Source organism: Strigops habroptila, chromosome 9 (assembly GCF_004027225.2).
Source record: "Strigops habroptila isolate Jane chromosome 9, bStrHab1.2.pri, whole genome shotgun sequence".
NCBI lineage: Eukaryota > Metazoa > Chordata > Aves > Psittaciformes > Psittacidae > Strigops > Strigops habroptila.
The window spans coordinates 19,993,187-20,263,389 of record NC_044285.2 but is presented as its reverse complement, the minus strand read 5'-3'; the positions used below and the strand labels follow the sequence as shown (position 1 = coordinate 20,263,389).

Here is a 270,203-nt window from a genome sequence, read left to right as displayed (position 1 = left end):
AGAAGGTGAAAAGCTCCATGGACTTTACTCTCACTCCGAGGAATGTGATGGATTTTCCCAGCTTAGCGGAGAGCCGGGTTGGGCTCCAAAGCATTAAAGCAATTCAAATGGGCTGGAAACCTGAGGCAGGAGTTTTGGGGAGATAAGGGAGGGAACATTCCTCATGCAGAACAGCTGAGATTAGGGTGATGACAACTTCCTTCCATTTACAAGAGCTAAGAGAAAGCTCTGTTGCTTCCGCATGTGTGCTGGGAGCGGGCAGCCACACAGATTGAAAGGCTGCTTCTCGTGGTCACCTTTAATGTCCTCCCTGATGCCTGGTCCTACCCTGAAGGCTAATTTGAGCTGCCAAAACAGGTCTAAGAAGATGTATTTGTCCTCCACTGCCTTTGGCTACAACCCTGCCACTCCGGATGGGATGCTCAGCATGGATTGGGACCAAGAGGCTGGAATCTAGGCGAAGCTTCATCTGCCTGTGGATGTCCCTGTGGGTTGGATGCTGAGGGACAGCATCCACTGGGGACATCCTTGGAGAAAAGAGACCCCGTGGACTGGCATCCCAATCTGTGCTTGACTATAAAAACCACAGAGGTGAGGTTACTGAAGAACTTTGCTGACATTTCTGGTGAGGGAGACACAAATGGGGATGCCAATCGGAAGCAAGTTAACTATAAGCTCCATGAAGGACATGGAGGGAGAAGAAAATCACCTTTGACTGCTAAATGTGGTAGAGGAATGTCAGTGTGGAAAGCAAGGAGCGCTGCGAGGGCTCAGAAATAAACCGGGAAGCCATAAAGCAAGTTGGGGGAGCACCATTTTTGAAGGACCACCATGCCTCGCAGACCCTTCCCAGCCATCTATGGGTCAAATGTGGGGTAGGAAACTCCTTGCTGCATCCCACAGGTTTCTCCATTGAATTGCTCTGGAATTTTGCATTATTTGTGATGTTGCCCAGGTTGGGGAATAAGGAGGAGAGGAACCACCTCACTCCAAGCTTGAGTTTTAGTTTTATTACCCCAGATAACATTTCTTTCACCCCTTCCCAGAGGATACCAGACAAATTCATGGAGGAAAAAGACTTTTAGGGATGATATGATCCAAAAAATCCCTTTGCTACACACTGCTGTATATATAATATCACTTTATGCTCTCCCTTCTCTTATTGGGATACTGGGAATACAAAGCTTGGGGGGATTTTGTGGCAGGTTTACTGGCTGGGATGACAAATGCACCTTTCCTTGGCTTGGGAATCACCCCACACTTAACATCAAGCTTATTTCCTCCCAGCTGCTGTGTATTTGATGGAGTTGCAGAGAGGGAAGTAATAAAGTGCCTTCGATGTAGGTTGGTGGATAAATGAAGTTTCAAACACGTTCTCCTGCTGAAAGGTCTTACCAGCTCCAGGTGCAGAGTTGGGATGAGTGATGTGGAGGAGGATGATGCTCACCAGGCTTCCATGCCTGCCTCCTCCTCCTCCTCCTCCAGAAGCCAAATTGCTGGATGAGATTTGCTCAGGTCCCAGCATGAGCATCCCCGTGACTCAGTTTCCCTTCCTGCAACCACCCACCCAGGCACAGGGGTGAAGGGTTGGAGCAGGAGACATCCCAGCTCCACTGCAGTCCATCCCAAAGGACCTGGCATGCTCAGAGCATGGCAGCTCTCCCTGCTGCCTCCCTGGGCAGCTTTCTCAGAGGGAAATTTTGATGATTTCCTTTTAATCTCGATTATTCTTCATATTTTCCCCCTTTTTCCTTTGTTTCGGGGCCTGGGGAGAGCAGATCCACTGGATCCTGGGGAAAGGAGGTGATTCCTCTGCAGCAGAGGCGCAAGAAGGTTTCCAGGAAAGGATGGGACCTCCTTGCTCCATCCCAGAGGTTTCCTCATGGAATTGCTCCGGTGAGGCTGTTGCATCTCTAAGTTTGGCTGATTCTGCGGGAAAATGAATAGCAGGAGGCTGGCTCTGGCAGGGAGATGTGGCTCTCCTTGCCCTCTGCCACTAGCTTGGTCCCATCCATTTGTCTCCATAGCACAAGGGTCAAAGAGATGGGGGATTCTGGTTTGCTCCTGGGACTTGGCTGTCTTCAATATGGTGAGAACTGGAGAAAATAGTGGGGTTTCTGCCCTAAACTGTTGAAAATTGCTTGTGGAAATCCTGACATTCCCCAAATCAACCCATTTTAGGGCAAGAAAGCAGAGGTCTAAGTCCAGTTAAATTCCCCTTTTTCTCCCCATCTGGGTGTCTTGGAAAATCAAGTCATTCCTGGCAAATCCATGTTAAAAAAGAGGCAGAAAAATGCTGGCAATGAGCTTTTGGGTGAGTTGGACATGGATGAAGGCAGAGGAGCCTTCGTGCCACCGTGCCCCACAGTAACCATGTGTCCCCATTAATTCAGTAAGGTGACACCCAATTACTCACATGACTGGTTATCCCAAATAATAGTAATAGAAAATTACTCTGTAGGTGATTAAGTTACTCAGTCACTTAGGAATGAAATAAATTCACCATGTTGGTTAAGTATTTCTGCAAAGGGAAAGCAGGGCAGGTTGAGGGGTTAGTTTGAAATGTGAGAAGCGATGGAGGCACTGGAGCTGCACTGGGGGCTGCCTGCCTCAGTTTCCCCAGCACTGGGGCTTCTTTTTGGGAGCCATCCCACAACGGACTCAGCTCTGGTGCTGGATATGGGCACCCGCGTCCACCACCATGTAAGCAGAAGAGGGGGTGGAAATGGTTCAGGGGGTTCAGCCCCTGTGCCCCCTTCTCCCACCCCACCACTGAAGAGGTTTCTGTGGGGCTGGGGTGGAGAAGCTGCTGCTGTCCCCGCCGCTGTCACCTCAGGAGCGGTGGCACCGCAGCGTGGGCTGCTGGCACCATCTAGTGGGAGTGGGACCCCCCCCAGTACAGCGGGACACGGCCACTCGTGTCACGCTTTGGTGGCCCAGGGTTCCGCTTTGGGGCAGACGCCCTCTGGCCGCCCCCTTCCTGCATCCCCTTTGGGGATGCTGAACCCCCGTGGGACCCTGCGTGTCCTCAAACCTCCCCATTAAGGGTTATGGGGCTGGCAGCCTGTCCCCTTAGCCACTGCATCCCGGTGGCATCTTATGGCCTCATGGGGAGCAGGGTGGGGTGCGGAGTCACACGGGTCCTTCACCCTCGACCCAAACCTATAGGAACCCCCCCATAACCCCCCCTTCTCCCCCATCAGTGTGGGGTAACCCCATCCCTGCAGCATGTATCCCCTTTTACATCACACCAAATCCTATCCATTCCCAAATCCTGTCTGCGTGCAGGGCTGGGGTGATGCAGAGGGGAGCGACCCGCTGCCAGCCCCTCCGTGTCCCTGTCCCCACTGAGGATGGGCGGCCGTGGGGCGGTGGGGATGTGGGAGGAGGAGGTTAGGCCAGGCTTTCCTTCCTGGCCAGCGCGCTGCGCTGCCTATTACATCAACTCTGGTATTTCCAGTCCCTGCGGGGAGAAGGGAGGAGCGCGGGCGGGAGCAAGGAAAAGCAAAGAAGTACTGGGGGATGCAGGGAATTGGGGGGTACCCCGGGGGGGAATCAGGCCCTCTGGTAAGGACTGGTGCTGGGATCCCCCGCGGCCAAGCTGGCATTGGCCCCTGGCTCCATCCCCAGCTTCGGGGCTGGGAATGAACGCGGCAGAAGGAGGGGAAAAGGGGAAAAGGAAAAATCTACACGTGGAAAACACACGTCCCTACGGCCGGGATTTAAAGCAACAGGGAAGTGCTGGGCAGAACAAGGATAGCTCCAGGGGCAGGGGAGTGGCTGGGCTGGGGTTTCTGCTCCAGCTCTTGATGGCTGCCTCAGTTTCCCCAGGGTGGAATATGTAGGGAAGGATGGAGGGATGCTTTTTCCCAGCTTCATTTCTGCCCTGAAATACCCCTCTGTGAATGTGTCCCTCTGGCGTGTGGGGCTGTAAAAAGGTGTGGTGGGACCCAGGGGGTCCCTGGGGAGGGTGAGGTGGCATAGCCACACTGTTGTGTTTGCACAGGCCCTTCATTCCGTGATGCTGAGGAGTGATGGCCTCAGTGTGCTGATGGATTCGGGGTTTGCATGGGCTGGATCCAGCTGGCAGCAGGGTTGGGGACCCCCCGGATTCATTCCTCAGGTCCCCGCTTTCTGTTTAGTATTCCCAGCCCTGAGTTACCAACCGGTCTCTGGTTTTATTCCCTGTTAAAACCCTTTTGCGCAGGATCCAGCCTCGTTTAGGAGATAATATCAAGGGAAAACAAACCAAAACAACAAATTGTCATAAAGAGACAAGTTCTGGGGGAAAACTCCTTTTTTTTTTTTTTTTTTGGCAGTTTCCCCTTTGAAACCCATTGAAAGCTTTTGTGAGTGAGTGAAGGTGCTCACCCAGGCCCTCACCTTGGTATCAGGCCTCTGCGTGGGACAGTCATCAGTGCAAACTGGGTCCCTTTAGGGGGAAAATGGGGTCCTTGCAAGCAGTCAGGATTGCGTCACGTTGCCCCATCAGGGCTTTCCATAAGCCCGACCCCTATTGCGAGGCCGTCGTATAAGACCGAAACCAGCCGAATTCGACCCAAATCCTGAAGGTGTGCGCCGTGCCAGGGCTAAACAAAGTGAAAAAGCCAAGTAAGTCAGGGTTTTGTCCCGAATGGATGCATTTTGCGTGCAGCCAGCACCTCGCCGCCCTTCCTCCCGGCCCCTGGAGGGCAGGATCCGTGCCGGAGGCGGTTCCTAGGACCAAAACCCGCCGTTTTCCCCCCAAATTTTTGAAGGCGTGTATCATTCCAGGGTTTAAAAAAAACGTGTAAAACAACCCGAAATTCCGGGGTTTGATCCGGAGCGGAAGCCTCGTACCTCGAGGCCGGCACCCTGCAGCGCTTCTTCCCGGCTCCCGAGGGCAGGATCGGTGCCGGAGGCGGTTCCTAGGACCCGGCAGCGCCGCTTCCCCCCACCTTCCCCGTCCCCGGTCCCGGCCGCTCCCCCGCCGGTAGCGCGGCCGCTGCGCCGGGCCCGGAGCCGCTGGGCCGGGGCTGGCGGCGGCGCTGCGGGGGGAAGGCGCTCCCGGGATGGCCCGGCGGGGAGCGTGGGGGCTGTGGGCAGCGCTGGGCTGCGGGCTGTGCCTGCTGGCGGCCGGGCAGCAGCAGGCGGGCGGTGGGCAGCCGTGGAGGCAACTGATCCAGTGGGAGAACAACGGCCGCGTTTACAGCCTGCTGAACACCGGCGCCGAGTACGTACCGGCGGGGCAAGAGAGACCCGGAGGGAACCGATTGTTGCTGGCGGGAGCGGTGACCGGCGGAGCGGGCAGCGTTCGGAGGCAGGCACCGGCCGTACCGCCGCGCCCGGGCTCCGAGACGGTTCGGGGGCAGACGCGGCACCCCTTTGGCTTCGGGCAGGTGCCCGACAATTGGCGTGAGGGACCGGTGGGCGACAGCACCGCTTCGCAGCGGGTCCGGCCTGCTAGTCGCTCCCGCCAACCTTCCTCCTCATCCTCATCCTCCTCCTTCGCCTTTGCCTCCGCCTCCGCCGGGCAGCCGGCGTACCCACAGTTCCCCTTCGCCCCCCAGTACGAGCCCTACGAGGCCCCCCGGGTGTACGACGAGGCGTACACCTATTACCGCAGCACCGGCACCGGCGGGGCGGCCGTGGCTTCGGCGGCGGCGGGCGCCAGCGTGGTGTACCCCTTCCAACCCCGGCAACGCTACGAGGACTACGGGGAGGAGCAGAGCCCCTATAGAGCCCAGGGGTACTACCCTGCGGCAGAACGCCCCTACGTGCCCATCTCCCCCCAGCCGGTCGATGGGCTGGACCGCCGGTATTCCCATAGCCTGTACCACGATGCGGGCGGCTCGCCGGAGCAGGGCAGCCCGGACTCGTACGGCAACCAGCAACCCGCCGGGCACGGCATCGCATCGACGGATAACCTCCAGGTTCCCGCCGGGACGGGGTACGGGGGCCAGTACCCACCCTACGAGCCGCAGCCGCCGTTCCGAGCGCTGGATCCTTACGGGGTTCCTCGCCCCGAGCCCTACCTGCCTGCCAGGAACCCCGAAATACCACAAGCCGTCCCGGATAGCCAAGCCCGGGTCAGCGTGGGAAGCGTCTACAGGCCCAGCCACGGCGGACGGGGTGAGTTTAGGGGGGCCTTGGGGTGGGTGGCAGCTCCCCGGGGTGGGATGATGCTCTGGGGCACCTAAGGGAGAAGGTATCCCTGAGCAGAGCCTTCTGCATCTACGGCTGGTGCCAGCTGCTCTCCAAGGATGCTGCCTATGGGGACAAATGTGGCCCAGGGGCCACCGTGGGACTATTGGGGCTTCTACATATTTCGGGAATGATATTTGAGGTGGTGAAAAAACAGGCAGGAAAGAGAAGGGGTTTGAAGGAGCAAATCCTGGTGGGGCTTGGGGTGGGTCTGTGCCATGTCCCAGGTCATCCCATCTTCGTGGGGTGGGTCTGTGGTCTGGGATGAGGGAGACACTGGTTGTGGGGTGGATCTGTGCTGTGTCCCAGGCCATCCTGCCTGTGTGAGGTGGCTGTGTGCTGTGTCCCAGGCCATCTCGTGTCCCAGGCCACCCTGTGTCCCAGGCCATCCTGCCTCCTGGGGTGGCCGTATGTCACGTCCCAGGTCATCCTGTATCTGTGGAGTAGCTGGATGACGTGTCTTGGGGGAACACCATGCTCCTGGAGTAGGATAGTGTCTCCTGGGTCACGCCGTGCACGCTGCCTTCCCGGATGTGTCCGTGCTGCCTTGCCTGGAGCCGATTGTCCCTATGGATGCATCGGGGCCGCAGCAGGGGACCAAAGTCACAGCAGGGACACTGTCATTTCTTGTCCTACTGACCCTGATGAAATCCTGTGGCTTTTGGCTGAGCCTTGCCCAGAGTGTTTTTTGCTCTGTGGTGGAATTGGAAGCAAAGCCGGAGGGCGTGAGGAGCAGCAGCCTGGGGAATCTGTTCCCTGTCTGTCCCTTGGGAAACCCATCTCAGCTGGAGCCTCTGGCCTGTCTGACCCCATGACCCATCCAGCCCCATCCCTACTTTCTGAGAAAACCCAATTCCCGAGGGTTGGGGCTGGGGGAAGCGTTTGTCCCAGCCCTGCCCCGTTGCGTGCGAGTGAGCAAACACAGCGAGAGCAGCCGGGTCAGCGCGAGGTCCGGCTGGCCCCGCCGCAGCCGTGTGGGAAAAGGGCTTGGGTTCCGGGTCTGCGCGGAGAGGATCTTCCTCTGGATCTCTGCCTGCATCACTGGGAGCAGCTGCTCCTGCAGGGTGAGGGATGTGGGGATGAGGGATGTGGGGATGAGGGATGTGAGGATGAGGGATGCAGGGGCAAGGGATGCAGGGATGAGGGATGCAGGGGCAAAGCATGGAGGGATGAGGGATGCTGGCAGTCCTGTGTCTCTGGGGATGACTGCCCTGCAGATGACCGGAGGTGACAGAGGGAAATGGGAAGATGTGGGCCAAGCTTAGCATGTTCCTGTTGGCAAAGGCTGCATCCTTCAAGGATCCCTGGAAGCTGGGCCAGGAGGTGATGGTGCTGTGGCTCTGCCCAGGGTTTCAAGGTGGACAACCCTCATTGTTGACCATCAATGGGACACTAACCTCTCAGTGCAGGAGCCTCCAGCCTCCTTCTTCATAAGGGAATAAAGAAGGGAATAAAGAGCATCTGAGCAGCCCACGGAGGTGAGACCCTGGGACCACCGCACTGCCTGGCCTCTCCTCCGGGTCACCTGCTGCTCTGTGCAGCCAAACATTGTCACCTTCTTGGGGGCCACCAGAATCCCTCCACCGCAGGGCCACCCTTCAGCAGATTCCTTAATTGGAGAAAACACTTTATAAACCCGAATCAGATGGCAATTATGCGCCTTAAGGTCTTTAAGAGCCTCCTAATCCCAGCTGGCTCCGCCAGGAATGTGCGGCATTCCTGGCCTCTTGCTGGGGCACCTGGGGGGTTAATTAAGCAATTAGATCCCACCGGCTTTTATGAGGGGGGTTATTTGGGCTGGTGGGAGCATGGCGGGCTCCTCCATCCAAACGAGCCTATGAAGACATCTTAGAAGAGGAGAGGGAAGGAAAGGGAAGGAAGGATAGGGAAAAGGGAAAGAGAAAGGGAAGAAGGAGGGAGAAAGATGAAGGAAATTGTTTCCAGTCTTAAATCTATAGTGGCCAGATCATGGTGGAGGTGGGAGAGGAGCATCTCACATGGCTTGGTTAAGAGAGGGGGATAAATGCACCAGACCAGGCTTTTGCAAGGAGATGGGGACACCAAAAGTCTTCACATCTCCTGGTCACGACTGCTGCAGAGGACCCCAGTGTCACCCAGGTCTTGCTCAGGGGCAGAATCATCTCATGCAAAGGAGGCCTTGGCTTGCGAAGGCGAATTCCACGTGGCATCTAAGCCATTGGGGCAGGTAGCCCACCCCTCCTTGTGGGGTTCACCCAAGGTGCTGGGGTTCCCACTGGTGCTCCCCATTCCCAGTCGACCCCCAGGCAGCATTTCCAGGGGCTTCCTCACTTCCCCCACCCGGGACCCCTGTCCTCTGCTTTCCTCTATCTCCAGCAGGTTTCTCACCTTGCCCTCATGCAAATAGGTCACCGGGGGTTGGTTTTTGAATGGGAAGGGTTTGGGAAATCCCATGGGGTGATGGAGATTTTGGTACCCCCTAAGCTTGAGTCATGGTGGCACCTGAAGATGCTGCCACCCGTGGATGAGGCACCTGGGCCAGGAGGTGGCAATCTGGCTGGGAAAGTCTCCCTTTTGTGAGCTTGGGAATAGGTTTGGGTTGGAGTTTCTTCAGGCATTTAACAACCACTGGGGATCCTGAGAAGATTCAGTGGGGACAGGATGGGATGAAGAGCAGTGTCAGGAGGTGCTGAAGGAGGGATGCTACAGGGATGGGATGGGACGGGACGGGATGGGAAGGGATAGGATGGGACAAAGGAGTGCACTAGAAGGTGCTGGAAGAAGGATGCTGCAGGGGTGGGATGGGATAGAATGAGATGAAATGGGATGAAGAGGGGTGTCAGAAAGTGCTGGAGTAGAGATGCTACAGGGATGGGATGAAGTGAAGAGGGGTGTCAGGAAGTGCTGGAGGAGGGATGCTGTGTGAATGGGATGAAGTGAAGAGGGGTGTCAGGAAGTGCTGGAGAAGGGATGCTGTGTGGATGGGATGAAGGGGTGCATCTCGGTCACTCAGTGTGTCCCCACATCCCCATCCTCACTGCTCATAGCTACCCCTTCGGTGTTCCCTCCATCTCCAGGGCAGGGGGCCAGCCCTGCCAGGCACAAGGAGGGAAGCAGCCCCCACCTTGGAAAACTGCTGGAGCTGGGATTTCTGGGCTGAGCCCGGCACACCTGCACAAACAGCACTGGGGAGTGGGCCTGCCTCGCTTTATTATTGCACTTTCCATGGGGAATGGGAAGGAAATCTCCTCTGGCAGCTCCCAGGGGCAGCTGAGGACCGTAGGAGGAAAACCAAACACCTTCTTGCTGTGGTTGTCCCATTGCGGAGGCAATCACGGGGGCTGCCAGGGCAGGAGGTGCCAAAGTGCTGGCTCAGCAAAAAGCCTCAGGATAGGGACACTTTGGTGCCCTTGCTGTGACAAGGGGACATTTGCAGGGTGCTGAGGCTGGGTCCTGCCATCCAAACCAAGCGGTTTGACCCTTCGCTGAGGCAAAAACCAGGCATGAGACCCTACAATAACAACGGGGCCATGCAGGGCGAGCTCCGCGGTGGGGGAAACTCCAGCTTCCCATTGGGAAAGGAGTCGGGTTTCTCTCTGGAGCGTCCAAGAATTTATTCTAAACACCAGCAGGGAGGAAAAGCTGGTTTATAAACGATGGCAAATGTTCCTCCCGCGAGCGGGACAGGGCCAGGGCTCTTTTCCATCACTTTTGTTAGGATTCATGGTTTTAAGGATAGGGGGGAAGCTTTTCCAAGCTCTCCTGGTTTCCCCCTAGTGTGTGCAGCCCCCCCCGGGTATTACATCAGCAGCGATGACCAAGCAAGCGGGGCAGGAAATGAGCTCCAATGGAGTGACGTGATCCCTCGAGGGAAGGCAGGCCAAGAAACAAGGAGGCATTGTTCTTTTAGCCCGTAGAGAAAGAGGGAGAAAAGGGGAGGAAAAGGGGGAAAAAAGGGGAAAAGGGAAGCTGGCTGGGTGTAAACGGAGGAGCTGGTGTAGCTGGAGTCCCCTGGTCCCTTGAAAGGGGATGGGGACATGGATAAGGATGGTGATGTGGAAGGTGATGAGGGGTGAGGATGTGGATGGGGATGCAGAAGGGGATGGGGATGGAGATGAGGAACGGGGTGAGGATGAGAATGGGGATGGGGATGGAATGAAGAGTGAGGATGATGTTGGGGATGGGGATGAAGATAGGGATGGGTATGGTGAAGGAATGAGGATGGGAATGCAGAAGAGGAGGAGGGCTAGGATGGGGATGAGGATGATGATGGGGATGAGGATGGGGAGAGGGATGAGGGTGGAGATGGAGAAGGGGATGAGGGTTGAGGATGAGGATGGGGGTGGGGATGAGGAGTGAGGATGGGGATTAGGATGAACATGTGAATGCAGAAGGGGATGAGAATGAGGACAAGGATGGGGATGAAGATTGGGTTGTAGATGAGTATGGGGGTGAGGATGAAGACTGGGATGGGAATGCAGATAGGGATGCAGATGAGGACAAGGATGGGAATGGAGACGAGAGTGGGGGTGAGGATGAAGACTGGGATGGGAATGCAGATAGGGATGCAGATGAGGACAAGGATGGGAATGGAGACGAGAGTGGGGATGAGGATGGGACAGGCTGGCAAGCTTGCAGGAAGGACGGATGCTAATGCTAAGCAGAAGTTGCTATGGAACAGGGCTTGGCTTTGCAGAGGGCTGTGAGGAGGGAAACTGAGGCATGGAGCACCTGGAGCATCCCCACCCTCTTCCTCCATCCCGGTCCCTCTTGAGGGGCTGATTCCAGCTGCTTTCCAGGTCGGAGGCTGTGGAGGAGCCTTTGGGGGTGTGAAAGGGAGTTGTTGGTCTCTGTAATGCTTTTGGAAAGCGAGGCAGCCCCCGCCTGTCCCTGTGGCTGTGTCTGTGTGTCCGCAGCTCACTTTGGGAGGTTCCTTTGGGAACTACAGGAAAGGAGGGATAATGGCACAGGAAGGGGGGGAAGGGGGGCTGGGGTTAGCAGAGCCCCCACTTTCACCTCTATTTTGGGGTGAAACCCAGGAAACATGGCAGGAAATAGGGACCCCACATTTTGGGGGGGGTCATGTCACTCCCGTCCCTGCTGCCACAGGGGTGGAAGCTGGGGGGCTCGGGGGCACCCCAATAGCCTTTGCAGGGCAGACAGGGCCAGGTGGAATCGCTTCCAGGAGGTTGTGGGTTGAGCAATCCCGCTGCAGGAAAATGGAGGATTGGGATTTGCCAGCGGGAGCCGGAGGGGTGGGGAGAGGAGGGGAAGGGAGGATTTTCCATCTGCAGCTTGAAATTAAAACAAGGTGGTGGTGGCCCAAGCAAAACGTCCCCACGAGGCCGGGGACGGCTGCTTCGAGAGGGGGCTGCTGCATCCCCAAGGGCTGTCCCCAAGGGCTGTCCCCAAGGGCTGTCCCCATCCTCCTGGCAGGTCTCCCCGACTTGGTGCCAGATCCCAACTACGTGCAAGCATCTACCTACGTGCAGCGAGCTCACCTCTACTCACTGCGCTGTGCTGCCGAGGAGAAGTGTCTGGCCAGGTAGGAGCAGCTGTGGGGCCAGGGGGACATGGGGGGACAGAGAGGAGAGTTGGGGTGGGGGGGGAGCTGGAGAGGAAGGATGTGAGGGTGCTTGGGGGATGTGTCGATGGGGAGGAGGATGAAGCAGAAGGATGGAGGAGAGGGGAAGGGAAGGGAAGAATAGGGAAAAAGGAAGAGGGAAGGGAAAGATAGGGAAAAAGGAAGGGGAAAGGGAAAAAGGAAGGGGAAAGGGAAAAAGGAAGGGGAAAGGGAAGAAGGATGGAGAAGGATGAAGGAAAAGGATGGAGGAGAGAAGGGATGGGGGAAGGGAAGGAGGGGGAACAGGAAAGGGGGAAGGGAAGGGGAAGAGAGGGGAAGGGGAAGAATGGAGGAGAGAAGGAAAAAAAGGGAAGTGGAAAGGGGAAAGGAAGAGGAAAGGGAAGGATAGAGAGGAGGGAAGGGAAAGGTGTAAGGAAAGAGAAGAGAAAAGCAAAGGGAAAGAGAAGGGAAAGCGAAAAAGGGAAATGAAAGGGAAGGGAAGGATAGAGAAGAAGGAATGGGAAAGGAGAGAGGAATAGGGAAAAGGAAATGGAAGAGGAATGGGGAGGAAGATGGAAAAGGAAAGGGGAAAGAAGTGGAAAGAAGAAAGGGGAAAGGAAGGGGAAGAAGGATGAAGGAGAGGAGGGTAAACGAGAGGAGAAGGAAAGAGAGAAGGGGAAAGTGAAGAGCTAAGGGAAGTTTGATGCAGAGCACAGAGCACAGAGCAAATCTAAGCCAAAGGGAGGTGTCTGGCGGGTGCTGCAGAGCAAGGACCTTCTCTCCTCTCCTTCTTCTTCCCTAATTTCGCTTTTCATAGAGGAAACGCCGGGGGTTTTCCTCCTCAGGGGCACTGGGGGTCTCCTGCTCCCCGGGGCAGGAGCCGCGGGCAGGGGGCACAGTGGCACTGACCCTGTCCGTGTCCCCAGCACTGCCTACACTGCTGAAACCACCGACTACGACGTGCGGGTGCTCCTGAGGTTTCCACAGCGTGTGAAGAACCAGGGCACGGCCGACTTCCTGCCCAGCCGGCCCCGGCACAGCTGGGAATGGCACAGCTGCCACCAGTGAGTGTCCCCAGGCCCCTCCTGCCCATCAGCCCTCCTTCCCATCACAGTTTGGTGCTTCTGCAAGGGCATTTCCCCCCTTCTGTGGCTCTGCTTTGAGATCTTTGGGGTGGGGGTGTCACCTAATTTCACTTCTTTATCCCTAAAGCCACCAAGCTCCTGCAATTAATAGAATCACAAAATGGTTCTGGTTGAAGGGACCTTAAAGCTCATCCAGTTCCAGCCCCCTGCCATGGGCAGGGACACCTTCCGCCAGAGCAGGTTGCTCCAAGCCCCTGTGTCCAACCTGGCCTTGAACACTGCCAGGGATGGAGTATTCAGGACTTCTTTGGGCAACCTGTTCCCAGACGTCCCCAAGGAGGAAGCTGGCAAGCTGGTGTGGAGCCAGGGTTGATGATGACCCCTCAAAATCACATCTGGGGAGCAGATGATGCCATTTTGGGGGTGAGGGGGAGGGTGGGGGGGGTGTGTGTCGCCCTGACTGTCTGTCCCTTCTTTTCCCTCACCAGGCACTACCACAGCATGGATGAGTTCAGCCACTACGACCTGCTGGATGCCACCACAGGGAGGAAAGTGGCTGAGGGCCACAAGGCCAGCTTCTGCCTGGAGGACACTACCTGTGATTTCGGCAACCTGAAGCGTTACGCCTGCACAGCCCACACCCAGGTTCATTGAGGGGATGCTCAAAGACCTCCTTGGGGTGTCATCCCTCTGCCCCCAGCACAACCTGAACCCCCTTTTGTCCCTGCAGGGCTTGAGCCCGGGGTGCTACGACACCTACAACGCTGACATCGACTGCCAGTGGATCGATATAACCGACGTGCAGCCAGGGAATTATGTCCTAAAGGTGAATGGGGTTGTTGGGGGGAGATTTTTAGGGGCAAAGAATACCAATTTGGGGTCACCTTGGGATCTTCTCAACCATGGGGTGCTCAGGCATTGGAACAGGCTGCCCAGGGCAGTGCTGGAGTCACCGTCCCTGCAAGTGTTCACACACCGTGTAGCCGAGGCCCTCAGTGCCATGGGTTAGTGGTGGCCTTGGCAGGGCTGGGGAATGGTTGGACTTGATGATCTTAAAGGTCTTTTCCAAAGTGGTTGATTCTATGATTCTGTGATTGGGTTTGGGACCACACACCTATTTTGGTGCCATCCATTTCACATGGGTTTAGGTGCTTCTCATCCCCTCTCTTACTAATTTTTACAGTGTTTTTCTTTCCCTTTCCCCCGTTTTTAGGTTCAAGTGAACCCCAAATACATCGTCCTGGAGTCAGACTTCACCAACAACGTGGTGAGGTGCAACATCCATTACACTGGGCGCTACGTCTCCACGACAAACTGCAAGATTTCCCAGTAAGGAGATGTCCATTTGTCCTCTACCCATCTGTCCTTTTCTGTTCTCTTGGCCATCAAAACCCCCCAGGTATAGGGCTCAGACCCCTTTTTCCTGCCTTTTATCCAGTTTTTCTCCTTCAGCACCATAAAGAAAACTGGATTTGGCGAGTGGGGGAGCTGGGGGTTGGTGTCTCCGCTCCCTTTTGGGATGTTTATATTGAGTTTCCTGGTTCTTCCAGGGAAGAAGAAAGATTAATTTTATGAGAACTCCCCTTTCTGCCTTTAAAATAACACTTTAAAATCTTTTCCTAAGTGCATTCCCCAAATCCCGGGATTATTTTTCTTATCTTTCCCGTATGTCTCCTTTCAGATCTTGATGGGAGCAGGGCCAGAGGGACCTCACCTGCCCTCACCTCTATCCCCCTCTCAACACAGTGCCTGAGCTGGCTCCTCTGTCCGACCGGAGACCATCAGCAGCTCCTAAGACCCCCCCAGAAAAAGAGAACCCCCCTATTTCTTCACGTTAAAAGGAGGGGAAGCGAGAATGAGTCTTTGAAATAGTTTTTTATACTTAACTTTTCTTTAATCTTTTGGTTTTTATCCCATTTCCTAAGGGAAACCGATGCTGGAATAAAGGCAGGGGCCCATAAATGCTGTATAAAGGATGTAAATCGCATATTAGCCATAGAAAGCTCTGTAGTCTTTAACCCCTTTGGCATCTTCTTATCTGGGGGGGGTGTCTCCAGTGATGCCACCTCCTTGGGAGGGGAGGAGACAGCCTGGATTTGGAGGTGCTGCCCGGGCAGGGATGCTCTGATTACTTCTGGGACCAAAGGTGCAGGGAATCCCGTCACCTTAACGCAAGGCTCGCTCTGTCTGTTTGGAAACAAGGATGGAGTCCTTGAGATGACTGGAAATCATGGGGTGGTTTTTTAGGATTAATATTTTTATTATTTTCACGAGCTTTAAAACCAGAACTCATTAAAACACGTTGCTTTTGAGAGCTTGGTGTTTAACTGAGGGCACGATAGCCCAGCAAAGGATGTCTCCAACATAAAGGCATTGGGGATCCCTCCCAGGAGGCGTCCCAAGGGAAAGCTGCCGCCTTTTTCACAGTGGCCTTTATTTAACCCTGGGTGCTGGGGAGCAAAGGGCACATTGGATGAGGGGGTTGGGAAGGATGTGCTCCTAAAGACACCCCAAGTGCTCCTCACTGCCCTGGCTGGGGTGGGGTACATGGTCATCTTCTCGGGTGACATCCATTATGCTTTGGGAGCCACAGCCTTGACGCAAGCTCCTGCCCCCGCCCCCTTATCACCCCCCTTCCTTCTGTCCCCCCAACCCCTGCCTCCCCATCTTCTGTCCCCCCATCACTCGCCGCCATCCCCAGCAGCGAGGGACCGGCGACAGTCGTGCCTCGGAACCCGGCCTGGAGGACCTCGTTGGCGGCCCTCGGCTCTGGGGACTGCAGCCTCTCGGGCACGGAGGCGCAGCGAGGAGCCGGCAGCTGCAGCCCCGAGCCCGGGTGAGGGGCGCCGGGGAGCTCGGCGGGGCTGAACTTAAAGCCCGGAGACCCTCCGCCGGCCCCAGCGCCACGGCGGAGACTCGGCCCCAGCCCCCGAGGGTTGCTGTGTACACATCGTACGCGTGATAATGTAACACCGCCGCCGCAGCGGCTTCATTACCGCCCGCAGCCCCGCCGTGAGCCGGGCTCGGCACCGCAACCCCATCGCCCTGCGCCCGCCACCAGCTGCCCTGCAGACCCGGGCAGCGGCCGGGCCCCGCTCGGCGCCGCTCCAGTCCTGCCCCGGCCCTGCCCCGCATCCGCGCCCCGGGACACCGCGGGGCGGCAGCACCGGCTCCGGCAGCATCGCCCGGGCCCGCGGCCGCCGCTCCGCCAATCACGACCCGCCCCTGTACGGCTCCGCCCAATCCGGGCCCGTCCTTTCGATCCAGCCCTCGCCCCGCTGCCGCGCAGGACCCGACTGTACCGGCGCCGCTCCGGAGGGCGGGGGGTGCCCCTTGCCCCGCCGCGCTCCCAGAGAGCTCCGGACCGGAGCGGCGGGGTCGCCGCCAACTGAGGTCCTTCCCGGCCCTGGGGGCTTGAACGGGAATCGGGAGCGGCCTCGCTGCGAAGCGCCCGCTCGCCCTTCCCGGGGACTCAACACCCGCTCCCCGCCCGCGAGGCGGCAGCACCGGCACCGCTCCGGTCTGGGACCGCCCTCACCCCGCCCAGCCAATCCCAGACCCGCCAGTACGCGCCCGTCTACACTCGCCCCGATCGCGCCTCGCCTCTTCAATCCGGTCCCGCCTCTCCCGTCTCCACTCAGCCCAGTTCCCGGCCCGGTAGAGCCCGCCCATGTCCGCTCCGTCCAATCCCGGCCCGCCCCTTCAATCCAGCCACGCCGCTCCCCGTCCCCGCGGAGCCGCAGGCGTTGCGGTCCCGCTGCCTCAGGCCCCTGAAGCGCATGTTGGGCCCCGGGGCTGCGGTACGATCGCGTCCAGCCGCTCCGGGCGGTATCAGGCAACGGCCCCGCGGAGCCCGCTCCTTCCCCTGGCCCAGCCCCTTCACACTCCCCAGGACATCCCGCGGGAAGCCGGGAGGGAGACGGTGGCCCCGAGGGCAGCCGGGGTCTGTCCCCAGTGTCACTCATGAGCGGGGCGGCTCCAAAACCAGTCCCAAGCGGGCTGATACCCCGGTGGAGATAGGGGGGGTCCTGGCACGGCATCCAGCCCCGGCACGTCCCCAGGGTGCCATCGCAGAGGGAGCTGCATGGACGAGGTTTGTCTTTCCGTGGCTTTATTTGCCTCTCGCTCTACGTTTACGCCGAGGCACAGGAGCATCTCCTGCGCCCCACAGCGACGGCCAGCCCCACAGCGGCCAGCCCCACAGCGACGGCCAGCCCCACGCCGGCCACCACGCATATCAGCCACATCTCCATGCCGGGCTCCACTGTCACTTCACCTGCAAAACCAACGGGGGCTGTTAGGTCTTGTCACCGGGGCCATGCGATGGGGCTGGGGCCAGAGGGACTCACCGTGATCTCCCTCCTGCTGCTCCCTCACGGCGCCCGGGACCCTCGAGAGGAGAACGGGGCCGAGGACCACGTCGGCTTCAGCCTCTTTCCCTGGGGAGGAAGGAGCGATGAGGCGGGTTTGTCCCACATCCCCGGGGTGTCCCCTCTGTCCCCGCAGGGACCTCACCCTCGGCATCCTGGCGGCGGAAGCGGCGGCCTGGCCATCGCTCCAGGGGATTGAGCCTGCGGGACAGTGCCGGGGACTCGCAGTTCCCCGTCTCGCAGCAGCTGCAGATGTCCCGGGTGCCTTCCACGGGGGCCCACCTGGAGCAGGGGGGGAGCATCGTCAGCAGAGCCCCCACCAGCACCCACGGAGCATTCCTGCCTCCCAAGTCTGGGTCCGGGATGCCACACTAGGGCTGCGGGGTTCTGGAAGGGACCTGCCCAGATGTGCCCTCATCCCGGTGTGGTGACTACTCACGTGTTTCTGGCTTTGTTGAAGGAGCAGGCTTTGTTGAGGGGGTCTGGGGGTTGGTCCGCTGGGGTCACCTTCAGGTGGCAGGTGATGTAGATCTGCAGGGAGGGCAAAGGAGAGAGGTGGGGACCTGCTGGTGGGGGACATCAGCTTGGGGCAGCCAGGGGACACACGCAGCCTTACCAGGTTCCTGGTGTCCCCTGCGAACCTGAACACGTCGATCCTGAAGCGCAGCATGTCCTCACGGGGCCGGGGGGTGATGAAGGCAGAGCTGGTGTCATCCAACCTCCCATCAACCAGGCACCTAGGGTGGGACGGGAGGCGGGGGTCAGCAACCTGCTGGGTTCCCCCGCAGCGTTGCTGCAGGCTGGGTCCCTGGGGCTCACCCATTGAAGTCGATGATGGAGTAGTGGGGCGAGGAGTCGGTGCTGGGGCTCAGGGCAGCCACACAACTGTCCACGAACAGCCGCAGCGGCACGTGGCTCTCAGTGCCCACCTCTGCTTGGATGTTGAGGATATCACCCAGTTGGAAACCAGTGAAGGGTCTCTCAGCACTCCAGTCCTCTGCAAGGCAAAGGGTGACAGGGGGTGGCTTCGAGCTCCCATGGGACCAGAACCAAGGCTCATCCCCAAAGCAGGAGCACTGGTGTTCACCATGGGGTTGGTTTCCCAGTGGGGTGCTGCATCCCTGAGCTTCCCCACACCGGGAAAAGGGTGAAAACTCCCCCTACAGCTTCCCACCTACCGTTCATGAGGCGCAGGGAGAACACCAGCCTCTCCTCTGCTGACAGCGTGGAGCTGAAGGGAGCCCAGGTTGGCCGGATGGCGTTGCTGCTCACATTCTCCCTCCTGGGCAAGGATAACTGTGCATCAGTATACAGCCCCATGCTGGTCCCCAGGGATCCCCATGGGTACCAGGGGCAGGGAGGCCTCACCTGGGATAGTGGCACTCAATGGGGATGACGGCAGGATTGCTGCGGATGATGACGGGGTTGCTGGCGGGGCTGGGGTCATAGTTGAGGAGCGTGCGGTAGATGAGGGAATCTGGCGTGATCTGGGCAGAAAAGCATTGGGAAGCTGTCAGAGAGACCACCCCCAGCTGGGAAATGCTGGGGAAAGCCAAAGAAAATGAAATAAAAGGGATGGAGAAGGAACCCTGCTCCTTTCTCAGTGAGTTGAACTTCCTAATGGGCAAAACCACGAGCCAAATGGGTCTGATGTGGAGGCTTTGCACCATCAGCATGTCTCCAGCTGTGGGAAAATGCTTTGGTTTGGGGGAAATACCCACTTATCCTTCCCCTGGGGATGGTCCTTGATGGTGCTCTGCATCCCGCACCCAGAGCATCCCCCAGCATCACTGTACCTGGTCCATAGCCTGGAGCTGCTCCCGGAGGAGAATCCTGGAGGGGCTGCCAGGCAGGATCCTGGAGCTGGGGGGTGAAGGTCTTACCTGCACAACGCTGCCACACTCGTGGAGGCCGGCGGTGAAGATGACGGAGTTCTGGTTCAGTGAGGAATGCTTGCACGCTGCTGGCCCCAGCGTCAGGTCAGCCGCATTGACCAGACGGCCAGTGCCAAAGAGGTCCCTGTTCACCGTCACCACCAGCTGAGCCTCCTGGCACTGCACCACCACCGGCTGGTTGCTGGAGATGGATCGGGAATGGGGGTCTTGCAGCCAGGACCAGGCACTGGGGTCTGCCTGCACTCTCCGGCTCGCCAGGTCAGCCCAGGAGAAGTCCCAGGGTGTGTAGGCAGCCGCCTCACTCACTGCCCAGCACAGAAGAGTGAGGATCAAGCTGCTTCTGGGTCCCATCCTTCCTTCTTCCAGCAAACCCTGGCACAGAGAGCCCGGGCTGCTCCTCCAGCCTTATATCCCCCCAGCAGCATGAGCTGTCCGCCCCTGGGCTCCCGCTTGGGGACCAATGGCACCCAAAGGCCAGCCCTCGTGGGTGCAGGGAAAGGAGAGGCATGACCCCGTCATTTCCGGGGTGCTGGGACCCCCCATCCCCGGGCTGCCCAAGGCAAGAGAAAATGTCTTTGTCAGCCTCTTTGGGCAGTTGTTTATAAAACTCAGCAGAGGCTGGAGACACGGAGACTGGTACAAAGGGACTTGTTTAGGTTAGAAGGTGATAAGGGGGGTTTCAAGGCTGCTGGGGAACTGGCAGAGGAGGAGAGCAGGGTCCGTGATCCCAATCCGGGTGTTTCCCATCCCTTACACAGGGACTGTTCCTGCCTGGCACCATCAGCCCCCCCTGGGACTTCGGTTTTCCACTTGGATGCTGATGTGCTCACAGCTCCAGCACAAAGTGGGGCTTTACACACCCCCCTGCATCCTGTGTGGGACTGGGATGCTCAGTCAGCAGCAGCTGATGGAGAGCCCCCACCACTGACATGAGCATGGGTGTTCTCAGCCAGGGCTGAACAAGCCCCATTTCAGCCTCATTTCAGCACTGAGGTCATTGGCTGCAGAGCCAAAACCTCTCATTTTTGCTCTCTGCTGCCCTTCCCCAGCTCTTTTGCTTGTGTTTGTTTTGTTGCCCTCAAGGAAATGAACTTGGAGCAGCAGAAGCTGGAGGAAAGGCCCTCCTCTCATCGCTCCCTTCCCCATGCCACAGCATCCCAGTCTGTATCCCACCCCCAGTCTGTATCCCACCCTCCTCACAGCTGGAGAATAGGGAAAGCTGCTTAAAAAGACACTATGTTTTCAAGCCTCATTATTGGAGTTACTGGCCCTTATTTTGAGTGTCTTTGACTTTTTCCCTGCCAGGGAATGCAAGCATTCCATTGGCTCCTCATGAGGGATGCTCCGTTTCATACCCCAAATCCCTCTCTGTCCTTCGAGATGTCCCTGGCAGGCCTCGGGGACAGTGGAAAGTCTCTGATTTGGATGTCTGAGTCTAGGGATTTCTGGCAAAATGAAAAGAAATGGAAAGCTTTTAGGGCAGACATGGGCCAGCTTGCTCCTAGCAGGAATCCCACCAGCTTTGGAGTTTGTACCTGGCTCAACATCCCCAAAACCATACATGTGAAAGCATAAAACCTTCTGCTTTTCCCTTAGGAGCTGATGCTCCTAGCCCTGCTGTTGTCAGCAGTCCAGGCCTTCTCCTTCGTGTTTAAAGTACCTTGAGCTTGGCACTGGCGTAGGAATGCCAGGGATTCCTGAGCCTGTGCGTCACAGAGATAACAGCAGCGGGTGATGCTGTGTCAGTAAATAAGATGCTGCCCCCTCCCAGCAGGAGAACATTGCTCCTTGGCTGGGTTCTTGACTGCAAGGACCATGGGAGACAGCTGGTGTCACTCCATTGCATCCCAGAGAGCCACAGCTCAGGGGCCAGCTTAGGCTATGGGCCTCTGGGTACCAGGGTTTGATCCCAGCAGGAGAATAAATCCCTCTGATGGGTCACCTTGTGGCTATAGGTCTCACATTAGCAAAGGTGATTCCCAGGTGGAGAAACACACCCAGACTCAGGGCAGAGGAGGCGTTCCTCTATGAAGAAGGGGATTTCTGCTCCCAGATTAGCAAGGAGCAGCTGTCCCGTCTTCATTCCAAGCACAAGATGACATTGGCCATAGTCCAGCACAGTTGGGAAACAGCATGAGCTCAGTTTTTTGGTGGAGACAGAGACCAGAAAGTCCCAGGGCACTGGACAAGCACAACCCCCAGTGTTTTTCCCCCAGTTGTGTAAAGGAGACTTCAAAATACATCGTGATTTTGCTTAAAACTGTTATAAGTCAAAACTTCAGGTCAGTGCTGCTGTTGAGCATCACCAGAGCCAGTGATGCTGCCGGGGTGGGATGGCTACTCCAGGAAGCCAGAAAGCATTTCCCCATCCCAAATTTCCTTGTAGACCAGATTGGGCTGATATTTGTCTTTTCCCTTCCTCAGCTGGCTTGGGTGAATGGGATGGTCATTAAGATGCTGAGCAAGAAGGAATCAGGTACATGAAGATTTAACACATCAGCAGCCACAACTCATGGTCTGCAAGGTTCAGGTAGGGTGAGGAAGTGGTGCTTCTCCAGGAGGGTTGTGCAGCCCTGGGCTCGGCACACAGAGGTGGGGGAATCCTCACCTCTGGACAGTGCCATCCTCAGCCAGGCTGATAGAGCTGGTGTTGGACTGGAGGCCTTCCAAGATCACTTCCACCCATGTTTCCATACTCTGCTCTCCTCCTCGCCCTTCTGCTCTAATAGCTCACAGCTTTCAGAGGATGGTGAAGACTTCCCCCTAAAAGCTCCTATCTCACTGCAAGACAAGGACTAAGCTCTCCCAACAAGGGATGAGAGAAGAAGCCATGCCCAATCCCAGCTCCAAATCACTGCAGCACCCTGATCCAGCCCAGAACTAATTTTGCCATGTTGAGGGAGGGCTAATTTGCTTTTAGAACTGTGAGCAGCCAAACCAACACCAAGGGAAGGGATGGGACAGTGGTTTAGGTGACCCAAAGGCTCAAATCTATTTTGGCACCTTGTACTAAAGAGATCCCAATGCAAAGTGACATCCAGCAAAGGACATCTGGCTGAGGGGCTCCAGGGTGCTGGATGACACCCAAAGACACACCAGCTTGTACAAGATACCACTTTCCTCTGGGCTCCGTTACCAAAAGAGCTGCTCAAGCTCTCTTGGAGCAGGCTAAGAGGTGGCAGAAGTCCTGATTCTATGATTCCTGCCCTTTGCAAACCAGCTCACGAAGCAGCCATGCTGCCAGCCAGCCCCAGCTGCTCACGGGTCTCAGTTTTCCCTGAATCCAGCCCACCAGCAAACACTGCAGCTCCAGCTGCTCAGCTGGGCCAGTTCCCACTGATGCCTAAAGTGGGAGCCTCTCCCAGATAGTGGAGGTCTTGGGGTTGAGGCATGAACATCTTGGCCATTACAACTACTGTGGCTAAGCAGAAGAGCCCAAATTCCACTGCAGGAGGAAGAAGCAAAGCAAACATGACTAAGGCATGTCAGAAATCTCCTTTCTGGATGTGGGGGAAGCGGGGGCAGGAATTCCAGTCCCTGGCCCAAGGACTGTTTATCCATGTCAGCCAAGGCTTGTGACATAGAACTATGTGTAAACAGTCCTTGGAGCAGGGACTGGAATTCCTGCCTGTGGCCTAGGAAAAGCCCTCAAGTCATGCTCCCTTCCTCAGCCAGCAAAGCTCCATTTCTCTCCCCATACCAGCTTCAAGCAAGTTTTATTAAGCCTTCGCTGTATGGAGCTGACCCAAGGGGCCCCATAGAGAGGTAGAACTCCATGCTTGTACAGACAAGAAAAGAAAGCACCTGGGTAGTGCTTTGTTTTGGCATCAGTTCCCAACTCTGCTCATGGGGGTGTAAAGGCTGTACAGAGCTCTGCTGAGAACATGGTGGGGCAGGAGGAAGATACTTCAGTTGGGTTTGGGGAGGCAAAGCAGCACACTTACAGTTAGCATGTAGGTTTGGCTGCCTCTCTAAGACTTCTCCACTCAGCCTCTCAGTCATTCAACTTGTACTTTATTATTGGATAGACTCTGAAAGGTGGCATCTGAGTTAAACAGGGTTGCTGGGCCTCCGGCAGGCAGCCAGAGCTCCTACAACACTGAGGATCAGGATGACCAAACCAGCAACCGTGGCCAGCCCCAAAACCATCCACAACTGGGCTGCATCTAGGAAGGAGAAGCAAGGAGGTGGTTACGGCCAAAGCCAGGACCTGCCACACAAGCCTTCCCCTCCCCTGGGTTTGCCCTACCTTGTGAAGGCATCCTCCTAACTGGGTGATGCTGCCAGCTGTGGATGAAGAGGGGTCCCACCACGACATCTGCTTCTTTCACCAAGGGATCTGGAAGGGAGGACCTTTGAGCACTTAAATGCATTTGAACATCCTGGATTAGCCAAGGGTTAGTGAGGCAGCTCCAGCCCCCCAGCTCTGAGCCAGATTACCATGACAGGGACAAAGACCAAGAGGCACACTGAGACATACCAAGCTGGGAGGGCAGCTCTCTCCGGGCACGTCCCCCTTGCCATCGGGATGGAGCGTGGGGCTTCCTGGAGTGCCTGGCCAGGCCACAGCTCCTCATCTCGCAGCAGGAGCACACATCCCGGGTGCCTTCCACAGGGGCCCAGCTAGGAGAGAGCCTGGTGGTCAGCCCACGCCATGGTGGGAACCCCTCACACGCTTCAGAGTCTCCAAGGAGAGACCCAAACCCTCCCACCCAGATCCCACCCCACCTTCCCAAGAGGTGACACACCACATGAGAAGCCCCAGCTCTTCACCCTTGGGCAAGCTGCTCAAACTACTCACAGGTTGCTGGCTTTGTCGAAGGAGCAAGCCTTGTTCAGAGGGTCTGGAGATTGGTCAGCCGGGGAGACCTTCAGCTGGCAGGTGATGTAGATCTGGGGAGAAGAGATTCAGCTCTCATTTGCCTTTATGGCTTCCCTATGCACCATGAAGTTGGCTTCCAATGGGCCCACCACCATCCCAGGGCAGCTCAAGGCCCTCTTTCCTTCAAGCCACTTGAGGCTTCAGCTATTGAAGCCCGTCAGAAGGGCTCATCTTTGCCAGTATCAGAACTGGTCTCCAAGGGAGATACTTGGCTCAGAGGGCCATGCTCCTTAGGTAATGATACACCATGACCTCATTCATACATTACCATGAGGCAGCTGCCTTGGGAATGCAATTCTAGAGGCCATGACCCTATCTAGATGAGGGAGTTCACTTGCTTTAGGAAGGATTTACCAGATTGCTGGAGTCTCCTGCAAACTTGAATGCATCTACTGCAAACTGCAGCACATCTTGCCTGGGCCTCGGGGACATAAAGGTTGAGGTGGCATCATCCAGTTGCCCATCCACCAGGCACCTAGACACAGGAGGATCCCACTGTCAGAGCTGCCATAACCTGCAGAAGGATGCTCTTCAAGTAAGGACACAGCCAGCTCTTACCCACTGAAGTCAATGAAAGCATACTGGGGGGAAGAGCTCCTGTCTGGGGTTGGGGTGGCCACACAGTTGTCCACAAAGATCCTCAGAGGTGCGTGGTTCCCCATGTTGACACCAGCTTGGAAGTGCAGGACCTCTCCCAGTTGAAATATGGTGGAGGCTCTCTCAGCACTCCAGTCATCTGGAAGGAGAGAGGCCACCAGGCACTTCTGAATGGGAAGCCAGCCTGGGGCTTCCTTGAGTGGAAGCAGTGAAGCACAACGGGCCCTGGGTACCCACCCAAACTGTACCAAACCCCGTGCTCCAGGAGCAGTAGGGTGACACCAGCACCATCTGATGGAAGCGCGAGCACCTCAGAGGCTAGCCCAGGGCACCATGAGACCCCCACCCAAAACCTACCATTCATGAGGTGCAGGGAGAAGGGCAGCTTCTCCTCTGAGGACAGGGTGGAGAGGAAGGGCACCCACGTGGGCTTGACACCATTGCTGCTCACATTGTCCCTCCTAGGGAGAGATGCCCATGGTTAGATCCTCATGGCAGCAGAAGGACTTGCTTGGTCCTCACCTGCCTCAGCTCACCTTGGGTAGTGGCACTCTATGGGAACCACGGCAGGGCTGGTGCGGATGATGACAGGGTTCCCAGGAGGAACTGGGTTGTAGTTTAAGCTTGTACTGTAGACTAGAGCATCAGGGGTCACCTGGGGAAAGACAGTATGCAGGCATCAAGAGCCCTGTTCTTTGGACCACATGCACAGAGCAGCACATTGCAGCCTGGAGACAGCACCGAGATCGACATCAGCCAGTAGAACATGTGCTGGATGCAGGTGAGTGGCCCTCATCCTGCTGCAGGGATGCAAAGCTGCTCCAGTCTGTCCCAGCACTGCCTCTGCTCAGCAGCAGAGCAGCTCAAGTCAATGTCCAGGTTTTTCCTTCTAGTTTCCATGCCCCAGAACAACAGGCAGGAAAGTGTCACCCCCAGGATATCAGAGTGACTTCTGCTGGGGGAATCTGCTCACCCTCATGGCACCAAGCCTCTCCCAGGGGAGCAAGGCCACTTTCAGTTTAAGCTCTTCATGCTACACTCCAGCAGCAGTGAGATAGATGCCTCCGGAGGCAGGCATCCAGCGCTGGCTTGCAGCAGTGGCTCCCAGCACCAGGCCATCTGGGCTCTCCCCTCGAGGTGGCAGCACCAGCATAGAGAGTCCTGCAAGATTTCGGTAACTCTCTGTTGAACAGGATAAAAACTTCCCCGGTCTCTTGTGTGCCCTTCCCCAGAGAAGATAGTAGAGCTTCTGCTGCCCTTCAGAAGCACACTGAGACGGTCAGCCTCTAGGAAAGGCTCTGGAGCATCTCCCCGAGTCCAACTACACCACAACCCCTGCCAGACATAGAATGGTTTGGGTTGGAAAGGATCTGAAGCTCATTCACTTCCAACCCCCTGCCACGGGCAGGGGCACCTTCCACTAGAGCAGGTTGCTCCAAGCCCCTGTGTCCAACCTGGCCTTGAACACTGCCAGGGATGGGGCAGCCACAGCTTCTCTGGGCACCCTGTGCCAGCGCCTCAGCACCCTCACAGGGAAGAGCTTCTGCCTCAGAGCTCATCTCAATCTCCCCTCTGGCAGGTTAAAGCCTTTCCCCCTTGTCCTGTCCCTACAGGCCCTGATAAGGGTCCCACTCCAGCATCTGAAGTCTCAGCATCCAAAGGCACTGAGGTGCAAGCCAAGAGATGACCCCCACCCAAAGGCTCCAGCCCCCCCCAGCCTTACCCTGAGGGTGCTGCCACACTCGTGCAGCCCAGCCACGAAGGTCACAGTGCTCTCAGCATTGCTCTGGGCCACCGGCCGGCACCCAGCCGAGCCCAGGCTCAGCTCCGCAGCCCTGACCAGGCGTCCTGTGCCAAAGAGGTCCTTGTGCACCGTGACCATCACCTGTGCCTCCTGGCACTGCACGGCCACAGGGTGCAGCGGGGCTGCAGCCTGGAGCTGGGACACATCCACCCATGCCCAAGGCTGGGAGAAGGTATGGGGATACCCCAAGGAAGGATCCTCTCTGTACCTCCATAGCTCAGCCTCCCCTCTAAAAAAGTCCCAGGGGTTGTAAGCAACAACCACCCCAAGCAAACAGCAGAAAAGACCAAACCCCAGGCTGCTTCCAGGCCTCATCCTGCCTACCAGGGTCCAGCACAAGGTGCAGCTGCTGCCCAGGGACCCTTTATAGCCCACATCTCCCACTCCCAATGCAGGTGATGCTTGCCACACCTCCCATAAGGGCAACTGCCAACAGGTGAGAATACCCAGTTCCTTAAGGAACCATTGGTGGGTTCTAATGAGCTAATGAGGTGCTGGGTTGGGTTCCTCACCCATAGGAGAGATGCTGAGTTTATTGTGCAGCCAACTGCATGTTTTCACTTGTTTTTTGGCAACAACCAGCTCTGTAAGATCTAAAGAGATGTGACCCAACTTCAGACTGCATATCCTACCTCCAGATCATGGGGGTAACACTTTCCTAATGCAAACCCACTCTTCAGCTGCCTGAACTGGTCCCTGTCCCCAGCTCCTTCAAGGTGGTGATGACCCTCATGGAGCTGCTGCTCATATCAACTGGGGCGCTCCAGGACGTGAAGGACTCATGGTTGACATTTCTCTACCAAGCAATAAGTTGCTTTTTTTTTTGAGGAAAAAGGGCAATTTGAATTCGAGTCACATGGAAGAATAAGAGCAAAAGGGGGAATTGGGAGGAGATCCCTATCAGTTGCCCTGAGCCACATCCTTGCTCCTGCAGGACCAGACTCCACACAGTGGTGTCCACACTGGTGCGGCCACCCATGTGTCCCTGTGTTTCCTTACGTTTCCGTGTGCTTCCCAGGATTTTAGCAAAAGGGAGGAACGTGCTTGTGCACACATGGCTGGTCAACTGCTTCTTGATCAGATTTGTCCCCTGGAGCCATCAGCTTCCTGGGCAGGACTGATGTGGCAATGAGTGGTAGTAAAATAATGACCAGAATAATCCGTATCAGGAGTAATGTTAGAGCTATTAGGTATTAGAAATAATAACTATGATTAATTATAGTTATTAAAAATTAGAATTACATTATGTAAATATAATTATTATTAATGATAATTAGAAATAATGATTATTTCTAATCATTATTAGGATTATTATACCTGGGGCGTAATGCTCGACACAGCCCATCCCTTCCTGGGGTGGTTCAGCAGCGGGTTGTCCCCTCCGTGGTGCCCAGAGGGAGGGGACCAGGGCAGGGTGATGCAGCTGAACCCCTCCGTGAGCTTCCCTGTGCCTGCTGTACATCAGGAGGAGAAGCAGTTTGTGTGTGGAACTGACACCAGGGAGGAGCATGGCTTTGGATGGAGTCCTTGTCTGGCGTTTTAGGGACAGCCTCTGCCTCTGGGTGAACAGTGGTGTGCTCATTGCTTTGCTTGTAGATGCAGGTGAGGACCAGGTGAGATGCCCATGAACTTCAGGTGATAGCCATGGATGAATCAGGCTGGTTTGGCATGATCCAAACTGCATAGCTACCAGCAGGACAGCTCACATCTCATGTACATGGGTCATCCTGCGCTCATTGTGCATTGTGGGTTCAAGGGGTCACATCATGCTGCAAAGCAACCATCACCACAGCACCCATCACCCTGCACATCTGCCTTTTTGAGCAGGTGGGTGCTGTGGGAATGGAGAGCAAAAGGAAATAACTTGCAATGCACAACATACCAGGGAAATGGTTTATTTCTTCTCCATCTGGAGGCAGGAGCCAAAGAGCAATGAGGTGCATCAAGCAATTCCTGGGCTGTCTTTGAGCTTGGAAAGCAGAGAGGAAAGAGGTAGGAAAACCATACCCCTGTGTGCCCGTTTAGGAGGTTCATATCCCAGCTAGAGGGGTTGGATGCTGCTGACCAAAGGAGCACTGACAGCTCTTTAGCTGCGCTCACCATCTACTCCTCATCGTGTCCTCCTCAAAGCTGTCCAAGCAGAGAATCTCTCTATCTGCCAAGGTAGATGTGTCACTTTTCGGATGTGGGGCTGTAATTCACCCCTGCAGTGAGTATCAGGGCTCACAGTCTCCTGATAGGCATCACCAACCGTGCCCTGTGCAGGCCCTGGGCAGCCAGCAAGGAGGATGAGGAGCAACCAAGGAGCAACCAAGCCCTCAGGGTCCACAACCAGCAGCAGCATCTCTCCCCTACCAGCCCCAGAGCCAAGAGGGGGCTGGTCTCTTCTCCCAAAAAACAAGTGACAGCAGAAGAGGAAACGGCCTCAAGCTGCATCAGGGAAGGTTTAGACTAGAGATCAGGAACAATTTCTTCCCCAGAGGGTGCTCAGGCATTGGAACAGGCTGCCCAGGGCAGTGCTGGAGTCACCGTCCCTGCAAGTGTTCACACACCGTGTAGCCAAGGCCCTCAGTGCCATGGGTTAGTGGTGGCCTTGGCAGTGCTGGGGAATGGTTGGACTTGATGAGCTTAAAGGTCTTTTCCACCCTGGTTGGTTCTATGATTCTATGATTCCTTGAAGGGTCACCTCTTGGAGATGCTACTGAGGCTGAAATCCAGCAGTGAGCTTGCAAGCTGGGCTGCCCAGCCACCCGCCAGCTCATTCACCCATCCTTGTCCCAAAGCCTTTCCTCCAGTTCTCCCATATGGGTTTGCTGCCTTCCCACCCATCCCAGACCCATAAGCCAGGAGGTCAACACATGCTGGGAAGGAAAGCAAAAGGAAAATGAGTAAGATCATGCTGTTCCCAAGCATGTTATTGCCATGCAGTAGCGAGGCCTTGTTTGGGGTGGAGACGCTGCCTTCTCAAAGCCAGCAAAAGATCAATGCACCATCCATTCCATGAGGATTTATTGGCACAGCAAGATGAAATGGAGACACTGGTCTCCATAGGGGTATCCCAAGCAGCTGCAGGCCACGGCAAGTGTTCTGGTTTGTAGCCTCTCACTTCTTCCTTCGCTTCTGAAGCCTGGTGCTGGGCTTCCCACCACGCTTGCTGCTGGTGGGATGCCTTGATTTGGGATGTTCCTCCTCGAAGGCTGGGCTGGGGGGCTCCAAGCACACTGGGCTTGCAGGGGAGGTGGCAGGAGGGGAGCTCACAGGGGAAGGGGCCGTGGCAGCCACTGGGACCGGTGACTCCTGCCTTTGCAGGGTGCTGGGAAGGAGTAACTCCAGCATGCTGGAGGGCAGCGACGGCCAGCCCGTGTCTGGGTGGGGGGGGTCCCGTCGGCTGGCTGTGGCCTGCAGCAAGGGGCCCACAGCAGAGGCGATGGTGGCCAGGGAGTGGGACATGGCCCGGATCTCCTGGGTCATGGACACCAAGTGCCTGTTTGCCCGGTGCTGAGCTTGCAGGAGGCGATTGCCCATCTTCAGGAGCTTATCTGCCTGCTGCCTGTTGGACCTGGCCCAGCCACCGAAATCTTCCTGCAGCAAGGCCAGAGAGTCCTGGATGCTCCTGGGAAGAGGCACAGTGTCCCCGTGAGCTGACCTGGAGTCTTCCTCTGCTTCTTCATCCCTCTGCATCGGAAGGGCTGGAGGTGTGGTTTGGGTGGGGGACATATCCCCTCCTTGGTTTGGACACACGTGTCCTCTGCTGCATGAGGGGTCTGATATGGGGGCACAGGGCTGGTGAGGGGCAGGCAGCCCCATGGGCAGACCTCCATGCGGTTGGCAATGCTCCCTGGGAGGCTCCAGGTCGAGGATCAGGGTGGTCCCATCTTCAGGCAGTGAGTTGTGGTGGGGAGCAGAGGTACCTGTTTTGGGAACGGGGACTGAAGGAAGCAAGAGGGAGAAGGAGGGCTCAGAGGGTCCTCCCAGCCTGCTTGGTGGGGTGGAGAGGGGAGGTGGAGGGACAATGCCTACCAGGACATCACCCCTGGGCTCATGGACCATCCATAGCTATGTCATGAGCTACAGATGGTCCAGAGCTCATGAGTTTGCCCTGGGGAGCTCAGTGGTGGATGCCCACAGAAGGCCAAGGAGGACACTGGTCATAGCCCGGGTCTGAAGACAGCAGGAGGGGGATGGAGCAGAAGACTCCCCAAAGTCTCTTCATTCATTGCTTCCTACTGCCTGTTTCCTGGAAGGATTCTACCACCTTCTGACCCAACCTGGATTTTCCAGAACACCATCCCTGCACATGCCACAGACACAAAGGCCTTCACCCTTCCCAAACCATCAGCATCTCTACCACCGTGCTGCTGCCAAAGAGCTGGGGGAAGACCTGGGCAAACCCAGCAGTGCTCGTGGACCTCTTGCCATCCCTGTTAGGGAGTGCTCCCAGGGAACATTTCACCTCCTGGTTGGATACACTATCCTGAGGTGGTAACCAACAATCCAAAAGGGAAAACGCCCCAGATGGTTATGAACAAATGTTGAGCAAAGACAAACTGGCTGGAGACATGAGGAGCAGAAGAGGTCAGTGGCCAGCAGGATGGTTATGACCGCTGAAGGACCTGCAGATGTCACCAGCACAAACATATCTCAGAAAGGATGCAGAGTTGATCCAACCCTTCCACCTGCTTCCTCCTCGCCACAGCAGCCTCTGTAAGCCCCTGTTCCAAGTGTTCCAGGTGCCACTCACCTCCCTTATCCCTCAACTCGTGGCATGGCTCCATACCAAGCAAGTCACCATGCTCCCTCCCCGTAAACCTGTGTTTGAGGGACTGCCATGCTCCGCAAGACCAAGAGACAAAGGTTGATTTGGAACTGATGGATGCAACAACTGCATCCCACCCTTGGGAGAGGTTGGATTGCGCCCATCACATGAGCAAAGGCTGGAGGCACAGGGCCATCAAGTCTCCATGTGGAAGGAGACCCATGGAGGATACGGTCTAACCAGGGATTATAACCTTCAACTCTGCTTTCGGTCCCCCCCACGAGCCCGCCTGGCCAAGCGCCTCCTCACCTGGGTGTCCCTCGACGCGCTCCACCAGCGCCTGCAGCTTGGCTCTGCACTCAGCAAAGTCCACGGGCTGCGCTTGGCTCCTGACCACAGCCCGCTGCAGGTCCTGCAGCGCGCCCTTGATGAAGGGCTGCATGTCCATCACCTCCTGCTCCGTGGCGTAGAGGCTCATCTTCTCCACCAGCCGCTCACCCGCCTCCATGCGCCGCAGCACCCCCTCCACGCGCTGCAGCTCCCGCGCCAGCTCCTGCCGGCCCTGCTCCTGCCGCGCCTCCAGCATTCCCAGCAGCTCCTCTTCCTCGCGCCGCAGCAGCCGCACCAGCTGCTCCACGCGCTGCCGGATCAGCTCCCGCAGCTCCCGCTGCGCCCGCTCCAGCCGCGCGGCCTCCCCCTGCAGCGCCGCACACGTGGCCTCGAAGCCGCCGCGCTGCTGCCGCAGGGCGCGGGTGATGGTGCCCAGCTCCTGCTGCCGGCGCTGGGTCTCGCTGCGGATGTCGCAGAAGGACGTGTGCCGGCTGTCCAGCAGCGCGCACGAGCAGCACAGCGCCTTCTCGCACTGCTGGCAGTAGATGCTGCGGGGACAAGCACAGCCACAGCGCCAGCTCACAGCCTGCCCTGCGCACCGCGCTCGCTCCTCAACCCGCACGCTCACTCGCTCCTTGCACTGAAGCGACACCAGCCGGGGCCACGTGGGGGTTTATGCTCGCCCAGTGGGGAAACAAGACGTTGGGCCACTCTCTGCACAGGGTTTCTGCTCCTCTGCTGCGCTGGCCACAGCCACTGCGCTGACTGTGCAAGAGCTGTGGTAGACATCCATCCACACGCTGCAAGGGCACTGAAGGAATGAGCTCTCTGCCCCTCCAGGAGCACTTATTGGGGTTATGCATAAGAACAGAAGAGCAAAGAGTATCTGATCTCCTTAAGATGCCTGAGGCAAGACTATAACAAGTGGTGAGTGGAGATCATCACCCATCCCTCACATACTTCCTGGTAGCCTTGGGAAGCAGTGGCCTAGGGACACAGTGAGGCAGGGATTGCATCATGGCTGGCACCAGTGCTGGCCTCCACAGATGCTCCAGCCCCTTCCCCTCTTGCTTGGACTTGCCCTTGAGGGCATTTAAACCTTGTCCTGCGCTGCACCCACGCTGCTCCCCAAGTCCTCTCCAAGCTCACCTGGCACCAGCAGCAAAACCCACCCTTCTCTGCTGTCCAGCACAGCAGCTGAAGCAATAGGCCTTCTTCTTGCTGAGCTCCACCAACCTCATCCTCCTTACCCTAGCAAGGAGCACCCCACACACTCTCCTCCCTTGGTCTACCCTGTCCTCACTCTCCCATCACCACCTTGAACCTGGTCTCATCCAAACCATCCATGCCCTAAAGCCCACCAGTCACTACTTCCCCCCCATCTTCTCCATGACATGGTGAAATCAGGGCAGCAGAGGGACAGGGACACCCTGCTCAGTCCCATCATGGACTAGCCCAAAAGCTAAACAACCCAGCTGGGGAGAGACCTCTTCAACCTACCTTACAGTTTGGGTCTTATGAGCCAGGTTGGAGCAGGAGAAGTTACTGGTCCTCTGGGTGCCTTCAAGGAAGTCCTTAGCGGACCCTGCCCTGATGTCCATCACCCTTTTGGCTTCGTGGCTTGCCAGATAGCGTTGATGGGCCTCAGAGCACTTGCTGCAGAGGAACTCCTCACACTCACAGCACCAGAGCTCACTGGGCTTCTTGCAGTTATCGCAGAACAAGTCAACTCCACCAATGATCTTCTTGTAGACCTTGAGCCTGGCCTGCAGGTTGGTGAAGAGCAGGTTGTCCATGCCAGGAATGCCACTGGTCTGTGGGATGGGCATCTGGCACATGGGGCACTGCCCGATGGGCTTGTTCTTGCTCAGGCAACCAAGGCACAAGGTGTGAAGACAGGTGAGGAGCTTGAGGCTGGTCGATTCCTGCTGGCAGCCCTCGCAAAGGATGAACTGGAAGTCATCTTCTAGGAGCTTGGGAAGGGAGGGGGGAAGAGGAATGAGTGCAGGGGTGAGATTTAAGAGCTTATGAGCTCTTGGGGGAGGAAAGTAACCCACAAACCCTACTCAGAGCAACCACTGAGCCACCACCGATGCCCAGGCCCTATGAACAGGCCAGAGGTGGCCCATGCACTGTAGTGATGGATGATGAATGGGGCCTTGACCACTTCCTCCCCCTCCAGAAAAGAGGCAACAGAACAGTCTCCCTGGCTATGGGGCTGGGGAGGGCTGAAGTCCAGGGGATGGGGCACAGAGGAAACGTACAATGATTCTGGAGAGAGACTCTTCAGCAGGGCCTGTAGGGACAGGACAAGGGGTGATGGGTTTAACCTGCCAGAGGGGAGACTGAGATGAGCTCTTAGGCAGAAGTTCTTCCCTGTGAGGGTGGTGGGACACTGGCACAGGGTGCCCAGAGAAGCTGTGGCTGCCCCATCCCTGGCAGTGTTCAAGGCCAGGTTGTCCCTGCCCGTGGCAGGGGGTTGGAACTGGATGAGCTTTAAGGTCCCTTCCAGTATAAACCATTCCATGATTCTGTGATTCTACAATCTAAAGATCTCTGGATGTCACTCTGCCAGGGTGGGACCATCCTCCCAGTGCCCCCCTCCCCACCCCTCCTTCCCTCCATCCCACACCTATGCTTTGGCAGGGTGGGGGGGCCGGACCCCTCCCTACCACCCACCAAAGCAAGAAAAGACGCGGAACACCCCAGAATCCTTATCCCCACCCCCCCGAGCACTTCCTGCTGCCCTGGACACCCCCCATATCCCCGCCCCCCCGACCTCTCCGCACCCCCGGAGCCCACCTCCCGCTCCACCCCGGGGCCAACCGGCGCTCACCGGGGTGCCGGAGCCGGGCATGGCGGGGCGCGCAGGGCCGGGACCCCCCCGGCACCCCCCCGCTGCCGCCGCTGCCCGCGCTTTCGGTTCCTTCCGCGCTTCACATAACTCCTCCTCCGTGTCGGGGGGGGGGGGGAACTGCGCAGAGCCCGCTCCCAACCCCGGTCACCCCCCTAAAAGAGCTTCCCAGCTGGGTCAGCCCTTCCTGGCCGTCCCGGAGGGAAGAAACCCGGGGAGGACCCCAAGACCCCCCCGAAAAGAGGCGTTTTCCCAAGGAACAGCATCGCGCTGCGAATGTTTGCAGGGTCCTAGTGCCCTGCCGCGCTCTGGCGGGGAGAGGGAGCCGTGCTAAAGTGCTTAACCACCCTATTCCTCTGCACCTCAAGGTTGCGAGGGGGTCAGGGGCTGTCCCCCCACCCTTGGAGAGTATTTCCACATCCCTCTTTGTCCTGGGGGGCTGTATTCTCGCTCTTCTTTGCCCCTTTCTGCAAGGCATCGGTACCCCCCCAGCCATCTGCACCATGGGGACCACCACGGAGGGGGGACCACCAGGAACACTTGGGACTCACCTAGCCTGGCATCCCCAAAGGGACAAGGCATAGCAGGGCACTACTGTCACCTCCCCTGCATGGAGCGTCTCCAAAGCTTGGCTCAGGATGGTGCCCAGCCCCAAGGTTTGAAGGACACGTTTAGGAGGTGGTTTGGCTTCATTGCACCCATGAAACGTTTCAATTCTGGAAACGTTTCCATCGTCCTTGCCCCTTGTCCCTGGCATGTACAGGACAGGACACAAGACCTGTCAGGCTTGTCCCACTGGTCCAGCAAAGCACCCTGGAGCCTGGTAAAGCTGCCAGGACATGTTAACCCCTGGGAACTGGGTGCTGCTGGGGCTGAGCATCCCAAGAGACACCTCTTCCTAGCCGTGGCAGGACTTCATCATGATCATATGGTGAGATGGAGCCACCACACAGCCTCCTCGATGCCAGCACCTCTTTACCTGTGGTCCTTTGGGGAAACTGAGGCACCAAGGGGTGCTGAATTCATCAGCCTATCGCTGCCCAAGCACAAGGCTGCAGACCAGGTTTATTGTCCATCAAGAGCTGATAGAAAGGAAGCTTACAAAATAAATAAGTATCCATATACGCCTATGTACAGTCCATGTGCCCCATGGACAGACCTCACAGCACACATGCAAAAGCACTTTGAAGCACAAATTAGAGCAATCACTTGTTCCAAACTGCTGTGTCAGGAAGGTTCGGGTACCTCCAAGGCAGGTCATTCCCAGAATCACCACCTCTGCTCCTTCCCCACGGATGCCAGTATCCCATTAGCCTGGTCCAGCCAGCTCTGGTGTCCTGCTTCGGCTGCCCATCCCATGGCTACTGTGCTTGGTCACAGGGTCCCCAGGCTCTTCTCAATCCAATCATCTGCTCAGTTCATGCCCCTTCCAGTCTGGCCACGCAGCCTATCATGGGAGCACCAGGACATCAGGCTGTGCCCTGGTGGCACATGGTGGCCAAGGGGCATGGAAGCAAACAGGCATATGCTGGGGTGCCAACTGGTTCTCATGTCATTGTAAGCAAAGGATGGGCAGGGGAGGTAAAGCCAAGGACACGGGCTGGCAATGGAGCTCAGCCTCAGTTTCCCTGCTCAGGTCTTCACCCGACTCCTGCAGCCTCCACAGGGAGAAGCTCGAGCAGGACAAGGCCGTCACTGTGCAGCACCCCTGTATGTCCCCCCGCCTTCGCACACCTACAAAGACACATGCACACAGACACGCACCCACACGCATGCTCTGCTCTATCTACGCTGCTTCATCGCCTTGATGAGCTCCTCCAGCTTCAGGGCAAGGTGCAGGTCGCCTTTCACCTGCAGCCTCCCGCTCATGTAGGCACTCAAGGGGCGCAGGTCGCCCGAGAAGAGGTCCTGCAGGTCCTTCTCTGCCACTTCCAGGATGACATCAGGGATGCCCTCAGGCACACCATGGCCAGCCCGGCCGCTGCCTGTAGGACACAATGGGTGGGAGAAGGAGGAACAGAGGGCTTCAGGATCCAGCCTTGCCTGCTGGCATTCACCCCCACTGTTCCATAAGGATTGACTTGAGCCGGATGACAGACAAGGGCCTGGCAGTGTTCAAGGCCAGGTTGGATGAGGCTTGGAGCAACCTGGTCTAGTGGAAGGTGCCTTCCACTAGAGGGTTTGGAACTAGACAATCTTTAAAGTCCATTCCAACCCAAACCAGCCTGTGATTCTATGATTCTATGATTTTGAAAACAGGAGTCCTTCTTCCTTGTGAAGATAAATGTCTCGTGTTGCTCCACCAATGTCCTGTTACAGTGGTCTACCTCCAAGCCTTGTTCTACTTTTGCCATGCCCACTAGGAAAACCATCAGCAACCATGAGGGGATGGATTAGGGTGCTGGGAGGACATCTTCCAGCATGGCAGTGGCCCAAGGTGCTGCCCACTCATGTCCCTCCACCGCTCCCCCCTTAGGCTGGTGGCATCAACAGCTAAGAAACCCTGCGCCATGCATCCCACTTTGCCAGCCACCAGGAAACCCAGCTGCCAATCTTCTCTCAATACTCTCTTTCTGAAGGAAAAATCATGGTTTTAACCCAAACCAAATTATACTTTGGGCTTTCAGGGAGCAGGGACTCAAGGCCATGGTGGCCAAGCTGCAGTGCGCGGCTGATGGACCCTGGGGTGCCTCTCATGGAGCCACCAAATGGGCTTGGTTTGGGACCCCTTACCACCAAGCTTGGGAGTTCACAGCATGAAAACAGGGAACAGGCTCAACACACCCTCCCACCTCCAACACAGCAACCCCAGAGTAGTGACCTGAGGAGAGGTCTATGAAGTAGGTGCTCCAGGCGCCGCTGGGCAGGGCGATGTTGACCTGGTAGGATGCTCCCACCTGGCTGACCAGGGCCTCAGAGAGGATGGGTTCCACTGCTGAGAGCAGCTCATCTGTGCTGGGCTTCCTCTGGGCACTGCTGGCAAGGAGGGGAGCGGTGGGAGGCTCCATCTCATTCACTGTCTCCACGCTGTCTGCTGGGGACAATGGGACAGCAGAGGGTACACTGTGAGGTGGTGAGCTTTGCTTGTCTACGTGGACCCACCACAAAAGGTCTCCAGAGTAAAGAAACCCCACGTTTCCAGCTAAGCAAGAAGACAACCGCTGGTTTTGCCATTTCCTATTGTCTGCCACGGGTTACTCTTACCGTGCTACCAGGGGGTGGAAAATTATCCCTGAAAGAAAGAGCAGGACACAAACTGGTGCAGGGTTTCTGGAAAAAAACCCAATAAACCCACGTTGCCCCCAATGTGACTCTTGGCAAGCTGAGGCTTGGGGTTGCCTGATGGAAACACTGAGAACTGAGGTGGTCTTGAGTCCAGGCTCCTGCAGATCTGCTCCTTCCCAGTGTCTTGTAAGAAGGGTATGGAGCTGTGCCTGAAGCCACCCTCTCTCCTCCCCCCTGTTTGTGCTCATAGGAGCATGATATCTCCCCAACTTTAACTTCTGTGCCAAACAGCCAATGGACACGGGGTCACCTGGCAGGAGGGACATCCCAAGCAGAGAAGGAGGTTGATTACCTGCCTCTGGAGCGCCGGTCTCGCTGCCTGCCAGAGCCAGGGTGCTGCTGAAGAAGTGGGCAGCCAGCTGCTGAATGGTGCCATCCAGCCCAGGCATGGGTGGCACAGTGGCCAGAGGGCTCTCCCGGGGTGGCTGCAGCACAGCCTCCATGCTCAGCTCCACACGGTCCACCTCCAGGCCCCAGGACTTGGTCATGTCATTGATCTCCAGCTGCAGAGCCGGGGAGAAAGGGAGAGGTGTTCGGAAGAGCCCACATAGCAGAGGCCATGGAGAGCACCCAACCATAGCACGCCAACCACGGGCATCCAATAGCTTATACTTCTGCTACCCACCAGCTTTAGATGTGAGGTGTTGGACCAGGCTCAATAGTCCAGCTCCTCCAAGCTGTCCATGCTTACGTTCAACCCTGCTCCCCCACTTGCTGCCCTAGCATGGAAGAGGTCAGGTCAGGGAGGACAGCTCTGTCTTGTTCCCCTTTCCATAGCTCCCTCCCAGCTGGCCCTTTCCTTGCTTGCCCTTGGGTAACACATCCTGGTACGGTGCTCCATATATTATAATATATATAATCCCTTGTAGATATTCAACACACAAGATCTTGGCCTGGCCCAGGTTGGCTGCAGGCACTGCTCATTGCCCCTCTGCCAACCCTCTGTCCTGCTGCCATCCCAGTTTGCAGCCCTCCAGGCATTTTCCTGGTGGAGATATGGAGGTCAGATTTAAGCCTGCCAACACCATGTGGGCTTTTCTCTGTGGCCAAAAAGCCCTTAGAGACAAGCCACAGAGCTCCACAGGCTGAAGATATCTGCTTCCCACCAACTACCACGTTTTCCCAGCTCCCTTCCCTGGCCAGGTCCATGGCCAGATGGACTTGGAGCAGCTCCATCTTTTCCCTTGCTGTTACTTTCACACCAAAAGCCCAAGGCTTTGGGGCAGTCCTCACCAGTAGCTGCTCCCCGATCCTCAGCTTCTCCATCTGGATCTCACGGAGACTCTTCTTCATCAAGGTTTTGGTCATGGCGTTCTGCGCCGTCATCCGGGTGGCCGCGATGAGGTCCTTCACCATCATGACAGACAACACGGGGTCCCACACGCGGAACTGGATGTCGGCACCCATGGAGATGATGGCCCCATCCTTGGAGGTCAGCTGGGGCAGAGGGGTCAGGATCTCTTCCCCTCTCTGCCCCATTGCCCAACCCTTGTGCACAGAGCCTGGGAGCAAAGGCATTCACTTCTTCCCCAGCTGGCAAGCAGCTCTAGGTCTCTTTAAGAAGGTTGTTAGAAATGAAACCAACTCAAATGATGAAGTTTGGGCTAGTCTGAAGGGTGAGGACAGTTTCCAGCATGGGACTGTTACTGAAAGATGTCTGGAAAGGATAGGGATGGATGTTTTTGAGATGCTTGCAGCCAGGAACACCCATTGAACAAGGTATGCAAAGCCAAGAGGAGCTTTTCAACTGCAGAGAGGTGAGGACTCTGCCTTCGCAGCACCAGCTACAATCCGAGGAGGAACTGAAAGCTGGGTCCATGCACGGCACCATGCAGACCACCTTAAAATCCATGTGCTCTGGGTATTTTAGAGGTGTCTCTCCATCCTGCCCTGAAGCCTGAAGCAGCTTACCTTGCAGGGGGGCACGTTGAAGGCCCTTGTCCTCAGATCCACCCGCTGCCAGTGGTCGATGAAGGGCAGCAGCAGGACCATGCCAGGTCCCTGCAGCGCCCGGATGCGGCCCAGGCGGAAGATGATCATTCGCTCATAGGTAGGCACGATCTACAATGGGAGAGCTTAGAGCAGGGCTGAAACAAAACCCTGTGGTGCCAAAGGGACCAGGGGCAGCTGGGAGCAGGCCTCCCTATGGAGGATGGGTTGTCATCCCATTCCTCCCCTGCCTTCCTCCCTTACCTTCAAGGCAAACCAGCCTGAGATGGGGAAGGTGACAACCATCAGCAAGAAGACCAAGCAGGTGATAATCCCATGGCAGATCCAGGACAGCCAACCCTGGGAGGACTCTGCAGTGGGGTGAAAGGGAGATGTACCTGCTCCAAATCCCCCTGCCCTGCCCGTGAACCCCCAATCCAAGCCTCTCCGCCATGCACCCCAGGGAAGCGCAGGGGACACCCAGCCCGTGGGACACCCTAACAGCAAAAGTGGCAATAGGGAGAGAAGCAGCGACACCCCTCCTGAGGTTGGGACTCACCTATGGTATTCCCGGCTGGCCCCAGAGAGTCTTGCTTGGATCCAAAGGAGAAGAAGCCCTTCTGGGCACTGTAGAGCCCAATGCTGGACTGCTGGAAGCGGTCGAAGTCTCCCAGGGGAAGGGCCTGGTATCCTGACCGGCTGAACATGGTGCAGGCGCTTTGCATGGGGTTGGTGCTCAGAGGCCCCTAAGCCCGGCTCTGTGCTGCCAGTGCTGCCAGCAGCGTGACCAGCATGGCTTCTGCCTGTCCCCAGCCCAATCCAGTGTCCCTGCCTGGCTGCCTGGAGACCTGACGTGCTCCGGAGAGGAGCTGACAAGCCCTGCTCTTGTCACGGAGGATGCTGGCTAGAAGAAACCAAATCCTTCAGGAGCTTTCCTTGCCGAGGTCTCACCCAGGCTGGAGCTTCCCATCTTCCTGGTGGGTAGGAGCTGAGCCGGGAGACAAAAGCCACCCTTGTGCTTCTCACCCCTTTGGAGCTGGGAGATATCTCAGGGGCATCCGTGGGGACCGGAGGCCGTGGCGAGGGTGTTGTGTAGGGAAGGAGGGAGCTGCTGGCGCTTCCTGGTCTGCTTGTCATGTGGCTGCTGACGACACAGGGACGAAACGGCTCATGGCTCACGGCTCGGTGAGTTTTCGCAGAGAGGCCCTGCCCAGGAACTTCCATTGGGAAGAAAGGGTTCTCCACTGCATGTTCACCTGGGGGTGGGGGGGAGCGGGCTCCGGAGGGTACCCCAGCCCCATAAGGAAGCAGCAGGGGTATTTTTCCCAGCAATTCCCTCTCCGGCATGGCCTTCTCACCGTGCCAAAGCCCCCCCTACTCCATCTTGCCGCCTTGCAAAGGGCACTGAAGGCCAAAGAGCAGCGCTGAGAAGGGAAAGGGGTGACAATAGGGGCGGTTTAAAGCACCCCTTGGCTGAAGCAGCGGCCTGAGACCCAGACCCACACGCAGCAGCTGCCCTTGGAACCAAGCTGGCACCTAGATATGCACCCCAGGACAGCTTGGGGGGCCTAGCTGGTAGATGAAACAGAGCTTTGCCATCTGAACCCCCTCTCCCTGGTGCCAGCATACCCCTGGTGCCAGCACCCCCTGTACCAGCACCCCCCCGGTGCCAGCATCCCCCTGGTGTCAGCACCCCCGGTACCAGCACCCCGACAGAGGGAAGGCAGGAGCACGCAGGACAGCGGGCGCTGCCCAGGTGGGAGCAGGGAATCCCGGCTCCCCCTTTCCCCCCCCTCCCGAGCACCCCTTTCCCTCCCGCCCGGCCCGCCCTTTGCCTTCCACGCCTTTTTGCCTTTAGCTCCTCCTCCTCCTCTTCCAGCCCGGCCGGGAAAACGAAAGTCCTGGGCGCTCACTGGACTGCCCCGGCGCTCGCATGGCCGACAGCCCCGCCGCCCCCCGGCCGCCCGGCCCCGGCCTCCCGGCAGGTAAAAGGGGGGGGTCCCCGCTTTCCTGGAGGGGGGCAAAGCCTGGCGCAGACCCCCCCAAACCTTGCCGCGGGGTTGCCTGCTGGGGGGGGCGGTATTTTTTAGGGTGCAAAGCTATTGCATGGGGGGTGGTAAGTGGGGGTTCCTGCCTGCGCTGCCGCGCTGGGGGAGGCCCGGGGTGGGGGGTGACGAGGGGGACATCTTGGGGTGCCAGCATCCCGGTGCTGCCCGGGAGGTTTTGCAGGAGCCGGGCGGGACCGCCGCCAGAGACCTCCCTTCCCTTCCCGTCCCTCCCCTGCCCCTCCCGTTCTCACGGCAGGAAGAGGCGGTGACAGCAAAGCGAAAGGAAAGTCGCTTTGCAGCCTCCCCCCTCAACTGTGAGATCAGTAATTGCCCAAAGGGAAGGAGGCTGGGGAGGGGGGAGGACACCCTCCAAGGGTCCCACAGTGAGGATAGAAGGAGCACAACCCTTTGCAGCCAGCAGAGAATCTCCCCAGCAGAGCACCCTTTGCCTTGCTGGGATGCTGCCATCCACTTGCCCTCGGGACGAAGGAAAACCACTCACCTCAGCATAAGGAAGAACTTCTTTACGTTGTGGGTGGCAGAGCACTGGCGCAGGCTGCCCAGGGTGGGTTTGGAGTCTCCCTCCCTGGATTCATCCCAAACCCACCTGGACATGTTCCTGCATGACGTGCTCTGGATGGCCCTGCCTTGGCAGGGTGTTAGACCGGGTCACTTCCATGATGCTGTGATTCCCTGCAACTGAGTGGGTAAAGTGGGCTGCGCAGGGGTGGCTCATGGACCCCATGGGTGGGACTGAGCCTCCTGCCCTCTCCGTCTCCTCTGTTCTAATGGGGTCTTTCCCCCAAATCCCACCCAGATGGAGACGGTGCCGCTGCCCCCGGGGAGACAGGAGCCCAGCCGGGTACACCCCCGTGCTTGCCCCCATCCCACCCTCCCGCGGAGGAAGATGACTTCCAGTTCATCCTTTGCGAGGGCTGCCAGCAGGAATCAACCAACCTCAAGCTCCTCACCTGCCTCCACACCTTGTGCCTTGGCTGCCTGAGTGAGAACAAGCCCATTGGGCAGTGCCCCGTGTGCTCCACGGCCATTCCACAGGCCAGCGGCATTCCCGACATGGACAACCTGCTCTTCACCAACCTGCAGGCCAGGCTCAAGGTCTACAAGAAGCTCAGTGACAGCGGTGGCCCGAGTTGCAGCCGGTGCCGGGTGGAAGCGGCAGCTGTGTGGTGCTCTGAGTGCGAGGAGTTCCTCTGCACCAAGTGCTTTGAGGACCACCAGTGGTTCTTCAAGAAGAGGAACCACAAGGCCAAGAGGGTGGAGGAACTTCGTGCTGAGTCTGCCCATCAGTTCCTGGAAGACAACAGAAAGTCCTGCAGCCTCTTCTGCTCCACTCCCGGTCATGCTGAGCAGGGTCACGTCTCCAGGTGAGTGGTACCTTGTCCCCAGATCCCATCCTGCACCAAGGGTTTTGTGGCCACTGCTCCAGGACCAAGTCTGAGCAACCTGCTCTTAGTGGAAGGTGTCCCTGCCCGTGGCAGGGTTTGGAACTGGATGAGCTTTAAGGTCCCTTCCAACCCAAACCAGTCTGTGATTCTATGAACTCTGCCAGGGGGGCAGAGCCGAGATGGTTTCATCGCCTGCCTTTGGCAAGGAACCTCTGCAACCTGGCAAGACCCTGGGCAGGAGCAGGGTGTGATGTGGGGCTGGCAGGTCTCCAGGAGGAGGGAGGGCAGCAAAGGTGGGTTGAACACCCAGCTTCATGCCCACACCTGCAGCTGATGGTGCGAGGCAAAGCCCTTCCCTGCCCCGTGCCTCAGTTTCCACTCCTGTTCAACTCCTCAGCAGTCCCTTGGGGAGGGGAATCACAGCCGGCACAGTGGAAATGCTTTTCTCCCACCACTCACTAATTGTCTTTGAAAGATGCTCACGTTTCCTTCCAGCATGTACTGCAAGAACTGGGCTTTAGAGCATGGAAGGAGGGTTTGGATGAAGCCAGGTTCAAGGTGGTGATGGGAGAGTGGGGACAGGGTAGACAAGGGAGGAGAGTGTGTGGGGTGCTCCTTGCTAGGGTAAGGAGGATGAGGTTGGTGGAGCTCAGCAAGAAGAAGGCCTATTGCTTCAGCTGCTGTGCTGGACAGCAGAGAAGGGTGGGTTTTGCTGCTGATGCCAGGCAAGCTTGGAGAGGACTTGGGGAGCAGCGTGGGTGCAGCGCAGGACAAGGTTTAAATGCCCTCAAGGGCAAGTCCAAGCAAGAGGTGAAGGGGCTGGAGCATCTGTGGAGGCCAGCACTGGTGCCAGCCATGATGCAATCCCTGTCTCACTGTGTCCCTAGGCCACTGCTTCCCAAGGCTACCAGGAAGTATGTAAGGGATGGGTGATGATCTCCACTCACCACTTGTTATAGTCTTGCCTCAGGCATCTTAAGGAGATCAGATACTCTTTGCTCTTCTGTTCTTATACATAATGCCAGTAAGTGCTCCTGGAGGGGCAGAGAGCTCATTCCTTCAGTGCCCTTGCAGCGTGTGGATGGATGTCTACCACAGCTCTTGCACAGTCAGCGCAGTGGCTGTGGCCAGCGCAGCAGAGGAGCAGAAACCCTGTGCAGAGAGTGGCCCAACGTCTTGTTTCCCCACTGGGCGAGCACAAACCCCCACGTGGCCCCGGCTGGTGTCGCTTCAGTGCAAGGAGCGAGTGAGCGTGCGGGTTGAGGAGCGAGCGCGGTGCGCAGGGCAGGCTGTGAGCTGGCGCTGTGGCTGTGCTTGTCCCCGCAGCATCTACTGCCAGCAGTGCGAGAAGGCGCTGTGCTGCTCGTGCGCGCTGCTGGACAGCCGGCACACGTCCTTCTGCGACATCCGCAGCGAGACCCAGCGCCGGCAGCAGGAGCTGGGCACCATCACCCGCGCCCTGCGGCAGCAGCGCGGCGGCTTCGAGGCCACGTGTGCGGCGCTGCAGGGGGAGGCCGCGCGGCTGGAGCGGGCGCAGCGGGAGCTGCGGGAGCTGATCCGGCAGCGCGTGGAGCAGCTGGTGCGGCTGCTGCGGCGCGAGGAAGAGGAGCTGCTGGGAATGCTGGAGGCGCGGCAGGAGCAGGGCCGGCAGGAGCTGGCGCGGGAGCTGCAGCGCGTGGAGGGGGTGCTGCGGCGCATGGAGGCGGGCGAGCGGCTGGTGGAGAAGATGAGCCTCTACGCCACGGAGCAGGAGGTGATGGACATGCAGCCCTTCATCAAGGGCGCGCTGCAGGACCTGCAGCGCCTGCAGCCACCAGAGGCCAGGGACAGGACACAGGCTGGGGACTTGACCGAGTGCAGAGCCAGGCTGCAGGCGCTGGTGGAGCGCGTCACAGGGCACCCAGGTGAGGAGTTGCCATGGGGATGCATCCACAGGCAGTGGGGACTTGGGCCAGCTTAAGGCCATCACCCAGCTCTGGGTCCCACAGGGTTCAGCACCTCCTCTCTTCCCCAGATTCACTCTTGTTGGGTGCTTAGTTCCACTGGAATCAACACTTGCTCCTTTGCTGATATGGCCAAAGCCCCTTTTTGGTCTCCCATAAATATCACAGGCTCTGGTGATGCTGATTTCTGGACCCTGAGAGGCTCCTTAAACTCTTGGGCCATCCCAAACCAAAGGGCTGGGGAAGCGGAAGGAGACCAGAGCTGCCCCTTCCTTGTGGCAGCTACCGGGCAGGTTGTTCCTGGCTCAGCTGGTACCGGGGCCGGGTGGGAGATCCAGAGGCTCTGATTTGGGATTGCAGCCCTGCTCTCTCCATTGCAGGCACTAATTCCCAAGCTGTCCCCGTGGTCCAGTTGTCCCTGGAGAACAACTTGGTGAGACATCCGTGTTCCATCCTGGTGTGCTGAAATATGGATATGGATCCTTCTTCCTCTGACCTTTGCAAGCCATTCCCAAGGGTCCACCTTCCCCTCTCCAGCCCATCACTCCCATTTCTGCAGCACAACCGCTCCCCAGGGATGTTTCTGCTTGGGCAGCGCAGAACCTGCTTTGTATGCAGCATTTTCCACTCCCCAGGCGTGCTCCTACCCCATCCCACTTCTTCAAGCCTCCTGCTTCATCCCTTGTTTTCATCAGGGAAAACCATAGCCTCCCCAGGCTGTAGCATTGCCAAACACCCACAGCTCAGGCACAAGCCTTGAGCCAAGCTGTGCCTCGGTTTCCCCCCCTGCTGAGGATGTTCTGCCCCTCTCCTGGCCTCTGCCCACTGCTCTGCAGTGTGGTCTCAATGTTCACCCTAACGCCACTCCATGCTCTCTGTGCAGCAAGAGGAGCCCGTCCAGCCTGAGAGCCAGAGCATCGTGCCCACCTTCACCATCAGCCTTGAGGAGATGCGGAGGAGCCCGGTAACAACTGCTCCAGCCAGGCAGGAGCCTTTGGGGACCAGGTGCTGCCACCCTGACACTTCACATTCCTCCTGCTCTCCTCTCTCCAGGCTGACCCTGTCACCACAGGGCCCAAGCGGACGACACAGTGCGTGGAGTGCCAGACCTTTCCCAAGCTAATGAAGCTAGAGGGCGATGACACGCCGGTCCCTAGCAATCCCAGTTCAGACCAGTGGAAAGACAGAAAGGGGCCCAAAACCTCCACGCCGAACCAGAACTGCAGCAGCATCCCCACCACCAGCAGCCATGGTGATGATGCAGGTAGGGATTGGAGAAGTGGTCCTCATTGTTACCCCATTTCTTCCCACCCTTAGGGGGGTCCCTCATCTTTCCCAGCCTCTGTGCACCCCCATTCACTCAGAGCCTTGGCCAGCCTCCCCAGAGTCAGAGAAGCGGAGGGTGGGAGCTGGTTCCCAGGAGGTAAAAAAGGAAGGAATGCTCAGGGGTGGACACGGATGTTCCATCCAGCTCCATGTCCCGCCTCTGAGGTAGCCAAACCCGAGCCTAGGGAAGAGCGTAGCAGAGCGTAACATTCTACAGCGAGGGGTCCTGGGCTCTGCTCTGCAAACAGGAGAGAAGATGGAATACATCTTCTGGAGAGGCTGGTATAGGGCCTGTTGGGTGAAGCAGCAGTGGACAGGGTGCCCCCACCTTGGGGTGCATCCAAGAGTACCCAAGGGCTTGTGTTTCATGGTCCTGGTAGAAGTGTTTGCCTTCTGCTGCAAAAATCAGGAGATAAGATCAGTTCTCCCATGGGAAAACCAGTGTGATCCGAAATCACAGTCTTGAAGCTTCAGCATCCTCCTCTTCCTTCTGCAGAAGACACCAGCATCATCATCTCCAGCTCGGAGGACAGTGAGGAAGACACGGTGGTGAGTGTAACGCCAGAGCCCCCTCCTTGCTGAGCCACGCTGCAGGCAGAAGAGGCAGCAGCCCACCAGCATCTCCGGGGTGCCTTTCCCTTTCCTCCAGCCACGCTCAGATCTGAGCCTTCTCCTTTCCCAGCAGCAGCCAGAAACTTGCTTGCAGCTTTCTCTTCCCCTTGGGTTGCTCCCAAGAATGGATGGATAAATGCAGGGCATCTAGGCTGTCACAAATCTAGTCCTCCTGAGCCAAGACCTTTGCTGGTGTCTCCTGGTACTCTGGAGCAGCCAGGTTCTCTCGCAGGCAACAAGCCCCAGGTTGATTCACTCTGAGGTGGGATCCCACACCAGCTGATCCCCCAAGACGACCCTTTCGAGTTGGTCTTTATGGCTTCTTTGTCATGTCGTTGGGAAGGTTGTTCTCAGGTTAAAACAAAGTCACAAACCCCAATTTTCATATAAAGAAAATCAAGTTTGCGAGGTGACTGTAGCATCTGTGCTCACAGAGTGCATCAGTCCTGTGCCTACACAGGCTGAGAAGCTCACAGGAGCCACCAGAGCAGGTAGGGACCACCTGAGCATTCCCAAAGGGACATCTCCAAGCTCCCTGCGGTGACATTTCATAGCACCCGTGCTGCAAACTGGGGTGTTGCAACCAAAACAGCTCCGGCTGAGGTGGTTAGATGAACCAAAGGCGTGGGATCTCTGCTGAGACACCCCATCACCAGTCAAGCAGGGGATCCCATTGGGAATGGAGGCGAGTGTGACCGATTCAGGATGGGGAAGGGGGTGGTTTTCCTACACTGGCTTAATGAGGGGTTAACAACCTCTTTTTTGTATAAACTAAAGCAGAAGCTCTTCTTACTCTTCAATAAAGCTGTTCCCTGATTAAATCCCACCCTGCTGCTGGCTTCCTTATTCATTTTTGCCTTTGCTGTTTTTCCTTGCTCCCCTGATTCAGCTCTAATGGGGAGGGGGGAAAGAGTTGTGGGGCTAAAACTGTGTCCCCACTCCCTGCTAGTGCTAAAAAGATCCCAAAGCTGGGGATTTCGGGAATGCTAGCAGCTTGCTATGAGAAATCCCTGTGTGAATTGGGTGTCCTTTGGTGCGGTGTGGATTTAAAGGTGTAACAAAGGTGTAGGCTGAAAATAAAAGAGAGGCCCCAGTAGTATAAATATCTCACCGTGGTCTGGTGCTGAGCACTAGAGAAGTACAACCTTGAGAGCTGGGAAAAGATGGTTTAAAGGCTGGGAAAGGGGAAATAGCAGGTGAGAGATAGGATGAGGCAGTGGGATGCAGCCCAGGGAAGCTGGTGGAGAGTAAGGGCTGAGGACATGCCTAGAGGCTCAGACATCTCAAAGGGGATGTTGGGGCTGTGGAAGAGCCTTTGTGGGGTCACTTGGGGACTGCCATGCTCTGCCCACCCAGCTGAAGCCACAGGAGCATCACCAGCACCTGGCTCTGCCTGGATCCATCACCCACTGTGGTTCTATAGTGTGTGTCTCTGCACGGGTGATTCTACTCCCCCAAAACCTGCCCATCTTCCCCTCTCTGCTTAACTCTTGGATAAAACCTTTTTGCATAGAAACGCAATTTGCTTGTTGCTGGTTTGGGTAACAAGAGCATCTGCAATCATGTTTGGTCAAAGAGCTTGGTTCATCTAACTCCCTTCAGGCCAGCCAGGTCATTCTGGCCACTGCCACCACCAGTACCAGCCTTCTCCTGTCCCTTCCCACACAGAGGAACCCTATATGCCCTTCAGACACCTCATTTTAACCTGGTGTTTAAGAAATCCCACATGCCCTGACCTGGGGAGCACTTGGTTTTGCTCATGTGGCTGCAGACATTGGTCCAGCCACGTGTCCACCACCCCTGTGCTGCAGGTGAAGATGCAGAGATGGAGGGAGATGGATGCCCCATTGCTGCAGGGTTGTCACTTGAGGAAAGAGGGAGGAAAACCAAGGTTGGAGCTTCTTGAATGTATTGCTGTCCTAGACTTCCCATAGGGAGATACCTGCTGTGGATGGGCATCCCTGCTGAGGCTGCTGGTTGTGGCTGCTTTTACTCCCCCTTGGGAAGCACTGCTGCAGGGACCTGATCTGCTGAGCCTGGAGAGGCATCAAACCTCCCCCTGGCCCAATTCATTCCCCTTTTCCTCTGGACACCAACCAGATCTTCAAGTCTCATGTGTGAGGTTGCTCAGCCTTGTCCCCGTATGAGCTGCATCCACAGGGGACGTGCAGCAAGAGATAGCAAGTCCTTGGACCTGCGTGTTGTGTCCCTTGGCCACTGCCTGGATCCCACCCCCTGTTAGGACAGGTCACATTCAGAGCTCTGCTCTTGCTCACTTGGCCCAGACCCTCAGACACAACACACACCCAACCACCCCTGGCAGCACCTTCACATCAGACCCTATGGGCTTCATAGCATTGCACACAACCGGCTCCATGCCCATGGCCAATGGCACACCCAAGGGTGCTCCTCATGCCTTCCCAGCAAGGTCTAAGCAGGCAGATGAGACTTGGGCCCCTTCTCCAATCTCTTGCAGGCTTCCAGCAAGCCCAAGAAGAGTGAGCAGCCACCCAGCCCCACATGGTCCAGGAGTGGCACCTCACCCCACCACAGCACTGGCCCCACCAGTCCCTGGGATGACGGGTCGGAGCTGAGCACCTTAGTGTTCCTCAGCTTGAAAGCTGAACGGAGAAGTGAGCATTGCCCTTCCTGGGTACAGAGGGACTGGGGGGGCAGAGAGGGGCACCCCAAATACTTACTCCAGCCCCATTCTTTTTCCTCTGCAGCCCAGCACATCACAGAGGTGGCAGCCACAAACGGAGAGCGCACCTTCAAGACACTCATTCAGACACCCGAGTCAGTGCTGGCGCTGCTCTCCCAGGGTGTCTCCATGGAGGTGGGGATACAGAACCTCCTCTGGTACCTCTCCCTGTTCCCCAGGCCAATCCTCATCGTCTATAACTTCTGGGCACCAGAGCTGCCTGCTCTCTTTAAAGCCCTGGATGCCACGGGCAGGAAGGTGGATTTCTGCCGTGCTGTGCATGGTTATGTGGATATGTTGTCCTTGATCAAAGACAAGATACCCAAGGCCTCTTCCTACAAGCTGAAGAACCTTCTGAGGAAGCACCTGCAGCAGCAACTCAAAAAGGGCAGTGCACTGGCCACGGCCAAGGCTTTGCAGGAGCTTTGGGGAGTGCTGGAGCTCCCTGCCCGTGCTGAGGCAGGGATGCTGCTCACCCACTGCAACCTGCAGAGCTACACCATTCTGCAGGCCCTGGTGCAGGAGAAGCTGCTCACCAGGAGGGCAGCCAAGGTCCTGGCCCAGCGCAACTTCATCCCCTGGCAGGTAGAAGAGGTGTGAGGACAAGCGGGGGGTGAGCTGAGCTGGTTGGGTCTCAGGCTAAGTGTGCCAGGGATGCTCATATCAGACAGGACCCACAGACCCTCTCTGCTCCTTATCAAATACATACCTTTATAAAACACATTACAGAGCACAGCCAGTGTCATTTATTGGGGTGTCTCCATCCCTTCTTTTCCCAGCCAGGCAGGAGGGGGGATACTGGAGGTATCAAGCCCACGAGGATGGTCAGGGGCTGGAGCACCTCCCATACAAGGGCAGGTAAAGAAAATTGTGGCTTTTTGACCTGGAGAAGAGAAGCTGCGTGGAGACCTCAGAGCAGCTTCCAGTGTGTGAAGGGGGCTACAAGGATGCTGGAGAGGGACTCTTCATCAGGGACTGTAGTGATAGGACAAGGAGTGATGGGTTCAAACTGGAAGAGGTGAAGTTCAGGTTAGATATAAGGCAGAAGCTCTTCCCTGTGAGGGTGCTGAGGCGCTGGCACAGGGTGCCCAGAGAAGCTGTGGCTGCCCCATCCCCGGCAGTGTTCAAGGCCAGGTTGGACACAGGGGCTTGGAGCAACCTGCTCTAGTGGAAGGTGTCCCTGCCCGTGGCAGGGGGTTGGGACTGGATGAGCCTTAGGTCCTTTCCAGCCCAAACCAGCCGGTGACAGCGGTGTCCCCGCTCTTGTGCGACAGGGCAATGAGGGGGACACACCGCCAGGTGTCCTCTTTGTACAGCCGCACGCCCGGGCGTGCTTGTGCAAGCAAGCGCGGACCCACTTGTGCACACTCACAGCCACTTGTGCACACTCACAGCCACTTGTGCACACTCACAGCCCCGCGTCTCGCACGCACACGCGTCCCTCCACCCCAGCGGTGCTCCCTCCTGGGACCTGGGAAGTACCGCGACCATCACCGCGGCGTCTGCTCTGCGGGGATCAGGCACAGAGGGAGAGCGGTGCGGGCGGGGGGTGGGGGGGAGGGGCGCGGAACGGGCCCTCTGGGTGGCTCGAGATGGGTGAAAATGAGCGGGAAAGGGATGAGGTGAAGGTTTTCTCTCCAGGAGGGTGCGGTGGGAGCTGCCAGGCTTGGGAAATTAGGGACAAACAGGGAGAAAATGTGACACACACTCCCAATTCTGGGAACAAGCAGTGTCCCAAACACGGCTGCGAAGTGTTGAAGCTGGGTCTTGGCCAGTGAGACAGGGGTGGCCAAGAGGCTGCTTTCTCCGGGCCAGGGAAGCACCAGGACAGATCCAGCACCACACAGCAGTTTAGAGGGAGCAACCCCAAAGGAGAACAGTGACACACAGGGCTTGTCACCAAATCCAGACAATGCCACCTTGCCCTGGGGATCCTCTGGTGTCTGATCCAGTGCTGTGCGCAGGGAGCAGCCTCTACAAGGGGCACAGCCGGAGGAGAGCAGACCCCATCTGTCTGCTGTCACCAGCCTCATCAAAGCCGTGTAAAACAATAGCGAAGTCAATGGGCTGCAGGAGCCAGATGAGCTGTTTCTTTGCCCTAAGCTGCTGTAAAGCTCATTCATGCGGCTAGAAAAGAGGTTGCCACTGCGGGGTGAGTAGAGCAGCACCCAACAAGCCCCAACCCTGGGGGAAAGGTGGGGTAACCCTGTGGGCTGAGGCCTCCCCAGAGGTCCCACCAGCTCCCACCTCTGACTGGCAGCTTGTACATGCTCACAGGCTGGTACAGCCCTGCTTGGGCCTCCCTTCCACCCATCACCACTCCCTGGAATTCCCAATCCAAGCCAGAGGTGGAGGAAAAATCAGTCTCCGGGTTTTTTTAAGAGCAATAAATAACTTTAGAGAATTAAGTGACTCTCCTGAAATGATATACAATCTGCTGCCTGCTTGATTGGCTGGTATTAATAATGCATTGCTCAATCTAAACCATTCATAAAAGGGCTCCCTGCTAGCCCTGAGCAAAGTGCTTTGGGACCCAGGAGGAGGGGGGAAGGCAAGCAGGAGCAGCATAAATCCTTTCTGCTTATGAAAATGGATTTCTTCCCCCAACAATCAAGCAAAACTAATTAGAGCCAAAGGGCCGGTTCCTCTGCATCTGATTATGCCTCTGTAAGATCACTCAGGTTGGTGGAAGTCCCAGGTAGAGGAGGATTAGAATCCCAGCCTGGTTTGGGTTGGAAGGCACCTTAAAGCTCATCCAGTTCCAAGTCCCTGCCATGGGCAGGGGCACATTCCACTAGAGCAGGTTGCTCCAAGCCCCTGTGTCCAACCTGGCCTTGAACACTGCCAGGGATGGGGCAGCCACAGCTTCTCTGGGCACCCTGTGCCAGCGCTTCAGCACCCTCACAGGGAAGAGCTTCTGCCTAAGATCCAACCTGAACTTCCCCTGTTTCAGTTTGAACCCATCACCTCTTGTCCTATCCCTACAGTCCCTGATGAAGGTCCCTCTCCAGCATCCTTGTAGCCCCCTTCAGACACTGGAAGCTGCTCTGAGGTCTCCATGCAGCTTCTCTTCTCCAGGCTGAACAGCCCCAATGTTCTCAGCCTGTCAATTCACTCCATTGAGCCTGAGAAAAGTTACTTAGGTTATATTCCTAATACGCCCATCAGCCTGCTAACATCTCACAGACCATCAGGAGCAAGGATGAGGGGTCAGTCCTCTTACATACTTTGAGAAGTAGTGAGGCAAAGCTGAGGGAAGACTTACCTAGGTGGAAGGAGATGCTATATTGTCTCTGGCTAGCCAGGTCCTGCAGCCAGGATGCTCCCAGGGTGGGGATTCATGCACTCACCTGATCGTGGAGGAGGTGGTTTAGGGCTAGAAGCTAGAGAAACCAGGAGAGCCCAAACTGGAGGTTCAGCCTTCTCCTTGTTAAATAGGCAATGCCCCCACCACCATGGGGAAGAGGGCTTCTCCTTCAGATACCACCTGGAGATTAATGGTGTAAATCAGCAAACCCTCATTGACCACAGTGGTGATTCAGGGATTCCTCCAGCTGGGTAGAGGAATTTATACCAGTGGGAGATGTCACCCCAGAGCTGCAATGGTCAACACCAGCTGTGGACCTGGTCCCAGCCCAGCTTCTACTTGTCACATGCACAGGAGTGTGCTGAAACTTGGGGATGGGGCAGGTGTGGTGTGAGAAGGAGAGGTTGACAGGCCCAGAGCCTACTCTTCCTTCCTTCCTTCCTTCCTTCCTTCCATCCATCCATCCATCCATCCATCCATCCATCCATCCCTCTACACCTCCATCCTCCACCACTCCACCTTGGAGCTCTCACCTGAGAGGACCAAAGAGCCACCACAGAACACTGTGCTCAGTCCATGGGAAACTGAGGCACAAGTGGTGCCATGAACCCCACACATCATGAATGGAAAGGTGGATGGATGGTGCAACCCGTGCCATGCTGCTTCATGCTACAATGCCCTCCCATGTGTCTAGGTCCTAACCTAGACACCTCATCTGGCCCTCAGGAGCAGAAGGAAGGATGCATTATCCATTCCATCACACACGCCTCATCCCTTGACCCATTTCTAGCACAAAATGCTGCCTCCAATGCTCCTGAAATGCTGCAACTCTATCTAGGACACTTGGGTTTCTTCCTTTTACATGATGAATGAGGTCAACTGGGTAAAAGCTCAACCAGAAAACAAGTGTCCTCTCCACGGCGGCCACATCTTTGTGGCATTTTAGCCTATTTTCATGCTTCTTAAACAAAGTCTATGGTCCCTGTGCCTCTCACCTGAGCTCTGCAGCCCAAGTCCCAGACATGGGCCAACACCAGCAAGGGCTGCCCCATGGTCCTGCAGCCCCACGGTGTTCAGAGAGTGAGCAGAACGAGGGGAAAAATGCCTATGAACCACAGCTCCAAATGTCTGATGCTGTAATTCCATGAGCTGCCAGTGCTTGGAGAGCATCATGGTAAGGGTGAGGACATGCTTGGGTGGCCAGCCAGCCATGGGGATGGGGAGGGAGTGAGTTAGCCCGAAGTTCAGTCCTGAAGATGCTGAAAGCACAATGATGGTTCAAATGCTGCTCCAACAGGAAGGGAGACCAGGAGGCGCTGCCTTATAGATGTCTGTGCTGGAGTTGAAGTGATGCCTCTCCTACTGTGGCTCCCTAGGGGGAGGTGGCCTTGTCCATCTCCTCGGGCTTGTCCCCTGGACCATGCCCAGGGCTTTTCTGGGGGTTGCCAATTGGGTTGGGACAAACCCGTGCCAGGGAGCGTGGAGATGAACATGGTGTAGGTGGCCACGATGCCACACTTGGGCAGTGTTGGTTCACTTGCATGGAAACAAGGTGGGTTTCGTGATCACCCAAGCTCCTTGCCCACCCTGTGGGTGTCACCCACTGCCAGCCCTCAGATTGCAGGGCTGAAGGGAAACTGAGGTACGTCTGGGGCTGACCACTCTGTCCTACGTGTTCCCCAGGGACCAGGCGTCAGGGTGGGGGCTTCGGACATGGTTCCTGAGGGGCAGAGGTGCCTGGAGGCTCAGACCTGACATTCTGCTGTCAGGCAGCTTCCCCTCTCTGCCCCTTCAGCCACCAACCCCCACTACAATCCCCCCGCTTCCTGCTCCTCGTCCTTGGGAAGAACACGCCCATCCCCTTGGCCTCGGGGCGGGGATGCGGAGCCGGGCTCCCTCCGAGGCAGAAATGACCGACCGGGCTTTTACTCCGCGTACGAGCAAGCAGGGAGGAGGCGAGCCCCCCTCAAAGCCCTTCGGGGCTCCCCAAACCCGGGGTCCCCCGGAACGTGCCCAGCCGCCGCGGGGGGAGGAGGAGCCGCAGCTCAAGGCGGGGCCGCTGCTGTCGCGACAAGCCGGGTCGGGGACAGCGGGAGGACCGAGCTGACCCACCCAAGCCCATGCGGAGCCCGCCCCGGCCCCCCTCCACCGGCAGAGCTTCGGAGCGCAGCCGCCGGTGGGGCGGAGGATGGAGGGATGCGGGGGGCGAGGGGGGATGATGGGAGGGAGGAAGGAATCGATCCCGCTCCCAAAATCAATGATTTCTGGGGATTTCATAGCGGGGGAGAGGCCAGGGCAGGGCCGGGGAGAGGTGGGGGAAGACAGACCCCCATGTCGAGGAGAAACTGCAGAGGGGAGAGTGGGCACCCTCTTACCGCGCCTTTCCGGAAGGTTCAAACCTTCAGGAGGAAGATGAGGGGAACGGTCCCATTCCGGGACCCCCCGTCCCCCTCTTTGAGCCCTTAAATGCCTAAAAGCCCTTCGCAGTCGCTGGCCGCCCTGCAGAAGGGAACCACCCGCGACGGGACGGGCTCGGGCGGCGGCACAGCCGCGCATCGCCCCGAGAAACACCGCAGCGACCGGGCGGGGGGGGCAGCAGCACCGGGGGAGGCTGCTGGGAGGGCTGGGCTGCGTCCCGAGCCCCGGTTCCCCGTCCACAAGCGCTTCCCAAAGGACGATATCCCGGACGAGGGTAGCCATGTCCCGCATCTGCCCCGACGGCATCCCGGTCCCTCCAGGGAGTGGGAAACGGGGACCGAGGGGTGAGAAATGGAGGGAAAACGGCGAGCAGTGTGTCTGGATGAAGGCTGCTGCCGAGTGCGAGCGAGTTGTACTCGTTGCTGTGCGGGGAGGGCGTTCGTTCTGGTTATTGTATATTTTGGGGAGGGATGAAGGGAGGGAGCGGGGCGCCGCGCCCGCCCTGGGAAGCAGCCGGGTCCGTCCCCGCCGGAGGCTGGCGGTGGGTGGGTGGTGGGATGGGAAAGGGGTGGCGAGGAGGGAGGGGGCAGCCGTGCGGAGGGGGAGGCTGGCAGAAATGCTAATTCCTCCTTTCGCTCTCTTCTCGGCAGCCCCAGTGCCCGTACGGCCCCGCTCCGGCTCGCAGCTCAGCCCGGAGAGGTGCGGAGGGGGGTACGGGTGGGGTCCCCCCAACCTCCTCGCCGCGCCCCTCACCGTCGTGTCCGGCCTGGCGGAGGCTCCTCCGAGAGTCGGGAGGAGGATGCGGAAGACCGGTAACGGCGAGGAGAAGGGCTGCGTGTTGCTTAACGCCACTTAGGAGCGGGTAAGGTGCGGGGTCAGCCCCGGTGCGGCGAGGCGGGGGGTGGTGGGGGGGCGTGTGGTACAGGGGCGAAGGGGTGGGTCAGAGGAAAGGGGAAAATAGGGAAGGCTAGACCTAGAGAGAGATGGAGAAGGGAGGGAGAAAAGTAGGGACAGGGCGAGAGAAAAGGCTGGAAGGAGAAAGAAAAAAAAGGAAAAGCGGAAGAAATAATAGGAAAAGGAGAAATTAAAGCAGAGAAGAAAGAAAACGAGATTTAATATTTTCGGGGGGGGGGGGGGAAGGTGGAGGGGAAGCCCAATCGAGACAAGGAGAAGAGAGTGAGAAGGGTGGGAAGAGCCACGGAGGAACGGGAGGAAAGCGGTGGAGAGGAGGGGAAAGGGGAAGCGGGAGGAGAAGGGGCGAGGGGTGAGGTGGAGGGGCAGCGGGGGGGGGGGCGGTAGGGCCCAGACAATGAAGCGGGTGGGGAGCGGGTGGGGAGAGGGGGCAGGAGCCCTGCGAGCCCCCCGTGTGTCCCTTGTCAGGGGGAGATGGCCCCGCTGCTGTCACTGTGGCTGATGGCCCTGCTCGGCCTGGCCCGGGCGTGCCCCGAGCCCTGTGCTTGCGTGGACAAGTATGCCCACCAGTTCGCCGACTGCGCCTACAAGGACCTTCAAGTGGTGCCCACGGGGCTGCCCTCCAACGTGACCACCCTCAGCCTCTCGGCCAACAAGATCACCTCGCTGCAGCGGCGTTCCTTTGTGGAGGTGACCCAGGTCACCTCCCTCTGGTTGGCACACAACGAGATCCGCTCCATCGAGCTCGGGACCTTCTCCATCCTTGTGCAGCTGAAAAACCTCGACATCAGCCACAACCAGATTGTGGATTTCCCCTGGCAGGACCTCTACAACCTCAGTGCTCTCCAGCTGCTCAAGATGAACAATAACCACATGGCTGTGGTGCCTCAGGGAGCTTTCCACACCCTGAAGGATCTCCGGTCCCTGCGCATCAACAACAACAAGTTCACCACCCTTGCAGAGGGTATCTTTGACTCGCTTAGCTCCCTCTCCCACCTGCAGATCTACAACAACCCCTTTGAGTGCTCCTGCAAGCTCCAGTGGTTGAAGAAGTGGATGGACAGCACTCTCATCTCCATCCCCGAGAAAGACTCCATCACCTGTGCCCTCCCGGACCAGCACCGAGGAGTGCCAGTGGGGAAGATCCCAGATGTGCAGTGCACCTCACCTACCGTGCAGCTCACCTATTACCCCAACCTGGACACCACGGAGCTCTTTGATGGCTTCACTCTGACGCTGCACTGTGCTGTGACGGGTACCCCACCACCTGAAGTGAGCTGGAAGATCCGCACCTCCAGCCAAACCCTGGAACTCAATGGGAACCCAAAGGAGAGCACTGGGAAGGACCTCCCAAAACAGGACCCTGAGCGCTTCTTGGTCTTCAAGAACGGCACGTTGGTGATTCCCCACCTGAGCAAGCGGGAGGAAGGCACCTACACCTGCCTGGCCACCAACGAAATGGGGAGCAACCAGACCTCGGTCAACGTGGCTGTGGCGGGCACCCAGAAATACCCACTGCAGCCTGGGAGGGACCCGCTGGGAGGCAAAGCACAGCCAGGTGACAAGAAGCCTGGGGCTAAGGGAGCAAAGAACAGTGTGCTCATGCCAGATGAGAGAAGCAAACCCCTCGGTCCCACCCGGCAGAGCCAACCATCCATGGCAGCTGAGGTGGAGTCCACAGGAGACGGGCAAGTCCCTTTCCAGCTTCCACCCTTTGAGAAGAAGTGTGGCTCTGTACAAACCAGCAAGTACATTTCCAACCACGCCTTCAACGAGAGCGGCGACTTCAAGCAGCACACGTTCGACCTGGGGGTGATTGCTTTGGATGTGTCAGAGCGTGATGCCCGGGTGCAGCTCACACCCACCTACGTGCAGCCCGAGAAGGTCCACCTCAGGATGCTCTACCTGTGCCAGGAGAGCAGGCAGGGTCACGCCTTGGTCCAGTGGTCCAAGATCGAGGAAGGGGTGAACTCGTACTGGTTCCAGGGCTTGAACCCCGGCACCAACTACTCCGTGTGTCTCACCTACCTGGGGGAGGACTGCCAGGTCCGAGTGGTCTTCACTACCAAAAAAGAGATCCCCTCACTCATCATCATCGTGGTTGTGAGCATCTTCTTGCTGGTGCTGGCCACCTTACCCCTGATGGGGGCCACATGGTGCCACCTCCTCTCCAAGTACCAGGGGAAGACCTACAAGCTCATCATGAAGGCCCAGAACCCAGACCAGATGGAGAAGCACATGGCCGCCGACTTCGATCCCCGTGCCTCCTACCTGGAGTCCGAGAAGAACTTCAATCCCAGTGAAGTGGGTGAGGCAGAGGTGGAGGAAGAAGATGAGGAGGAGGATGACGAAGGAGGCAGATGGAGGGGGAGGAGAGAAGCCGAAGGGGCTCCAGAGCTGGAGCGAGAGGAGAGCGTAGCGGCCAGCTCCATGGTGGAGTCGCAATCCAAAGCCAACGGCGAGGAGTTTGAGGTCCGCTCCGAGTACAGTGACAAGCTGCCGCTGGGCGCCGAGGCCGTCACCATCTCCCAAGAGATCAACGGCAACTACCGCCAGCGCCCCCGCTGAGCCTCCCCGCCCTCCCTCCCGGTCCCCTCCCGGTCCCCACCTCCCCTTCTCACCCCCCCCGCCGCCTCCCGGGGCACCGCCGCTGCTTTTCCTCTGAGGAACGACCGGAGCACCCTCAGCAACGCCCGCCTGACCTTCCTCCTCCTCCTCTTCCTCCTCCTCAGGCGGCAGGTCCCCGGGGAAGGGACTTGGCCCCGGGGATGTTCGGTGCGGGCGGGACGTTTCTCCCAGGATTTCGTTTCCGTTTTGGGTACCGGCGGTCTCCTCGCTCCCGGCTCGGCGACATCACCACAACGATTCCCGGTCCCCCGCCCGCCTCTGCCCTCCGTCCGCCCCGTATTTTGTTTCCCCTTTAAGGAAAAAAACGAAAACGATGAGAAAAAATGGGTAAAAGAAAAAATCCCGGTATCCCAAAACCTCTTTTTCTTGCTGGATACAGTTCAGTCCCCGGCGGGTCCCTGCCGCTCCGCGGTCCGGTCCCGCCGCTCCCTCGGTCCCCGGTGAGTCCCCTCTGCTCCCCGGTCCGCTCCTGCCGCTCCCCGGTCCGGGTCCGCCGAGCCCCGATTCGGCCCCGCCGCATGCCGGTGCGGTCCCCGCCGCTTTTCGGCGTTACCCTCCCCACTCCCCGCTCCACGCCGCTTCCCGATGGGTCCCCGCCGCGCCTCGGTCCGGTCCCCGCCGCTCCCCGGTGGGTGTCCATCGAGCTCCGGTGCATCCCTATTTTCCGCGGTGGGTGCCGTGGCTCCCCGGTGCCGACCCCTCCCCGCTGCCCGGTGGGTGCCGGGGCTCCCCGGTGCCGTCCTCTCCCCGCTGCCCGATGGGTGCCGGGGCTCCCCGGTGCGCATCCGTTCAGCACCGGCGGGACTGGACAGCTCCGCGCCCCCAGATCGCTCCTCCGGGGTGGCGGCTGCGGCCCGACCCCCCCCTCTTCTTCGGTCCCATCCCGACTCCCCAGCCCGGCGGGACCCCTCGATGTGTGTTGGGTAGAGTAGCCTTGTAGCCAAGTGTCTGTGCCGTAGACGGGCCCGTGCTGCCGGCGGGGACCCGGCCCCGGGAGGCGAGGGGGTCACCGCCACCGCCCCCCCTTAACCCATCCCTCCGGTCCCCGGGAGCCCCGGGACCGGCGAGAGCCGCGGGCGCCTTTCTGCGAGCTTCTGTCTGTGAAAGAGTCAATAAAAGGGATTGAAAGTGGAGCCGGGTCTGTGTTCGATGCGGGCGAGCAGGAGGTTGCACCCGGTGTCCCCCCGGCTCTGCCCCATGCAGAGCCCGGTACAGCCCAGTACAGCCGAGGGGACCCCGAGGAGGAGGGAGACGGCGTGGAGGCGCATTGCCGCAGCTACAGGCAAAGCACACACACTGTAAATGTGTATATATATATTTATACCCATAGACCATGCTGCACACAGTATCTATCTTTTATTTCTGTATATACATATTATATATAATTCACACACATATTATATATGCAGCTACACCCTCTATATACACATCTCTGCTCTACATGCTCATTTTATGCACACACACACGGTATATACACACAAATAATTCTACACTCTCTGTGCACACATTTCATAGACTCACAGAATTTCGTGTGTACTCAGCCTATACACACAATAAATATATGTAAATACAGCATAGGCATGAAAATATCATAAACCAAATATAGTCTGTGGATGCTCTATAAAATCATTATATAAGAAATACAAATATTTTCCCTCAGCACATACACACACTCTACAAACACCCCAATACTCATACCATATGCGTAGGCAGCAAGAATACATAAAATTGTACATACAATGCATATAAGCTGTGTGTATCTATGCACACACAATATATATGCTCGATATACGTACAAATACGTGCTAAATACCCACACTATCCATGTATGCAGGTTTTTTCTCCGTGCATGCAAACACCCAGCGCTTGTCTCCTATACACACCCTGTAGGCATGTATATACACGACCATATCCCCAGCACTGTGCCGGGGACAGGATGGGGTTAGTGTCACCCCAGTCCCCAAACAATCCCAGAGCAGGGGTGATAAGAAGGTGTCCAGTGGATTTATGCCCCCTCCCCAGCCCTGCATCCCCATCTCGTCCGGACAATGATTTAAGCCCACAATTACACGGCGAAGATTTAAGGCTGCCTTTGATTGCGTTTCTTATCTGGAGCTACGAAGCCACATGCCCTCCTGGTGTCCCTGCTTGAGAGACAGTGTCCTGCTGTCATGTGGGGATGGTCACCCACTCACCAGCACCCATGGGTGGCCCCTGAGGCCCCACCGGTGCCCCTCACCCTCCCCGAATGCACCCTCTGCACCCCAGCAGATCCCCTCTGAACAAACACTCATTTCTCCATCCTCCAGAGGATGATTTGCTATTTTAAACCCAGCCTCTGCATCCTTCTCCTGCGGCACGGAGCATGGGGGAGACAGACAAAGCAGGTCTGCAAGCAAAGAGGCAGTGAGCAGTGGGGTGCCCACCCAAATCCCCCAAATCCTGGGAATTTGAGGCTGCTCCACAGCAGCCCAGGTGTTTACTCCAGCTTTTAAACCCCCTGTGCCAAGCAGAGAGTCCCCTTTCTAGACAAATCCCCTTCTGCAGATCCACTTATAATTGACTTTCATGCTTAGAAACATACAAGGAATAGAAAAAGAACAATCGTTTTGGCTTTCATTTAATTAGAGAGTAATAGATTTCCCCACCTAACAGATCTACAGGGAATTTCGCTGTGATGAGCTACCTCCCCGTGCTGGTTAATGTTGAAATTTGCTCCTTTTCAGGGCGGGGACTAATTAGCACCCGGTGCCCAAAGGCACATGAAGGGGTCAGAGATAGAGTCCTGCATCCTCCCACCCATTCCATGCTCAGTGGGGACTGGAAAGGGTTAAAGCATTCAGGATGGCTCAGCCCCTCCTAAGGCATTAACCCTTCTCCAGAGCCTGCCGCCAGCCTGGGGATTGAGCTTGCACCCACTGTCACACACTTACAGTGTCACCTAAACTGGGAAGGCGTCTGGCACCCTTTGTCAGAGACAGCCCAGGGATAAAGAAGCTTTTATCCCCCTCCCATCCCAAAATTGTCTCTTATCCTGGATCAAAAAATCAAGGGATAAGAGCATTGCCATGTCGGTATGGCCACCGCAGTGCTGCAGCACTCACCCGCTGAAGGGGTTGGGACTGTGGTCCCCATAGGAGGGCTCAGAGCAGCATCTTTCATCTGCTCCATGGATGTGAGTGGGCAGAATGAGGCCTGGTCCTCTGCAGTCACCCCTGCCCTGCATCCCCCAGCGGTTCAGCTCCCCCAACCCTTGCACAAAGGCTCTGAAGATGTTCACAATGTGCTTCACAGCATGGGAGCTGATGGACCACCCTCCTCCAGCCAGATATCAGCCTGCCCTGCTCCGGGGTGATGGGCACCACTGATATCAACCCATGGGAGGGTCAGGAAGCAACCTCCACACCAGCACACCCAAGAGGGGCAGTGCCAGCCCCCACAAATGCCTCACAAAGCAGGTCCTGACCCCCCTGGACAAAACGCCTCGCTGACCCGTGGTGGCACATCAGCACGTCCTGCACCAGCCAGGCTGCGAGCCTGCCTGATGAACTGCTCTAGATTCAAACTAATCCCCTTCTCCCTTGCACGGCGCTATTTTTAACGCCAAGTCTGTTCACAGCCTGGCCTCAGCGACGGCTGCATCAGCACAAGTGTGAAGACAAGGGAGCTGTGGTTGGGCTACGCGGAGCTGAAGCTCTCCAGGGGGGCTCCAGCTTCCCTCCCTGCTCCATCTTCATCTTGCTCAGGGTCTGTTCCAAAGAGGGGCTGGCTTGCTCCAGAATGGGGGTCCTTGCACGTCTGCAGACCCTCTGCTTCCACGCTGAGGGTGTCTGATACCAGGTTGCTCCAACCCCAGCCCCACAGCAGGCAGGTTTCTTACCAGAGATACCCCAGTTCGGCCAGTGGGAGGGCAGGGAGCAAGGACCTGCTCAGCATCCCAGGCCTGGATGCTCTGCCCAAGTGGTCCTGGAGGCTGGAGGAGGAATGCTTCATGATCTGCTTTGAAAAGCTTTTATCAGCAGTTAATCGCAGGGCAGAGGAGATGGCTCTGGGTGACCTCCCTGTACATCAATGCCTGTCCACCTTCCCCTAGCACCCTGACAAAGCCTCTGGGCACCCACCTACCCTGTCACACATCCTGCCACCCCGGAGGCCCCAAAGGCTTTTCCCCCTTCTTAGAGGAGACTCCCCAGCCAGAAGCACCCTCCATGCTCTCCTGAAGCCACTCATCCTCTGCCCTGTCCCATAGACGTCCCCTGCAAGTGGTGGGGGACGAGATGGAACCCAGGATGCAGGGCGGTGGGGGGGGCAGGTGCTCCCCCCGCTCCGGGGACAAGGGGGGGCCGGGCTCCGGGGGAGGCGGGCCGAGGACGGGCCCCCGCAGCCGTTTTCCGCCTGCGGGAGTGGGTCGGTGCCATGGAAAACAAAAGGGCCCGTGGGACGGGGAGGGGAGGAGAAGCCCGGCGAGGGCCGAGGGAACCGGCGGTCCCGTTTTCCCCCATTCCAGAGGAGCGAGGGAGAGCGGGCTCCATCCCCGCGAAGCTGCCGGTGAAGGGGCCGGGGAAGGGACCTGGGGGGCCGGGGGTAGCTCCAGGGCCGGGCCGGGGAGGGAAGGAGGGAGGGCTGGAGGGTTATTCACGGCTCTGGTATGCGGCGTGCGGGCCCTGCTCACACCGCCCCGGGGCCGCCTCGGCCCGCCCGGCCGCGGGGCAGCGGGAGAGGTAACGGCACCCCCGGGGGGATGCTGGCGGCGGGGACGGGTGAAGGGGGGCTCCGGGAGACCAAGCTCCGCGGGACAAACCCCCCGGTGCTGTCTTGGTGGGGGGGTGTACCCCAAGTCCTGCCCCTCCCGCCGCATCCCGGTCGGCGTGATGGGGATCTGCCCATGCCGGGCAGGCTGGGCTGGGAGAGATACGAGGCACCCCAAAATGACACCCTCCAGGGGCTTTAAAGGCATCAGCAAAGCTTGTTCTCCCCCCCATCACTGCCGGGCTCTCACCCATCCATCACCCCCAGAACTCTGCGGGGTCCTTCACCGTCCCTTGAACCCCATCACTGGGGTGGTCTATCCCTGCAGGACAGGACCCTTTGTGTCCCCTTTTGTCCCCCTCCCCAAGTTGTTGTGCGGGTCTTATTCATCCTCTCCTTTGCCAATAAAATGCCCCCGTCCCCCCCTTCTTCCTGCTCTAAATGACAGGGTTGGGGACTGGAAGGAGCAGCAAAACTTGCCTACAAGGCAGAGACAAAGGGGTCTCGCTGCCAGCTCCTTGCTGAGGCGCAGTTAACCTCTTCCCTGGTGGGATGCAGCTTCCAGAGGCCAGGAATAGAGCACGCACAGTCCCCTGCCCAAGGCAAGAAGAAGGGGAGTAAGGAGTTAGCTCAGAAGTATTTCTCTCTAAAGACTTCCAGCAGCCTGGGACCCCACACTCTCTTGCTGCGAAAAAGCATTTGAGACGCTGGTTTTTTTCCATGACATGGAAAAACATGGAGATGGGGGCTTGGTTTGAGGTCTGAGAGTGTGCTGAAAAGCCGGACAACTTATGGGCTCCAGAGGAGGCGGGCTTAATGGTTTAAGGGAAGGCTGGTTGTGAAAGAGCTGTGGTTGCTCCGTTTCGCCTCCTTCCAGCCTCAGCAGGGTGAACTTGGAACCCCGAGCTCCTGCTTTTCATCCCCAAACCTTGAGAAACAGCATCCCAGGGGCTGGATTTCAGCCAGGATTGAAAAGAGGCATTTTCTAGAGGGGGAAGGAAAGGGTTTAGGGGGAATTTCTCTGCTCACATAGGTAGAAGGCTCTGCTCTTGGTGAGGAAATGCCTTCCTCAGCTTAGGGAAGAGTATTTTGAACAGCCTGGGGTTAATCACATGGATGCTTCGCTCTCCTGCTGCTTTCTCTTAGTATTTGGCAAGAAAACACAGATCCCCATCTCGGCTCGACCCGTCCTGTTCATTCCCCCCCTCTCTGTTCCCAGGAGGAAGCATGAGGCCCCTGGTCTGCTGGCTGGGGCTGGCTGTGCTCCTGGGGCCCTGTCTGGCCTGTCCCGGCCCCTGCTCCTGCTCCACCAAGAAGAATGGGCGGCTCTTGGCCGAGTGCGCCTACAAGGACCTCCAGGAGGTACCCAAGGGGCTGTCCTCCAATGTGACCATCCTCACCTTGTCAGCCAACAGGATCGGCTGGTTGGGGCAGGCTTCCTTCGCCGAGGTTCCCGAAGTGCAGTCGCTGTGGTTGGGCTACAACCAGGTCGGGGTGGTGGAGCCGGGGGCTTTCTCCTTGTTACTGCACCTGAAGAACCTGGACTTGAGCCACAACAAGATCATGGATTTCCCCTGGCAGGACCTCCGCAACCTCAGCGGCCTGCAGATCCTGAAGATGAACAACAACCGCCTGGCCGGGCTGCCCAGGGATGCCTTCCACTCCCTGAAGGACCTGCGTTCCCTCTGGCTCAATGACAATGAGTTGACCACCTTGGCCGAGGGCACCTTCGATAACCTGCCCTCCCTGTCCCAGCTTCAGATCTTCAACAACCCCTTTAACTGCTCCTGCAAGGTCTTCTGGCTGAAGAAGTGGACTGAGAACACCTCTGTGTCCATCACCAAGGGGGGTTCTACCCTGTGCGTGGCTCCCGGCAGGATGAAGGGCAGGGCAGTGACAGACATCCCCGACCACTACTGCGTTGCCCCCTCCGTGCAGCTCACCTACCTGTCCAACCTGGACAACACGGTCATGTACGACGGCCTCACGCTGACCCTGCACTGCAGCGTGGCGGGCAGCCCTCCACCAGAGATCAGGTGGAAGATCCAGACCTCCAGCCGCCGCATCGAGATCAACGGGCCCAACGTGGCGCGGGATGGAAACGTCAAGCAGAGCCAAGAGCACTTCTTGGTCTTCAAGAACGGCACCATGGCCATTCCCAACTTCAGCAAGCAGGATGAAGGCATCTACACCTGCCTCGCTGTCAACGACGTGGGAACACGGGATGTCTCGGTCAACGTGGCCTTGGCTGGGTCAGAGAATCCAGCTGAAGATCTGCTCCGAGATGACCCCCACGCTGGCCACCTTGGGGACCGGAGCTGCTATAAGGGGGACGAGATAGATCCTTCTGGTACTGGAGAAAAGCTGGTGATCGTTTACCACATACCAAGGGAGTCCAAGAGCAGGGCTGGAGGAGCAGTGCCCCAGGTCCAGCTGGGGACGCTCCTGCTGGCTTTGGGCATCGCACTCTGTTGTTAAAGGGGGGAGAAGGAAACGGTGCCACGGGGGTCCCCCTCTTTCTGTAGCATTTATCTTCATGTAGTGCCATGCCTTTGCTGAGCTTCTGGGAACTGTGGGCGGTCAGGAGTGAAAGGGGGCCAAGACTCAGGCCCAGGGTTGGTAGTTCAACCCCTCCTTAGATGGGGGGTCAGGGCTGGGCTTTGTTAGTTGAGAGCTTCAAACAAGCTCGGGTGATGTAGAGCAGATCTGCATTGTGCTGCTGCTTTCAGGGGTCCAAACCTGCCACCTCCTGACTTATCTCCCTCCTGAGACCAAAGCAGGATTAAAGTCCATTGTCAACAGGGTGACCATCACCCATCCCCAGAGCCTACCTCCACCTGCAGCAGCAAGCTCTGACCAGGGAGGGCATCTCTGGTCCAGCAGCACCAAAGATGACACTCCTGCTGTGACCGGTGCCCGGGCCCTTGGCCGGCCAGGCGCATCCTTCCTACCACCAACCTCACATGAAGCACCAGGAAGAGCAGGACCAGTCTTAGAGTAGGGGAATAGCATGGACATGGGATCCTGGGGGCCCAGGGGACATGGATCTGAGGGACAGAGGTATGGTGGTGCTTTGTAGGCAGGAGGGGTATGGCAGGACACGCTGGATGGGCCTGTGGGCTTGGATCAGGCCATTGTATGGAGCAGAAGAAGCTGTCCCACAGGCTTCAATCCTTCAGGAGCACAAAGGGCACCCACTGGCTGGGTGCTGGGAGCACCCAGGGTGCCTGCACCCTTCCTGCATGTCGCAGGATCAGGCCCTGCCGCCCTCAGTACCTTTCCCAGATGCAGCTCATTTCCTCCCTCCCCTTTGCCTTTCACTGCTGAAGCCTGTGGTCCAAACTGCTGGTCTGGGCTGGACCCACCGAGCTGACCTGCTCCAGCTCTGACCCCAGCAGGGAGGGATGGAGCTCAAAGAGATGAAAACAATGTCCCAGCGCTCCTCTTTGATGGCAAACCAAGCAGGGGCTGCATGATGGAATGGGAGGAAGAAAGATTGGGAAAACCCAGATGAGAGAGACAGAAACTGAGCTGACCTATAAGGCATAAACAAACTCCTTAAGTGCTTTAGCATTCCCACACGGGACATATATACCATACCCGGCTGCCTAGGGTGCTGGGGAACCCCTTGTCTCCTGGTGGGGGGGCTAAGCATATCCATCTCCCCTACCCTGAGGTATAGGTGACCCAGCTCTTGTGTCTTCTGCCAGTGCTCGCCTGCGGGAGCTGGATGGACCCCTGCAGCCCCCTTGCCTTGTAACCAAAGCTGTATGGACAGCAATAAATACTGATTGTTGTTTTCTAAACCGGCTGGTCATGCTGCCTCTGTGCACCCCAAACCCAACACATCTGGGGTACCACAGTGCATAGAATCCCAGCCTGGTTTGGGTTGGAAGGAACCTTAAAGGTCATCCAGTTCCAGCCCCCTGCCACAGGCAGGGGCACCTTCCGCTAGAGCAGGTTGCTCCAAGCGCCTGTGTCCAACCTGGCCTTGAACACTGCCAGGGATGGGGCAGCCACAGCTTCTCTGGGCACCCTGTGCCAGCGCCTCAGCACCCTCACAGGGAAGAGCTTCTGCCTCAGAGCTCATCTCTATCTCCCCTCTGGCAGGTTAAAGCCATTCCCCTTGTCCTGTCCCTACAGGCCCTTGTCCAAAGCCCCTCTCCAGGTTTCCTGGAGCCCCTTTAGGCACTGGAGCTGCTCTAAGGTCTCTCCTTCAGGAGCCTTCTCTTCTCCAGGCTGCCCCAGCCCAGCTCTCTCAGCCTGTCTCCAGAGCAGAGCTGCTCCAGCCCTCACAGCATCTCTCCACTCTACAGCACGCTGAAGCCAGGCCATGCTGAGCTTCTCATCAACCAGCACCCCCAAGTCCTTCTCTCAATCATCCCCAACCCTCTTTGCTCAGAGGGCACCCAGTTTCCCCCTCCAGCTCCCCCAAAGCCCTCCCACAATGACCCTGGAGGAAGGATACACTTATAGGACACCCCCAACTCCTCCCATTGCTGCCTGCAGCAGGCAGGGGAAGGCATGAAAGCCAAAAGCAGCTGAAAACCAGTCTCAAGCCTCCACACAAGCTCTGCAGCCCCGCAACTGGGTGTCCAGCCAGTCTGCAAGGTTAAGGAAAGGAGCAGCCAAGGAGCTGCTGTACGTCAGCACAGCCCGGGTACAGCGCCGAGGGCTCCGTGGGGGTCCCGAGGCAGAACCAACCTCTGATGCTAACAACCAGGCACATGTTTTTCCCATTACAGGCAGAAAGGATGAAAAACATCACAGCCCCAACAAGAGTTTTGGTTTCATTTCAGAGAATACAACTTCAAACAGGAGTTTTATCGCAGCCGGGATACTCCCTTCCCTGCCTGCCTGGGAATAGGGGGTACAGGAGCTTATTCCTGCAGCCTCAATTGGCAACAGGGGTTGGAGCCTGGGATATGGATGAAAACAGTAAGATCGAGGCTCTCAGCAGCCATGCCTGAAGGTCTCTGCCTGCCTTGCCAATCTGCTGCTCCCCCAGCTTTGCTGGTGCGTGGCTGTTTTGGCACCAGAATTGTGAATTCCTCTGTTCCCACCAAGTTCACTCATGGATTTATGGCAAATTATGAGTGGTATTAAGCATCACTCATTTATAACAAACAGAGCACCCTGCTGTGTGGCTCTGGATTAGATGCTGCAGGTGATATTGCACTTTGCATCATCATCCTGACCCACCCTGGCCACCAGCTCATTCAAGCCTGTGATGCCACCACAACCCTCATCATCTCCTCTGTCCCCCTCACATCTGCAAAGCCACAGCACAACCCAGGCCTGAGTTTCCATTCCCCACAGGGGCAGTTTTGCATGAAGGGCTGTTTTTGCAGTGGGATCATCTCCCTGAACCACCTCACCATCAGCTCAGGGACTGGGTGGAGAGGACTGCAGATGCACAGGGGCAGAGCTATTGACGTTGGGGGTTAGAGAAGAGATGTGAGGCCACCACGAAGAAGAGGAGCTCAGTTCACCCCCAGGGCACGCTGCTTATGTCAAAGAAGGGAAAGAAAACAAGCAAATCAGTGAAGTCCCCTCCTGCCAAGACATCTCCAGGAAGCCTTGGGCAGGGCTGTGTAAACAGATGCTGAAATCCAGCTCCACCCATGGCCCGGAGCTGCCAAAGATTTTAGGGATTACCAAGGCTGCCTCCAAAGCCCCCGAGCCTGGAGATGGGATGGGCTGCAAGGGAAAAGTGCAGCCTCTGCCTTGGGGCATCACTTCAGCCAGATGCACACAGGACAGCGGGCACACACCAGCATTGCATCTTTCCTGCATTCACAGTGTAAAGCCCAGCGAAAAGAGCAGGAACTGCCTCTTGGGCTCCTGCTGTCTCAAGAAGAAAACAACCCTGGGGTGCCACTGCTGTCACCCAGTTTGGTGACGCTGTGCTATGTGCCAGACAGGGCTCAAATCCGATTAGAAGAATGTGGGTTTAATCCTGTTTGATTAGCGGGCAGTGGATGTGACAGGGGCTTGAGCATCCAAGCGCACCGGGTGGCCCTTGGGGCAGCTCCAGATGAAGGCAGGGACATACACATCCCCCCTCCCCTTTGCTAGGATAGAAAGGGAGCAGGGTTAGGCTCCTGGGGAAAGGGATGGTGCTCACCCAGCTTCAATGCCGTAGGGAGATGCCAGGACACTTACCCAGGACCCTGCTTGGGCTGACACCAGGCATCCTTCCAGCCAATGAAGGCAGGGTTAAGGGACACATCATGGGAGAAGGTGATCCAGCAACACCTTGGACACCTACCTTTGGTGCTTCAGCTACTATATATCCTGTTTCAGCTCACATCCTTCTTGGGAATCGTGGTTTAGGGCCAAAAGTTTTGATGGGAAAGCAAACTGAGCAGTTTTGCATTAGTTTCCCTAAGGCGAGGATCAGTTTTGGTCCCATCACCCCCAGGTCAAGCAGATCTACCACAAAGCCCCTGCTGAGCAAGGTGAGTCCCAAACATCACCCAGAGACAATCCTCGTGTCCTTCCTGCCTGGTCTGGTTTATTTGGGCATGGACACCAAGCACACCCGAGCATAGGAATGAGGTATGTGATTTATTAACCTTCCGGGACTGGGCAGGTCCAAGCGAGGTGTAAAACTGCTTTCTATGAATTCAAGCTCAGCTCACTTGGAAGGTCACCAGCCCTGGGGAACTGCTGGCTTTGAAAAAAACAAGGGGTGGCAGCAAGAAGCACCAGGTCATGAGTTATGCAGAGTGAAAACCAAATGGTTCCGCAACCTCACAGCCCGGAGCAGGAGCAGATGGGTATCAGCCTTCATAAAACTGGGAGGAAAGGAGTGCCAGGGTCAAGTAAGGTGTCCAAGGGGAGCCAGGATCAGAAATGAAAGGCAGAAGCTGGGGATGGGAGTGGCAGTAGGGACCTTCTCTGTGGGGACACCACACTGAGATGCAGGTAGTTCCTCATGCTCAGCCTGGCTGAGGATCCCTCCACACACACAAGCACATCCCTTCTCCCTCTCTCCTTTCTCCCCTGGTGCTGGGGGCTTGTCCCAGCCATGCCATGTGTCGGAAAGGCAACTGTTGAGAACCTGTGGGCTCATTGCAGGAGTGACTCCTAAGATGTTTGAGATGCCTGAAGGGTTCACCTTGGCTCTCCAACCTTTGTCCATCCAGGTCATGCTTGGAGGTGACCCATTTGTCCTTACCTCTGGACCGTGGTAGTGGCTCAGCATGGACCTAGAGCTAAAAAACAGCCCCCACCACTGCTGGTGAGGGGCAGGAGGTGCCCAAAGCTCCCACCAGCGCAGGAGGAGAGTCAATGGGAGACAGGGATGGGATGGAGTGTGCATGGGAGGCAGAGAGAGGTGGAGGGTCTCTGGAGGTCAGGGCTCGGGGGTGCTGAGCTGGGTGCCATTGGCTGTGGGGTCGCAGAGGGCGGTTTTCCTGCAGGCAGTCAGCGAGGGGTTGTTGAGGAGGGTATAAGCCAACCACCAGCGGGCTCGGCTCTGCTTGAACCGGGCTCTGCTCGGAGGCGCCTTCTTGTGCTGCATCAGCTGGATGCCTGCGAGGAGATGGGAGGAGGAACGACTTCAGCCCCAGCTCCCCCTCGCTGGGGCTGCCCAATGCCATCTACACACACAGGAGCCCTATCGTGCCCTTGCACATCAGAGGGACAGGAGCAGCTCCTAGAATGGAGATCATCACATCCGACAGCCACAACCCCAATGGTCCCTTTACCCCCAGGCACCACCAGCAACTCTAGAGCAGCAAACTCATAGAGGAGCCCTGATGATGCTGCCCCACAGTGCTGGCCATGCATCACCCCGGATGGGGATGGGAAGGTCTCACCTTCTTCCACGTTGCTGGCTGGGAGCCCCGATGGCCCCTCTGGCCTGGCCAGCTGGAGAAGCAGCAAGCAGAAGGCTTTCATCACCGGGTGGGACTGGCTGACTTCAATCTTCAGATAGTGGCAGTAAGTTTGGTAGCCTGGGGGGACAGAGCCCACAGTGAATGAGAGTAATGGGGCCAAACTTCATGGTTCTCCCCTTCTCCTGCCCTGAAGCGGAGGGGAGGGTTATTTGCTGGGCTCTATCTCTGCCCAGCCAGAGCTGCTTTGCCTTCAGAGCTGCTCCCAAAATCCCAGCAGAAAAAGCAGAGGAAAGGAGAACATTGGGGCTGTTCATCCTGGAGAAAAGAAGCTGCATGAAAACCTCAGAGCAGCTTCCAGTGTCTGAAGGGGGCTACAAGAAACCTGGAGAGGGGCTTTGGACAAGGGCCTGTAGGGATGGGACAAGGGGAATGGATCTAACTTGCCAGAGGGGAGATTGAGATGAGCCTTGGTCAGAGCCTTGGGTGATAAAAAGGCATCCCTGCCCATGGCAGGGGGTTGGAACTGGATGATCTTAAGGTCTTTTCCAACCCAAACCGTTCTATGATTCTATGTTCCTTCCCTGCTGCCTTTAGCGCAGGAGATATGAGGGTCCACTGCCTTTGAGTCTCGCCACTGCTGAAGCCCCGGGGACCCCATAAGTGCATCACCCCTGATTCTTGGGGATGGATAGAAAAGCAGGACCAAGTGGGCATCAGAAGCTCCAGTTTTCCCCCCTGCCCATGTCTGACCACAGGCAGTTTGAAGCCCCCCTCAGTCCTGGCAGCTCCAGGTGATGGAGGAGCCCTCAGGCCATTGGCAGGAGCATGGTGGTGGGAGCAGGGCCCCCATGTTCAGAGGTGCTGCAGAGGGACGCCCTCCATGCCCTACCTGGGTCGAAGGTCTCCACACCACGGTTCAGCAGGCTGATGTCCAGCTGGCAGAAATGGATGGAGTTATAAAGGCCGGATATGACCATCCTCCACACCCCAGCCAGGACGCCCACCAGCACGTTGATGGGGAAGAGCAGGTAGGTGACTATGTACAGAGCTCGCCTGTGGGCGGAGGAGGAGGAGTAAGGAACACAAACACCACGGGACGGGAAGCACGGCCCTTCCCTGCCAAGAGGAACCACCGGCCAAAACAAGCCTCCCTCCCTCTTCAGCAGACACAGGCCCCATTTGAGGTGTCTCCATCCCATGGAGAGAAACAAACACCCTTCCAGGCTCTTGGAGAAGAGACAACCTGATGCACCATCGGGAAGCTTGGCTTCCAGCACGCATAGGGTCTCCATTTCTCCTTGAAGACTTAGAAATCAGCCAAAGCATGTGTCTGGTGGTTTGGGATGAGGGACACTCACTCCTGTGGAGGTTGGAATAGCCTACAGCAGCCTCCCCACAATACTGGGCGAGTGGTGGAGGTGGTGGACATCCCTTGGCTGGGCAGAGCAGGACACCTAGATCCATGTGTCACCCTGGTCTTCAGCTTAAGGAGACAGCTTAGGCAGTGACAACATGTGTGAGTGAGGGACCACATCTGCAGCATCTGAACCAGTCCAGCTGATCCTGAGGGATCTGGGCTTCCCCCGAGGCTTGCAAATGGGGCTGGTGGAGCAGGGCATAGAGTTCACCCACTTCACCGCACTGAAATCAAGGCTGTCAATGGACCATGGCCTTAAAGCATCTAAAGATACCTCTCTGGGAACATGGAGCCACTTAGACCCCTCCAACCTACAGGTTTCCCCCTTGAGCTTGTGGCAGAGAGGACAACACAACACCAGGGACACATGTAAACCCAACACGGTCCCATGTCCTGGACCTCAGGAGGGTTCATCTCTGCCCCAGGGGACCTCCACATGCCCATACCTGTTGGTGAGCTCCTTCCGGAGAGGATGCTGCTCCAGGAACTGGTAGTGAGCTGCCAAGTTCTGCACAATGACGGCAACCACCAGGGTCAACCAGAAGGGCCTGGGTGGGAAGGAAGAGGCAGGTTGGACAAGAGGAGGGCCTCAAGCATGAGGCACCATTCCAAGCAGCAGAAACCTCCAGCAAAGCTGAAAGAACCCAAGATAGAGCCTCCCCTCGACAGAGCATCTCACAGCACACCATGGCCATGGCAGCCATTTGGGTCTTCCACCCCTCCCTGAGGGCTGTGAGCACCCACCACATGTTCTGAATGATCCTGAAGAGGTGAGTGTTTGTGCCCGACTGGAGCGGGATGACGAAGAGGAAGGTGAACCCCACTGAGCAGATGAAGAAGATCACTTGCTGGATGAGGAGACCTGGGAGGGAGACATGGGGAGAGGATGGAGAAGCAGCAGATGGAAGAAGTTCTTGCTCTTATTCCCCAACCAATGCTTGATGCTGAGCGTGTGCCATTTTAATCCTATAGAAAGCCTGTGGAATCCTTACCTGCCTGCCCTGCTCCCAACACGTGGGATTTAATTACGCATTCGGCCTCTCTTATCACTCCCCACATTATCCCTGCTGAGCAGAGGCATCACTCCAGGCTGCAACTCTGCTGCCTCATCATAGAAATCAGCCTGAGCTCTGATTTCTAATCAATCATAAATCACACCCAGATCAGCAGCCACTTCTCCTCCTTCGGCTTGAGCTTGTGCGTCACCTCCACTGCTTTGCATTAATGACTTGAAAGCCAAGACCTTTAAGCAGGAGGCAGATGCACGGTGGCACGGTGAGTTGCTGCCAGCACTGCACTGAGTACTGGGAAAGCTGCTCCTCGCTGGCAAAGGGGTGCAAGGAGCTCCTGGGGTGCTCCCCAGCTCCTACCTCCATACTGATCTCTGCAATCTGCCCCCAAAATAGGTCTGGTTTTGCAAGGAGTGCTCACCAACAGGCCTGGTGGTCCTTCCTGTTCTTCCATCACCCCCTTGGACCCTCAGATTGCTCCTCAGAGTGGCCTTGGGGTACTGAGATGGTTGGATGTTGCCCATGCATCCCTGCCTAGCATCACCTCCCATGGGGCAGAGAGGCCTTAAAATGGCTCCAAACCATGGTGGGGTGAAGATTTCTACCCCTTTGGATGTCCTTCACTCATCTCTGGGGTGTCCATCCCCCCCCCCCCCTTCTGCCCAGGGACACCCTGGCTGTGCTGAGGAAGATGCACAGTGAGGAGCATCTGGGATGTGAAGACTGGGACCGGAGGAGACAGACAGTCCTTTGCATGAGATGCTGTGACAGTTTCTCATATCAAAATATCTGGGCTTCAGCCAAAACAAGTCACCATTCCCCCCCCTTTCCCTTTTTAACTCCCAACCATTTGGTGTTCAGCATGGTCCTTGCTGCAGGACAGATTGTGTTTGGGGAAAGAGGAACAAAAGCCTCTCTGCAGCTGGCCCTTTGTGAAACGGGACAAGAAAGGGGGGAGAGATGCTTAAACGCTGGGTATGGTGTGCAAGGTGGGGGTCCACCACCCCATCCACCCGCCCCATCCTGCCCCAGCACCCTTTACCCAGGCAGGCGAAAGCTGTCTGGAAGCTGGCAAAGCTCATCCAGCAGACAATGGCTTGTCGGGATGGGCGGAGGATATGGGCTTTGTAGAAGACATCCAGCACTGCTCCTTGGTAGAGAGCCTTCAGGTTCTTCCTGGGGAGACAGACAAGCTGCATCCTGGCTTGGCGGGAAGGAGAAGAGGAGCAAGGACACCATACCTGTGCATCACCAGCGTCCTCAGGAGCATGGCACAGGTCAGCAGGCAGCACAGCACCAGCGAGCAGATGTAGCACACTGCAGAGGAGCAGGGGGACGTGATGGGCTATGGCTGTGGCCATCCAAGCAATGGGATTTTACTGTAAAACCTATCTCAGGAGCATTGCAGGGAGCCGAGTAATGGATGTGCCCGTGCCTCGGTTTCCCTCCCTACCTTCTTTGTGATACAGAGATCTCCATATCCCAGGTGGGTATGAGTAGATGAGGCAGTGAAAGGGAAGGGGAAAGACAAACAGGCAGGGAAAATACAAGCGGTTGGGTTAGCTCAGTGCTGGAAAAGCTGTAATAAGCAGGCAGTGAGATGGAGAGAGCTGAGGAGATGCTGCGTGGTAAAAGCAAGAGGGAGAAAGGAGGTTTGGTAGGAGAGGTGGAGATGACGGTGGAAAAAAAGAGGATGAGAGGGGCTTGGTGACTTGGGAAACGACATAAAAGCCCCCCTCTGGATTGGTGGTACGCCATGGAGGGAGGGGGCACTCCTGCCATCCCCACATCCCTGCATCCAGAGCCATCTGCTCAATTCCAGCACATCTCAAAGCCTGCAGCCGAAGGGCAGCATCTGCAGTGCCTCGCTGCCTTGGCACCAGGCATCCGCAGCTGCCTTTCATGTCTGCACGGCTGCGGCTTCAGCAGCTGGGCTTTAACTCCCGCTGGAAGCTCTTCCATCACCATCCAGCTTCCTGGACCACCCTCTGGGCTGGAAACCTCCCTGGTAAGTTCTGAAACCCTCCAGAAACCATCTCTGGGTGCAGGGCCTGGCTGGGAACCCACCTTCCAGTGACCACAGGTAGTACTTGACAGTCTTGAGCTCCTTCTCCATGTCACCTGGGGCAGCCGGGCTCTCTGAGGGCACCAAGCCAAACTGGACCAACAACACCACAATGTCCTTCGTCATTCCTGCCCGGATGATCTGGATGGTGGGGACGACGGCTACCAGGAGCAACAGGGCAACCTGTGAGGGAGCGGTGCCACGTGAGCCCCGGGTCACGGCATCCCATTGCTGAGCCATTGCCTTGGCTTGAGGACTTAAGGCTGACTGAGCCCTGGAAGCACATGGCCGGTTGCCATGAGGGATGGTAATACCTCAAGGCATGCTAATACCATTCCGATAGCCAAAAGTGTGGTGTGGCAATGCCCCCTGGGCTCCTCTGCCTCAAGAGGACACAGCCAAGAAGGCAGGGAGGGGGCTCTGCTTAGCATTTAACCATTGGCATCACCTGGTAGACAGCGATCATGGCCGTGGTTATGGACAGGACGAGCTTCAGTGGGATCTGGAAACCTGTAAGGAAGAGTTGGAGGGGTGTATTGGAGAGGAGCTGGGATGTGGAGTCACGGGGAAAGAGTGGAACAGGCTGCAGGTCCACCCAAACCAGCAGCCAAAGCAAACACCCCATTGAGAGCACCGGGACAGGGCGGTCAAGTAGTAATCGGGATTTCTCCAGAGCAATCCCATAAGGATACATAGCTGGGAGCAGTGTCTCTGTACTCTGCAATCCCTTGAAACCTGGTCCCAGAATGCAGGTTCATGCTGGATGGGGAGCCATGTCCCTCAGGGTGCCACCTTCTGGGACAGCCCCCGCTCCTTCCATGGACAAAGGAATACTTCCCCATTCCTCTTAGGGATTTTATCCACTTTCAGGAGATTTTATCCCCTTATCACATCCTTATCAAGCGCCAGGCTGCAGTATCAGCACAACCCCCAGCTGAACCTCACTGCTTGAGCCCACCCATACCCCCGTGGCTGGGTGTCCCCGCTCCCCACCCCAGAGCACAGCAGTGTGTGCACAGCCTCGGCACCGCACGGCAGCTGCCGGGACGCGGCTGCTTTGGGGAAGGAGCCAGGAAAGGCATTTGCTGTCCCCAGGGAAGGGGTGCAGCCAGTGTGCCGAGCCCGCGCTGCAGCCAACCTTCCTCAGGAGCGTAGATGTAGGAGCATAAGTACGTCTGCGCCCTTGACAGGAGGCTCTCCTCGAGCTTTGCGGGGCTGGAGGAGGAAGAGGAGGGTGAGAAGCGTGTCCCTTCGGAGCAGGGAGCCTCTCTGCCCCTGATGGGGCAATACTACGGGAAGGGGTCTTCCTTACCTCCCCTTCTGAGGGCGTTTGGACAGGACAGCCTTTAGGTATTTCTTGTAGTAACCTCTCCCTGGCACCTTAAGGAAAGCAGCAATAAGTTGCCTGCTTTGAGCACAGGGAGTGTGCTCGAAGTGAGTAGGAGAGGTGACTCTGCCTTCTGGGGGGCCAGAGCACCTGCATCCCGTCTAGCAGCTATCTCCTGCCCCAGCCGTACACATCTCTAGCATGATGCCCCACAACACCCTCTGTTGCAGGAGTCCATCACCCCCAGGGATGATGGATTCCCAGCTATAACGAGCATGTTGGAATGATGCTGGCAGCAAATCTTCCATCATCACAGAAGGCAGAAACAAACATGCCTTGTTCCTATCAGCAAAGCAGCCCAAATGCAGGCACACCAGTAGGACAGCTGAAACCCCCCATTCCCATCAGCCAGCTCCCACCAAGGGCCTGGGGTCACTTCAGTCCACACTTGGGCTGGCTGCTTATTTTGAAGTAGGTTTTTCCTCCTCTCTTCCCAACAAAGCCCCAGCATTTCCCAAAGGGCTGGGGATTATCCAGCCTGCTGGGAAAACAAGGCAACCCCAGTCTCAGCCTGAACGGGATGTATTGATGCTTTAAGCCTCTTGTACTAAGGAGTTTACTCCAAAGATGGATTTTCCACTCCCTCTTCAAATCCAAGGAGATAAAAAGAGCCACCACCTCTGCCATCAACAGAGGGATGGAGGGGAGGCAGCTCCCAGTGCTGGAGCAAAGCAGGGACCACACGGCCTGGCACCACCCCAGTTCTCCCAGTTCTGAGGCAGGCAGAGAGGTTGTGGGGCAGGGGAACTCCTAAATCCACGCAGGTCCATCAAAGCGTCCTCCCATTCATTCCCACCAAGTCACCCCATAGATCTGCATTACCTCCTTATCCAAGGTCTCCTCCTGCCCGGTGAAGCTCTTGATGAGCAGGGCTGGATACCAAAGGCTTAAGAGCACAAGGCAGAGGATGATAGGGATGTAAGAGAGTGTGGAGTAGTACCTGTATATCTGGGGAGAAGCAGAGATGTCACACACCACACCATCCCAGCCTGGGGACCTAGTCCTGGGCAGGTGACACCTTAGTGTCACTTGAAGGAGGTGATGAGAAAGCCTTGGCCACAGCAGCCTCCCTGCTCCTTCCCCAGGCAGTGGGACCCATACCTTTGGTGACTGGGGACAATCCACCTTCTGCCAGATGTGGACCACACAGTGGCACCAGGAGAGCAGGCAGCCCATGAGGTAGCTGGCCCTATGCCGGATGGTGGCACAGGCCATCAGGGGGTAGTAGAAGGCAGGGTAGTAGAGCAAAGCCAGGATCTTCCAGTACTCTAGATGGTACGATGGGAAGAGAGGAGGGAGAGCAAAACAGGCGAGAAGAGAAGCAGCGCTCTCAGTAGGGACCAGGGTGAACAGGCTGCTCAGGGTGGCACCCAAAGCTTCACATCTCCTGGGTGGGGAAGAGTGTGATGCTCACAGGGAAGGAGGGTGCTGGCCTTACCCCGGCTGCTCTGGGAGGAGCGGGCAATGAGTGGCAGAGGGTCCGTGTCCAAGACCAGCACGCACAGGGATGAGAACAGGATGCCGAACACTGCAGCCACCAGCCCGCGGTTGCCTTCCTCCTCCAGGAAGTTAGCTGGGCTGCAAGGCAAGGAAGGAATGAGCCTTCCACCAGGTCATGGGCACCCTGTCCCCACCATCCACTGCCCCAGAGCTGATTTATGTCCCGTGCTGCACCTCAGCATCCCTCCACCCACTTGGCTGCAGGGTGATGGGGACCCCAGGGACCGGGTACCTGAGCAGTCCTGGGACACCATTCCAGCAGCTCTGGTGGAGACGCCTGCGCTTCACCAGCAAGGACAAGCCCAGGAGCACAGCCAGCTGCCAGAAACCCAACCAAGGGAGCAATAAATACATGGGGTGATATCTGGGGGGTGTTTGGACATGCTGCCATGTGATGAGAGCCTTCAGGGAGACACCACCTCCACCCAACAACATCAATCCAGCCATGGTTGAAGCAAGGCAGGTGCTTCTCAACCTGCTCTGATGAGTTACAGGCTCTAAACACCTCAGAGGGACCATGCTATAGAAATAAATCAAAGCTTTCTATTGACTACAGTCTGGGGATGTTTAAATCCTGTGTTAGAGCATCCCAGCTCAAACCTCCCTCCAGCTCAAGCTGAAGAGCCCAGAACTGCTATGTGGGAGTAGATAGGCATGACCGAAGCTGGGGGGCAGCAAATACAACATCAGGGCAGATAACCCCCCCATGGGACGTGGCAGGTACTTACGGAGATGGGCGCCATGCAGATGTGATACAGTCTGGGAGAAATGGTGGGGTCGCAGTCTGGGATTACACTGGGAAACACGCTACAAAGGGGAAAAAAAGAGTCACATGTTGATGTATTTAGTCCCAAAAGGGCAAAGCAAAGATGCAGCAGGGATTTCTGTCTGACAGCAAGAAGGGGTAAACCTCCAAAGAGCTGGGTTACACAACCAGGGGTGAAGTCACTCTCGCAAGATGACTTATGATCAAGCAAGCAATAGAGGTAACACTCAGGAGCAGCCCCAAGCTGATTCCCACAAGGTCTGGGTGACCTCCTTCCACACACAGGGATACCGAGGCCCAACAGGAGATCAGCAAGAAAGGATGAAGCCCAATTTACCTCTTTTATGCTCATACCCATCCTAGCTCTGCCTTTTCAAGGGATGCAGCCTGCACAGAGCAGTTCTCCCTGCTAACTAAGGCACTGCTCTAACTAAATGCAGCTGGGAGGCTGAAGACCCCTTGTAGGGTGTCTCAACGCCTTTCCCATGGGATAGGAACCAGCCTCAGAGCTGTGGGATGGCAGAGGCGATGGATGCCTGGGGTTGGTGGTGCAGGATGGGGTCACAGCGCCGCATCCCCAGCCAGCCAAGGCCAAGCAGATGTGCCAGGCCTTGCTTTATTTATTCCCTCTCTGGCCTCCACGACATCCCTTAATCTCTGCTGTGCCACAGCCCTGCTGCTCTCCCAAGGCCAGGAGGGCCTGTGCGTCACCCAGTGCTAGCTGCAAATCCCTGTACCAGGGAGTTGGACATCCTGAGCCCCACAACACACAGTGGGGGAGCCCACATGAGCCCTCATGCCCATGGGGTGGGCAGAGACAGGAGCAAGGCTGCAGGGAAGGGTCTGATAGTGGAATGAGGATTTCTCAGGCATCCCATATCCAAGGCTGTCCCCAGCCTGCCAGAAAAGGCTGTATAGGACCAGCTGACATTAGCTGTTCCACAATGTAGAAGATTAAGGGTGAGGAGGAACCCTTTGAGCTGGTCACCACTGGGATCTCCTCCTGCTGGCCCTACGGGTTGGGTATCAGTCAACTGAGTGGTATAAAACTCACTCACAGAGGATTAAGTCAACAGAGAGACAATAAGTTCTGATAGATGCACCTTGGGATGCCCAGCTTCACACTGGATAGATCACCCTGCTGCTCCATGCCTCAGTTTCCCCTCTCTATAGCACTTCCTTTATCCTTGGTAAGGGCTCTCAGCTATGAGGGCATGAAGTGCCAGGTCCTTGTTGTGAGGTTGGACCCTGGGGTCCCATCCCTGGGGCAAGCACCAGCCAGAAGCACCCATAAAGGAATGAAGCAGTTTTAGGTGGCCAAAACAAGCCTTTTCAATCACCTCCCGCTCACCCAGGCATAAATGCTGGGACTGCTGCTCAGGGGACGTTACTCCACAGAAAGGGGATGTGGCAGCTGGGCAGGAGGCTGGCTGCTGTGCAGGGTGACCCAGCAGGGACAGGGGACATGTGGCACCCACCAGCAGGGCTGGACACTTACTCATCCTGTGTCACGGCTGGCTCCATGGGTTCATAGATGTACCAGTCAGAAACAAGGTCGTCGGTGCTGGCAAAGCTGCTGTCCAGAGGAGCATCCTGAATCCCACCGGAGCTGTTGGCTGCCATGGCTGTCTCCTTCCTCCCTCTTCAGGCTGGAGAGAGATGGGGAGAGGCAACTGGAGGCAAGGTGAGTCCTCCTGGGTTCTTGGAAATGAAGGGATGGAGGCGCTGAGCCAAGAGGCTTTATCTCCTCAGGTCACTCCCGCAGCCAGGGAGAGAACAGGGATTGGGAGCCTTCCAAATCCAGCCGTGCCTCCAAGGATCCAGCTTTTATCTGGACTCAGAGGGAGGGAGAAGGGATGAACCCCCCTTCCTCGAGTGCTCAGGGCACACCTCATGGTCCCGGCCGCTCCCTGCCCGCCGCGGGATGCTGATAGACTTGGAGCCTTTGTTTGGGTTGTGGAACAGCTTTTACACCAGCGGCTCGGAAACCAGCGCAAGGGTCAAGCGTTGGGCTCGGCAGCACAGGCTGGCAAAGGGAGGACGAGATCTCACAGCCATGACCCGTGTCCCCAATGTCCCTCTGTGCCACAACACCCCCCAGCCCCAGGAGGAAACCTCAGCCCCATCCCTTTGCAGCAGTGAGAAGGAAGGAGGCTTTGTTGCTGTGCCAGAGCCAACAAGCTCTCGTGTCTCCTTCTCCCCACTATTCTTTGATGACTTTGGCTCAGACAGCCCCACACCTTCTGCTCTGTCCCAGAGCTACACTGCACAAGCTGCAGCGTGCCCATCTACCATCGCTATGGGAAAGGCAGTGCCCAAAGATGCCCCCAGGTGCCAGGCAGCAATGCTCAGAGCAGCCTCCAAGCCCCAGGAGCCAGCCCAAGACTTGGGGACCCCTCATCCCGCAGGGACATCACCAACACCCCCAGGGCTGCTCAGGGGCTCTGAGGGGATGGGTAGGAGATGGATGGCTGAGCCAGCAGCTCTGCTCCGGGCTGCTGTTTGTACAGCTGGTGTTCACCAGGGACCATGATGGATACAGCACATCAACTTCAAAGAGATTCCCTGAACCAGGATTGTGGCCCTGCAGGCAGCCCTGTCTCTGGACAGACAAATGGCACTCACCACCATGGCCCTACTGCCCCGTGATCTGATGTTCCACTGGGTATCATGTCCCCAGCCAGGTTCTGGGTCCGCTCCAGGGACTCTCTCTAGGTCAGGACATGAGACCTTGGACCTTCACCTCCCTTCCCACGGGGGCAAAACTCAGCTCGACAGCAGGTCCCAGCATTTGGTCCACATCAGGGTGCCACGACCACCACCCTGCTCCCCAGTGGAGGAAGGATGGGGCCACCAGTGCCAGCAGAGCATCCAAATCAGATGGACCCCAGGCCCCATCCTCAACCCACCCAGCACATCCCAGCCTCAAGCTATCGACTCTCCAGCCATCCCCTTCTTCTGCCTGCGCAGGGAAGCAGTTCTGACCTCATCTCCCAGGAATGCAGCACTCAGTAAAAAGGTAGAAGGAGCTTGTAAAGTTCATGGCAGTGCACACAAGTCTGCAAGCCCCTTCGTCCTCCCACTGGTCACCAAACTCTGGCAGGGCTTGGAAGCTGAGGCCCGGGTTTAGGAAAGTAAACAGCATCCTTCTGGGGATGCTGTTTTCCCCCACCAAGAAGCATCTGAATGAAGGACCAGCTCCAAAAGCCGCCAAGGGATTGCCGGTGCCCCTCTTGTGGGGTCACCTGAGGAAGGGCAACCAACAGAAAGTAAGATCTACCTATTCACTAGCTCAGCCATTACCCGAGATGATCCACCTCTGACTGAGCCAGCAGATGCCACATTGCCAGAGCCCAGATATGCAGCCACTTAGGGACATGGGAGGCACAGAAAAGCAGGAAGGAAAGAAGGGAAAGGCCCAGCCAGAGGGATGGTGCATGCTGCCATTGGGAGCCCTGCCAGGCAAGCCACAGCTTGAATCTGCACCGGGCAGCAGCACCATGAGACCAAGCTGAGAAGCTCCCTGGGTGGTGTGTGAGGTCCCTTCCAGCACATCCCTGCTCAGAGCTACACACACACACACAGACTGCAGGGCTTTGCTGCCCATCTCTCGCTGTGGATGGGACCACAATGGGTCAACACCTTCCCAGCACCATCTTCAAGTCCTTCATCCCATCCCACTCATCTTCATGGGATGGATACTGTCCCGCTCTAGGTCATCAAGCCACCATTGTGGCCCACCAAGCAGCTTGGTGACATCTTGGTCACCATTGCAAATGGTCTGCAGAAATCAGGAGGTGCTCCGGAGCCTCCAACCCACCTCCTACGACCCATCATCATCAGGTGAGCCACTGCAGTGCAAGGCTGAACAAGTGATGCTGTGACATGGGGACATCTAAGCCCGGCCCCCAATGGGTCTCTTATTGCCCTGGCCAACAGGGCTGATGCTGTGCTGGAGGAGACACCCCGCTATTCCTGCAAATCCTGGTGTCAGGGAAGGGAAGGAGAAGGAAAAGCAGGTGGGATCAGCGGGATCAGCAACCCCTCTGTGCCCTGGGCTTCCCCGAAACCGGATCCCTTTGCTCCTCCACATAACCTCTGCTGGAACAGGCCGGGCCTTTGATCACAGCAGCCGAGCCCAAGATTGATGGCTTCAATAAAGCTCCTTCATATTCTTCATTTCCCACTATCCATCACTCTCCTGGGAGCTTTTGCATCCCACCACTATGAATTAAATTGGGGAAGGAGGGGGAAGAGAATAGGGAAGTCCTAAGGGAATGACCCCCCCCTTCCCTCCTCCCATCCAACCTAATGGTGATGCCTTATGTACAGCTTTTAATAAAAGTGATAAAGATCTCATTGCACAACTGCTCAGGGAGCCCTTGGGCCAGGGGTGGTGGTAGGGGAAAGTTGTTTAAGTGAGAACTCCTCTAATTCAATTGCCATTCAGGAGCCGTGCTGGTCCCAGCAAAGCCAGGTAGCACAGGGAAGTTTTAGAGGACATTGAAGGGAAGACAGCATTCTCAAAGGTGGGTTTAGCAGGTCCAGATGATGCTCGGAGATACAAAGCCTGGTGTCACACCAGCACAAGCTGAGCCAGCCAACTTTAGCCCCCAAATTCACCAAACTCAGAGCCCCAGCCCCAAAAGGAGATGAGAACAGTGGGTTTGCAGCCGCGCAGCCAGGAAGGGCAAGGGGACAGTCAGTCCCATCCCTTCCCTCCACCGGTGACTTTGGAGCCCTCCGAGCACCAAAGATGCCAGGTCCAGCCCTTGCCTGGAGCTGCTTGCAGCCTTTGATCATCCTGCAGGGAAAGCAGCGCTTTTCCCAGCAGGACAGTCCCATGCTGCTCCCAACTTCCCCAAACACAAGTGCCAAAGAGCCCACACACATACACACGCTCTGGACCATCCAGCCGGAGCCTGGGACCTCCGGGAAGCGGCTGCCCACCCTTCAGCCCCGGGGGACTGAGAACGCTCAGCTTGCTGCACTGGTGAGTGATGCGGGAAGCCGGTGGCCACATCCCAGCCCGCGGCTCCCTCCGTTCCCTTGGGAAAGCCCCTGCCCGGGGCAGGGAAAGGGCTGGAGGAAGTTTTTCATCCCACTCCGACAGCGTTTTCCTCCCTCCTCCCAGCTCAGACTGAAGCCGGTTCTCATTCGATCCAAACCCCTTCTCCCCTAAATCCCTCCTGCACCCCAACCTCAGTCATGGAGCTGCTCCAGCTCTTCCCAAACCCTTTCCCCTGCAAGCTGGAGCCTGCAGATAATAAATCCCCCACAGAGATCATAAACACTCTCCTCAGAAAGCTGAAGAAGCCCCTTTTGCACTTTCAAAGCAAAGGCAGCTTCAACATTTAAGCCGAGGAGGCTGTTTAAGGTTATTTTTAGGCTCCTGACATGCCCCCCCCCCTTCATTTTAAAGCAAAGGCAGTGGCACCTGCTGCACACAAAGTCCCTCTGCAACCACAGGGAAGGGAAAAGTGAGGAGTTAGCAGAACTGCACCAAAACCTGCTGACAAAGCCATCCATGGCATGGAGAGCAGCACTGGGGGGAGGATTAGGGGCAGAGCACCCCATAACCTCCCCTCCTGCCATCCTGGGGGGAGTGATCATCCCCCAGGAAAAGCTCCCTCTCCCCCCTGCCCCGGGGATTGCTTCCCAATAGGGAAGCAAAATCCCTGCTTAAGGGCAGAGCTGGGATTTGGGGGGGGGGGGGTCCTACAGCCCCAGAGCAGGATTTGCACACACACCCCCCCCCCCATTAGCAAACAGGCTGTAGATTGAAGCTCATATTTACAAGCTGGTGCAAGCAACTCCGTGGGTTCATGATGCCAAGCTCGCAACGATGGAAAAGGAGGGGGAGAAAAGGAAAGACAACAAAAAGAAGTTACCTTCTTCCAACCAGCAACCTCCTCGCGAGGCACCAGAGGCTTGGCTCGATGGAGGTCCCGGGAGAAGCGTGGCCTTGCTAAGCGGGGTCTAAAGCATCGGGCGCGGATGCAGCCAAGCAAGCTTAGAGGCAAAGTTCAGCGCACCGGGAGCGAGCGGAGGCTCGCCGAGGCTCAGGGAACTTTATCCCCTCCATCGCCAGGAGGCCTTGGCTGGGGGCCACCCTGGGGTTTAGGAAACTAAAAGCAACCAACCCCGTGCTCCACTCTCCCTTTGATTAGGAAGAGCTTTTCGGCACAGGAGGCAGCTTGGGCCAGCCCCCTTCTTCCCCAGCTCTCCGCAGGCTCAGCTGGGTTGTGGCTGCTCCCTCCAAGCCTGGGCTGAGGTTTAGGGGGGAGCCCAAGGGACTGAGATGTTGCTGTGTGTCCCCTTCCACGGGATGCAAACATCGCTGCTTCCTCCAGGGATAAAGCAAAGGGCCAGCTCCTTACTGGTGTAAGATCTGGAGCTTGATCCTTTGTCCAAATCTTGTGGCTTTGTTTGGTGTGATTTGGGAGGGTTTGGAACAGGGAAGGAAAGTTTGGGGTTGGGTCAAGCTTGGGGAGCACCATCACCAAAGCATCTCCCTTGGAAATGGCCAGATACTGTCCAGGGCTCAGAGAGTGGTGGTCACACAGCAGTGGGAAACAGCCTGGAAGAGGCGAGAAAGGGATGCTCTGGGGGATGCTTCGCCCCAGGAGTGGGTGCAGGCAGCTGGGAGGAACAGATAACTTTGCCACACTGCCCTTATCCATCTGCTCCTTGGCCAACACATCCTTCCCACCAGCTACACACAGTCCAGGAGACAGCAGTTTACAGGCAAAGACTATAATCTGGACAAATACACACACAGCATGTGACATGCAAGTGACATACATGTGACAGCAAGTGCAGCGAAGGAAAATTAATCAAGGTTGAAGATTTAGCTTAATTTTTAGCCAAAACCTTGTGGCAATGCTGAACAAAATGACCTGCAGGGTTGGTTGATTGGGATGGTTTTTCCTCCCTCTCCTGGAATTGCTTTTTAAATGAGAAATGCTGCCTTTGGTTCCCAAAGGTGCTCCCTGGGAAAGCTGAGGGGTGGGGGAAAGGTTTAGAAGAGTGGGAAAGAGCTGAAATTCAGAGTGACAGGGTTCCCCCTCCCACAAAACTATTCCAGCAATGTCCATCCTGGTCTTAGTAAAGTGATCATTATATACATGCACACCAGCCATGGAAAGGCTTTGTTGCTACCAAAACATCCCAAGGCACTCTAATGCCCTGCAGAAAGTCAGTATTCCAGCAGCTTGGAATTTTGACTCAAGGTGCCAGGCTGGGAAGAGCCTTGCAAGGTGTGGGAGAACCAGGAGCTCGGTGGCATCCCCCAGTGCTGCTGCTTGTGCTGGATAACTGTGGACACAGGATGGGTTTCCTGCTTCTGACAACTCTCCCAGCCCTAAGCAGCATCTGCAGGGTGCAGAGCTCCTCACCACACTCATCATTGGCCTTCTTCCTACACCATGAGCTGTCTCCCAAATCCTGAGCCTGTTTTGCCCTGTCACAGTGGGTAAGGTGCTCGAGCGTCGAGATGCAGGAGCAAATCACAGCCTCTCACTGTGCCAGTGGGGACCCTACCCTAAAGGAAAGGGCTTTTACATTGAGGAACCCATTTTTGGCCAAGCCACCCAGGTCTTATCACCATTACACAGCTTTCCAAACCTAAACACAGAGCTGATCAGACAGAGCTCCAGCCAAAGGCCACCTTCCACTTTACATCCAGTTTGCCAAAAACAGACTGTCCCATGAAGCAACCTGATTCCCAACGGAGCCATGGGAATTGGGATTTAGTTTTGGGAAGGTCTCGGCCCCAGGTTTGCCGTGTTAAGATGATGCAGGTGGCACCTCCAGACCTGCTGCACATCCACCTTTGGTACAGCTGGGGAAACGCTGCATGAATGAACTGTGCCTGAGATTAGATGATGGGCAAATGAGTCTTTGATGATGCTGTCATTAGCGGTGGCTCCGTAATGTGTTTGCACAAGGGAGAGAAGGAAATTAAGCCTGCTAGTTAAGGCTGAAATAGCTCCCATTTGCCCACATTAGAGCCTGCAGGGTTTTAATTGAGGCAGAGGAAACCTTCAGAAGCATTTGGGAGCTGAAGATCCTTCACACAGGCACCAATATGATCACAGCAATTCCTGCCACTGTGCCCCATGGAAGCGGCACAGGGTTCCCACCACGGTTTGGGGTGCAAAGAGAGGGATAGAGCAAGTCCCATCAAATGGCATTCTGCACAGCAGTGACATCTCCAAATGAAACTAGCAGCCCAGATGGCCAGGATTTTGTAGGTGAAATGGCTCAGAGCAGCATCACACACTCAATTCAATCTAACCCTGGGCTCTCAGTGGGGAGAAATCACCTTGATCCAACACAGCTCTGCTTTGGGAGCACTGAGCGGTCTCCAGCCATCAGGGGAAGGAACCACCAAGTCCTCTGACAGTGCTAAAAGCATTTATGCTCGCAGCTCTTGCAAGGAAGCAATCCAGCCATCAGCACATCCAAGCACCCTGGAGACATGAGCACGCTTCCCGACAGGCTTGACTGACAGGGGAATGACCCCCCTTCTCCATTGCACCAGCTCATGCTCAGCACCACACAGAGCACCATTTCCTCCTGCTTTAAACCCAACTCAGTGCCCCAACCCCCCCGAATTGTGACCCATTTCCCTCCTGTCCTCATCCTGACCTCCGCAGCATCTTCACCACAGCAAATGCATCAGCCAAGGTTGTGTTTGCTACCACAGCCTGTATTTTTCCTTCCCAAAGAGAAACTGAGGAAGCTCCAGAAGGTACAACCAGCCTCCCTGGAAGCATCAGGGAGGTGCGGGAGACCAGGATTTATTTTTACTGGGTCCATCTAGCCTCATGCACCCTACCAAAGGGATTCTTGGAGGCGGTGATTTTGGGACAGGTCTTGGCTGGATGCCTCAAGGGTCCCTGGGCTGCTCCCATAGCCAAAGCCTTATGCCCCATGGTCTCAGATGCTCGTTTATGCCCCAGCCCTCTCCCCAAGGATAACGTTGTTGTTTCAAGCTTGCACCAGCGTGAAGAAACTGGAATGTGGGTTTTATACAGAGCTGTCTTAGAGAAAGGCCATCTGCTATCCCGGCTGCAGCTCGTGTTTCACTGGGAGCATCCCAAAAGCTGTGGGAATGCGCTATTCCCAGCGACGATGGAGGAATGAGATCTGACAGGGCCAGGGGCTCCTGGTGAGGATCAGACTGTGCTGTTCCAGCTCCTGCCCACCCCAGACCATCGGCCCCTTGGTGTCAATCCCTAGATATCCATGGTGGGACTAAGGTCCACATGCTCAGCTGGTTTATCAGGTGAAGGAGCTCAGCTCCAGTTGTACCAGCCAGAAACATGCACCCATGTGTGGGAAAGAGCAGCCCATGTCCTGCTGAGCTGGAGGAAAGCAAAACCTCTTTGCAGCCAGCTTTGATGCAGGGCATCACCCCTGGAAGGCTTCAGACACACATGCAGGCACCCCACCAGCCTCAGTTTCCCTCCAGCCCTCCCCAGCCCTCACTGCAGCAGTAAGATCCCAGCACTGGGTCAATCCCTTGGTGCCCAAAGCCCAGCAGGGCACGGCACATCTCAGCTGTGCATGTAAAGAGCTGTTTCATCTGCTTGTTGTGTAGACACTTCAAGCCAGTGGGCAGTTTCTGCTTTGAGCTTGTCTGCAAAGGGAGCGGGTATTAGGATTAGGTGGGTGAATGCCCCTAATCCCTTTGGGGAGCTGATCTAACAGCCAAGCACTGCTCCGTAGGCTTACCCCATTCCTGTCCCTTGGCTTACCTGACCCTCTGCCACCAGCAAACTCAAACTTGCCCCAAAGACAAACCCCAAATCATCAGTGCAGGCTTGGCTGCCCGGTCACATCAGCAAGAGGTCAGCAAACAGCCCATGGGTGCAGGAGGAGCAGGATTGTCCCACCGGAGTCAACACCACATGAAACCAACCTGCACCATCCTCAACACCATCATATCGCAGAGGCTCTGCAACATCCAGCAAACACCTTTTGTGGTGAACTTCCAAAGGAAAAGGGCTCAAGGAGCCTTTGATTCCCCTCTGCAAGGATTCATACACCTACCAGCACACCCTGTATGCACACCCATGCGTGTTGCATTGCTCAGCATCACCCTGGATATCCCGGGTTGTTTGCTGGAAGGCAGCCACCGCTTTGCATCTTGTTACCTGGTTTCCCAACAAACAAACTGGAGTTCCAAGCCCTTGTCCCTGCCATTGCCCAGGGGCAGGAAAGCTCTCGACATCTCCCTGTGGCACCAAAGGATGCTTTTACAAGGACAGGGATCTCTTCCTCTCTCTTGCTGCCTTTGAAAGCTGCCTGCGGAAATGTGAAGCCAACATATACCCAGGAGCACCCACAGGCATTTTCTGTGCTGGAAAGAAGGGAAGAGTGGCAGCAGAGCCAGCTTGGCTCAGAAACCCACCTCAGGCTGCCACAGGGGCTTGCTCTGGGGCAGAGACCTGCAAGATTGCTGTTAACAAGGAGGGTTCATCTCCAGATCCCACCTCCAGCCCCATGCTGGGCAAGGCAAGGGAACCTCACATCCCCCTGGCCCTGCAGCGCTCCCGGCTGAGGGCTGAGGAGAAGACTCTGGACTTCGAGTTTAAGGTGCTCAGTGCCCAGTTTAACCAGCGGGGCTGCTATGCCCTGAGGCTCACGGTGGAGAACCCGCTGCTGCAAGGCTCCAGCGCTGGCATCCAGCTCTGTGTCAACAGCGGGGAGGTCACCCAAGGCAGCACCAGCACCACTGACACCATTGAGCAGAGGGACCTCAACCAGCTCTACTGCTTCCAGAGGAGGAAATTCACCTTCACCCTGCCCAGAGGTAAGAGGCTGGATGCCATGGGGTTAGCTGACTGGGGAGGTGACACAGGAGCATGGCTCTGCAGCATCAAATCATAAAATCAACCAGGAAAAGACCTTTAAGCTCATCACGTCCAACCGTTCCCCAGCACTGCCAAGGCCACCACTAACCCGTGGCACTGAGGGCCTCGGCTACACAGTGTGTGAACACTTGCAGGGACGGTGACTCCAGCCCTGCCCTGGGCAGCCTGTTCCAATGCCTGAGCACCCTCTGGGGAAGGAATTGTTCCTCATCTCCATCTAAACCTCCCCTGGCGCAGCTTGAGGCCGTTTCCTCTTGTCCCATCCCTTGTTCCTTGGGAGCAGAGACCAGCCCCCTCCTGCCTCCATCCTCCTGTCAGGCAGTTGTAGAGAGTGAAAATGTCCCCCCTGAGCCTTACAATTACTATAGCAAGCACAGCTTGTCTCAGGCTTACAAACCCCCTGTACCACCCCTGCAGCAAAACCCTGAGCTGGTGTCCAGTCAAAACTGCCTGAGCTTAGTGGGGTGGATGGGGCAGATCCAGCTTGCAGAGTGGGACCAACACCCCAACAACGCAAACTTTCCCCACCCAAGATGTAGATGTATCCAGGCTGGATACCCCACTGGTTGTGCTCACAGGGCAGGGATATCTAGTGCTGCTGATGGACAAGCCCAGGAGATGCTCCTGGGGCCACCAGCTGACTGAGGAAGACTCACCCCATGCTGCTCCTGGCAGGTTTCTGCAAGAATGACCAGAACCACGACGTGCGGCTCCACATCGAAGCCCTGCGCGTCCCCAGGAGGGCAGAGGGACCGGGGAGGAGCAGGCAGGTGGGTGAAGCCTTCTTTGCCATCTACCCCCGGCCCAACCAGCCCCACATGAAGCTCTCTGCCGGGCGGGACGAGGACTGGTACCGCTACAGCGCGGTGATGGCTTTGCTGCGGGTGGGCAGCGAGCAGCCGGCGATGCACTGCGGCCGCCTGGCCTTCACCGCATCCCTGCACGAGCACCGCACACCCACTGCACTGGTGGTACCCACACCACTGTCCCCCAGCACCCAGGAGGACCGGCAAGCAGCAGGCTCAGCACCAGTATCCCCAGCACTGGACATCCCTGCATCCAGCCGCTTGCTCCATACACCAGAGTCTGCTTATCACTCGCTGCCCACTGAAGGCCGTGCCTGCTCCCCACAGGTAGGGAAGCATGGATCTGGGGGCTGGAGATTCCATGCTCCAGCTAAACAAGAGCAGACCAAGGCTGGTTTGGACAGGATTTAGCCCTAGGGTAGCTAGATGGCTCTACATAGGCATCAGCTGTAGTAGGAAGCACAAAAAGAAGTCTCTATAGCTTCCAGGAGTGTCTTTGGTAAAGAGCACTCCCCTGCCTCAGTTTCCCCTCTCTCATTCCTCTTGGTAGAAACCTGGTGCCTACCCCCTGCCTGCAACTGGAGTTAGGGAGCATCTTCATCCAGGACAGGAGCAAGCTGGGATAAGCTCAAGGTACAGGCAAGGTCTTGGTGGGACAACAACCACACAAGTAAAGCCAGGGAAGTGGATCCTGCAGTCAAACCATGCTCAGAGTTGTAGGAAAAGAGCCTTTATGAGATATTCACCTGGCTCTGTTCACCTCAGCTTGTTCCAACACAACATTAACATCCCCTATGAACACTATCAGGCCTACAGTTTGACCCAGACCTCACCTACAGTAAGACCAGATCCTCCAAACCTCCTGAATCACCCTCACCTTCCCTGCTGCTGGAGGGCAGCCCCTCCAACAGAGACCCCCTTCCCCAAGGAAGATGCAGCTCCCCAGTATCACTTCACCCTCCTCTGCCCCCCTCTTTTAAGGGATGGGAGCAGCTAGCCCCCATCAGAGGCAGCTGGGATCTGGGTGGATGCTCTCTATAATGGTGGAGGGAGGGCTGGGCTGCTAAAAGAATCATTAATAAAATCATTTTTTAATAAGAATAGGTTTTCGGATTTTTCTCCCTTTTCCTGAGGCAGCGGGGGCTGTGGAGGAGCAATCGCTAGGGATCTAAGGGTCTCTAAGTCTCAAGTAAATGGTTTTAGGGTGGTAACGGCTGTTTTGGTGGTAGGGAAAAGATTTCCCCTTGAAGGGTGGATTCCTAAGCCCCATGTTAGATGATGGAGCTGGGTTGCAGAAGGGTGTCTCTAGGGTATGGGGGAGGATGCTGTGGGCAGGACTGGGAAAAGGGATGCTGAAGCGCAAAGCTGGGTCTTCAAGTCCTTCCTCTTCCTCGCAGAGGCTGCAGGCTGGCCCTGCGCTTGGCTCCTCCCCGGAGCACCCGAGTGGCTCAGCAGATGAGCATCCTTCCTCTTCCTCCTCCTCTTCCTCGGTGGCTGTGCCCACTGCACTGAGCTGCAGCAGCTTCCACCTCTCCTCACCAGGCTCCAGCCCGGATCTGGCCTCTTTGCCAGCGCAGGTGAGTGCAGCCGGTGGAGAAGACATCATCTTGAATATGATATAGTGCTATTACTCAGAGTAGCTTCCCATTAGAGCTTGGGGTGCAAGGGGCCAAGGCCACCTCCATTCTGCCTCCAGCTCAGCTTGGGTACCGGTGCTGCTCCTGCTCCCAGGCCATTGCATCCCCAGCCTGGCTGTGGGGATGGGGGAATGAGACACCAAACCTTGCGCTTCTAGTACCAAAAGGCATTCCTGCTGTCCCCAGGCAGGGGATGGTGTCACCTAGAAGCTTTTCTGCTGGTATCTGGGCTTGACGTATCTTAAGTATTTCATCTTGCAGCTTCTAAAACCTGCAGAAACCATAGAGCAGGGCTGACATAATCTGTATTTCTTGCTCCTTAGTTATGTTAAAAGCTGACTAAATAAAGGAAAATAAGACAACCCTTACCCCAGGGGCTCCATTTCCTGCATCTCGCTGTAAGAACAACAGGTCCACTGATGAAAGCATTGTCCATGCTGCTCTCAGAAGTGTCTCATACACCTGTGAAAACATTGCTTGAGGAAGCTGGATTATAGCACCGGAGATAGGCTTGATCGTATGAACTCTCCCCAGGCATCCTCTGGACTCTCTTCTCCTTCCAGGGAGTGCCTCATGTTTTCCAGTGGGCATGGTGGGCTTGATGGCAAGGTCTTCTGCAGCCCCTGGGCCACCAGCACATGCTGCTGGCTCAGGGATGGGGCTGGTGGCCCTTACTCAGCCCTGAGCTAAGGGGTCCTGTGGTGAAGTGACAAGGGTCTCCACAGGTGGTGGCTTCTGTCACAAGGATGTCCTCAATGCTGGACATAGGCTTCTTGGTCCTGGTGACTACGTTGGTGTGGCTGTAGGGTAAAACTTAGGTTGACATCCCTCTCCCCTGTGGTGTGCCCTGCACAGGGGCTACCTGCTGCTGCAGTGCAGGATGCCTTCATGCCTCAGCTCCTTCCCTTGTACAAGATAAATGTGTTGCTGATGCCTCTGGGGCACTTGGTTCATGTGTTTCACATGGGGTGCTCGAGCCCTGCTGAGTTGCTCTCCAGTGCAGCTGCCTGCTCCTTGCGCCGCAGGCAGGATGCTGAGCATCTCCAGCCCCTGGAGCACCTCCTCACCCTTCCCAGCACTTGGATGTGCTATCCCTGCCCTGAATAGCTGCAGATTTACTGTCCAGAAAGGCTGATTAGCGAGACCTGATTGAGTTTGCTCAGCAAACGTCTAGACGGCAACTCTTTGGAGCTGCTGAAATCGATGGCAATCGACTGGGATGCGGAGTGGGACGCGGAGCTGCGCCAGGGGCATCAAGGCGAGGAGGAGGCATTAGCAAATGCAATTGTGCTGCTGGGCCCCCGGAGGGAATGTGATAAATCACCTGCTGCTGATGTCACCCAGCAAGTATGTGCCAGGATGGGGTTTATTTAGAAATTAAAAGCTGAGCAGCGGGGCTGTTGGCTCCCGGCCCTCCTGGGGGTGCTGGAGTGATGGAAAATGGGTTGGAGGGTGAGGACTGTGCTGGGTTATGGGGAAAGGGGTGGACCAGGTGGAGCTGGGAGGGAGTTTTAATCTCCAAAAACACTCCTGGGATGCTGCAGCCCAGAGCGAGCTGAAGGTATGGGAGCTGCTTGTCAGCCTGGAGCTGATTTGGTTCTTGGTGTTCCAAACCTGCATCTCAAAACATCACGTGTTGAGCCTGCAGTGCACGCTGAAGATGAGCCCTAAGCTGAAGTTTGAGAGCTTAAATAGCTTCCTGAATTCAGGCAGGACTTAGGTAACCAATAGTTTGGGGAGTCAGTGATGCTGAAGGGCGCCTTCAGAGGCAACTTCAGGGCAGCTGCTTGGATGAGTATCCGTGCGTTGCATCCATCTGTTTTGCTTTCCCAAATGGCAAAGACATGAGGGCACATCCCAGTGGGAGAACAGCTCCTTGATGCTGCCTCTGTGCTGAGCATCTCATCTGCAGGATGGTGGGGGTGATGGATGTGTGCTGAGCTCCTCACTAAAGGCCAAGTCATGGGGATAACAATTTTTCTCATATCCTCGCAACCTGTGGATAATGTATTCTGAGGCATGAAGCAGGAGGCTCTGCTGGCTCTTCAAATGCCTTGTGCATGTTGCGGAGCCAGACGACTCCCTGATTGTCCCAGAACCTGGTCACGGCACCAGCAGATTGATAGCGTGCCGTGGATGATCTCTCAGTCACTGTGTTGAGCCTTGGAGCTGTCAGCCCCAGGGATACTGGTCTGTAGGAACAGGACAAGGGGGAATGGCTTTAGCCTCCCAGAGGGGAGACTGAGGTGAGCTCTTAGGCAGAAGCTCTTCCCTGTGAGGGTGCTGAGGCGCTGGCACAGGGTGCCCAGAGAAGCTGTGGCTGCCCCATCCCTGGCAGTGTTCAAGGCCAGGTTGGACACAGGGGCTTGGAGCAACCTGCTCTAGTGGAAGGTGTCCCTGCCCGTGGCAGGGGTTGGAACTGGGCAGGCTTTAAGGTCCTTTCCAACCCAAAATACTTCCTCTCCCAGCCTGGCAGGGATGGAGGTTGGGACTGGGCTCACCAGGACCCTTGGGGACCTGGCAGCAGAATACAGGGCTCAGTTAAGGGGAATCAGCCCCCAGGTCAACAGAAGTCTGTCCCTTCCTCTGGGAACTGCTCCCATTTCACATCCAGCAGGTCTACGTGGTGCTGGAGATAAGGAGCCAGCTCTGGGAGATCTTGGCAGTTGGACTTGGTCGCAAGCTGCTTTGTTTCAAGTCTCCCTGGACCAGCTGGCAGCAAGGCACCCATCCCAACACAGCAATCTGTTGCTGTTGGGGTACAAGGAATCGCAGCAAACAAATGGGTTTGCACACAGCTTGTTTCCCAGGCTGGGAGAACACCGGGATATTAGGAAGCTGATGTTTCCCATGGTCAGCCCACCCCATCCATGCCATGCAAGGCTGACTGTGACTTGTGGAGCTCCAATAGGTCTGAAAAATGGGACCAGACCCACTCCTGGCCCTGCTTTGTTTCATCCCTTTGGATTCCCCATGGAATCCAAAGAGCTAAAGAGCTTCCCTAGGAAAGCGTGTGCGGGTACAAAGTGACTTGGTGTAATATAAAGCACAGGGATGAGCAAAAACCTTCCCCAGGAATAAAGATCAGCTTTGTTTCTTTAAGCAGGATACAGAAAGTAAAGCAGTGACTCTGCATTTCTGGCACAGGGATCTGGAGGGGTCTGAGCCGCAGCTGGACTGTTTGGCCTCTTTTAGGGGTGGGTTCAAGCTGGGGCTTCCTTAATGCCTGCAAGGGGGATCTCAGGAGGTCCTTCCTCATCCAGGTGTGGATGACGGGCTGTGAACTGAATTCACTTGCTGGCTCCACTGCCTTTTGGTGGTGAGCAGAGCGCAGCCCTGGTGTCTGCTGACTGCTTCAAACCCAACCCAGACCCCATTGCAAGCCTGGCTCAACCATCTGGCTCTGCCAAGGGGCTGGTTTGGGTATGAGACATTGAGTTTGTGCCCATGGCAGTGTTCAAGACCAGGTTGGACAGGACTTGGAGCAACCTGCTCTAGTGAAAGGTGTCCCTGCCTGTGGCAGGGGGCTGGAACTGGGTGATTTTAAGGTCCTTTCCAACCCAAACCATTCCATGATACTCTCTGCAGTGGTGGGGAGAGCAGGGCTGCAAGGCAGGGCAAAGATACTTGTGCTGGATGCAGCTGCCCTCACGATGTGCCCCATCTCACTGAGTGATGATGGTGGATAAAAGCTTCTGTCCTCCCATAACCAGGGAGCAGAGCTGGGGCAGAGATCTCTGTTAGCGGGTGATGGATGGCACATGTCTCCTGGCCACCTCATCCATCACTCATCCTGGTGACAGCGTCCATCACAGGGAGGGTGGCAGAGGTCCAGCCCTGACAACAGGGTGAGGGGCTGGACCTGCCTCCACTCACTGAAAGCCCAATGAGGCTGAAAAACAAACTTTGCTGACGGGGCTCGCCCCAGCATGCGGCAGAGATGAATAACGCTGCTCTGGTGAGCAATTTGTAGGGCTTTGAAAAGCTGTCAGCCTGGGGAGGAGCGTGCCTTGACGGGTTCATCGGGGACTTTGCCTTCCTCCGCATCCCTGCATCATTCCTGTGCTGGAGGAACCAGGGTAAAAGCAATCTGAAGCAAATGGCCTTGAGGTGCTGCTTGCAGAGCTTTGATTTGCTGAAAGATGATTTTTGGGGGGGTGAAAATGAATGTTTTTACTGATGTATTGAAAGGAAATTACATTCCCTAAATAACACTGAGTAGCTGAGGCTGCTTGGTCCAAAAGTCCTGTTCTCTGCGTGCTTCTCCCTGCCCCGGTGGAGATCTGGCATGGAAATGGACCAGTGCAGGGTGGCAATTCACGTTTTCTTAGCTAAAATGGAGAAGCTAGATCCTCAAGAGGTTTTTCAAGCTGCTGCTCCATTTGCTTATCCCTAACTCTTTGGGTGCTCAAAGGAAACGCAGGCAGGCGGAGCAGTTGCTAGCACTAATTCCTGCAATTTCAGTCATCATGTCCCTTTAAGTGTCAAATAACTGCCTTGACGAGAAAAGCAAATGGGGTTAAAAAGAGAAAATTGCTCCGTTTTAAGAGGTAGGGGGGAGGAAATTGCACTGATGCTGCTGATAAATATAGAAAGAGTAGAACTCTCCTAATGGAGCAGACGAGGTGGTGCTGGGCTGCTGGCCCATTTAATTATTTGACAGGTGAATTGGGAGTTTTCTGCATAAATGGAAGGAAAATGAATTTGGCAATTTTTATCCCAAGGGGATTCCCGGCCAGCGGCAATGATGCTCCCCAGGGAAATGGGCTTGAAGTCGGCATCCCTGTGTGCCCACGGGGGAAAGCATCCTTCCTCCCAGTGCTCTAAAACCACCCTGTGATCTCTAATGAGCTCCCGCAGGGTCCCCTCGAGGAAACAACTTGCTTAAAAATAAGAATAATAAGAATATATCAAGCTCAGCCTGAATCCAAGGGAAAAATCCCTCCATCCCTGCAGCTGGCTGGGAAATGGGAGCAGAGCAGCGGTGTCTGCCTGCAGCAATGGGGTTACTGGAGCGGGCTGAGGCTGGCAGGATGAAACGATGAATAAAACAGTGTTTGCTTTCCTGCATTGCTTTTCTTCCTCTCGCTTTTGTTTTGCTGGGGATCTACAAAAGGAGTTTAAGCACTCAGGTTTTTCTTTGGAGGATAATTTGAACCTGCTGCAGGAAGGTGTTGGGAAATACCCCTTGTAATACAATTGGGTTTGCTTGAAAACACAAGCTCGGGCTGCCTCGGGCCGTTGAGGGGCTGAAGTTCTTCAACCATATGGCTGTTTATCTTAGGGCTGTGTTTTGTGTTGGAGTCTAGAGCCTTTGCAGGGGGGAGAATACGCTTGCTAGCTCCTAGAAACCATGTGCGCGCCAGCTCCTTTCATTTGGGAGGCTGACGGCTGTTCCTTTTGTACTCACCTCTGTGTCATCCTAGAGGCTATTTTTCAAGGGCAAGGGCTTCTAGGGGACTGTGTTCTCCTCTCATCCCACACCCTGCAGCTGCAAGGCATTGGGGAGCAAAACCTCAGAGGGAGCAAAGCATCCATGGCTGGATCTACCAGGATAAAAACCCACGGATGAGCCCATGACCCTTGCACTGCTGCATTGTGCAAAAGCCCCTTGCTTTGAAGGGCTGGCATCCTACTGCAACCACATCCCTGCTTTGAGGGACCACGGTGCTGGGGATGCCCATCAGCGCAGCTCAGTTCTCCTGTCCCCGGGGTGGGAGCAGGGGTCGGAGGAAGAAGAGTGCTGATACTGTTTTAATCTTCCTTTTAACTGTAATTGTGTTGGGCTGGCTCCCCCGAGCTTGTTCCGGTAGATGTGTTTTTCCCAGCTAGATTGCTTTCCTTGTTTTCCTCATTGGAGACAGGCCGGGGCCTGTGTCATGCCAGCTCTGCATTAATAGAGCCTCAAATGAGATTTCACAGCCTCAAATCTGATTAGCGCCGAGGCTCCGGTTGCTTTGGAGAGCGGGGCAGACAGCTGAGGAGCCATGATGTTTGAGGGGGGTGCAAACCCATACGGATGTGGGATGTCACGTTGTACCCTGACACCCTGGGCTTGTGGGGACTGACACAGAACATGGGGACAGCAGGGCATGGAGCAATGCATCTCCCACCCCTAGAAGTCATGAATTCCGGGTACTCGACTGTCCCTCACACAGCATGTTGGGAGAAGGTGAGTCTGGGCAAAGCATCTGCATCTGCTCACCCATCAGCCACTGAGTCCTTGCTGTAAACCCACATTTCACCCCATTTTGCTGCCTGATGATGTGTAAAATCCCTCTCTCTGTCCCAGTTCTCTGCTCCTGGAGGTGCGTGCTTGCTTGCTATTGTGATGAAGCTATGATGGGCCGCTCGTCTCTGTTATCAGGAGATGCTTTGTGGCATCCTTGGTGCGCTCTTATATCTCAGAGCCCTGAGGTTCAGCCCTGAGAGGTGGGTGGATCTACTAGGATATACCAAGCGACACCTGAGGATGCAGCATCCTCAGGCTGGCCTGGCTCGGGGACGTCCTGGCCACACTCCAGCCCTACCTTGTGTTCAGATGTCCCATGGTGCTGGAGGTGTAACCTATGGCCTCATCCTGCTGCTTGTTTAAAGCCAAGTGGCACTTTATTTCCCATCCTCTTGGCTGCCAGGGAAGGGGAAGCAGCTTGCCGGTGTTTAGCTGCCGTAAGGAGGCTTAAAAGGAGCCTGGGGAGACATCACATAGGAAAACTCACACCAGCCTCAGTCCATCTTTGCTTATGGAGCCTACTATTATTTTATGGAGTCTCAGGAGGAGGATAAAGCTGACACATTCCCAACAGCAGCTCATAAATTGCCAGGGGCAGGGAGGAGCTCGGGGCTGTGAATGCTCCCACCATAGAGGAGCAGATCCCTCCTCCTGCAGCAGCAGCATCACTCCCGACTTTAGCAGAGGCTGGGAGGCTTGTGGGGCTCCCTGTGAAGTACCAGGAGGGTGCTAACCCTTCTATGGCAGGGCAGGGACCGGTGTCTTCTCCCGCATAGCAGTGGCGCATCATCCCAGGGAGCCCTGTAGTACAGCCCCATGTGTTCACCTCTAGTCTTGTGCTGCTCAATGCACCTGAGAAATCAAATCTCCAGAAGAATCCTGCCGGCACCGACCTCCTGCTGTGGGCAGGGGTGAAGCTGGGATGGAGGACTCCTGCAGGACCATGCCTGGAGGTCCCTGCTGGCTCCCAGCCCAGGCTGTCATCCCCGAACTAAACACTGGGCTCTTGAGGCTATTTATGTCTTGTCAACTCGCAGCCAGAAGCAATTTAATCTTGGCTGAGCGCTGCTGTAGAGAAGCTGTCTGGGCCCCGATGCTTCTTTCCTGATGATAAAGAGTTGATAGGAAAACAAATTAGGATGATGGCAGCTCCGGCAGCCCCGTTAATCAACCTCCCCACAACATTGCAGGCTGAATAATGAGTAATCAGCATCGAGGATGCTTTAAGGGTGGCTTGGGGTTAAGGTGCTGTGTATGATCAGTGTGAAATGCTCTGTAGGAGTCAGGGGATGCTCCAAGGGACTTTAAACCTGTGGTTAGAGCCCAGCTGAGACCCTCAGGAATAAGGGAACTGTGTTTTTCCTCCACCTCCCCAAGCTACAGGTTGCAAACTCCTGGCTAAGAGCACTTGGCTTCACAGCAATGGGGAAGTTGTTCTTCCAGCTGAGTAAAAGAGCTGCAAAACAAGAGTAGGCTCTACCTGGACCCTCCTTTCTGGAAGGAATACTGAGCTTCCTTCTGGCTTTGAGTAGTGACTGGGGTTTATTTTAGTGGTTAATCACAGCCTTGCTGAAGGTTTCGGGTACCAGTTGCCTACAAAGCCTGGCATTGTTCGTGCCTGCTATATTTAAATCGTTTTGTTCTCCTGCTGAGCTTTACTTAGCTTTACCCTCATGCATTTTCCATCAAAACCTCTCACTAATTGTCATGCTGTAACCATTGTAGTGGTAAAACCTTGTTTTTTCAGGGAGATGTGAATATAAATGGAGGGTATGAAGGTGTGAGCTAAGAAACCTGTGTCTGTTATCTGGAATGTGAAAAAAAAAATAGGGAAAATTGACCCGAAATAGTGAGCTGGAGCTGTAAATAAGGGTGTGGGACACTGATCCAGCATCACAGCTTAGGTCCTGAGTTCCACCAGCGAGCTCAGGTGTGTCCATGCAACTCAAAGCAGGGTTGTTTCCTGGCTCAGCCAGCTGGAATTCCTCTGGATTGGGTTTTTAGGAAGTAATTAGGGTGCAAATACTCCCTAAAACTCCAGAGCTGGAGCCTGAACAGATGCTTTTGTGGAAGGAGAGATGGGTCTCCAGGGAGAGCATCCGTGCCTGCACTCCTGTGCATGCTTCCTGCCTGTATATCCAGCATCCTGCCTCTTGGAAGGGGCTTACACCCAAGTCTGTGCTTTCATCCTCCTTCCCCCAGCTCCATCCTGCAGTTTTCCCTCTTTGCCAATGCCAGGACGGGGCAAAATCACGCCCCCCCTTTTCCCTCCCTCTCTGGCAAAGCCTTGGGAAGGCACAGGGACAGGCTGCACTGTGCTTTTGGGGGTGCAGTGGGAGCTGGGGTGCTGGGGCAGAGTGTGGAGCTGCTCTGGCTGCCGCAGGGCGAGCCTGTGCTCGTGGGGGTTGACCTGACAGCCATCATTCCACGTCAGGTTAAGAAAGCCTGTAATTTCCCCCCTCCATCAGTGTTGCTGGGTGGGGGGATAATTGCCATGGAGCTGGAGCCAGGGTGGGAGTGAGATCCATCCACTGAGCAGGTCGGGGGATCCTCCCTCACTTTGTGTGTCTGCTCTTTTGGTCCCTCTTTCTGGCTGTCACGGATGCAGAGCCCGTCCCCAGCACCCACCCTGAGCTCCAGCTGGCTTCTGAGCTGACAGCAAAGAAATAAGGGCAGGGGGGGAAGGGAAAAGCTGTTTTCAATGTGTTTTCCAAGCTGTTGGTGGTCAGAGCACTCAGGTTTCCATCCTGCACGCAATCCTCACATTTGGGCTTACATCCCCCATGGTGGCAGGTCACCTCCACACTGCCAAGCCCATCACCATCAGCCTCAGGAGAGACAAGGGAGAGGGCTTAGGACAAACCAGCCCCTCATTATGGAGTTCGGAGGCAAAGCCACGTGTCGGAGGGGATTTGCAGGCAGCGGCTTTGAGAAGCCCGCGGGGATGTTGATGGGCTGGAGCTCCTTGCTCAACCCCAGGAGGCCAGCGGGATGCACACAGGATTTGCTCTGCAGGCTCTGAAGTGGTGCAGGGTGGCTTTTAACCCCTTGTAGCCACAGCACTGTGCAGTGTTAGATGCATTCATGCTGCATGCTGGCCAAGGCGAGGATGCAGCCGGTGGGGACGATGCTGTCTCTCACTTGGAAGGGGTGTGATGGGTGCAGGGACAGTCCCCCCATGTGTGAGGAGCGGCAGCTTGCGGCTCTGCTGCTCCTTATCACATCAGCTGGTGGGAATTAATGAGCTGGGGAGGGGGAGCTGCCACACTCGCCCCTTTTTCCCTCCCTGGACTGGGCTGAGATCCCAGTTCCTGCAGGATCCCTATGAATTGCAGAGATGTCTGGGCTGGAGAAGGGGGAGCGGGGCGAGTTGTTCACAAGTCAGAGGGCTGGGAGGGGAAATGAAGGTGGCTTAGGTCATAGAATCATAGAACCCCAGAATGGTTTGTGTTGAAGGGACCTTAAATCTCATCCAGTTCCAACCCCCTGCCACGGGCAGGGACACCTTCCACTAGAGCAGGTTGCTCCAAGCCCCTGTGTCCAACCTGGCCTCGAACACTGCCAGGGATGGGGCAGCACGCTGCTGGTGTCCTGCCGGGGAGCCTGGCACATTGTGGCCCTGCAATGGCATGGTGACATCCACAGTGCAGAGCCACAGCTAGGCACTGGGGACAGGGAAGAGGCAGCTGTGACGGGGATGTACTGGGGACACCACCTCTTCAGCTTGTTCTCCTCCATCCAGGCTTTCAGCATTGAACAGGAGACACGTTTGGGTCATGGAGATGTGCTGGGGATGTCATGTCCCCCATCTGGGCTCCCAGCATTGAGCTGGGATCATGGGGATGAGGTTGGATGTCAGGGACATGCCTGCACTCCCCACCTCGATGTCTCTCCCACTTGCTCCAGCAGGTATCCACATCCCCTGCTGGGACAGAGGACCACAGCCATGTACCGGTGGCCAGGGGGGGCCATGTGGCCCGTGTGGGGAAGGAATCCATCACCATCATCTTCCATGGTGCCAGCAACCTGCCGGCCACACGGGAGGGCCAGGTGCCATGGCCATATGTCGTTGTGTGAGTACCCAGCACCCGCGAAGGGGGACAGTGGGGACACAGAGAAAGGGTTAAGGAGCTGTTATTAACCTGTACAAGCCTAAAGGAGGGGGGAACCTCTTTACTGGCACATGCACAAGCACCACCTCCATAGGATGCTCAGTGTGAGGAGAGGAGCCGGGATGGGAAAAGGCAGGGAATGGGCCACCTTGGCTTGCATGGGCATCAAGAAGAAAGCATTCCTAATATTGAAAGTACAAAATGATGTCAAAGAATCCACAGGGCAATGCTGCCTGGATTTCAGGATGATATCACAATAAATAAAAGAGTGTTTTAATAAATAAAACAGAATGCTTGGGTAAGGAGAACTTGGCTCCTCGTGCATTATGCATGTGCCAGGGGACTCAATTAGCCGGTCAGGCTTTGGTCTGTGTTAAGAGGGAGGCCGCTCTGCTCAGCACTGCTGCAGGGTGAGCCCACGTTCCCAAAGAGCCTTTCTAGGAGGCAGAAAATCTTTGGCATTGCTTCCCTGGAAAAGGGGGGAGAAAGTGGCTGTCAGTGGCTTCGGAGCATCACCTCACTGTGGAGCTGCGATTTTCTGGGCAGTGCTGGGCAAGCTGGTACCCAAGTACCAGCGAACAGGCCTGGGGCTCATCCACTGGGGACAATCAGCCTGGAAACATCTTTTCTGCAAGTGTGTGGAGCAAACTGTTGCTTTCTGGGCACTTTCCAATGCAGAGACCCTCAGCTCTGCAGTGAAGGGGGTCCTGAGGCCTCTCGGTGTGGCACAGTGTGCAGCCCCATGATGCCTGGTGCCAGCTGCATCCCGGAGTCTCCTGGGCAGGAGGGATGCATCTCTCCATTGCAATTTTGGCAGCCAGGGCTGGCTGGCACCCGCAGCCCGATGGGAGCTGGATGGTGTGGGGCTGGCAGCCCCCACTGCTGCCCCTCCATCACCCCTTCCCCTCTTTCCCACCCTCCCATAACAAGGACCTGCTCTCAGCCTAAGTAACTCCACCGCAGGAGTTGTCTCTATTTCCATAAACCAATTATACCCAGATGATCTCAGGAGATTTAAACATCAATATCCTAAATGATAGCACGAGGGTGGCGTGTGATTGTTGCATCTCTCTTTACATTCTGGTGCTGCTCCATCACTGCATTGCCATGGTAACGGGGGAGTGATGGAGGGGAGGGTGGTATTAGGGATGCAGGACACATGAGGGGCCTTTTAGTAACCATAGTGAGGGAGCCAAGGCAGAAGGGAATCAGTTATTATTTTTCAGGGCACTTGCTTCTGAAAGAGAGTAGCATTGCAGTTAAAAGGTGGGGTTTATAGACGGAAAGGGGAAGCAGTTGGTGGATGGGGACCTGATGGCAGCTGATCCCCCCCAAAGTGGCTGGATACCACCAGTGGAGCCAGCCTGAGCTCAAACCAAGCATCACGAGAGCATCAATCCCCAAAATCAGGAGTGGGATGGGAGGAACTGAGCAATCCCATTCCCACCAGCCCTTTGTGGCTGTGCCCAGTCACTCATGTCTGGACTTGGCATCCCACATCCATAGTTGTGTCCATCCACTATCCCTGCTCCATAGTCATGCACATCACTTCCAGCTCTCATTGCAGAGGATCGGGGAGGGAAAGGCTCAGCAGAGTGAATTTGAAAGACCTCGAGGAGCAGGAGAGCCTGTGTAGGCATCCAGATAGGCTTTGGCTCATCCCTGCCCCGGAGAGGATGGGGTTCCTCCTCCAGGGATGCTCTGGGGATGAGGCAGCGGCCTGACTCTGCTCCTCATCCTCTGAGCGCTGAGCAAATCCCCCCTCCCTGCTTTCAGGGGCACCTGTCGGCTTGCTCCGCATCTTCCTTTCACTCACAAATTGCTCCTGGACCGGTGTGATGCAGGGATGACCTTGGCTTGCTTTGCAATTAACGTGTTTGCAAATAACAGCACAAAGAGACTGGCTCTGCCCAGCTTCTCCTCCACATTGAGTACCACAAAAGCACCTCCTCGCTTCTTCCATTCTGCTCTTCAGCACCAAGAAACTCAAGGTCGCTGCTGAATGCGCCATCTGCTCCCAGCCAGGAGAATGGGGGCTCCAATGTCAATGGGTTTGCTGTGCAGGCAGTGGTCCTGGTTGTGGCGTGGATGGGATGCTCCACCTTTGATGGGGTTCGGGCGTTCCTGCAAGCAAAGTCTTCTTGCTCTGCCATGTACCTGGAAATAAACTGGGGCTCAGCTGATAACCCTGGAGCAAGGCGGGTGGGAAGCGGGACTAAGCGGGGTGTTCGGTGGTCCCCTCCTTGCCCCAGTGCCTGGCTTAGGTCACGGTGGGATGAAGATGGACCCAGGGTTAGAGGGTCAGCAGCAATGTGAAAATGGGGTTTCTCATAGGAGAGAGGAAATGACAATTCTCCCTTCCTCATTCTGAGTCTGCTTGGCAATTGCTCTTACACCTCTGCCCCAAGCACAGTGGTGGGGGCAGCGCTGCCTTCTCCAGGGCCACATCCTGCACCATCACATAAGCAACGCTCTGGATATTGGTCTTGCAAGCCATGGCCATGCTATACAGGGGTTTTCGTGCCTGCACCACCATGTTGCCACTGCAGGGATGTCAGCCCCAAGAAATAACTCACCCTGTAGAGATGATACCTTCTGATGCCAGATAGATAAATATTTAGGCTGGGTCTGGCCCTTTGCTGTGCCCCGGCTGTCGCACGCAGCGCTGTGCTGCGTGGCACTGTCCCCACTGCTGCAGCTGAGACATTGATGTATAATAACTCCCCGGGGGCGGCCGTCTATATCTTTATCTCTCATCGCGGCAGTGGGTGGCTGGTGCATCCCCACATGCATGGCAGTGTGAAACGCCTGCCCCAGCACAGGCACAGAGGGATGATGAGCATCAGAGGAGCATCTCGTGGCCCATCCCTGCCACATCCTGCCCCAAGGCGTGTGATCTGCGGTGCCTGCTTGCTGGAGACCCCATCTCCTGCCCCTCCAGGTGTGGGGTGAGGAGGAGACATCAAACCATCTCCCCTCTCTGCCATTCCTGCTGCCCCCAGCCTATTCATTTGATTCTGAAGCACATCCCCATGTGTCGTGGAGGTTTTTCCCACCCCCCCTCCCCACTTCACAGCTCTTTTTGAATGCTCTCTCATCCTTAGGCAAGTCTATAATGAAGGGGGCCCAGAGCAGCCTGTTCTCACCCTCCTCCTCCTCCCACCCCCCAGCCCAGGTCTGGCTTCATTCGGACTCCAAGCACGTTGCTGGTAGAGCAAATCCCCCACAGAGCTCATTACTAGAGAGCCCGTTTCCTTTCAGCCCCTCCACAACTGGTGCCAGCCCAATGCTAATTCCCACCTGCCAGAGCAGGCCAGCTCGGCTCCATCCCTCCGGGATGCAGGTGGGCTTCTCCATGGGGAAGGGAACACGTGGGAGATGGGAGAGGATGTCAATGCAGCACGGCTGAGGGTCCATTCAGCAATGAGAGGGGATGGAGGTCTTGCAAGCATAGAGCATCCTCCCATCCATCTGGGATGAACTTGCTTGGTCCCACGACTACCTGGAGCTCACGCTACAGCTGGAAGAGCCTTTATCATCTCCTTTCCCCAGAGCTGGTGTCTCCAGCTCCCAGCAGTGGCAAAGTGCCACCATCTGCTCTCAGCCACCAGTGCTCTGGCAACTTATCCCTAAGAGCCATGTTGGCTCTGCTCCAGCAAGAGCTTTCCTGGAGGAGCCAGCACTGGACACTTTATCATCTTCATATCCAGAGCAACCCAATGACAGGGCTGGGGCATCTGTGTCATGCTGACCTGACACCACATCACCCTCTCCCTTCTCCCCATGGTCAGGGATGGAGAGGACTTGAGGTCACCATGGACCACTCTGCCGTGGTCTTGGGATTCCCAGGATAACACCAAGAGGCTCACCGGGCAGAGGAGACCCCCTAAAAGATCTGCCAATGAGAGAGGGCATTATTATCATTAGCCAAAGTCATGAGGAATTGTTGATCAGTTGATACAAGTGGGAGGAACAACCCCAAACCAGGCCTCCACCAGCACAGATGAATTACCCAGGGCCCATGGCTGCTGTAATTAATGCTCAGCCTCGTTATGTGCTGACTTTAATGATGGCAGTTGTTAGCATTCAATCTTCTCCTTTCCCAGCATCCTCCTCCCTGTCCCTTCATCAATATAGCACATAATTAGCCTCTGGGGTCTGAAATAGCCTTTTGGATAAAAGGGGCTGAAAACCTCTTTTATCCAAGGGTTAGCTGTGCTGAGCTGGGACAGTGCTCATCCCTCTCCCAGCTCCCTGCTCACACATTCCCCTTCCACACCCAGCAACCGGCCTGTTTCACCTCCCTTTTCCTCCCAGTGAGACCAGCAGAGGGGATGAGCAGAAGCCAGAGGCCACCCGTGCATCCTCAGTGCCCACCCATGCACCCGCCTGGGAGGAGGAGGTGACGGTGGAAATGGATGCTGAAGATGTAGGCTGGACAGGTGAGAGCATCGGGGACCGTGGGAGCAGGGGTGAGATGGGGCTCATCTCCTCAAAGGGTTAATTTGGGGATATTGGGGAGCCCATGCACGCAGGCAGAGCATGGCTGTGTTGGGGACCAGCCATGCCCTGAGCCGTGCATGGCTGTGGTGGCTTCAGGGTAGGACCAGGAGGGACGTGCCTCCAGCTGCAGGATGGGGCAAGTGACAGTGTCAAGCTCCAAAGCATCCCATGGGAATAAGCATGAGGTGAGAGCACCCTACATCTTACCCCACTGCCACCCTCACCCCTTGTACGGGTTGGACCCATGTCATGGTGCTGTTACTCCCTGCGCTGGGCTGCTAAGTCTGTAGTTGTAATAAAACTCATGGCATTAGGGGCTGGGATTTGATTCTAATCACACCCTTACAAAACCAGCTGTGGGAGCCAATCTTCACATCATGCCTAATCCCATTAGGCCCTGACCTATATGAAATTGAGGAGGTTTTGATGTACTTCGGACCTGCCCCGTGCAGTACTGGGACAGATGCTGGGACCTCCACATCCCCTCTCATCTGCCTCCCGGCATCCTCTAGGTGTTCAGAGATGTTCATCCCCCAGATGTTGAGACTGGAGGTGTCATTTCCAGGTGCAGCTCACAGCTTTTCTTGCTCAGAAATACAGTTTCCATCCTTTTTTTGCCCATAAATAGTTTCCATTGGTGGAGCTGCCAAGCATGATCCATCATAGGTGATGAGTAGCAGAAAAGCCACTTGTCTCTCGCTCGACCCCTGAACATGCTCCCTGGTGCTCTTTCCACAAGGAACTCGGAGAAAAGGGAAATCTCCATGTAAAGCAAGCACTTGCTGGAAAGCAGGAGCTCGGGAAAGTGTGGTCCATGCTTTTATCTGGTCCATCATCTTCATTTCGGGGACACACACAACCTGTGGCATCGCCAGGTTGGCCAAGCAGGAGTTAAGGCGGGTGCCTCAGCACTGTCATTAAGCTGGGGGAAGGGAAGCCCAAGTCTTGATGGCAGCATAAAGAGAGGGCGGTTTTCCCTTCCATCAGCTCCTTTTTTTGTCATAAAAGGCTCCTGGTGCTTGTCAACTAAATTGCAGCTTTGCTTTAAACTCAGGGAAGAGCTGGGGGTGCCAGCACCCATGGGCTGATGCTGCTGTGCTGAGGAACAGATGGGTACCAGGCACCCCGGAGAGGACAGGGGTCCACCATGGGCTGACCCGGGGCAGGGATTGTACCCTCGGGGTGGGCTGGAGATGGGGAGGTGGATTAGATGGATCAGTGCGAAATCCTGGCTTCCTAGATGGGAATCTGAGCTGCACTGGTGCCAGTTGCTCAAAGGCTTTGCTTTCCTGGGAATGCATAGGGAATGCCCTCAATGGCTCCTGGGCATCCATGTGTGTGTGTATAGAAACTCAGGATGGGTGTAAATCCTGTCCCTGTTCACCCCACCATGACCTGTGAGGGGAAGGGGCTGCTGAGAAAGAGTCAATCCCCCCATCATCTGTCTCTTCATCACCCAGACCTTTCCCAAACCTCTCCCCATTAGTTCACCCACTCTCCCCTTCCCCAAATCCCATGGCCAGCCCCACTCCTCCTGACAGCCGACCCTCTCCCTTCCAGCCCTGACTCTCACTGTGGCAGACAAAGCCACCAAGGAGGCACTGGGGACATTCCAGCTGCCGGTGCGGCACCTCCAGCCCTTCCAGCCCCACCGCTGCAGGCTGGTGCTGGTAGGTACAGCGCCTGCCCCTCCATCCTCCTGCTTATTCCTGCTTATTCCTTGGAGGCTCACCAGCTGTAGCTGGGGGTGGCAGGCAAAGAGAGCCTTGTGTAACGGTGTAATCCCGGTGGGAAAACCGAATTTGGCTAGCTGGGGAAGGTGCACAAAGAGGCTTGTGAGCTTCCTGCAAGGTGAGAACAAGGCAGGCCTTGTGCGGGGCTTTTTTCATCTCTCTCCAGTGGGAAAACGCGGAGGAAAAGTGACGGGATTGCAGGCTGGGAAGTGCTTTCACCCTCAGCATCCTGGGGAAGGAGATGTGGGACTGGGCTTTACATCAGAGCATTCGTTACTCAGGGACTGCTGTGCCTTAATCAGTGCAGGCAGGTCCTCAGCTGCAGAGAGAAGCTGCTTCCTAAGCCCCTCAGTGGGCCTGTCTCCATCCCAATGTGTTAACAGTTTGGACTGGGTTTTGATGACTCCCTGTATGGCTGAGACCTGGCAAACTCACTCAATAGTTCCCCCAAATCGGGCTCCCCTGCGCTGTGTTTGGCAGAAACAAGTTTCCTCTTCCCCGCGCAGAGATTGGGAGCGATTAAATATTTAAATGCAGTAGGATTTATTATATTGATCTTTTCCGGGAAGGCTCAGGGGGACTGTGAGCTTTCATCATCAGTTGGTGCTTCATTGTCAGCGCTGGGCTGTCTGAGCACTCGCCTTTGGTGGCCTTGACCCTTCCTCCTCCTATGGTTCACTCTCCTTCTCAAACAGCCGAGGACACAGGACCCTGTGGGGACGGTCCTACACGTCACCATCACCCGCAAAGGGAGCTTCATCCCTCACTGTCACGGATTGAGCTACGTGGCCCTGGAGGTGAGAGGCAGTCCAGGATGAATGGACCAGAGCATCGCGACTTGGGGAGGATGCTGCTGCATGTGGCCTCCTGCTCCAGTAGCTGTTGATGCTGATTTAGGGCAGCTTCTTCCCCCTCCCATATCTTCTGGTCCCTCACCATGGACCCACAGGTGCTGCTGCAGGGACTGTCAGCCCCTTTGGCCACCCCTCCTGGGCCCCTGGTGGCTGTGGCCAGGGTTGTGACCAATGTTCAGGAGTACAAGTGAGTGATGGCCATGGGGGGCTGTTGGTGACATGGGCGGGGGACACTGGGCTTGGGACAACCCTGGTGCCATCGCCCCTATCCCATGGTGCTTGGCTTGCCAGGAGTGGATGTGGTCCCACACATGCTGATTCTCCTCTTTTCCATCACTTATCAGGCACCGCAGGGAGAAGTATCCCACCTGCTGTCCCAGCATCACCCCCACCACCATCACATTCCCAGACCCTCCAGCAGCAGCCTTCTGCATCGCCCGAGCTGCCAACCATGGCTACCCACAGGTACAGGCCTGAGCACATAGAATCATAGGATTAACTCGGTTGGAAAAGACCTTTAAGATCATCAAGCCCAACCTTTACATCTGTTGAGATGCACACCCATCCGCTTGGGTACCGATGAGCCCACCTCCTTCAGCAGGGAAGCTGAGAACCCCATGATTTAGGGACAAAGTGATGCTTTGAGCATCAAACACACAGTCCTTATACCCACCTAGCCCTGCCTGCAGAAACTCACAGGCAGCTCCTTGATTGTGCCTTTGTCCTTCATTTTTCCCCCTGCTCTGCTCTCGCCTCCAGCTCGAGTGCTGCCTCTTGAAGGCAGAGACCTTCTCTTCCCCGGGCCTCAAGTACCACTGGGAGAGGTAGCAATGTACATCATCAAAATAGCTGTTGCTAGGGCAACGTATGCTTTAGGCATCATCGGGAGCAGGAGGGCCCCGCTTTTGTTCCTGTGCCCTGCCAAAAACTGGTGAGGAGGGAGAGGCAAGGGCCTGGCGGGATGCTGGGGCGGGGAGGAGGTGTGATGGGGCACCGTGAAGCTGCTGCCCTCCAAACCCAGAGCTGCTCCATCCCTTCGCCTCTGAATAGCACCAGCCACAAGCGCGGCGAGGGCAGATGTCCAGGTGCCCTGGAGGGATGGCTGCAGCTGGTCCTGCAACCAGTGCACACACGTTTCCCCACCTCGCTCCTCCTCCCCCGTGCGCTGAATTTAGATCATCTCGGAGCAAAACGCCCCAGTATCAACACGTTCAGGGAGCCCATACATAAAATATTACCTAGAGGAGGGCGGGCAACTGCCACGTGGCCCAGGAGGGGGGGAATTACCATAAAAATCATTAGTGCGTTTCATTCAGTGCAGTAATTGTTGGTTTATTGCTTCCCCCCCACACCCCTCCACCTCCCTGGGTTGTTCTTTGCAGGCGAGAGGTGGGGGGAGATTCAGGGACCCTCTGCTTTGGATCTGCACCCACTTGGGGTCCCCCTGCAACCAGCACCCCCAGCCCCAGGAATGGGTTTGGAGGATGAGCAGATATGAGGAAAGGAATTCCCACGTGCTTATCCCTGTGTTATATCCCCATATCTCTTTGCTGTAGGATGCAGCATCCCAAGGCTGCGGCTTCCCAAACAGAGCAGGGATATTTCTCTCCTCTAACCACAGCCGAAATGCATTTCCTGTGGGTTTCTGTGGATAAATACACACACAAACCCCTGTGAAGTTGTGGGATGAGCCCAAGCCAAGCCCCACAGCCCTGGCAGAGGCAGCAGTGCCAGCACGGAGCTGTGGGAGCCCAACGCGGGAGGACGAGTGATTAAACCTGGCCATCTGGCCTGCGTGCATGCTGCTGCCTCCTCCTCCTTCTCTTCCTCCTCCTCTCCGTGCCCACATGGCTCTGCCTGCCTTCGCACATCCCTGAGGATGCTCTCCCTGGGGATGCTGCGTAATGTCCTGTCTCCTGCCTCAGTTTCCCCACCTGTAGGATGCGGTTCCTTCCTGGGGAGGATGAACTCCTAAGGAAAGGTTAAGGGGAGGCTGGGAGGAGGGAGCATTGCTGCTCCAGTTCCAGAGGTTAATGGCTTTCCCTGAGCTAACTCCTGGGCAGGCTAATGGGATTCGATACTCCTGCCAGCCCAGCGTGTCCTCTCGCCTGTCGGTTTCCATCAGTGTCTGCAGACAACGGCGCTTGGGTTCACCTTCAGCAGGGCACCCCTCTTACGTAGCGGGGTTTCAGTGGTGGTTAACCCTTCCCTGCCTGGTTAACCCTTCCTGGCCAAGAGTTAGCTGAGACCCGCACAGACCCACCTGCAAGAACTTCCTGGGGTGCTCTCCTTGGGCCAACTGCCCCTTTCTCACCAAAACAGATGGGTTATAGAATCATAGAATCATAGAATGATTTGGGTTGGAAAGGACCTTAAGATCATCTAGTTCCAAGCCCCCTGCATGGGCAGGGACATGCTGGTGGCAACGGCAAATCCATGGGATGGATGAGCACTGGGCTGTGCCTCCTACTGAAAGTCACACTGCATCTGTCCTCCCAGCACCAAGCTCAAGCCTTTGTGATGTTGGTCCCCTCTGAGATAAATCTCCTTTTGGGTTCTTCTGCCCCAGTTTAACCCACTTTTCTGGAGCTTCTTGCTGTTTTCTGGGGTCAGACAGGCAGCTGTGAGGACCAGAGCATGGCCCCATCCCTTGGGAAGGCAGGAGGGATGCTATGAGCTTGGCCACCTCTAGCTCTACTCATGCCAATGATGCTGCCTTTGAACCAGCCTTTGGGAGATGAGCTGGAGTAGCCAAGAGGGATGAAGGCACCTCCTCCTCCTCTGCATCCCCTTTGTTGTGTTTCTCCAGGTGGCCCTTGGCAGAGGCGGTTGCTGTGCCAAGACGTCTGCCCAAATCAGTGCACTGGCTCTGATGCCCTAACGCAGAGCATCCATCTGTCCCACTGAGCCGGTGGGAGACAGCCAGGCCCTGGCAAGCATTCCCTGCCACCCACCCCCAAAACCGGGGGCGGGGATCGAGAATGTCATCTCCCATCCTTGCCCTGGTGAGAGGAGCCATGTGGGCTCAGGACCTCTGACAATTGGGGTCAAATTCACAATCTGCTCCCACGTTTGACTTTTCCCTTCCCTGCTGAGGCTGAACCAGCACCAGCTCGCAATGCTTTGAACAGGGCCATGCCATGAAAAGTAACTGGAGGCGGCTTTTGGTGGGGTTTAGGAGATTTCCCCCACCAAATCGGGCTTTGTGAGGCTGATGGAGCAGTCCCATGTGCTGGGATGTGGGCTGGAGGGTGCTGAGCAGCATCCGGCTGCTGGGAGCTGCCCCTGGCCGTGTGAGTTTTCCCTAAGGATTTCCAGGCACAGACTGGTCTCCCTGCAGCCAAAGTGAGCTGCATCCCAGCTAGAAGTCCCAGCTGATGACAGGAAGCCCCTGGTTGAGAGAGCCAGCACAGTGCTGAGCCAGCACTAAAGTGATGCCCGATGCAGCCCAGCATGGAGGTGTTTTCGGGCTCTGAAGCATCCCAGCCCCTCACTCCCTTTGCTAACAGCCCCCATGGCTGGGTAATGCACTGCTGCGGGTCTCCGAGGCGCATAATGCCCATTAGCATCCCAAACACAAGCAGAGGGACACCCCCCCCTGCTCTTCCACCCTCCCCAACAGAGCAGAAATGTGCTGATGCAGAAAAGCCGATCAGCGTTTCGTCCCTGCTGGGCGATGCTGGCCGAGGGGATGCAGTAACAGCATTAAACAGGAGCTGCTGTCAATAACTCTTTGGCGCTGGGCAGCCAGTGTTAGAGCTGACCTTTGGAGAGCTGGAGGCAAAGGGGAGCAGCTGCTGGAGGGGATGGACTGATGCCATTTGCAACGGCCCAGCACAGCCCAGGGGATAAACATATTGCCCACTGTTCAATATCTGTCGGGTGAGCTGGACCTGAGCCGCAAGCAGGCGTTTGGGGTCTGTATATGATCCCTTTCCTACATGTGAGCACCAGGTTGCCCAATAGATATCTAAAGGCTCACCCTGGAGTCAGTGCGGCTCATCCGCCAGGCTCTTCCCACCACGGGTAGCTGGTCCATGTGCTGTTTTCCTCCTCTGGCTCTGCAAGGGGAAGATGCTGGCAGGGATTAGCCAAAAAGAAGAAGCCAAGCTTGAAGACCCAGTGAAAAACAGTCCAAGCAACTGGGATTCAGGGTTGCTTTGGAGCCAGGGATGAGATACAGCTGCACAAGTTGTGCTTTTCTTTACTCCCGTCTCTCCTCTCTGTTGTCTCTCTCTGCTTCTTTATCTCTAGAGAGAGAAGGTATCTGAAAGATAATTTTCCTGTTGTCTCCTAAGATGTCCCGAGCAGCCGGGCACCCAGAGCAGCCAACCTGGGACAGCTCCTTCCTCTTCCAAGGCCGGGATGTGGCCACTATCTTCTCCGAAGACACCGCCTTGGCTATCGAATATTATCCATACAAAGCCAGTGAGTCCGGGACCCCACTGAAGATGCTCTCCCTCATCCCTGGGTCTGGCCAGGGACACTCCTGGGCTGCCATGCCTCCAGCCAGCTGCTCTTGCCCCTTCCCCAGTGTGGGATGCTCCAGGCACCCTTGTTCCTGTGGGATACTCGGTGCTGCCTCTCACTAGCCGTGTATTCCGGGAGCTGGCGGCACGGAGTGGCGGGATGCGTGTGGATGGCCTCGCCATGCAGGTGAGCTCAGGGTGATGCTGGGCAGGGTGGCACGGTGGTGGTACCTATAGGTGATGGTCCCTATAGCTGCTGGGATGGTGGGATGGAGATCCCACCTTCACATCTGCATAGGCAGCATGGTGCAGAGGCCCGAGCATCCCATGGGAAGATGGGGTCTCTGCTCTGAAACTTAGCTCTGGGCCTCTGAATGGCACCTGGGTGATGCCAAAGCCTCTGAAAGCTGCAGTAGATGCTCTGACCCTTCTTCTGCCTCCCCAGGGCACAGATCTCAAAACCACAACTGGAGCCATCCCGACCGTGGGGCTCTGCCTGCAGCTCCTTCGATCAGAGGTGAGATGCTGGGGATGGAGAACACCAACGCAAGCAGGGATGGGAACAGGGACAGGGCTCTTTAGAGCTGTTACTCTCTCTCCAAACCTCTCACGTGGGCATCAGCTGGGCTGGATCCGGGTTTTATCCCTTGTGCCTGTTGTCTCAGGGCTCTGGATTGTGTCACTGGACAGCTGGAAAAAGCAGCATCATTCTTACCCTCACACATCCACCACTTTCCCAAGGCTCTTGGCATGTGCTCGTATTCCTGGGACGTTCCAGCTGGAGGCAGGGAAGCAGGCAGGGCACAGTCTGGGTATTTGAGAGAGGCTGTTCGCCGTCTCAGTGCAGAGAAGGGCCAGGCTGGTTAACCACGGTGACAAATGTCCAGCTGTCTTCATCCTTCAGCGTTTGTGCTCCCCAGGGATGTCACAGCAGGGAGGGAGTTTGGCTGCTTTTCCCATGGAGGAGAGAACTCCGCTAACCCTTGGCTCCAGGACTGTTCTGTGGGCAGGTTGGGATGTGGCCATGAGCCTGATCAATTAAATTACTGCAGCCACCAGGCTCTGCTCCCATCTGCAAAGAGAAATCCTGTCCATAACATGAATGTGGGACAGGTCTGGATGCTGGGCTGGTGACCGCATCCTCCTTATCCCCAGGGAGCTGCGTTGGGGCCAGGGCCGGCTGGTGGGGGGCTTTGCAGTGATTGCCCAGGGGGGTCAGCGGCAAGGGGTCTGCATGTGATGAATTATCCACATGGGTGTCACTAAGTGCAGAATTAATCCTTTTGCTTCCAGCTGGCTGCTGCACTAAATTATCACTCGCAGTCATGCGGGAAAATGCTGCGGAATTCATTTAGCTGATTATTGTTTTGATCTGGGAGCTGCGAGGGGATTTCTTCTCCTCTTCCCCAGCCTCTCCCTTTCCCCCCTCCAGCCCTGTCTTCCCTAATATATGTAAGAGAGGGAGTGGAGACAAAAAGCAGGAGAGCCAGCGCCAGCCTTGGGTCCGCATCTGGTTAATTCATCTCACAGCAGAAAGATCCAGAGTGATGCAAATCAATGAGCGATGCTATCGAGCACGGTGAGGGCAGGTTTGGCTCCTTCTGCCTTTTCCAAGACCCTTGGTCCTTCCCTGGAAGTCGGGATTTTCTATGGATGATGGCCCAGATGGCTGCCTGTGATCCCCAGCACCCTGAAAGCACAGCCTGGAGGGCAGGGGAGATGTTGCAAGGGCAGAGCTTCTCTCCCCCTTGAGGCAGCCACAGGTTTCAAGGGATGTTGAAAGCTGGATTGCCAAGTCCTCAGCTCATGGATTAGTCCTGAGTTCAGCTTTAGGATGGCAAGAAGGAGCCAAATGGTGGGCAAGAGGCAAAGACAGCAGCAGCATCCCTGCCCATCCTGCCCTGCAGCTCTCCCCAGCCACTTGGCAAAGGAGAACAGATTCACCAAGCTCATCTTGTTTCTTTTCTTATTCTTTATTTTAATGCAGAGAGCTGAAAATGTATAACCTAGATTGGCTGGGCTTTTTATAACAAACAACAGCTAAATAAACCCTGGGCCATCTGTACTCCATGGCGCACCAGGAGACAGGCATAAATCTGTGCCCCCTCTGCAGGGATTTCACCAACTCCTACCAAGGCTCTGGATGCTCCTGAGCTTCAGATGCTCACATCAACCCTCCACACCAAGAGAACGACCTCAGCACCACAGCTTTCTAAGGATAAGGGGCTTCCCGTAAACAGGCAGGGTCTCAAAACACTGCTCCATTTGTAATAGCCGCGGGGAAAGGGTTTGGAGCAGCTGCTTTATTAAAAGCCAAGAGCCCTGACACCAGGGCTGAGCAAAGAGGAATCGTGTTATCCCAGGGAAAGGGCAGTGCTGGGTTGCAGCCACCCTGGTAAAGGCACCGAGACCCCCTGGTTTGCCTCCACCCAGCCCCTTTCCCCCCTGCCTTCATCCCCCTGCGCTCCCTCTCTGGAGCCCAACCAGGAACAAAAGACTTTGATCATCTCAGGGAGACAAAGAAATCAAAGACTTCAGCAAAACGCCAGCGTTTGAGCAAATTAACAGCTCAAAACGGGTTGTAGGCGGAAAACCTGCAGCCGACTGCATTCACCTCCCTTCCGACTTCATCCACCTCCATACCAGCCTGTGGATCAAAGCAGGGCTCCTGTTTTCCCTTCCTTCTTCTAGTCCCACCCCAAATCTGGTGTCTTACCCAGGAAAGCTGAGTTTGACCATGAAATAACCAGTGGCAAATTCACGTGCAGGCGCAGCAGGATGTGGTCCCCGACGTGCCCAGGGAATGCTGAGCCCCAGCCAAGGGCTGGGAAATACACACCGGAGGCATCTTTATTCCTAAGGGATTTATTCATTGCCCCTGTTTTTTAACCGGCCTTGTTTTACACCTTTTTTTGGCACGACCTTTGCTCAGCCCATTAACTCGGCACTTGGGACCTTTGGGATCACCTCAAGCCTTTGCCACCCGCTTTTGCTCCTGTCACTCGAGATGGGGTCTGGGGACGTGGTGACAGCCTCTGATAGAAAGGGAAAAGCTGGAGCTGTTTTATTCCAGGCAAGGGGGAAAAAAAATCAACAGGCTGGCTATAGCATTGCCTAAACAGCCTTAATTTATGTAATTGCTGCCATTTAAAAGCAGAAGCAGATCGGCGCCTGGTGTAAATTGTCACAGCGCTGGGGTGTAAGTTGTCACCGTGCCAGCCCCGCCATCAAACCCCCTTTTGGGCTGGCAGAAAGACGGGTTTACACTTGCGTTGAAAAGCAGGGAATTGCCATGTGTTTCCCGTTGTTTCAGCCTGTCTGGATGGGTTGGTCCTCTGTGAGCACCAAAATTGAGGGTTGCATCCCCCAAACCCCATTCCAGGAGATGCAGGAGCTGGTGAAAAGCTGGTTTAGGGGAAGCATCTTCTCTCCGTGAGCCAGTAAACCTTCTGAGGGCTTTCAGCAGAGCTGAACTGCTCTTGCTTGCCAGCTTTTGATTGACACCTGCCAATCAAGCACAGAACCCCTTCCTCTTCTTGCATTGCGGGTTACGAGAGGCGTTATGGCATCGCTGCCGGCTGGGAGCTGTGTTATACAAGGAAAGCCGAGCCAGCGAGGATCCAATAGGAAAAAAAAGCAGGGAATGTCTTTGTTAAGGAGAACTTGTTGGTTTCCTCCTGCCATTCCCAGGGGAGTGTTCAGGGCAGCGCTAATTGAATTAAGAGCACGTGTGCTCCAGCGAGCAGCTCTCCGATGGGCCGCGGTGGTGGGGCCGGGCTGGCCATGGCTCCGGCACGGCACGGTGGGCAGCAGCTGTCTGCCGGCCCCTGTAATTGCAGACAGAGCCTAAACTGTTGCATTTTGCATGATGTTATTCCCCATGGAGGGGGAGAGTGGTGGGGCGGGGGGCAGCTTCACCCCGGCTTTGATGCTGGAGGAGCTGGGTTGAGGTCGAGGCTGGCGGCATAATGAAATGCGGCGGCACAAGGGATGCTGATGCTGATGATGTTAATGAGGCAGCAATGGGGAAGGGCACGAGGATGCCTCTGGACACCTCCTCAGAGGGGAGGGGTGCTCCCTGCTCTCATTAGCTGCACTAACCAGGCGAGGCTGGGTGCAGGCACGGAGTAATACACAGTGAGGGCCACTTCACTGCTGCCCATGCCCACAGCTCATTTGGAGAGGGAGCCCAGCCTGATTGCTCATCTGGAGAAAGGAAGGGAGCATCTGGGAGGTGGGGAGGCAGGAGGAAAACAAGGGTGGTGAAATAGGTGGGTGCTGGGGTGCTGTGCCTTGGTGCAACGATCCCAGCAGCAAGGCTGGTCCCCATCACCCAAACCTGCCCCCATACTGGGAGCCGGGATGGCCAGACCATGGAGAGGGTCCCTGTGCATGACCTTGCTATCGGAGGCGGCAGCGAGCAGCGCACGCACTCCATCGTTTATTCCATTAGATCCAACTTCCCCCTCTAAGTGGATTAGAGGGGAGTCTATAAAAGCCAGGCTGGTGGGAGGAGACCGGGGTGCAGAGCAGGGAAATGAAGGGCAGGGAAATCATATTACTGCTGCCAGCAGCTTCTGGCAGGGGGTCTGGCACGAGATGCTGCTGTGCCGGAGGTGCCTTATCCGCCAGGCACCCAGTGACCAGCAGCACAGTGGCTTTTAGCATCCCTTTGCACCCACAGGACCTGGGCACCCACCTCCTGCCTGCCCCGGGAAGGGGAGAGATGGGCTGGGCTGGGCATAGACCTGCTGTTTCCGCCTTGAAAAGAGGAGCTGAGCATGGCCAACCCACAGCTCTTTCCCATCACGCTGGTCCTGGTGGCATATTGGGGATGTGGCTGGTGGGTCAGGGGACATAGAATCATCGAATGGTTTGAGTTGGAAAGGACTTTAAAGCTCATCCAGTTCCAACCCCTGCCACGGGCAGGGACACCTTCCACTAGAGCAGGTTGCTCCAAGTCCCTGTGTCCAACCTGGCCTTGAACACTGCCAGGGATGGGGCAGCCACAGCTTCTCTGGGCACCCTGTGCCAGCGCCTCAGCACCCTCACAGGGAAGAGCTTCTGCCCAAGAGCTCATCTCAATCTCCCCTCTTTAAGCCTGAACCCATCACCCCTTGTCCTATCACCACAGTCCCTGATGAAGAGTCCCTCTCCAGCATTCTTGTAGGCCCCCTTCAAATATTAGAAGGTTGCTATGAGGTCCCCACGCAGCTTCTCTTCTCCAGGCTGGACATGTGGTGGTGCCATCTCCTTGTCACTGTCACTGCATCCATCCATCCTATAGACCATTGCCTCTCCCTCCCCAGAGCCCAGCGGCGTTCCTGACCCCATCAGGCAGCGATATTCTCCCCAGCCTGGACCCCACCACTGGCAGCACACTCAAGAGGGGCAAAGAGCTGCGGGCAGCCCCCGTGAACCCACTTTATTGTCAGGTAAGAACCCACGAGAGTGGGCAGTGATGCTGTGCCAGCTGCATCACCCTGCCAGCCCCCCCAAAGGCACCTGTAACAGTGCAAAACTGGCATAAACCCCCGATTTTAATCTCTCTGTGTGTTGTGCCCATGGAGGGGTCTTTCCATCAGTGCCGACATCCCTGATTCTGGCTGGTTTGGGGGTCACAGGGACTGGAGGGGAGACAGCATCCCATCACCTTGCTGGGGGCAGCCTGGATGCACCAGCTTCGATCTGATCGCTCAATCCCAAATCCATTTAGCAAATTCTCTCCTTTTATGGCTGTATTCTGTTGGGAGACCCCAGGCACCTCCAGCTCATACCTTTTGGCTCCATGAAAAAGAAAAAGCAGCTGCTCTCCTCCTCCTTTGTGTTGATAAATGGAGCCCTTGGATGGATTTAAACCCAGCCCTCGTGGTCCTAATATCTTCCTGTACTTTAAGCCATCTGGCTTCAAAAATAACAGGTCGTTAAACCCCAATTCTGCTTATTAAATAGCTGAGAGCGAAGGGGGGGAGAGAGTCTTGCACTGCCCAAAAGCCCAGTTATTTCCCCATCAGCAGCTGCCCAAACCCCACCTTCACCCTAATCCCTGTCCCTGTGATTCAGGCTGCAAAGCAGGAGGAAAATTAGCAATCAAATAACAGCCATAAAAAGAAAAATACAGAGCAGCTATTTGGTTTTCCTCCAGCTGTTTTAATTCCTCCACTGAGCTTTATGACTTCCCTTTCTGTGGTTGCTTTATGCCCAGGCTAATGGAAACCCATAATGGGGCGTGAGGAGGCGGGTACCGCAGCACAACCTCAATGTGATGAGGATGCGAGGGCCAAGTTTGATGGACTGAATTACCCCGGGGCTCCAGAGAAAGCCAAACACCCTTCAGGAGTCTGCCCTGGCATCACTACATGGTCTGTGTGATGTGTTTTCACCCCTGGCTTTGCTCTTTGCTTGTGCTGATGCTCCAAGCAGCCTCAAATTCAGCTCACATGAGCATCCCTGCGCCGATACAGCAGAGAGGGTGGGAAGTGGCTTGAAGGATGCTTCCAGCATCCAATTTGAAAGCCTGAGTGGGGCAGTGAAGCCCAGAGAGGGTTTGCACAAGCCCTGCCCAGCCTGAGCAGGCTAAAAAGACTAGAAAGCATTGCTGGGAGGGTTATTATTTCCACACACACACACACCCCCAAGCTTTGACAGCGGTTTTCTTCCTTTTGCTTTTTTCTTCCCCTATAGCACAGATTATTTTCAGTCCACTTGCACTGCGGCGCAGGGGGGTTGCTTGGGAAGGCCTGGAAAGCCCATCTCCTGACAGCCCTGGGAATCAGGGCTGACACCCCACTAATGGAGCTTGGTGCAGGAGGGAGTCGGGACATGACAGCCCCCCCGGCAGCAGCTCTGCTCTGGGGGGGAGCAGGCGGCTGATCACAGCCCTGTCACTTCTCTCCACTCCACTCCCACTGATCAAACCCGGATCCCCCATCCCTACCCTGCGGCTTTTGAGGTCCTGCTTGTTAATGCCTTCATTAAAGACAGGGGGGAGGATGAGGAGCACAAAGCGATGAGGAATATTATAGGAGATGGGGTAACCCTGCCCTGTCCCACAGAGGCAGAAAAGCCTCTGGGTTTGGGACATTAGGCTCCCCCCTTGGGCTTACCAAGGTGTCAGGCTGATTTCTGCTTTCTGACTCTGGGCTGGGGTTTAGGCTGGGCTCAGCCTCACTGTGTTTTCCTACCCTCCTGCCCTCTCACTGAATAGATTTGTGCCTCTCTTACTAGTCGATGAATAATTTACAAGCAGCACTTAACGATTAGGGCATCATTTTCTCCAACCTCTTCAAACATTTGCTGCTTCTTCCAGCCTTTCTTTCCCTGCTCCCATCACCCACATTCCCCTGAGCTGCCAACATCAGGGGTTTACAAGCCAAGGGGCCTCTTGTGGGGCTGGGAGAAGTAAATGTCACTTGTTCTTTTTGCCTTACTGGTGTTTTGCTCCACGTGTGCCATCAGCTCCACCACATGAGCCCCAAAACACATTGTGTCATGGTAGAACAGGCAGCAGGGGTGGGGAGCAGGATTTCTTGCTTGCCAGCAGCATTTTGGATCCTTTGCTGGACCCATTTCCAGCTGTTGGGTGGAAATGGGTCCAGCATTCCTCCAGGAAGCTTCCTCTGAGGATGATGGGGGCTCCTGTGCCTGCTGAGCAATGTCTTCTACCTCAGTGAGCTGAGAGGGGGCTGGTACAGCACTGCTGAGCCCAGCGATGCCTTGGGCCTGCAAAGGGCAAGGAGAGAGAGGGGTGAGAACGATGAGGGTGCTGTGAGGGTGAAGGAGATGTGAAGGTTGAGGATGCTGCAAGTGAAAAGGGTGCTGCAAAGGTAGAGGGTGCTGCAAAGGGGAGAGGGTGCTGTAAGGCATGAAAGTGCTGCAAGGGCCAATGGGTGCTGCAAGGGCCAATGGGTGCTGCAAGGGGCAAGGAGGATGCAAAGGATGGTGATGCTGCAAAGGAAAAGGATGCTGTGAGGGGAGAGGATGCTGCAAGGGGAGAGGGTGCTGCAGGGGATAAAGATGCTGCAAGCGGGTGAAGATGCTGCTGGGGCCGAGGGTGCTGCTGGGGCCGAGGATGCTACAAGGGTTGAGGATGCTGCGCGGGCTGAGGATGCTGCGCGGGCTGAGGATGCTGCGCGGGCTGAGGATGCTCCACGGCCGAAGGCTGCCGCACGGCCGAGGTGCTCCAGCCCCATCTAGCGCCAGCCCCGCCGCCCTGCCGAGCCCTGGGTGCCGGCCGCTGGTGCCGGGGCTGGAAGCATCCGGGAAGCAGGCAGGAGCGGGGCACGGCTGCGCTGAGGATGCGCCGCTCTGCGCTGCCCAGGGTGAGGTGGGCACCCATGGGTGCGCCAGCACCCCGGAACGGGGCTCAGCGCCTGCTTCTCCTGTGTGGGGCTGAGTGGCTGCGACTGCGCGGAGTATGGAGCAGGGACCTCAGCACAGAGCCAGAGCAGGGGAAAAGGGAAAACTGGCAGCAAAACACCATTTTCTGTGTGTTTGGGGGGTGTGTTGGCATATGTGCGCCCCTGTGTGTCCTGCCCCAAGGCAGTCCTGGCAGCACTGCTAAACCCTCAGTGAAGAGAGCACTGACGGGCTCATCCGTCCTCCTTTAGTGGCTTCTCAGCCTTTCCTGGTGCTACTTAATGAAGGATGGGACCTGGGGAGATGCTGAAGGTGGTGGGTGCTGAGAGCAATGGGTGCTGAGGGCAACGGGTGCTCTGGGCAGTGGATGCTGCACGGCTCTGGCTGCTCTCAGCACAGTGGCTTGGAGTGTTGATGGATTTATGCTCACTGCTGAAGTGCAAAGGGCGTTTTATCAGCAAATCCAGTCAATCCATGAACACACATGGAAATAGATGGCAATAACCTCCCTTCCCAGGCCAAGGGCAAGTCACAGCAGCCCATCATCAGGTTTGCTTGGGGTTTACCCCTAGGAAACCGCTTGTTTTTCATAGCTAGGGGATGAAAATGCTTTGAGAGCACTTTAAACATGAGGCTATGGGGGTCCCAGGCACAGGTTTTGAATGGTGTGCTTGGAAAACAGACTCTTCAAGGAGCTGCCAAGTCTCCTGCTGGCACTGGGGTATTCTAGGGATATTTCTGCACTTCTCCACATCCCCAGCTGTTGGAAATGTGTTTATCCTAAAACACAGATGAGAATGTTTTCCCAGGAGAAAAAGAACCAGCAAAGACCCAGCGGGAGCCCCGTGGTAACCTGTTTCCCTCATATTTTGATATCAGGAGCAGACTTTTTTAGGTCTGGCCCCAGCCTGTGGTCACGGGTGTGCAGCAGTGCTGGGGGATGCTCTGCTCGATGCTGGGAGCACAGACCCACCCCACGAGGCTCTGCTGACCTCTCTGGTCACCAGCAGCAGCAGGACATCACTTGGGAACATCACTTCAGTCGTTCCCATCCCTCCCGAAATCATCTCCGTTCAGCGGGATGGGGGGAAAGTGTTTTGGAGGAGCCAAGGGCTCTCAGAAGTCATCCCACCCCTCCCAGCCAGCGATTTCCTTTTATTTCCCTCTTTTTCCCCCCTTTTTCTTTGAGGAAACTAACCCAGCAGCGACTCGCAGCGGAATCGCGGTCCCTGCTGGTGGCACAACCGCTTTCGTAAGCCTTATCTTGAAGGAGCAGGCAGGCGGGAGGGAGCAGCCGGCTCCACACGGAGCATCTTTCTTCCCTGAGTTATCCAGTGTAATCCAGAGGCTTTTATTTCCTTGTACAACACGGTATCAGCAGTCGGCAGCTGGGCCCGGAGCCGGATAGCGATGGTAATCACCGGCCCTAAAATCAACATTCCAGTTAGGAAGAGAACAGGAGCTGTGGTGTCTCTATTAAATGGAACGGGGCTCAGATGAAGCGCTTTTCAATGCAATCCAATTAGCTCCTAAATTGAATTGTAATGCTTTGGCTAATATACACCCCTCAGCACAGCCCCCCCATGCATGGGAAGGGAATTCAGCCTTGGTTTAATCAGATAAAACCCCATTTATTTGCTGTTTTTGCCAGCTCGTGCATCCTATCAAGGCGTGCGGGGCTAAAACTCTCCCTATTTCCCTTTGGGAACCTGCAAATCCCCCCAGAATTTGGGGTTCCCCAGGGAAACACTTGGTTTTTGGAAGTAGAGGGGGAAAAAAGCCCCATTTGCCCCACTGATACATCCACCTAGGATGGGTTTGAGGACCACCGGTGTGTTCCCATGGAAGGGTTGGGGGCACTGGGGACCTATCAGCCCCACAGCCCCAGCTGGTACCAGTGTCCCAAGGGAATGGGTGAGGAATGAAGGCATCCCTATCTCCTGATGGTTCCAGGAGCTTTTCTTACAGAAAAGAGGAGAAAATGGGATTTTCCCCCTCTCTGATCTCCCTAAGCCGCTGCAGCAATATATTTTCTCAGATATGTAAATCTGAGCTTATCCCATCTTCATAACAATTACGGAATTTGGCTTAATACTCATCCAGGGACGTGTTATTTGTTGAGCTGGAAGGAGATTGTGTTGCAGGAGAAGCTGATGCCCTGCCAGGGGCTCAGATGCTCACAAGTGCAATGAGTTAAGCCCGTCCTCAGCCTGTCTCCGGGGTACATTTCTGTCCCCTCCCCAGCCAGGGATGGGGTCAGGCAATGCCATGGGCATCCAAAATCCTCTTGCAAACCCTACTTCTGGCCACTTTCTCACCTCCCCCTGCAGAGGTTTATTGCTTTGCTACGTGTCGAGATGAATCGATTGCAGCAGTCAAAGTTAATGGGATACATCAAAGTGTCTGAGAGCAATTTGTTAAGTAAATAGTGAAAAAAAAACTTGGCCTAAGCAAATATGGGACAGAGGGAGGCAGCTTGGGGAGGGGGATGAAAGGCTCTAAAGGCAGAGGAAGCTTCAGAGGCTTGGAAATGATGGGGAGGAAAAAAGCAATATTAAGAAATAAATAGCAAGTGCCAGGAGTTTCAAAGCTTCCATCATCTCAGATGTGAATTCCCAGGCTTTCATCCCGGACCCCTGCAGGAAGGAGAGGTGCAGTGGTTGGATTTGAGATTGGAGGTGTAGGGGGCCCTGTTCCCAGATGCTGCTGTGGGAGTGGGAGCACAGACAGGAATCTGGGCTGGGGGTTGGTCTGAGCAGCATTAGGCTGGGATTAAAGGCTGGGAATGGATTTCCAGCCTCTGCAGGTGTTGTTTGAGCCTGGAAAAGTTGTGGTTGAAGCCAGCACCTTCCAGTGTGGGCAGGGGAAGCAGCGAGCCAAGGCCAGCACTGTGCATTATTGATGGGGCAGATAATTGCACGCTTCCCACCGGCTCCTTGATGAAAAATTGATGGCATGGGATATGGGCTCCATTGACTTACATCGACTCTTTGTTCCTGAACAAGCACCGGAGGAGAGGTGGATGCAGGATGCGGCAGCAGGTGGATGCAGGATGCTGCAGCGGGTGGATGCGGGATGCCTCAGTGGGTGCAAGGCACAGGAGCCTCTGTGGGTACCCTGAAAGGCTTGGGGCAGAACATCCCTTGTCTTAAAGCACCATCAATCCAATGTCACGATGAAAGTGAAGTTTAATCAGCAAATTATGCAGGCAATTATTCTGTGCTCAGAAGAATAATTCCCAAGGGAGAACTGAAGCCCGAAGGAAGAGCTGAGGCCCAAAGCCACTCAGCACCTCCAAGATGTGGGTCCTCAGAAGTTAATTGAGCATTTGAAACATCAGAGGAGCGTGTTGAGAGGGGAGAGCATTTCCATGCCCACATCCAAGGCATGGAAATGAGGTGCTGTCACCACCAGAGCCACTTGGCCCCACTGGGACCCAGCCACTGAGTCACCTCCTTGGGTCTGCATTGCTGGGACAAGGAGATAAGGCGATGGTGGGATGAAGGTGGGATGAAAGTGGGATGGGGATGGGGAGGGTGGGCTGGTGTCTGCAAGGGATTCCTTTAGGCAGGCATCTCTGCTGGCCCCCATGGAAGCAGCAGTGGGACATCTAAGGGATTCTAAAGGGGAATTGATCCCTGCAGCAAGGAGCAGCAGGGCTGGCTGCCTGCACCCGGAAGGCACCCATCTGGGTGGTTTTAGGTGCTGAGCTGCTGCAGGGAGAAGTTGTTACAAGGAGGGTTGTGTTGTAGCAACAGCTACCAGCGTGCCAGGCTGATGGAAGCCCTTTGCCAGCAGAACAGGGCTGGGAATAAAGCATTTCCTCATGCTCCAACCCCCCGGCACCTCCCTAAGTCCATCACAGGGATGGGATTTGTTCCCTGAGGGTGGTTTGTTTGGGGCAGGCAGAACCTGGCAACCCACTGGCAGGCAGAGCTGGACACAGGAACAGGGTGCTGGGGACTGGGGCACCCCAGGAGTGGGGATGATGACATTTTACAGACCCTTCTCCTCCACTGTGAGTGGTGGGGGCAGTGGTGGGGACGGGGATATGGCTTTAGGGTCCAGCCATGAGAGGATGCACCCCTTTCGAAGTGTCCCCATCCTCAGAAGAAGGTCTTCCAGCCTTGTGGCCCAACCATGCTGCATCCCCAAAGGGGGGCACTTGGAGCGCCGGAGCCAGTGATGCCAAAGGTTTTGGGGCAGAGTTGGATCCTGAACCCAAAGCGAAGGTGTTTTGCTCCAGGAGAGCTGCTCCCTCTGTGGGGAAGGGGCTGCAGGACCTTGCTGCCCCTCTTGGAGGGCTTTCCCCAGACTGCTCCTCATCCTCACCCTCTGGTGTCTCCTGCCAGCTCCATCAGGACGATGTGTCGCTCCCAGCGGGTGATGCCATGGCCAGCATCCTGCCTGGAAAGCAGCTGATCCTGCACGAGATGAGAGCACCATCGGAGGAGCAGAGGTACCGGGACCTCTCCAGTTTTGCATCCCCCTCTTGGCTCCTTCTCATCCTCCTTGGGATGGTTTCCTCCTTCCTCCATTCTCCCCATATTTTCCCTCCTGCCCCATTGCTGCCCATCTTACTCCTCATCCCTCCATTCTTCCTTCACCCGCATCCCCACCAGCACGTGCCTTGCCACCCGCACCCCAAACAGGCTCCTGTGTCTCCTGCAGAGGGTTCCTTGGCCAAGGCTTTGCCAGTGTTTCACTCTGGCCAAGGATGTCCCTGCTCTCTGCTCCACAGGTCCCAGGAGATCACTGGGGACCACCCGGAGCCGGTGAGTGCCAGGGATCCGGGAGGAGCAGGGGGTAATGGGGGGACAGCACCGTCCCCAAGGCAGGTCCTGGCTCCCGTGGGGACCGAAGCCAGGCTGCTGTCAGCTTTGTGCTGCACGTGAGTGAAGCTCTGGGTGGGCAGCTCTTGCATCTGGCTGGAGGGGGCTTTATCTTGAGTACGAACCAAGGCCTGGATCAACAGCTCTCAGGCAGATGGGGAGAAGGAGCTGAGCCTCTGCCCCCTCCTTCCCTCCCGTTCCCCCCTTCCAAGGCTGAGTGATGCTGCTGCATCCCTGCGGGCCGCTGGCCAAGGCCATCCCCAAGGCTGGAGCAGGCGCCAGGGGAGCTGCAGGCGCACGGCTGCCTCCAGCCAAGGTCCCGCTGCCGGGATGCTTCCCGCAGCCCAGCGTGGCACGGAGGAATTCAGGAGGGGGAAAACCTGCCTTAGAGAATGATTCCCCCCCCCAGCATCACCCAGCACAGCATTCTCCAGCCACACGGGTGCTAAAATCCCCCCAGGCTCATTGGTGTAAAGCACACATCCTCCCATTGATCTTCACCACTTTTAAAGACTTATAAAGCCCCATAAGACTCAGAGCTTGAGGGTGACCCCCAGCTCAAACAATGCTGGAGCACCCCCACCCCATATCCTTTGGGAGAGTTGTTTTTTCCCCAAGGGGATGGTAGGAAGAGCTGGGGAAATGGGGGGGATCTGTTGGTTGATGGGAATAGTCAGTGTGTGGAGAGGTGAAGGTTTGGAGGGGCAGGAGAGAAGATTGAATGGTTGGAGAAGAGAAGGGTGGGTGGGTGAGTGGATGGGTGAATGAATGGTTAGAGAAGGATGCATGGTTAGGGAAGGATGGATGAAGAAGAGAAAGGTGGATGGATGGATGGATGGATGGATGGATGGATGGATGGATGGATGGATGGAGAAGGATGCATGGTTGAGGAAGGATGGATGGAAAAGAGATGGATGGATGGATGAATGGGAATGAGAAGGCTGGCTGGTTGCAAGCAGAGGGGGAAACCTGGATGTTTCTTAGCTCCATGGTGGATCTGACAATCCTCAAGACCCATCTCTTGGTGCTTGGCTCTTGGTGCTGGGAAAGCCCTGCCTGGCAGCAGCTCTGCTCCGTGCTGGCAGGAGGCAAGCAGCTACCGCCTGGCACTGAAGCGGATGGCCGGGGACATCCTGTCCCTGCGCCAGCAGGTCACCAGCCTGGAGGTGGAGAACAGGCACCTGCGGCGCAGCCTGGCCTCGCAGGACGAGCTGGGCCACGAGCTGCTCATGGATGGGGACACGGACGTCATGACCCGGGAGGAGCTGCTGGACAGGCTGGGTGCGTAGTGGGGACTGGGGACCCCTGTCCTGGCACCCGGCCCCTGCTCGGGTGATGAGGACGTGGCGCGGGCTGTTGCAGCCACCCTCAAGCATCAACTGGTGGCTGGTACAGCTGAGATGAGGAGGCTGAAGGACCGTGTCCAGCAGCTGCAGAATGAGCTGATCCGGGTACGGACACTGGGGGCTGCCGGGGTCAGAGTGGGGTGGAGGAGCATGGGGGCAACAGGGAGAGCATCACCCCAATACCCATGGCCTGAGAGGCTCAGGACCCCCACCATGGGGATCTCCTGGCCCAACAAGTGATGCCTCAAGGCTTGAGGCTCAGCACAGAGACTCTAGGGGCTTTTCCCCTTCCTCCCCTCCCAGAAGAACGACCGGGAGAAGGAGTTGGTGCTGCTGCAGCGAGCCCACCGACAGCAGCAAACTGCACTGAGGAGGTGCCAGGAGAAGGTGGCCAAGATGAAAGGCTTGGAGGAGACAGTGCGGCAGCAGGAGAAGGTGGGTTGTGGGGCATGAGGTTGGGGCGAGAAGGACAGACTGGGAGGCACGATGCTCTGTGGAGCAGATGGGATCCTCTGGCCCATCCCGCCATCCCAGGGCTGTGGTGGCTGGGGAGATGTGATGGTCACCACAGCTTTGCATTGAGCTGGTGACATGGGGCTGGCTCTGCTCCTTCCTGCAGGTGATGGAGGCGATGGAGCGGGTGCTGCAGGAGAAGCTTGCTGGGACAGGCAGGAGCACTGGGAAGCTGACAGGTGGGTGCAAACGGGGATGGGACCCTCAGTTGGGGAGTTGGTGACCATCCCCTTCTGATGGATGGCACCATGGGATGGGCTGCGGTGGGCGATCAGCACTGATGCTGAGCCCTCCACATCCATCCCTGTGCCGGGGGAGGTGACAACTTGCTCCTATCCCCACCTTTGTACGAAGGGGGTGTAGGACACATCCCATTGTCCCCCGAACCCCATCCCACAGGTGAAGCCCTCTCCAGGGAGGTGTACACCGTGCTGCTGGCTGAGAACTGCAGGCTGCGGGAGGAGCTGGCAAGGGCCCCCCACCACTTGCCCCCCATCGCCCCACAGCCCCCAGCCTTGCCGGTGAGAGCAGAGAGGGGGGCACAAGGCTGGGATGGGGGGGCAGATCCATGCACCCCAGAAGGGGGGTAACCCGCAATGCTAGAGGCATCACCTGGGTGGGGGTGATGGGGACCCCCTACATAGCCACCCCCATGAGTAGGGGGTGGGAAGTGGGGAATGTGGCATTGCCTTTCCCCATCACAGGGTGGCTTTGGGGGCAAGGAGAAGCTGTCCCTGCTGGCCAGGCTGGAGGAGGCACAGGCCCGCGGGAGGGTGCTGGAGAAGCAGGTGGGTATCACCCCACTCCATGGCAGGGGGCCCTGGGGATCGGTCTGGAAGGGTGGGGGTATCTATGTCCCCCACTCCTGGGGTGAAATCAGCCTGGTTTGGGTCTGTCCCAGCTGGAGGAGGCGGCGCGGAGCTGGGGGCGGGAGAAGCAGGAGCTGGGCACCCGTCTGCTGGAGCAGGAGCACGGCTTCCCCCATGTCCCCACCACGGTGAGCACCCGGGGGGACCAGGGACACCCCATATGGGGGGCTCAGAGTCACCCCTTTGCCTGCACAGACATGGAGGGGTAGCGGGGGGTCTCCACCATCCCGCATCAGGGGGGTTTTCCTTGGATAAGAGGGTGGTTTCTAGGGCTGACCCACCACCCCATCCCTTGGGATACCCCAGACCCTCTTATTGCAGCCCCCTCACCACACCTGAGGCTCCCCAGAGAGGGATTTACATCTTCCCAAGAGCTTTCCCCTTTCCCAGCAGATCCTGCCAGCGATGTCCACGGCCCACCTGAGAAGCCCCCAGCCCCTGGGCCCCCTGCCCTGACCCAGCCAGAGACACCAAGACACCAAATGCTGCCCAGAAAGGAGCCGGTGCTTTTCCACATGAAGAAATCACAGAGGAAATCAGAGGCGAAGCAGAGCATCGGGAGGAGCATGGCCACAGGGACCACCCCGGGGACCCCCGAGCAGCTGGGGATTGCAGCAGCACCCACCCACCCCACAGCACCGTGGGGCAGCAGCAGGGTTGGGGTTGTTCTGGTTTATCTCCCCCATTGGCGTAAGCGCAGCCTTGAGCACGCTGGAGCGCAGGCAGGGATGCAGCAAGCCAAGGCTGTGGCCGTGAAAGCGTCCCAGCCGTCCCCCAAATCCCAGCCCTGGGCTGGAGTCAGGCTGTAAGGAGACGAAATGGATGTTCCCAGAATCTGGCTCCTCACAACAGGGACTCGAGCGGCCGCAAGGTCAAGTAGATGGGTTTGTCTGGGATAAGGATGAGGTCGAACTTGGTCCCGACTTCCACTGCTCTCATGGTCTCGATCTTGAAGTTCTCTAGGATCTGGGATGGAGGAGAATAGAATGGATGGAGGAGCAGGACACTGTCAGTACCAACACCCATGTGCCACCTCCTCTGTCCCCGTGTCCCAGCAGCGGGATGCTCACCTGCATGAGGAAGATCTGCATCTCCAGCTCAGCGATCCGGCGCCCCAGGCACTGCCGGGGGCCGAAACCAAAGCCCAGCCCCTTGAAGTGCTTGGGGTCAGCCCCCAGCCAGCGCTGCGGGATGAACTGCTCCGGCTTGGGGAAGACCTCAGGATCCCGGCCCATGGCGTAGAGACCGACCTGTACCAGCGTCTGCAGGGAGGGAGGATCAGCCCTGTGGGTCTGGGCTCCCCATGGGGCTTCGCTGGTGCTTGGGGTGCAGGGATGGGATCCAGCCCCAGTGGATGTCACCCATCCGTGCTCCAGGTCCCTCCTCCACCCAGAGCCCCATGCAGAGCGGGTTGGGGTGAGGAGGGACCCGGTGCTCACCTTGGGAGGGATGCGGTAGTCCTGGAGGATGACCTCCTGCGTGGTGTACCTCTGCAGGGTCACCGCCACAGGGTGCAGCCTAGGGGGGACAGGTCTCATGCACCTCATTTTGGGTACCACCCAGCCTGCCCATGTCCCACCCTGTTCCATGACATCCCAGCAGTGCCAGGAGGGAAGGGGCTGGGGTGTTTGCTGCCGTCCCTCCTCACCTCAGCGTCTCCTTGATGGCAGCTTTGAGCAGCCGGATGGTCTTGAGCATCTTCACCCTGTCGCCCGCCGCCTCCCGCTTGGCAGCCAGAACCTCTGCCCGCAGCTGCTCCTGCACCCCCGGGGCCCGCGCCAGCTCGAACATGGCCCATTGCAGCGTCATGGAGGTCTGGAGCAGGGCAGGGAGCGAGCTCAGCACCAGCCGGGCCCTCCTCCCTGCCCAGGCAACCTGCGGGCCCCTCACCGTGTCCACCCCGCCTGCCATCATCTCGGTGACGCTGGCCTTGATGTCATCCAGGGGCAGCTTGTCCTGCATGATGAGGCTGCAGAGGATGCCCATGTACTCCGTGGTGCTCTTGTGCTGCAGGCGCAGGTCCCGGTAGACGTTGTGTATGCATTTATCCGCTGAGGAGACACGGAGACATGTGGCCTTCCTCCCCCGGGGCCATGGTGGAGGAGGAAGGCACCAGATGTGGCACCACAGGACATCGCTGCCCCATGATGGTGGCTTTTCCATGGTCCCTGCTGCAGGACGGAGCAGTGGCTGGGTGGGCACAGAGGGTGATGGGTGAGGGTGGACAGGGGGGTACCAGGTACCAAAAGCTCTCTGAGGCCGCAAGCCTCTCTGGGAGACTTGTTACCCTCGATGTGATGCCCATCACCTGCCCTTCCATCGCTCCTGGATGGTTCCATATCCCACAAGCTCCAGATGTGGAAAGCCTTCCTGGGCTTGGTGGCCCTGTGCTGCACGGTTAGACCCAGGAGAAGGTCTCCCCACTGGTGAGATGATGCTGCGCTACGGAGCCAAGCTCTCAAAGGGTCTTTGGCTGACACAAGAGGTGCACTCACCCTGGGAGAAGATGGCATCCCAGGCCCACACGTGGTCCCTCCACGTCTTGGCGTTGAGGTGGCGCAGGAGGGCCGGCGGCAGGTAGAGCATGGGCGAGGTGGTGTGGAACATGAGGGTCACGGCGTCGATGAAGCGCTGCGCCTCGGGGTCCACGAAGTCCTGCAGCAGCCCCAGGCGCTCCCCGTACAGCACGTGGCACACGGCTGCAAGCACAGCACCTCTGAGGGGACCCATCCCCAACCCCTCCACCCTCCCAGGCCAGCTCCAGCCTTCCCGTGGCTATGGGGACCTCCTGCTTGCTCCAAGCATCACGGGGCCATGAAGGCATCCCTTGGTGGGTAGGGTTTGCTACCCGTTGGTGACCAGGAGGTGATAAAGCGGTGTTTTATCAGCAATGTTGAGTTGTTCTCTACTTGTCTGGAGAGAGGACACCCCTCCAGACCCTACGGCAAAAGTTTGTTTGCCCATCTCTGAGGATGAAGCTGGAGGAAACGCGGCACGTTGCCCACCTCCTACTAAAGGGTGTTTCGGGGCAAGGGGGGGACATGTCTTACTGCTGACACTCACACTCCAAGGCGAAGCGGAACAGCTCGTGGGTGAAGTCGGCCGTCCAGTATTCCCGGCCGCTCTTCCCAACCTGAGCTCGTGCCCGCCGGATGAAGTCCTCTCCCACCTGGTTCAGCAGAGGCACGAACCCCTCCACCACCTGCGGTGATAGCACCTCCTTGTTGAGCATCAGCCGGTCTGAGCGCCAGGCTTCCCCCTTCCTGCAGGACACCAAAGTGGGGGGTTAGAGGTGTCCCCCCCGCCACCAGCAAACATCCCCATCACCGTCCTGGTGCTCCAGCTTCCCACCACCCCATGTGCGGGGGGTCCCCACTCACTTGAGGAGCACTCCATAGGGCTTGTTGCGGTAGTCACGGTAAGCCACCCATGGGGGCACACTGAAGCGCTCCGGCAGCGTTCCCTCTGCCTGGAAGAGGGTGGCAGCATCCCGGGGGGTGATGATGTTCACGCTCTCATAGACACCCAGCTTGTCCCTGCCGGGGTGAGGAGAGGGGTCAGCCCAATGTGCTGACCCCCATCTATGACACCCCTCCCAGCTCTTCATCTCCCCGGATCAACCACCTTCACCCAGCACCCCCAAATCAACCACTCTCCCCTTCACATCCCATCAAATCCCGCCTGCAGGTCCCATCCCAGGGGATGCAGCAGCTCAGCATCAGGCCCCCCCAGGGCTCAGGCAGGCACAGCAGGGGGGCGTTGGACCAGGACCCCCTCTTCGTCGGGATGTTAGCTCCAGACCCCATGGAAATCCAGGAGGGTGCAGAATCCCTCCTCCCAACATCCCGCATCCACAAGGAGCGGGTCTCCCCTGGCCCCCCTCACCATAGCATCGAGTCCAGCCGGCACACAGCAAGCCAGGATGCTCCAGCAGCTCAACCACCCTCTCGCCTGGAGCGGAGCTGGGAACAGCAGCAGCATCCCAACTGGAAAGGCTGCCAGAGCCGGGAAGCAGGAAGGGAAGCAGGAGCCAGGCACTGCCTCACCTGTAAATGGGCCCAAACTGCTGGAACTTGCGAGCCATGATGTGGTGCAGGTTGTGCAAGCCGCCCTCCTGCCAGAAGCGGTAGAGGTTGAACCAGCCGGCCTTCCAGTCCCCGGGCAGCTGGTTGAAGGGGCGAGGGGTGGGCAGAGCGGGGGTGACAGCCTCCCCAGCCCAGCGGGACAGGGCCGGGGCACATCCCCGCAGGGTGCCTGGCTTGGGCGCAGCGCGGACGAGCATGGGAGCGGCGGTGGGACGGAGCGGGGCTGCTCTGCGCTTATCTCCTGCCTGGCCTCACTCAAGGATTGATGCTCTCGCCCGCCTCCCGCCGCGGGCGGGACGGGGACGGGCACAGGGCGTTTCGCCCCGTGGGGCAGGGGCAGCCAAAGGGAATTGGGGAGCATCACCTCCCCCCACGCCCCCCCAGCCTTGCCATGCCCAGGTCTTAAGTGGCATGGGGTGACAAGGGGGGACATGTCACCACTGAAAGGAAAACCCAGCCTGCAAGGGAAGAGCTGTTTTGTCTGCAGAGTAAGTGATACCAGTGAACTAGGCGACAAAAGGCATAATAAAGCTTGGGCGTGATGGGTCATGGCCTTGGGGACCGCTTGGCCACTGCTGGGGGACCTCACCTCTGCCCTCCCTGCAACATGGGGTGCTGAGGGAGGCAGATCCCCCCTTCCTGGGCTCTCCTGCCCCAGAGCATCATCAGGAACCCCAAACACCCTCCATCCCTGCCAGGAGGGAACGGCTTTTTGGGGTGTCATGGCCTGTGCCGAACTTGGTGGCTGATAAGGTCCCTTGTTCGCAGGCCCAGTAACACCCTCTGGCAGCCACTTAGGGGATGGGAGAGATAATGGGGTCGGGGAGAGCACTGGGGAGTCCCTGGGCCTTTCTGGGCCATCCCTTTGGGGTGTCCCTGGGGTCTTTGGGGTGTCCCTGGAGGGCATGGGAGGATTCCAGCCAGGTCCCTTGGGGTGACCCGGGGGTCCCTAAGGGGCAACATCCCGCGGCCTTTCGTTTTCCCTGGGAAGTGGGGGGATGAACGAGGCAGCAGCGGGGGATGCCCGCGGCCGGGAATGCTGAGCCGGGCTGCGCGGCGGCTGCGACAACAGCGGCGGGCACCAGGGGGCGCGTCTGCCCCGTCTGCTGCCGCGGGGCCGGCACCGGCACCAGCTCTGTCCCCTCCTGCCCGTGTCCCTTTCCCCTGCAGGCACCAGCTCTGTCCCCTCCTGTCCCACTTGCCACAGTCTTATAATATGACACCCTCCCTGGGTGAGCACCCCCCAGCTCACTGTGCACTCCAGAGCAGCTCCACACACACGGTGGCACAGTGTCACCCCGTTGTCCTTCACCCCTGCACCATCCCTGTCCTGGTGGGACCTGCTGCCTCCCCTCTGGCCGCAGGAACAGGGTCAGTCCAGGGCAATTGGGCCATCTTTGTGCTCCTGTAAACACAGACATGGGCTTAACGGACATGGAGGGACACATGGCCATACGACTGAGCCATGTGGCCCCATCAGCCACCGTCCCCAGCCCCAGGAGGTGACAATCACCCAGTGTCACCTCCGCGCCCCCTCTTTCCAACACCTCCCAAGTGTCTGGAGCCAGCTCACAGGCTCCATCACCCCTCACCTGTCCCACACACCCTCTGGGGGGCCTCTGCCCTGTTCCCTCTGTGCCCCCCAAGCTGTGAGGCCTCCAAACGTGGGAGGTGCTCACCCAGCAGCGTTTCCACCCTCAGCACAACGGAAACGAGCGGGGGGGGCAGGAACCCATGTGGTTGGGGGGCTCTGGTGGAACGTTTCCGGGCAGGAAACAGGTCAGGAACCTGCAGCATCGCTCCTCCAGAGAGAGCAGTGGGGACGGGGCGCTGGTGGCTCCCCCAGGTGAGCACGTCACCCATGGGAAGTGTTTCTCCACCTCTGCAGGCAGAGCTCAACCACAAACCCGCCTGACTTGGGTTTCATGTCCTCTAGTGCTTTCAGTGAGCTGAAACACAGTCTTCCTCCCCCAGTGGCCTCCTCCATGTGCCACCCCACTGGGGACAAGGAGGGTCCCTCCAGTGGGTTTTCCTCTTGCTAAGAGGTGGCATTTTGCGGGTGTCGTGCTCTCACTTTCCACCCGTGGGGCTTTCTTGGTGCGTATCAGCTCCAGAGTGAGTGGGTGACTAATCTCCCTAGGAATCATAGAATCACAGAGTGGTTTGGGTTGAAGGGACCTTAAAGCTCACCCAGCTTCAACCCCCTGCCACGGGCAGGGACACCTTCCAGTAGAGCAGGTTGCTCCAAGCCCCTGTGTCCAACCTGGCCTTGAACACTGCCAGGGATGGGGCAGCCACAGCTTCTCTGGGCACCCTGTGCCAGTGCCTCAGCACCCTCACAGGGTAGAGCTTCTGCCTAATGTCTAACCCAAATCTTCCTTCCTGACCTCATCCCTCAGGCTCCTGGGGCTGGGAATGCTGAGACACACAGAGGGAAAGTGTTTTGGCAGCTCATCCTTCCTGCATCTCTGCCCCGCAGAGCCAATGGGAACTGGCCAGAATGGGGCTGAATTCAACCAGGGTGATGCTGGAAGCAGGCCTTTTGTGGGGGGGGAGAGCAAAGGGACTGCATCGCATCGCTGGGATGGAGAGTGGGTAAAGGGCATGGAGCTGACTGCATTGCTTTCCTACCTTAAAACACAACCTGGACACATTCATGGGCCCGTGCTGCTCAGCTCCCCGCTCCTCGCACCTCTTGCTTCGGAAGGATGGTGGCTTTCATGTCTTTTCCAACAGTGATTTCATGCTGGGGGCTTCCCTGCTCTCTGCGTGAGCGGATCCATTCATTGCAAGCTTCCAGCTCCTGCCCACCAGCAGGTGCTTGGGAGACTTTCAACAGCAAAGCTGCTTCTCAGAAACCCCCCATGATTCACTGTGGGGCTGGAAAATCATTTTCATAACATTCTATTGAGAAAGAGAAAACTTCCAGCTGCTGACAGCCCTGAGCATCATCAAGCAGGTTCTGCTGAAGGGTTTTCCCCTGGAGCAGAGAAGGGGATGACCCAGCATGTGTTGGGCAGCATCTCTGGGCCACTCAGGGCCGAAAGGAGGATGTTGGAGCACCCAGAGCAGCTCATTGGTGACAGGCCAGGACAAGCTTAAACTGAAACAAGGGCAATTCCAGCTCATTTTCACTGTCCTGCTTCGTTAAAGTGAATTTCCTCTTATTCAGTTGTGTGCAATTGCAGACCTAGAAATTGCCAGGTCTGTGCCTGGTTTTGGGGTCTCCATTGAGCTGGGATGGGGAATCTCACCCTGATGGGACATGTCCTCTGGCGGGGATCTTGGTGTGGAAATTCATGGCTGGAGGGGGAAAATCATGGCTCCACATAAGAGGAAGAGTGATTTATCTGGTGTTTAACTTCCCCAGCACCTCATTTCTAGTAAGCAGCTGCATTTCCCACTCACATCGCCCGCCTCGTGGCGTAGCATCACCCGCGTCACATCCCCATGTCCCAGCATGGCCTATGGGCAGAAGGAGCCAAGAGCCGTGCATGGACGGACAGACAGCAGCCCCAGGCTGGTTATATCCACAGGGGAAAGGAGGGAATAGCTGCAGGGCAGCAACCCCCCTGTGAATCAACCACAGACACATCACAGACCAGGCAAACAGGTTGGGCGAAGAGGAGGAGCAGGGGGTGAAGGCAGAGGGTGGGTGGGATGGTTTCGGGCTCCCGATCCAGACAAATGAGGTCAGTTTTTGCCAGCCAGTGCCAGGTGGGATGGGCAGGACACCCATGGGAGAGCTGTGACGGCGCACGGGAATGCTGATGGACCGGCTCCGGCCGTCTCAGGTGTGTCCCAGAAGGGCTGGACGGGCTGAGCCCAAAATGAGGTGTAATAGAAGGAAAACGCCAGGAGAGGGCTCGGGCTCATCTCTTCCACGCGATGGGGAGGATGGAAAACGTTCCTGTGACGCGGCAGCACCTCTCCATCCCCTCCCCATCTCCCGGCCCTTGGGGGCATCCCGATTCCAGGCTCCAGCTGGCTCCTTTGCTGGTTGCTCTATACTCCAATCCCACCAGGAAAAGCTGCCCAGAGGGATGCTATAGCTGGAACAGCATCTGGGATGAGCCTGCGGTCAGCACATGCCCTGGGTGCTTTGCATGGAGCAAGCAGGCAGCTACGGGAGGATTTCTCACCAGCTTTTGCATCCCATTTAGGCAGACACAGGATTTCCTGGGTCTATTGTCCTGTGCAAAGCCGCCTGCAAGGCTGGAGTCAGAAATAATCCCCCAAAACCAGCTCTGGGAAAGAAATCAAACCCTCTGGAGGCTTTTGTTTCTGCCTGTGCTGGAGGAAGCCTGGAGAAGTGCTGCAAGAGCTGACCTTCCTGTGCTAGCCCCAAATAGCTCACCGAACAATGTGGTCATAGCGGAGGTGAGGGTGGGGATGCCTCCAACGCAGCCCCAAAGCACACAGCAAACCCCAGCTTGTGGCTCATTGTGTTTAAAGGAAACAGCTGGAGGTCGGGGAAAATGCAGCCCAGAATAAAACCCAGCCTCCAATGTTCCTTCTGCTGGTTTTGTCAGGAAATACAGCACAAGGCTCCGTCTTTTGTCCTGGCTGTTCTCAGGGAGCGGGGATGGTGACGCACAGGCAAAGGCTGGGAAATGGGGATGATGCTGCAACCCCTTTGTGGGTCTGTGGGGTCTCTCTGTTACCGGGAGCTGCTCCAGTGGCACTTGATCCCATCCTCACAACCTAGTTTTGGGACAAGAAAATAGAACCTGGGCAGCCAAAATGGTGTTACTGCAGCTCCCGGGGTGGTTCAGCATCGCCTCGGTGCTCTGCTCCCGCTCCTCCTGCTTCACTCTTCCCAGAGCTCCAGGAAACGCTGCAGCACCCAGGATATTAGAGCTCTGGTTATCCAATGCTTGGCAGCACTAGAGCTGGAAGTGCAGATACCAGTGCCTGCATCCAGCACCCGAGGGAAGGGATTCTGCCCATCTGCTCTGCTCTGCCCTGGGGAGACCCCCCCTGCAGTCCTGATCCAGCTCTGGGGCAACAGCACAAGAGGGACGTGGAGCTGCTGGAGCGAGGCCAGAGGAGGCCCCAGAGCTGCTGCGAGGGCTGGAGCAGCTCTGCTCTGGAGCCAGGCTGAGAGAGCTGGGCTGGGGCAGCCTGGAGAAGAGAAGGCTCCTGAAGGGGAGCCCTTAGAGTAGCTCCAGTGCCTAAAGGGGCTACAGGAAACCTGGAGAGGGGCTTTGGACAAGGGATGGAGGGACAGGCCAAGGGGAATGGCTTTAACCTGCCAGAGGGGAGATTGAGATGAGCTCTGAGGCAGAAGCTCTTCCCTGTGAGGGTGCTGAGGCGCTGGCACAGGGTGCCCAGAGAAGCTGTGGCTGCCCCATCCCTGGCAGTGTTCAAGGCCAGGTTGGACACAGGGGCTTGGAGCAACCTGCTCTACTGGAAGGTGTCCCTGCCTGTGGCAGGGGGTTGGAGCTGGATGAGCTTTAAGGTCCCTTGAACCCAAACCAGGCTGTGGCTCTATGATAACCCCTGGGCACCAGGGCGAGCTCCCCATCTCCTCCCACCACGGTGGCTGCAGGGAGCTGCCAGAGCTCACACCTGAACTGCTTTAGTAGCTTTGCTTCTCCTTCACGTCCAGATGCTGCTGCCGGCACCAGCAGAAGGTTGTTCTGCCAAACCTCATGCTACGGAAGAGACCAGGCAGGGGAGGCTTGTGCTGTCAGCTCCAGCCCCTACTGCACATCAGGGACCTGCACAGCCCGTGCCGGGGCTGGGACATGGAAGAGGGCAATGGAAGAGGGACAGTGGAGACCCTGGCCCCGGTCCAAGCAGCATCCCTTGGCTCCTGGTGAGAAACACAGCACTCTTTTCCATTCCTTCCTGCTCTTTTCCATTCTTTATTTCAGCGATCACATTCTCACTTTGGTCACAGCTCTGAAAGGTTGTTGGTTTGTTTTTTGGTAGCTGTTTGTGGTTTTTTTTATTCCTCTTCTCTAATTTGGACCCACTTTCTAGAATATTATAAAATTATACAAGTGCAGTAATCACCAGTTGATAATAAATAGGTATTTGTTAGTTCACAAAGTTAAAGTGCTTTGAGAAGGGATGTAAGGAAGCTCTATCCTAGATTCGGGGGAGGGGGGGTTGGAAATGTAGTGCAGTAGGAAGCTCTGGCCCGTTGTCCATAGTCTGCAGTCATGAGAGACACGGAGCATCTCTCCCCCTTGCCATAAAGACCCCCCGGGCACTCCTGAGTGTCTCTGAGCAGGCACGAAGCAGGAGCTGTGCTGCTGGGAGAGGTTATTGGAAGCATAAGATAGGATGTGTGTCCCCCCCCGCGCTGCATGGCCCGAGGCTGGGGAAGGTTTGGACAAGGTGTGGGATCGCCCCATTGCCCACAGGTGCAAGGGAGAACATCCCAGTTTTCACAGTTTAGTCTTGCTTGGAGACCTCAAAGTCCAAGGGAAGCAAACCCCCTGGTCCCTTCATGGTGAGGGAGAGAAGCAGAGCTGCTCGGGGCGGTGGGGGAGCCACGGCAGCGCCCCCCGAGCCCATCAGCATCGCCCTGAGATCAGCAGCCTGCTGCCTCTGTCCCTGAGGAAGCCCGGTCCCTCTCCCACAGGAGAGGCGCTGGGAGCAGGCGCTGCCCGCTGCCCACACAGAAATGCCCTTAAGCTGCCTGCAGAGGATTTGTGCGTTTCAAACTCCTTCCCAGGGCCTCCTGGGTTTGGTTTGGGCTCTGCTTCCACCTTCCCTTCCTGTCCCCTTCGGTCTGTCCTTCCCCACACCCCAAATCTAGTCATCTTCCCAGGCTTTTCCATGCAGAATGCTCACTCTGGGCCTGCCTTTGCCTTGCAGGTTTCCAGCGCGAGTTCCCAATCTCCCTTCCACATCAAAGCCAGCTGCAAAACATAAATCAAACGAAACCATACCCTCAAACCTTTCCAGAGCCCAAGTCTCCAAACCAGAAGGGGATTCACATGCGACACTGGGAGTGTTCCAGCTGCCTCCAACCCTAACAGACATTAGCCACAGAAAATGGGAGGCATCAGTCCCCACTTGGAGTGAAGCATAGATCAACCAGTTCCAAAGGCCAAGGGCTGGCTCCTCTTCTTCATCACATGCACGTCCCTAAAGAGAGGAGTCATCGTGCCCTGAGGATCAGTGCATGCACATTGGCAGAAGTCCCCTGAACGTCCACAGCGGGGAGGCTGACACCATGCTGCTGGGTACAGTGAATGTCCCCCGCGTGTTCCCTTCCCTCCCTGTCCCCAAACCCTGCTCCATCTGGCCCTGCTGTCCCATCTTCCTCACCATGCCTCCTCCACCAAGGCCAAAGATGGAGAGGCTGCTGCCCAAGACCCCCTTTGGGGAGAGTCAAAGATTAATGTCCAAGGAGTGACTAAAAGAAGTCGCCTCAGGAGCGGACAGCAAGTGCAGGAGCAGCAGCAGCAGCCAGGATGGTGGGAACACAGCCCCATCGTGGTCAGTGGAAGAGCTCCACCAACACCACCATCAGGAGCAGCTGCAGCCAAGAGGCGAAGGTCATGGTGGCCTGGCCCTTCTGGGACATGAACCTGAGCTGGTTGACCAGGCGCTCCTTCACCAGAGCCTGCTTGAAGCCGTCCTCCTCCGAGATGCAGACGTAGTGGCCGTAGTGGATGTGGCTGACGTTCTGGATGAAGTGGAAGCAGTCCTGCTGGGGGTGCGTGGTGTTGCAGGTCTTGATGAGGCTGTTGTTGTGGTACCAGTTGTAGGTGGCATAGTGGGACTCGATGGGACAGTTGAGGTAGTAGCGGGAGAAAGGGACGACTGTGATGTTCTGATAGTCATCTGCTGGAAGAGAGTGAGAAGAAGGGGATGAGATATGGAACCACAGATCCTCCCACAAGCCTGGAGAGAAGAACAGTTGGGTCAATGGGGACATGTTACACAGCCATTGAACGACAACAGCAGGGCCTGACCCATGCCTGAAGTCTCTTCTCCTAGGACAGCAGCAAACACCAAGTTTAAGCCCCTTCGCCCAGCTCAGAAATGCATTATCCAGCAGTTAACCCCAAGATGCGGCTTGGAGGTGTCCTGGCTTCAGCATGGTCATTCCCAGTTCCCCTGCAATGAGTTGTTACACCTTGCACAACATACAAAGACTCCAGAATCAGTCCCCCTGCCCCAAAACACCCCCTGGATTCACAGCCAAAACAGCTGTGATTGATTTACATCTGATTTACAGCTGTGATTTGATTTACAGCTCAAAACCTTCACCTACCTTCCTTAATATCCCCCTTCTGGCACTTCCCTTGCCATGGGTCCAGGTTCAGGTTCTGACACACCTCCCTGGGAGATGGGAATAAGCATTAATGTCAGGGAAGCAGCACTTCAGGGCTAGGGAAGGAACTGCCTATACAAGATGCAGTGGATTAGGTAAGGAAGAAGTGTTTAAACACCTGATGTTACCTGGGTAGGGACAAACACCCAACTCAAGAGGGTGGTGAATGACAAATGAGAGACCCAGCAAGTCACCACAACCAACAACATCACAACCAGCAGACCTGTGCACGTTTCTAACAGCAAAGGAGGGGCTGGGTGCTCAAACCCCACTGACCTCTCCCTCTTCACAGCAGGGTGCTGCGGGAGGGGTGGCTTTTAGGACAGCACAAACATGAGTGTGCTATTACTGCGTGGACAGCATGGGTTCACCTCTCTCTGTGATAGGAAGATGACCACAAAACCACGTGCCAGGCAGGGGAATACCGAGCCTGGGTACTTCTCACATGGAGACAAGCAGAAGCAAGGCGATGGCATCACGTACCGGTTCAGATACACCGACTGGCAGGAGCCATTGAGCCACCCGCAGTACGGGTCCCTGGCCAGCAGGCAGCTGTCACAGTTGTTGCGATACACCCTGCACATGTCCATGGGCACCTCCAGGACTCTGTCTGTTGAGCCCACGTACAGCATGGCCTGCAGGAGGAAAGCAGAGGGCTTCATCATCCCGGTGCCCCAGCGCCACCTTAGCAGTGACCAGCGCTTCTCCTGCAGCTTGGCTGCGAGACTGGGGTGCTGAGGCGCTGGCACAGGGTGCCCAGAGAAGCTGTGGCTGCCCCATCCCTGGCAGTGTTCAAGGCCAGGTTGGACACAGGGGCTTGGAGCAACCTGCTCTAGTGGAAGGTGTCCCTGCCCGTGGCAGGGGGTTGGAACTGGATGAGCTTTAAGGTCCCTTCAACCCAAACCAGGCTGGATTCGATGATTTCACCAGGGGGCTGGTAGGTCTCCAGGCAATGCAGCCCCTACCCCGGGAGGGGAAGCAGCATCCTTCCCCCACCAGCCCTGTGGATAACTAAGTTTGCTGCATGAAGTGATAGCAGTGTTGTCACCTCTGGGAGGAAGCACCAGCACTGCCTCACAGCTCATCCACCAGTAAGGCTGGACAATGAGAGGCAAAGTGCAGGATTTGGCCTGGAGAGCAAACAGCCTCATTCTTCCCATGCCTCTGGAGGAGAGGAGGTGTCCAAAAAGCTCTGCTGCCCACTGACCACCCAGAACTGAGCACATCAGCCCAGCTGTTAGCAAAGCAGCTGCAGGACCTCCCACAACCCATCCCGAGGCTACTTCACATCCATGGGTTGTCCTTAAACCTCTATCCCTGCCTCCCCTGCTGCCTGCTTTTAAAGCTACAGCCCGACCTTTCTACAGAGACACCCACCCTCTTGTGGTCCAGGATCATGGACTGGATTGGGTTCTTCTTTGGGAAGACCTGGAGCTCCATGATGTTCTGCACGCCGTCTGGCAGCTCCACGATCTTGTGGATGGATCCTTTGTCTGGAAAGAAAGAGGGGAGAGCCCTGATGAAGCACGCTGAGAGCAGAGAGGCAAGGCAGAGGGGCTGTGGGGGAGCCAGGCAGAGAAGCAGCACTGCCTCCAGCCCTCACTGTGGCAGACAATTCCCATCCCACAGCACCAGGCTTGACTGGATTCCTCTAACCAGCCACCCAGAGAAGACCGGACCTTTCTGAGAAGGAGCCTGCTTGCTCTGTTTCCCACAGCACAGCCTTGGCACCATTGAATCCTCCCAGCCACGAGGAGCTCATTTCTCCTCACCCTTTGGACCTGGCTGTGCTTGCTTTGACCAGCCTCAGCATGAAAACCCAACAGCTCTCGAGCTCCTCTGCTTTGATCCCCAGCCTGTTCCTGTACAAGCATCATCTCATCACTTGCCCGAGGCTAAAACTTGGAGTTCTGCCTTTTTGTTCTTCTGATTAAACTGACTCCCCAACCCAGTTAAATGACTCCAAACTGGTGGTTTAGGAAAAGTCAGTTTGGCGGAGGGGTGGGAAGGCAGATCCTGAGGGAACAGGGCTCAGGAATCCTCATTGTTTACCCTCTTTTAGCCTGGCTTCCCCTTCCCAAGGAGTCACTCCCTTCTCCACCATCAACCAGGGGGAGGTGGAAGATGTGACCCCAGGTCAGGCAGGGATTAGGGCCCCCCAGGTGCCTCCATGCCTGCAGCAAGGGTGGGCAGCCAAGCCCTGCACCTTGGAGCAAGCTTCCTGACTGCTCTGCAAGGCATTAGCTGCATTGAAACTACAGCTTTGAGCAAGATCAAACCAATCTGAGCATGTGTGGGCCCTAATCCAACCCAGGCCACCTACTGTGAGCTGTCTGCATTTGTTTTAATCACAGATTAGGAAACAAAAGCCCCAGAAAGTCCCTCCACAAGCGCCAGTGAACAAAACACAGAGCAGAAAAAGGGGTGACAGAGCTGTAGGGAGCAAGCCCAGGGAGGTGAGGAGGCATGAGAGGGTCCTCTGTGCCTTCCATGCAGTAAGTAGCTGCACTGCATGCGAGCCCAGGCAGCTCACCAACCTTTTGCTCTCCATCTGCAGCTGAATTGGCTTGTCCCAGCTCTGCAGCACCTCCGGCTGCCCTGGGACCACCAGCAGCTGGGATGAGCTGGCTGTGTCTCCAACCAGAGGTGCTGGCCTCACAGGAAACCTGTGCTGCTGCACTAGAGCAAGCAGGGACAAGAGGTGATGGAGAGGGTCCCTTCACAAAGGATTTCTGCTTGACACGTGGGGAGGGCTGTGCTACCCCTCCCTTGCCCTAAAAACACTTGGCCTGAGATGTACCATGGGCTTGAAGCAGCCCAAGAGGGTAAATCCCACATGCTGGGATGCTGCTTTCAGCCTGTGCAGCCAAATTTGTGTGTATTGAGCTGTGCTGGGACTTGGCAGCTCTTTCCTGCTTGACAAACATATGACAAGCTGGGAACGCAGCCCCTCACTTTGCTCTATACTGGGGGTCTCGTCTGATTCCCTTGGATCCTCTGCCCTCGAGGGGAAAGCAACTCCTTAGGGAAAGCTTCCCAGTACCTGTTGCTAGATAAAGCACGTTGTAGCGGCGCCCATCGCCTGCAGAGACCTCGTGCACCCCGATCTTCTGGTAGCGGTGCTTGTTGTGGAACAGGGGGCTCTTGGTGGGGGAGAGGGGCTCCACGCGGTCCTGCACCTCCGGGTGGCTGTCAGCTATCTTGAAGGTCTCACTCGGGGTGTGCTGGCCAGAGGAAACACACTGCAGCAAGAGGGGACAAGAGCCAGGGTCAGGGCTTGTGGAGTCCTACCTGTGGTCCCCCTGCAGAAGATGTGTTTATGGAGGCTCACACCCTGTCCCCCTCTCAGGGGCTTCACCTCCCTGCTCTTTGCTGCCAGGTCAGCGGAGCACCCGTAACCACAGGGCTGGGTGCAGGTTGGGGTGAGCAAACACAAGGCAGGACATTATCCTTCTTGGCTGATGAGAAGCTGAGCATGAGCCAGCTTCAGTGTGTGCTTGAGCCAGAAACCACCCATGTGCTGGGCTGCATCAAAAGAATGACCAGCAGGTCAAAGGAGGTCATCCTGCCCCTCTACTCTGCTCTGGTGAGACCCCACTGTGTGCAGTTCTGGGGTCCCCAACATCAGAAGGACATGGAGCTGCTGGAGCAAGTCCAGAGGAGGCCATGAGGATGAGCAGGGGCTGCAGCACCTCCTGTATGGAGCCAGGCTGAGAACGTTGGGGCTGTTCAGCCTGGAGAAGAGAAGCTGCGTGGAGACCTCAGTGCAGCTTCCAGTGTCTGAAGGGGGCTACAGGGGTGCTGGAGAGGAACTCTGCATCAGGGATGTAGAGATAAGACAAGGGGTGATGGGTTTAAACTGAAACAGGGGAAGTTCAGGTTGGAGATAAGGCAGAATTTCTTCCCTGTGAGGGTGCTGAGGCGCTGGCACAGGGTGCGCAGAGAAGTGGTAAATGCTCCATCCCTGGCAGTGTTCAAGGCCAGGCTGGACACAGGGGCTTGGAGCAACCTGGTCTAAGCCCACGGTGTCCCTGCCCGTGGCAGGGGCTTGGAACTGGATGATTTTAAGGTCCTTTCCAACCTCAACCATTCTATGATTCTATCCTCCAGCTTCACCCACCAGAGCTCACAGACCATTTGTCGAGGCAGCTCTGAGCCCGTCTCCCTGTGCTCTCTATGAAGGTGCTGGACCTTACCCAGCCTCCTTCTGTTTCTGGGAACAACGCTGAGATCTTTCCCACAGAGCCTACAACCTTCCTCGCTGCCCCAGCCCTCCCCTGGCTGCTCAGTGGTGGGACTGTGCCCTCCACTGCAGTGGCAGGGCAGGAACCAGCTCTTGGGAGGCCTCTGCACTTCATCTGGGCAACTTCTATCCCTCACTCACCTGCCCAGGCTTGATCTCTGGGTTGGGACCATGATAGCCTTTGAGTTTGGAGGTCCGAAACACGTTGTCAATGTCCCCAAAGGAATAGACACAAACAGCAGAGCTTCCCCTGCCGACAACGAGACAAAGAGAGAGGGTCAGGAGACACTGGCCATCCCAATGCAGCTGGGGCATGGCTGTGTGCATTGGGCTGTGTCGTGGTTTGAGCCCAGCCGGTAACTCAGAACCACACAGCCGCTCGCTCACTCCCCCCCCCCCCCCCTTTTCTTCCTCCCCCCGCTCCCGGAGGGATGGGGAGGAGAATGGGAAGAATGTAACTCCCACGGGTTGAGATAAGAGCAGTCCCGCAACTAAGGTATAACACAAAACCACTACTGCTACCACCAATGATAATAACGATTAGTGAAATAACAAGGGGAGAGGATACAATTGCTCACCACCCGCCGACCGATACCCAGCCCGACCCGAGCAGTGATCTGGGCCTTCCGGGTAACTCCCCCCGGTTTATATACTGGGCATGACGTGCTGTGGTATGGAATACCCCTTTGGCTAGTTTGGGTCAGGTGTCCTGTCTCTGCTTCCTCCCGGCTTCCCCTCCTCCCTGGCAAAGCATGAGACTGAGAAAGTCCTTGGTTGGAATAAACATTACTTAGCAACAACTAAAAACATCGGTGTTATCAGCGTTGTTCCCAGGCTGAAAGTTAAAAAACACAGCACTGCACCAGCTACTAAGCAGGAGAAAAATGACTGCTATAGCTGAACCCAGGACAGGCTGTTGCTGACTATGTCCTCTCTGGTTGTTTTGCACCCACATGCTTGCCAGGGAGACTAAAGGGCTGTTGGACAGGACATGCCCCTGCTTTGCAGAGACCCTCACCAGGTGTTTGTGAAGAGCCCATAGACCTTGGAGTGCCTCCAGTCACTCGCAGGGACAAAGAAGACATCTTGCAACCAGTTGAAGTTGCCCTTGGTGACTGGGTCGACACAAATCAAGCTGGCCTTCAGGAAGGTGGTCCACTTGGAAGCAGAGAGCGAACTGGTTCCCCCTTTATCTTCCTGCAGGGAGAGGAGAAGCAGGGAGTGAGGGTTTAGCAGGGAAGAACACAAAGTCCCCTCCCTGTCCAGCATCTTGGATGGGTAACTGGGGGATGCTCCATTTGATGCTGGTCACTGCAACAATCATGTACCTCTCTAACACCCCAGTGAGACATCTTGCCTACAGGCATGATGGGAGCCAGAGGATGGGAAGGCCAAAGGGTATGGCTATACCCCACATGAACTCTGTGGCACAGGACAGAGCTGAGCCAGAGGGGCCCAATCATGTGCCCAAAACACCAAGTGAGCTGGCATGTCCATTTGCCACCCCTGAAGCATCCTTGCCTCCCCACCACACTCTGTTCCTGTGGTACCTTACACAGCTGGGCCACTCGAGAGATGTTTCTAGGGGCCTCAGGACTCTTATCTGGGTTGTCTTCACGGAAGAAGTAGTAAATCTTGCCCTGGTGAGGCTCTTCGTGCCTTAATGTGGTGGCTTTGACAAACTGAGGGTCTGTAAAGAGAAGGGAGCCATCAGAAAACCTTGGCCTGAACACGTTTCATCTGTTCTCTCTTCTTGTTTCAGCCCATTCTCCCTCCTTGCACAACAGAACGCTCATCATGGAGCTCCCTGGGTGGGAGCAGGCTGCACTCTTGTTTGTGTTCCGCTGTGGAAAACCCAATGATGTTCTTCCTATTAATACACCACTGCCACAAAGGGCATCCCCAGCAGCAGCAGGTCCCTCTGAGCATCATTAGCTGGCATCCCCATGGCAGGGAGTTCTGTGTAAGCGTGGGACCAGCCTTGTGGCTCCAGCTCTATCAGTTCATTTGCTGGTGCTTTGGTTACCTCCCCCATTGCCCTGCAAGTTCTGTTTTGCCCTAGTTTGATTCTGTCCTTCATCCAGGGGGTCAGGAATCTCCCATTTCCCAGTGTTCCAATGAACTCATGGAAACTAAGGAGGGTCCTTTTTAACCCTATTCCCCACCCAATATGTTCCTGCTTCAAGGTCTTGCTCCTGGCTGGGGGTTTGGAAAGAGTCACTGCCCGGAGTGGAAGCTGTTCTTCCTGTTTCTATTACAGCAGATGATGGGCAACTTTACACAACCATGTTTCCTTCCAGCATCTGCCAGGGGACTGGCCACACGTTCCTCTCCACTTCCCCATCTCCTCACTTGGCACTCACTTGTCAGTTGTTTTGTCCTAGAAGCAAAGAGGTGACCCAGCAGCAAGAGAGGACAATCCCCTCCATGCTGTGCTGTGTGCTTAGGGCCCACAGATGTGCGCTGACAAAGAGCCCAACCTATCTGCCTGGTGGGGCAAAGTGGCAGGCCCCACGCCTTCAGCGTGTCCCCTGTACTCACTCTGCATCACCGTGTCGCTCGTGTAGAGCTCTCCTCCTCCTCTCACCCGTCGGAATCTGGGTATCTTGCCGTTCTGCTGGCTCTTCTTGATGGTGGAGTAGATATCGTGACCTGTGGGGTAGGAAGGCTCATTGAGCAGACTGTTTCCAGAGGGGTTTGTGAGAAGAAAACGAACTGGGAACTCTCTGGACTCACAGAGATGGTGGATACAGGACAGGATACCCAGTCCCCACCGCCTAGCACTGAGTCCTGGCAGGACTCCCACAGCCCTTTTCCCTAAAGAGCACAGGGACAAATTTTACTCTGTGTCTGGGAATGATCCTCATCCATCCCTCTGCCAGGCCCAGAGCAGTGGAGCCACTGCAGGACCCTCCTTCCCTGCTGTCTCCATTGCACTCTACCCTCCCACAGAGACTCAACCCTCATGCCCTGGAGAGAAACAACCAACCTTGGGCCATGGAGGGGGTTGGAACTAGATGACCTTAAGGTCATTTCCAACCCTAACTATTCTATGATTCTATGCTTTGTCCCAGAAGGACGTGCATTTCGATGTGACAAAAGCAAGAAGGGCTAAGGCTGATCTCCAGCTAGAGCAGAGAGACAAAGCCTTTGGAGCAGCCTCAAGGTGCCCCTGTTTGGTACAGAGAGCCCAGCCTCCCTGCACAGCACTGGTAACACAGGAGCAGTCACACTTACCATCAACAACGACGAGGGTATTCGAGTCGGGGGTGAAGGGAGCGATACCTCTCCCATCCCACGGAGTGCTCTCCTTCCTCTGTGTCTGGGTAAGGACAGAAATGGTCCCTGAGTGCCATCGGTTCAGGGAAGGCAGGGGAGCCAGGGGCCCACATCCACCCCTGGGGCAGGAGGAGAGCAGCTCTCCTTGGCTGGCACAGCCCGAAGGAGGGGAGGACCCATGGTCAAACCGGCCATGCAGAGCCCGTGCGGCAGGCAGGATGAGAGGACAGGGGAGCTGTGACAAGTGAGCATGGAGGTGGCACGTGCAGACCTCTGCTCATGAGGAGCTCCTCGGGGGAGATGGTATTTGGGCATTGCAGATGTTGGAAGGGGGATCAGGGCATCATTTCACAGATGGAGATAGCACAGAACAAGAGAGCAAGGGCTTTGCTCTGGTGCCATCCGAGGTGGCCACAGCATACCAAGTTCCAGCAGGTGGGAGAGCAGGCACCGGTGCCACACACTAACATCCCATCTCCATATTTCTCCACTAATGTGAGGTAATTCTTATTGTCCTCCTGCAAGAGAAAGAAGAGGAGCATAAGCAGCACTGCTACGTGGCTTCCTAGTGTTTTCATGGGTCTTAAAACCAGAGGAGGAAACCAGTATCATCCCGTCTGATCTGCTCCACACTCGGTGCACTGGAAGTCTTCACCCAGAGATAGCACATGACGAGTATACACAGTCCATTCCCAAGCAGTCCTTCAATCCAAGCCCTCCAACCCTCACCCATCTGGTGTTCCACCACAGGCAGGACCTACCGAGCTCCCGGGCGTCATGCACTGTCCTTCATTTTTCACTGGGAAGTCTTCCTGGGATAAAAGAGAAAGAGATCTGCTTGAATTCCTTCCCTTTAAAAGCCAACTGAAGTGGGCTCAGCCCCAGGCACTACATGCTAGTCACCCTCTTCACAGGAAACAAGGCAAGCACGTCAGTGGGGTCATCAGACACTGCAACGCAGTCCTTCTCCACACCTCAGTATCCGAAACCCCTTGAGGATGAGGGGCTGGATCTCTCAGGCCCTCGAGGTGATGGGGAGAAGCAGCAGCGTGACTGGCAGCCAGGCTGGGCTGCTTGCAAAGGATCTGGGGAGAGGATCTGTCATTGCAGGGAACAGGTGTTCAGTAATGGGTGGTGGCATCCAAGGGATAGGATGCATGAACCACACTGCTCCTGGAAACAAGAAGGGAAGTATCTGGGTCCAAACTTCAGCAACTGCCTTATCTGAGAAGGGCAAGAAGGGGTCATGAGAAAGCCAGCTGGGGCAGTTTCCTGCTATAGTAACTCGGTGTCCAGCTGATCCAGAACTTCCTGCTTTTGAGGAAAAGCAGCCTGACTTCCAAGAATGGGAAGAGTTAAGAACATAGCTTGTCCCCAGTGACGTGAGCCTGAGCATCCCTGTTCACACTAAAGAAAGGGTCCTTCATGGGAAGAATCCTCCCCCTCTTGGGCACCAAAGACCTCAGGAGGATCACAGCCTGGGAAGAACCCACCCATGGCTAGTGGAGGAGACTCCCCCTTGCTGCAGCCATTCATCCCACAGATGCTGGGGCTTCCTGCATGGATGGGGCAGGCCGGGTAGAGACCAGACCCTCCCAGGCCTGACTTCACCGCTGGCAAACAGCCTGAGCAAGGCATCTAGTGTTTGGGCTGTGAGACGGATGCTGGACACTTTGTTATAGAGCTCTGGGGCCAAACTTGCTAGCAGAGCATCCTTACCACGTAGTTCTCATAGGTTGCAAAGTCGTAGTAGTAAAGCCTTCCCTCTCCCCCAATGTAGATGGCCGAGGTGTTTTCTTCATGATAAAAGACTGGGTACTTCTCACTCCTGGGGAACACATATTCCTTTGCACCTAGAACAGCACAGAGAAGACACTGGTCAGGGGAATGGAAGCACCTACAGGCAGCTCAGGCTGATCCACTCCCTTTCCATGTCCTCGGTGCGAGTGGTGAGGAAAACAAGGACCCAGGGCTGGGGCCCCGCAGGGATGCCTGGCCTGGCTCCAGGCAGGCAGGGAAAGGCAGCTCCCAGGCTCAGAGCTCAGCTATTGTCCCCTTGGTCCCAGGGGACAGGAGAGCTGGAGCAGGACACAATGGAGCAGCCCCGCCTCATCCCTGAAGGGCTGGTGATGCAGGAGGAGGAGGAGGAAGGGGAACTTTGCTGCTGGAGCTCTGTAGAGAGCAGAAGCTCAAAGTGACTTAGAAGTGGCTCCTTCCCACCTGCTCTAATGGCCCAGTGCCTCCTGCCTCCCAGTGTGGAGACAAAGGGCTCCCTCCCCTCTCTGCCCACCCTCTGGCAACCACTCCAGCCAACTGCCTCCTCGATGTGGCTCCTGCATCCCCTTGCATTTGCCATGCCTTCCAGAGGGGATCAGCCTCCCCATGCCCACCATCTCCCACCAGCCCCAGCCCAGCATCACACCTCTCCTGGCCAGCCTCCAGCTGCACCGTCAGCATCCTCCCTCCACAGCCCAGGAAGGATGGACGGGGTTTGGAACCATGTGTGACAGGGCAAGGGTGCACAAAAACCTGCAACTCCATCTCCACCCCCCAGATGTGAACAAGAAGTGAGCTGCAAGACTCAAACCCACGTCACAGCCGGTTGCTGCAGATGGGAAGCTTTGCAGGCCCAGCTGGGAGGAAGAACTGCTTGTCCTTCCCCTCTTTCCTTCCTCTTTCACCTTCCAGCTTTTCCAGCTCCTCTTCCTTAAAAACATTTTAAGGAAGGAACTCCTTTTCCCTCTGCGTTGCCAACTCAGGTGTGGGAGGCTGACCCTGTGGCGCAGTTGTGAGCCTCCTCCCTGAGGCTTTGGCTGTTTCTCCATGGGATCCACTGATCCCACAGCACTCTCCGGGATGGTGCAGCCACCCCTGGGCAGCTTTGAGCCCCCATGCCAGGGCCCAAAGGCTGCCCTGTCCCCTACCATAGTTTGCAGCAGTGACAGGAGAGGGATTTCTCCTCCAAGGGGCAGAAGTCTGGGATCAGGATGACCCCTCCTTGGTGTGACAGGGCACTCCGCTTTCATTTCTCCCTCCTCCACAGAAGAGGGGGCCTCTCTCCTGGCAATGCTGCTGCTCCCAGCGACAGACAAAGGCTGTGTGTGCCTTGGGAGCTGGCTGCCTGCACAGACAGGCAATTAATCAGTGGCACGTGTCCCTCTGCTTATGGTAAAGGACAATCTTTGGTGAGCCCAGCAGCCCCCCTCTGCCCAGAGGATGCTGCGCAGCGTCCTGCCAAGGCCATGGAGCCAAAAAGTGAGAAAGACTTATTAGAGGTCACTGGGGTGCTGAATGCCTGCTTGATTTGTGGCTTTTCCCCTCACTTCACTAAGCTGGTAGGTCTCCAATCCCTGTGGGGTTAAACTCCAGCAAGGCTTGGCTATGGGGGGATGCCGACAGCCACAACCTTGGGATGGGAAACCTTACCAGCCCCATGGGCTGATCTTTCACAAGTCACCTTGGCCACAAGGAGATGGGTGGAGATGTCTCAGGGTACAGAAACCATCTCTGCCCTCCAGCTCCTTGCTAACACAACACCTCTGGCTGCCCTTCCCCTGCACACTGGGATGGGGGATACAGCAGTTGGGAGCCAGCAGCAAGGGATGGGGATCCCTGCCTGCTCCTGGTCACCTCCCCAGCCTTATCATCTCTCCTCTGTCCAAGGACTCCTGAGCATATGCTTTGCCTGCTGGAGGAGCTGGCATCCAGTCTTTGCCGAGTGACTATGCAATTCCTTTGCCTCCAAGCGGGAAGCCAGCCAGGCAGGCCAGCTAGCCCAGGAACTCACCAGCCACAGACTCAGGTTGTGCTTGCCAGGGAGGACTAATCTCCTTGTCCAGCCCTCGAAACCCCCCTCTTGACCCAACCAACATGCCCACGCACGGGAGCCCCTAAAGCCCTTCAACCATCCAGCTACCACCGGTACAACCCAGCACCACAAACAGGTCTGACGGGACCTCAGCAAACTTTGCTCTTGTTTTCAGACCTCAATCCCAGCCCCTACATCTGCTGCTAATGTAGGAAAATATACACCTGGAGCTGCTCCCCTTCCACCTCACTGCTTTGCAAACCTCAGCCCCACGTGCTCCTTTTAACCTTTGGTCTCGTTTTGAGGCTTTTCCACCACGCTGCTTCTATCTGAACCTCGGCTCAAACCAACCTGCAAGAACACATTTGTCTCCAAACAGCCAGAAACAAACAAGCCCCAACCAATAATTTGGATGGCGCCAATGTATTATTTATCCTGGAGCTCCCCAGGGATAGCACTGAATCACTGTGAGTAAACAGCTCTGCTAGCCAGGGACCAGAAGCGTGTTTGCGGCTCCGGCACTGATTTAACTTGGTCTACAAGGGAGGCTATTAAAGGTGTTTCCAGGAGCTGGTGCTGGCGTTCCTTTGGCCCTGCATCAGTCCTTCTGCTGACCTGCAAAGCTGGCCTTCAGCCCCTGCTCTGCCTTAAACAGCCTGGCTTTGGCAAAGGGGTTGGTCACCTTTGTCTCTGCTTCTCATCCGGCAGGATCGGGGCAGCAATCCTGCAACCCAAAACTGAGGGCCTGCAGTACAAACAGCTTCAAGAGCCAGGGATCACAGAATCCCAGGCTGGTTTGGGTTGGAAAGGACCTTAAAGCTCACCCAGTCCCAACCCCCTGCCACGGGCAGGGACACCTTCCACTAGAGCAGGTTGCTCCAAGCCCCTGTGTCCAACCTGGCCTTGAACACTGCCAGGGATGGGGCAGCCACAGCTTCTCTGGGCACCCTGTGCCAGCGCCTCAGCACCCTCACAGGGAAGAGCTTCTGCCTCAGAGCTCATCTCAATCTCCCCTCTGGCAGGTTAAAGCCATTCCCCTTGGCCTGTCCCTACAGGCCCTTGTCCAAAGCCAGATGATGGGGCAGAGGGCATCTAATGGCCCACACTATGTCCCCAGAGAAGGGAACATGCCTCTCTTAGCAAGTCCCAGGCTGCTTTTGACACTGCAAAGAAAGACTCGCCCCCTTGGGAGGGGGAAGGATGACCCTGCCACCACCCTGCCTCCAAAATCAAGTGTGCAGAGGACACAGGGCTCATTCCAGCGCCTGGCTAACCCCTCTGGTCCCTCTGCCTGGCATTTACTGCAAACCCCAGCGGCAGCGCGCACATCAATGGTCCGATTGTCAATTGAAATGCTAACCCCGGGCGAGGGCTGAATGGGAGAAAGAGCAGCTTTGTGCTTCGCAGCGAGATGGAGGGTACCACACCAGCCTGAAGAAGAATGATACTAAATGAGGGCGAAGGAGGGAGCCTGGTGCATCTTGGAAGGATGCCTGCGGGGTGAGGTCACAAGGAAGCAGAGTAATGAAGAGGGAGATGCTCTGGATGAGATGAGGGCAGGGAAGCCTGTCCTTAACACACAGAGCAATGCAGATAACAGAAAGAGCAATCCTGCTTCCCATGTGATAGGGTGAAACATGCCTGCCTCCCTAGGCCTGGCTTGGGCAAATCCAGCTTTACCGATACACCAAAGTCTCTCTAGCTCCTTCAGAAAGGCACCAAGAGCCTCCCCAGCACCATGATAAGGTTAGGTTTCCACAGCTTTGTGCAGGGGAAGCGTGCCCCCCACCTCCAGAACAACCAGAGAAGCAGCACGGGCATGCGGCCTGGTTGCAGGCAAATAGCTCCCATCCCGGCTGGAGCATTGACTCAGCTGCAGAGGTCCTGCTTCCCTCCACACTCCCCCATTCCCTGCTCTAGCAGCAGCTCCAGCATCCCAGCCACTCGCTTAATCCCCAGCGAACTGCTGTTCACTGGTGCTGGGGGAGGACCACATCTCCTTAAGGTGGAGGTGATGGTTCCAATCTGCACCGGTGCTAGCACTGCCAAATGAGAAACTGAAATAAAGCTTGGGAAAGATAAAAAGGGAAGGAGGACAAGGGAAGAATCTGCTGCCTCTTGGGAGCTGCTGCAGACAAGAGGCAGATCCTTTACTTGCTGCTCATAAAACCCTGAAGTGGGACCCCCATTGGTATATGAAGAGGAGAAACATGAGCGTGGGGTTTACATGCTCCTTGGCATCACCCCCACCACTGCCTGTGTTCTCCCAAATCCTGCTGCCATTCCATGGGGACACAGGGCCAGGCTACCCGCCAAATGGCAAACGGGGATGTAAAGCGGCGCGGCGCGGAAGCTCGCCACCGCAGCCACATCTCTGGTGCCGCCGCGCTTCCCGACGCCAGGCAATGCACCCGGCAGCCCTTCCTGCTCTAGCATGTTGTAACACAGTCATCCCCATCGTGCGTCCTACCCTCCCTGTGTGACGCTGGTGACACTGCCACCTGGCTCTGCTGCCTGTGGGGCTGCCAGCACGCTCCTGCCTGAATCATGGCACTGGTTGTGTCCTTTCCCGGTCCCCTCCTTCTCCAAACACTTCCTCATCTCCCACTTTTATTTCTTCCTTCCTTTTCAAGCAGACGGAACACATTATGACCTTGCTAGCAGCGTGGCTCTGCTGCAATCTGACTGGGACTGGCTCTGACGGCAGAAGGAAAAGCCGCCTGCTCGATGCTGACTCAAGGGCTGGCAATGCTGGGAGTCCCCTGGGTCTCGTCCTCTACACCTGTGCCAGAAGCACTCATCTCCCACCAATGCGGCCCGGCCGTGAGTCAGGGCTGACTCTGTGCTCCCGGGAACACCTGCTTTTGGGAACAGAAGAGCCGTTTTGCCTCGATGACATCCATCCCTCTTCCGCTCCCGCTTCCCCGCGCATGCAGGATGCATGACAAGCAGCTCAGCACTGAGAAACCAACTGCTATCCTCAGGAATGAGATTCACATCCACTGCCCTTAGTCACCCACTTGGGGGTCAGGACTCCCGGTCCCAGCTCTGACAACACCTTGCAGGGCAGTTCCAGTTTCACTATTGAAAACTGGGAGAACAATCCCTGGATTTCCTACTTGCGTGGCCAGTACCAGCTCCAGGAGCCCCACCAGCAGATGATGGGAGCATGGGAAGTCACGACACCCACCCCAGAGGGATGGAGACACCCCAAGGGGCCTGCCATGAGTCTCCTCCACGCCTGGGAGAAGGACCGGACTGAACCACACCGCTCCCATCCCAGAGCCATGTGCCGTCTGTCTCCCCAGCTCCATGACGAATGCCGGCATGAATCCAGAGAACCATGGGTCTTTTTTTAGATCGTCTATAAATTCCCAAGTTGAGACATTTCAGAGGGAACAAGTGTGCCTCCAGGAGCTGCTGTGCTCACCAAGCTGCTAGGTTCTCCTTCCCTCTGACTTTGCCCAAAAGGAGAGATGTGACACAAGGGAAACCAGGGAAGCGCTCAGCCCCCTTCCCAAAGGATGGACACTTCAAGCAGTCTCATGGGAGTATGGGACCCTGTAACAACAATAAAACAAGGGTTTTTTCTATAGGAACAACTTGTCTCTAGATGAGGTGACCCAGGATGCACATTTGGGGAGGTTTTGCTCTGACCTGCCATGGAGTTATTGCAGGGCTGTGAGCTACAAGGTCTCAACACGCGAGTTGCAATGTGCCTTACAGGAAACAAAACGCTTTTGTGGAGGGGTTTCCAAAAAAAGGGGTGAAAATGTAACTTAATGTGTGAAACTGCCCTTCTCACGAAGAAACCTGGCCTGCTGCTGCTGCCTCCTCTCTTTAGCTGCAGCTCTGGGAGCTGGTGTCCTTGCAGCCACCTCTTGGTGCTGGGGAAGCAGAGGCACAGGAAGCATCACTCGGTGCCCAGGGCAGCCCCGCACCACGCGGGTTCAATGCTCCAACACCAGTCATATCCCACAGAAAACAACATTGAAAAAGCAGAACAAATACCACCCATTCCCCTACAGATCCCTATCCCTGAGAGCTCCCTCTAGAGCACTCCCAAAGCAAAGTATCATCCTTGTCTCCCTCCATCCCTTTTGCCTACCTTTCAGCGTGGCAAATAGGAGACTGGGAGCATGGCCACAAGCTGGTGCCCACCATCCTGGTGCATCTCAGGAGGGGTTTGTGCTGCCTGCCTTCCCCCCTTGGTCTCCCCTCTCACCTTCCTTTCAGGATGCTTGCAGGGACACCCCCCAGAACTCCTCTGTGGTTTGCCACAGGCCAAAAGGCACTGGGGAGCAGCAGTGGAAACCAGGCAGCCAGAGAGTGCTAAAAACCTCTCTTGCTGAAGTGGGACCAGACACAGATACGTGTGGTTCCTGCTCCTTGAAACCTTCTCCTGGGGACCACACAGCTCCCTGCCATGGGGAGACCCCCAGCTCATGCCCATGCGAGCCAAAGGGTCAAACCAGCCCTGGCGTGGGCACCAGTCACTTCTTACGTGTTTCACAACCTCTCCCACCAGGGCAGGGAAGGGCAATGGCCACGTAGGGCAGCAACAAGCAGCTGCCTTTGCTTTAACCAAACGCTCCCACAAATGCATCCCCTTTCTGTGCCCAGAAAGGATAAAGTCAAACAGTTTCCTAGTGAAGGCAAAGTGCTTTCTCATCTGCTCAGGGCGGGGGGGGGGTGTAAAAGCTCTGACTGGAATTTTTCCATGCCCTCCATCCTGTAGGAAATGCGGTCCAGTTCCCGAAAGCAGCACAGCTCAGAGCAAGGGCTGTGTGCTGCTCTGCTTTCTGTTATCTATATCTGTGTCCTTCACACAGCAGAGCAGCGAGAAGGCTCTGCTGTGGGCAGCACGAGCAACCTGCAGGAGGCTGCAGAGGATGTGGGGGACACGTAGCCTGAAGGGGTGCTAAGGGGTGCATGCACTTGCGAAAACCCCAGAGCAAAGAGGTGTGAGAGCACAGAGCGGAGGACATGCAGCTGGGGAGCCCACGTTACTCATACCCAGCCCTTACGCATCTCACTCCTCTTATTTGCAGCTCGCAGCAAGTTGGAGCAACGGGTTTAATCTGTTTGATATTTCTCATCCTGTCTCTCCCCCAAGACAGTTTGGAGACAAGCAGCATTTAATCATCTGCCAAGAAACCTCACGCTATCCTTCCTCACACCCCTCCCCAACTGCTTCCTACTCCCTCTAAGCACCCCTCCGAAGGAAAGAGCAAGGCCATGGGTATTATATACCAGTAACACCTACGTACAGCAGGACTTTTCCACCCTCGGCCAACCTACATTCCCACCTGCCTCCATAGGATGCTGCTTGCCTTTTCTCTGCCTTCTTCCCCTGAAGACCCTGCCATCGTGAGGTGCTCATGCAACTGCTTTCTGCTGCCCTCGAGAGATCCCTGCCATCAATAGCAAAACGCTCCGGAGCAGAGGAAACAATTGAGCCTGCATTATTAGGGATCTATCCTACAAAAGCTCTCAGCTTGTGCGCAATCCAAATGCCCGGGAGCGCAGCGCTGGCACAGTGGAAGGGCTCAACTCCCAGAGTATGCTCTAACTAAACAAATATACTGTTTTAGAGTTACTGCAGAAGGCAAATATCCTGGCACATTCATGATTTTCACTCTATTTCTGGTAAGCTCCGGAGTGCCTTTGGCAGCAGGCAGCAGTATTCAGCACCAGGGTGAGCTAGGGCAGGAAGAATGAGGGGATAAAAAGCCCCTCTTGGTTTGGAAACCCAGCTGCTGGGCATGGGGATGCTGGTTCAAAAGCTCTTCTGAGAGCTATGCAGCCTATATCCCCTCTGTGAGGGGCCTCAGAGCCAGAGCCAGCATCAGTCCCCAGCAACAAAAGAGCCCCCTAACCTGCAGCAGGGAGGGAACGAGCCTTGAATTCAAAGCTTGTGGCACCACCAGGCAGGGCTTCGTGAACATGGGCAGCGCTGCAGGGCTCCGCTCACGCTCCGAAGGCTCGAACCGGAGCGATTCCCACTCCGGGAAAGATGGATTTCTGCTTTTGAAACACAAAAAGACTACATGCCAGGCATGGCAGTGTTTTGTACGCATGCTAACACGTTACCAGTAGCCCCTGCCCTCCTCCTCCATGCTCACCCCCCCCAAATTATGCAGCACTGAAGCCTGTGCCACTGCAAGATGAGTCCGGAGCCTTTGATTTCACGGGTGCAGCTTGTCATCTAGCAGGTACGCTTCTCCCTAGCAGCCTGAAACGGAGCTGCTGGCTGCACCCTACGGATTGCGGGTGCTAAATTTAGAGGCAGGTTTTGTTCCTTTCCAAAAGCCATTCTTTTGGAGATCCTAATGACAGTCCTGAGCTGCGCCGTGTTCCTGCCGGAAGCGGGGGAACTTCGGCCTGTGATTATGCTATTTCATTATACGGTCACTGGAAAACAGCAGAACAACAAAGGGATGGGTCTAGCAGCTGCCTCTCCCACTATGAAGGTTGGTTTCCAGAGACTGATTTATCACAAAAAACCTGCCAGGATAAAAACTGCCCCGAGCACCTTTCTGAGCATCCACCAGCAAAGCAGCCGCTCCAGCTTTTAGCTTCGTTGGAGCCATCTCCCACCTCCCTGCTGCTGCTTAGGGCAGGGCAGCTGGAAACCTCTTCTCCCAGCCCAGAGGAGGATAACCAGGAGGTGGGCACAGGGCAAGGGGACTTCTGCAGTCCCCTGTGGAGCCTCTGCAGAGGTTTAAAGGTGGAAAGTAAGATCAGGACGTTTCAGTTCCCTACAGAAATCAGATGAGGTTATGCACGCAGCAAAGGACTTCCTCATTAGATTGGGAAGGGCCCTCTTGTGCTCTCTGCAGCCCTCCTACCTGCTGCTGTAGGCTTCCCATCCCTGTGATGAGTATGAGGTAGGTCTCAGCCCTGCATAGTGGGGGCTTCCTGCCAGGGAGGGCTATGCAGACCTTCCAGCACCTCCTTTCTGCCTGCTTGACCCCCCCCCCCCAGCAGGAACACACAAGATCCAGTCTTCTCACACCCATCCCTGGCTGCATCCTATGATTCTATAATTACTCAGCCTCGGAAAGTCAAACCACTGTGTTACAGTCATTTGAAACCAGACACTCACATCAGACTTTCCAAAACTTGCCTCGATCCAAGATACGAGCAAACCCATGGCCGGGGGTGTTGGGAGCAGCCCAAGGGCCAGTGTCTGGGCTGGGAATGCCCACGCATTCCCCAAGGAAACTCCTATAGCTCCTTCAACTTGCGACGGCCTCTCCCTCCCACTCCAGGCACGCCTGATAAAGGAGAACAGTTCAACCCAAGTGGGCTTAAACTATTTAACTATTAAATAGTTAAAACTATAAACTATTAAATAGTTTAACCCAAGTGGGCCATTAGACGGGGAGTCACTGCTGCAGGAGGTTGCTGACACCAGCCAAGAGCGTTCGAACTCGAGTTATAGCGCTAGAGAAGCAAAGCTGTCATTAAGGGCAGCATCAGGTTTATTACACAAAACCTGTTGCTCCAGACTGAAGATGCTCTGAAATTACAAGCAATGGGCAGAGATGCTTCCGCGTTCAGCTCCTGTGGCACTCTTACAGCACTCCTCTGTCACACCAGACGCAGTTAGGCACAGCCTACTACACCGGGTGGAGCTGGGACTCAAAAGAGTGCCCAACAGGAGGAACAAGTCCTATTCTTGGAGCAACCAGAATAGTTGCACACCATAGGATGTAGGTGGCTGCAAAATAAGCAATTTCATCCTTCTAACCCACCTTCCAGCCCTTTTCCTGCATACAAGCTTCTTTAAAAAACATCGTGTACTCAGGACTTAGATTTCGTTTGGCTTCAAGCACTCTGGCTTAGATTTAGTTTGGCCTTGCTTTAAGACTACACCAACTACAGAACACCTTCCCAGGCCAGTCCTCTGCACTTCTGACCCCAAATCAGCCCGAGGGCTGACACAGAGCTGGGCAGCGGGTCAGCACTTTGCCTCTGGCTCTTTCCCAGCACTGTTTGAACGCAGCAGCCACAACTCTGATGATTCTGCCCATCCCCGTTGTTTTTGTGTCGTGCTCTCGCAACAGGAGGTGGTTGTGATTCACTCGCTGGGTTTGTTTGGTTTCTTTTTCCCTATTCAATCTGCACAGAGGAAAAAATATTTGCCACCAACATTTTCGGAGAGCAGCATCCCCCACCCTGCGAAAAGGAGCCATCTGCAGGAAACAGCATTGCTGGGAAAGTGAGAAGCTTCCTCCTGGAAATGTCGACGCTCTGAGAGCTTCATGTGAAACTGTCCTAACAAAGATGTTTCACACCCATGGGACCACGAGAGAAGACAGCGCTGCTGTCACTGAGGACTAAAGCTGGTGCTGGCATCACAGTCCTGCATCTTGCCACCAATCCGCACCAGTATGAGGCCAGACCCACCTCTGACCAGCTCCCTCCTTGCTGGATGCGGTGCCGCTGCCCCGGTGGACACATGCTCCTGCAGCACTCAGAGGTACTGGCACAGCTTTGCCAGGGCAAGGTGAGCTTGGCAGAGCCAAGGGGCTATTAAAGGCAGCTTCCAGGAACTGCCATGTCAACACCCCCCTGTGAGCCAGGACAGGCTGGAGACAGTTGACCCAGTCCAGGAAACCCAAGGTCAAGTGATTTTTCTCCCCCTATGGGGCCTGTGAGCTTCACACCGTGAGCTTCAACCAGCTCAGAACCTGTTCCCCCTTCCAGCTTCATCTGTTAGTGAGAAACAGGAGAAGAATTCAACTGGCCCCAACCTACCCCAAGGTGTAAATGCAGCAGGCAGTGAGAGAAGAGTTGTGAGTTTGTCTCAGCTCTATGCATGAGTAAACGGGGACAAAACAACCTTAAGCATGGCAGTAGCTAAAAATTCCTCCTGTACAGCACCAAAAGCCCCAGGCTACAGTGGCCTGACCCAGCCCGGAGGCTGCTCACTGCCCTCTCTGTGCTCCTCTGCTCTCCTCATGCTCGGTGACTTTCCGGTCAGGAGACAGTCAGGCTGGGATGCCGCATCCCGCTCCACACAGAGGGGCTGTATCCTCCCAGCCCCGGGACACGGTTGTCTCCAGCTCTGCAGAGTAAACACCATCCCTGCTGACAAGCAAAAGCTCAGTGTGGGATGTGAATGCACCTTCTTCAAAGCAAAGCCCAGCTGGTCAGTGTTGAGTCAGGAAAATACACAGAGGCAGGGGGAGGATGGGAATAAAAGGGAAGAGAAGCCAGAACATGGTGTGCAAGGTTGAAGCACTCACTTCTGCACCAGGCTGCTAAGGCTGAACTCCCTCCCACTCTGCAGACCTCAACGCATAGGGAACTTGCCATTTCCAATCTGCCTTCATTAGGACACTGGCGGGGGGAAGTCAGAAGAGACCCTGCATGCTGGGTCAGCTGCAGAAGGGAAGGGGGGCAAAGCCCTTGTCAGTAAAAAGGACCTTGAGCACTTCAGCTATGTGGTCCAGAGATGACCTCAGCCCTTTGCTCTGTGTCTTTCTCCTAAGAGGAAGAAATCCTGCAGAGTCAGACGTGCTTTCAAGTAACTTATTACCCAGCTCTGAGAGCTGCCCACCCATGCTGGGTGCTGGGGGCTTCAGGGGTCCCTTCGGTGGCAAACACTCCCAAGCACGTGTTGAAACCAGGCTGATCTTTAGGGAAAGTGTGCCCCTTCCTCACCTCCTCCTGCCCTGTGGTGACAGGGAGGCAAAAAACCAGCATCCCAGGCCTCAGGGCTGGCTTTATACACACAACTTTATACATAGAAAGGTCCATCTGCAGAACGTGGTGCTCCAGTTGCCCACTGCCCTGGCCTAACACCACATCCAAGTGCCCAGGGCTCTGAAATGACTTCAATCCAGAAGCTCTGAGCACCAAGATAGGCTGCCTCTGCTTCTTTGCCTTCAGATCTGAGCTCAGGTTGTGCCACCTAAACCCAGCCGCATTTTCTTCCCAGCTCACCACGTCCCATCGCCTAGTTCTTGCTGTGAAACCGGACAATGAGGGACCATGGGGCAAAGCATCAGAATGGTTCAGGCTGGCTGCAGCCAGGCCAGGGCTCTCTCCTTGGGTCTTGGCGGGGTGCTGGTGAGGGGAGCAAGGCTGAGGGATGGAAGGGCCGCGGCAGCTTTGCCCAGCACCAATGTCCCCCTCCCCAGTAGCACTGCAGCCCAAGGGCAGGATGCCACACACGTACAGTTCTCTCCTGGAGGAGTCTCTCACTTCACGCGCGGGGCTGTACCCATATCTCAAGGTGTCACTGCTGAGGCTGTGCCATACCTGGTGCTCGTGATGGGCTGTGGCGTGTAAGAAACTGAATGACATGAAGAGCTGCCGGCTCCTGCAGAGCCCGGGGCCAAGGCGAGCGCTGCAGCACTGCAAAGGCAGCGAGCACCCATGCAGACAGCCCGGACCGCTGCTCTTCTCCATCAGCTCCCAGCATCCAGGAGCAGGGCTCGAGCAGCAAACCGAGCCCTGCAGTACTGTGACCCCAGGGCAAGAGATGAGCCTGTCTACGTAGATGCACCCAGCAGCAAAGTGCTGACCTGCAGGTTTTGCCTTTCACTATGTCTGCAGGATTAGAGAAGTTAGAAGGCTCGCTGGCACCCACAGCGTCCCCTTTGCCCCTGACCTATTGCTTCACCCTCCCCAAGAGCCTGCTCTCTGCCCCACTGCTCACCCACAGACCCTGTTCCTGAAGGGTGGAGGTTACAGCAAGCAGAATGTGATCTGTTAAATAGGACACAGGACTGCCAGTAATGAGTGTGCCACACAGCTACGCCTGATACCTCCCTAATTGAAATCCCTCTTGGCCTGTGTCCCAGCTAAGCTCTTAAAAGAGAGAAGCAGAGATGAGCACAAGCTGATCCCCTTGCAGGGAAGCGTCCTAACACTAATTGGCTTCAGTGTGTCTCAGTGACAGATTCTCCCTGTGTTCAGTGCCGGGAAAGCCACCCTCTGATTCTGGGAAAGGCCAGTCTGCCAGTGCCTAAAGGGGGTACAAGAAAGCTGGAGAAGGGCTTTGGACACGGGCCTGTAGGGACAGGACAAGGGGAATGGCTTTAACCTGCCCGAGAGGAGATTGAGATGAGCTCTGAGGCAGAAGCTCTTCCCTGTGAGGGTGCTGAGGCGCTGGCACAGGGTGCCCAGAGAAGCTGTGGCTGCCCCATCCCTGGCAGTGTTCAAGGCCAGGTTGGACACAGGGGCTTGGAGCAACCTGCTCTAGTGGAAGGTGTCCCTGCCCATGGCAGGGGGTTGGAGCTGGAGGAGCTTTAAGGTCCCTTCAACCCAAACCATCCTGGGATTCTATGCCCCTGCTCCACGTGCATGGCAAGCACAGCCCATGGAGACAGATTCAAATCGACCACTTGAACCCTGCTTCACTCCTCAGCAGAGTTTCACTCCAGGACAGGCATTTCCAACCACACCAGCACCCAGCAATTCAACTTCCTCCCTTTCCTTTAAGCAGGGTAGGGCAAATATCTATGGAGAAATACATGATCCCCATCCTCTGTTCAGTCTCAGGCTCTGTGCCTTTTCCCTCCTCGCATTCCCTTTTCTGAGCCACTTCATTTGCCAGCAGATAAAACAAGCGCCACAATACCAGGAGCAACCTTTCCCTGCTCTGCCTGTCCCCTTTGTGTGCAGAGGGGACATCTCTGAGCCACGCACCCACCGCCCTCCATCCGCGCGCAGCGCTGGGCCTGCAGAGAAAGGGCATCATCAATAACAGCAGAAGAATAACAGATGGCCCAGAATAAACCATGAGAAATTGGGGTCCTCTGAAGTTGTCAGCGAATGGGAGAGACAGAGGAGCTGTTGTACTGCAGAGCAGCGTGAGAGCCGCAGCTCGGCTCATCGCGCGGCTTAACAACCACCAGCACCCCGGGGACAAGACGGGGGCTTTTGTTAAAGCCTCCCCAGAGGGTATGGATCCAAAAGCTTGGAAGAGACACGATAAAAGCAGCCAGCGTTCGCCTGCTCTTTTCAACACCCGAAGCTTGGGCTGTCCTCTAAGCTTGCTGCTTGAAAACACGTCTTTGTTCAGCTTATGCTCAGAGCAGATCTGGTTCTAAGTCCTTGCGTGCTGTTTTACATGTATATATTTTCTCAGAGAATAGAGATCTCGGGCAAATATTTACTCAGTGAACTCACTGGTAAGTACAGCAGATAAATAGGAAATCAACTGCATGCTGCAAACACACTTCATTTCTCTCTGCAAGTTCAGGGGAATGGTTACTGTGGCTGTTTCAGGGCTTTCACAGCCTTCCCTATACCCGGCTTGTAGGAAAATGGATTTAGAATAGAAAAAGCAAAAGACTTGGCAAGAACAAGGCTCTAAAAATCCAATTCAAAGCACTCAACGGAGGCAGAAGCCCCTTCCTGAGATCACAGGTTGTATTAATGAAAGCCGAAAGTCTCCCCGAAGGGACAAAGGGAAGGAAAAGCCCAACTCTCCTCAAAGGCACAGGTAGAACCCCCTGGCGCAGGGAGTAGCTGTCAGCTGCACCCACTGCTGCTGCTGCATCTCAGGGCTGCAGCCCAGCCCCGCGGCGCAACACTCACCTTTGGGAGCTGCGATGATCCTGGGGTTCACCTTGGAGCGCCCCGCTGCCCACCCGGCCAGCAGGCTGCCCCACAGGGCCAGCGCCAGCACCACCGGCGGCCTCCTGCCCATCGCTAGCCGCTGAGCGAGCAGCGAGCCTCGGCTTGCGAGCCTGGCAACTGCAACGCTGCCTTCGACAAGGCAGCCAATAGATGGGAGCAGAGGGGCGGGACTCCTCCTACAACCGTCTTATAAAGGACCCCAAGCGACTGTCTCAGCACCTGGGTTTGTGCAGGCTTTGCTGGGGGTTTTGGTGCTTCTTCTTTATTCCTCTCCCCACCTTAGGTGGGAGTCTGATGGCTTTGCTCGCATTGAGGCTCTTAAGAAAAGGTGCAGCTGGCGCACGGCTTGCAAACAACTTATCCCAAATTACAAGAGGAATATTAAGGTTGATATGAGGGGAAAAAAATAATGCAAATAATGTGTGTTGAAGCAGCCAACAGCAGGCAAGGGTGCAGAGAGAGATAAGAACCGCTGCTCCCAGTTGTTAAACAGCAGAATGAGGAGGCCAGAAAGCCCTCTCCCAATACCAACAAGGCTGCAGGAACCACTTGCTAACAGACCCCGCAGCGTACCTCGTGTGCCAGCTTCCTTCCTGCTACCAAAATAGTAAGGGCCGCTCCTAGCTAAATAAAATACTGCCCAAATCCATTCATCATCGCAAGTCAGGAAGACTACGAGACAAAGAGCAGGGATGTGGTGATGACTGTGTCCTTAATCCTGTGTCACACTCCCCTTGCCACACCAGCCAAACTCATGCTCGGGAGTGTGGGAGTGACACCCCAGAGCACACGTGAGAAATGCACTTGGAGCTGGGGTGAAGAAACACCCCCTTTCCTAAGATCATGCCTTTTCCCGTGTGATGCTAATGCCCTCCCACAGGACAGGGTGCTGAGGGGCTGGCGTGCCCCAGGGCTGTGGCACCAACCTTTGGAAAGTCACTTTGCTTTGCCAAACCTCCCCATCCTCCCGAGCGCCCATGAGAAGGCCGGGAAGGGCCGATGTGAAGCACTGTGAGGTTTGCTAATGAGAAGAGCAGGGAATTACGTGCAAGGAAAGCCAGGTTGGACATGATCAGAATAGGAGAACCCCATGGGGAACTGGGAAGGCTGAGAGAGACGCAGCTGCACTCTTTAAAGTTGGTAGTGAAGCACTGAAGCAAGAGCCAGGACTGCTGTGCTCCTGCAGATGAACAGTGGCAGGGCAAGGGGGGCAGTTTGGAGGAAGCAAGAAACTAATGAGGCAGCTAATGCTGAATTTTAAGGACCCACAGGAATTTCCCCATCAACTTGAAATACAGGGTTTCATCTTTCTCTTTAAGCAAGCATCTGCTAGGGTAATGACAGTATGGTAACAGAGAGAGCATTCTGCTTTCTCACTTTCAGCCACGGTAAGTCCCAGCCTTGAATCATTTTGTGTTCTTGCTCACCTCGAAACAACTGCCCCTTCCCCCCCCAGAGGCTGCCCCATTGCTCCCCGAGGTGCTAAACCCCGTTATCACTTGTTTTCCTGCAGAGAAGCCTTCCAAAAACCCCATCTCATTCATTCAGACTCTTCCACAGTCAGGAGTGGAAAAGAAGCATCGTTTGTACATCAACAGCCTAAGCCATAAAGCCCGTGCTGGCTCCATCAGAAACATGGGACTTAGCATTCTGTGCCACCCCAAATTTGGGCTCCACTATGAGAGCTGCATACGTTATGATCTGCTTTGCCTTTTATGACACAACGCAGCTGGTGGGCTGGGAAATGGGCTTTCAACTCCCACTCTTGACTGAGTTGCCAACTGGAAACACAGAAGGGTTCTGATCAGAGCTGAACGAGGAGTTTCTGCCTTATTAGAACAGTAAATCCTTTGCTTTTCCCTCTTCCTTTGCCCCCAACTAAACCAGCTGGGCACTCTGCATGGTTTGCTTTTAGGGGTGCTTTTTTTCCTACCTACAGCTAAACACAGTGCTCCTGTGTGTAAAATTCAGCTTCAAACTCCTCCAAGACTTTGGAAGCATTCAGCTCTGGGCTCTTGCTACTTCAGTATGATACTGCTCCATCTACTAGACCAGGAGGTGAGCCACCCCATGTATTGTGGTCCTGGATTCGGAATGATGCTGTAGCATCACCTCCTGAGACTCAGGAGGCAGCCTGATGCCTAAAAATGAAGCACAAAGCTGTGTGAGATCACTGCCTGTAGCTCAGCAAAGGAGCCTGCAGCAGAGGAGGAAAAAGTGAGCGCTGGAACATGAAAATACACAGGAACATCCCACCCAAAACAGCAGTTACAGCTCTTCAAATGAATGGTCCGCACCAAAGCTGAGCTTTCACCCACTGCTGCCTCCAGCAGCTACAGCTCCCCTTAGCGTCCTTTCTCTTCCCCAAAAGCTCTTTCAGGACAGCAACAGCATGAGCCTGACTCCGGCTGCAGAAACATCAGGAGAACATTAGGAAAGCAAATCCAACAGCTGGGCAACATCTGGAGGGTCAAGGGAGTGGCAGAGTGGGAAAATAACCCACCATGGGTCCTTCCCACAGGCAGGGCTATCCCACAGCACACAGAGTGCACACAGAGCACAGCTCACACAATGCTCCCAAGCCCACCTTGAGCACAGGGCTGATGTCAGGCTTGTTCCAGCCCTGTCCCAGTTTGCAGGAGGTGCTAAACACAGAACAGGGCCCTGAATACACCCCAAAACCTGCTGTGCATTGCCTACACATCCACCCAAAGCAGGCAAGCGCTCTGTGAGAGAGTTTGTTTGCTCAGCCATATCCCATGTCCTTCACTAGCCAACAAGAAGTGTGTACACAAGCAACGAGATTCCGGGCACAGCCCCTCCTGCAGAGGTTTCCATCTGATTCTCTCCAGTATCAGAACTTCCACAGTGCAACTTAATGTGCAGCTTTTTCCAGATCATGCTACTCGTTTCCAACACAGATCAGGAGCAGCTTCCCCCAAGGAACCTGTAAAAAGCATCAAGCACCAATTTTCCTCGGGAGGAACAGTTTTATTCATCACTGCAGACAGACTGCTGGATGTTTGTGGCCCAGGCAGTGTAACTGTTATGAAACCTCCCTTTTTACTTGACATCTTATCATTAGAGAGGAGCTGAACACCTTGTCAGTGACAGGAGCAGTGGGATCGAGCGCCCTCAGCAAGCGTGCTGATGACACAGAGCTGCGTGGTGCAGTTGACATGCTGGAAGGGATGGGACCCAGAGGGACCTGGAGAGATGGGACCATGTGAACCTCACGGAGTTCAACACGGCCAAGTGCAAGGTCCTGCCCCTGGGTCAGGGCAATCCCCAGCACAAACACAGGCTGGGGGAGACTGGATGGAGCAGCCCCGAGGAGAAGGACTTGGGCGTGTTGGGTGAGGAGAAGCTCCCCATGACCCATCAGTGTGTGCTTGAGCCCAGAACCCCCCCGTGTGCTGGGCTGCACCCCCAGAGCGTGAGCAGCAGGTCAGGGAGGGGATCCTGCCCCTCTGCTGCGCTCTGGGGAGACCCCCCCTGCAGCCCTGATCCAGCTCTGGGGCAACAGCACAAGAGGGACGTGGAGCTGCTGGAGCGAGGCCAGAGGAGGCCCCGGAGCTGCTGCGAGGGCTGGAGCAGCTCTGCTCTGGAGCCAGGCTGAGAGAGCTGGGCTGGGGCAGCCTGGAGAAGAGAAGGCTCCTGAAGGGGACACCTTAGAGCAGCTCCAGTGCCTAAAGGGGCTCCAGGAAACCTGGAGAGGGGCTTTGGACAAGGGCCTGTAGGGACAGGACAAGGGGAATGGCTTTAACCTGCCAGAGGGGAGACTGAGATGAGCTCTGAGGCAGAAGCTCTTCCCTGTGAGGGTGCTGAGGCGCTGGCACAGACTTTTCCCAGAGAAGCTGTGGCTGCCCCATCCCTGGCAGTGTTCAAGGCCAGGTTGGACACAGGGGCTTGGAGCAACCTGCTCTAGTGGAAGGTGTCCCTGTCCGTGGCAGGGGGTTGGAACTGGGTGAGCTTTAAGGTCCTTTCCAACACGAACCATTCCATGATTATTCACAAGAACATCACAATTACCTTCTGCTGACCCCAGGCCAGGAATGTGACCCTGGAAAACAACCAGTAGATGTGGTGGGTTTGAACACAGACCAATCTTCCATGGAAAGAAAAACATCAACACCACAAACATTCCTATCCCTGCAATAGCCAGGCAACATCTTTCCTCTGCTGTGCCTTCTCCTCCAGAACCTGACAAGCACATCTCAATCTCTGGCTGTTATCAGCCACGGCAGCTCCAGATGATGCAAAGAGAGACCTTTCTGAACACGGCACAAGGGGCTGAGGGTGCTCACCAGGCCTGTCATGCCACATGTGTGTATGTGCACCCACAGGCCCTCCTAAGATACGACTGTGAGACTGCACATTGTGACCCAGAGCATGGGAAATCCTTTGGGACCCTGCTGTAGGATGGGCCAATGTCCCATGAGGCTGGGACACGAGTACAGAGCTTTGGAAAATCAGAGCTTCTATTTCTTACCCCTTGCATTATGCCTTTGGGAACAAGTCGACTTAAAAGCATGGAATTGAGAGGAAAAGAGCAAAATTCCACTCCCTTTGCCAAAAGGCACTGACCAACAGGTCTTTCACATGACAAAGTGAGGTGGGAAGGAAGCAAAGCAGATCATTCATCAGCAAGCTCCTACATTCTGCTTTCAGCACCCAAATCCTCCTACCTACCTCACACCCCTTGCAGACAGCTACCCCAACTCAACCAGCCCCTCCTATAGCCACAGCCCTGCAATGGACATCACCTCCATGCCACCATGCCAAAGGACAGCACAGTGAACCTCCTGCCCCAAGAAGCATCATTAAATGGGTCAGAAGCCCCCATGTGCTAAAATGCCACCCCCAGGGCTTTAGAAGTGAGGCAGAAAAAGGATGAAGGAGCCATGTGCCCCAGGACATCTTTTCCTACGTGATCAAGCCCTTTGCCTTGCCCAAGGAAACCTGTGGCAGAGCCACCTCACACTCAGCTCCCTGGAGAGCAGCACAAACCCCCTCACTGGGATTCCCCTTCTCCAATGTTTTCCCCCCTGCTGCTGACGGGACCCCACCAGCACCTCCCAGCCCAGAGCCCCACAACACCCAGCCCAGGAGCTCACAGAGGTGCTGCCTGTGGAGCAGCCACAAACTCAGCCCATCTCAATGCCCCTGTTCATTAAGCACCCATCTGCTTGGCAAACGCATTCACCTGAGTGCTTGTCACGTTAACAGCTAATAGCTCTTCAGTGAGAACTCCCTGACAGAGCAGGAGAGCAGGTAAAGCAGATGCACATCAGTGACACAGACAGCCAAACGTGGGCACACCCCTCAGACGCGGATGCCAAAGGCTTTAGGCAGTGTAATAAAACCCAATGCAGAGCCCAACACAATTCAAAGGATGGTTAAACCGAAAAAGAACAGCAATAAGTTGCTTTGTTGAGACTTACCCAGCACAAGAGCTGCATATTGATATATGAATGCTGCACCATGTGTCAGCTCTGGCTTCTGAGGAGGGCCCAGCAGGCCAGGCTGGGTTTTGCTTACCTGGACCTCTTGGTGGCTCTTTTCCCAGCTGCTGTGCTCCTCTGCTTCCTGGCAGGGCCTGAATTCCAGGACAGCATCACCCCGTGCTGCAGAGCAGCCACCACGCTCTCCTGTGGAACACTATGTTTCAGCAGTGGGCAAAGCAGCCTCCTCAGCAACACTGACTGCTCTGAATGGCCCTAAGAAGGGTCCAGCCCCACCATCCCATAAGCAAGCTTATAAGTCCCCTTTCTCACCTCCATTAAACCCACAAAGTCCTCCTGGTAAGACACAAGTTCAGGTTCACTCCACAGTCTGCTCTCCCATCCCCTGCCTGTAACATGGAGTGGAATTGAAGTCCACATTTTCCTCTAAGGAACCAAACAAGTTACCTGGTCCTCAGGAAGCCACTTCAAACTGCTGCTGGGAAACATGCCAGTCTCTTACAAGCTCACCAGGCATGTTAAGATGAAGCTCAGGAAAAGTAAACTACTTGAAAGAGATTACATTGACCTTGTAGGGTTTGAGTGCTTCCAGCATCGCTATCTGTCTCGCCAGGAAGGGAGAGGCAGCTCAGAAGTGGTCCATCTCCTGCTCCTCCTTCCCAGTTCAGCCCCTGCTGGCCAGTTCTCAGCCAAGTGATGCAGAAAGCAAGTGCCTGCAGATCAGCACCATTCTTGGCTCTCAATCCAGAGCCTGTTTGGTGACACAAAGGCTCAGCACCACAGATGCTCTTCCCATCAGACACGGGAAGCTCTCCATATCTCCCAGCAGGACAGTGGGAACAGCTCAGGAGCGTGGTTTTCCCTTTAAAGTCTCAAATCTCTTATAAAGGACGCTGGCCTGGGTAGGAAGGAGCTGCCCTTTCTTCCTGCCTCCTATCTGCCCTTCCTTGTGCAGGCTTCATGCCTGTTACCTGCTTCCTGGTTATTCAGCGTCCAGAGCACTTCCATGCAACTCAATTGGGAAAGCCACAAGCAAGTAGGTCACAGACTAGTGGGAGGGGATGAAGAGAAGAATATAAAGGTGGAGAAAGAACAAATGGACGTGAACTCGCTTGACCAGACACCAGCTGGCAGGATCCATGGGATGACTGAATTACATGTAACTGAGGATCCTTTGGGGTCAAAGCATTTAATGCCAGGAAGTTACAGCTCAGAAAGGAATCCTGTGGAGACATTTCATCCCTCCTCTGGAATGGGGCCATACCCAAAGCACTTACACACAGGTAAACAGGGTGGAGTCTGCCCTGCAGGATTCCAGAGGGACACAGAGCAACGCTGTTATCAGCAACACTTTCTGCTTTAGCAAGAGTGACAGGTTTCTTCCAACTGTCCTTGTCACCTGCTGCTGCTTCAGTCCCAGGCACCCAAAAATGAAACCTCAGAGCTTTACAGGACCATCACCCCCCTTTGGTGTGAGCCATCCCACAAGTTACCTGTGCCACAGGCCCGCGACTGCACATCTCCTCCTTCTGGCTGCTGAACACTCTTGTGGGTCATGGACTTTGAAGCTGTGGCCAAGCCACAGGACTTCTTGCTGCAGGGTGCAGGGACACTACAAGTCTCTCTGGGTTTAAAGAGAAGGTTGTGTGAGGTCTGTGGACTATTAACACCCCATAGCTAGCTCTAAAAGCCCCTAAATCTCAGCCAACTGGAAGCTGGAAAATCTCTTCCAGATGGATCTTTCTCTATTCACCCTCTTAGGTTTCTTCTGCAGCATCTGCTATTGTCCATTGCAAGAAGAAAGGCCCTGATCCTACATAACCCATCTGATGCTTTTGTCACTCCTGGAGTGAAACCCCCCAGCTCTGCAGCTTCCCCTCAAACTCAACAGCTAAGCTGATGCACCCTGCTGACCAAGTGGATCACACTCATAAGGTATCTTTTCCCCCTACCACTGAAATAAAGTCTCAAAGTGGTTTTGGGACAAGCATTCTGCGTGCTGGCACCCTGGAAATCAGCTCAAGAGACTGTGTGGTCAGAAATGCTCCCCAAACTCCCTGCTCCCACCTTAAGAGCATTGGAGCGGGGAATTGTTTTGTGTTGTTTGGTGTTTCCAGGCTCAGTTCAAGAGGACTGGAGTCAGGAAGCTTCATGTTCAAAGCCAGTGGCTCAGCTATTGTCTTGGCTTCAAAGGGTAGAGCAGGGGATGTTTATCATCTTCCCTCTGACCTTGCCTTTTGCTTATCGTACTCTTATACGCAAGCATCCTTGTAAGGCAGAACTGGAACTACATGCGCTGATTTAGAAACACTGATTTAGAAATATCAGAATATTACAAATATAGAAGAAAATAGCAGGAAATAGACATATTTTCGTAGCGTGACATTTTTAGTACACTTCTGCTTTCACCAATAGTCAGTTGCCTTAAAATCACACTGCTTTATTGTGATGAGCTCAGTTAGCATCACACGGACAGTTCCTTAAAAGGATGCTTTGTGGCTAAAATCAGAGCTTCCCTCTTCTAAAGAAAAACATCGGTTCTTGCAAGGAAAAGGACTAAATCCCCCCTGGAGGCTGCCCTGTCCTTTGGGCTCTCACCTTATTCCTCATCAGTTGTCCCAGCATCAGTAAAACCTTCCTCCTTCCTCCAAAGTCCGCCTGAGAAAGAGGAAGACCAAGACTTCGTTACTGCAAAGGAAACAATAAAAGAGGGGTCCTGCTGCCCCCTCTTCCCTTTGCCTCCCCCTTGGTGAGACCATTTAGCTGGTGGGACTAGCACAAAGCCAACTTCAGAAGAAAAACTGGACAGGATTAGGTGTTTCTGACACTTTGGCATTCCCCACTAGGACAAAGCTGAAAGCAGCCAGGAAACCACCGAGTCCTTTGCGAGGAAATCAAGCTGATGGGCAAGGGCTCTGCCAGACAAATTCCCTGCTGCTGTTCACATGGATGTACCCTAGAAATCCTGAGGGAGACGCTGAGCAGTGGAGAAAGGCACCTTCACCAGTCTTGTGAATCAATGTCCATGATGGCACTGGGATGGATGGGCCTCTGGCTCCTGCACACTGAGCTGGGCAAAACACCAACACTGGCTTCAGTTGCTCTGCTGCCTTTTCCAACTCAGGAATTGGTTCCTGTGCCAGGGTCCTTCAAGCAGGAGACACTCAGAGCCTCTGTTTGGCTGGGGGAGCAAGGAAGAAACATTTATTCCTAAATCCTGAAGACATATGGGAGGATGAGGGGAAATCCTTCCACCACCGGTCATTTGGAGTCAGAAATCAAGGCTGAAGAGCTTGAAACCTTGGCAGTTTGTGATCTGACCCAACAAACCACCCAAGCACACCCACACCAACCAGATTGTCTACAATCAATACCTCAAACATCAGCTTCTGCTCCTGGGATAGGATTTGCCTTTCGTGTTCACTTCACACACGGTTGTGAAAGCAGAAGATGGAGGTGGGCAGTCACACAGGCTCCAGGACTGCAAAAGCCATCAGGGATGTGAAGCCTGGGACATTCTGCTCTGTCTCCATTTCATCCTTTGGCTGGAAATCTACCCCATCAAACACACACAACACTGCTTTGCTGCTCCTGGAGACAGTGAGCTCAGGACTGTCTTAGAGATAGTGAAAAAGCCGTCAGAGGTGGCCAAAGTAGAAAAGCAGAGCACATCTGGTTACAAACAACAAGGTTACAGGAGTACAAACAACTGCTGCCACTACTCCTGTCCACACCCAGTCGCTGCTTCCCGTCAGCTCACTGCAGGCAAAGAAGAAACTGAACCAAAAACTTCTTTTATGTCAGACCCAGAAAGTCCCTACTGCAAGTGTTTAGATTGGGGAACTGTGCCCTGACCTCAGAGCTCAGCCAAGCACCTCCCAGTCTGCTCCTGCAGCAGCGTCAGTGATGCTTGGCTACTGAACAGAGCACGGCAGGGGCAGGATGCAGATAAGTCCCAATTAGAATGGATGCACTTCTAACCCTAACAGGGAAGGACCAACCGAAGCTGGTGCAGGAGGAGGAGGGGAAGGCGTCAGGGCAGCAGCACCAGTGATGGAGCACAAGGAACAGGCAGGAGTCAGCACATCGCAACTTCCCTGCGGGAAGGCAGCGCTCGCCTGGCTGCTGCAGAGCCAGAGCTGAGGATCCCTGAGCTTCCACCCTCCTACAAGAGCTCCTGCAGCAAAGTTTCCCCTCCTCCTCCTCCTTTTCCTCCAGCACCAGCCCTGCAAGTGCCAGGCAGAGCCTCTCTTCCCATCCCTGCATCTCTAAATCTGCCTGGTTGCTGAGCATGTCTATTCTAGGCAGCCAAAGGCAGGCGAGATGAGGGAAGCGAAGCGCACACGCAGCAGCCGCATCGTGAACAGCATCAGTGCCAAGTTCTGCTCTGCTATAGCCAGTTCAGACAGAGAAGGTGGCTCACGCGGTGCTCCAAGCCAAGTATCACAATTTGCAAAAGACATCAGGAAAAAGTTCTTTCTATTCAAAATAGCCAGGCAATTCTCAGTTATCTGGGACACGGGGAAAAGAAGAAATAGCCATTATGAGGGAAGAATGCTAAATGTGGGTCAACAAAGTGATCAAACCCTAAAAACGAGGTCAGGACAGAAAAGAAATACCATTTTGGGACACCAATAACCCCAAGCTGAGGATTGACACGAACAGCAAAGCAAACCGGTCCCCCTGGTCCCAAAGCAAGTCCTGCTGGCCCTGAGCAGGGCAGCAGCATCTGTGATACAGCTAATCCGGGGAGGATTGAGGGCTGACAGCAGGGCTTGTCCCTGTAGTGAAGGGAAGGAGGGTGCTGTGCAGATGCTGTGCGCTCCCCCAGCAAAGCAAGGAGTGAAGGCACCAAGGAAGGGGGGCTAATGAATCAGTTTTCACCTGTGAAAATCAGAGCCATCCTCCGGCCTGGCTTTCCCCAGTTCTAACAAGTCAGGAAAACTGGTTATGTCCATCACATTCTATCTCCTACACAAGGAAAAATTAAAGCAGTCCCTCCCCTTCTGCAGAGACTTAATCCTCTAGACAGGATTAAAGTCTATCAGTCAATGAGCTACACCCTGGAGAGAACAACCCAGCATTTGCTGGGTGAGAGCTGAGATCCTATCGGCGAGCGCTTGGAGAGGAATTAGAGGGGAGCAGAGGCAGCCTGAAGGTAGGAGAGCATTTTCCACTCTTAGCTTCCCTGGTAATGCACGCTGACATTCCAGGCAAACCAGCTCCCTTTTCCATGCCTTGTTAATCTCAAGGGTACAATCAGAGTGAAGCCTGGCCCAGCCCTGGCTCCTCGCACTTCCCATTGACTGGAATTGTCTCTGCAGCTCAGGTCCTCGGGACCCCCAGCACAGCCCCCAGGATGAGAAGACACGTTGTTTGTAGCCAGACTGACCTGTGGCAGGCACAAAGCACCGCTCCCAGCTCATTTAGCAGCATCTCACCCTCACTGCCTCAACCCTTGTGCTTCTCATTTAGTCTTTACCGTCACCTTGTGGCAGGCATGACCTCCTGCACCTTGTTCTGAGCTTGCGGGACTCACCAGCTTCACCCAACACAACGCTCCAAGAGACATGATGCTTCTCTGCAGCACCTTCTTGGGGGGATATCTGGAGCTCAAACAGTTCTTTTGTGTTGGCTTAAGTCCTTGCAGGAGGCTGTGCAGGTCAGCTACACCCCGAGCACTGCTCTCCTGACAGATAGAGTTTTGCTCTGTTAGAGAAGTGCCCTCTGCTGATAGAGGAGTCCTACAACAGGCAAAACATCGCTCTCCAGTTCCCTCCGTGCCATGAGAACACAACCCAGGACAGATCACAACCCAAACAACAGGCAAGTGAATACAGTCCATTTAATACAGTTCAACACAGAGGGACCACAACAGCAAGACAAGATGGACTGAGGCATGTCAGGTGGGCAGGAATGAAACAACAGGCAGAAGAATAAGACTGCAGAACATCTCTCCAACACACAGAGCCACCTCTTTCTCCACACTGGACCAAGTCCTGAGGTCTTGTCTCTGGTGGCCAGGAGGAGGAGGCTGAAGAGAGGTATGTGGAGGAGCTGCCCTCACCCAACCAGAAGCACACTGCCCACCTGCAAGGAAAGGAGCAGCCACCCCAACTGCTCCATGCTGCAGAGAGGAACCCCAGTGCAGACAAGAGTTTCAGGGCCAAGTCCCAGACCAAGAAATGTCAGAGCTGCCTCAGCACAACTCACCAGTGCAGCTTCTCCTGCCCGAAAAGCTAGGGAGCTCCACCAGCAAAGATGAGCTCCAGGGCAGCCTGAATGTCCCCTCCAGTGGCCTGCAGGGCTCGAAGGCTTAGCTCATCATCGTGGATGCCCATGTCTCGCAGCTGCTGAAGCTGTGGTTGCCACTGACTCTACAGACAGGGAACAAAAGAAGCTAAGGGTAGGTGCAAGTGTCCAAGTAGGAAGAAACCAGTCTTCCCTACAGCCCACCCTTCCACACTGTACTCTCCCACCTCTCTCTAGCTCACATGTGCAATGCTATGTGTGCAACCAGATCTTGAAAGCTCAAAGTCTTGCTGAAAACTCCCCAAATCCACCACTTCCACCCAGTACTTGAGCATTGGTCTATCAGGCCTCCTGCAAGAAGCACTTCTCTGGTGATGCCCCTTTCTGCTCTGCCTCAGGAGGCAGCTGGAAGAACCACCTCCACCCTGCAACACTCAAGGCAATACAGGCCTTTCTTTCATGGGTTCTGGAAGGAAGAGCCTGTGACACCGACCTGCAGGCTGGGCTGCCCCGAGGCTTGCAGGGCATGCTGTAAGGCCTGGCTGAAGAGGTCATTGGTGATGGGTGTTCCTGACTGGACACTGGATGACATCGGGGATGTCCCAGAGGAATGACCCTAGGAGGAAATAAGTTGTACATGGAGCAGGAGAACACTTGGCACAGGAAGCAGGGCTGCAGGGCAATGCCTGCTGCACCCCACCACCGTGCTTACTGGAGCCCATATGGAAGAACTCAGCCCAGACCTGAGCAGGGCTTGCACTGGTTCTGTGGCCCGGGAGGCCCTCCCAGCGCTGCCACCGTACCTGGGTGCCAGGGGTGGGTGTGTGGGAGCTGCTCTCTGGGGTGCTCGCCAGTGCCAGCGCGGTGGCCAGCTCGCTCTGGGTGATGGGCCGCGGCCCAGCAGCCCCAGTGTAGCCGAGGGAAGCCGGGCGGGAGCCAGAGGTGCTGCTGGATGGTGTGGATCTGGTGCTCTGTATGGAGGAAAAGGAAACAAAACCACCTCAGACGTTGGTGTCCATGTCCCCGGGACATCTGGCTGGTGTGCTCCTTCCCAGGGCTTTGTTTCCTACAATACCTGAAAGGCACAAGTGCAAAGCTTTTAAAAGCTATCTATGGCAGAAGGGGATGTGCTTTTTCCCACAAACCTTTCAACATATCATCCACCAGCTTAAAACCAAAGCGTTCTTAGCCTGTAACAAAACAATTAGCTGTTAACAGGCACTTTTATGGCCTAAATATGCAATTTCTCTTATACAATACTTCGCCCTTTGGAAAGGAAAGCTCCTTACATTGCAGAAGGAGAGCAGAGACCAACACTCCCACCCTTCTCAGTCACACTCATGCACAGCCCTGCATCAATCTGGCCATCAAGCTGAGGACAAGTGCTGTTCCAAGTTGTGCTTCTGCATTGTTCTGTTGGGACCCTACCTCAGCACACAAGAAAATCCTACCACGAACAGCATCCACAGTCAATGCTTGTCTCCATGATACCCCTAGAGCAGCTTGTGATGTTCATGAAACAGAGAGAAAAGCTTTGGAGGCTTTAAGGGCAAGTCCAAACCAGCCATTCCACCCCATCTGGCTGCTTACCTGGTGGAAGTCATCTTCATCATCAGAGAGACCTTCAAACAGAAAGCCACCTGCAACAGAAAGGAGAATCAGATGGAGAAAACTGGGTGCTGGCAGGAATTGGACACCAAATGAGAACCCCCTGGAGCCCTTGGCCACAGCCAAGCCCCAGCTAACACCCTGCTAAGGACAGAGACCTCAGCACCACCAAGTTCATGTACAGCAGGTCAGTGCCCACCATCTGCACAAAAAGCCACACACAGGACTCTCCTACCAACAATCATCACACACACTTGGCTGGGAGAGGCCCTGGGGCCAAAGTGTGTCAGTAGAGCTTTGCCTGCAAACCCTGCAGCACATCCTTTCTGCAGGGTCTGCACTCAGGCGTGTGGCTGAACATACCTGGCATGTCCCGGTAGGAGCCAGAGGACATGCCCCGGGAGGACGTGTCCGGAGCTGGGAGCGGGGTGCTGCCAGCCACCGAGTGCAGGACAAGGACAATAGCATTCACCAGCGCAGGGTGAGCTGGGATCAGCCTGGAGAAAGAGAGGAGAATGAATCGTGGACACAGGGAAATGGAGAAAGCAGCAGCTCCACACCAGCCAAGACCCTCCAGCACAGCCATGCCCACCACTGCACCAGCAGTGCTGCCTCTGCCTGCACAGCACACCTCCCCACACTGTGCCACACAGCTGAAGCAGCTGGTGCTCCTTCCTGATCCCACCTCCTGTGGCAACATCTCCCCCACGCTCTCATAGGAGCAACTCTCTGCTGTGAGCAACCAGATCCAGGTTGGAACCTGGGTAGGACAAGGGGTGATGGGCTCAAACTGAAATGATGGAAGTTCAGGTTGGATATAAGGGAGAAGTTGTTCCCTGTGAGGGTGCTGAGGCGCTGGCACAGGGTGCCCAGAGAAGCTGTGGCTGCCCCATCCCTGGCAGTGTTCAAGGCCAGGTTGGACACAGGGGCTTGGAGCAACCTGCTCTAGTGGAAGGTGTCCCTGCCCGTGGCAGGGGGTTGGAACTGGGTGAGCTTTAATGTCCCTTCCAACACAAACAAGTCTGGGATCCTGTGATCCCTGGCTCTTGAAGCTGTTTGTACCACAGGCCCTCGGTTTCAGGTTGCAGGATTGCTGCCCCAATCCTGCTGGATGAGAAGCAGAGGCAAAGGTGACCAACCCCTTTGCCAAAGCCAGGCTGTTTAAGGCAGAGCAGGGGCTGAAGGCCAGCTTTGCAGGTCAGCAGGACTGATGCAGAGCCAAAGGAACGCCAGCACCAGCTCATGGAAACACCTTTAATAGTCTCCCTTGTAGAGGAGGTTGGAACTGGTTGATCTTAAGGTCCTTTAAACCCAAACCATTCTATGATTCTATGAACCCGAGATCTGGAGATGACGACAGCCCCATATCCCACTAAATATCCTTTGGTTTAATCCAACAGTGGAGGTACATGTATATCAAAGCATCAGCTCCCTCTTTCCTGCGGCTAAGGAAGAAGTGTCCTATCCTGACTCTCTGGCCTGGTGTATCTGGCTGGCAGGCAGGAGCAGAACTCTCTCCCACCCAAAGAGCAGCAGCCTATACACCAGGCACAACAAAGGCACTGCTCAGGCACTGCACCAGCTTACGTGAACTTACGTGTCCAGCATGTTGGGGTCTGCAAACACTGAAAAGAGATCCTTGTCCTGTAGGACTCCTGGGAGGGACCAGGAAACATGACGAGAAAGAGACAGGATACAAGAAGCAGGAGCCAGTCAAACAGGAGCCATGGGAAACACCAAAAGCATTCATTGTTTTTCAGGAACTGAGTCACTAGCAGACAGTGTAAATACTCTGTTATTGTTCTCTCTGTAGCATTTACGTCTTTCTGGAGAGACTGGATCACAGCCACACACCCAAGGGATGGGGCTTTCCCAGATCCCACGGGCTGTGCTCCAGCACTGACAAGCTCCACCTTAAGGGCAGGATCAAACCTGGCACCCGGCTCACTCCAGCCAGGCTGTGACTGCATCCCATAGTCCACCTGCCTCACAGCAACGTGCCAAAAGGCCAAGTAATATCCAGGCCGGAAGAGTGTGGATTTAATGAACACACTGCAGCAGGGAGGAAGCATCCATCCCCACTGCTCTCCTCTGGGCTCCTTTTGAAGCCATCATCCATCCCCAAACACTACCAACGGAGTACAGCTACAACGGACACCGGAGCAGGCACTCTTAATACTCCACAGAGGGACCAAAAAGGCACTTTCTGCAGGGAGAAGGAACTCTCCCTTTCCCCTGGCAGGAATGAAACACAGATTGACTTTATCTCGCTTTCCTCAGATCCTCTGGATCACATCTGGACTCACCCAAAGCAACAGGGTCACTACTGAGGCCGGGAGTAGCCACAATGATCTGATCCAGCGACTCCTTGTTCCCCAGCATCTTGAAGACCTGAGAAGAAATGAGAACAGACCAGCAGAGGCTCCACTGTGGGTCTCTCTTCACAGAGAGGGGACAGACAAAAGGCACCAGGCAGCACGGTGTGAAGCCCCACTCACTGCATCTCTGTAGGCAGGACTGCTGTGCAGGGCAGTGTGAAGGACCCGGAACTCCCGGACTGCTGCCACCTTATCCACAGGCTCTGAGGGAGGAAAACCAGAACAAAACACAGCTCTCCCTCTGTCAGCGTTTTCGACGTGCCACTGGGGCTTCGGTAGCAGTGGTGATTCCTTAATGCCCCTGGATTCAGCTCACCCAGAGAGGAAGGGCACAGACTAATGACTGTCTCAGTACAGTTACCACAGCATAACAAGTAACTGCACTCCAGACATACAAAAATACATAGATATATCCTGCTACACATACAAAAGGAGCTGTATTCAAGTGACAACTCCAACCTAACCCATCTTATTCCACACACACAGACTAGGAACACATACACACACGCCTGCTCATCCCTCAAGCTGAGTAACCAGTCGCTTTGCTCCTGGTTCTCTGGTAACACCCTAAAACTGACCACAGTCATTAAGGGATATTCACTCCCCATCTTGCATAGCTCATTCCTTAAGTCTCCCATCAGCAAGAAAACATAACACCCCTTTGCTGCTGTTAGACGTGGAGAGTTCCCCCCCCAAACATGTTGATCAATTCCTCGTGCACACACACATCAGCCTCCCAAAACTGACAAGAGAAGCTGTTCCAGGGTCACAAGGGGCCCACACTGAACATAGAGCCAAGGAGATGTAAGTGGTACCCCCCAGTCTCCTCCTCCTCACCTGGTTTCTGATCAGGCTCAGGCCAGGACTTGCGCAGGACGTGAACGGTGGAGCCAGACTGGATGCCATAAAAATCCAGTGTCTGGTCATCCCTCAGCTTACGGCCACAGTAGATCAGATCTAGGAGAGAGAAACACCTGAAGAGAAATGTCTAAAGATGAACAACTAAGGTTAAACATCTCCAGCACGCTCAGAAAGGGCCTGGGGTCTTTAAATGAGGACTGCCTGGGGGTTAGTGCTCCACGTGTAGCCACTTCATCTGGTCAGCAGCACAGGGACTCCATAACACAGGGAAATCATGGAGCTGGGAGCCACAGAACGTGACCCTGCCTCCTCCTTGAGAAGAGCCCATCTCTCCCACAGATCTCACAAGGACACATCACTGTTAGTAAGTCAAAAGACGTCTTAACAAGGGCACCAACACTGCAGGAGCACTGTGATGCCAAGCAAACACTATCCAAATCACAAGGCTCTAAGGCTCTGTGACCCCCCCACACTGTGCTACCTGGGTGTGCCAAGTCTTCCCACCTGCCCAACAGCACAAAGCAGAAGGACATTTGTGCCCTGGCCGCAGTGAGGAGAGGAAGAGGGTGGCCCCAAGTGGCAGCAGGACACGGCCCATGCAGGCACCTACCGATGAGCTCGGGGTCCGGGACAGACTCCTGCAGCTTGCCGGTGATGAGCTGCTTGAGGTAGGAGATGCTGCACCCCCCGAACGGGCACTCCCCCAGTTCCGTCTCTGGCAAGTGCAGGATGGATTTGGGAGCCAGGGGCTGATCCGCCAGCTTGACGGCGATGTGCCACTCGGGCAGGGCCATCTCAGCCTCCGCACGGAGCACAGCCAAGCCAGCCTACGATGCGCCAAGCGCTGCAAAGGGAGGAAAACAAACCAAAGCGAGACTGTGCGGTAACCAAACACCTTATAGGCAGCCCCCCCTTATAGGCAGCCCCCTTACAGACAGCCCCCCCTTGCTGGGAACCGCACAGAACGCTAGCGGGAGGCCTGCACAACACGCAGCCACGCTCCCAGGTTCCCACCCCAGCCTTACGGGATAACCGGCGCTAGAGGGAAGGCCCCCCGCCAGCCTCAAGGAGGAAGCCGAGCGCAAGGCGCGGGTCTCGGGGCAGACACACGCCCCTCGCCGCCTGAAAGCCCCGTTTCCCGGTGCGGAGGGTCCGAGCGGTGCCAGCGCCCTCGCGGTGCTCACCCTCCGGCCGCGGCCCCGAGCGGCGCTGCCCGCAGCCGGGGCGGAGCGGCGCGGAATGGCTGCGCGGGGCGCGCTGGGAAACCGAGTCCGCTCTCCCCTTACCAGCGCCAATGGAGCGCTCCACATCCCCTTCCCGCAGGGAAAAGGGGCTCCTGTAGTCCCCAGCGCGGGCAGGACCCTCCCCCTGAGCCTCAGCGCTGTCTCCTGCTGCATCTTGTCACCCCCTCCCAAAAAAGGAGGCTCCAGGGCTGCTCCAGCCACCAAACCCCATGCCAGGGAGGCAGCTTTTTGACAAGAACAACTGTTTGTGTTCTAAAAAAGGCCCAGTTACCATGAAAGTACAAAGTAAAGCAAGAGCCACATACCAGGGGAGCTTTCCTCCCTAATAGTTCTTAAAGTGGCACAAGGAAGAGGTGCCACAACAGGATTTGTGCCCCAAACTTTTGGGTTTTAAGTGCCTTTTTAGCTGCCTGCTTGAGGCTGAAACCCTGTCCCAGTAATTCTTTACAGCAAGGAGGAGCCCACCCTGAAAGAAAACAACAGAGCCTCCTGTGGGTTTTAAAGCCTAAGAAGTTTATTTGTTTCCCTACATAGGAGTCAGTTGTGAGCAAGCTAAAGGTGACAAGTGGAACTGCAGTGTCATCCTACCAGTGTTACACCAGAAAAGTGAACCACCCTCTGCCTGCTCCCAAGCCATGAGGAAGAGGAGGAGCAGCCATGGGAGAGCTACAGCCTAACAGGGGGTTCCATCACTACTTGAAACCTCAAGAAATGAGTTAAACTAAAGATAAGGAACAATTCTGGCCCAGGACATTCCTCTAGAAGCACTTGCGGTGGACGATGGAGGGGCCGGACTCGTCATATTCCTGTTTGCTGATCCACATTTGCTGGAAGGTGGAGAGCGAGGCCAGGATGGAGCCCCCGATCCACACCGAGTACTTGCGCTCTGGTGGGGCGATGATCTTGATCTTCATGGTGCTGGGAGCCAGGGCTATGATCTCCTTCTGCATCCTGTCAGCAATGCCAGGGTACATGGTGGTACCCCCCGACAGCACGGTGTTGGCATACAGGTCCTTGCGGATGTCCACGTCGCACTTCATGATGGAGTTGAAGGTGGTCTCGTGGATGCCACAGGACTCCATCCCCAGGAAGGAGGGCTGGAATATGGCCTCAGGGCATCGGAAACGCTCATTCCCAATGGTGATTACCTGCCCGTCAGGCAGCTCATAGCTCTTCTCCAGGGAGGAGGAGGAGGCAGCCGTGGCCATCTCCTGCTCAAAGTCCAGAGCAACGTAGCAGAGCTTCTCCTTGATGTCCCGCACGATCTCCCTCTCGGCTGTGGTGGTGAAGCTGTAGCCCCTCTCCGTGAGGATCTTCATGAGGTAGTCAGTGAGGTCACGGCCAGCCAAGTCCAGACGCAGGATGGCGTGGGGCAGTGCATAACCTTCGTAGATAGGCACAGTGTGGGTGACACCGTCCCCAGAATCCATGACGATGCCAGTGGTGCGGCCAGAGGCGTAGAGAGACAGCACAGCCTGGATGGCTACATACATAGCTGGGGTGTTGAAGGTCTCAAACATGATCTGGGTCATCTTCTCCCGGTTGGCCTTGGGGTTCAGGGGGGCCTCGGTGAGCAGGACAGGGTGTTCCTCTGGGGCAACACGCAGCTCGTTGTAGAAGGTGTGGTGCCAGATCTTCTCCATGTCATCCCAGTTGGTGACGATGCCATGCTCGATGGGGTACTTCAGGGTGAGGATGCCCCTCTTGCTCTGGGCCTCATCCCCTACATAGCTGTCCTTCTGCCCCATGCCCACCATGACCCCCTGATGCCGGGGACGCCCCACGATGGAGGGGAACACGGCGCGGGGAGCATCGTCCCCTGCAAAGCCTGCCTTGCACATGCCGGAGCCATTGTCCACCACGAGGGCAGCGATCTCCTCTTCCGCCATGCTGCCCGGGCCTGCGGTGAGCAGGGACAGGGAGGTGTCAGAGCCCCTCCTCACAGGGAACACAGCAGGAACCCCGCAGCGCCCTCACACTTACCCCCATGCATTATAAGCCTGAAAGGATTCATTACACTGGGGAGCCCCAACAGCAGCAACAAGGACTTTTGGGTGAGATGGGCAACTGAGGCATCCCAAAGCCTGCCCCACAGGGCTTGAATGCAGACACCAATGAAGCAAACACCCATTCAACCACACACATGCAGCTCCTCAGAGGACATGCAGGACCCTTCCCACTCCCTCCCTGGGGGGACCAGCAGCGGAGACCCCCCACCACATAAACCTTCACAGGGAACAAAGCCCAGCCCCAACACAAGGCGATGGAGCCCTCCCCGGCCGGCTCCAGCAGCAGCGACCAGGGCCGACCCGGCGCTCACCTCCCCGCCGGCGCCTTCGCCGCAACTGCCACGCCCGCCCCCGCGCCGCGCTTTTATCCCTCCGGACCCGGAAGCTGCCTCACGCTTCTCAATTTAATTGGCTCGCGGCTACACCGTAGCTCCGCCCTCTTTTCGCCTCCCTTTCCCTTCACCCGCTTTGCCGGGTGCTGGCTGCGGCCGTACCCGGAAGCGGGGTGGGCGCTTCCGCTCGCCCGGCGCCGCCTCCGCCGCCCCGTTTCCGGCTGCGCTGAGGCGGGGCGGCGCGGGGGGTGCGGGCGGGACGCGGCAGCGCTGCGGGCGGAGCGCTCCCGGGGCCTGCGGCAGGTAACGGCGCCGCCGGGGGGGGGCGGTCGGACCGGCGGACTGAGGTGGGGGGGGGGGGGGACGGTACCGGAGCCCGGTACCGGGGCGGAGCTGGAGCTTACCGGCGGTTTGGGGCCGGGGAAGCGGGGCTGGCCGCTGGGTACAGCCGCGCTTCCCCGGGTAGGTCCCGCTGGAAGAGGGAATGGGTATTGAGCGGTGGCTGTGGGGCAGGGGAGGCCTCCGGTGTTACCGGGACGGAGGGGGGGGGGGGGTGTTTACCAGCGCCGCTCCCTTCACGCTTTAACTCTTTCAGATGGTTTCCGCGGGGAAGGGTCTGTTCTCCAGGCGCTCTGCCCAGCACCCTGCGAGCGGGGCTGGTCACACGTTCCGAGCCAGGGGCTTTCTGATTAAAACGCTCTCCCGAGGGTTAAAACCCGCACAAAGGGTGGTGCGGGGGGACCTGAAGGTTAAAGTGGTTCTTTTCCCTGCTTTGCTTGAGGGAGAGACACGGAAAGTAAGGGATATCCCTGCCGAGGGGCAAAATGGGTGTTGAAACCTGGAGGGGGTTAACGTTACTGGTCTAGTTGCAGTCATTATCCCAAACTCGGTCCTGATATCATGATGGAATCACTTGCTGTGAGTGCTGCATCTTAAAATTCCTCCTCGAGCTGGCTGCCTCTTCCCAATGCCACCAATGCTTGCTGAGTGTGTGTTTGCTGCAGCCAGAATTCACCTTTTGGGGAGGCTGGGCTCCGGTGAAGCCCCTGTGCAGCCACGCATCGATCCTGTCATCAGTTGTACCTGCGCTCTGGGAATGCCACGGGTGCTGCATACCAGGGTGGTGCTGCACCTGAGGTGTGTTTGCTCCGCAGGGAAACCCACTATCAGCACGTTTATTATCGTTGCCTGTACCTGAGGCGTGTAGTAACTGCTCAGTATCCCCCAGGTGATGCCTCACCCTGCCTCAGGTGCAACAATATGCAGCGAGGTGTGGGCTGGAGCTTCGCTCCCTTGGTTTATGGTGGTGTTGCAACACCTGAACTGCCTCATTGTTGCTTTACTGGAGGAGTGTGTGTGTGGAGCTAGGCCAGATGGTGTATTGTGCCTTCCGAAGGAGTCTAAGAGTCTTTTCAGCTGCCAGGTAATGCGTTATTGCTCCTGACATTCAAACCACTAATCCACTTTATATTGTTTCATTTGCACGCTAAAGCTGTGCTGCTGCTGCTAGATAAAGATGCAAACGCACCAGCCGGGCTTTTCACCTCAGTGATGGGCTGGTATTTAGCACGGGGAAGAGTTTGTGGAGGAGAAATGAGTTGGGCATCGGAGCTGGTGGGCACTTTGTGTGAGAGACTCCATCTGACCGCCTTAGAAGACGACTTGGAGTTGCACTAGGGGTGCTGGAAGTTGCCTTTCACTTTTCCAAGTGGTGTCTGGTAGGTTATTTGTTGTCGTAGAGCAGAAGTGGGGCTGGTTTGGAAAGGAGTGTTAGCCAAAGAGTCTCTTTTTGAAGTACGTGGTTTGAACAGGGCTGGTTGTAAACAGGGTGGTGGGAGGTGGCCAGGAGCCTGGCGCTTGTTTGGAGTTGGCCTTTCCTTTGTTTCTCTAAGCTGACTGTATTTTGGTATCAATGAACCTTGAAGTGGAGCAAGTGGGGTCCGTTTAAGCATCTTTCTTTGCGTAAAAACAACCCTGAGAAGGCCGGTCTTTGTCAGCAGGTCCAGTTTGTGACACAGGGTCCAAAATACACCCGCTGGTTTTAACGCTCTGGGATTAAAGGCGTAGTCGTCCTGCTAGGATTTAGGCTGGCTCAGAGCGGTGTCTCTGTCTGCAGACTGTGGTGGTGCTCTTTGCCCAAAAGGAGGCTCAGCACCGGCTTGCTGCAGGTCCAGATGGAGAGCGGGGAGAGATCCTGCAGCTGGGAAAAGCCAAGAGAGGCCACGGCTGGAGCTTGGGATGTGCTGGCAGCTCCACGAAGCAGAGGCCGGAGCTGCTTGGTGCTCAGCAGTCTGATTCGGGCTACAGTGGTGTTTGCTGCACTCTCATCTTGATCTCCTTGGGAAAAATGATGGCTAAATATAGTTGTGTTTTGGAGAGTCTTTTAATAAGAAAGATGTCTGAAGTGTAAAGAACTTACTAGCGTGATGAAAGCGTAAAATCATGTAGCTATAATTGGTGGGCAGTAAATCCCTGCCCATTTTCGAGTAGAAATAGGGTCAAGCTCATCACCCAGCTATCTCCTTTTAAGGCAGCATTTTCAGAAGCACCAAACCCTCAGTGTTTAACCTAACATTTCAAAAGTCATTATTTAGGAAGCGTGGAAGGAAAAAGTGCTGGGACCTTGGACAAAGACATTTCAGATGCTGTCTTTGGGGTGTATGAAACTGAGGTTATAGCAAATGCGTTCAGCTTGCAAATACAATTAAACAGTCTGAAAATTGAATGCAAGTTTGAGCCTGAGGCTGTTAAACATGAAGCTGATTGTTTCACGGTCTCCTGCACAGGAAAGAGTATTGGCTTTGCACTCTATTTATCCTCTTCCTGGGGAAAAGATGAAAGCATTTTATATTCATACAGACAAATATTTGTCTATCTTTCAGATTCTGCCAATCTCCCAAGGTCGGAGCTTGAACCCTGCGAGATAAAGTCAAAACCACCCCCCTCTTTTCCCAGCCATGCAAACTGCGGGATGAAGCTGGAAGCTGTGGTCGAGCAGCTGCAGAAGCAGCAGCAGAAGCAGCAAACGCCTCTGCAGATGGATTCCAGGGAGAGACAGCAGAGGCAGATGAGGGAAGCCCAGCTGCTCTACACTCAGCAGCTGGCCGTGCAGCAGGCTGTCCTAGCAGCCACATCTGGCAGGGCTTCAGGTGGCTCCACTGTTGGGCCCTTGGCCAGAGGCCCGCCTGCAGCCGGCGCTACGCGGGCTTTTGATCAGAGCAGCATGAATTCCGAGCCAGAAGAGGAGGAGGAGGAGGATGAAGAGGAGGAAGAGGAAGAGGAGGAGGAAGAGGAAGAAGAAGGGGGTTTAGAAGGCGGCGATCTTGAGGATGGCGCTGATGTGACTGGAAAAGAAACCTGCTCGGCTCTGAAATATTTCCATGCTCCCAAAGTTGCCCATCACAACCAAAGAGTGGCCTCTACCTCGAATCCTCTTCCAGCATCGGGGCTCCAGCGGGGACAGCAGGACAAAGAAGAACAGGGTAAAGACACTACTAAGCAGCCGTATGCCGGTTCCCCGTCTGGACGCCAGAACTGGCGCTTGGATGAGCAGCTCAAACAGGTCAGTGTTCATGTTGTTTCCTTCTAAGAACACCCAGATTCAGCCAGACCAAGGGTTTCTTTAGCCCAGTGCCCTGTTACAAGAGCTTTGGAAAGAGTGGGAGAGCAGGGCACGTGCAGAGTGATGCTGCCCTGGTGTGTTCCTCCAGGTTTGTTCTGTTGCAAAGAGGTACTGCAAGAGCTTGATTTGCTTCACAGGTACAGATCCCCCACTCTCTCAGAACCTTTGTGAGTAGGTAGAGGTTTGATCTTTGGCTCATATATCTTCTATCTCCCTGCTGCTCTGCCATTCAGAGGGGAACAGGCTGGTGCTATATTTGTTTTGGGCGCAGACACTTGCCTGCTAATGCCTCGAGTTATTTCACGTCTATAACCCCTTTGTGTAAGACCTGTGGGATGCTGTGATGCTGGCTGGATTTCTGGCTCATGGTGTGGGCAGGCAGGGAAGAGCATATGTCCTGATCCTGTGGGGAAGCAGAGCCGCTCTCTATTTCATGTGTGGGAAGGGAGGTGCCAACTTGCTACTGCTTGGTTTTGGCAGGAGGTTAATTCTGTGTCTGAATGAAGAATTACTACTCCTTGTAGATAAATGCCAGAGGATCAGGTATTCTTTTCTCAGTGGGTATTTCAGTTAATGTAGCTCTTGGGTGCTGTTTTGTTCCAGAGCTAACTTGAGCAGGCTGTCAGAGACTTACACAGCATTTATGTGTATTGAAATTGAGCTAAAAGGACTGCATGGTTTAAACAAAGATAAAATAGGACTGAACTGTCCTTTTCTACAGACGTTCACCTGGGCGTGAAGAGGGGTTTGTTTCAGATAGAGTTCTTTGAGCTAAGAAACTGTGGACAAAACCAGAGCTGGTTTTCCTTACCTCCTGCAAACCCTGTGGAGTAAAGTGGGAGCTGCTTTGTGCTGGCTGGTGAACATGGGTGTTTGAAAGCTTGCTGTGGGCTCTCTGGCCAGGTTCTCCCCTTGGTTGCATGCATGAGATCATTCATTTCACGCTGTCACAGGCAGCAGTTTGAGGAGGAACTGCTAAAGCTCAGCAAACTTTAGTAGTTCTCCCATTCCTTGAGGCTCCTCCTCTGCAAACCAGTTCCACTTTGGGGCTTCTACACTGGTGCATATGGCAGGAACTCCTCTAAGTGGTCAGGTGAATGGCATTTGTCCTCTTGGTGCTGTAAAGCGTGCTGGTGAAGCAGCCCTGGTGCATGGGATGCAGCAGGCAACCAGCTCCAGCTGTGTTTTCCCTGAGTGTGCTTCTCAAGAAGGGTTGGGTTGAAAGAAGTTGCTCAGGCTGATGTAGGAACATGAGGTGGGTATGTCAGGGGATGCTCGCTGGAGAGGTTGCTTCTGTATTTACTGGGTTGGAGGAACTTCCTCTTCAAGGTCTCTGGGTGGAGAATTATAGGCAGGGCTCTGGTGTTAGGGGGATCACGTTCAAAATAACCCCAAATAAGCTTAGCATCTTCTTTGGCTGGTTTTATTTCTAGCTCAGCTGGTGCTAACAGGATGTCTTTGTGTTTCTTCCCAATATTTGCTTATCCTGTGAGAGTCCTGGGAATCTAACTGAATTGCTAGGCTTTATTCCTAAGTCATTTGCTCTGTTCTTGGAAGGTGACCATAAGCAAGCTAGATCTGGTCTTACCTGATGTGATATAGCAAAAACTATGAGGATAAAAGCACTAGTTTCCAGCTGGCATATTGTGCACTAACACTGATCCAGTTACTATGGCTCATTGCAGCAGTAATCAAGTGTTTTGGTAGAAGGCTGGACCTTAGTCCAGTGTCAGACCAACTTATTCTGGAAGCCAAAGTGCACAGAGCTTCCCTAGGAAGCCAAACTGAAAGGAAAAGTGGCATTTGGAGGTGGAGTACTGGGTTTCCAGTACAGCCCCAGTAAGGCACAGCTTATATTCATAGTGGTACTGGTGAATTGATCATTAAGGTGCTCAAAAGGCCATAGTGAAGTGGCCAATATTAGTGATGCTGGTGCAGAATATTCACCTTGGGCAGGGTAAATATTGCAGATGAACTTGTTTGCATTCACCAGTGGTGCCTGCATAGCAGAGAGTAAAAATTTAACTGCAGTGTACCAGTTCTGAGCTGGTGAGGCTTGCTGGAGGTGTAGGAATGAATGTGGTGGGCAGACAAGAGCTGTTAGCTGGCATGACAGCTTGACATGCTTCATTTCAAAGGCATACTTTAAAGATACTGGGGTTTTCTTCTGCCTTTGTCTAAAATGGTTGCGCTAGGCAGAAAAAGCCAGGATCAAATGCAGAAGTGCCTGTGTTTTCTAAATGCTTCCTCGTCTTCTCTCTTTTAGCTCTTCTTGAGACGGAGGCTAATAACCAGTTGGGATACACTGCTTCCAGCTAGCTCTGCTCTGGGAGTATTTGTGGTATGCATAATGGCTCTTGCTTGTAGAAGGAGGAGGGGAAAAGTCACTTCTATTTCTTCTTTCAAGTGTAGATTGTGCTTCTGAAAGTGATGCCCTTGGAGAAAAAAAATGTATGTTGAAAGTGTATTTAACACTGCCTGGAAGGTATGTGGCATGAAGATGGCAGAAAGGTGGAATCTGCCAGCAAGATGAAGCCCCATTCTGGTCAGTCCTGGACAGCCAAGTAAATAATTGTAAAACAAGGCAGCAGACAAAAGAGCTGGCTCAGCTTATGGCACAGGGGCGGTGGGAATCTTGTCAGCACAAAACAACAAGGGAGTGAGGGCAGTTGCTTGTCGGGGAGTTGTAGACCCAAAAGAAGAGCTGGGGGGTGTGTGCTCAGCTCGCTCGAATCCCCTGCAAATCCATCCCAAATCCTGGGAAAAGGGTGTCGTGGCTTTGCCTGTCTTTGAAGGAAACTGAGGGCTTAATTCTGTGGGTGAAAATGGTGCTTTTAGCAGCTGGAAAGTGTGGGTCCTCGGCCTGTGGCTTCTCACATTGCTTGGGGGTGGCTCTGGTTACCAGGGAGAGCAGTGCAGGGAAGGCAGGACCTCTGCCTTGCTCCTTTTCCACTCCAGGCTGGGGTGCAGCACTACCAGGAGCAAGTTTGCCAGGCTGTTTACTACAGCACACCCATTAGGATGTGCATTCCTGGGTGGAATGTGAAAACGAAGCCAAGGTTTTCAGGCATCAGCTGATACTTAATGCCTTCTTAAACACAGCAAGGTAAGTCCCTGTAAAGCAGCTGTGTGACTTTGAGAAGGGTTTGTGGTCTGCTTTTGGGGGATGTTTCATGTTAGATTCTCAGAAATCACCAGTTACTCCTGAAAATCCTGCCCTAAACTTTGACAAAGGTCATGGGGTTTATTAAGATAAGTCAGCTTAAAATAATTACTTTGCTTTTGCTCTAGGGTCTAGGAATGAGTGGCTGAGATTCCAGAACCTTTAAGTATGTGCCTCAAGTGGTGTGTGTATTGAGGTATTGCTCAGGAGATACTCATTAATCCAGTGGGGGTGAAGGTCCCAGGCATAAAGAAGTTGCATTTCACACAGTGCGTTTTTGCCTCGGAGTTATTTCAGGTGTCCAGGGCCCAATCCATAAGCATTTTTAATTCCTTATGTGGGTCACTCAGTATTTTTGCGATGATGTGGGAGAATTCTTCATGTCAGAGAGTTGGTTTCTCTCTTACTGAAAGCTGTTTTCTGTAAGGACATGAACTTCTCTTGCAGTTCATGGCTTAGGTTTGGTGAAGTCTTTATCCCCAAGACAGCCTGCACCTCACTTGATGTTCACAACTTTCAGCATCAGTGACTGGAGCAACAGTCACCCTTTTGTTTAATACACCAAGAGGAGAACCAAGAAAACTGCTTGTGATGATGACTGGAGGCAGCAGCCTACAAACCACCTGTATTAGACATCAGAGAATTCCCCCAGCTCTTCGTCTCAGGAGGCAATTCCACAGGCTTCATCAGGGCTGTGTTGTATTGCACTGACTGTGCTAAATCCGGATGCAAAGGAGCAGAGTGAGAAGCTCATTTATATCCTGGGGAAGATAAGGCTTATTTTAGGATCCTTTTTTCAGGTGCTAAGTTTAGGAATAGTTTCAGCTTCTCTTGGTGCCAATTTAGAGACATTCCAGCTGATGCCGGAGACAGGAGGTGGAAGGTGCTCGAATGTGTTGTCCTCTTACACCGTGTTTCCTCACTTCAAGGTAAATCTGGGACTCTCCTGTGGCAGTGAGAATTTCTCTTCCCACAGCCATTACAGCACTGAACAAATCTTCTTGTCGCTTAGGTTTTAGTTAATTCCTCTGACTATTTGTGAATAGGAGTCATTCACAAAGAGCCCAACTTTTCCTTAAGGATAAGGAAGCAAAGAACTATGTTGGTGCTGCGCTCCCTAGGCCTTAATAAATAAAGGCAATTAATCTGTTAACTTCAATCCAGGCTTTTTCTTTCCTTCCCCATCCTCCCTGCAATTCCTGCAATCACTCCAATGTTTTCCAAAGCAGGCTTTGAAGCTTGCAGCTATTGAATTGAGCTGTTATTAGTCAGACTGAGAAGGGTTTATTCCAGTTCCAGCAGGGCTTGTGCACGCAGTAATTATAACTTGGTTCTCCATGCTTGAGAACTTGCAGGTCAGGGCTGTAGTCCTGATCTTATCAGTGGTTTGTAGTACAACAGTTTTCTTTCTAATAGCATCTGTTTCACTTCCTAAGGCTTAACTCAACCCACAAAAGGAATTTCGGGGGATTCTCTGATAATCCTGAAATTGCTGCCCCTCTACCTTTTCATCGACTCGCTGCTTTCAGTTAACCCATGGGGCAGGGGAGGGGCTTTCTTTTGCATTGCACCGTTTAGCCTTGGCTCTAGGTGGGTATTTCAGCAGCTTTCTAGCCTAAAAGCTCTGTCAAAACTGCAGGTCTGCAGTAAGGAGGTGCAGAATGATGCTGAGTTTCACACCAGAAGGTTTTTTCCCCGTTTCTTTTACATAGAATCGCAGAATGGTTTGGGTTGGAAAGGACCTTAAGATCATCTAGTTCAACCCCCCTGCCCTGGGCAGGGATGCCTCACACTAGACCATGCATGTTAAAGCTTTAGTGGGTTCTCTGCAGTTCAGTTTCCCATTTGAACACAACTTGGTAGTCTGGGGAAACCTCAGTGGGCTTTAGCTGAGCCCCTCTCAAACAGCTGGATCAAACTGGGGTGCGGGAGAAGGGAATGACCTGGAAAAGGAGTATTTCCAGTTCCTCATCAAGCTCCCTGTTTGCACACTAACTGCAGCTTGTGCAGGCAGAACTGGAGAAGGAGATGTTGAGCTGTTGTTCTGTTTGCTTTAATACTTTCTGTTGAGCACTGGGGTTTGATTAGTTCCCTCATCTCTGGGAGGGGCAGACATGTGAGATGGGAACATTAGAGAGGGGCTGAGGCTGCTTGTTTGTAAGGGTTTTGTCCTCAAAAGAATGGGCTGGGCAAAGGAGGAAAGTGTTTGTCCTCCCCTTTTCTTGTCTGCTTGGCAACTCAGGGTTAACTCTGCCTTTTGAATGTGGGATTGGAAACCAAAATTGCTCTGGACATCTGAGCTTCCCTCTAATAAGATATTCCAGGTGGTGAGGGAGTAATCCTAAAATAGGTCCAGATATAATTGCTTCTGAAGCCAGGCCTGCAGCCTCTCGGGCAGGGGGAGCCCTTGGGGGCTGCGATGGAGGTGTCTGCAGGGGGAAGGCTCCCTGGTGCTGGCGGTGGCTTGTGGAGGTGGCCAGCCCTTCCCAGCACCTCTGCCTTCTCGCTCAGGCTTTGCACTGGGGGCTTCTCCCACCTTCTTCTGCAAGCAAGCAGATGAATTCCTGCCTGTGGTAATGCAGAGGCTGTTTGTCAAACATCAGCAAATTCCCCTGATGCAAACAGGCAGAGGGAGAAGCAGGACTCTCCCCGGAGAATGACCTGCTTCTCTCAACACTGTTTTTTCCTTCCTGCTACTATTGCCTGACTTCTACAAAGGTCTTTTAATGACTTGTGAGGATATATTGATTTCTCAGGTTCATGCTGTTCATACAGAGGAGGGCTTCTCAGCATAGGGTAACTTTGTTTTCCTAGGAGGAATGGAAAGGAAGCTTGATACCAAAGCTCCTGCTGAGCTCTCTGGCTGTGCAAAATGTAGTTTATTCTGCATGTGGAGCATCTCTTGCTTCAGGAGCTGCTTCAGGAGCTTTGTGGGGCTCTTTACTGATTTACCCCTTGCAGTTGTGCTCAAGTCACTGTTCTGACCGCTGCCAATGTTTGATACCTTCCCTTGGAAGCTTGTCACGGACCCAAAGGTTTTGGTGAGCAGAATGGTCCCTCAAGATCAAAGCTGAGCCTGGGAAAGTGCCTGTAGTGCTTGTACTCTGTCCTCTGAATAAATAAGGCTTTATTCCCAGCTGCTGAGCTGACATTTCGTGCTAGCCCGAGACTCTGCGAACTCAGCCACCCAAACCAAACCTGTGCTCTGTCCTCACGCCTCCAGCTTGTGCTGGTTGACACCGAGGTGCATGAGGAGCCCTCTCCTTATCTCCTCTGATAGCTTAACATGGGGAGAGGTAACTGGCTTTAAACCTTTCCAGCTACTGCAGGAGGAAAGGCTAATGCTGGCTGCTGGCTCTCACCTCGGATCACTCCGTGTCATGCCAGGTTCTATCCATCTCTGCCAGTTTTCTGGACATATGGTGAAACACTGATGGCTTCAGCAAGCTTTAAGCTCCTTTTCACTAGTGGGATGTGGGGGAGCATTACTTCTGTGCCCTCAAGCATCTTAGGGTGTATTATGGGAAGTAGGTTGTATATATTCTGCTTATTCTCTGTATCAAACCTTAATCTTGTCATTCTTTTCCAATTACCCCTCGTCTTCACATCGAACAAGTAAAATAACTTCTCAAGAGTCTTTAATCCCATGGAAAGTTTTGTTCCTTGACGTTTTAGCAAGTTCAAACCCACTGGCAGTAAAGAATTGTCTCCTTTAAGCCTTCTTCTTCCTGTCCCTTCCTCAAATGTAGCGGAATAAGCTCTCAGCATGACCAAAGTTCCCAATGAAAGCAAGTGTTTTGCTTCCTGGAGCACCCAGTTTAACACCAGAAGCAGTTTTGCCCTCTGGATTTATAACCAAACACCCACTTGGGAAGAAATTGGCTCAGCTGCCTCCAAATCACTGTGCTTTGGAGTGTGTAAAGTTGAGGATGGGAAATACCTGCTGCCTTCTGAGGTGACCGTCTCTTGTTCTAACTGGTCACATAGGTTTGTTGATCCCAGTTAACAGGCAGTAGGGGTTTAGGAGCAGCTGGATGTTACCATAATTAGCAAAACCCCTGTGTTTTTAATCTCTGCTAGCAAAGGACACCCAGATGAATCCTCCTGTGAACAAAACCGGGCTTCAGATCCCTTCCTAGAGAGGGCTGGGAATTGATGTGCTGTAATAAACAGCTGACATAACAGAAGTGGCAATAATCCCCCATTAAATATCTTTCAGTTGATGGCGCTCACTGGATAATTGACTTTCCAGCAGGAATTACTGGCTCAAACTAAATCAGCAGGCATTAGGGCAGCTCACTGCAGTGGTGTTTAAAGGGGGAAGTGTAGCTTTGCCTGGCCTTGGCGAGAGCTATTCATCTTTCTAATTCAATGGACGTGTCACAACCAGATGACTCCAAGATTTCAGCTATTGGACCACCTCTCTAATTCACATGCTGCCTTTTCTGGTGCTGAAACCTCTTGCTATCTATCCTCAGCGCTTTCCTGTGCTAGGATGCTGTATGTTTGTCAGGACAGGGTAATAAAAGGTACTGTGCTGGGGGGATTTGGCTCTTCTCTTTCCTTGAGTGGCTCTGGAGCACTTCGTGAAGTTTATGGTTTAAAGATGCTTCAATGTGTCTCAGGATCATTCATCTGGTCTGTGCCATAGTGCCAGAGGCTGCCCCTTCTGGTGATCATTTCAGGCTGATGATTTACCAAGTGGAATAGGCCCAACTAGAGTAATCCCTTTAATGCCTGAGAAGAATGAACCTTAATCCAGCAAAGCTGAGCTTTCCATTTCTATGAGGACAATCCACAGCCAGCAGCTTCCAGGAGTAAAGGTCCTGGGTGGGCAAGAAGCTTTCCCAGGGGGTTTATCTCCCTCTTCTGGTTTTGTAGGCAAGCTGGGGAGGACAGAAGGGCATTTCCAAGTGTGGTGAGGGATGCTTGAGTAACACCTGCACCTTTCCTAGGGGCTCTGGGATGAGCACTTGGTAAAAGGATGGACACAGAGAGCACCTCTTTAGGTGTTGAACCTCATTGCAGCAGAGCACCTCTTACAGGGTTTAGCAGATTGAGGACTTTCCTCTGGAATGGCTTTTCCTGGTGCCAAGACAACTTCTTGGTGACACAATCCTGTGGGGAAAAACTTAGAGCTGAAAAGCTTCCCCTACCTTCAGTAGCTGCCTGGAAGGTGGAATGCCGCTTCCCTCTTGGGCTGAGTGTCAGGATTGCAGGGAAGTGTGCTGTGCCACATGCACCCATGTCCCCTGTCTTTCTAGGGATCTTGGTCTAAGCCAGCAGCTGCTTTTGCATGTGTGTTTGCCCCAAAAATGCCTGTTTGGAAGCTTTCAGACCTGTCTGCAAAGCCTTTCCATGCAGATCCTTTCAGCCTGTTGTTTCTCTTTCCCTAGAACGGCAGCGTGACCTGGAGCGATGAAGGTGATGGATGCAGAGGAAGAGAAATCTCCCGAGACTTTGCCAAGGTCAGTGGGATCCTGGGATTTGGGGGGGGGGTTTCCTCTAATCTGTGCCAGGGGGTCACTGTGGAGCCCTCACTATTCCTCTGTAGTGAATTTGTAAGCAAACTGCTTTGTCCCACCTACAAACCTGCTATTTTGGGGCTATTTTGTTGCCTTTGCTCACTGGAATACAGTCAAAACTAAGACTTAATAACCTGACTTTGGGCATTTATGATGTTAATCAATACTTTTTCCAGCTGAGACAAGGGTATTTTGTTTCTTGAACCTGTTTAGCACTGTGGTCATGGATTTGAATGTGGCAGCTGTGTGTCACATCAGCCAGAGGAATTCATTTGAAACCAAGCTGGCTCTTTCTGAAAGGGGGCAGCTAATTGCTCTGCAAATACACTGTTGTGTTCTCTTCCCAGAGCTGGGATGTGAGAAAGCACAGAGCTTCACAGGAAATGAGCCCAAAAAGCCCCTCTTCTTCTGCACTGCATGAATACCAAGTAGCTAGCAGCACCTACAGAAAGGTTGGAATATGTATTTCCCAGGGAATCTTTGCTTTTCCATTAAGCTGCTCCACAAGAGGAGCTGCAAGCAGCAAATCATTCCCTGGAGTGATGCAGGATTCTTCCTCAATGCAAACAAGAGAAGGAATTGAATTCTTCATGTAGAGAATTGTCTTCTCTCTTGTCAGCTGTCCTGTATCTCAGTGAGAGATGGACTTGAGCCCTCTCAGCCTGTCACTTTGTGGCCTCACAGGATTCTTGGTAGGTGAGAATTGGATCTTGCTGGGGAAGAGGCAGTTGTGAGATGACACTCATGCTTTTCCCTTCTGAAAAGCAGTAGCTAATGCTAACACACAGTGCCTCTCCTTTGGAATAGCTGCCTAGGGAACTTTAAGTGCTTGGGTGGTTAAACCTTTGGTAAAATGATTTCTGCAGCTGATTTCCAGGCTGGTTTCTGCTAGTTTTAAAGGCTTTGGGACTTATTTTAGAGGAGTCTTCTTCCTGCCAGGCATTAGTAGTTACAGGAAAGCTCAATCCTTTCCTCTTCTCCTTCAAGGGATCAGTTTGTCACTTAGGTGACAATCCCTAAAGGAGGGAATCCTAAGGCTAGGAGAAGCTGCAGAGAGCTTAACCCATCTGGTGCCTCAGGGGTGCAGACACTAAGCTGCCCTGAACCACTGTCACCTTCCATCGGGTTGTCTCATCTTTGTCAAACTCACCTTAATACTTTCTCTCCCCTTTGCTTTCAGGTGGTTTCAAACCCTGCTCTGTAGCAGTGCTGTTAACTGGGTCGAATCCTGTTCCCTTTGGGGCACTGGTCTCTGCTGTGCCTGGATGAGTTACTGAGGGGCTGAGCAAGGCAACCAGTAACAAGGGTCCTTTAACTGTTGCAGCAGCCTTGGCCACCAAAGTGCTCAGGAATCCTTCCTTGTTTTGCCTGGCTTGCTTTCACCTTCCAGTGCAATCACCAGATCACCATTGGAAAAAGCTGATTATTACTACTTGATTTTTGTGTCTCATTGTGGCTTGTGCCTTCATCTTTATTTCCCCCCCACAGCTCTATGAACTGGATAGTGACCCTGAACGGAAAGAGTTCCTGGATGACCTCTTCATCTTTATGCAGAAGAGGGGTGAGTGAGCACTTGTTTGAACTTGGTGGGGTACAGTGGGGCAAAGGGGTGCTGCTGCCTGTGACTTCTTCCCTTCTGAGCTTGAAAGAACACATCCAAGCCTTGAACTTGCAGATCAGGTGGAAGAGCAGTGGTAAGACTTGAGATCTTTGCCTTGGGAGATAAGGAGCGTGGTAGGAAAGAACCTGCCTTGTAACTTAATTTCACAGATGCTATTTCTTTATCCTCCTACCTAATACTCGGGTTGTCCATGCAGTGAAGAGACCAAGAAGCTTGGTTCCTCAAGGAACCCAGTACCATCAGGAATTCTCTGGTCTCCCCTTCATGTGCTATGATCACACATCTTCTCGTGTTTGATTTCAATGGCATGTGGAAGCTGAGTGTGAATGCCTTCACAGCCTGCATAGAGTAGCAGCATGCAATCTGGGGACTGGGAAAACAGACACCAAGCCACATTTTCCTGTCGATTGACAATGTGTCAGCTTTCTGTTCAGTAATTTTGTGTGACTGAGTGAGGAAGGGCCCAGTTTCTCACATTCCTCCCTGTGGTGTCAGTAACTTGCATCTCTCCTGGCTGCAGGAGTGGTGACGCATGTGTGAAGGAGCTCAGCTGGGATGCCACGAGTCTTTGTCCCCTAGTTATGAAAGCTCAGTCCCCTCATTGCAAACTAGTCATAATAAACATGTACATAGATGTGCTATTGTATAAAATATACATCTCTGAACATCTGTGGTAGATCCTTCGTGGTGCTCTCCTCCTTTTTACCGCTCCAGGCCAGACACTCTTCAACAAAGACAGAAAGCATTAAATTGTGCTGTAGACCTTTTCGTTGTTCCCCAAAAGTCTGCTGAATGGAGGTGTGAAGAGCAGATGTATAAAGGACCCTTTCCATCCTCATGGCATGATGCTTTCAGAGTGTGCTGGAGCAAACAAGCCCAGTCATGCTTATTTGGAAGTGGGGTTGCCTTAGTGTCACCAGTATTGTCCCCTGAGAGTAATAAAGCATAAAGCTGCACCATCTCAGTCTTATCTATTTGAAGGTGATCCTGTTGCTGCACTGGAGCTAGAGTCTTATTTCCAGTTGGCTTTTGAGCCCTGCATCTTCAGATGCATCCTGCTCTGTGGAGGACTAGATCACAAGCAGAGGGAAGGAGATCCAAAATGCAGCTATTCCAATTGCTCTTCGTGCCCGTTTTCCCTGGCATGACCTGGGTGAGCTTTCCCTCTCCTGCAGTTTGAGGTTGTGCTGCCCAAGTCAGGTAAAGAGAGCTGGGGTTTTGGCTTTTGTGTGCAGAGGCATAACCAGGCTTGATTAGTTTACCTGCCAACGTTAACCTGAGCTCACATGTTCATGTAGGGGCTTGGATGACTGACAGACAAGACAATCATCTGCAGGGTGTGATTGGCAGCAATAGAAACCTCCAGCTACCCAGAGAGAAATCTGCTTCATACTTCACTGTCTCCTTCCTATTCCCTTTCAATTATTCATAACTGACACGTTGCCCATGCAGGGGCTGAGCGGGTCACCAGCTGCTTGCTGGAGGAGTTGAGCTTTTAATCATCTGGGCATTTTCAAGTGTGTTTGTTTGCTGGAGACTCCCTTGTTTTCTTGCTTGCTGGAAGGACTGAAACTGAAATCTAAGGGCCCAGGACCCATGGGGGAGAGATGCTGTGAACTGGATAGTCCTCTGCCAAAGGGGCTGGAAAGGTTTGGCCCTCACTGTCCAATAATGGCTCCAGCTCTAGCCTGGGCACTTGGCAAACTGCTCCTGCCTCAGCATCCTCAGTGGCAGGCAGAGCAAACCCAGCCTCCATGCTGGGAAAGTGGCTGAATTGCAGAGTATGGATAATTATGGGCTTGCTGTATATTTGGGTCCTCCCAAAAACAACAGGCAGGAGGACTCTGAGGAGCTAAATATCTTTGGGTTGGTAGAACTGACCAGCATATGTTGAGCTAAAGGAGGCAGCTTCTCTTCTGTCATGAATGTGAGCTGCTGTGTCTTGCTGCAGAGGAAATCTGACTTGGCCTGTTTCTTCAGCAGCTGTACTGCACCTGAGAGCAAAGTGCTGTGTTTCTTAGCTACTACGTGTGAAGAGCTGGTTCATTTGCACCTCGTTTCTGAAGGGACTGGAAAGCAGCTCTGCTAATAAACATTGCTGGTGTAAAGATGGGGCTTTTGCTGTTGTCCAGGAGGAGCCCCCCTTGCTTGGGGCTGATGGATTTGGGGCACAGATTGCTAACTGCTGCTGCACCAAAGAAGCCTGATGTGAAAGATAAATGCCACATTTCACAGGAGCTACTGAGTAGCTGGAGGGATGAAAAGGTTTGGTGGTTGGTGCTGCTGTTAGGAATGTACCTCGAAATGTGAAGCCATGAAACAGGCTTAATGCAGATCAAATGTGCAGGTCTCATCTGCCTCTGAGCACAGCAGGTTGTCCCTGAATGACCACAGCTGCAAGTGATAAAATGGCCCTTCAGTGGCAATAATGATGGAAGAGGGAGATGAGAGGAAAGCTGTAACTCTTCCTTTGTTGGATGTTTTATTCCTTGTATGTGTTTAGGTGAATGGGTCCCACCATGGCTGTGATTGAAGGGGCAGATGGGGCGAGGAGGGAAGAGCAGTTAATGTGCAGGACTAGCTTTGAACCAGGCCTGTAACAGGACTGACCTGATGCAGCTTGGCAGGGACAATGCTAACTTGCTGTATTACCACTTCCACCTCCCCTTTTCCCAGCTTTTCCTCAGTCTCAGCCCAAAAGTTGTCTTTCCTTGGACTGAGTGGGGATAAAAAGCTTCAGCAGTGGCTTCCCTCCGTCTTCATTGCTGATGTGGGGGCTTGTGACAGGTTGAGCCTTGATGGCTTGAGGTCTGGGTTCTCCAAAGCTGTATTCTTAACCCCCTGCTGCATGAGGAGCTGCTCTCTGAGCAAGTTTGTGGTTCAGGCTATAGCAAAGGGCACGGGCTGAGGCTTCTCTGCTGGTGCCCTGTGAGGGGGTTGCATTGCAGGCACAGAGGCTGGGTTTGTTCTGCCTGCCCCTGAGGATGCTGCTGCAGGCGGGAGCAGTTTGCCCAGGCTGGAGCTGCATCCATTACAGTAACTCAGGATAATCTTGTGTTTCCCCCATCTTTTGTGTTACTAAAGAACTGTATAACAGAAATGTATGTACCCAGATGGGCAGGTTCATTTACTGAGCTCAGATTTGGTGTCAGAGATAACCTTGCATCCCTTTTCAGGGAATTGAGCTGATTGTATCCCACTAGTGCTGGTTGGGAGAGCACTGGAGTAGTGGGGACTGTTTGATCCCCTGGAAGGATCAGCAGTGTTCATGCAAGACATTCCTCTTGAGGAAAGGGTTGATGGGGAAGGGATCCAAGTGCGTGCTATGGTGTGTTAGGAAAGGCTGCCTTCCAGGGGAAGCTGTTTTGTTCATTTGAAGTACTGCCTTTGTGAAGACCTCATAAAATGTCTCCAATTGTACAGCTCTCCTAATTCTGGTCAAGGTTTCTGCGTGACCTTGGTTTTCCCAGATGGCTTGACCATTCTGGGGCTTTATGTGTATATACATAGAAGGGGCTTTGTAAGTCTGAGCGTGTGGTTTTAATGTTTTCCTGCTGCTGGATGCTCTGTCTGCACGTTTTGATGGGGAAATACAACAAATCCAGGGTATTGACAAAAGCATTTACTGATGGATTCTTTTATCTATGAGCCAAGTGGTGTTTATGAAATGGTTGGTCAGGGAATACACTTCATTCTTGTACTGATTCCATTTTGCTGGGTTGTTCTTTTGATCCTCTGGGGGTCTTTTTGAATCTGAATTAAGCAATGTAGCTCTTGAAATGAAACATCAATAGACATAAATTCTCAGCATCCTTTGCTCGTGCTACCTGCTTAATGCTGAGCCACAGCAAATGCTTCCCTGAATAGCAGCTGTTGTTCTGCGGTGGAAAAGTCTCACTTCAGGCCATCTTCTGGATGGTCCCCATCAATGAGGCAAAGTCCTTTTCCCCATCAGAGCCTTGGGTTTGTACACTGCTACATCTCTGCCTCCTGCACCTCCTTTAAAGAGCCTCTTCTTTGGTCAGCTGTGCCTAGATTCAGGAAAATGGTGACTAGTGTCTTGTGCAAATGGTGAGCAGTGAGAATTAGTGAAATATTGTAGGGTGTTCCCTTTATATTGTTAGAAAGAAAGGCTTTTCCTGAAGTTGTAGGGGGAAGTGGCACTCTGCTTCACATTCCTCTGTGTTCTTTAAGTGGTTTGAGCCTTTCAGAGCAGGGAACAGAGAACTCCATGGACTGAAACACTTCTAAGGGATGCAGGATAAAACCATGTGCAAAGCGAAGTGCTTAGGATCTCTGAACAGCTTCAGTCCAGCTCCGTTGGGGATGCCTGGTCCTGGACCTGAGGTAGGACTCTCTGCAGCATCCAGAAAACTCTTGCGGGGAATCTCTTGCTCATCAACCATAGGTGCCAAAGGCTAAAAGTCTCCACTAGCTGCATAAGTTGGTGTTCTGGGGGAGTTTACTTGGGCTGGTTTGCAAACTGCAGTAACTCAGAAGGAGTTATCAGCAGGTCCTTCCCATAAAACCCAAACTTCCTCCCCCTTCTGTTTGTCAGCCGTCAAAACATTCATTGCAGACTTGAGGCATGAGCTTTTTTTTTCCTCTAATTTGAAAAAAGCTTGGAAATTTCCCTTATTTTCAGGGAAAATACCAAGTTTGATTCAAATAATGACTATCCCTTGGCTTTAAACAACTGAAAACTAGTGTTTTAGAGTGAATATTACTTTAGCTCCAAAGAGAAAGCATATTGGAAGCTGCAGTTGTAATGGGAAAATACTATTAGAGGTTGCCTTGGTTCTGGCTTCCAGGAGATTTGGTTTAAGTTTAGCCAGCACAAAGGGTGTTTGAGCAGCTGAAATGTGTTGTTATGAACTGGGCTGGCACTGGACAAGGTACACGAATTGGAAAGGGTTGGGGGGTGTTGCTTTGCATGAACCTTTCTGTATTCATCTGATACCTGCCTGCTGCAGGGATTGCCAGCTGAGGACCTCTGAATCCCAGGTGCTCCTTCCCACCTATACAGAATGATGGACTCAAAGGGGGGTTTTCCTCACTTAAATTGTCCCATTTTCTCCAGCATCTCGAAGACTGGATGTTTGTCTCTCAAATCCTGGTGTTCTCCAGCTCTTTCTTTATATCAGCACTTCCTCTTTGGGTGTTCTTGGACGTACATTTGTGGGCCAGGTGTTCTTCCCTTACATCTTAACAGCCTTCAAGCAGTGAAATTAGCTCAACGCTGGAAGAGCTGACCCTGTAGATATCCAGGTGGATGGAAGAGGTGGAACCATTTGGCATGAAGATGCTCCAGTTGTTGCTTGTGAGATGAGATGATGGGCACATCTCATTTCTGTGCCTTGCTTCTGTATTTGTCCCGTCTTTGCCTAGAGAAGAGTCTATCTGGTTCAGAGGCCATAGGTATGGAAACCCACCTGCAGCTGTTGGCAGTTCCACATCTGCAGAAGAAGTTCATAATAGCAAATCCATTGGGCTGGGCTGTGTCAGAGGCAGCCAAACAGTTGTAGTTGGGTTGGAAATCTCTGTGGGATGTCTGGTTTGGGGATGGAGAAGAACCCACTTGGGAAGGTCAGTGTGGCTGGAGCCTTGGCTAACACGAGAGGGGTGATGCCTGCGCGGCTGCCTCTGGTTCAGCAGCTGAAATCTGATCGGGGGCTGCTGTCAGCCTCATTTATCGAGGAGGGAAGCAGCAACTGATGGTGTTTCAAGGGGTGCAGATAAGAAGTGGGCCTCCTGTCAAATAGAGCATGATTAATTACCTTCTAGCCCGGCTCCCGCTTTGATAGGAGTGTCTAATGATCTGCAGGCTTGCGGATCAGGTGGTGACATTCCTGTTGGGAGGTGAGGATGCCTGCTGGGGAAGTGCCATGCGTTAGGGAGAGATTACATCAGCTGTGGCACCACAAGGAGGAAGAGGGAAGAAGTGGTTTCCCTTCTGGAGACCTTTGCTTTTTACTTTACCATCAAGTCAACCCAACAGCTAAAGCTGGGGTGGCCAAAGAGGCGGCTCTGCATGAAGCCAGCCAGGATCTGTGCTTGGAGAGGAACTGAAGCACACCAGCAGCTGAGATAGTGCAGGGTTCAAGTTGAATTGCTTGCATTTGAACTGTATTTTACCTCCGTCAAGGCTAGGAGAGTGGGGAGAGCATTCCTACCACATAATTACACTGTCTCCCTTCAAAGAAACATGAAGATCTCTTCAAGAGTTGGTTCAAATACATTTTCAATCACTGTGGCCTTCCCCAGGCTCCTGGGGAAAAGCTGTTCCTTTTGGCTGGCTGATAATTGCTTCTCTTCTGAACATATTTGGAGTGAAAGGTAGAAAGAGCAGCTCTTCCCTTACCTGTGCAGGTTGTGGTTTCAAAATGCTCCCTCTCTGCATATTTTTCACTCCAGAGCGTCCTTTTATTGCAATGCGAATGTGGCTCTGCAGAATAAATGTTTGGAATTCTCACCTCCTTTGTTCCTTACTAAAAAATGGCCATTTCTGAAAGTAAATTGGATATAAGAGGGAGAAAAAAAAAGGAGGTGATTGAAAAAGTACTGCTCCAGGCTGGGTATAATTAACTGCTCTTTGTCTCGAGTGCAGGACAAGTCATGGCTTAGGCTGCTTGATGTGGGGAACTCCCTGCAGTGGGCATGGCTCAGCATGAGGGGAGCAGAGCACAGAGTGGCCCTTGCAGGGGACTTGCATTTTCATTTTCATCCATCATCTTCTGTAATTTGGCTAAGAACAGTCTGAGGGGCAGGTTTTGTTTAACAGCAGTTTACACCTTCAGATTTAGACCTCGCTCTGAAGTCTGGCTTTGATAGGATGAAGAGGAGGAAGAAAACCCAACTTTGGCAGCGTGCTTGAGTGGATGAAGAAGACCTTGGTCCAAAGCTTAGTTCCCTTTCAAGCAATGGGAAGCTGAGTCCCAGCCCTGAGCCAGTGGCTGGGGAGCAGAACCTGTGTGATGGCTCAGCCAGTGCTCCTGGTTCATTGCCAAGGGATGTAGAAACAGTCCTTAGAGATTGGCTGAGCCTTACAGCTTCCTCAGGCCCTTCTTAAACAGCTCTTGAAGGAGGAAAATCAAACAGTTGCTCCTCTCCAGTGCAGAGGACATGGGGGACATTCAAGCCTATCCCTAGAAGCCTTCTGTTAACATCTGTCTGAAACAAGAGGCTCTTGAATGGGGTGAAACAGCTTGGCAGAGGGGGCTGCTTATTCCCTGGAAGGACAGGGATGTTTGTAGCTACAGTCAGGCTTCCTCCAGGAAAATGCCTTACTCCAGAATCTGCTGTTGTAGTTAGAGCTGTCTTTCCCTTTGGAAAACTGGGAGCCCACGGGCAGTGGGATGCTTCTTCCTTCTCCTTCCAGACTTTCCCTGCCCTGGAGTTTGGCTTCCTGAGGTCTCCCATGCTCAATCATCCCTTTTCCAGTGGAAACAGACTCTTTGTGACCCCCTTTGGCTGATTCCTTATAGGAATGGCCTGTACTTATGTAGCTGGGTTGTACTGAAGGAAGAGACCAGGAAAACTAGGAGAGGATCCAGTCATCTTCCTGACCCTCTTCCTGAGCAAGGCTTTAGGTCTTTGCAAGCACAGCAAGTACAGCATTTGAGAGCCGGCAGAATAGAGAGACTTGGAAGTACAGTAAAATGAGTTTGCCATCAAAAGGCAACAAGTCTTATGCTGTGCCCCCGGCTGCTGACCTTTCCCTCTGGAATTCTCCCCTCTGACCTCCACATCATTAATCCTGATGCTGCCAGATGACAGTAATCCATCATGGCCCCTGACAAGCCTTGCAGCCGCCTGTGAAAGGATCCGCTCGGCTTCAGCATCCAATCCTCCCATGATACTCGTTTTTCAGCCTTTCCTGTTGGAGCACTGGGGGTTTCCAATAAAGACTTTATCGCTTTGCCTTTCCTCAGCCAGGGATTGGGGGTGGAGAAGGGAAGGGGAGCAGCTTTCCTGTGCTCCCCCACTCTTTAACACTCAGATCCTATGAAACAAGGACATTTCCACCTTGCTCTGTAAAGTACCAGATCCAAAACCCAGCTCAGGGGGATACTACTTGGTGTGGTACTATGAGAAAACAGGAGGAAAATTATTCCAGCTCCTTGCTCAAGTGGTAGAGGGATGGAAGTAGTTTGCTCCCTGTTGTAAAGTTTCTCAGCCTGCACAAAGAAATTTTATGGGCTTGGGGGGGAGCTCTAAGGTTTTAGCTTAGTTTATAAAGCTACTAATGAAATTTCGGGGCACTTTGGTCTGGGGGGCTTGTTTAAAAGCAAGCTTCAGGAAGGGAAGGTGTCAAAGGGGTAATGTGAGGTGGGGAGGGCAGAGCTGATTGCTGTTCCTGCTCCAGCTACGAGCAGAAACACATTTAAGCCTTTATTTCCCATCGGTGTAGATAATGCTTGTGCCTTTCACAGGAGTATTTGGACAAACATCCTCGTGTACCTTTTCAACTGCTGAGACGGGAGAATCTAGAGAAGAGTAAAACTGCATTTAGGAGAAACGCAGGGTATTACAAAGCAGATTATTTCCTTACAGTTCTGTATTAGCAGCTTTTTAGCCTGAGGAGCCTTAGCCGTGACCCTTCCCTTTCACTCTCCATCTGGTCACTGTCCAAGGAGAGCTGGATGAAAAGTCCCTTCTGAGCAAGTTAATGCTATTCCCTCAATTGAATTGGGGAGAAGTGGGTGGCTTGGAGCAGCGCGGGGCTGCCGGAGGAGGCAGGGAGAGGGTCTTGATCCTGCCCGGTGGAGCAAGGTGCCGCTTGGGACACCCCAGCTTTCCGTGCTGCTGGTGGGAATGCCGAGCTGGCAAGGAAGGGCCATTTTAGGGTGGGAAAACCCACCCCTGGCTCTTCCGAGAGGCCTCGGAGGGAAGCGTTTCCCTGCTCTTCCCTCGTGGTGCCTGGGTGTGACTCTGGTTACGGGGCTCAGCTGATGAATGATAACTCCAGGCTGGTAACACGATCACTCCCAGCCCTCGGCAGGGCTGCGATGATGCTCTCAGTGTGCTCCTGCAATAACACACCGAGACAAAATGGTGGCTGAGGGAAAACCGAGGGTTATTCCCTTTGGGAAGGACTGGCTCTGGAATGGCACGGCTGGGAGAGCTGCAGGGAGTTGGGAATCATAGAGTCATAGGATGGTTTGGGTTGGAAAGGACCTTAAAGCTCATCCAGTTCCAACGTCTCTTTCTCAGTTCTTGGAGGGAACTGTCATCTCTGAAATGCGGGAAGAGGATCTGATGCACTTTGTGGACTTTTGTTGTGGACAAGGAAGGGGTTGTTTAGACAAGGAAAAGAGGATATGAAAGATATAAAATGATAGCGTGCAAATCAAGCCCCATCAGGTTGTGCTTAATGTTTGCTTACAGCCTAAGAGTTTGTAACTAGGTGAAATTGAAGGCAGCCCTTTGGAAGCTGGAAAAGTTTCCTTTTCCTAGCCAGCATCCCGTTAACCGGTGGGAATTGGTACTGTGAGCTAATGCATAACAGGCTTCAAAAAGAAAGGAGAAGGGGGGGAAAAATTACACTTCCATGTGTAATGAGGACATCTGCAGAGCCGAGCTGAACTCCTTTTCACTCACCAGAATAAACCCCATTTATAAGGGCCATAAACTGCTCTGCTTCGGGGCATTAACCGAGCCGCTGGCTGCTGAGCGGTGGCAGAAGTCTCCCCTGTGGGTTGGGGATTCCATAATTGTCCATTACGGCGCTTCCCAGGCTTTCCTGTGAAGGCTGGTGCTGAGCATTGTGGTAGGCAGGATACTGACCTCAGATGGACGGCTCTTTGATCCAGGACAGTGTTTCCTATGCAGAGGAAAAGGTTTGCTACATCAGCAGTTTTTCCCCCTCTTCCTCTCCTTGCCTAAATCTCATTCGTTTGACCTTGTCAAACCCTGCACGCTTTCTCACTTGAAGGTGCTGCTAAAAGGGCCCTCTCAGCTTAAAAATCAGGTTTTCTTACCTCTCTTAATCCACAAGATGACAAAATTGAACCACAAGGATAAAGTTATCTCCCTCTCTGCCCTGTTTATCCTCACAGGGATAGAGCAGGGCCTTGTTCTGGACTCTAAAACGTGCTTGGATGTCTGGTGCTTCTCCCTGCATCCGCTATGTGTGATGCTCCCTTACCCTGCTCATGTGCTCACCTCCACCATCCCATGATTGCTCCAGCTTTCTCACAACGAACTACTGCTCCAGGGTTATGCCATGGTACACATCTGGGTACAGGATAACAAATCCTGGGAATTGAGGGAGTTGAATCCCAGCATATGAGTAGCTGTTCAGCCCCTTCCTGAGCCTGAGCAATGCAGATTTGTATCTGAGATTGCCCTGGGAGCTCATAAAACACGATTCCTCTGTGCTGCTCCCTCACCCCCAGGATTGAATAGTCCCCACTTCCCCTCTTTCTATTTTAGAAGTTGCTCTTAGCTGCAGCTTATTATTTGTCCGATAATTGCTTTTGCCTACAGGAAAGGATTTGTCATGGAAAGGACGTGCCATGTAGCTACACTTCTCTGGTTCATTTACTCACCCATCAAGAGGCCTCAAGTCAGGCTACAAATAGAGTCGCCTCAATTTCCTATTAGGAAGAAGATCGATAGCTCCAACCTGCTGCTTTTCTTGGCCTCATTTTCTCTCTTGACTCCGTGTTTCCTTCCCCGCTGTTTCCCTGCAGGAACTCCCATCAATCGGATCCCCATCATGGCAAAGCAGATCCTGGATCTCTACATGCTCTATAAGCTGGTGACTGAGAAAGGAGGGCTGGTGGAAATCATCAACAAGAAGATCTGGCGAGAGATCACCAAAGGCCTTAATTTGCCCACGTCCATCACCAGCGCCGCCTTCACGCTTCGAACCCAGTGAGTCCTGAAGGTCCAACAGCACGGATGTGAACACCCGGTGGGGATTGGGGAGGGCAGAGCAGGGACTGGGCTGGAGGTGTTAAAGGTTAAACTCTACCCTGTGCCTTCCCTGCCTCCTATGAGCTTAATCTCCTCAGGGCAAGGAGGGTCTTGCTGTGTCTCTGAAGAGAGCACTGACACAGCGAGGAGGGAAGGAAGAGAGGCCTCCTGAGCTGTAGGCATCAAGTATGAACTTGATCATTTGATGTCTGTTATCACTACTGCGGTGTGGAAACTTGGATTTAGCACCTATTTACTGTGGGGATTGCTTTCTGACCTGCAGTACCTCATATTGAGGAGGCAAGAAAGTAGAATAAGCAGAGGAAGAAGAATGGTGAAAGTAAACCCACTGTAAAAGCAACGGGGCGAAGCTGTGCTTTAGTGACTCGAGCATGGAAGGCTGGGCTTTGGGAATCCACCCCAGTTCTAGTGCAAACTCTGCTTTCTTGGAAGTTTTTAGAGCCTCTGTTGCCATTCCTACAGCCTCTGGTACAAACAGGCTGTTCTCCAAATGTGTGTGCTGGAATTTGGTGAGAGCAGTGAGGTTTGGTGCTGGCCACTACAAATGACAAGGGAAATTCCTCAAACTTCCCTCCTTGCATTAAATGTTCTGGTCCAAGACCTTAATTCTTGTAATTTCAGATGGTATCTCAGTCGTAAAGGAATTCTGGATGATTCTTTTCCGCCCTTGTGGCTGTAGTAGTTTGTAAGTAGGTGCTTTCCTATAGACATTGAGTAAACTCAAAGTTTCTTTGAGCTGTGCTCCGCACCCAGCCTGCTCAATCCTTATCAAACCAAGCACAGCAGTGGTCATGCTGTGCACACAAAGACTCCAGATCTGCCGAGGACCTCAGTCTGAAAGCCTTCCTGAATAATTCCATGTCCTATTGAGTTCCCCTGTGCTCCCCTCTCCCCAGGTACATGAAGTACCTCTATGCCTACGAATGTGAGAAGAAATCCCTCAGTTCTCCTGCTGAGCTTCAGGCTGCAATCGATGGCAACCGGCGGGAAGGCAGGCGGCCCAGCTACAGCTCCTCTCTGTTCAGCTACTCACCCACCACCACGGGGCCTCCTTCCCTCCTGTCTCCCCCTAAGATCCGCTTCCCCATCATCGGCGTGGCGCCGGGCAGCGGGACCAGCAACCCTCGGGTGTCTCCAGCAGCGGCTGTCAGGAAAGGTCAGTGGTTTCCACTGGTTAAAAGGTGCAGGTCCTGGAACATGGTTGTTTCTCGCTTTGTCCACCCCAAATGACTTTGGACTTGAGAATAGTGGGGCTTGGATGGCTCCGGGTTTGTCTGTGTTTAAACCTGGCTTTAGGAAGGGCTGTAGGAGGGACTAAGGCAGACTGTGGAAGTTGGGGCTGTTCAGCCTGGAGAAGAGAAGCTGCATGGAGATCTCATAGCAGCCTTCCAATATCTGAAGGGGGCTCTAGGGTGCTGGAGAGGGACTCTTCATCAGGGACTGGAGTGATAGGACAAGGGGTGATGGGTTCAAACTGAAACAGGGGAAGTTCAGGTTAGATATAAGGCAGAAGCTCTTCCCTGTGAGGGTGCTGAGGCGCTGGCACAGGGTGCCCAGAGAAGCTGTGGCTGCCCCATCCCTGGCAGTGTTCAAGGCCAGGTTGGACACAGGGGCTTGGAGCAACCTGCTCTAGTGGAAGGTGTCCCTGCGCATGGCAGGGGGTTGGAACTGGGCGATCTTAAGGTCCTTTCCAACCCAAACCAGTCTGTGATTCCCTTTCCTAGGGGACGGCGTGCCCTTGACTGTGTCTATGCCAAATCGTATTGCTGTGCCAGTGACCTTGGCTAGCCAGCAGGCAACTGTGGCAGCAAGAACAGCCACCCTGGAGCAGCTGAGGGAGAGGCTGGAGTCGGGAGAGCCTCCGGAGAAGAAGGTGTCCCGGATGAGCGAGGAGGAGCAGCGGCTCGTGCAGCAGGCTCTTCAGCGCAACCTCTTCAGCGTGGCGCGGCAGATCCCCATGAAGATCAAAATCAATGGCAAGGGTAAGCAGCACTTCTGCCACACAAAAGGCCGTTGCAGGCTGCAACAGGGAGGGAACTGCTCCTGATCCTGGATGCCAGACACCTCTTTTACACACAGGTTTGGTTATCTCTGGGGGTACCAGGCAGAGGTCACTGTCAAGGAGCTGTTAAAATGGAGCATGATAACTGCAAAGCTTTAGGTTTTACTTATCAATGTATAATCCAGCATCATCTGAATCCAGCCTGGATGCAGAAGCACCCTAGCTTCAGAAAGCTCTGCATCTAAGCTGATAAACCCCACTTGAACCACACCACAAGACCATTACTCTGAGTTTATGACCTCCTGTGCTGAGTGTAGTGAGATTGCTGCAGGACTAAAGCTGTTACGTCTCCACAGGATTTGGATGTGTGACATGGGTTAGTCGTGGTCTGGGCAGTGCTGGAGTAATAGTTGGGCTTGATGATCATAAAGGTCTTTTCCAACCTCATTGATTCTATGATTCTATGACCAGTTTCAGCTGATGCTAGCTCAGTTGTCCTTGCAGTGCTCTGTTTTGTGCTGTAAGGATGCTCCTTCCTTCATGGGAAGCACATGGGTGAGCTGAAATTGCTTTGGGCCACGCTTCTGACCCCCTCATGTTTAATACCTTGTGCATATGTCAGGTCCAAGAACATGGCTTAATCTAGCCACAGGCAGCCCTGATTCTGCAGTCAGTACAGGGGCTTTGGAGGGGAAGCCCATCATGTGCCAGATGCTCAGCTCTCACCTGAGCCTCTCACCAGCATTATGCTGCAGGGAATGATTTTCTCTCCTTTCCTGGTCAGCAACCCTTTGAATTGATGATGGAGGTACCAGTTTTCTCTGTGTGGGTAGCAGGATATCCACCTTTTAGGAATCCTTTGTCAGGTGTGATGAGGAGGCCACAAAACCTGTGTATCTGCAGGGGGCCCAGTGGCTTTTAGCAAGTCAGGGGATTGCTACCAACATCTGCTGCAGCCCTCCACAGCCTGCAGGCAGAGAACTCCTGGCAAGGCTGGGTTAGAAGGTCACCTATAAGCAGCATTCATGGCCTGGGAAATGCACTCCTGAAATGCTTTGGAGAAGGGGAGTCGCCCTGTAAAGGTCACGTTGTCAGGATCAATACTCTCAGATGGTGGCTTCAAAAGCAGATTAAGTGCCCTGGCTCCTTTACCTGTCCCCGGGGCTGCACTTCACTGCACAGGCAAAGCCTCCACAACTGTCAGGCCCAGCAGCTGCTTCCTCCAAACCTTTTGATCCATTCAAATTAAAGGTCTCAGCCCCACTATTAATTGTATATTTGGATGTAGGCACAAGGCCAGGCAAGTTTGGCATGGCTTAGAAGAAAGGGAAGGGTTCTCCTCGAGGTCTTTGCCTAGCAATGCTGGTAAATGCTGTATAGAGACACTTTGCCAGCAGTATATACAGCAAAGGGTCAAGGCAGGTTCCTCATGGAAGCAGCAGCAGGTTGCTGTGGAGTTAAATGGGATTGGGAATTCACATCAGTTTGACAGTCACCTCAATTTCACATTCACATCCAAACAAAGAGTGAAACCAGTGAGAACAAGGGAATTCAAATGTGATCAAGTGATGTTCATTCCCTCTCATCTCACTTTGTTTTTGTTCTCTCCCCCCTGAACTTCCTACGTCAAAATGCTGGGAATGATTTTTAGTCTCTACAGGCTGAGCCCTCAGGATTCAATGAGTCTCTTCCCACCTTGGTTAGCTGCTTATGGGCAAGTCTGACCTTCCCAATGACAACATAAAACCAGCACTGTGTTTGGGGAGGTGCTTTGGAGCCTGTCACAGTTTAGAAAGGGCTCTCCAGGGATGCAGAAAACTCACATAGCCACTGCAAGGGCAGGAAAGCAGAGCATTCCCGGCTTCCAGACCTTGGCACTGTGGTTATTCCCCTCCCTCCAGTGGCCGCTAGAGCTGCTGCAGCCTGAGCCCTGCACTGGGGCTCCACACAGCCACCATGCAGCTGATCCATCCAACCTTCTCTCCTGTGCTGGCAGCTTCTTTGGAAAGGGATGTTAATTTGGCTTCCAGCCTCTGAGTCAGGGAGAGATTTGTGAATGCCAACAGGCTCAGTTCACACCGAAACATGTAAACACCTTTGGAATACTTTGTGTGGAGAGAGGAGACACCAGGAGGGTTGTGTCCACCTTTGATCGTCTCTGGGGAGTGCAGGGAACAGGGCAGCTACTCTCTAACTCCGCACCTCTTCCTTCCTGAAAGAAGACAAAGCAGACTCGGCGGCAGCAGCGGCGCTGAACTTGGCACCTAATGGCATTGGGAGCATCAACATGTCGGTGGAGATCAACGGCACAACTTACGCTGGTGAGAAAGAACGTGGTCAGAGCCAGGCTGGTGGCACAGGGAGCGGGTGGCGTGGTCCCGGGGCTGGCCTTTGCCAAAGTACAACAGGCACAACCTGCCCAGCTTGGAGAGCTCAGCAAGCGGTGGTTTCTCTTGCCTTTGGTCCTAGGGATGAATGCCCTTTCCAGCTGGTGGTGGTTGTGTTAAACATCTAAAGGAAGGGATGTGTGTAGATGTGTTCATAGGAAGGAGTATTATCCTTCTCCTGAGGAGTGGCTTTACTCAGGTTTACCTCACGCATCTCTGGGAAGTGGGAATTGCCCCCCCCGTGCTCTGCTCAAGGCATTTCACTTCTGCGGGTCACGTAGGTGACAGAGCCGAGGCAGGAGGCCTGGTGCTGCAGCACGGTCCAAGCTGCTTCTCCTCCAAAGCTGTTGAAGCCATTTGAGATCTTTGCCTTCTGTAAGCACAAGGCCACCAGAGCAAGTCCCAGGGGATCCCTCCCTATATCCTGGTGGCCACTGATGCCACAGGCCTGCTCGGTTTTGCGCTGAGCCTCTCTGTTGGGCTCTTTGGGGTTGGATAGATGCCCTTTGCGCTGTCTCCTCTCCACCTCAGCCATGCCACCCCTTAGTCCCACTAACCCTTCCCTTCTCTCTGCCTTGCAGGGGTGCTCTTTGCCCAGAAGCCCGTCGTCCACCTCATTGCCGGCTCCAGCACCCAAAGCTCCTGCAGCAGCAGCAGCAGCTCCCACTGCTCTCCCAGCCCTACCTCATCGCGGGGAACCCCCGGCGCAGAGCCCTCCACCAGCTGGTCTCTCTGATGGAAGGGCCCAACCTGCTGTCTCTCACACTGGCCTCCAGCTTCCTCCCTGCTCTCCCCAGGGAGCGAGCCAGGAAGGAGTCGCACAGATTTACCTCATCTCAAGGAACCTGGTTTTGGGCTTGGCCAACGGCAAGATGATGATGATGATGCTGCTGCTGCTGAAACCTTTCCATGCCAGCAAGTTTTTCTTCATCGTCTGTTTGTCCAGCCTTTATTCTTTGTTCTCCCCTTTCTCTCCTCCCTTTTGCTTTTTGTTTTCTTCCTCCTCCTCCTCCTCCCAGGGTTTGCTGTGTTCCTGTTGGGGGGTGGGACATGGAGGGGAGGGGGGGGGCATGCCTGGCGTTTTCCAATCAGGGATCATCTCTAGGAGCTGCGGGATGGGTGAGAGATGGCCTAGACATCACCAGGGCAGGTGGAAAGAGCTGGAGATGGGGCAGGGAAACTTGGTTCTCCTCGAACCAGCAGCCACCAGGACTCTTCCCACAAAACAACTCCACGTATTGACAATCCTGAGACCCCATCCTCCCATGGCTTGTGCTGCAGAAGGCTTTTGCCTCCTCACTTTTCCTCTTCAGGCTCTGCTGTGGTCTGATGTTCATATGTTGAACACGTGCTTTTGGCTTAGGAGCCTCCTTTCCCTTCTCTAAGGCCTTGGCAAGAGGGGCAGGACCTCACTTTTGACCCATAGACACATTAAAAACCATTCCATCAGCAGCTTCATCCTCCTGGCTGGTGCTGGCCTCATCACTCCTGTTGCCTTCAGGCTTTCAGCCAAGTTTTAAATGCCCTTCACCTTGTCTGTGTCTCCCCTTGAGGAACTCATCCCACTGACATTCACCCTGAACTGCTTGTGGCTTGGTGTTTTGATCCTCTGCCCCCTTGACACCACCTTAGCTTGATGGAGGCTTCCCAGGGTGACTTCCTTCTCATGAGGTGTCTTTCAATAGCCCCTGGAAGAAGCTCTCCACATCTGGCCACCAAGACAACAGAGGGTGATACATAGATGTAATTCAGCAGGCCTGTGGGGTGTGTGCAGGTGTCGTGGTGAACATCACACACATCATCTTGTTGAAGCCCAGTCCCCTTCAAATTGCACATGAGCAAAAAGAAAGCAGCTCAGGTGAGTTGAGACCTTTTGCTCTGCGGGGTGGAAGCAGAGGAAAGGAAATCAAGCCCTTCCTTGCCCTTGTTCCCCTCAAACCTCCAGCTGACAGCAGGCAGAGGCTGGCCCTGGCTCTCCTTAATGACTCCATGAGCTCAGGTGGTCTCATCCTGTCCCTCTTCTTCTTTGGCCTTTCCCCAGCCTGGAGATGGGGTCCAAGCACGGTCCTGCCCTGGTGACGTCCTTCCCATCCTCCAGACCCGAGTCAGGTTTTGTTGAGCAGATGAAATACCTCAGATATGTACTTGTTGTTGGGGGTTTTTGTTTGTTTGTTTTGGGGTTGGTTGGTTTTTAACCTCTTCAGGAAGTATTGGCATATCTTATCGCTTGTTTTTTATATGTGGTTTTGCTGACGTTGTGTTTTATTGTTTATTTTTAACTCTTATCACCAAAGACAAAGTTTGGCAAACAAAAAGGCTGAGCAAAGGAGCAGTGGCTTCCCCAGCCCTCAGCCAGCGGGGGACAAGGTGAGCAGCATTGCCCCAGGACACGTGCATGGCACAGGAGGACAGGTAGAAGAAGCAGGCAGGAGCAACCCCTTACTTAAAGGAGCTGCCCTTCATGTTGGACACGAGGGTGTCTCCAAGCTCCAGCATCTGTGCTTGCCATTAGCAGAGATGCTCAGGGCAGCTTGGAGGTGCCAGCTCTGCTTTAGCTGATGCATTAAGTGACACAGACACGGTTTCTGGCCCCTGGAAGCACAGCTCAGTCTTGCAGTGCTGCAGCCAACCACCACTTTATCCCACATAGACCTACTTGTGTCTGCACCACAAGACTAAGCCACGCTGGGGAGAAGCCCTGTGCTCCCAGGCTGTCCTGCTCCCAGAAGCTCTTTGTTTTATACTACTGAAAAGCCACGGCTTTACAAAGCACAGAGCCAGATACCACCCCAGGAAAGGCCCTGTCAGCGGCAGGAGGATTGGGCTTAAAAATATACATAGATATAAATGAATAATCCTTCAAACTCTCAAATGCCAGCTTCTCCTTTGTAATCCCCCAGCACTCCTTGGCTGTGCTGCTGCTGCTCTGGCCTCGAGTGCTCGTGCTAAGGCTTGTGTAAGCCATGGGCAGCACCTCCTAGTTGCAAGAGGCTCTTACATGCTCTAGGTGGTTAGTTGAGATACTAGGGGTTGATTTATCCAGCTGCCTGCCATCCCGTGGGCTTGAGGGGAGGAGGAAGAGGAGGATGCACGTGTCCTGAGAGAGATGCTGCTCCCAAATATCCCAATTCTCAGCTGGGCACGGGGAGGCCAAGCTGCTCGCGGGCTGTGGGGCAGTCGCTTGGCAGATCCCACAGGCTCCCACCACGTTTCCTCCTCGGGGAGGATTTTCCAGCCTCTGGGGCTCATTCAGATTGTTGGGTTTTTCCCTTTTTTATTTGGTTTTGGTTTTTATTTGGGGGTGGGGTTTCCTCTGAGTGGGACCGGGGCACTTTTTGCTTTTCCTTATGCTTTCTTCTCTGGTCCTGGGGAGCAGAGGTTTAGTAATGGGTGGTTTTGCTTATGTATCACATGCTAACATTGTGTGTTCTTGCACAGAAAGGCACTCGAATCACTGAACTGCTCAAACAGCTTTGACACTACTAGAGTATTAATGTTTATAAGCTTTACACAACTAGACTGGAACTAGACAGGGACTAACAGATTGTTTTGTATCCAATTCAGGGAAAGAAGCAAGTCGGGATGCGTAACAGATACCTCAGTAAAAAATAAGCTGCGACAATAAACTGGTCCTTCCTCAGCACACGGTGAGGAGGACGGACCACTCAGACTGTGAAGAGTAACCCTTCCCCTAAGCCCGGCTTTGACACTGGCTTAACCCTTGTTTTGCTGAGCTCCAGATCTACTGAGGTGCTGGGCTTTGGGGCCAGGGTTACGGAACCCAGCAGCAGGGATGGGGCAGAGGAGCTAGGGAATGCTGAGTGAGGATGGGGGATCCCTCCTTGCCCCAGCTCCCCTTCATTTCACTCGCCCGTGTTCGATTGTAGAGTTCTCAGGGTTTTGATACTGCAGGTAGGACTGTTCCTCGGGTGAAGTGTGTGGCTGAAGGCTCTCCTCAACTCCAGACCAGCCACGGTTTTGCAGTGAGCAGCCAAAAATCATACACCAAAACTCAGAAAGCCCCCACCTTGCTTCCACGCAGCCTTCGATGCTCCTGCTGCGGGGGGGGAGAGTCACCAGTTGGGTTCAATGTCCAACACAAAAACCACAGAACCAAACCTGCTTCTCCTCCTCTGGCAGATCCCAGTGTCAGGTTGAGCTGGGAAAGGGGGAAGAGGCGCGAGGGGGAGGCTGCTCTGCTCCCAAAGTGAATGTGAACGCCCTCACGCCTGTGTGCGTGCTCCATAGGGATTCACATCGGAACACCAGTTCTCCAAGCAGCTGCAGCAGCCTTGCTACTAGTTTTCTTACCTATTTAAAAAGAAAAGAAGATAACTAAATAAAGATGTGATAGCCTAGGCGGTGGATAAATACCTCAACGTCTCCTTCCAACAAGTGTCTGTATATGTTGTTGTTGGGTTTTTTCTATCTTACAGGTTATCTGAATGTTTATATTCCAATAAACTTCTACCTCTTCACACGCTGCCCCTGCATGTCTCCTTTGTCCCGGGGTGCCTCACTGGGATGGGATTTGAGCATGGCCCAGCCCCTTTCTTCATCCTCTTCCTGGTGGGCTGGAGGAGGCCTGTGTCCTTGCAGGGCTTCCTGCTCCCGGGTTGGACCTTTGCAAGGAGAACTGGGCTGTCAACGTGTGCTGGGATGGTGGGTACCAGTGGGGGGGTGCTGGGGCTCCCTGGGTGGGAACCTCCCTCCTCACAGGCCTCAGGCTCTCTGGGGTCACCCTGCCTGGGCTCTGGTCTGGGCAGCAGACAGGCCAAGGCAGAGCCTTTCCCCCCAGGATTCCTCCCCACCAGTGGGTTTGGCTTTTCCCAGCTCCAGCTTTTCCCCACTGGAGCTCAGCTCAGGCAGCCCAAGGACTCGCCTGCCCTTAAAGCCGGATGCCCAAAGCGGGTAGGGTGGGCTCTGGTGAAGGTGGGGGGCAGACACCCTTGGTGCACGGGGTTTATCCACCAGCAGCACCAAGACTGGAGGTGGGATGTGCTGGGATAGAAGGTGGTGTCTCCCCTGGCTCTGGGGTGCTCAGAGACATGGTCTCAGGTGAGGGGGGGCTCCATAGCACCCACTGCAACCTCGCCCCGAGGTGTGGGACATCCCCACGGCCCTCCCAGCCCTGTCACTGCTGTGCTGCACCCTCCAGCCCCGCTGCCCCAGAGGGACCCACATCACTGCCCCTGCCTCTATGGGCTCCACACCCGCGGTGGCCGCGCTCCAGCCCTCCCAGCGCACCTTCCCAGGGCTGGCAGCTGCTGTTTGGGCTGGAATCCACTCCTCCAGGCAAGCTCCCATTCCCAGCCTCCCGCCCTCCATCCCTCCCCTAACTGCCACCATTCACTGCTCCTCCCTGCCACAACCTGGATTCCTCAACAAGGGGCTGCAGAGAGCCCAGCGCGGATGAAAGCATCTTGTTGGGACAGTTTTTCAAACACTAAGATCCCTTCATCAAGGGATTTCCAACCCAAGTTTCCCAGGACAGCACCGGGAGGCTCCTCTTCATTCCCCAGGGCTGGAACCACCTCAGAAGGGCTCCAGAGCTGTTCAGGAGGAGGTTGTGTGACCACCACCGACCTCCAGCCCTGCAGACGGAGCCCGGACGATGATGTGGGTGTTAAGACGGCTCAGAGGCCAGGCTGGACACAGGGGCTTGGAGCAACCTGCTCTAGTGGAAGGTGTCCCTGCCCGTGGCAGGGGTTGGAGCTGGAGGAGCTTTAAGGTCCCTCCAACCCAACCCCGGCTGCGGCGCTGTGGCAGGCCCCGGTGGAGGTCACGGGGAGGGCGCGGTCCGTGCCCCCCCCTCCCCCCCCCCCCGGGCCCACCCCCGCTCCCAACGCCCGGTCCCGGCGGGTGAACCTCGACCCGCGTTCCCGGGGCGGGGCCGGAAGCGGAAGCGGAGCGGCGGCGGTGCGGGGCCGGGCCGCAGCCGCCGGGCGCGGAGGGGCGCGGAGCGGGGCTCGGTGAGAGGCGGGGAGCGGGGCGGGGGGGGCGCGGTTCGAACCCAGCGGAGAAGCGGTAACGGGCCCGTTAACCCCTGCGAGCGCTGCTGGGGCCGCGGCGGTGAGAAGGGCCGGGGCGGGCGCGGGGTGAGCCGGACACCGCCTGTCTCCGCAGATGCATCACTGCAAGAGGTACCGGTCCCCGCAGCCCGAGAGCTGCCTGGGCCACCGGTGGAAGAGGAGGAGGTCCCGCAGCAGGGACGGCTACGAGGGGAGGCTGCGGGAGCCCCCCCGGAGGGAGCTCGGCAGGAGGTCACGGTCCAGAAGGTGAGGGCAGGGTCCGGGCAGCGGGAGCCGGGGTCTCACGGGAGCAGGGGATCAGCCAGGCTGGAGAAGACCTTTAAGCTCATCAAGTCCAACCATTGCCCAGCTCTGCCAAGGCCACCACTAACCCATGGCACTGAGGGCCTCGGCTACACGGTGTGTGAACACTTGCAGGGACGGTGGCTCCAGCACTGCCCTGGGCAGCCTGTTCCAATGCCTGAGCACCCACTGGGGCAGGAATTGTTCCTCATCTCCATCTAAACCTGCCCTGGTGCAGCTTGAGGCCGTTTCCATCTGATGACCCCCGTCCCCCACCCTGGGGTGTCTCAGCAGCAGCAGCTTTCATTTCCTGACTGCAGATCAGCTTTAAACCTGTAAATCCCAGTGGTGGAAGTAAAGGCCTTAATGGTGTGTGCCCTCCCTCCCTCCCTCCCGCGTTCCTGCCACAGCATCTCGCCCGAAGCTTTTCCCAAAACAACACCTTTAATATTACTAAGGGAGAAGAACCTGCCCTGGAATGGTGTTTCCTGGTTCTAATGCTGTGGAGGCATTGGAGCCTTTCTCTCCCGACAGCCCGCTTCCTGCTGTAAGGATTACGAATGGGATATCAAACACTTTTCCCTCACCTGTGCTGTCAGAAAGGATCCAACTGAGCTTTCCTGCTCTGGATTTTACCTCTCTTTGGTCAGCATTCCCACAGGGACAATCAGGTGCTGGATAAGGGCTCTGATAACAGGAGCCGCAGTGAGGGTTCTGGAATAGATGGGGACTGAAACAGGCTGGTGGGTCCTCACTGCTCCGTGGTGCCGGAGCTGCTGCAGCCAGAAGGGAGCTGGCTTCATCCTTAGATTCCTGACATGTTCTACAGATGAATTTCTGGCTTGTGGTTACCTGAAGGCAGCAAATCATGAAGCACTCCTGATGCTTTTCCATCTTCCCTTTGAATGGAGGTTGTGGGACAGCTTGGGATGGCCCCAGGCTTGGTGAAAACCTTCCTGCCCCTTTATTCTCAGCTTAAACTCTCGCAGGTTCACTGGTCTCCTCTGTACTTGAGTCCTTCAGGTTGTTCTCTCCAGTTCCTCTGGATCCTAAAAGTACACACTGAAGCTTCACAAGGGTGTGTTTGGGGTTTGGGAACATCTCCCACCTAAAACACAGCTCACTCGAGGTGTGAAGCAAGGCTTGGAGTGGAAGCTGGCTTATCAGGCCAGCTGGTTAGGCTCTAGCTTAGAAGCACAGCTCTAGTCTGAGGTGCTGGCTCATGGAGTGTGGGGCAGGAGCTCGGCTACACCATGGAGACCAAATCTTCCTTCTGGCTCCTGCTCATGATCTGAGCCGAGGCGTGTGTGTGTGTTTGGTGTTTTGGGGCCTCCAGTCCCCCCGGGGCGATGACTGCAGCATTGCTGCTGGCTTCAGGCCTCTTTTGGCTAAGAACTAATGAGAGATCCTCCTGAGGGATGTTAGACAACACTTGTGTGTGGTGGCAGAGGCGGCTCAGGTGAGGCAGGCAGCCCAGATCGAGCTCAAAGTGGGTGTTTTCCCCCCCCATCCCTTAAAACATGGGAATACCACACCATGTCCTCTTCAAACCTCCTTTTTGTCGTCTGGGAAGTGGTCAGCGCCTGAGCCGCAGCAGAGGGGAGGTTTGGAGCTGGGACCCCTCCTGTTGCGTCCCTGTCACTGGGGAGCAGGAGCACTTAGCTCCATCAGGACCGTGTCTTTGGTGCTTTTCCAGGCTCACAAACCCATTCTTGCTTGTGCCGCAGCCATGACAGGATGCCTTATCACCGGCGGTACAGGCGGGACAGCGATGCCTACAGGTTTGAAGAACGAAGCCCATCCTTTGGAGAGGATTATTACTCGACCCGCGCGCGGAACTGGCGGCGTTCCAGAGGCCGGGAGCAGCACCGCGCCAGGAAGCATCAGCACCACTGCCGGAAGCGCAGGACCAGGTCTTGTAGCAGTGCCTCCTCGGTGAGTAGCATCCAGAACGAGCTGAGGATTGCTCAGGGTTTTAACTGTTCTTGCCTCCTTCTAGCTCGGAGCGCTGGGTGAGTACCTCGAATCCCATTCCTGTGTGTCTTTGCATTGCGATGTGGAATGTACAAGTCCAAAACCTGTGTCTTGTTTAAGCAGGGAGTGTTTGTAGCTCTTGGTTTCGCACAAGTCCAGCCCCCTGTGTAGCCTGAATACGTGAGGAGCCCAAGCTGTGCTCCGTGCAGCCAGGGAGGGGATCAGGGCAGGCTTCGAATGGCACACACGTGACAGGCCAGCGAGGGGGAGCCCTGGCCACAGGCCAGCCTGGCTGCTGGGCACCTGCACTGGTGGGGCTTGGACGTGGCCAGGGCTCTGCTGTGCTCACTGCAGCCCCGCGGGGGGGTTGGTATGCAGCGCTGGTGCACAGCTCCCGTGGAGGCACGTCCAGTTGACTCGGTGCCAGGATCCCAGAGCAGATGGGATCAATCAGGCTGGGTTGGAGCCCTGGTGGTGTTAACCCCTGTCCCACTGAGCTCAGAGGAAGGCTTCTGCCTTCCGAGGATGTGCACGTGTCCTCTTCGCCTATTCCCGCACAAGTGGCCTTGGATTTCAGCTTGAAACTTGCCTGTTTTCCACTCCTTCCCAGGATTAATAGGGAATATTTGGAAGTGAGTGGGAAGGCTGCTCCTGGGAATACCCTGGAAGCGTTGGGAAGTATCTGTGGCTCACCCCTTCACTCCTGTAAGGGACGTTTCCATCTTCCACACGTTTGTTGCTTTTAAGTGTTATGACACCTCAGTGTCCGAGTCCTGATCCCTGCAGCCACAGTGGATAGCTGCATGCCCGGGAACTCTCTGCTTTCCTCCTCTTCTTTCTTTTCCAGTTGACTTTTTAAGTCTAGATTTAGGAAGAGCCAGGCTTAGGATGGAAACCCTCCGGTGTGGTTTGTGTGCCTGTGATGATGATAACGGGCTGCAGGTTTGGGGCTGGTGTGATCTAAACCCTTTGAAGTCTCACATCTGTCTCACTGTTCCTCTCCTCCTTCAGTTGACCTTTAGGGGTTGGATTGTAGCTCGTTATTCCGGCCTAGGTGGGGGGCACAGAAAGAGAAGCCTGGAAATGTTGAGCTTTGGATTCATTTCTTTGGCTGTGGCGATTGTAAGTTACTTTTTAAGGCTGAATAGAAACAGAGCAGGAATTAGGGCAGAGTCTTGCTTTGTGGACCCCGGGTCCTTTCAGGAACGTTCGGCTGGTTTTCCAGTAGAAGCTAGAGGTGGCAGGGGGGAACGTGGCCTCAGACCGGGGGATGCCTGGAATGAAATGCTCCCTGGGGCTTCATTCAACTCAAGTCCTCCCAGGCTTAAAACTGCATCCTGCAGCCCCGGGTCTGTTTGCACCCGGGTGGGTGTGTGGCTTTCGGGGCAGTGAGTAGCTGGCTCTGTCAGGAAGGGAAGGGCTGGTTCGTAGCTGGGGCAGGCGATGGGTAGCTGGCGATGTGTTAACTGAGGTACAAAAGAGCTATACAGAGGGAGAACTGCTCCTCTGGCTTCTACTGGGCAGCTTGTCCAAACTGACAGCTCCATGTGCCCTTCATCACGTTTGCCAGCGGAGAAAGTGAGGTTCTTCTGGCAAAGCCCTTCTCCTTCCGTGCCTCCGGCAGCATCCTCGGGAGCTGCTGCTCTGTGGGGAATGGTGGTGCCTCGGAGCTGAGCATCCCAGCTGCTGCTTCCCTTCCGAGACTTACAGAATCCCAGCCTGGTTTGGGTTGGAAAGCACCTTAAGCTCATCCACTTCCAACCCCCTGCCACGGGCACCTCCCCTTAGACCATGTGGCCCAGGAAGAGGGGGGCATTTTCCCTCCACGTAGCGTATGAGCGAGTTTTTTTTCTTTACATACCTGTAGCTGTTTATGACTTTTCTGTTTTGAAGTTAGTTTGTGTCTTGACGTGTCCCTTGCAATATCCCTATCGTTATATATGCTGTGTGCCTTATGAAATGCTGGCATCTGGAAAACCCACCCGCCCGACGCACCGTTCATCTCCAACCTTTGAATGCCACCACATTCCCGCCGCTCGGAACCGGTCGTGTGCCGTTGCGGGGGGCGGTGTGTACAGAGAAGCCAACAGAGCAGTAAGCGCAGCAGGAGCGTGGAAGATGACAAGGAAGGTCACCTGGTGTGCAGGATCGGCGATTGGCTTCACGAGCGATGTACAGCCACCTTTCGTAAAACTTTACCTCTCTACTTTCTATCCCCGTGTTAGAGCAGATCTCTCGTGTCCTACTCGAGGGGGCTCTAGTGTTTTATTGCTTGTAACTGGAGCGAGCAGTAAATTGCCTCAGGCAGACGATAGACACTTGAGTTTTAAAGAGTGTAGCAGTGAGATGCTTTGGTTTTGCTTTGACGTGTTATGGCTGGGAAGATGCAGGACCTCAGCTCCCGCCCGGGCCCTCGCGTTCACGGCCGCTCCTGTTCTCTCTCCTAGATGAAATCGTCGGCAGCCTGGGCGAGGGCACGTTTGGCAAGGTGGTGGAGTGTGTGGACCATGCCAGGTGGGCACCTTCCCTTCCAAAGAGCTTGTCTCGTGTGTCTCAGGCGCTCACAAGCGTCACAGTTTGGGCCTGGGACCAGTCATCACCTCCCACTTGTTGAATTCAGTTGTTACAGCAAGTGGAAAGGTTCATACCCTGTTTGCAGGCTGCTGTGTGCAGGAAGCAGGGATGCGTTCAGTGACCAAGTGCTTCGGCACAGGCTGTTCTACTGCATTAACTGCAGCGGAGGGATGGGCCAGGCAGTGGGGAAAGCGACCTCTTAATGTGCCAGGGTCCTCACTCCGCCTTCCTTTTAACCTCTCCTGTGATTACACTTGACCCCTGCCTCTTCCTGACCCTCTGGCTCTGAGCTGTGGGGTCTCCTCGGGAATCCCTCTGGCACACTTGGAGAGGGGAGGCGGCTGCTGGAGCCGCAGTGACCTTAGAGGCTGCAGCTCTTTGGAGTGTAACCCAGCAGCAGCCTTCCCGTTCAAGTTAACCACTGGCCGAGCAGCATCAATCTGTGGCAGCCCTTGAGAGCATGACTAAGCCTTTTAACACAGGCAGACGTGACTGGAGTAACCGGGGTGTGCCCTCGCTGTGCGGCTGAGGCCAGGTGTACCTGGGCTTCATCTCTGACTCCATCCTCTGGTCTCTTCCCTTACAGAGGCAAATCTCAGGTGGCGCTGAAAATCATAAAGAACGTTGGCAAGTACCGAGAAGCAGCCAGGCTGGAAATCAATGTCCTCAAAAAGATCAAAGAGAAGGATAAGGAGAACAAATTGTAAGTTCCTACGAGGCTCCTGGGTGGTCAGTACCACGTCCTCACAGACATGTGCTGTGCTTGGGCCATACCCAGAGAAACACGGCGCTGTCTCATTCAGAGGATTCCAGACTGGTTTGGGTTGAAGGGACATTAAAGCTCATCCAGTTCCAACCCCCTGACACGGGCAGGGACACCTTCCACCAGAGCAGGTTGCTCCAAGCCCCTGTGTCCAACCTGGCCTTGAACACTGCCAGGGATGGGGCAGCCACAGCTTCTCTGGGCATCCTGAGCCTGTCTCTGGTTTTACTGAACACTTTAAACTCTTTAACAACTGAGGTGCCAGGTCACAGTGAGGGAAAACTAACCAAAGCTGTTTTAACAACCACCTGGATTGGAGCTCTGTGCCCAGAGGTGGTTGAGCAGAGAGGGGAAGGGGTGTCTCTGGTGTACACAGAGGGGTTACGGTGCTGCTGAGTCAGCTGGCTCAGAGCTTTTTGCTCACCAACCACTTCTGAAGTAGGCAGGAACGTGCAGAACTGCCCTGCCTGATGGTTAACCCTCCCATCGTTCCCTCCACACAGCCTCTGTGTCCTCATGTCAGACTGGTTCAACTTCCATGGCCACATGTGCATCGCCTTCGAGCTGCTGGGCAAGAACACTTTTGAGTTCCTGAAGGAGAACAACTTCCAGCCATACCCTCTCCCTCAGATCCGGCACATGGCCTATCAGCTCTGCCATGCCTTGAGATGTACGTGCCCGGGGCCATCAGGGTGGGCTGGGAGGGAGCTGGGGGGGAGCTCGCTGGTGCTTGGATGGGCAGAGTTGTTTGGGTGCTTCAAAGTGTGTTCTTTCTCTCTCCTCTCCACCCCCGGTGCAGTTTTACATGACAACCAGCTGACTCACACCGACCTCAAGCCAGAAAACATCTTGTTTGTCAACTCGGATTTTGACACTCTCTACAACGAGAAAAAGGTGGGTTGTGTCCAGTAGATGGGCAGCAACCTGCCCTTCCCTCCCTGCAGCCATTGGATCTTCCTTATTCCCTATGTGTCCCACCAGGCCTTAGAAGTCTGGTCAGTGGGAACAAACTGGCCTTTTCCCTTTCCCATGTCTTCTAAAAGCCGTAAGACTGCTTTAGTGGCTCCAGTCAACGTGGAGGAGCATCTGGGGGCTTTCCTCAACGCTGAGATGTAAAGAGCTCAGAGCTTCACAGTTCTAATCCATGTACTTAGTAAAGCAGACACAGCAGTTCTGTGGTCAGAGGGCTGCTCTCAAAGCCCAGCCTCATCCTGAAGCAGCTCCCAGAAGTACTGAGGGTTTCTTTGCTTGCAGAGCTGCGAGGAGAAATCCATTCGGAACACGAGCATCCGCGTGGCTGACTTCGGCAGCGCCACCTTCGATCACGAGCACCACACCACTATCGTGGCCACCCGGCACTACCGTCCACCAGAAGTGATCCTGGGTGAGTGCTCCTGGTGCTCCGGGAGTCTTGGAGGGCTGGAGGAGAAGCCTTGTCCCAGGGAATGCTGGAGGGTGGCGCTGTCTAGAGGAAAACCAGCTTCAGAGCACTCTGGTTCTTGGGGAAAGCCTGTCCTGTGCGGTGCTGCACCACCACCTCGGTGGTCCCAAGGTCCTGATGGTGTGGAGGGTAGTCATGGATAAGGCAGGCTCTTGGCAGGGAGCTGAGGAAAGCCTGTGGGACTTGGGAAGTGCTCACACTGGCTCCAGGGGAGTGCGGAGTCAGCATAAGCTGGAACAGAAGCGTCTGGGGGAGACTCACCAGTCTTTGTGCAGCAACGCAGAGTGCACGGGTCACTTCTAGGTCTGTCTCTGTGTAATCCCTGCAGTTGCAACAAGGAAGTAGGAGAAATCCGGTGGGAACGTGTCAGGAGCACCAAGTGACTGTGATTCTCTTTGCAGAGCTGGGCTGGGCGCAGCCGTGCGATGTCTGGAGCACCGGCTGCATCCTCTTTGAGTATTACCGCGGCTTCACGCTCTTCCAGGTATGATTCTTGCAAGAGGCATTTGTACCCTACAAAGTCCTCAATGTCTAAAAGGGCTCAGACTTAGCTGAAGGGAAGGGATCAGGCATTGAAAATCAGAAGTTGGGTTTGAAAGAAGCCCAGGGAACCTCAGGGTTTGGGGAATCGTGCCTTTGCTGGAAGCACAAGGCTCAGGTCACCTCTGGGTTCTTCACTGTGCTGGGCAGAATAGAAGAATCAAGAGGCAGAAGGGGGCAGAGCCTGCATCATTCCAGAGGGTTCTTTTCTCCTGCTCTTGTGTAGGTGACAGACCTTTTGTGATCACATCTCCCAAGCTCTGAATTAATGCCCCGTCGCTCTTTTCCTTTGCAGACCCATGAGAACCGAGAGCATCTCGTCATGATGGAAAAGATCCTCGGACCAATTCCATCTCACATGATCCACAAAACTCGGTGAGAGCCTCTTCCTGCCCTCAGCCAGCCCAGACAACTGCTGGTGGCTGATTACTGAGGCTACAACTTCTCTGTCCTCGCACTGGACCTCTCCTACACGGGTATAGCCACGGGAGATGCGCTGGACACACATCCCAGGAGTAGCTTTACTAACACCACCTTCCCTTGACAGGAAGCAGAAGTATTTCCACAATGGAAACCTGGTTTGGGATGAGAACACATCCGATGGGAGATACGTCCAAGAGAACTGCAAGCCCCTGCGGGTAGGTGCTGCTGGAGGCCTGGCTGCATTGATCCTTCCCCATATTGGTGGCGATGGGGCTTCAGGATGGGAATTTCCCATAGGAACTGGCTTCTGCAGAGCCCCAACCTCTCCTCTGCAGAAATGGACTGGAGTGGCTGTGGCTGAGAGGGAATGGGAGGGATGCTGTGTTTGATGCTGTGCATCACTAAACCAGGGCCTGGGGCTCAGTCCCTGTGCTACCAGTCCCCCCCCTTCTCTTCCAGACCTACATGTTGCACGACTCGCTGGAGCACGCGCAGCTCTTCGACCTGATGAGGAGGATGCTGGAATTCGAGCCTTCCCAGAGGATCACGTTCTCGGAAGCCCTCCTGCATCCCTTCTTCACCGGCCTCTCCGCAGAGGAAAGGATGCTGTGCGGCCGCGGCGCCAGCCGGAACCTGAGCAGATGACAGCTGGGAACGGGGTGATTCCTGCTGGATTTGTACCTCCAGGATCAGTCCAGCCTCTGCAGCCCAGCTCTGCTCACCCTCCGAGGGGCTGGGACACTGCACTAAGGACCCTGGGGAGGGGAGGGAAGAAAAGCTCCGTTGGAAAGCACAGATTTGTCTATTTATATGTTGTAAAGTTAAAATAAAGTGTTTCTTATTGTTTGCTACTTCCCTTGTAGGCAGGTGGAGGGGGGGGGCGTTTGTTCCCAGCTGCAAAGCACCGTGGAGGGGGTGGAACCTGAACTGGAAGCTAAGCAGCAGGAAGGCTCTAGAACCACAACAGCCCAAATAACTCAGCTTCACACGCCCAGCACACATGAATAGTTGCACTTTATTTCAGGGCATCCCCCAGTAGTGGCAGGAATTTAGTCATTACAAACATCAGGTCACAAATGGAGTATCAAGCAGTGACAGAGTGCAGTGATCTTCATGTGTCAGTGACCAGAGCAGCACTTGTGGCAGTTCCTGGTGGGGGTAGAAACTATTGCAAACACAGCTAGAAAGTGAGCTGGGCTTTGAACAGGTAACATGGGGAAAGGGGAAGAAGGGACCCAGCGCCCTGCCTGGGTCTCTGAGTGCTTCAGGAGAGCTCCCCCCTGCACAGGAGATGCATTTCTGCAAGTATCCAGAGGGAAGCACAGCCAAATGCCCAAATCTGCTCTCAGCACCAGCCACTGTGAAGTGTAACCGTGCCCAACACAGCCCAAAGCCTTGACCCTTCCTGCCCCGTTAGTGCTCAGTGTGGGCACCCCCAGTTCAAAAACCCAATCCAGAAGGGGCAAGGAAAGCAGGAATTGAAACAGCAACCTCTTATCGAGTGTCTTGAGCAAGGAAAGTGAAAATAAGGGGACTAAAGCTAATATTGTACTACGGCAACGACCAAGGGCTGGTGCTCCACCTTTATTGTGCCTCTGCCTCGAGGTTAGATGAAAGAAACAGCCAAAGCAACACAGGAGGCAGAGGGAAGCCAGGCAGAGGTGGCAGCCAGCCCTCAACAGGGACAGCAGCTCGGGGGGACCAGGGCTCCAGCACTGAGAGGGGCAGAGCCCTTGGTCCTGCTGGGGTGGATGGGGCTTGGCCAGGGAAGAGGCCTCAGGAGCTGGAGGGCAAGCCCAGTGCTCCTGTGCCTACAGCCGGGTCTTCCCCATCACTCCCTCCTTGCAGGCAATGTTCATCATTGAAGTACCTGAAGACTCTGCCCTCCTTTGCTGCACTTGGCCTTGGCTGGAAGCAGCTGAAAGGGAAAGACAAGTGCCTGGTGTGCCCCAAGGGGTGAGCATTTACACAAGCAGGTCAACAGCTTTGCTAAGAGAGCCCCTGCTGCCCAGCAGAGCACAGCGACAGAGCAGCTCCAGTGCCAGCTCCCCAGAGAACAGGCACCAGCTGAAGCTCTGAGGCTCTCCAGGCGGCAGAACAGGCTCTGTGCAAGGATCAGGTACCTGCAGCAGCTCGGGGACAGGAAAGGGGCCACAAGGGCAGCAGAGCTTCAAGCACTGACCGCTCTCACTGCACTGAGAGAGCTGAGCACCTCTGTGTGAGGAGAGGGATCCCGCCACACACAGACACACACCCATACACAGGCTTTGAGCCCAAAGGGAATGAACTGATCCATAACTCACTTCCCAAACCACACCGAGTGTAAGAGGGATACTGGAATCACTGGGGGAACTTGTCCAAATATCACCTGTACCACAGAGCAACGCACCAAACTCCAAGTGACATTGCCCTGACACTACCCTTTCCCTGATTCACTCACTCACTGCGCCAGAAAGGAAAAGGAAAATAAACCAAACCCGCCCCAACTATCCTGGCAAAAGTTCTTTTCCACCATCCACCTCCCTCCCACAGCCTGGGCTCCACCACTAAGTGAACAAACAAAAAGCCAACCGAGTACATAAGCAAGTAAAGCCCAGCTGAGGACTTGGTGTTCCCAGAGCGTGTGTGACCTGAGAGCTTCTGGCTCTTGCCACAAGCTTTCCAAAGAGGGAATGTTCTCCTTGAAGGGCTGGTGGGTCCAGGAGGGAGAGGGACCTACAACTGCCTTCAGGAATATAAGGGAGGGGAGGGAGTCCAAAAGAACAACTGAATGAAACCAAACCCTCCCTCCTGCATGACTGCAACAGGAGGTATTCCTACATAACCAGGGGTGCTGTTCCCACCAGGATACTCCCACTGGCTCTACCTGCTCACACGGACAGAACCACAGCTCCAGTCAACAACCCACCCATCACTTGTAGCACTTCCATGTGCAACCCCTCAACGAACACCCTGTGGCTGGGCCTGGTCAGCAGCGGTCACTTGGCCAGGGACAGACACCATCTTCCTGCACCTTCCTTCATACAATGGCACAAGAGAATGCGAACAGCTCTGCAGGAACATTCACTTCCTTCTTTTTTGTTTCATTTTACAATTATTCTCCTTTTTTTTTTTTGTTGTTTTTTTGTTAAATACACAATATTTCTTCTGGAAGGACACAAAAAAAAAACCCCTCTCCAGAACTTCCCATCCTTAAGGCGTCACACGAGTTTACCAGTCAGGATCCACTGCACAGCTTATCGACACACCTCCTCCTCTTCTCTCCCTTCAGAGCCCCCCGGCTGGCTCTAAGTGGAATGCAGGGGGATGACGAACTTGCAGCCAAAGGGGGAGTGGTAGTTGATGCCCACCTCCTGAAAGACCTTCTGGGGAATGCCAATGTCACAGAGGTACACACGCCCTGCCCTCTCGCCCAGCGGCAGCGGCAGCCCCAGCGCCAGCGACCACTTGGCGTCGATGCCCTGCTCCATCTCGCTGATGGGGGGGTCTATGCTGAGGACGGGGGCCCGGTTCTGGTTGGCCCAGTCCACCACCGCCTTGTACCAAGGCTGATCTCTCAGGAAGGCATTTTCATGACAATCCAGGCAGTTGATCACCAGGTCAACGGGGCTGTCGGGGAGATCTGAAACAAACACGAAGACTGGTGAGCGCTGAGGATCAACCTGAAGCTCTGAACTCGGGCTCTCAGTGCCTTCCATCCTTGTGCTGCCAGCAGGTTCTTCACTTCTGCCTCCAGCACCCAAATCCCATTGCATACAGTCTTCCCTTACCTGTCATTATTGCCATCTCCCTGCACAAGGCACTAACACCAATCTTTAAGAGCTCTTTAGCACTATGCAGAACGTTCAGGCTCTCAGGTACAAAACATCATCAAGTGGCAGCCCCAGATGCTGCCCCTGAGCTGGCTCAGTCCGGGCAGCCCAGGGAAGCAGGGGGGTGCTCTCTCCATTATAAAAGGACCATTTTCTAGTCCACAAGTTGAAAAAAAAGGTTATTTTTCTGGAAGGCAGCAACTACAGAAAGGCAGCTCATGGGCTGCACTGCTGCCTGCCCTGCTGAGCTCCACTGAGCAGCACTGACCTGCTCTATATCACCTCTGCTGCATCCCCCTTACCTGACCAAGTCCTTTTATAAGCTAACAGGGAAGTAGCTCAGCCAGCACAGCACAGTCAACACTGCCCTAATGCCCAGGTTCGCTTCTCCCAAGGTTTTAAATGAACCCAGGTTTTAAATGAACCGGGTTTGGAAATAACACTGGTGAAATATCAAAACAGAAGCCAGTTGTCTCACAGAAGATGAAGCATCAGTGTGTTCTCTGGCACAGCAAGAGATGTGAGCTGACAGCTGGTGGGACTAGCTCAGCAAAGCTGCTGCTTGGTTTGAAGCTGCGGTTGGATGCTCATTGACTTGCAGTTTCGATAGGCTGAACAAGGAAGGCCCTTATCAGAAGAGAAGGGCCAGTCTGCTCTGATCCCTGCAGCAGCTTGTTCATACAGGAAACATCTGTACGAGCACAACAGCCCCACTGTCGAACCTCTCCGCTGTCCTGCCAGGCTCTCAGCAGCCACCAACCCATGGCAGTGCCACTAGATGGTGCCAGGGGACCGAGCAGCACAGGTCCCTGTGAGGCAGAGAGCGGATGAGCTCCTCAGCCACCTACCTTTGACGTTGGACACTTGCTGGCCTTGCGTCTTGCTGAAGAGGTTCAACTCGTTGGTGATGGATTCCAGCATCTTGACGAAGTTGGGCAGGAAAAGGATGACGTGGACATCGTGGTTGGAGAGGTGCCGGCCGCAGCTGATGCCCTGCGCCCCCTTCACGTGGGGGCCGCACAGCAGAGCCACCGTGGGCCGCTGGTGCACGTTCTTCGGGTTCAGCCTAAGAGACACGGGCAAAAGGGGGCTGTTAATAACCCCGAGCAGCTCTTCCCTTCTTCCTGCAGGAGAGGAGAAGCAGTCACATGCAAACTGAGAGGTGTTTTGCACATCTTCCGTTGCCTCCGAAGGAGGAAGCCACATCCTTTTGTAGTGCTGCTACGAGAGCTGCTGTGCTCTACCCCCTGAGCCTCAGCAACTGGGGAACACAGCTGATTTATAGCTGTGGCCTCAAGCCATCGAGGGTGGCTGACAGGAGGAGTTTCAGCTGACAGGGTCAGTGCTGCTGGTATGTTGTCGCTTACTGCTCAGAATCAAATGATCAGGTCCTGGTAAAGTACTGCCAAGTAAACAGATGGAGACTAAAGTGGCCAGTAAAGTGGAGAGAAAACAATCTCAGCCCTTTGACTCAAGAGACATTTCTGCTTCTGGGACCCGGGAGCCAAAAAGAAGCCTTTATTAAGTCATTCATCCAAGGTGGGTGGATGTCTGTTTAAACAACCCCTTTCCAGAGAGGGAGTTAAAAAAGCAGTGTGCCCATGGAAACCTGCTGTAATCTTCCTCCCACTTCAGCAGCCTGAGCACCCCACTTGTTTGCATGATTATTTGGGAACAGGCTGACACACGAGCCACAACACAAGTCTGCAAGGCAGTGGGATGAGGTTTTAGCTCCAGAAGTGACAGCTTCCTCCAGCTACAGGACCCCTGATGCAGTGAGCACCCAACAAGCAGCACAGGCATCCACAGGACACCGACCTCAAAGGTTCAGCCTCTTCCACTTCAGCCCCACGCAGCAGAACAAGATAAACTGGGCTCTGCTTAGGGGGGGCAGAGCAAAAGGGAGCAGTCTTTACCTGTTGGGCCCCCCGAGGAGGCTGAGGGCCATCTGGCTGGCGCACACCCCCGTCATCTCCAGCCTCCGCTCCAGGGTCAGCCCGTGCTTCTCAGCCACCGAGAGCAGCTTCTTGTGGAGCTCGTAGGACACGCTTGGAACCACCAACCCGGAGTCTGGGATCAGAGAGAGGGGAGGGAGACAGGGACAGGCATAATCAGAGACCTCTCCAGAATGCTGCTCACTGGGAAGGTTTTATAACAGCACTTAGAAGTAATGAAAGGGAAAAGGTCTATTAGCTGCTAGCAAGCATCTCCACAACCCAGGAAACCAAGTTCCTTCTGAGACCATTCCATGAATCCAAACTAGAGCAGCAGACTCAGCTTAGTCTGAGTGGAGACAGGTAAATACAACTGCTGGCCTTGGAGTAATACATTTCCACAAAGATTCAGCAGGCAATTTTAGCAACACAAGGGCTGGGAAGGCCTTTTTGACTTCCAGAGTGAAGATTAAAGGTTTTCTTACTGGTCTCCAGGCCACCGGTGCTTTAACCCACACCCATGCCCAAACACACAGCAGCATTCCTAATCCCTGTCAGTGCCAGAAGAGCAGCTCTGAACCAGATTTCCCACCAAAAGCAGCTCAGATGTATTATGCTTCCTGACATCAGGAGTGACCAGCCTCAAACTTCCAGCCCTTAACCCACCATCACAGCCTCTTCTACCTCAGCAGGTAAGAGAAACACAGACTTGAGGAACTGTTCTGGATGACTCCTGTACTTTCCTTCTCCAAGCAGGGACTGACTTTCACAGCTGAACCCTGCAGCAGCATCTCTGGGCACCCTGTGCCAGCGCCTCAGCACCCTCACAGGGAAGAGCTTCTGCCTCAGAGCTCATCTCAGTCTCCCCTCTGACAGGTTAAAGCCATTCCCCTTGTCCTGTCCCTACATCCCTTGTCCAAAGCCCCTCTCCAGGTTTCCTGGAGCCCCTTTAGGCACTGGAGCTGCTCTATCCCCTTGAAACTTCCTCCTGGATGTCCTTAACTCTCTCCCAGCGAGGGACCTGCACAGCTTAATTCCCTCCCCACACAGGACAGCCACACAGCTGGGGCACAGCTGCCAGCAAGAAGAGCTCTCAGCTCCTTCTGTTCCCACCATTCCTAAGCATTGCTCCCAGCTAAACAAGCAATCCCAGCAGAGCAAGGGCTCTGGAACTTTACTCTTAGCTCCTGCTCTGGGACAGGCAGATGAGGTGCACAGAGTCAGGCACGATGAGTCCCAAAGGCCGAGGACTCAGCCTGACACATGCTCCAGCCCAGGCCCTCCTCACCCTCACACTCCCACCTCTGAGCTCAGGGTGCTGGCAGCCTCCTGAGTGCTCACCATGGCAGGGCCCAGACCTCCTGCACCCATGGGAAAGAGCCGTGGGAACACGATGTGGCTCCGCAGCACCACGAGCTCAGAGGGGACCAGCCGCAGCGAACGCATCCGCTCACAGAGGAAACTCAGCAGTTCCTCGTGGGCCTCGTACATCATGAGAACCAGTCGTAACAAGCATGTGCCATATTCAAATGAGAACAGCAGCATGTATTTTAATCGTGAGGAATTGTTTGTACTGCTCTATTTCCCCAGGGCGCCCCAGTCACAAACCACTAAGTCGAGCTGCAGCGGAAACAGCAGGTTTGGTACATCTCGAGGTGAGCAGAGTCAAATGGGAGCATTCCTGCATGGAAACAGTAAAATGCTGGGGAGTAGATCCTGCTGAATCCGTCTGGCCTTCACTTCTGAACTCAGCAGTTGTGCTTTGCAGATACAGAGGGCCCAAAAGTGTTCAAACACTTGACCTTGCATGCTAACCTCCCATTAAGCCACCTCTGATAGCCTTTCATTGCCCGCAGCACACACGCAAGCGGGCACATTCTCAAAGTCATCTCAGCCTCTTGATAGCAGCCGTTGAACATCTGGAGCCATAAGCCACTAATAATCCTAAAGCCACCCCAGGAGTCACGTACCTGCCCTGAGCTCACACCCCTCCTCAGCGCCGGAGTCACGCGAGGCGAGGCTCTGCCTCTGCCCATCCACCTTTTGGCTACTCCATCATGTCTTGTTTGTCAAACTCAAAGGAGGACCTGGAACGAGTGACCTGAGCTCAGGATCTCTCCACACAGGTTGGGGGGCTCACCTGAAGCAGGGGAGATCCCAAACTGGGCTTTTGCTCCTTCTGAACCACGGGACCAGACAGAAACAGTTGATCTATACTCTGTCTCTACCCAATTTAGCACAAATACTGCCACCACCTTCTCCATAACCATCTACAACCTTCTCTCAGCCACTTTCCCCCCAGACCACAAGCTTTAGGAAACATTTATCACCAGCTAGATGCAGCTCAGTGCCCAGTGGGTTAACACAAAGGGGCTTAACTGGGAGCCAGGAGATGAACTTGCATTTAGCATGCCAGTGCTACACTTTGTCCTAATTGCTCCCTCTCAGGAGCAGGCTTAGATGCCAAGAGAACTTCCCTTCTCCACACTCACGCAAGGTCCAACCAGTCCAACTGGCTTATCAAAACCAGGCCGAGGGAGTTAAATAAACTCTGGCAGAAAGCAAGCAAGGAGGCGACGTGTAAAGCCCCAAACAATAACAGTGCTGCACCAAACCTGAACACCTGCCAACCTTAATTCTGTTTGGGTTGGACACTGCAGCTTTATTGTTCGGTAATGAAGGTAATCAAAGAAATTAGCTCAGGACTTTGAATATTAAATAAATGTATTTTACAGCTGCCTGGAAAAAGAAAAGGGCAGCTACAGACTGAAGAGCTTTGTGACACGCAGAGCATTGCTGAAGCCTGAGTAAACAGCAAGGATTCTCTGTTTGAGGCACACTGTCCCCGGCACTGCGAAGGAGTTCCCTCCTCAAGCTTCTCTATGCAAGGTTACACACACACTGCTTGGATTAAAACACCCTGTGCCAGCAGAAGGACTGAGCTAAATCTCCACAAGTTAAGCAATTCAAAGGGTTTTCCCCCAAACAAGCCCAAAGCAAGTCCAAATGCCTCCAGTGCTTGAAGCTGCAGGGAGAAAAGCAAGGCTTGCTGCTAGAGTAGCTCATAAGCCCCATGTTTTCTCTGCACTATTTCAGTCCAGAGATAACACCAGGGGAGCTGCAGGTATGAACGAGATGGAACTAGACTTGGGATCTCCCAAAAGCTCTATGGAACACTGAGAACTCTGTCTTTTAGCAATAAGCAACTCCAGGTTCCCAGGCCACACAGCTCCCAAGCTGCAGCTACGTGATGTGGGTCTAACTCCAGCCCACTACAAGCACATTACTCGCTGTCTTTTGCTGGTTGCAAAGCTGGAGCCACCTGCCTGCAGCCTCAGCAAACCACAGTCCCTTGCCCCACAGACATGAGTGATTTTCTCCACTTATGGGCTAGGGTTTTTAATGTAGTTTAATCATCATTATTTTTAATGAAGACCAATCCTGCGGGAGTTCTGGCTGACCTTCCAGTGTCAGCCTCTCCCTGAACCAGTGCACAATTCACTCCAGCTGAGCAAAAAGCCGTCTGAGGGACAAAGAGACTCTGCTCCATGACCACTTTGTTTTCTCTTGTGGTTGGATCAAGTGAACTTCATTTGCACTCTACTCAAAGGTCCCAGAAACACTTCACACATTCAATACACACAATTGCTGTAAGGCAGTCATCCATAGACTGAAGAGCTAAAAGCTACAGAGAGTAGAAAAGTCAGTCAAGGACATGGCACACACAAAACCAAGCCATCCTGTCAGCACCACCCTCGCAGAACAGGCTCAGCTTTAGTTTTGCAGCCTGACCCTGGCACATAAGCTCTGGCTGTCACACTGATCCACTCCTAAGCACCCATTTGATGCCCATAGTTCAGGTGAGGGAGGTTTTAAGCCAGTGTAACCATAGAATCATAGAACTGTTTGGGCTGAAGGGAGCTTAAAGCTCATCCAGCTCCAACCCCTGCCACAGGCAGGGACACCTTCCACCAGAGCAGGTTGCTCCAAGCCCCTGTGTCCAACCTGGCCTTGAACACTGCCAGGGATGGGGCAGCCACAGCTTCTCTGGGAAAAGTCTGTGCCAGCGCCTCAGCACCCTTGCAGGGAAGAGCTTCTGCCTCAGAGCTCATCTCAGTCTCCCCTCTGGCAGGTTAAAGCCATTCCCCTTGTCCTGTCCCTCCAGGCCCTTGCCCAAAGCCCCTCTCCAGGTTTCCTGGAGCCCCTTTAGGCACTGGAGCTGCTCTAAGGTGTCCCCTTCAGAAGCCTTCTCTTCTCCAGGCTGCCCCAGCCCAGCTCTCTCAGCCTGGCTCCAGAGCAGAGCTGCTGTCATGAACTAGAACCCATGGTACGTGTGTGGTACGTGCTAGCAGCAATCAAACAAAGGTAAGAGGAAAGGAGAGATGAACTGCCACAAAAGGAACCATTTGGACAGCCTGGTATGCTTGAGATGATATTCTAGAGAGACACCAACGATGAACTGAGACACTCCATCTGACTGCAAACTGAGCTCCAACACACCTGCAGGACTTTGGCTTTGCAGTTCCTACCAAAAGACTTGATCCCAAATCATGGTGCTGCTCAATCAGAGGTCATTCCAAGGCTGCTGACCAACAGAAGGAAAACAGATAGACACACGTTTAAAGACTAATTATATATTTGGGAGAAATTCATGTGTGAAGCCCTAGGGATGGCCTCAGTCATGATCAGGGACCTGGAAAGCTCTATTAGCTTCAGGTTTTCACTTTTGTTTGGAACAGATCCCCCTCTTCACTCCCTGCTTACCTCTAATGTCTATTTGACAGCCTGGCTCCAGAAAATCAGCTCCCAGAAAAGCACCCCAATGAAGTGTTTCTGCAGCTTTGTTCCAGCCTACACAACTCAATTCCTCTTAGTAATAAAAGCACAGACTGAAGCCCTGCAGATAGTCCTCTGGAGAACCGGTACCAGCAAAACTGCTGGGTTTACTGCTGCATAATCCTGGTTATTCCCCAGCTCCATGGCATAAAAGAGCATTCACTGACTTCTTCCTCTGCCACAGTGACAAGAGCTGGGTATCAGCTGGCTGCCAATCCCCAGCATCACTTTGTGCTATCACAGCAGACAGAATAACCACTGTATCAGCCAGAGCTCTTAAGACAATCATCTTCAGGACTGGCCTAGGGTGAAGAATTTACCAAGTACTTATTTCTCCTATACCTAGAAAGCGCTTTTTGCAAGTAGACCTCCCCTTAGGGGTCCAGAGAAAAGTCTCCAGGGAGAATTCTGAAGCAGGAAGAGAATTCCTGCCATAGATACATCCAAAATGATGCCTTTTGGGGCTTTAATTTGAGCAGCTGCTGCTCTTTGAGCCACTCAGAGGCATGCTGCTTGTAGCTCAGCATCCTCCTTCCAGCTGCTTAACAAAGAAGCCAGGATTTGCTTTTCCAAGGGACAGCCCACCATTCCTCCAAGCACACTGGACATCTTTTTGTCAGCAGCAGGCAAGTTACAACTGTTGACAAGAGCTTTTTGCTAGTTTGCCCTTAGCATTTCCTAAGCAAAAGTAAACTTCCTCAGTGGACACAAAGGAAATCACCCTCTGTGGGAAAACCACGGGGAGAGACACAGCACTGGGACACTGTGATCATCATTCCCAGGCCTGTGAATGTGCCCTGCTCAGCACAGGCGACAGGGAGCTGGAGCTGTCAATACCCTGCCCGTTGGGTGACACGACAGCTTTTCTTCCAAACAAATCCAGGATTCCATAGGGGACACTAATCACCCAACAGCAGCTAATGAGGCTTGTGAGACCCTGCAGCTATGGAGGGGAGTCATGTACCACCCTCCCAGGGCAGGCTTGCCAAGACCAAAACAAGCTCTTTCTCTGGGCTGCTCCCTTCAGCACGCTGCAACCAGGGAGCTGAGAGTTTCCATCACAAAGATGATGGAGTTTAGCAACGTGCTTTCATTTCCATGCCCTGAATTTACTCACTGATGCTTGCTGCATGGCAGGGTTTTCCTCCCAGGACCTGTACTGCTGCAACACAGCATCAGCCTTACTTCTCAAACTGGCAGCTAGCAGTAGGTTAGCTTTAGTTCCAGATTAGCTGCACATAGAAGCCCTGCTTCCTCTCAAGTAAAACCAGCTGGAAGATGAGTTGACAAGGAGTAAATGAAAAAGAATACTAATAAATGAATATTTATCCACAAAAATGAAGAAGAGCTTATTCACCCAGCACACAGGCAACTGGAGAGCTTCTTGCCACAGGACACTAGAGAGATTGAAAGCTTGCAGAGATTTATAAAGCAATAGGTTAAATCAAGCAGAAGACAAAAAAAGCCTCATCAAAAGCTATTAATAGTGAACTACCTCTTCTGCTTCAGGAAGGCTTAAAACTGTGAAAGACAAAGCACTCAGGGAAGTCTCATTGTGTGGTTGCTCTGTTCTTTCACTTTTCCTTAAGTATCCTTGGAAACACAATACTGAGCTGGGCAAGTTCTGCTATGACCCAGTATGTTCTCATCTCATTTGGGAGACCAATAGGAAGATGGATGACAAATGGAAAGCTATGATATCACTGTATAGCAGAGCCATTACAAGACTTGTTTTTTCACACTAAAAAGCAACAAATCCTTACAAATGAATCAGCTTCCTTCTCTGAAGTGCTTCACAGCTGGAGCTTCTTGGGCAGAGCAAGAATGAGAGATCAAGGAGCTGATCACACCTCAGCTCAGAGGCCAGGCCAGCAGGGTATGCACTGCTCATGTCTCTCTACAAAAGTTGATTTTCTTCTTATGGGGAAAAGAAATGTCCCTGGAAGGCTCAAGTTCCTTCACTCCTACATTTTGCAAGTGCTAAAAAGGAGGCAGGAGAGCACAACTAGACTGAAGTTACAGGGAATTTGTACCTAAATGTGGCATAAAGCACATGTGCTGTACAGCACGTGAACACATATAAATAGATTGCTTACAGTAAAATCTCTTTCATGCAGCAATGGGCAGTAAGTGGGGGAAGACCCCACCTAAACCACCTTTTGTACAATGAATGTTTGGAATTAGGGATGGGAAGAGCCAGAACTGTTGCTTTTTACACCAACAACATTTTAAACTTCCCCAAAACCACGTGGAAATCTGTAACTACCACCCAAGGAGCACCAGAAGCATGTGAAACCTCCTGCCTTTTAGCAAGAGAGCACAAATCATGTGCTACCAGGTACCAGAATCCTGAGCCCACCCCAACCTCTCACGAGCCAGCGATCACATCCACTCAGCTTCATCAAGCTACCAAAATCCAAGCAAGGATTCAAATCCCTCCTATTTCTTGTTATCCCACCAGCAGTTTTATTCCCTCCTGGAAAACCACCTACCTTGTGCCCTATCTGAGGATTTTTTTATCTAGGTAATATTGCAAAGGTTGTATGTAGCTAGAAGGCACAGATCCAACCTTACGTAAAGAGATGCCCTTGCTTGTACCACATTAAGCTGACAGACACCCCCTTGGGGAAAACAACGCAGCACAGCAAAGCAGGAGAGTGTCCATCCTGATCAGGAAGGGACATGGCATACCCGTGCAGAACTCTTTGTTAGCATTCTGGGGTACAACAATCCTTCTGTAGACTATGGGCTCTGACTCCAGGATGTTCTCGTCGTGCCGATAGCGAGCTGGTTTCTCGTTGGGGGTCCCCCGGGACCGGGTGCCGCTCCTCCTCTCATACGTTTCAATCTCTTCGAACACAGCTGCCTTGTCAAAAAGGGCCAGGTTGCCTTCGAAATCAAAATCAGTGTCTGGGATCTCATCAATGTCATCCCCAAAGCACTCGTCATCTTTGCTCTTCATCTGCCCGTTTTTCAGGCCGCTCTTCTTCGGCGTCACTTGGTTCGGGTGACGGCTGCTGGATGACCCTAAAGGAAAAGCAAAACAAGTTGGAAACGTGGCATAAATGGGCAAAGCTACTTTTGTTCACACGGATTTTCCCCCAACACGTTTGTTAAGAGAGGGGAGCTCGTGCTTGCAGCCCACAGACCCAAGGGATACTTATTGTAGAGCTCATCTTTGGCATTCCTCATGCTAAGGTCCACTAACAGAAAACACAAGAGCACCAGGAAAGACACTTCCAGGGACTTTCCACCAGGAAGGCTGGCCACAGGAGCAAAGTAAGCATTTCTCCACATTTGATTTCATTAAAGGTGGTGTGTCCCATTAATGATAAGATAAGCAGCTAGCCATGATCCAAGATAGCTTTCCTTCTACACCGAGCTCATGCTCACACAGGCACGGGGCCCAAAACCTACTTTGGAATTTCCCTAAATTTCAGAATCTAACATAGGTGTTTCCCTTCCTAACACACTGGCCACCTATTAATGATCTTTAAGGAAGAACTTAAACCCCTGAATATCAAGTGTTTCTTTTTCCTCACACTCGCTATCACTAAGTACACATTCCCATACCTCACCCCTATTTCATTCTCCTCCTTCTTCAGCCCCTTGCATGTTTAAGTGCACTTCTTTCCAACCACAAGTCATCCTGAAAGCCCGATTTCCCTGGAGTGAGACTGATGAAAGTCTCCTTGCTGCCAGTAGATCAGGGACTGAAACAAAACCATATGCAATGAGGAGGTCAACATATCCCTTTACTTGCTTATTTCTTACCTTATTATTCAGCTCACCCACAAACTTGGGTCCTAACTCAAACTCAACCCTAATATTAATCTCTTTGTACATCCCTTGTTACATTAGCAACACCTAGAAAACATTTCAGGCCAATTCCAGCAATTTCAGGTATCACCTACAGCATCCAATGGATGGAGCTATCACAGCAAAACTGCTTCCTCTACTAAAATACTTCTTGTAGTTTAAGATGATCACTATGGAGAGTAACATATACAAAGGAGTTTATTGACAGAAACCACTGGAAACAAAGTGCCACCAAGTTACCCGGATGATGTGTGCTCTTTCTGTACCTCCCCAAAAATGAAAATCAGCCTGTTTTTGTCTTTACACATTATTACAACCAGTGGGAGAAGACAGGAAGAATTTGGATGGATGCTCTGAAAACATCCCAGAAGATCTGCAATAGGCACAGCCTTGACAGCCTCCCACAAGGTTATTTGTCACCTTTAAGTGCAGACAAGTCTAGTTTGGTCCTGAGAAATCCCTGGCAAGGGTTACTTGTAACCTCGGGTTGACTGGTGGAGCCCAACAAACCCGAGCTCCCGTCTCCCACATTTCCAAGGTGTGAAATCCTCCACTCCACCGACAGGAGCAGCACTTCCTCTTGAAAGCAATGGACCTTCCTCCTGTCAATTGTTTCTACACGAGTGCTTATTCATTTCAGGATCAGGACAGGAATATTTAAGACCAACATGCCCATTTTGGCCAAGTTAACAGCAGAACTCAGCCCTCTACAGCAAAGGCATTCGGTAGGTTAATGACACGACCTAAATTGCTGCTGTTAACTCCAGAACACCCTCACAGTTACCTGAAGCCTACATAGAAAGCACTAGAAAACCCAGGTAGTATCTCAGACACTTAGAGGACTTTGTAAGCTCTGACCAACCTGGTTTATAGCGTGATACTGAGTCCACCTCACACCACATCTATCTTAGGCCATGCTGAAAGATGACTTGCTAAGGATGTGCACTTGGGTTTATGCCCAGTTAGGAATGCATTGTCTCAGCAAGGATTTTCGCCTGTTTATTTTTCCCTCTATGTTAGTGTGTCACTTGGTTTTCCAGAGAACTGTTTGGCTGCCTGACCTGAAAGCTTTCCCTATAGCAAGGCAGCTCGTAGAACTGCTCAGCAGCTCCTTCTCTGGAGCCCGTCTCAAGTTCAGGAGCTAAACTAAATAGACCTGAACACTCTAAAACACCCCCTCTCAAAAAGCTGCTGCAGCTTCAGGTTCCAATGATTCCAATTTCCCGGAGCCTTCTCTTCCCCAGGCTGCCCCAGCCCAGCCCTCTCAGCCTGGCTCCAGAGCAGAGCTGCTCCAGCCCTCGCAGCAGCTCCGGGGCCTCCTCTGCACTCACTCAGCAGCCCCCGAGATGAAAACCCAGACAACACAACAGGCTGGGTTCCCCAAACACTCACAAACTCCAGGTCAAAGCAATCATCATGAGTTCAGATGAACAAGCTAAAGCCTCCACTGCCCACAAAGGCAAAACAAGCCTTGTGTGCACGTCAAGCGCTAGGAGAACCCGGTTTGGTCCTGTTATCCAACAAGAGGTTTACACCCATTGCCAGTTTCTTCCACAAACAGCTCCTCAGCTGACCCGAAAAGCAAACCGTGGGGTGAGCTGTGCCACTGGGCACTGGATGCAGGGCACAGAAGCAGCTGAGGCAAGCAGTGTTGGAATGCTGCTGGAACACAAAGCTGTGCTAGAAAAGCTGGGAGAACAATGGCTGGAAAGCTCCCTGGACTCCCCTGCAGACACAACAAATGGGAGCCAAGGCCATACCTCATCAGAATGAGCTGCTGTGGTGGGCAGCTCCCTAATCCAGAGCCATGGATGCCAGCTCAAAGCACTGCTGAGCCATGCAACCAGTTCTCTTTTCACCTCCTCACACAGGATGCACAGGACACGGCACAGGCCAACCAGCAAAGTTATGTGGTGTTCCTCTTAGAGCATCACCCTCTAGACAGGAGAGACGACTGCTGGCTGAGGAAAAGAGGAGAAAAGCCTACAAGAAGGGCCAGGGAAGGTGAAGGGAAAACTCAGGTAGAAGAAGCTGACATCAGGCCAACAGGAGAAGGGTCCACTGCCTTCCAGGGCACCAGTGTGACACACCAGACCAAGCCATTCCCTGAAGGCTGCTATTCATAGAATCGGAATCAACCAGGTTGGAAAAGACCTTTAAGATCAAGTCCAACTGTTCCCCAGCACTGCCAAGGCCACCACTAACCCATGGCACTGAGGGCCTCGGCTACACGGGGTGTGAACACTTGCAGGGACGGTGACTCCAGCACTGCCCTGGGCAGCCTGTTCCAATGCCTGAGCACCCTCTGGGGAAGGAATTGTTCCTCAGCTCCATCTAAACCTGCCCTGGTGCAGCTTGAGGCTGTTTCCTCTTGTCTCATCCCTTGTTCCTTGGGAGCAGAGACCAGCCCCCTCCTGGCTCCACCCTCCTGTCAGGCACTTGTAGAAAGTGATAAGGCTCCCCTGAGCCTTCTCTTCTCCAGACTAAACCCCCCCAGGTCCCTCACAGAATGAGTTTTATCATAGAATAGTTTGGGTTGGAAAGGACCTTAAAGCTCATCCAGTTCCAACCCCCTGGCACGGGCAGGGACACCCTCCACTAGAGCAGGTTGCTCCAAGCCCCTCTGTCCAACCTGGCCTTGCTTCCACAGCATGATACAAGCAGCTACACAAAGCCAGCCCTTCCAGCCCAGCTCCTTTGGGATGGCAACTCCCAGCATCCTGTGTGTGTATGTGTGAAGCTCGTTAAGGAACAGCACATGGCTCCATGTCAAGTTGGCAGCTCGATGCCGTGCAGAGAAGCGCCTCCCTCCAAAGAGAAACAATACTTCCCAGGCTTTTTTTGTTCCTTGGGAAAAGAAAGCTTTCATGTACAGCACACAAGCAAACATGAAGTCTCCAGCAAGCTGGCTGCCTTCCTGAGAGATCCCGGTGGGAGCTGTTGCTGCCAGCCCTGGCACAAGTGAGCCCAGTGCCAGCATGGCACAGAAGCCATTGTTGGGAATCCTGCCTTGATATTTGTTGTTTATTGATTCCAGTCACACAAGTATTCCAAAGGGGGAGCTTTGGGCCTGACTTAGCACGCTAAAGGGCATCGAGAGGTCGACTTCCAGCTGTCCTGAACCCTGCATGACTTCAGTTCTAGGTGACGCCTCAGCCTGTTCTTCCCCAGACGCCTGCACCCACCATCACCACAGAGCCAGGACCTCTTCTATCCCCCTCCTGAGATTCACCCATCGTATGTCCCACACTCCAAATACACACATTTTGAGGGTAAGAGTTCACTTCTCTACCTCATTTACCCTAAATGAATCCAAGCTATCCACCAGACACTGACAAAACAGCATGAAGTGAGGTTATTAACCCTCCTCCTATATGCTCCAGCCAGCCAGAATAAAGCAAAGCAGGAGTTATTTGTGCTATTTAGGTAGCCAACGTTGAAGTTGAAACAAGCTCTTCTAAAAACCAAAGGAACATACTCAAACAATTAAGTGGAACTTAGGAGGAGTTAGGGAATTAAAATCCCAAGCCATTAACCTTAAAGGAACCAGAGCTCTCTTCCTACAGCAGGCACCAGGCAGTGTTTAGGCTTAGGCAGAAGTAAAACACCCAAAATCAAAGAGGCTTGATGGTGGTTGGTCACCAGGGCGTGCAATGCCTCCCCCTCACATCACTCTGTCCTTCCTCCTCCCATCAACCCCCTTTGGCAACCACAGCAATGAAGAGTTAGAGGAAAACTTCCAGAGGTTCCTTGGGATTCCTCCACAAAATACAGCCCTTGAGCTCCCTGTTTAACTGGCCTTTCCCACCTGGGTTTTGTTCCTTTGCTAAACACAAAAGCAAGAGGTGAGGGAGAACGGATGAAGTCATGGGAATACATTGGATACATACGGATGCTTCAGCAATGAAGTCATGGAAATAGGTTGGATATCCACTGATGGTTCAATAACTGCATGAGGAAGACCTGGAAAGGAGCATAGCCTAAGGGGGCTTTAAGGAAGAAAAGAGAATATAGCCAATTTTGGCACCAAGCAAGAGCTGGCTGAAGAGTTAATGAACAGAATAAAGATGAGGGATGCTTGACTTGGAGATGTGCTGATTGTATCTTTACACCATCCTCATTAGAGCTCTTACTGTGTGTTTTTAACACCACCGCCAATAATGCTGGGAGTTACTTGTAGAGTGATGTTGTAAGAGGTTACAGTTATAGAGGCTTTAAATAGAAAAGCTTGGTAATATTGCTATATGTTTCCAGTTCCTTTTAGAGGAAAACTGGAGGCTGGCAATTGGGCAATTCTCAAACAGGAAGAATGAGGAAATCACTATTCAGCATTACATTTCCTAACACCGGATGCCAGGAGAGCAGAATAACCCACATAGGGAATATCTCCACTGACTAAACTTAGATATTGCCTTTAACAAAAAACCCCCAAACTGTTAAAGAACTATTTGCTTCATACATAAACAGGCATCGACCACACTTCTCTCAGAAATCACAGCAGAGAAAGCACTTTGCATACTCCAGATCATACACGGGATTAAATCTGTGAGGATTACAGGATGATGCGAAGGCAAGTGCCAGACGTTTGGAAGATCTATACTTGTAACACTTGGAGGCACAGCTTGCGAAGGGAGGGGATTCTACCCCTCTGCTGGGCTCTGGGGAGACCCCCCCCCCCCCGCAGTCCTGATCCAGCTCTGGGGCAACAGCACAAGAGGGACGTGGAGCTGCTGGAGCGAGGCCAGAGGAGGCCCCGGAGCTGCTGCGAGGGCTGGAGCAGCTCTGCTCTGGAGACAGGCTGAGAGAGCTGGGCTGGGGCAGCCTGGAGAAGAGAAGGCTCCTGAAGGGGACACCTTAGAGCAGCTCCAGTGCCTAAAGGGGCTCCAGGAAACCTGGAGAGGGGCTTTGGACAAGAGCCTGTAGGGACAGGACAAGGGGAATGGCTTTAACCTGCCAGAGGGGAGATTGAGATGAGCTCTGAGGCAGAAGCTCTTCCCTGTGAGGGTGCTGAGGCGCTGGCACAGACTTTTCCCAGAGAAGCTGTGGCTGCCCCATCCCTGGCAGTGTTCAAGGCCAGGTTGGACACAGGGGCTTGGAGCAACCTGCTCTAGTGGAAGCTGTCCCTGCCCGTGGCAGGGGGTTGGAACTGGGTGAGCTTTAAGCTCCCTTCAACCCAAACCAAGCTGGGATTCTATGAAGTCTTTCTCCTCACTATTTAACTTCCTCTTTTCCAGACCTTCAGGAGGTAAGCCCCATTTGAAACATTCTTGAGGAAGAAGGAAGACGCTGCAGCCATAACGCAGTGGTGAAAAAGAAAGTTGTGGGATAACATGGATACTCACAGGAATTGTGTCTACGCCGGAAGCCTTTGGACTGAGTGAGCGTTTCCACGTGCCGATCCATGTAGCTTTTGGAGCACTGCTGCTGTGGAGAGATGATAATATCCTGGTTCTTGGTGTCCGTTCTCCTCGGGATGTTCTGTGGAGCGCTGCTGGACATGGGCTTCTTTAACGCTTTCCCAGTGCCATTCTGACTGGGACCCACCTGGCACCCAACACCAGGGATGCCCATCTCTGTCTGGGGCAGATCCCCACACTGTCTCTTGTCCCCTGGCCCTGGGATCTCCAGGATTTTCAGCTCTGTAATGTCACCTGCCCTAAAAACAGGGAAAGAAAAAGCAGACATGAGGAATTTGGCATTTGAGGTACCTCTGCGAGAAACAACCCCTGAAGAACAATGTGCAACATTGTACAGTGGGGTTTTCTGATCAATAGAAAGGAAAAAGGGATTTTAACACCCAAACACATAGGATTTTTCCACAGACATCAAACTGAAATGGCCTGAATCCTCAAAATAACAGTGAGTATTTCTACACTGCACCTGGATTTTGTGTGAAGGGTTCTGTTCCCAGCTGGAACAGGCAGCACTCAAGCAGAAAATGGAAGCAAGTGACCTTTGCAGAGATCTGCACTGGTTTAACAGTTTCTAGACACTTCATTCATCTTAGCCTTGAGGCTACTATTCCATTTAATCCCTTTCTCCAGTAATCCACCCTCAGACGAGGGTAATTCATGCTCAGACAAGGACAGTGCTTCCCGTTTCCTCAGAAAAGGGATAAAGAAAACCAAAGGAGCACTGGGCATGAGCCAAAATCATACAAAGCAGCAGTTACCAAGAATTCCATTTGCACTGATGGTGAGAAATACCTCAGAAATTAGGGGCTTCTACTCAAAACTTCAGTATTTGTCCCACTGGGGTATAATAAGAGCTTGTTACAGACTTCCATGCATCTCCTAGAATCTGGTCGTCACCATCTTTCCCCAGTCTCTTTAAAATCCAGAGAAAAAGAAAGATTAAGAGTGTCAGGGAATCAATCTTAGTTAAAAGTGTCTTAACAGGAAAACTGTTAAACCAGTGAGGATCTCAGTGTCTAGGTTGTCATGATATGCCAAGGAACAGGAAAATGGCCAGTGATGAGTGACTCTTTACCCTTCTTTTTAAGCACAGTGTTACCAGGAGCTGGTGGCAAAGAGCTCCTGAGAGTAACACTGCAGCATCAGTTCAGCTTCTTGGTTCAAAACTCCCTCTTGTCTATGCAGCACAAAGCACATTGCAAGAAGCAGGAGGGATGGAGCTGGATTTGATAACTGCACCTCATTGCATCGGGGCAATAACACCACTCAGCAGCACCTTAAATTAAGGCAAAGAGCTCATTTTTTGAGAAAACCAACCCAAACCCATGCCAACCACCACAGAGCTGGGGAAAGGCAGGAAGGGGACAGCCAGCCACTAACCTGAAGGTGACTTCTGGCACGAGGCACTTGACCCCATTGTGGAAGGGCCGTGTCAGGGAGATGGTCTGGCTGACCTGATCCACAGCAGACACTCGTCCTTGGTAGACTCCCAAGCTCTCTCCACAGTTAATTGACACAATGCTCCCAAGCCAGTCCGTAGCCATCTTTCTGGCACACAATCACTGGAAAGAGACACAGGCCTGGCTGTAACGAGATGCAGAAAGTGACAACCTGAATCAGCATCAACTGTATCCCCCAGCCCAAAGCCTGGCTCCCACCCAGGCTCCGGCTTTGTCAGCTTCTCCCTTCTTTGTGGGGCGGAAATAACATCCCAGCGAGTGTGTAAATCCCTGGATGGGGCTTTGCTATACCAGTGTGACACAGATCACTGTTTGCAGCCCGAAAGAAATTATCTTCTAACTGGATTCAAGCTTCCAACAGCAATATTCGGCATTTAGTTCTGTCTGTGGCCATTCTCCCTGGAATTTCAGGGAGTTTTTAGAGTTTTGGCACAGGAACACTGGGCCAGAAGAGCTTTTGTGACTACTCAGCAGGGAGAAGATTCAGCTCTGCACACACAAACGAAAACCAACACCTTTAAGGGAACAGATACAGAAGGAGAGGAGGGAAAGCCAGTGCTGGAGTCCAGGATAAAAGCCTTTGCGCTCTCCACAGCCAGGAATATCAGTATTCCTGCCACAATTAGGAAGCTGCACTCCTTCCCAGCACTGAGTTCCACCAGAACACGGGGGAGAAAATGCACTTTGTTCAGTCCCACGCGATTCCCTCAGTCTTGATGCTTGACTGAACTTGTGTCAACACACTCCGAAGCAGCCTAAGCACATCTTTTGAGCTGAGAGCTCTTCCTCCAGACAAAGGATGCAGAAGGTGACAGGCTCACCAGTGCCACAGCAGCAAAAGAGCTGACAAGTTCCTAAAGGGAAATGACCACTGGATGTATTTGCCTTTCATGCTGTAACCAACAGATATTTACTGTCAGGAACACAGAGAGCTCAGGAGATAACCCAGGAAGAGATTAACAGCAGTGTATAAACCCCATTTCTGTGAGAGTTTTAATTCTCTTCAAGCCCTTCCCATCCTGAGCTTCTTGGGAAAAGAAGGAGAAGAAAGCCCTGGAAATAACAAGGATGCAGGTTAGCAGGAAAACTCCTCGTTTCCCCCAGCTTCCAGGGGACTGAAAACAGGGGATGCTTCAAAGGGAAGCTGAATTTGATCACTAAGATGCAAATCCACCAGGACCAGCCTCCTCTCTTCCCTGTTTCTGTGCATTCATATTAACCTATGACAACAATGTCTGGATGCCAAGGTGAGAGCTGATAAAAAGCACTTTCAAAAGGCAAGGAACACATCACCAAGTATCTACAGTAAACCTAAAACTTCATTCCCTTTCCTGCTCTTTGCATCTCCTTCTGCAAACAAGGAGAAGAGCTCAGCACACATCACCACCTTCAAAGGATGCTCTTCACAAACAAGAGCCTCCTTTCACCAGGCAAAAGATAACCTATGTTTGCATTCAGACATGAACGAAACCAAGGGGAACTCCTCATCTCAAAGATTTCTACTGCTTCGTGCAAAAATCACTTAGAAAAGGGAATGAACAACACATGCAGTGAGTCATTTACAACATCACACATGAGAAACACCAGCACTTTGTGTGGTCACACACACCTGGAAAGTCGAACCTGCTGTCTAATAGTCTGTCATATATTCCAGGCTTTGCCATACAACTCACAGGTATCTTCTCCCCCACACCTCTTTGAGCGGGTATCGCTGATAGCCTGACATTACTGCCAGTTGTAAAGGAAAGCCAAGGCTTACTCTTTAATACACAGAGTTCATAAGCAATATCTCAGCACCTTCTCCCATCCCTGGCAGTGTTCAAGGCCAGGTTGGACACAGGGGCTTGGAACAACCTGCTCTAGTGGAAGGTGTCCCTGCCCGTGGCAGGGGTTGGAGGTGGAAGAGCTTTAAGGTCCCTTCAATACAAACCATTCTATGAGTCAACAGCTTCGCACACCGGGCGCTGCTGCCTGACACGGAGCCACAACACACGCTCTCCCAGCTAAAGGATGCATTAGCACCGAAGTGGCTTCCCCCACCCATGAGGGAAGCAGCCGCAGAGACCCACCAGCGCCGCTCCCGGCACACGGGCAGGCACCGGGCACCCGCTCCCCGCGGGGCGCACCGCCCCGGGGCAGGGCAGAGCACGGGGACCCCCCGAGGGGAGGCACACGGGACCCCCCAACCCGCGGCCGCGCCGCCCCGCTGGGGCTGGAGCCTGTGGAGGGCCCCGACCCGCCGCCCCGGCCCAGCCTCCCCAGCACGGCCCCGGCGCCGCGGCCGCGCCTCCCCGGGAGGCCCGGGGGAGGGGCCCAGCGCCGCCCCGCGGGTGCCGGCGGGCTCCGGACGGCCCGCAGTGGGGCGCGGTGGGGCCCGGCGCGGTGCGGGGGTCCCGGCCCCGCCTCACCTGGCCCCGCCGCCCGCTCCCGCCTCAGCGCGGCCTCTCCGCCTCAGCGCCGCTCCGCGCCTCCGTCACTTCCTGCCCCGCCTGTGCCAGCGGCGCCCGACCATAGAGAGGGCGCAGGGCGGGGGGGGGCGGGAGCGGAGCAGTGGCGCACGCGCGCGAGCGCCGCCCCGCGCGTGGCGGGAGTCCCCCCACCGGCTCCGACGTGCCCCCCCCCCATCACCGCCCCACCGCTGTGACCCCCCCCCCATCACCGCCCTATCGCCGTGACAGCCCCGGCACCGCCCCACCGCTGTGACCCCCCCAGCACCGCCCCACCGCTGTGACCCCCCCCGTCACCGCCCCATCGCCGTGTGAACCTCCCATCACCGCCCCACGGCTGTGACCCCCCCCCATCGCCACCCCACCGCTGTGACCCCCCCAATCACCGCCCCACCGCTGTGACCCCCCCATCACCACCCCATCGCCGTGTGACCCCCCCCCCATCACCGCCTCACCGCTGTGACCCCCCCGGCACCGCCCCACCGCTGCTGGCACACATCCTCCATCACGAGTCCGTGACCCCCACCCCACCTCCTCGCCTCCATCGCATCTGTGTCGCTGCACCCACACATTCTCTGCCGTGTCTCCATCGGCGTCACTGCCAATGTCCTTTGTCACCTCTGTCACACCTCCACCCCTTCATTCACACATCAACCCCACCACCTTCAGCACCCCTCTGACACCGCCATCGTATCACACTTCCATCACACCTCCATTGCCTGTCACACCTCTATTGACCCTCCATCACCCCCTTCACCTCTGCCACACCTCTGTCACCTCTCCATCACCTCCGTCACCCCTTCATCATACTTCCATCACACCTCCATCGCCCCTGCGCACCTCCATCACCCCTGTCACCTCCATCACCTCCATCACCCCTCTGTCACCTCCATCACCCCATCACCTCCATCACCCCTCTGTCACTTCCATCACCCCATCACCCCTCTGTCACCTCCATCACCCCTCTGTCACCTTCATCATATCCCACTTCCATCACACCTCCATTGCCTGTCACACCTCTATCAACCCTCCATCACCCCCTGTCACCTCCGCCACCCCTCCGTTATACTTCCATCACCTTCATCACTTCTGTCACATAACTCCATCATACCTCCCTCATGTCCATCCCTTCCCCCAGACTCCCCACCCGAGGCATGGGCACATCCACCTCCCGCTTTCTCCTCAGCTCCATTACCCCCAGCTTTCCGCCCCAGAAGCCGGAGCCTGTTTTGCTCGTTACTGGGAGGAAGGAGCAGGCGGGGTGCGGGATCCCTTCCCCAGCTGCTGTACACGGAGGCTGATGAAAATCACAGCCATAGAACCACAGTTGGTAACAATACTGTGAAGATGAGCCAGGTCAGGGTGGGAGGAAGGCTCCTCTTCTCCAGAGCAGCCTTTCCAGGCCACAGCCGCCACATCCAAGCTATCCCTGTGGTTGTCCATCACCTCCTGGTGATGGATGGAGTCAAACAGCCACCTTTCTGCTCTTACTTTGATTATAGCCTTGGATGGGGCAAAAGCAGCTCCCACCACAGAGCATCCCAGGGCAGGGATTTGGGGAGGAACATGCTTTTCAGCACAAGTTTGCCAGGATTCCTGATATTATAACCCGGTTCCAGGCATTTGTGCCGCAAGCAAACATGCCTGTGGGGCACGAGCTGGAAACCCTGGAGGGGTGCCCTTTAGGTGTGCACAGACTCCACTTTTCCATACATTCCCTCATTATTTGCGTGGCAGTTTAATGTTTATCACCTTTTTTAAGGGGTGTTATGCAAAGCCTCAGAAATAACCGTGCTCTAAGATGGGGAAGAGCAGAGCAGGTGGTGGTCCGAAGCATCACCTGCCTGAAGGCTCTGAAACACTGTTTTCAAGCTCCCAATTCATTTATTTTCAGGGATAAAAGGGCCACTCTTGTTTTTTGGTGAAATCCTGAACCAAACAGAGCTCAGCATCACCTCTGCAATTCCAGCTGAGGTTTTAGCTTCTCTATACACACAGGGAGAGGACCAGAGCCAGCACCTGTGAGGACTAAACACTCCCCCAATGCCACTGGTGTCACAGCCCTGACGGTAAAGGGACATCCAGCTCATGTCCCTGCAGGAAAACCCTGCTCCAACACATCCAAGTCAGCTTTTTAAGGATGATAGAGAGATGTGGCTTGGTTTTTTCCCCAAAAAATCTTTTTCCAGAGGAATAAGATCAGAAAGAACCAAACAAGAAACTTTAAACACTTTACTATAAGTATTTATTGGGTTAGAATCACTGCAATTTATATCCCAGTGTATGGATGCATTCCACACAGGTACAAAGAAGCAGGAATCAGTGCTCCATTTGCCATGGGAATTCACCATCTCCGGTAGCCCTCAAACCTTTACAAGGCTGAATATGGAAATCTATTGCTTGCTTAAAGACCCCCAAATTATTAGTTGATTAAAAGCAGCAAATACATCATCTGGAAGCCAGAATGTGCCTCTTATTGCTTCTTGTCCCTTATTCTCAGCCCTTTAATATTTTCCAGGAGGCTTCCTGGGAGGAGTTTAGCCAACATCTCAATGTTTGAACAGCACTGCTTATGGATATACATTCATTTTCCTCTCAAGCTGTCTCCAAGGATGAGTAGAAACACTTGGGAATTCATTTAATGCATTTACACTGAGGCAAGGTGGGTGCTGGTGCAGGTCTGGCTCCTGCATCACCTCAAGAGCCCTTCAGAAGGCAGCTGGAGCTGCAGGAAGAGCCTGTTCCCATCGGCAGAAGGAGCCAAAGGCTTCACAAGCAGCTCCGCCAGAGCTTGTGAGACTTCCCCCCGTGGGAACAGCCTGGCCAGGTTTCCCAGGGCAGATTCCACATCTTGATTCCTATTTGGTGGATGGAGAGGATATTGCACCAGGCAGGGTGAGGACATCTCTACAGCTACCCCACACTGCTCCTCCCAGCCTAAAGCATCCTCCTTCCTCCTTTCCTCCCTCCCCAACTCCAGGGCTGTGAGTGATCCCCATGGATCTCTGGTGAGCTTTTCTGCAGGCAAGAGCAATAGAACCTGCTGGGGGGGCCGCAGGGAGCCTGACAAAGCCAGCTTTATCCCTCCCCACTCCCATTTGCATGAGATGAACAAGCCTCCAGTGAAGCCACACAGTGAGGAGCTGTGCTGGCTTCTGGAGAACATTAGCAAAAGCAGTCTGAGCATCCAGCTCCAAGGGCTGGCTCTGTTGTGTGGCACGATGCTTCCTCCTGTGGCTTATGGAGAGCTCTTCACGGGGAAGCGCTGCTTGATCTGGAAGGACTCACACTTCTTGTACTTCATTGTCAGCCCGTACTGGGGGGTGAAGTCTACCCCCTCGCCGGGGAGGAGGCTGATCTCCAGCTGCTGCAGCAGGGTGGCCAAGAAGAGGAAGACCTCCCAGCGGCCGATGGACTCCCCGATGCAGCGCCGCTTCCCCAGGCCGAAAAGCATCACTTTGTCGCTCTCCGTCCTTCTTATCTCCGTCCCTGCAGCATTGAGGAACCGCTCGGGGTTGAAGACCGAGGGGTCCTTCCAAAGCTTCCTGCGGCAGAAAGGAGACACAGCTGAGGAAGCTGGTTTTACCCAGAGAGAAGCACCGCAATGCTTCCTATCTTCACCACCCGAAAAACCTTTGGCAACCTCTCTCCCTGGTCTAAAATGCCAACGAGATGTCAGAGCCCATCAGCTCAGGCTATTAAAACCTCTATTTCAAACTTAGACTGTGTTTGCCTGTGCAGATCCCGGAGATGGATTTAATCCAGCGTGCGATAGCTGGACATCCTGCAGCCTCAGCCAAAAGGGGACCGTGGAAACCAGTCAGCAGCTCTTACAAAAAGCAAGGATGGAGACGTGGGAGTTTTCCTACCTTGAATCCTTCCCAACCCGTCCCAGCCTGGCTGCTGGGAGGTGCTAGGTAGGATTTTCCAGTGTCTTAGCTGAGAGTTTCTGCTTGGACTCAGGGAAACCTCTCTGTCCCCAAAGGCAGTTCCCATTGCAGTGCTCACCAGCACACACAGGAGCAGAAGAAATATTGTGATGTTTCAGCTGCTGGGATATTTGGATACAAACTTCTGATCCAAAATACCTGATCTGGGGACTACCTTCTGTGTCAAGCCTTGCTGCCCCCCCAGGAGAGTCTCTACTCGAGAGCAGTGGAAGGGTAAGATGGAGCTTTGCTTTCCAGACCCCTTCCATCCACCCAAGCTGATTATCAGCACTAACGACACGAGCTGATGGAGTTTAACGGGAGTCACATCAGGACATGTTTCTCCCTGGAAGAGGGAACCGGGACGTTCCCACCGAGCACATCCAGAGCCATCACCCCGGATCACAAGGGCTGCTTGGCAGGAGGATCTACTGATTCCTGATTGTTCAGCAGCCCAAGCTGCCAGCCCTTGCACGTACACGGGATGTCTGGCGCACTGAGGACATCACCACGTTACTGCGCATAAACTGCAGGGATGGGGAGTTGCTGAACCAGTGACCAAGCCACCCCACAGCAGCTCCATGCCCGGGAGTTTTTGGTCTGATCTGCCTTTTCCTGCCTTGGGATACTCACTCGTCGTGATTCACTTGCCACTGGTTGACAAACACACAGGTATCCTTGGGGATGTAGTAGCCATTCAATGATGTTGCTCTTGTTGTACTGAAAGAGATACAGGGCAGAGGGGAAAGAGAAGTTGAGAGGAAACCTGCAGCTTTGAGGTAAAACAAAGCTTGGCAGGTTCAAGGGGTTTCATTTCCAATGCTCTGTTTGTACTCTCACAACTGGTGAGGAAATACCCCAAGCCATATTTGAGAGACTAAATAGGTTAACACTTTTCCTCAAGCAGAGAGATACCAGTTTCAGGAAGCTGGATGAGTTCTGATGGGGTTTCTCCCAATGTAGGGGGAATTATAAACCCAGGGGTGTTTGACATCCCTCCAAAGGGCTTTGTTGTGGATGCAGCCCCAGGTACCAGCACTATCAGGTATGAAAGCTGTGAAGAGCTTTGACAGCAGTGTGCACTGGAATATTTCCTCATAGCAGGGATTGATTCCCAGGCAATTATCTGCCTCAACGGCACCTCCCAGAAAACCACTCCAGAGAAAACCCCAAATGGGATGCCAGGCACTGCAGCCTTTACCTGTGCGGGATGGTGAAGGGTATGAAGGAGGAGTGCCTGAACACCTCCAGGATAAAGGCTTCTGTGTAGGGCAGCATGCCCCGGTCCGACAGCCTCGGTCTCCGCTCCTGGCCGATGGTCTGGTCTGTGGGTCATAGAGAGAAGGGAGCGGGTCGGGGTCAGCCTTGGCCAGAGAGGTTTTGGCCCCAAGGGAAGCAGGTTCATGGACTCACCCAGTTCTTTCTGGATCCTCTTCTGGATGTCAGGGTACAAGGCGACATACACGAGGCTCCAGGATAAGGCGGTTGTCATAGTGTCAAAGCCTGGATGGGCATGGAAAAGGCATTGAGTTACCAAAAGAGGACAGGCAGTGGGTATTTACACTCTAGATGTTTGCCTTGTTTGCCTATTTACACCCTAGCAGTTTCCCCATCAGCTCTCACTGAAAAGCCATCTGCTCATTGGGGCACCCAAGAGCCCAGCAGCAGCTCTAAACACTCAAGCGTGGCCAGGGTCTCACCCCAACAGCTCCAGCTCCTGCACCCAGCATCCCGACAGCAAGTCTTTACCCTCTGAGATGTTCTCACCTGCCCCAAAGAGGTCGTAGACGATGGCGATGATCTCTTTATCAGAGAGCGGGACACGGGCATCCTCCCTTACACTCTTCTCCTGGCAGTGCCCGATCAGTGAGTCCGTGATGTCCCGGAGGTGCTCCTGGGGGAGAGCCACTGGGTCAGGGATATCATGGACACCCCGGGCTGGGAAACCTCCCCTAGCCAGAGCCAGCTCCTGGGGGATTAACTGCAGATTGGAGATCCCCAAAGGAGCTATGACACTTGCAGGCTTCTCTACCCGCATCCAAGAGCATCCAAGCTCTTACCTTATCAAAGCTGGTGTAATGGTCCTGGACAATCTTCTGCACAAAGGAGTTGAAACGCCTGTTGATGTCCTTGTAGAGCTGCATGGTGCGGCTGGGAAGGTACTGCAGCACAGGGATGAAGTCTGCAGGATTGCCAGAAGCAGCCACATCTCCAAACTCATTGTTTATGTTCACTATATTGAGCAGCTCTTGGTCGTTGTGGTCATACCGCTTCCCAAAGCACATGGCACACATGACATTGGCCACGGAGATCACCAGGTACCGGTAAGGGTCAAAGCTCTTCTTCTCATCCATGAGCTGCAGGAACTTGATGATCAGGTACTCGGCCTCCCTGGAGACGTGCTCCTCCAGGAGGCAGATGGATGAGGCCGTGGGGCTGGGGGTGATGGAGAAGGTCTTGAGGGCGTTCTGGGCCATCTTCCTGCGGACTTTCCACACCTCCCCAGAGTCGGGGCCGAAGGCGATGCTCTGCCCATCTGTAATGTAGCGGAAGCTGTAGAGGTCGGGGCGGCCCATGAAGTCTTCTCCTTGCTTCACCAGGGCTTGCTTGATGGTGTCCAGCCCACTCAGCACCAGCACGGGCCGGGTGCCGATCCGCACCTCCATCACGTCCCCATACTGCCGGCTCAGTCGGGCCAGCACCACGTGCGGGTCCTTCCTCAGCTCCAGCACGCTGCCAAGGATGGGGAAGCCCCTGGGGCCGGGGGGGCTCCGCAGCCCCTTGGGCACATGCTGCCGGAGGGACTGGATGAGCAGGAACACCAGGCAGAACACGGCAGCCGCCAGGAGGACCTCGGTGGCCGAGACGATGCCTTGGCTTCCCACCAGAGACATTGCTGACAGCGTGCAGGAACCTTAGTAATGAACCAAAGAGACATCATGAATGGGGAAGATCCGTGGAGCACCTCTAGTCTGAGGCACCTGCACAGCACTTAAGCCTGGATTAACTTCTGATCCAGAGCTGCATCAGTTTTGTGCACCTTAGGAAGCTGCTTGCACTTAGAAGCAGTATTTTGCTAGGCAAGAGTGGAAGGAATGGGTCCCACAGCTTTTCCTGTGGGTGCCAGAGAAGGAAAGGTGCTCTCTCAACTACAGGACCTCTTTTCTACTGCAAAATCTTTTCCAGAGCACTTGATGAAAGCTGAATCCTCCTGATTGCTCATTCCAAGCCTCTGCTCACCACCAAAACAGCTTTGCCATGAATCTTCCTAAAACATGCATGGCCATGAAAGCCAGCCATGGCTGCAGAGTGGGGCTGGAGGCTGTGGGCACCCGGCTCCCTGCTCCATCAGAAATCCCTCAGGAAACTCCAAGTCAAGGGTGGGAAGAGGCTAAAACTGAAATCCCACCTCCCCTTGGGTTGAGCAGGCTGGTACAGACCCTAAGGGACACCGGGGTCCCGTGGGGTGAGGAACCTGGGGGCTGCTGGGACCCCAGCCCATGGCTGCAGATCGTGGCTGCCCCATGGCAAGAGGGGCTTTGGGGCAAGGATTACCCCCGGAACCCCCCAGAAATCACCCTCCTACAGCTCTGGGAACGATGCCACAGGGGATCTGGGGAGCCAGAGTGTGGGGACACCCCACAGCAGAGCACCCCGCCCAGCTTTCCATTACTCAGGGGTGCCCTGGAAGTGCCCCCCGCACCCGTCCATCCCGAGGGTACTTACCTGCAGAGTGCTATGAGGCCCGATGCTCCTGGCAGGTACCCCTCAACTCCACTTCGCTCCTGCTTTATATGCATCGCCGCTCGCCCTGATTGGTCCGGCCACCTCCCGACATGTGATCGAAGCCTAATCAAAGCTGACGTGTGTCCCAACTCCCAAATACTTAACCCGGACCCCCCCCTCCCCGCGGCTGAGATCCCGCACCCCCCCGCACCCCCTCACACACGAGTTGGGGTGCGTGAGCCCCGTTCCCTGCCTGTCCCCGGTGGTGAGGCTGCGGGGCGGCATGAGGAGAAAGGGGGGGTCCCGTCGGGGCAGGGGGGGGTGCCGGTGCCGCCCGTGGGTTCCAGACCGGGGCGGGCATCGCGTGCGAAGCGGGCGGGATGTTTGGGCAACCCGCGCCGCCCCGGTCACTCCAGTCACGCTACCGGCAGGATCTTAAAGGCGCCGGTCCCGAGCCCCGGTTCCCCGCTCCCTCAACCCCGGGCAGCGCCCCAGGTCTGCCGAGCTCCCCTTTTCCCCTCCCCGCAGCCCCGGCTCCGTTCCCCCTCCTCGCCGCCGGTGCCCACAGCCCCGGGATGTCCCCGGTGTCCGGAGCCGGGAGCGTGGGAAAATAGCGCCGGTGTGCGCGGTGCGGGGCAGGAACCGCTGATCCCCCTGCGTGCCCTCCCCACGGGGCTCCGGGAACACGGAGGGATGAGCACGGACCACCCTCGCCCCCTCCCCGCAGTGCGTTAGCGGTCCGCCCCGTCGGCGGGGATTTGCCGGTGCCGCCGCCTGTGCTCCCCGATGGAGCAGAGGGAGGAGAGCCCGGGGCATGTGGTGGTCACCGCGTGTCCCCGCCGGTGCGGGGCCGCTCTACTGGCCCACAGCCCCGGGTCCGCAGGGAAGGGGGCGGTGGGGCAGCCCCGGGGTCACGGCCCTCGCTGCCCCGGCCCAGTTAAAGATTGTCCAAGTTCGCGTGCGAAGCGGCCGTACTCTCTGTCACCTCCTGTCCCCTGGGCACAGGGCAGCCGGGGGGCGAGGTGGGCAGGATGGGGCAGCGGGAGCACGTCGGGGAGATGCTCGGGGACCACAGCGGGTCCCAGGCAGGGTCTGCACCTCCAGCCCCCCCGCCCATCCCCGTCCCTATGGGGCAAGAGGCCAACCCCTTCGACCCGCATCCCCCTATCCCCAGCCCAGCCACGGCGGGATGGGAGAGGGGCCGGGGTGTCCCGCCCTGCCGGGGAGTCCCGGGGGTGGCACTGGGGACATCGCGTGCGAAGGGGCTGCGGACAGACCCGGGAGGGTCACTCGCAGTCACGCTATGGGTGGGTGGGGGGGGAAATGGCTTTTAAAGGACCAGGGCGGTGGCCCCACGTCCAGGAGCCTGGCCCGGGGTCAAGGCAGCGCCGGAGCAGCTCAGGATCAGCGCCCCCCGGCTGGCTGGGGTGGGCTGGGGGGTCCCCAGAACTGGGGGCACCGGGTACCCGGGGCTGTATCCCCTCTGCCACGGGATGCTGGTGACGGCAGCCCCCCTTGCTACCTGTGTCCCCCTCGATAGGACAGAGACATCCCTGGAGAAGGTGGTTTCCCACTGTGCAAAGCTGAGGGTCTCAGTCATGCCACCACGAATGGCCCCCTTGGAGCCCAGGGGGCACTGAGCAGTGCCCCAGCCTGCTCTGACAGGTCCCAGGCAGGGCTGTCCATCCCCAGAGGACACACTGCACTGCCTTTACCCATGTCTCTGGAGAAGGGCTGCTTGGGATACACGGACCGGGAAGGACACGTGGATGTGTCCATAAACCCCAGGCAGAGATGTCCCCATGCACTGTGACACCCATGCCTGCAGCTCCCAGTGAAGCCACATCCCTCTGGCTGTGTGTGCATTCACCCTACACGTCTGTAGGTGCACCTATACATGTAGACTACACGTACACACAGCACATGTGTATGTGCCATGTGCGTGTGGCACATACACCAGTGCACGTGTGCGCATTTTAATGCTCCTTTATGCACAAAACCACTCTATACATGCACACAAGCACTCTATACATGCACACAGACACTATACATGCACACAGACACATTATGCACACACACAAACACTCTGTACATGCACACAGACATGCTATACATGCGCACAGACACACTAACACTATACATGCACACACTCTATACATGCACAGACACACTAACATGCTATACATGCACACAGACACACTAACACTATACATGCACACACTCTATACATGCACACACTAACATGCTATACATGCACACAAGCACTCCATACATGCACACAGACACACTAGACATGCACACAGACACGCTATACATGCACACAAACACACTAGCACTCTATACATGCACACAGACACTCTATACACAGACAAATAAGCTCATTTACAAACACACAGCATGTTCATGCTCTTGCATGGATGGATTTGCCCGTGTTCATGCACACACATGCTCTGCCACACGTGCACACAGGATGTACACCAGGATCCTCTTGCTCCAGTGCATACCCTTGCACACACTCGCTGGTAGGGCTGCGAGGTGCCTGGCACTGAGCAGGATGGATCTTAGCAGCCAGGGTTTTGTAACTGTTCTTGCCAAACGCTAATGAACGGCGTCACTGCTGTTAATGAGCCCGATTAGAGCAGATGTTGAAAGCCTTTATTAAATATTAGCTAAGCATTTACCTGCGCCAAATTCCCACATCTAAAGATGGAATGAAACTGAAGGCTGAACCCCAAAGCTCAGCTCATTCCTGCTCATCCCGGCTGCACTTCCCAAAGCCCTGCATTCTGCCCCAGCTCCAGCAGCGTCCCCGCTGGTTCCCGCGTCTCCCGCTGGGTTTAGGGAGGGATGAGCTGCCCCAGCCTTACCCTGTGCTGTCCCATCCATCTCTTCTATCTGTGGGGCTCACCTCCTCCCCTCTGCCCCGCCACTCCTCTCCTGCTTGCCACGGAGGAGCCGAGGGAAGCGCGCCAGCCGCCTTCTCACGCGAACCTGGGCAATGGTTAACCTGAGCCTGGCTCTGCCGCTGGCTGCAAGGTCCTGCCACCACCAGCGCCGGGGCATGGCGGCCGCACGGGTCATCCCCCAGGGGTGCAGAGGGCTGTGGCTGCTTGTGCCCTGCTGCAAACACATCCCCTCGCTGCTGGAAGCAGCTCCCAGCACCTCCAGAGTGGCTATGGAGGTGACAGTGCTCCCTGTGCCCTGGGTTCAGCTTGGTCGCCCCAGGAAAGGGCTTTGGCACCCGCATCCCACCAGGTAGTGATGGTGCGAGTGTGTCCTCCATCCTCCCCAGAGCAGGGCTTAGGGACCCCCCCTTCTGCCTCCTGTCCTCAGGAACCCCCCTTCTGCCTCGATCCTGGGCTCCAGGGCAGGCACGTGCCCTGGGCAGGAGAAGTCGTCATCATTCACCCCCCAAAGCCCACTGGAGCTGAGGAAGTGTCTTCCCTGGCTTCTTGGGCTGGATCCAGCCAGGCTTGTTCCAGTTTGTTAATGGATAGCTATTCCCCAGTGACCCTCCAGAGATAAGCAGTGAAGGGAGCGCATATAAAGCCATGGCCTTCCAGGTAGCAGGAGAAGGTGGCCCAGGCAGCAGCAGAGGACCCTCTCTTCTCGCCAGGGCAAGCGGACACCCTCTGCCTGCCTTTGCTGGGAGCCACAAGCAGAAAAACCAGCCCCGTCTATCGCAAGGACCTGCAGGTAGGAGACAATGTGTGTGCATGTGTGGCTTTGAGGACCTGTCTTCTGCAAGGGGAAGGGATGCCATTACAGGGTCTGGGGGGCTGAGGTCCCCCTTAATCAACGGGTGTGTTTGGAGTCTTTAGAGGTCTCCAGCTTTTGCTCCTTGAAAACCCCAAACTGCTGCACAAGCAGCTCCATTACCCATTTGAGGGCACTTGGTGCCCTTTCTCAGCATCAGGAGCACCTGCAGGACTCAGGCTCTCACTAATCCTGGCTCTTTACAGCAGTTAACTCCTTTAGGGTTCCTGCATGCCAGCGGCGACGAAGGCTGCCATGTCTCTGGTGGGAAGCCAAGGCATCGTCTCGGCCACCGAGGTCCTCCTGGCGGCTGCCGTGTTCTGCCTGGTGTTCCTGCTCATCCAGTCCCTCCGGCAGCATGTGCCCAAGGGGCTGCGGAGCCCCCCCGGCCCCAGGGGCTTCCCCATCCTCGGCAGCATGCTGGAGCTGAGGAAGGACCCGCACGTGGTGCTGGCCCGGCTGAGCCGGCAGTATGGGGACGTGATGGAGGTGCGGATCGGCACTCGGCCCGTGCTGGTGCTGAGCGGGCTGGACACCATCAAGCAAGCCCTGGTGAAGCAAGGAGAAGACTTCATGGGCCGCCCCGACCTCTACAGCTTTCGCTACGTTACGGATGGGCAGAGCCTGACCTTCAGCTCTGACTCCGGGGAGATGTGGAAAGCCCGCAGGAGGCTGGCCCAGAACGCCCTCAAGACCTTCTCCATCACCCCCAGCCCCACGGCCTCATCCATCTGCCTCCTGGAGGAGCACGTCTCCAGGGAGGCCGAGTACCTGGTCACCAAGTTCCTGCAGCTCATGAAGGAGGAGAAGAGCTTCGACCCTTACCGGTACCTGGTGATGTCCGTGGCCAATGTCATCTGTGCCATGTGCTTTGGGAAGCGGTATGACCACAACGACCAAGAGCTGCTCAATATAGTGAACAACACTGAACAGTTTGATAATGTGGCTGCTTCTGGCAACCCTGCAGACTTCATCCCTGTGCTGCAGTACCTTCCCAGCCGCGCCATGAAATTATTTGTAGATTTCAACAAGTCCTTCGTCCATTTCGTGCAGAAGTTTGTCAAAGAGCACTACGAGACCTATGACAAGGTAAGAGCTTGCAGGACCCTCACCTGCACCACATGCATCCACACTCTCTGCCCCTCTCTGTTAGCAAGTTGTTTGTCTTCTTGCAGCCAAGCATCAGTGGACATCTATGTTCTTGCAGGTATTGCTGCATTTAGCAAGCTCAGCTCTAGACTCACTCACCTGTAGTCTCTCCATGTGTAATCTAGCAGTGCAGTCCTCCTTCTCCTCCACAGCTGTGTGTGGTAGGGCCAGTTTGTTGGTTGAACATCTGATCTGTGCCACAGTTTCCCTGGAGAGCCATTTCCTTGGTTTTATAGGTTTCGAAAGCAGTAGGGACCATGGGGGCTGAAAGCTGATGTTCTCCAGAGCTCATATGACCCTGGGCTCCCTCTGCATGGGGTGTTTGCTCAGTAACACCCGTTCCTCACTGGTTCTGCTGCCACGACTTGTCTTCTCTTCCTCTCAGAACAACATCCGAGACATCACTGACTCCCTCATTGAGCAGTGCCTGGATAAAAAAGTGGAAGCAAATCCTGCCACGCAGATCCCTAAGGAGAAGATTGTCAACCTTGTGAATGACCTCTTTGGTGCAGGTACCTTTCCTCACTGGTTCCTTCACTACTGCAAGTTTTCTCAGGCTCCTAATGTTATAGCCCTGTCTTTGTCCAACACCAGGCAGCCAGTTTGGGTCTAAGCATTCACTTTCCATCTCACTGGTCTTCCTTAACCCTCTAGGGACACCCCTGGAGAGCAGCATGGAGCACCAGCTCTGGAAAGAGGCTTTAGAGAAAAGCGAAGGGCATGGTTTCTAGCTCAGCCAAGCTTCACAAGCCAGGGTGGCTTTTCCTGGTTGAGATGTCTGTTCACTGATTCATCTTTGAGTTACTTGTGGAAACTCCCCCAAATCCAGAGAAGTCCTACAAACCTGACGTAACCCAAGGGCAAATCAGGATGAATGAGAGCAGACCGTTTAGGCAAGGTTTTCTCTGACAGGATAGAACCTGGCTCTTACTGTGTGCCCGGGATGTCCTCTGCCTCCTTGGCCATCCCAGACTGCTCCATGGCATGGTTAGGCAGCAGGGCATGTTGTACAGACCTCATCGACATGCTTTCCTTTTTGAGCAGGCTTTGACACTGTGACCACTGCCCTGTCCTGGAGCCTCATGTACCTCGTGATATATCCCGACATCCAGAAGAGGATCCAGAAAGAACTGGGTGAGTCCCTGAACCTCAGGGGTCAAAACCTCCCTGGCCAGGGCTGACCCCAACCTGCTCCTTCCTTTGTCCTCCCACAGACCAGACCATCGGCCAGGAGCGGAGACCGAGGCTGTCGGACCAGGGCACGCTGCCCTACACAGAAGCCTTCATCCTGGAGGTGTTCAGGCACTCCTCCTTCATACCCTTCACCATCCCGCACAAAGGGCTGCTGAGGTTGCAAAGGAGGTGGAGGGACAAGGTGGACTTGAAGCATCTTGTCAGTGGTGCAGCAAGAGGCAGGGAGATCATTATTGACTTGTGGAATGCTCATGGACATGAGGAGCTCACAGCTCTTGTGCAGGGCAGTGTAGGAACTCCCAAAGAGCCATTCTGCTGACGTCACTGCAGAGGCACCACCCACCTTAGGTAGGGGTTGTCCAACCTGGCTCACGGACAATGCAACTGTCCCTCATAAAGCCATCCCTTGGGGCCTCATCCTTACTTCACCAGCATCAGGAGCAAATTAATAGTCCCCTGAGGATGCAGAAGGACCTTTCCTCTTCCCAAACTCTCAGAGTCTTTCCTCTCTCCAGCACGACCAGGGACACGGTGTTGAATGGTTACTACATCCCAAAGGACCGCTGCGTGTTTATCAACCAGTGGCAAGTAAACCATGACGAGTAAGTACCTCCTGAGGCAGAAAGCCTCCAACGGTGACACACAGGACCCTTCCTGCACTGTTATCTTCCTGGGCAGAAGGGGGGTCAACCTGCTTCAAAAGGGAGAGATAGCTACTAAACGTAGGGATATTCTTACTGACAGCTCCCACCTTCCAGTGTCCTCGTACACTCATGGCCAGGAGACACCATCTCACCACCTGATGTGTTCCCTTCCAGGAAACTTTGGAAGGATCCACTGACCTTCAACCCAGAGCGTTTCCTCACTGCTGAAGGCACCGAAGTGAATAAAGTGGAAGGGGCGAAGGTGCTGATTTTCGGCGTGGGGAAGAGGAGTTGCGCTGGGGAGACCATTGGGAGGTGGCAGGTCTTCCTTTTCCTGACCACCTTGCTGCAGCAGCTGGAGTTCAGTGTGTGTGATGGCAAGGAGGTGGACATGACACCAGTCTATGCACTGACCATGAAGCACCGCCGGTGTGAGTACTTCCAGGTGAAGCAGCGCTTCTCCATGAGGAGCATGAGCTGAGCAGAGAGCTTATCCATTGCCTGGACATCACCAGGAAGGCAAAGACCTGGGTGTCCTTGGAGCAAAACTGGGTCTGGTACAGCTATATGGGCTGATGAAATAAACTGAAGCTGTTGGAACTCCTTGTCTTGTCTTGTCTTGTTCACTTTGTAACGTTTCTTGCTTCTTCATTTTTCCAGCATTTCTAGTGGTGGATATCCCATCGCATCTAGCCTTAGGACCACCAAAGCACATTTATGGGGTGTGTGTATAGCCTTTTGCTGGAAGGAAAGGGAACATACCCCAAACCAAACCATCTGAATACCATTGCGCTGTATTCTTTGGTAGCTGAAGGACAGCCAACCCATGCCATAATCCCATGGCCTCCATCAATGTTTAAGATCTCGGCTGAACTGATGCCCAAAGCTTGAGTGAAGAGGAGGGTGTTGTTATTGAGGTCCAGCCAGTACCACTGTTTCTGGGCTAATTTTCACTGGTTGAAATTCACCTTCTGTAGATGTGTCTGCAGGGAAAATAAAAACCCTTGGAAAAACACTAACACATCTCCACGTCCTCCAAGGACAGTCTGTTCCCTTGCTTCTACACTGATTTTCATTTATTTGCTGACTTGTCATGTCACTCTAAGATCCCGTTCAGGAAAGGTTGATCTATGTCATAGAGGAGCTCTTTGAGGATCTATCAGCCTTGCACCAGGGGCTCTCCAGTAATCTCCAGTTTACTTTCTTCAGAAGCATGAGAGGGATCCTTCAAACAAACTGGGCTGGAGCAAAATCTCTCTGCAGGGACCAGTGCATTGAGGCCTCATTCACCACAGTCACTGTTGGCCCTGCAGGACAGGAGGAAGGACACCTTTAACTCTTGCTATTGAGAAAGTCAACCTGCTGGTGTTCTGGAGCAGAGCAAAGGATGTTATCACAGTGGGGCAGAGAACAGGACTTCCTCCAACTCAAACCCAAGAGTTTACATTGGCTGCCAGTCAGCCCATGCCAGTAGAGCCAGATGCCTCCTTTTCTTCCACTTGCACGCAACCCCAGCACCTGGCAAGCAGCTCCGCAGGAACAAGTAAAACCATCCAGGGCAACACGCACTGCTCTTGACTCTGTTCCCATGGGTGGTATCTGCTCCACCAGAGCCCCAGACCCTGA

General features: G+C 54.9%; 19 protein-coding genes and 1 long non-coding RNA gene across 45 annotated transcripts; 8 read left to right on the top strand and 12 right to left on the bottom strand.

The window, feature by feature from the left end:
• Window positions 1–4,267: 4,267 nt before the first annotated feature.
• Window positions 4,268–5,477, bottom strand: LOC115613251. The gene is made up of 2 exons (XR_003993322.1): window positions 5,221–5,477; window positions 4,268–4,589 (listed from the first exon to the last, which is right to left on the bottom strand). It is a non-coding gene; the product is annotated as an uncharacterized LOC115613251 (long non-coding RNA).
• LOXL1 (lysyl oxidase like 1) lies at window positions 4,830–15,122 on the top strand. The gene is made up of 7 exons (XM_030498466.2): window positions 4,830–6,111; window positions 11,599–11,707; window positions 12,652–12,789; window positions 13,299–13,455; window positions 13,541–13,636; window positions 14,024–14,139; window positions 14,492–15,122. The coding sequence occupies exons 1-7, from the start codon at window positions 5,052–5,054 to the stop codon at window positions 14,496–14,498; spliced, it is 1,683 nt and encodes a 560-aa protein (XP_030354326.1). The 5' UTR covers window positions 4,830–5,051; the 3' UTR covers window positions 14,499–15,122.
• Window positions 15,123–16,904: 1,782 nt separating this feature from the next.
• Window positions 16,905–19,906, bottom strand: LOC115613249 (zona pellucida sperm-binding protein 3-like). The gene is made up of 9 exons (XM_030498465.1): window positions 19,064–19,906; window positions 18,549–18,667; window positions 18,359–18,462; window positions 18,000–18,177; window positions 17,797–17,917; window positions 17,620–17,711; window positions 17,326–17,462; window positions 17,160–17,249; window positions 16,905–17,086 (listed from the first exon to the last, which is right to left on the bottom strand). The coding sequence occupies exons 1-9, from the start codon at window positions 19,424–19,426 to the stop codon at window positions 16,944–16,946; spliced, it is 1,347 nt and encodes a 448-aa protein (XP_030354325.1). The 5' UTR covers window positions 19,427–19,906; the 3' UTR covers window positions 16,905–16,943.
• A 3,070-nt stretch (window positions 19,907–22,976) lies between these two features.
• LOC115613248 (zona pellucida sperm-binding protein 3-like) lies at window positions 22,977–26,769 on the bottom strand. Its single transcript, XM_030498464.1, has 9 exons — window positions 26,278–26,769; window positions 25,091–25,209; window positions 24,912–25,015; window positions 24,516–24,693; window positions 24,312–24,432; window positions 23,877–23,968; window positions 23,556–23,698; window positions 23,325–23,414; window positions 22,977–23,241 (listed from the first exon to the last, which is right to left on the bottom strand). Exons 1-9 carry the CDS (start codon window positions 26,671–26,673, stop codon window positions 23,126–23,128), a joined length of 1,359 nt encoding a protein of 452 aa, XP_030354324.1. The 5' UTR covers window positions 26,674–26,769; the 3' UTR covers window positions 22,977–23,125.
• On the bottom strand, window positions 25,126–34,556 carry LOC115613247 (protein PML-like). Of its 6 annotated transcripts, none has more exons than XR_003993321.1 (5): window positions 34,281–34,556; window positions 32,945–33,417; window positions 31,424–31,992; window positions 30,379–30,519; window positions 30,189–30,269 (listed from the first exon to the last, which is right to left on the bottom strand). XR_003993321.1 is itself a non-coding variant. In XM_030498463.1 (4 exons), the coding sequence occupies exons 1-4, from the start codon at window positions 34,299–34,301 to the stop codon at window positions 25,199–25,201; spliced, it is 1,074 nt and encodes a 357-aa protein (XP_030354323.1). In that variant the 5' UTR covers window positions 34,302–34,550; the 3' UTR covers window positions 25,126–25,198. The 6 variants fall into 6 exon arrangements, 4 of the variants coding, with proteins under 4 accessions (XP_030354323.1, XP_030354320.1, XP_030354319.1 ...); XR_003993320.1 differs by having other exon boundaries at window positions 30,253–30,287; XM_030498463.1 differs by lacking the exons at window positions 30,189–30,269; window positions 30,379–30,519 and adding an exon at window positions 25,126–25,209 and having other exon boundaries at window positions 34,281–34,550.
• A 763-nt stretch (window positions 34,557–35,319) lies between these two features.
• Window positions 35,320–40,647, bottom strand: STOML1 (stomatin like 1). Of its 4 annotated transcripts, none has more exons than XM_030498455.2 (8): window positions 40,072–40,647; window positions 39,777–39,883; window positions 39,495–39,644; window positions 38,817–39,020; window positions 37,876–38,086; window positions 37,120–37,332; window positions 36,063–36,283; window positions 35,320–35,745 (listed from the first exon to the last, which is right to left on the bottom strand). In XM_030498455.2, the coding sequence occupies exons 1-7, from the start codon at window positions 40,235–40,237 to the stop codon at window positions 36,081–36,083; spliced, it is 1,254 nt and encodes a 417-aa protein (XP_030354315.1). In that variant the 5' UTR covers window positions 40,238–40,647; the 3' UTR covers window positions 35,320–35,745; window positions 36,063–36,080. The 4 variants fall into 4 exon arrangements, with proteins under 4 accessions (XP_030354315.1, XP_030354318.1, XP_030354316.1 ...); XM_030498458.1 differs by having other exon boundaries at window positions 37,120–37,329; window positions 40,072–40,646; XM_030498456.2 differs by having other exon boundaries at window positions 35,320–36,283; window positions 37,120–37,329.
• A 1-nt stretch (window position 40,648) lies between these two features.
• LOC115613245 (protein PML-like) lies at window positions 40,649–50,274 on the top strand. Of its 2 annotated transcripts, XM_030498453.1 has the most exons (10): window positions 40,649–40,697; window positions 41,392–41,497; window positions 42,378–42,945; window positions 44,293–44,870; window positions 45,290–45,342; window positions 45,793–45,873; window positions 45,963–46,173; window positions 46,732–46,784; window positions 49,324–49,480; window positions 49,574–50,274. In XM_030498453.1, exons 1-10 carry the CDS (start codon window positions 40,683–40,685, stop codon window positions 50,146–50,148), a joined length of 2,397 nt encoding a protein of 798 aa, XP_030354313.1. In that variant the 5' UTR covers window positions 40,649–40,682; the 3' UTR covers window positions 50,149–50,274. The 2 variants fall into 2 exon arrangements, with proteins under 2 accessions (XP_030354313.1, XP_030354314.1); XM_030498454.1 differs by lacking the exon at window positions 45,793–45,873.
• Window positions 50,275–54,766: 4,492 nt separating this feature from the next.
• ISLR2 (immunoglobulin superfamily containing leucine rich repeat 2) lies at window positions 54,767–59,946 on the top strand. The gene is made up of 3 exons (XM_030498452.2): window positions 54,767–55,031; window positions 55,924–56,135; window positions 56,654–59,946. Exon 3 carries the CDS (start codon window positions 56,660–56,662, stop codon window positions 58,751–58,753), a length of 2,094 nt encoding a protein of 697 aa, XP_030354312.1. The 5' UTR covers window positions 54,767–55,031; window positions 55,924–56,135; window positions 56,654–56,659; the 3' UTR covers window positions 58,754–59,946.
• Window positions 59,947–63,281: 3,335 nt separating this feature from the next.
• Window positions 63,282–67,368, top strand: ISLR (immunoglobulin superfamily containing leucine rich repeat). The gene is made up of 2 exons (XM_030498450.1): window positions 63,282–63,361; window positions 64,782–67,368. Exon 2 carries the CDS (start codon window positions 64,790–64,792, stop codon window positions 66,038–66,040), a length of 1,251 nt encoding a protein of 416 aa, XP_030354310.1. The 5' UTR covers window positions 63,282–63,361; window positions 64,782–64,789; the 3' UTR covers window positions 66,041–67,368.
• Window positions 67,369–70,054: 2,686 nt separating this feature from the next.
• On the bottom strand, window positions 70,055–81,210 carry STRA6 (signaling receptor and transporter of retinol STRA6). Its single transcript, XM_030497593.1, has 17 exons — window positions 81,053–81,210; window positions 79,517–79,595; window positions 79,021–79,106; window positions 78,727–78,866; window positions 78,390–78,556; window positions 78,111–78,236; window positions 77,214–77,281; window positions 77,040–77,116; window positions 76,350–76,411; window positions 75,904–76,084; window positions 75,078–75,153; window positions 74,879–75,012; window positions 73,571–73,688; window positions 73,273–73,374; window positions 72,299–72,462; window positions 71,389–71,526; window positions 70,055–71,101 (listed from the first exon to the last, which is right to left on the bottom strand). The coding sequence occupies exons 1-17, from the start codon at window positions 81,175–81,177 to the stop codon at window positions 70,923–70,925; spliced, it is 2,022 nt and encodes a 673-aa protein (XP_030353453.1). The 5' UTR covers window positions 81,178–81,210; the 3' UTR covers window positions 70,055–70,922.
• An 8,856-nt stretch (window positions 81,211–90,066) lies between these two features.
• On the top strand, window positions 90,067–132,793 carry CCDC33 (coiled-coil domain containing 33). Its single transcript, XM_030498079.2, has 23 exons — window positions 90,067–90,376; window positions 91,113–91,570; window positions 92,641–92,820; window positions 103,022–103,185; window positions 107,542–107,666; window positions 109,288–109,397; window positions 110,156–110,257; window positions 110,410–110,501; window positions 110,659–110,779; window positions 114,613–114,742; window positions 114,849–114,970; window positions 115,229–115,300; window positions 120,093–120,218; window positions 127,494–127,600; window positions 127,883–127,916; window positions 129,125–129,254; window positions 129,336–129,424; window positions 129,623–129,754; window positions 129,939–130,011; window positions 130,232–130,353; window positions 130,537–130,620; window positions 130,734–130,829; window positions 131,095–132,793. The coding sequence occupies exons 1-23, from the start codon at window positions 90,067–90,069 to the stop codon at window positions 131,155–131,157; spliced, it is 3,042 nt and encodes a 1,013-aa protein (XP_030353939.1). The 3' UTR covers window positions 131,158–132,793.
• LOC115612444 (cholesterol side-chain cleavage enzyme, mitochondrial) lies at window positions 131,192–134,802 on the bottom strand. Its single transcript, XM_030496663.1, has 9 exons — window positions 134,748–134,802; window positions 134,082–134,237; window positions 133,765–133,964; window positions 133,197–133,400; window positions 132,592–132,752; window positions 132,350–132,516; window positions 132,141–132,219; window positions 131,772–131,963; window positions 131,192–131,667 (listed from the first exon to the last, which is right to left on the bottom strand). Exons 1-9 carry the CDS (start codon window positions 134,783–134,785, stop codon window positions 131,545–131,547), a joined length of 1,320 nt encoding a protein of 439 aa, XP_030352523.1. The 5' UTR covers window positions 134,786–134,802; the 3' UTR covers window positions 131,192–131,544.
• Window positions 134,803–140,632: 5,830 nt separating this feature from the next.
• Window positions 140,633–167,530, bottom strand: SEMA7A (semaphorin 7A (John Milton Hagen blood group)). 2 transcript variants are annotated; one of them, XM_030496646.1, is made up of 14 exons: window positions 166,977–167,530; window positions 152,327–152,460; window positions 151,369–151,419; window positions 151,030–151,125; window positions 150,566–150,650; window positions 149,870–149,980; window positions 148,879–149,018; window positions 148,347–148,525; window positions 147,470–147,578; window positions 146,129–146,327; window positions 144,463–144,578; window positions 143,569–143,720; window positions 143,026–143,093; window positions 140,633–142,595 (listed from the first exon to the last, which is right to left on the bottom strand). In XM_030496646.1, exons 1-14 carry the CDS (start codon window positions 167,086–167,088, stop codon window positions 142,246–142,248), a joined length of 1,902 nt encoding a protein of 633 aa, XP_030352506.1. In that variant the 5' UTR covers window positions 167,089–167,530; the 3' UTR covers window positions 140,633–142,245. The 2 variants fall into 2 exon arrangements, with proteins under 2 accessions (XP_030352506.1, XP_030352507.1); XM_030496647.1 differs by having other exon boundaries at window positions 140,633–142,592.
• Window positions 167,531–174,045: 6,515 nt separating this feature from the next.
• Window positions 174,046–184,839, bottom strand: UBL7 (ubiquitin like 7). Of its 6 annotated transcripts, XR_003993021.1 has the most exons (14): window positions 184,767–184,839; window positions 184,193–184,426; window positions 183,559–183,678; window positions 182,842–182,924; window positions 182,650–182,734; window positions 181,941–181,998; window positions 180,707–180,840; window positions 180,326–180,375; window positions 179,539–179,706; window positions 179,229–179,351; window positions 178,697–178,860; window positions 175,439–175,664; window positions 175,082–175,141; window positions 174,046–174,107 (listed from the first exon to the last, which is right to left on the bottom strand). XR_003993021.1 is itself a non-coding variant. In XM_030496659.1 (12 exons), exons 2-11 carry the CDS (start codon window positions 184,374–184,376, stop codon window positions 178,723–178,725), a joined length of 1,143 nt encoding a protein of 380 aa, XP_030352519.1. In that variant the 5' UTR covers window positions 184,377–184,426; window positions 184,767–184,839; the 3' UTR covers window positions 176,003–176,095; window positions 178,697–178,722. The 6 variants fall into 6 exon arrangements, 5 of the variants coding, with proteins under 5 accessions (XP_030352519.1, XP_030352517.1, XP_030352518.1 ...); XM_030496659.1 differs by lacking the exons at window positions 174,046–174,107; window positions 175,082–175,141; window positions 175,439–175,664 and adding an exon at window positions 176,003–176,095; XM_030496657.1 differs by lacking the exons at window positions 174,046–174,107; window positions 175,082–175,141; window positions 175,439–175,664 and adding an exon at window positions 178,311–178,573.
• A 479-nt stretch (window positions 184,840–185,318) lies between these two features.
• On the bottom strand, window positions 185,319–187,352 carry LOC115612443 (actin, cytoplasmic type 5). 2 transcript variants are annotated; one of them, XM_030496660.1, is made up of 2 exons: window positions 187,147–187,352; window positions 185,319–186,726 (listed from the first exon to the last, which is right to left on the bottom strand). In XM_030496660.1, the coding sequence occupies exon 2, from the start codon at window positions 186,713–186,715 to the stop codon at window positions 185,585–185,587; it is 1,131 nt and encodes a 376-aa protein (XP_030352520.1). In that variant the 5' UTR covers window positions 186,716–186,726; window positions 187,147–187,352; the 3' UTR covers window positions 185,319–185,584. The 2 variants fall into 2 exon arrangements, with proteins under 2 accessions (XP_030352520.1, XP_030352521.1); XM_030496661.1 differs by having other exon boundaries at window positions 187,230–187,337.
• Window positions 187,353–187,424: 72 nt separating this feature from the next.
• Window positions 187,425–220,906, top strand: ARID3B (AT-rich interaction domain 3B). Of its 6 annotated transcripts, none has more exons than XM_030496648.1 (8): window positions 187,425–187,470; window positions 190,050–190,729; window positions 199,349–199,420; window positions 200,966–201,038; window positions 211,793–211,976; window positions 212,936–213,195; window positions 213,764–214,021; window positions 216,261–217,102. In XM_030496648.1, the coding sequence occupies exons 2-8, from the start codon at window positions 190,139–190,141 to the stop codon at window positions 216,554–216,556; spliced, it is 1,734 nt and encodes a 577-aa protein (XP_030352508.1). In that variant the 5' UTR covers window positions 187,425–187,470; window positions 190,050–190,138; the 3' UTR covers window positions 216,557–217,102. The 6 variants fall into 6 exon arrangements, with proteins under 6 accessions (XP_030352508.1, XP_030352509.1, XP_030352511.1 ...); XM_030496649.1 differs by lacking the exon at window positions 187,425–187,470 and adding an exon at window positions 188,230–188,885; XM_030496651.1 differs by lacking the exon at window positions 187,425–187,470 and having other exon boundaries at window positions 189,612–190,729; window positions 216,261–216,362; window positions 217,010–220,906.
• A 1,417-nt stretch (window positions 220,907–222,323) lies between these two features.
• On the top strand, window positions 222,324–231,308 carry CLK3 (CDC like kinase 3). Of its 3 annotated transcripts, none has more exons than XM_030498189.1 (13): window positions 222,324–222,400; window positions 222,555–222,706; window positions 224,470–224,677; window positions 226,795–226,888; window positions 227,164–227,230; window positions 227,877–227,993; window positions 228,557–228,723; window positions 228,853–228,947; window positions 229,308–229,437; window positions 229,896–229,978; window positions 230,330–230,409; window positions 230,582–230,672; window positions 230,917–231,308. In XM_030498189.1, the coding sequence occupies exons 2-13, from the start codon at window positions 222,555–222,557 to the stop codon at window positions 231,100–231,102; spliced, it is 1,470 nt and encodes a 489-aa protein (XP_030354049.1). In that variant the 5' UTR covers window positions 222,324–222,400; the 3' UTR covers window positions 231,103–231,308. The 3 variants fall into 3 exon arrangements, with proteins under 3 accessions (XP_030354049.1, XP_030354050.1, XP_030354052.1); XM_030498190.1 differs by having other exon boundaries at window positions 222,367–222,394; window positions 222,553–222,706; XM_030498192.1 differs by lacking the exon at window positions 222,324–222,400 and having other exon boundaries at window positions 222,625–222,706; window positions 224,439–224,677.
• Window positions 231,309–231,451: 143 nt separating this feature from the next.
• Window positions 231,452–254,229, bottom strand: EDC3 (enhancer of mRNA decapping 3). 2 transcript variants are annotated; one of them, XM_030497744.1, is made up of 7 exons: window positions 254,141–254,229; window positions 251,653–251,856; window positions 250,201–250,514; window positions 243,731–244,066; window positions 236,186–236,339; window positions 235,118–235,335; window positions 231,452–234,079 (listed from the first exon to the last, which is right to left on the bottom strand). In XM_030497744.1, the coding sequence occupies exons 2-7, from the start codon at window positions 251,814–251,816 to the stop codon at window positions 233,745–233,747; spliced, it is 1,521 nt and encodes a 506-aa protein (XP_030353604.1). In that variant the 5' UTR covers window positions 251,817–251,856; window positions 254,141–254,229; the 3' UTR covers window positions 231,452–233,744. The 2 variants fall into 2 exon arrangements, with proteins under 2 accessions (XP_030353604.1, XP_030353605.1); XM_030497745.1 differs by having other exon boundaries at window positions 251,653–251,834; window positions 254,141–254,218.
• A 2,176-nt stretch (window positions 254,230–256,405) lies between these two features.
• LOC115612886 (cytochrome P450 1A4-like) lies at window positions 256,406–261,856 on the bottom strand. The gene is made up of 7 exons (XM_030497743.1): window positions 261,835–261,856; window positions 260,169–261,022; window positions 259,876–260,002; window positions 259,522–259,611; window positions 259,310–259,433; window positions 258,742–258,828; window positions 256,406–257,724 (listed from the first exon to the last, which is right to left on the bottom strand). Exons 2-7 carry the CDS (start codon window positions 261,000–261,002, stop codon window positions 257,418–257,420), a joined length of 1,569 nt encoding a protein of 522 aa, XP_030353603.1. The 5' UTR covers window positions 261,003–261,022; window positions 261,835–261,856; the 3' UTR covers window positions 256,406–257,417.
• A 3,577-nt stretch (window positions 261,857–265,433) lies between these two features.
• On the top strand, window positions 265,434–269,177 carry LOC115612885 (cytochrome P450 1A5-like). Of its 2 annotated transcripts, none has more exons than XM_030497741.1 (7): window positions 265,434–265,530; window positions 265,813–266,679; window positions 267,125–267,251; window positions 267,784–267,873; window positions 267,954–268,074; window positions 268,446–268,535; window positions 268,752–269,177. In XM_030497741.1, exons 2-7 carry the CDS (start codon window positions 265,822–265,824, stop codon window positions 269,056–269,058), a joined length of 1,593 nt encoding a protein of 530 aa, XP_030353601.1. In that variant the 5' UTR covers window positions 265,434–265,530; window positions 265,813–265,821; the 3' UTR covers window positions 269,059–269,177. The 2 variants fall into 2 exon arrangements, with proteins under 2 accessions (XP_030353601.1, XP_030353602.1); XM_030497742.1 differs by having other exon boundaries at window positions 268,446–268,539; window positions 268,752–268,823.
• Window positions 269,178–270,203: the final 1,026 nt, after the last annotated feature.

Coding starts and splice junctions, on each gene's coding strand:
- LOC115612444 (XM_030496663.1), bottom strand. CDS start 134,785: ATGGCTCGCAAGTTCCAGCAGTTTGGGCCCATTTACAG. Junction 134,238..134,747: donor CAGTTTGGGCCCATTTACAG/GTGAGGCAGTGC, acceptor TCACCCCGGCAG/GGACAAGCTGGGTGTCTATG. Junction 132,517..132,591: donor TGGCAGGCGGGGTGGACACG/GTGAGGGGCCCG, acceptor GCCCTGCTCCAG/ACCTCCATGACGCTGCAATG.
- LOC115613247 (XM_030498459.2), bottom strand. CDS start 34,301: ATGCCCGGCTCCGGCACCCCG. Junction 31,993..32,944: donor CATAAGACCCAAACTGTAAG/GTAGGTTGAAGA, acceptor TTGTCCCCGCAG/CATCTACTGCCAGCAGTGCG. Junction 30,288..31,423: donor GCGCGTCGAGGGACACCCAG/GTGAGGAGGCGC, acceptor TGCTTCCTTCAG/TCCCCGTTCCCAAAACAGGT.
- EDC3 (XM_030497744.1), bottom strand. CDS start 251,816: ATGGCTACGGACTGGCTTGGGAGCATTGTGTCAATTAACTGTGGAGAG. Junction 235,336..236,185: donor CTCCTCGGGGGGCCCAACAG/GTAAAGACTGCT, acceptor CGTGTCTCTTAG/GCTGAACCCGAAGAACGTGC. Junction 234,080..235,117: donor GCAAGTGTCCAACGTCAAAG/GTAGGTGGCTGA, acceptor TGTTTGTTTCAG/ATCTCCCCGACAGCCCCGTT.
- STRA6 (XM_030497593.1), bottom strand. CDS start 81,177: ATGGCAGCCAACAGCTCCGGTGGGATTCAGGATGCTCCTCTGGACAGC. Junction 76,412..77,039: donor CATCTACGCTCCTGAGGAAG/GTTGGCTGCAGC, acceptor TCTTCCTTACAG/GTTTCCAGATCCCACTGAAG. Junction 73,375..73,570: donor AGGATCATTCAGAACATGTG/GTGGGTGCTCAC, acceptor CTTCCCACCCAG/GCCCTTCTGGTTGACCCTGG.
- ARID3B (XM_030496648.1), top strand. CDS start 190,139: ATGAAGCTGGAAGCTGTGGTCGAGCAGCTGCAGAAGCAGCAGCAGAAG. Junction 199,421..200,965: donor TCTCCCGAGACTTTGCCAAG/GTCAGTGGGATC, acceptor TCCCCCCCACAG/CTCTATGAACTGGATAGTGA. Junction 214,022..216,260: donor GATCAAAATCAATGGCAAGG/GTAAGCAGCACT, acceptor CCTTCCTGAAAG/AAGACAAAGCAGACTCGGCG.
- CLK3 (XM_030498189.1), top strand. CDS start 222,555: ATGCATCACTGCAAGAGGTACCGGTCCCCGCAGCCCGAGAGCTGCCTG. Junction 228,724..228,852: donor GCTCTGCCATGCCTTGAGAT/GTACGTGCCCGG, acceptor CCCCCGGTGCAG/TTTTACATGACAACCAGCTG. Junction 230,410..230,581: donor CACATGATCCACAAAACTCG/GTGAGAGCCTCT, acceptor TTCCCTTGACAG/GAAGCAGAAGTATTTCCACA.
- LOC115612886 (XM_030497743.1), bottom strand. CDS start 261,002: ATGTCTCTGGTGGGAAGCCAAGGCATCGTCTCGGCCACCGAGGTCCTC. Junction 259,434..259,521: donor GAGGATCCAGAAAGAACTGG/GTGAGTCCATGA, acceptor TATGACCCACAG/ACCAGACCATCGGCCAGGAG. Junction 258,829..259,309: donor CCCTTCACCATCCCGCACAG/GTAAAGGCTGCA, acceptor TATCTCTTTCAG/TACAACAAGAGCAACATCAT.
- ISLR (XM_030498450.1), top strand. CDS start 64,790: ATGAGGCCCCTGGTCTGCTGGCTGGGGCTGGCTGTGCTCCTGGGGCCC.
- SEMA7A (XM_030496646.1), bottom strand. CDS start 167,088: ATGGGCAGGAGGCCGCCGGTGGTGCTGGCGCTGGCCCTGTGGGGCAGC. Junction 143,721..144,462: donor TGATCCTGGACCACAAGAGG/GTGGGTGTCTCT, acceptor TTCCTCCTGCAG/GCCATGCTGTACGTGGGCTC. Junction 143,094..143,568: donor CAGTCGGTGTATCTGAACCG/GTACGTGATGCC, acceptor CCCATCTCCCAG/GGAGGTGTGTCAGAACCTGA.
- ISLR2 (XM_030498452.2), top strand. CDS start 56,660: ATGGCCCCGCTGCTGTCACTGTGGCTGATGGCCCTGCTCGGCCTGGCC.
- LOC115612885 (XM_030497741.1), top strand. CDS start 265,822: ATGCCAGCGGCGACGAAGGCTGCCATGTCTCTGGTGGGAAGCCAAGGC. Junction 266,680..267,124: donor ACTACGAGACCTATGACAAG/GTAAGAGCTTGC, acceptor TCTTCCTCTCAG/AACAACATCCGAGACATCAC. Junction 267,874..267,953: donor GAGGATCCAGAAAGAACTGG/GTGAGTCCCTGA, acceptor GTCCTCCCACAG/ACCAGACCATCGGCCAGGAG.
- UBL7 (XM_030496659.1), bottom strand. CDS start 184,376: ATGGCCCTGCCCGAGTGGCACATCGCCGTCAAGCTGGCGGATCAGCCC. Junction 180,841..181,940: donor GACCCCAACATGCTGGACAC/GTAAGTTCACGT, acceptor CTCTTTCTCCAG/GCTGATCCCAGCTCACCCTG. Junction 179,707..180,325: donor ATGAAGATGACTTCCACCAG/GTAAGCAGCCAG, acceptor TCCTCCATACAG/AGCACCAGATCCACACCATC.
- LOC115612443 (XM_030496660.1), bottom strand. CDS start 186,715: ATGGCGGAAGAGGAGATCGCTGCCCTCGTGGTGGACAATGGCTCCGGC.
- STOML1 (XM_030498455.2), bottom strand. CDS start 40,237: ATGCAAAGCGCCTGCACCATGTTCAGCCGGTCAGGATACCAGGCCCTT. Junction 39,021..39,494: donor TCAACGTGCCCCCCTGCAAG/GTAAGCTGCTTC, acceptor CCTCTGCCCCAG/CTGACCTCCAAGGATGGGGC. Junction 37,333..37,875: donor GACCGGCGCTCCAGAGGCAG/GTAATCAACCTC, acceptor CATTGTCCCCAG/CAGACAGCGTGGAGACAGTG.
- CCDC33 (XM_030498079.2), top strand. CDS start 90,067: ATGCTGGGCAAGGCAAGGGAACCTCACATCCCCCTGGCCCTGCAGCGC. Junction 103,186..107,541: donor CCATGGCCATATGTCGTTGT/GTGAGTACCCAG, acceptor TTTTCCTCCCAG/TGAGACCAGCAGAGGGGATG. Junction 130,621..130,733: donor GGAGGGTGCTGGAGAAGCAG/GTGGGTATCACC, acceptor GGTCTGTCCCAG/CTGGAGGAGGCGGCGCGGAG.
- LOC115613245 (XM_030498453.1), top strand. Junction 41,498..42,377: donor CGGCCCCGGCCTCCCGGCAG/GTAAAAGGGGGG, acceptor AATCCCACCCAG/ATGGAGACGGTGCCGCTGCC. Junction 46,785..49,323: donor ACAGTGAGGAAGACACGGTG/GTGAGTGTAACG, acceptor AATCTCTTGCAG/GCTTCCAGCAAGCCCAAGAA.
- LOC115613249 (XM_030498465.1), bottom strand. CDS start 19,426: ATGGGACCCAGAAGCAGCTTGATCCTCACTCTTCTGTGCTGGGCAGTG. Junction 17,463..17,619: donor TTCAACAAAGCCAGAAACAC/GTGAGTAGTCAC, acceptor CCCCTGCTCCAG/GTGGGCCCCCGTGGAAGGCA. Junction 17,087..17,159: donor GCAGCAGGAGGGAGATCACG/GTGAGTCCCTCT, acceptor TTGGTTTTGCAG/GTGAAGTGACAGTGGAGCCC.
- LOC115613248 (XM_030498464.1), bottom strand. CDS start 26,673: ATGAGGCCTGGAAGCAGCCTGGGGTTTGGTCTTTTCTGCTGTTTGCTT. Junction 23,969..24,311: donor CAGGAGACTCCAGCAATCTG/GTAAATCCTTCC, acceptor TCTTCTCCCCAG/ATCTACATCACCTGCCAGCT. Junction 23,242..23,324: donor TAGGAGGATGCCTTCACAAG/GTAGGGCAAACC, acceptor TCTCCTTCCTAG/ATGCAGCCCAGTTGTGGATG.
- LOXL1 (XM_030498466.2), top strand. CDS start 5,052: ATGGCCCGGCGGGGAGCGTGGGGGCTGTGGGCAGCGCTGGGCTGCGGG. Junction 6,112..11,598: donor GCCCAGCCACGGCGGACGGG/GTGAGTTTAGGG, acceptor TCCTCCTGGCAG/GTCTCCCCGACTTGGTGCCA. Junction 13,456..13,540: donor CCTGCACAGCCCACACCCAG/GTTCATTGAGGG, acceptor TTGTCCCTGCAG/GGCTTGAGCCCGGGGTGCTA.